Source organism: Pristis pectinata, chromosome 30, assembly GCF_009764475.1.
Source record: "Pristis pectinata isolate sPriPec2 chromosome 30, sPriPec2.1.pri, whole genome shotgun sequence".
Taxonomy (NCBI): domain Eukaryota; kingdom Metazoa; phylum Chordata; class Chondrichthyes; order Rhinopristiformes; family Pristidae; genus Pristis; species Pristis pectinata.
Window position 1 is genome coordinate 2,998,452 of NC_067434.1, and position 288,358 is coordinate 3,286,809.

Sequence of the window (288,358 nt, forward strand, 5' to 3'; positions counted from 1 at the left end):
GCATATCCCCCCATCCCACACTCCTCCATATGCCTATCCAACAAGCTCTTGAACCTGTCCAATGTATCTGCCTTCACCACCACCCCAGGCAGTGCATTCCATGCACCAACCACTCTCTGGGTGAAAAACCTCTCCCTGACATCTCCCCTGAACCTCCCACCCATAACCTTAAAGCCATGCCCTCTCATCTTGAGCATTGGTGCCCTGGGATGGAGGCGCTGACTGTCTAGTTATTCCTCTCAATATTTTATATACCTCTATCATGTCTCCTCTCATCCTCCTCCTTTCCAGTGAATAAAGCCCTAGCACCTTAAGCCTCTCCTCATATTCAATACTCTCTAATCCAGGCAGCATCCTGGTAAATCTCCTCTGCACCCTCTCCAACGCCTCCACATCCTTCCTATAATGAGGCGACCAGAATTGAACACAGTACTCTTAAGTGTGGCCTAACTAGAGTTTTGTAAAGCTGCATCATCACCTCGCGGCTCTTAAACTCAATCCCGCGACTTATGAAAGCCAACATCCCATTGGCCTTCTTAACTGCTCTTTCTACCTGTGAGGCAACTTTCAATGAACTGTGAATATGAACCCCCAGATCCCTCTGCTCTTCCACATTGCCAAGTACCTTGCCATTCACCCAGTACTCTGCCGTGGAGTTTGTCCTTCCAAAGTGTACCACCTCACACTTCTCCGGATTGAACTCCATCTGCCACTTGTCAGCCCAGCTCTGCATCCTATCAATATCCCTCTGTAAGCTCTGACAGCCCTCCACACTATCCACAACACCGCCTATCTTAGTGTCGTCCGCAAACTTACTAACCCAGCCCTCCACCCCCTCATCTAAGTCATCTATAAATATCACAAAAAATAGAGGTCCCAGAACCGATCCCTGCGGGACACCACTAGTCACTGCCTTCCAATCCGAGGGCACTCTTTCCACCACAACCCTCTGCTTTCTACATGCAAGCCAATTCCTAATCCACACTGCCAAGCTTCCTTGGATCCCTTGGCCTCTGACCTTCTGAAGAAGCCTACCATGAGGAACCTTATCAAACGCCTTACTAAAATCCATGTAAACCACGTCCACCGCACTGCCCTCATCAATATTCCTGGTCACCTCCTCAAAGAACTCTATCAGGCTTGTGAGGCTGGCTGTCCCTAATCAGTCCATGATTCTCTATCCCAGAACCTTGAGAAAGGAACAAATGAAGGATTAGCTTGTGCATTGCTGAAATTGCCCGTTTGTTTAGAAAAACACCCAATTTTGTACATCTCATTTCTCCTTTAACAGGAAAATCCTGAAGTCGTGTGCAGTGCTTTGCACTTGTGCCAATCATTACAAGCAACACTTAATGAAAAGGATATTATCTCCAATGAAATACCAGAAGTGGACATGTCCAAAGTAGTCTCTCCTTTCATTGCAAATGTTCCTCTTCTTCTTTATCCACAGCAGACCGTCAAGCCAAAGGTAAACAGAAACCATAACATTGTTATGTGATGTTGATAAGTTGGTATAAAATTGGTACTGTTGTATAATGCACATCTGATGGTTGCCTGTTATCCTGGCCTCTTCATCATCACTTCTCTTTCCTTCCCTATCTATTTCTGAAACACCTGAGGCTATTACACTGAAGCATTAATGTAGCTTCTCTTCATTGTTTTGTCTGGGTGAGTAATTCTCCCACTTGCCTCCTACACTGTTCCAATGAAGCCCAATGCAAACTGGAGGCGGAACACTCTCATACAATCTGCTGATAATTTCATGTATTTATTCATCTCTTTCTGCTCTCTGTGATGCTACCTTTTGTTACTCCTTAATGCCTTCGTCAGTCTTTTTTCACCCAGTTCCATCACCCCTATTGCATTTGACTTCTCCTCTCCACCAGATAGAACATAGAACACCACAGCACAGGAACAGGCCATTTGGCCCATGATGCCATCTGTTTGCACATGGTCTTTATCCCTCACTGGCCTCGCAAACCTCCTTTAACATTTCCGCCTCTCACTTTAAACCTATGCCTTCTGGTATTTGACAGTTGCACCCTGGGGGGAAAAGACTGTGTCTATGCCTCTCAATTTTATAAACCTCTGTCAGGTCTCCCCTCAGCCTCTGATACTCCAGAGCAAACAGTCCAAGTTTGTTCAACCTCTCCTTATAGTGAATACCCTCTAATCCAGACAGCATCCTGGTAAACCTCTTCTGCACTCTCTCAAAAGCCTCCACATCCTTCCTGTAATGGGGCAACCACAACTGCATTAAACTTCTCGATAATTCTGTTTTCAGTCAGACTGTGTTTTCATGTTTCATTATTCACGTGGGGGGAGGAAAGGTTGAAAGAAGCCTATCCAAGCTGGATTCGTGATTGGTCCCTCTCTGTCCACTGTTCCTGATCTTTCCATTTTCAGTACCACAGTCATTAATCTATTTGTTTTGGAAAGGGAAAGAACATTCAAATTATTCATGTTTCTCAATACACAAGAGGAGACCATTCAGCCACTCAGTCGATATCGGCTCTCAGATCTATCCCATTACACTTGTCGGTTAACCCACCAACCAGTCAGTCATCAGGAAGCAATGTTCAATTCTGTTTGCAACTCCTCAGCAAATGAAGCAATCTCTGCCTGATGCAGCAAGACTTAAACATTAGTTGTACTGATTTGTGGTGACTAACGTTCATGCCACAGAAGTGACGGGCAATGTGATCTCTGCTGTTCGTGATGTATATAAATGACCTGGGTGGGTTAGTAAGTTTGCAGATGACACAAAAATCGGTGGCGTTCTGGATAGTGTAGAAGATTGCTAAGGGATACGCTGGGATATAGATCCATTGCAGATATTAGTTTTTTTTAGATTTTATTTACAGCGTGGTAACAGGCCCTTCCGCCCCAACGAGTCCGCGCCGCCCATTCTATACCCAAATTAACCTACCCATATGTCTTTGCAATGTGGGAGGAAACTGGAGCACCTGGAGGAAACCCACGCAGACACGGGAGAACGTACAAACTCCTTACAGACAGCAACGGGAATCAAACCCCGATTGTTGGCGCTGTAATAGCATCGTGCTAACCGCTACGCTACCGTGCCGCCCCAAGAAATTAATGGCAGAGAAATGGCAGATGAAGTTTAATCCAGACAAATGTGAAGTGTTCCACTTTGGGAGATCAAATGTAAAGGGACAGGATACTGCTAATAGCAAGATCCTTAACAGTGTTAATGTACCGAGGGATCTAGGGGTCCAAGTCCATAGCTCCCTGAAAGTGGCTGCACAGGTTGACAGGGTGTAAAGAAGGCATATGGCATGCTTGCTTTTATTAGTCAAGGCACTGAGTTCAAGAGTCTGGAAGTTACGTTGCAGCTTTATAAAACTCTGATTAGGCCTCATCTAGAGTATTGTATTCAATTCTGGTCGGCCCCATTACAGGAAGGATGTGGAGGCTCTGGAGAGGGTGCAGAAGAGGTTTACCAGGATGCTGCCTGGATTAGAGGGCATGTGCTGTAAGGAGAGGTTGGACAAACAAGGGTTGTTTTCTGTGGAGCAACGAAGGCTGAGGGGAGACCTGATAGAAGTTTATAAAATTATGAAAGGCAGAGATAGAGTAGAAACCAGTATCTTTTTCCCAGGGTTGAAGTGTCTAGTACTAGCGGGCATGCGTTTAAGGTGAGAAGGGGGAAGTTCAAAGGGGATTCATGGGGCAAGTTTTTTTTTACACAGAGTGATGGATGCCTGGAATTTCTGCCAAGGGTGGTGGTGGAGGCAGATACATAAACGCGCTTAAGAAGCTCTTAGATAGGGACGTGAATCTGCATACGCAGAGAATGGAGGGACATGGCAGAAAGGTTTAGTTAGGCATATAATTACTAGTTTAATTAGTACAGCACAACATCGTGGGCCAAAGGGCCTGTTCCTGCTGTATGTTCTCTGGAGCATGCTTGCTGCTGTGTTTACCATCTACAAAATGCACTGCCCAACTACTCAAACTGCAGCTCTCAAACCTGCAACAGCTTCTTCCCCTCTGCCGTCAGATTTCTGAACGATCCATGAACATAACCTCATTGTTCCTTTTTTTTTGCACTATTTATTTACTTTTGTAATTTATAGATTTTATGTCTTTGCACTATACTGCTGCCACAAAACAAATTTCACGTCATATGTCAGTGATAATAATTCTGATTCTGAACTTCTGCCAACAAGAACGCAAGTAGCAGATGCATGAGGATGCCACCACCTGCAGCTTGCACGCCATCCTGATTTGGAATTTCTCGTTTCTCCTTCGTCTTTGGCTCTAAATCCTGGAACTTCCTCCCTGGTAGCACTATGGGATCACTTTAACTAGAAGGTCTTACAAGGTTTAAGGAGACAGATCACCACCACCTCGTTGGCAATTGGAGATGAACAAAAAAAATTTTGGCCTTGCCAGTGATGCCCAAGAAAAGAAAAAAGTTTTAAAAAAACAAAAATGGGACCACCACCGTCCATCTTTTGAGGCTGTGATTTCTGAGTCTAGAAACCCCAGCCATGGAAACATGGTCTGCATTTACCAATCCCCAAAAACAATTTTCAGTGAGCACCTCTAATTGCGAACTAAGGACTATAGGACCTGCCTGCTTACTGTCTTCTCAGGAACAAACCTGCAGTTCAATGCCACTTACCTGGATTATCCCAGTATCCCTCTTCCATTAATTTCCTCGCATTCATTAATCCCGATCTTGAACGTACTCGTGACTGAGCCTCTGCAGACACTGGGGTCCTCAACCTCAGTGCTTGTTAATTGCTGATGTGAATCTCGCCATCTCAGTTCAAAAGCCCATTGCTGTATATGTGATAAATAAACAGGAAACGCTCAGCAGATAAGGGACCTTGTGTGGAGAGGGGAACTATCCATGTTTCAGTTGACATTTCATTATGCTGCCCTTGTATCTGCCCTCCAGCCCCCTCCCCTCTCCTATTAACATATCAGTTCAAGGACATTTTTAAACTGACAGCTGTTAGCACTTTTTTTGTTGTGTTATTGAACAAGGAAAATTGCCATTTTTAGAAAATGTAATTAATTAAACAAAATGTTCCTAGTAGACTGTTCAGTTCTGGTCATTTTCATTGAAGGTATTGATAATCTGCAATTGTAATAGGTCAGACATATTTTAATTTTGTCTGATTTGCATCTCATTTTGGTCAATTATTTGCAGAGCAATGATGTTGCCTGTCTGGACTGTAATCAGTTCATCTCAAATATTCAGACTGCTATGAAAGAGAACGTGGCCTTCCAGAATGAACTCATTTCTCAGTTAAAGAAACAGTGTAACGTGGGACCTGGTTTAACAGAACTGGTGAGTATCAGTGGGCATGTGAGCAAATAAGTATCATTGGATTTGTTGAGTTCACAGCTGTTGAGAATGATTGGATTTGTCATACACTCAGCTCGATAAAACTGGGTGTATTCCTCACATGATAGGTTTCTTTAGATGTATAACAGTATATCTGAGGGTATTGTGCTCATTGTGGCTAAGTAATTGAATACAATTCAGTAACATTGGTTGTATCGCAGGAACAAGTACTACCATTGAGCTTGACTCATATAGCTGAGCATCATTGCACGTAGCACATAATAATTGAGTATCATTGTTTTTTCATGCACAAGGTCCATATCAATGATGGTGTTACAGCCAAGATTCCTCTGTTCCTTGATACTCCCCAAGGCTTTACCATTCATTGTATGTCCTTCTAAAGTGCTTCACCTCAACATGATTAGATTCCATCTGCCAGTCATACCAATTCATCAATATCGTTTGGTAGCCTGACTACCCAACACACTATCAACAACACTGACAATTTTCATGTCATCTGCATATTTATTAAAATATTGTACTTCCTATATTCCTATCCAAATGTATATGACAAGCATTAAAGCTCCCAGCACCGATCCCCTCCCGGGCAAATACAAGTCACAGGGTTCCAGTAATAAAACCAGCTTCTACCTTCGCTTTCTGCTGCCTTTTACCAAGCCAGTTTTGGATCCAACTATTTATTTGTCCTGGATCCCATTGCCTCTAATCTTTAGGATGTTGTCAAAGGCCCTATTGAAATCCATGGGAACTACATCAAACCTGGTGACTCATGGGGATGTCCTTGACAGGCATAACTGCAGCTTACAGTTTCAGGTTAGGAGGTAACAGGGCATCTTTGCAGGGACCTGATTTCAATTGAGATCAATTCTTCCAGCTGACTGGACCAGTATATGTACAAAAAGAAAAGCAGAGAAACTACAGCATTTTTTTTCACATTGATGTTTGGAGTGTAGCCACAATTGACTATTAAGTGGCTTGTAATGCTCCCCAGGAAAGTGATTTCCCCGTTTCTAAACTCTGCCCATGTATCCTCATTTGAAAAGCCTTTGAGGATATCCTCCCTCATTGCATCTTGCCTCTAGTGTCTACAACTAAGGAATTGTTTATGTTTCAGAGTAACTAAAGCAATGTTTTGTCCAGGGTAAATTTCAGGCCCATTAAATGATTTCACTTCGATGTCATTATCCAGTATACATTCTCATAAATTCAAATAAACATTGACCCTTCCATCTGCAACTTCTGCTCCTAAATATTGGTCCTAGTTGTAACCATGTACAGGAATGCTATTTCCAGTTAACTACCTTACCCAGCGATATCTGATTAAACACAAAGGTAATGCAATGCACTGTCCTAATGAGTATTAACTTGTGATTTCAGTGTGAGAAGTACATCGCCCTGCACGGGCCACAAGTGGCTGAGGTATTAATTCAGAGAGTGAGTATTAAATTGTGGTGACGTTGTATTATCTGACATGCTTGAACATGTTTAAATCCCACTACAGCACCTGGGACATTAAGTTCAGTTAATTAAGTTACCTGGAGTTTAAAAACTGAATCATGAAATTACTGGTCTGTTGCAAGATGCCGGCTGGTTTGCTGAAGTCTGTGAGAGAAAGAAATTTTCTAGCCCAGTCCTGCCTGACCCAAGTATGACTCTAAACAAATAGAAATATGATTGACGCAGCATGGATTCAGGGAGGGCAGGTCCTGTTTGACAAACTGACTGGAGTTCTTTGAGGATATAATGAGCACAGTGGATAGAGGGGAACAAGTGGATGTTGTTTACTTGGATTTCCGGAAGGCATTTGATAAGGTGTCGCATAAAAGACCTCCATAAGATAAGGATGCATGGAGTTGGGGGTAGTGTATTAGCATGGATAGAGGATTGGTTAACCAACAGAAGGCAGAGAGTTGGGATAAAAGGGTGTTTCTCTGGTTGGCAATCAGTGGTGAGCAGGGTGCCGCAGGGGTCGGTATTCACGATATATATTAACGATTTGGAAGGGGGGACCGAGTGTAGCATATCAAGTTTGCTGATGACACTAAATTGAATGGAAAAGCAAATTGCACACAGGATTCGGAGAGTCTGCAGAGAGATGTAGATAGGTTAAGTGAGTGGGCGAGAGTCTGGCAGATGGAGTACAATGTTGGTAAATGTAGGGTCATCTACTTTGGAAGGAATAATAGAAGATCAGATTATTGCAGCATGCTGTTGTGCAGAGGGACTTGGGAGTGCTTGTGCATGAATCGAAAAAGGTAGGTTTGCAGGTGCCACAGGTTATCAAGAAAGCAAATGGAATATTGGCCTCCATTGCCAGAGGGATTGAATTTAAGAGCAGAGAGGTTATGCTGCAACTATACAGGGTACTGGTGAGGCCACACCTGGAGTACTGTGTGCAGTTCTGGTCTCCTTGAGTAAAGATGTATACTGGCTTTATAGAGGCGGTGTAGAGGAGGTTCACCGGGTTAATTCTGGAGACAAAGGGGTTAGCCTATGAGGAGAGACTGAGTCACCTGGGACTATACTCGCTAGAATTCAGCAGAATGAGAAGGGATCTAACAGAAACAGATAAAATTATGAAAGGGACGAATAAGGTCGAAGCAGGAAGGTTGTTTCCACTGGTGGGTGAGACTAGAACTAGAGGGCAGAGCCTCAGGATTCAGGGGTGTAGATTTAGGATGAGGATGAGAAGGAACTGCATTTCCCAGATAGTAGTGATTTTGTGGAATTCTCTCCCCAGGGAAGCAGTAGAGGCTAGCTCATTAAAGCCACAGTTAGATAGATTTTTGCAGAGTAGGGGAATTAAGGGTTATGGTGAGTCCACGGCCAGATCAACCATGATCTTACTGAATGGCGGAGCAGGCTCGATGGGCAGTTCTGCTCCTATTTCTTATATTCTTATGACTCTTTGCCACCTTCTGAAATGGTCTAAAAGGCCACTTTATCGTGTCAAATCCCATTCCAGCATAATAAGAATAAACAGTGGTTCAAATATTACAAGTGCTGGAAATCCTTAATAAAAACAGAAAATGCTAAGGTAGCCTATCAAACAACAACCAAAGATAGAGAAACACAATTAGCGTTGCTGGTTGATGATCTTTCATTACAACCAAACATCTCTCCCACAAATACTGACTGATCTGGTGAGAAAGTCAGTCAAGTTTATTGTCATATGCACAAGTACATGTATGCACAGGTGCAATGAAAAACTTGCTTGCAGCATTCACAAGAAAAATGTAAATTATACTCAAATCATACCAGAAAGAACAGAATTAGAACAAAAAAAAAGTTCATTGCAGTATAAAGTTTTCACTGTGTCATAATGCTCACTATTTTCCTTTTAATTACATTTCCTTTTTTTAATGTTTCTCATCAGTTCATTCTCATATTTATCAATTTCTGTATCCTCCTTTGAGTTCTAAAATGTTCCTAATCCTCAGCCCCACTGTTGTTTCTGGCAACTTTACAAGCCTCTTCCTTTGATTTAATTCAATCTTTAATTTCTCCTGTCATTCCTATTGGTTTTTGTTTGCTTTTAAAAGGACTTTTTTTGCAGATCATATTATTTCTTTAACTGCTAGTCATTTCCACCGCCATAGCTTTCAATGCAGCTTTTTAATCAACCACAGCTAACTTGCCCCTCACACGTTTGTATTTTCCTTTGATGTAAAACCCTAGTTTCAAATTGAACTATGCCACTTTCAAATTCAATGTAAAATCTCATGTTATGGTTACTTTTTCCTAAAGGCCTCATTACAACAAGAAAACTAATCAACTCTTTCTCATTGTACAGCACTAGTTCTAACATAGCTATTTCCTTGTTAGTTTCTCAACATATGGTTATAAAACACCATCCTCTATGTACTCGCCGAACTTGGCATCTACCTTGCTGCTAAATTTACTTGCCCAGTCTATATGGTAAACTCAGCAATGATTACTCCTACTCATTCATCACAGAACAGGCCCCTTGGTCCACAGTGTAATATTCATCCTCAACTACCTTCTTTATTAGTCGTTTTTCTTGCACTTGATCTAGAACACAGAACAGTACTGCGGAGGAACCGACCCTTTGGGCCACAATGTGTGCTGAACTAATTAAACTAGTAATTAAATGCCTAACTAAACTAATTCCTTTGTCTACACAATGTCCCTATCCTTCCATTCTCTGCACATTCATGTGCCTATCTTGAACGCCTCGACTGTCAATGCCTCTCACAATCTTATAAACTTCTGTCTGGTCTTCACTCAGCTTCCACCGCTAGTTTGGACAAACAACCCTAGTTTGTCCAATCTCACCTTATAGCACATGCCCTGATCTATATCTGCAACTGTTGCCTTTTATGCAATGGCACTTCAAGTGCTCATCCAAGTAATGGTAAAATGTTGTGAGACTACCTGAGAGAATATTTCTCAGATTCCCTGTCCCTTAAATTTTATTACTATTATTCCTGCTTTGTAGACCTCTGTTTTTTTTTCATTTACGTTACAACTACTATTTGGTGGCTTACAAATAACTCCCACCAATGTTTTCTGTCCTTTTCTGGTTTTTTTGTTCCACCCAGACTAATTCTAATTCTACATCATGATCTACCGAGTCGATCAGTTGTCAGGACTGTACAGATTAACACTTACTAATGATGCTCCACACCTCCTTTTCCATTTTCTTATTCTTCCTACATCTCGAATATGTGTGAATGTTCAGCTTCCAGATTTTTAATGGTAGTTGGATCATACACATATGGATAGGAGGGGTTTATGCCTCAAACACCAGCAAATAGGACTAGCTTGGTGGGCACTGTGGTCAGCATGGACAAGTTGGGCCAAAGGACCTGTTTCTGTGCTGTATTAATCTATGACTGCACTGAACTGACTTAGTTTTCCTTCCATATTTGATTGTACATCTACTACTTCCCATTTCCTTGCCAAATTAGCCTCCACAACAGCATTAGCAAATCTCCCACAAGGATGTTGGGCCTGTTCTGGTTCAGGTGTAACAAGTCCAGGTTGTATGGATCTCCCAGAGCAGCCTCACTGAACCAGAAATCTAAAGCTTTCTGTCCAGCACCATCTTTTTGGTCAGATACCCATTGACCTTTCCTCTAATTCTTACATCACTTCTGCTCTCTCATTTTTCTTCCTCCTTTTCTGTGCAGTTGAGCCACTGGTGGTGCACCCCTTTGGCACTGACTCTGCTCCCTTGCAGGACCATCACCCTCACCAGGAAATGGGAAATCCGTTGGTGAACAAGATGGACTCGGGAGACTCCTGGACCACTCTGCCTGTATGCCCTTGAGCGGCAGTTTGACCACCTCCCTAAGTGTGCTGTCCCTGAAGTTTTCAGTCTACTAATTGTGCCTCAGTGACTCCAATTGTTACTGCAGCTGGAAGTGCATCTGCTCTTGAGGTTGTCTGGGTTACCTTTCCACATAAACACAGTGCACATTCCACTCAGCCATGCTGCCCTGCCATTCCTTCACCTCACAGCTTATTATTTATAAAGCATTAATTCAGTAGTGGGATATACTCCACAGCCCGCGCTCCAATCAGTTATCAACCTGTGTCGGTCACTTCTAAATTCAGACATCAGACTTTCAAGCAGCTGCTAGCTGGTGGTTTTATTGTCTTTGGCAGCCTCAAACCCAAGGACCTTTCCCTTTGTTTTTTTTCTTTTAAATATTGTTTGAATCTACATTTGTTGTTTTACAATCATTTTTAAGGAGTTGTGTTTATGGTTTTTCCTCTTCCAGAGTGCACAAGAGATTTGTACTGCATCCGGATTCTGCCAGAAAGCAGCCACAGTTCCACTGCAACTCCTTCAGGAACCTGATGTTCACCCTATGCAGGTGAAGCACCGCTCCTTTGGTTAGGAGTCAAAGAAATGTCTATAGATAATTTCTTCCATGCCCAGATACCCCATCAACCTTCTGAATCTGGGGTAAAAGGAGACAAAGTTGGGCACAAAAGTAAGGAAGTTATGATACTCCTTAACGGATCAGTAGTTAAGCTCGTATATGGGTCCCACGTTGTAGCAAGGAGGTAAGGACTTGGTGAGGATACAGAGCCAAGGAAAACGTGAAATGGAGCTGGTCAGTGCCGGTTTCTGTGCTCTGATCCAATCATCTTACATTCTGCTTCATCCAAAACTATCTGCGTACTCTTCACTTATTCAGTTCCTCCTCAAAAGTGTTTTTGTTATTTATCTTAACTGTTCATTTAGTCATAAGTAAACTTCTTGAATTCCTCATTGGATCTATTAATGATTCTCTTGTATTTAAGGCTTCTGGTGTTGAACTCTGTCACAGGTGGAAACGTTGCTGCGTCCACCTTATCAAAACTTTCAGCCTTGCCCCTTTTTCAAGAGAAAAGGTTCTACTCAATCTTTAATCTCTAGTTAATCCAACGTCATGTTTGAAAATAATTTGCCAAAATAATACTTCATTTAAATGGTGAGACTGGAAAAGCTAAGATTCTTCTCATTAGAGCAGAGAAGGGAGGTTGAAGGGAGATGTTTTGATAGATGTCTGGCAGGAAACTTAGTAACTGGAAGGCATGTTTAAGATAATTTGGTTAAAAGAATTTAAGGGGAAACTGAGAAATGTTTTAGCCCCACGATCTGGAATGCACTGCTGGAAAAGGTGTTGAAAGCAAATTAAACAATGACTTTTAAAAAGGAATTGATAAATAGTTCAAGAGCAAAGAAATGAAGGACTGTGGGAAAGGATTAGAACCGCACAGTTGTGAGGGGCTGTGGACGATTACTAGACTGAGAAGTGATTTAGCAAAAGTGGACTGAAAACAACTAAAATCAATTTCAGAACAATGGGAGATGTTCAGGAAGGAGATCCAAGAAAGTCTGGGGTACAGACGCTCCCACAAAGAGAGAGAACTGACATATCTAGTACCCTTAGTGAAGTGCATTGAGGGTAGGATAAGATCTGGATCACATTGCAGAAGTGGAGGATGTGGGTAAGATTCGGGATTAATATTTTGTAACCATCATCACAAAAGAGGCTGATGTTGATGTTAAAAAGGATGAGGGTCAAGTATTATATGGGACAATGTGAGTAAAAGAGGAAGTATTCAGCATTTTTGAACATTGGTGTATCACCAAGTTCAATGATGTACATCTCAGACTGATAAAAGAAATGAGAAGAAATTTACATTGCCTTTAAAGGCAATGTTTCAATCCTCCGTGAGAGAATTGCTAATGTACTGTTGTTTAAAAAGGTGGGAAGTAATTATAGGCCAATTAACCTTGGCAGCAAGAAAATTATTGAAGTCCATTCTAAGGAACAAAATAAGAAAAGTACAGATTAATCAAGAAGAGTATGGATCCAAAAAATAAAAGGCTGTGTTTGACTAATTGAATTTTTTGAGGTGGTATCAAGAAGAGTCGATGAGCACAGTGCATTGATTTGGCCTGCATTGATTTTAGCAAGGGTTTTAGCAAGGGTTTTCATCAGCCTGCCCTTGCAGGCTGATGAAAAAAGTTAAGACAAAATGGATCCAAGGAAGTGTGGCAAATTGGTAACAGGAAGAAAAGGATAATGACTGATCTGTGTTTTGTGACTGGAAGGATGTCACCAGTGGACTTCTGCAAGGTTCAGTACTCCGCTTTTTGTAATAAATATTAATGCACTGGACCTAAGTTTGGATAAGATTATGACAAAGTTTTGAGCTGCTGCTAAACTTGGCTGTGAGGTTGACAGTGAGGAGGAAAACCTTCAGAGTGTAGGAAGTGCGAGGTAATGTGTTTGGCAGGTACAACAAGGCAGGGGACTGTAGAGGTAATGGGAGAAGGTTGAGTGGTGTGGAGGAACAAACATTCACAGCTCCATGAAGGTAGGTGTGACTTTTGGCACCACGAGCCTTCTGGAAGGTGGGATTTGGTTGGGTAGCTCTTTTTTCTCAACCAGCACAAATGCAATGGGCGAGCTGCTTCTTGGATCATAAATTTTCTGTGATCCTTGCGAGCATTCAAATCTTTATATTGGGCCAGATCACACGGATCCCAGTCATTGTCTCATATCGATGACATGCTAAACACATCCTTATGGCCACATGGCTCCAAATGTCCTGATGTCATTGCCACAATAGTTTCTGTGAGATCCAACAGGCCACAGCCTGCAACTAAATCATCCATGGGCTACTCAAATACCTTGTGCTGTCTTAAGACTTCTCACTATTTCTAAAGGTGTTTCAAGCTATGGTTAATTAATAATATACATTGAAATAAGTAAAACTTAATTACATTTTTAATAAAGGTTGACAATCCTATTTAATGATAATAATTGTAATCTGTTGGAGCTGAGTTAACCAGCCGTGATTGATAAAACAGCTGGAAAGAGGGGCTAGGGTTTGATTTGCCTTAATGGGGAAATGGTCATATAGTTATACAGCACAGAAACAGGCCCTTTGGCTCACATGTCCAGGCTTGTACACATCATCATCTTGTACACTTTTATCCGTTCACCCCTCCACCTCCTTTACTCCAGGGGGAACAAATCCAGCCTATCCAATCTTTCCCCATAACTGAAGTCCTCTGAATCAACAACATCCCATTGAATCTCCCCTGCACTCTCTCCAGTGCAACCGTAGTCTTTAGCTTTGGCTGCCCTTTTGCGGTGTGAAATGCGCAGTAACTTCAAAACCTTTGATTATTTCCTCACATTAAATATCTTCTGTCTTTAGAAGAACAAGGTGTCTGCAACCGGATCGCAGGGATGTGCAATCTGTGAATTTGCCATGACTGAGATCAAGAGACTTCTGCAGGAGAATACAACTGAGGTGAGAACCTAGAAAACCAGTCAAGACTTGTAGCTGTTTCCAACTTGGAGTAGGATTAAGTGTCAGCAAGTTGGGAATGGTGATGTAAAGAGAAATCTCAACATAGGCTGGACAACTCATCACTGCAGGAGATTCTGGTTAATTGATGGCACATTTCTCACCACAGGAGGCGATCACTAACGCTCTGGTAAAAGTATGCTCCATTCTGCCAACCACTGTTAAAAGTGAATGTGAAGATTTTATCAATCAATATGGGAAGGCTGTGGAGGAACTGCTTGCACAGGAATTGGATCCTGCTCTCATATGCACAGTTATTGGTCTGTGCAAGCAGGCGGAAGGTGCGGCTCTGGGTATGTGGAATTTCTCCTTTATTAGGGTTATAGTAGGGTGGTGGTTCAATAAATGATGGAGTTTTGCATCCTTAACAGAGTAGAGTTCACCATGGCAGCTGGAGAAGTCAAATTCAAGTGGTTCCAAAACTGTTGTTATTGTGAAACTATCAGGTTTGCCACCTGATTCGTTAATGTCCTCCAGGTAACTACTTCTGCCATCCTTATCCATTATAGACTTTATGGATCTGCAGACCCACTGATGATAATAACCCATACCCTTGCCTCCTCAGTTCATAGAGCCAAGGAGTCATACCGCATGGAAACACGCCCTTCGGCCCAACTTGTTCATGCCGACTTTGTTGCCCAGTGAGCTAGCCCCATTTGCCTGTGGGTAGCCCTCTAAACCTCTCCTATCCATGTACTTATCTAGATGTTGCTAATGTGCCCACCTCAACCACTAGTTTTGGCAGCTCATTCCAAATATGCACAACACCTTGCATGAAGAAGCTGCCCTTGCTGTCCCTCTTAAATGTCCCGCCTCCGATCTTAAACCTATGCCCTCTTCTTTATAGCACCCCCTCCCTGGGGGAAAAAACTATGTGCTTTCACCCTGTCTACACCCCTCACATTCTATACACCTCTATCTGGTCGCCCCTCAATCTCCTACGTTCCAGGGAATAAAGTCCTAGTCTGTGCAACCTCTCCTTGTAACTCAGGCCCCCAAGTCCAGGCAACATCCTGGTAAATCTTTCCTGCACTCTTTCTAGTTTAATAACTTTTCCAATAACAGTGACCAAAACTGTACACAATACTCCCAAGTGCAGCCTCACCAACGTCTTATATAACTATAATCTAACTTCCCAACTCTTATACTCAGTGCCCTGACTGATGAAGGCCAGCGTGCCAAATGCCTTCTTCACCACCTTGTCTACCTGTGACGGCACTTTCAGTGAACTATGCACTTGTACTCCTAGGTCACGCTGTTCCATAACACTCCCCAGGGCCCTACCATTCACTGCATAAGTCCTAAAATGATCTCACAAAATGCAATACCTCACATTTATCTGGACTAAAAGCCATTTGCCAATCCTCAGCCCACATACCTAGCTGATCAAGATCCTCCTGTAATTTTTCATAACCTTCTACACTATCTACAGCACCACCTATTTTAGTTTCATCCACAGACTTACTAACAATACCTTGTAGATTCACATCCAAAACGTTTATATCAATTACAAACAACACTGTCCCAACACTGGTCCCTGTGTCTTTTAAAAGTTGTAACTGTACCCATCTCTATCATTTTGTCTGGCAGCGCATTCCATATATCCTTCATCTTCTGTGGAAAAAGTTGCCCCTCAGGTCCCTTTTAAATCTTTTCCCTCTCACCTTGGATCTATGCCCATTAGTTTTAGAGTCCTCAACCCTGGGAAAGAGAATGTGACCATTCACCTTACGTGTGCCCCTCATGATTTTTAGGTCTTTAAGATCACTCCTCAGTCTCTTGTGCTCCAGGGAGAAAATCCCAGCTCTATCCAGTTTCCTTATAACTCAAGCCCTCCAGCCCTGGAGTGAATCTTTTCTGTATCCTTTCCAGCCTAATGACATCCTTCCTATAGCTGGCCGATCAGACCTGCACACAATACTCCAAATGTAGTCTCGTCCTCGTCTTGTGCAGTTGTACCATGTCTCAATTCTTATACTCAACACCCTGATTGATGAAGGCAAGCATGCCAAATGCTGCCTTCACCACCCTGTTTACCTGTGTCACCACTTTTAGAGAACTATGTAACTGTACATCCTGGGAGTCTGTTCTACAGCACATGTCAGAGTTAAATTCCATCTGCCATTCCTTGGCTCACTGACAAGTTGATGTAGATCCTTTTGTAATCTTAGATAACCTTCTTCACTGTGCACTATATCACCAATTTTGGTGTCAGCTGCAAGCTTACTAACCATGCCAACTACACACTCATTCAAATCGTTAATATAAATGATAAACAACAGAGGACCGACCCAGCACTGATCCCTACGGCAAACCACTGGTCACAGGCCTCCAATCTGAAAAACAACCCTCCACTACCACCCTCTGTCTCCTTCCACCAAGCCAATTTTGTATCCAATTGGCAAGCTCACCCTGGATCCCATGTGATCTCACCTTCTGGACCAGCTGACCTTGCTGGACCTTTTCAAAGGCCTTGCTGTGGTCGACGTAGACAACATCTACACAGTACCAGGGGTCAGGATTGCTAGCTGTGCCATTGTGTCACCCATTACGTTGTCTGCCCTTTATATTATGTCCATTATTTATAGGGTCATAGAGTTATACTGCATGGAACCAGGCCCTTCGGCCCAACTCTTCCATGCCGACCAAGTTGCCTACCTGAGCTAGTCCCATTTGTAAAGTCCTGACACAGTCAGGCGATCCAAGTTCAGACTTTTCCCAAAAAAAAGACAGTGGATGCTGTGTTTCACTTGTATCGAGCAATCTATCAGACGTGGTGAATAGGACAAGTGGGATGGCCTCGGGAGGAAATGGCTTCCTCGCGTTCTTGTATTTGTAAGATAAAAGAGTAAAAGTTCAGAGAGAACATCGATCAACATGAATCTCACAATAAAAGCAGAAAAGCTGGAAACACTCAGCAGGTCAGGAGAAAACAGAGTTAATGTTTCATGTCCAGAACCCCTTGTTGAAACTGGGTAAAAGAGAAAAAAAAAGTAATTTTCAAGTTGCAGAGAAAGCAATGGATCAATGGATGTTGAGGGATATCAAGGATTTGATAAAGAATGAAAAGGAAGCATATGGAGTCCTGAAACGGGGCAGGCCCTTCAAGAATATAAAACAAATATGCGTGTGTGGCGGGGGGGGGTGGGGGGTGCATTACTTAAAAGAAGTAAGGAGGACAAAGAAAGGACACAAGATATCAGTGGCAGACAAGGTTAAGGAAATTCCCAAATTGTATATTGAATATTGTTAGTATATTCAGGATAAGAAGGTAATTGGGGGAAGGGTAGGACCCAATAGAGACCAAGGGGCAATATGTTCATGAAGCCAGAGGACATGAGTGGAGTAGAACATATTACAGTACACCACAGGAACAGGCCCTATGGCCCACAATGTTAAGCTAATGATACCTAATCCCTTCTGCCTGCACAAGGTTCATATCCCTGCATTCTCTGCATTATTCATGTGCCTATCTAAGAGGCTCTTAGATGCGTCTACTGTATCTGCCTCCACCACCACCCCGGCAGCGCATTCCAAGCACCAATCACTCTGTGTGTAACAAAAAAAAACTTGCCCCACACATCTCCTTTGAACATTCCCCCTCACCTTAAATGCATGCCCTCTAGTATTTGACAGTTCTGGGGAAAATGTCTTAAATGAACATTCCTCATCTGTATTCACTAAGGACTAGGACATTATATTTGGAGAAAATAAGGATGGAGTCAGTGAAATTCTGGAACATGTTATCATTAAAAAGGAGGAGGTATCAGATATCTGTGTGGACTTAAAGGCTGATAAATCACCAGGCTTAATGAGATGTATCCCAAGTTGTATGGGAGGCAAAGGAAGAGATTGCTAGGGTCCTGACAGATTTTTAAATTTTTGCTGTCCACAGATGAGGTATCAGTTGACTGGAGGACAGCAAATATGGTACCTTTTATTCAAGAAGGATAGCAGGGATAAGCCAGGTAGTTAGAGGTTTGTGTGTCTGACATCAATGGAGAAAAGGTTCTGACAGAGATGATCAATCAGCCTTTGTGGGGATTAATCAAAGGTAATCAGCATGACTTTGTTAGGGAGAGATCCTGTCTACCAATTTGATTGAATTTTTCCAATGCAAAAGTGCAGTGTGATTGATGTGATTACACCAAATTCAGTACAGGTCCGACATAGGTGACTGGTCCAAAAGTTTAGAGCCCATGAGGATCCAAAGCAGGCTGGCAAATTGGATACAAAAGTGGCTTGGTAGGAAGAGGCTCAGGATCCCCATGAGTTCTTTTCGTGATTGGTCCTGTGATCGGTGCTGGATATATATTGGTGATTTGGGTGTGAAAGTCAGGTATGTTAGTAAGTTCGCAGGTAATACAAAAATTGTTTAGGGAAATTATTGGAGAAGATTTTTAGGGACAGGATTTACTTGCAATTGGAAAAGCGTGGACTTGTTAGAGACACTCAGCATGGCTTTGTGCTGACAAGGTCCTTTCTCAATAAATTTGTTTGAGCTTTTTGGGGTGACAAAGATGATTGATGAAGGTAATATGGCGGGTATAGTCTGTATGGACTTGAGTAAATCACTTGACAAGGTTCCTTTTGGTAGGCTGATCCAGAAGATTAATTCACATGGGATTCACGGGCATTGGTAAATTGGATCACAAGTGGACTTGGTCACAGAAGAAAGGGGATAGTGGTAGAGGGTTATTTTTCTGACTGGAGGTCTATAACCTGCGGTGTTCCAGAAACATCAGTGCTGGGACCTCTCATTTGTAATATATATGATTTTGATTAAAATGTAGGTGGTCTGATAAATAATTTTGCAGATGACACAAAAATTGGTGGAGTTGGGAATAGTGATGAAAGTTGTCAAATGATAAAGCAAAATGTAGATCAGTTAGAAACCTGGGTGGAGAAATGGCAGACGGAGTTTAATCCGGACAAGTGTAAGGTGTTGCGCTTTGGGAGGTTAAATGTAAGAGGAAAGTATACAGTAAATGGCAGGACTGTTGGGAGCATTGATGTACAGAGAGATCTTGGGGTGCAAGGCCATAGCTCCCTGAAATGGCCACACAAGTAGATAGTGATAAAGAAAGTGTAGAGCATACTCCCCAGTCCTGATAAAGGGTCTCATCCTGAAACGTTGTCAGTTTATTTCCGTCCACAGATGCTGCCTGACCTGCTGAGTTCCTCCAGCATTTTGTGTGTGTTACTCCAGATTCCAGCATCTGCAGAATCTTGTGTGTGGCATACTTGGATGGGACATTGAGGGTAAAAGTTGGGAATGTTACAATTGTATAAAACTTGGGTTAGGCCACATTTGTGTGCATTTATGGTCGCCACACTATAGGAAGGATGTGGAGGCTTTGGAGAGAGTGCGGAAAAGGTTCACCAGGATGTGGTCTGGATTGGAGTGTATCAGCTATAAAGAGAGAATGGGTGAACTTGGATTGTCTTTGCTGGGGTGTCATAGGCTGAGGAGTGACCAGATAGAAATATCTAACATTTAGAGGTGTAGATAGTCTTTTTCTCAGGGTAAAAGCTTAAAGGAGATTTGCAAGGCAAGTTTTTTTTTACACAGAATGGTAGGTGCCTGGAACATGCTGCCAGGGGAGGAGGTGGAAGCAAGTACTCTAGCAACGTTTAAGAGGCATTTGAACGGACACGTGAACAGGTGCATGGATAGGAAAGGTTTATAGAGATGTGGGCCAAATGCAGGCAAACGGGACTCAGACGGGCATCATTGACAGGTTGGGCTGAAGGACCTGTTTCCGTACTGTATTTACTTTGTAACAGGCAGGGAGCAGAGGGATAAGGACCATGTGTAGGCAGATGGGATTGGTTTAGAATATGATCATGGTCATCACAAACATGGTGGACTGAATGTCCTGTTCTTGTGCTGTTCCATGTTGTTGATGGTGTGTAGAGTGGTTTTGGGCAATGGGTGATATTGCTCAGTTGGTGAGATGGGCAGAACAGTGGCAGATGGAAGCTAATTCTGATAAGTGTGAGGTGATGCACTTTGGGAGGATGAGTAAGGGTAGATCCCTGAGAGTAATGAGGAGCAAAGAGACCTTGGTAGACAAGTCCAGAGATCCCTGAAGGTAGCAGTGTGGGTCAGTAAGGTGGTGAAGAAGGCATGCATGGTTCTAGCCTTTGGCCAGGGCACAGAATGTATGTCCAGGGAGGACATGGTACAAAGTGCTTAGGCCATGGCTGCAATGTTGTGTGCTGTTCTGGTCACCACACTATTAGAAGGACATGATTATGGAGAGGTGCAGAGGTTCACCAAGGTGTTGCCTGGGTTATGAGGAGGGACTGAATAGATTGGATTTGTTTCCTTTAGAATGGAGGAAGCTGAGGTGATGGGGAATCTGAGAGGGGTGTAAAAAATTCTGAGGGGTATAGATTGGGTAGACGCTAGAAATCTTTTCCGCATAGCAGAGGTTTAAAGGGGATTTGGGGAAAATCTTCTTCACCTGAGGGTGGGGCGGGGGGGGGAGGTGGAATTAGAATCTGGAAAGCACTGTCTGAGCAAATGATGGAGGCAGAGACTTTGAGTATCTAGACATGCACTTGAATCACACCAAGGCTTAGACAGCTGTGGACCAAATGCTGCTAAGTGGGACTGGGATTGGAATTGACTTGACTTGGTGGGCCAAGGGGACTGTTTCTGTTGTATGATCCTGTGACTCTGGTAACCTGGTTTCTCTGTCCACCGATGCTGCTTGACCTGAGTGTTTCCAGCACTTAGTTTTCATTTCAGATTTCCAGCTTCTTTGCATTTTCATTTCTGAGGAATCCTGCAAGCTGGATATGTAGTTACCATTTCTCTGTCATAATCCACAGCAAAAATAAACAGTTGTTTGTCATAAGGAAATGTTTATGTTCATTACTGCAAAGTTGTTCTGTTGCATGACAACTCTTAAAGAAATCACCTTTCTGATGGCACCATCTCCAGTAATTTTATATTTGGTTTGTGTTCCAGCCTCTGAGAAAAACAAACCAAAAACAACTGCAAGCAGGTGCTTTGTGTGAAGTCTGTCAGATTATGGTAAAATATTTGATGAGGTACTGGAGAAGAACAGTACAGAGGAAATGATCAAGGCCACCCTGGACAAAGTCTGTTCCTTGCTGCCGGAATCAATGCGCAATGAGGTAAGAATGAGCAAGGTTCCTAGTTTTGCAAACAACCTACAGGCAGCATGGAGCAAACAGTGGCCTCCAGCACCATGCATTCTGTGAGGGATAAGTGGAGCTATGCTCTTCAGAGATGTGGTGTGATTGTGTGAGTGAGCAGATGGGGCTACCTTGTGATATTGCGGTGTGGGGTGAGCCTCCAATCTCCAGTGTCAGCAGCCCACTTAATAACCGCCATTTTTGTTCTGGGGGTCCTGAGGGCTAATTAGGGAATGAGTCAGTTCCCAATTCCACATTTGGATCCTCCAGTTCCATTATGTTAGAATAGAGAACGGCCCTTTGGCCCACGATGTCAGTGGCTGACCAAGATGCCAGTTAAAAACTGCACATCTGCCTGCACCTGGTCTGTATCCCTCCTTTCCTGCCTGTTTCATGTGTCTGCCTGAAGACCTCTTAAACATTGCTATCGTATTGGGTTTTTACACTGACCCTGGCAGCGCGTTCTTGGCTCCTACCACTTCAGTGTTTTGGGGAAAAAAAAACACCTTTATAAATCTCTTTTAAACTGTCCCCCCACCTCCCCTCACCTTAAAGCTATGCCCTCTTGTATTTGAGTTTAGAGCCTGGGAAAACGACTACAACATCTTTGCCTCTCATAGAATTTTCCATACTTCTATCTTGTCACCTCTCGGCCTCCAGTGCTCCCGAGAAAATAGCCCAAGTTTGTCCAACCTCTCCCTGTAGCTAATACTCGATGCTCCAGGCAGCATTCTGGTGAACCTCTTCTGCACCCTTTCCAAAGCCTCCACATCCTTCCTGTAACGGGGCAACCAGAACTGCACACAATACTCCAAATGTGGCCTAACCAAAATTTTATACAGCTGCAACGTGACTTCCAGACTCTCATGCTCAGTGTCCTGACTAATGAAGGCAACTATGCCATATGCCTTTCTTTACCGTCTATCTATTTGTGTTGCCATTTTCAGAAAGCTATGGACTTGGACCCCAAGATCCCTCTGTACATCAATGCTGTTAAGGGTACTGCTGTTAACAGTATACTTTCCCCTTCCATTTGACCTCCCAAAATGCATCACCTCACACTTGTACAGACTGAACTCCATCTGACATTTTTCTGCGCTTATCTCTAACTGATCTATACCCTTCTGTATCCTTTGACGACCATTCTCACTAACCACAACTCTGCCAGTTTCTGTGTTGTCTGCAAACTTACTAATCAGCCCTCCCACTTGTATATCTCACAAACAAGAGGTCCCAGCATTGATCGCTGTGGTACAGCACTGGTTACAGACCTCCAAAGGTCTTTTTAACATTCTGCTGACTCCTTAAATTCTCTTTGCAGGACCTCATCTCCCTTCCTGCCTGCATCATTAACACCAATGTGTCTGCTTGCCCTCCCCTTTCACAATGTCCTGTGCCCGCTTAGAGACATCCTTGATTCTGGCACCAGGGAGACAACACACCAATCCTGGAGCTTTGCTGGGGGCTACAGAAACTCCTGTCCGTGCCCCTGACTAAAGAGTCCCTATCACTATCACTTGCCTAGTCCTTGACCTACCCTACTGTACAACAGAACCAGTCGTGGTGCCACTGATCTGGCTGCTGCTGTCATTTGCTCCTGAGAGGTCATTCTCTTCCCCCTTCCTTCCCCCCCCCCCCCCCCCCAAAACAGAGAACTCCTGGCTTGCCCCCTCCTGACAGTCACCTGTGGTTCAACCTATGGCTGAACCTCCCTGAATCTCTAACACACTCTGCCTCTATACGTTGTGAATGAATTTGGAGCTGTAACCACATTCTGCAGTGTCTAAATGATCACTAACTATAGTAATTACTTTGTGTTGTAGTGCGATGAGCTGGTAGCTCAGTATGGAACACTTTTACTTCAAATTCTGTTGCAGAGTCTGGATCCAGACTTTGTTTGCAAAGTGAGTATGATTTGTTTTCTTCCAGTTATCACAATTATTTCTCTTGCACATTTGTGTGTGAACTGAACCTTGTCTGGTGTTTCAACTGCAGTTACCTGTAGGCACCACATAAAACTGCCACACGTTTAGTTCATCTCAGCTGTGTCACCTGGAATTCACAGGAATGTGCCCTGATCTCTGTAGTACTTGTTCAGAAGGTCGTCAAGGGTGCAGGCTGACACAGCCAATCAGAAATAATTTGATAGCTCCATTCCAATCTTGTGACCGGCCATGACTTTATCACCATCTGAATGGAAGCAAAATTCACTTTAATAAACAATGTTGTTTAATGTGGGTTAGCCTGTGATAATGCCACACCACCACTTAATTTTGCTTTCATTTGGACACATTGGTACAATTCTACTTGAGCAATAGTTATTCCCTTTTACCCGTCCATTATTTGCTCCTTAAGGCTAAATAGACATGCACAGCTGGACTATATTTGATCATCACCTCCTCCCAGCAGAGGATACCAACCAGTGTATTCCTGGAGTGTCTTTACCCTATTAGCTGAAAAAAATATTACATTAAGTATTCAAGTGCCTTTTGATTTGGCAATGATACATGGTGTGGCATTGATCAGGTCATTTTGTAATTCCGTAGAATCATACAGCAAAGAACTGGGCCCTTTTGTCCATGCTGACCATGACGCCTCTCCCATTTCCCAGCATTGGGCCGTATCCCTCTGTACCTCTCCTATCGAAGTAACCATCCAAATTCCTTTTAATTTGCTGTAAACAGCACACTCAGCAGAGAGGAAGTCTCTAACAAGGAAAAATGTAACTAACTCTGTTCTGGTGGGTGTACCAATAGTGTAAATTCAGCAAACAGTTGGATTAGACAACTAAGCAAAATTTCTGAGTTGTTTTAACAGCACTGCAGCTTTTAGAAGTTTCTAGGATCAAATGATTAAATTTGCCAAATAAATCCTCCCCGCAGAATATCGGAGTTTGCACAGGAGCCAAAAAACATCTCTTGGGTGCAGATAAGTGTGTCTGGGGCCCATCATACTGGTGTAAGAATATGGAAACTGCAAACCAGTGCAATGTAAGTAACAACATAATATCAGCATTACAAAAACTTCTACCCATTTGGATGTGTTTTGGAGAGATTGGTGTTAAATTTCACTGGTTCCAGAGCGGCTCAGAATGTTTTAATTCTCAGTTGTGAGCGTGATGATTTTCCTGTAAACTCCTGGACAAGTTGGTGGCCTTCCAATCTGTCACTGCTGCTGGAAGGTATGGCCTAAATAGGACTGAGTTTCCTCTGACTTCCTATGGTGTGGAAGAGTGACTGGAGACTCAAACTTCACAACATGAATAATAATAAAGAATAGGTCACTTGACCCTTGCAGTCTGGTCCGCCATTCAATGATTATGGCTGATTATTCAAACCAAGTACCTTTTTGAAGCTTTCTCTTCATATTCTTTGATCTATTTAGCCATAAGAATTATACTTCAAGTCAGATCATTGAGCTTGTTGTTATGTGCACAAGTACAGTGAAAAACGTACTTGCAGCAGCATCACAGGCATATACGTACAGACAACCTGCAGAATATAAATTGTACATAAATTGCAGAAGACAGTGAAGAGAAAGAAAGGACTGTTCAAAAACATGACCTTAGTGCAAAAAAAAGACGGAGACAAGTCCATAGTGGTCCGTAGTGTTCCATTGCTGAGGTGGGGTTGGGGTTGTGCAAGTCAGTTAAAGGACCTGATGGTTGTAGGAAAGTAGCTGCTCCTGAACCTGGTGCTGCGGGACTTCAGACTTCTGGTATCTCCTGCCTGATGGTTGCAGTGAGAAAAGGGCATGACGTGGATAGTGGGGGTTCCTTGATGATAGACGCCGCCGCCGCCTTGAGGCAGGGCCTCCTGTGGATTCTGGAAAGTATTCAATGGCTTCAGAGGAAGGTTTTTTACCCAGAGAGTGGTTGGGGCATGGAATGCGCTGCCTGGGGTGGTGGTGGAGGCTGATACATTGGTCAAATTCAAGAGATTGCTAGATAAGCATATGGAGGAATTTAAAATGGAGGGATATGTGGGAGGAAGGGGTTAGATAGTCTTAGGCGAGGTTTAAAGGTGGGCACAACATTGTGGACCGAAGGGCCTTTATTGTGCTGTACTGTTCTATGATTCTATGACTTGACCTCCACTGCTTTCGATGGTGGAGAATTCCACAGCTTCGCCCTTCTTTGGGCAAAGAAATTTCTTCTCAACTCAGTCCTAAATGGCATACCGCATATCGCCAAGCTGTAACTCTTGTTTCTGGACTTTCCCAACGTCAGGAACATCCTGCACCTACCTTTCAGTCCTGCTGGGACTTTATAAGTTTCTATGCAGTTCCCTCTCTTTCTTCTAAACTCCAATGAATATGAGTCCAATCATCCCAAACTCTCCTCGTACATCATTCCTGCCACCCAAGAGTCGGTCTGGAGAAACTTCACTGAACTCCTTCCATCTTTTCTCTGAAGAAGAGATAAAAACTGTAAACAATACCAAACATGTGGTCTCAGCAAAAACTGTAGAACTGCAGTAAGACATCCCTGTTCCTGTATTCAAATCCTCCTCCTTTGAAGGCCATCACACCATTTGCCACCTTAACCACATGCTGCATCTGCATCCTTTCGTCTTCTGTACACGGACACCCAGGTCTCCTTCCATTTTCCCCATTTCCTAATTAATCACCATTCAGATAATCTGCCTTCCTGTTTTTTTTATTTCTCCAGGTTTTACGGCATCTGTGCTGCATTTTCCCACTCTCAGTCCATCTACCCAAAGTGCTCTGGAGCCCCTCTGCTCCTTTCTCCCAGCTCATCCTCCCACCCAGCTACGTGAGCTCCACGATGATGATGGTCGGGCCCCCAGGTTATGGCAGGCCTGACTTGAGGAAATAGGATTATATGTAAATTCTCCCACCAATTTTCAAAGAATTTTTCAACAGTAATAATATTAATGAAACTGGATAAAGTATATGGTCCATCAGTTTAATTATTGGCTAGTATTAGGATGAACATAGAAAAAATTGATGAACTGGAAGAATTGCAGCAGGTGTATATAGAGCAATACAACATGGGTAGCTTAGGAAACAGGCACTTCTGATTTGGGGAAAATGTGGTTCACGGACAGTTCTCGGGAACGGAGCCCTCACATAACCCAAAGGCTGCCTGTGTTACATTTAGTCCCCTCGTCTCAATCATTAATATGTTGTAAACCCAACAAACCCCACTCAGGATAGAGGGGACATGAGGAGGACCTTCACCCAGAGAGTGGTAAGTACCTAGAATATACTGCTGGAGAGAGTGGTTGAAGTTGGGTTCCTGACAGCATTTAATGTGTCTCAATGAGCACTTAAATTGCCTCGGCATAGGAGGCTATGGGCCAAGTTCTGGGAGATGGGATTAAGACAGAAGGGTGCCACTGGTTGATGTGGATGAGTTGGGCCGAATGACCTGTTTCCATGCTGTACTTAACTTCTAGAGTCATACAGCACAGAAACAGGCCTTTCAGCCCAACTCGTCCCTGCCGACCAAGGTGCCTACCCAAGCTAGTACCATTTGCCTGCGTTTGGACCATATCCCTATAAATCTTTCCCACAGGAACCTGTCCAAATGTCTTTTAAACATAATTGTCCCCCACCTCTACCACTTCCTCTGGCAACTCGTTCCAGATACCCACCACCCTCTGGGGAAAAAGTTGCCCCTCAGACCCCCTTTAAATATTTCCCCTCTCACCTTAAACCTAAGCCCTTAGTTTTAGCCTCCCCTGCCCTGGGAAATAGACTGTGACCATCCATCCTATCTATGCCCCTCATAATTTTATAAACCTCTAGAAGGTTACCCCGCAGCCTCCTACACTGTAGGGAAAACAGTCCCAGCCTAATAGAATCATCTTTAAAATGACTGATCAGCTAGCCTGCCTCCCTGAACAGTTGGCACTTTCTGTGTGCAGTAATGCCTGTGCTTGCTCTCCCTTGGTGTTTCACCTCATGTGCCTCATTCTTAAAGCCATGGCAAATAATTTCTTCAACTTGTTGGTGCCCCATGGCAGTGACCCGTACAGATGCTCAAGGCACCAGTAAAATACTCTAAGGAGAATACTGAAGGGATACAGAAAACACATACCCAGTCATTTTATGGTTTCAGAAATTTCCCTGCCGTAGAAGTTTTCATGTGAACTGTCTTTAAACACTGATCATTTCTGATGGCTGTTTTTCCCATTTTCTGGCAGGCGGTTGAACATTGCAAACGCCACATCTGGAACTGAAAGACACGACATACAGTGGTGATTCTAAGCAAATATTTTTCAGTTTAGTTTGCAATATATGCTTAAGCATTATGTAGAATTTTGTCTGTTGTAACAAATTCAAAAGTTTACTAATCCATGTTTCTACCTGCCCTGTGGTGATCGGTTGTATCGGTGAAGTCTGTCTAACTTTGAACATTGGCTATGATGTATTGCACTGCAGGAAATGGAGGATCAAAGTTAATTCCTAACATGGGCTGCGTATACAGGGGAAGCTGCAGCAAAGGTTATCGTTCAGGTGTGAGAATTAATGTCATTCAGGTGTGAGAATTAATGTATAAATCTTTGTTCAATTCAAGTAATGCTACTAATGGCATAATAGCTGGGTTCCGCTACCCTTAGTATGCGGGTATTATCAAAAGGACCTGATCTGTTTGCCAATCATTAGTTTGTTGTAAATTATTCAATAAATATGTACAAATTGGTTTGTCAATAAAACCTGTTTTAAGTCTCATGTTTGTTGTTCATTGTCTTTGAGCTGAAGAGTTGCTGGGAATTTGTTTCTAGTTTACTCTGAATGTTAGTTCAATGAAAGTACATTTTTGGTCAATTCTTTGACTTCATGTACAATATATTCCTTCTGTAGGTTGGATGGAAGCAGAGTGCATCAAAATCAAGCCCTTCATGTCCCTGCGGGTAATACTTAAAGATCTGATTTTAAAATGCATCTGAAGAACACGGATAACGTTGTGGGACTCCAGCCTCCCTCTGACTATTGCTGAAATGGCACAAATTTATACTCCCATAGCTTACTTTTTATTCCTGCTTTCCTGTCTACTCTCCCTGCTTAATATATCTGAGCAATTGTCTTGGTGTGTCCAGGCACTGTTCATTCTCTGTGGACTAGGGACTGTGGTACTTGGGTCTTTGTTGTATCCTTGAGTTCTATTTCTGCTTTGTCCTGAGGTTACCGTGCTCTGCGCAGTCTCTGCTCTCTCTTCCTTTATCCTCTCAGATGTCTCAAGTTTTCTTTCAGGTTCCCAATTTGTGCTGCCATGGTCTCACCTTAACATTCTGAAGTCCCAATGCTGCCTGCTTAATGGTCAAGGGTGACCTCATTTTGTAATTGCTGTTCTCACATCTCTGCTTTATACACCCAGCATTTTAGTAACATAGAAAATTAGAGCAGGAGTAGTCATTCAGGCCTTTCAGTGTGATCCTGTATCTCAATCCCATATTCCCACATTGCTCATGTTATTTAATGTATTTTGCGGTTTAGAAATCTTCCATTTAAACATACTCAGTGTATTGGCTACAATAATCTTCTGCAGTAGAGATTCATCACCCTCTGTGTGAAGAAATTTCTCCTCTCAATCCTAAATGCCTTGGCTCATGTACAGACACTGCAAACCCCAGTGCTAGATGCTATTGGAGACGAGACATTTGCCCCACATCCAGTCTGCCAAGCCCTGTCAAAATGAAATCTCCTTTCATTGGCCTGGTCCCAATCTTATTGTACAACAGTCCCACTTTGCCAGGTGTTAGTCTGGTGAACCTTTGTTGCACTACCTCAACAACCCCTCCGGCACGATTACTCTCAACACAGGTGCCCCACAAGGCTGCGTCCTCAGCCTTCTACTCCCCATACACTCATGACTGTGTGGCCAAATTCTGCTCTAACTCCATCTACAAGTTTGCAGATGATACCACCGTAGTAGGCTGTATCTCAAATACAGATGAGTTGGAATACAGGAAGGAGATAGAGAGCCTAGTGACATGGTGTCATGACAACAACCTTTTCCTCAATCGCAGGAAAACAAAAGGGCTGGTCATTGACTTCAGGAAAGGGGGCAGTGCACATGCTCTTGTCTACATCAATGGTGCTGAGGTCAAGAGGGTTGAACGTTTCAAGTTCCTAGGAGTGAACATCAATAGCCTGTCCAGGTCAAACTACGTAGATGCCACGGCCAAGAAAGCTCACCAGTAACTCTACTTCCTCAGGACGCTAAAGAAATATCACATATCCACTTTGACCCTCACCGATTTTTATCGATGCACCATAGAAAGCATCCTATCCAGATGCATCACAGCTTGGTATGGCAACTGCTCTGCCTGTGACCACAAGAATCTGCAGAGATTTGTAGACACAGCTCAGCGCATTATGGAAACCAGCCTCCCCTGCATGGACTCTGTCTACGCTTGTTGCTGCCTCAGTAAAGAGCCAGCATAATGAAAGACCCCACCCACCCCAGACATTCTCTCTTCTTCCACCACCCAATGGCCCCACCCCCCCCCCCCCCCCCCCCCCACCAATCGGGCAGAAATGAAAGCGTGAAAGCAGGTACCACCAGGCTCAAGGACAGCTTCTATCCCGCTGTTATAAAACTATTGAATGGTTCCCTAGTCAATAAGATGGACTCAACCTCACAAGCTACCTCATTGTGACCTTGTACCTTATTGTCTGCCTGCACTGCACTTTCTCTGTAACTGTAAAACTTTATTCTGCATTCTGTTACTGTTTTACCTTGTACTACCTCAATGCACTGTGTAATGAATTGATCTGCATGGACTGTATGCAAGACATGTTTTTCACTGTACCTCGGTACAAGTGACAATAACTTACCAATTTACTATGGCAAGTATAGGGTGGGTAAGGCCACCTCTCTGCAAGCAGCACTTTAGATGTGGTCTCACTAAGGCCATGGATCCATTCTCCTGTACTCTAAACCCTTTGCAATGAAGACCAACATTCCCCTTGCTTTACCTTCTTCCTCCACCTGCATATTTGCCTTCAGTGACCGGAATACAAAGGCACCCATATTCCCCGGCATATCACTGTCTCCCAATCTGTCACCATTGAAGTATTACCCTACTGCCTCCTGTTTTTCTTCCCAAAGTGGATAAGTTCTGATTAATCCATGCTGCATCACATCTGCCATTATTTCCTCATTCACTCAACTTATCTAAATAGTCTGAAACCTTTGCACCTCCTCACAACTTGCCATCCACCCAGCTTCATCTCAGCAGCAAACTTACAAATATTACATTTGGTTCCCTCATACAAATCATTGATGGATAGCTGAGCCCAGGGACTGATCCTTGCAGTACCCCACTCATCACTCCCTGCCATCCTGAGAAAGACCTTTTTATTCCTACTGTTTGCAGCCTGTTAATCCAGTTTCGTACAGTGCCCTGTAATTTGGTACACCAGCATCTAGTATGGGACTTTATCAAAGGCTTTCTAAAAATTCAAATATACACACAAATTCTCATTTATCCAATGTTACAGCCTCCTCTTAAATACACCAATAAGTTCATCAAACTTCCCTCTCAGAAATTCAAATCAACTTTGTCTAATCCCATTTCTGTTCTCTAAGTATTCTATTACCTTCTCTCCAACAGACTCCAGTATTTTCTCCGCTTGCGACAGAGGCCAACCAGGCTGTAGTTCCCTGTTTTCTCTCATTTTTTAAAAAAATTAACAGGGTAAAATCAGTCACTGTTCAATTTGCAGAAACCATAGTGCAGACTTTTGGGTGATGACAACGAATGCATCCACTATTGCTGTGTTAGTCCTCTGGCATGTTGTACCTAATGCACGTCACTGACAACTGGTGAACGATGTACTTGGCTTTATTTGTTTGCAAGACACAAGGTGTTCTACCCGTCAAGACACAAGGAAACAAGACTCGTCATTTCCTTCTGTTCCAAGTCCCCGGACTCAGGGCTCCTCCTTTCCGAGTGTTGGTCGGAGGTTCTCAAGTTGTTCTGGGCATCGGTAAGGAGTTAGATGCTGTTTCCAGGACCCATCTCCCTCCTGTACCTATTCTCCAATGAGACACTGCCATGTTGGGTCAGACCCAGACTGGATCATCATTGTGTCCATCCTTATCCCTTAACTTCTGGACTTCCAGTTGTTGGACTTGCTCCTCCGTTTACCACTTCACCAATTGCGCAGCATCCCAGTTGTTGGTACTGGACCAAACTGATGCACTGGATTTAGTTCTGACAATTCCGACAAGGATCTCACACAGGTTTAATGACCATGTCTCAGCACACAGGTATTTTACAGTCATTTAGGCCTCTAGTTATCTCTTGTTACCATGCCTTGGATGCCAAGAGATGCCTTGGGCTGGACCTCCCATCACTTGTTCTTTACCTCGCTGTAACCAGAGAGCCAGTGTGCTTATTCTCCTTTTTCTCATGCCAGACTCGTTCATCCTATGATTAATACATGCTAGACATTAATACCTCTGGAAGTTGTTATAAGGTTGTCTTGCTGATATTTTCTTAGCCTCCTCAGAGAACTTAATGCACCATTAAGCACCTTTGTATTCCACAACCTCCAACTGTCAATTCAAACCGAAACCACTGTCCATTCTTTTGTTCTGTGATAATTGTTTGAGCCCCTTGTCTCCTACGCTGAGGATTTTTCAGTTTTCCCATTATTTTCTCCAACAGTATATATTTATTAATACTTTCTCTAGTTTCTCCTTTTCGTGGGATCACACAGCACAGAAACTGGACCATCACAGCCTGCTGGCCATACTAATCTCGTTTCCCTGCACGTGGTCTGTAACTGACAATCCCTTGGTGATTCTTGTCATCATCCAGGTGCTTCTAAAGTTAGAGTAATACAACATGGTTTATTGGTTTATTATTGGCACATGTACCGAGGTACAATGAAAAACTTAGTTTTGCCTGCCATCCATACAGATCATTTCACCACATCAGTGCATTGAGGTAGTACAAGGGAAAAGCAGGTACAGAATGCAGAATAAAGTGTTACAGTTACAGAGAAAGTGCAGTGCAGGCAGACAATAAGGTGCAAGGGCCAGAACGAGGTAGATTGTGAGGTGAAGAGTGCATCTTATTGTACTAGGGGACCATTCAATCGTCTTATAACAGTGGGATAGAAGCTGTCCTTGAGCCTGGTGGTGTGTACTTTCAGGCTTTTGTATCTTCTGCCCTTCGTGGTGGTGGTGGGGGGGCGGCGGGGAGAGACAAGAGAGAATGTCCAGGGTAGGTGGGGTCTCTCATGCCGGCTGCTTTACTGAGGCAGTGAGAAGTGTAGACAGAGTCCGTGGAGGGGAGGCTGGTTTTCGTGATGTGCTGAGCTGTGTCCACAACTCGCTGCAGTTTCTTGCGGTCCTGGGCAGAGCAGTTGCCATACCAAGCCGTGATGCATCCAGATAGGATGCTTTCTGTGGTGCATCGATAAAAAGTGGTGAAGGACAAAGGCCTCCTGAGAAAGTAGAGCCTGCTGGTGCACTTTCTTGGATATGGTGTCGATGTGGTTGGACCAGGATATTGGTGATGTTCACTCCTAGCAACTTGAAGCTCTTAACCCTCTGACCTCAGCACCAATGATGAAGAGTGTGTGCACCACTCCCCTTCCTGTAGTCAATGACCAGCTCTTTTGTTTTGCTGACATTGAGGGAAAGGTTGTTGTCATGACACCATTCCGCTAAGCTCCTTATCTCCTTCCTGTACTCTGACTCTTCATTATTTGAGATACAGCCCACTACGGTGGTATCATCTGCAAACTTGCAGATGGAGATAGAGCAGAATCTGGCCACACAGTCATGAGTGTATAGGGAGTAGAGTAGAGGGCTGAGGACGCAGCCTTGTGGGGCACCAGTGTTGAGAATAATCGTGCCGGAGGTATTGCTGCCTATCCTCACTGATTGCGGTCTGTTGGTCAGAAAGTCAAGGATCCAGTTACAGAGGGAGGTGTTGAGTCCCAGGTCTCGGAGTTTGGTGATGAGTTTGCTTGGGAATTATAGAACTGAAGGCAGAGTTGTAGTCAATAAACAATAGACTTCGGTAGGGAAGGGGACTTCGGGACAGATAAGTTTTTCTTTTTTTTATAGGGTTTTTATTGTAAGGTTTAGTTTTATAAGGTTCTTTTTTATAAGTTTTTATATAAGTTTTAATCGGGACTGCGCAGGCACGTGACGTCAGCAGGTAAGGTGCGGGCAGTTTAAAAAGCAAACCGCCATATCCAGTGGGCAGCGTCGGAGCGGGCAGCTGAGTGAGAGGGAGCAGAGTGTTCTGGGCTTTGGCTCAAGGGGCTTCGGCGTAAAGGGGTGAGGAAAGGGAGGTGACTTGAGGAAAGGAAAGGGTATGAGTGCGGTTTCCTGTACTCAGTGTCAGATGTGGGAGTCCGGAGTCTCCCTGGCTCCGGCTCGGCTACATCTGCACCCGGTGTGTCGACCTGCAGCTCCTGAGGGACCATGTTAGAGAACTGGAGATGCAGCTCGATGACCTACGTCTGGTCGGGGAGAGTGAGAAGGTGATAGGAGTTATAGGCAGGTGGTCACACCGGGATCACGGGAGTCAGGCAAGTGGGTCACAGTCAGGAGGGGCAAGGGGAAGAGTCAGGTACTAGAGAGTACCCCTGTGGCTGTACCCCTTGACAATAAGTACTCCTGCTTGAGTGCTGTTGGGGGAGACAGCCTACCTGGGGGAAGCAACAGTGGCAGTGTCTCTGGCACAGAGCCCGGCCCTGTGGCTCAGGAGGGTAGGGAAGGTGAGAGGAGGGCACTAGTGATAGGAGACTCTATAGTTAGGTGGGCAGACAAGTGATTCTGTGGATGCAGGAAAGAAACCTGGTAGTTTGCCTCCCAGGTGCCAGGGTCCAGGATGTTTCAGATCGCGTCCAAGGTATCCTGAAGGGGGAGGGAGAACAGTCAGAGGTCATGGTACATATTGGTACCAATGACATAGGTAGGGAAAGGAATGAGGTCCTGAAAAGGGACTATAGAGGATTAGGAAGGAAGTTGAGAAGCAGGACCTCAAAGGTAGTAATTTCCGGATTACTATCTGTGCTAAGCGACAGTGGGTATAGGAACAGAATGAGGAGGAGGTTAAATGCGTGGCTGAGGGATTGCAGTAAGGAGCAGGGATTAAGATTTCTGGATCATTGGGCCCTCTTTTGGGGCAGGTATGAACTGTTCAAAGAGGACGGGTTGAACTTGACTCCCAGGGGGACCAATATCTTGGCGGGGAGGTTTGCTAAAGCTACTGGGGAGGGTTTAAACTAGAATTGTTGAGGGGTGGGATCTGAACTGGAGAGACTGGGGAAGAGGTGTTTGGCTCTCAAATAGAGAAAGCTAGTAGTAGGTATAATAGGCAGGTGATAGAGAAGGGACGTGTTCAGACAGGCTTGAGATGTGTCTATTTTAACGCAAGGAGTATTGTGAACAAGGCGGATGAGCTTAGAGCTTGGATCGATACTTGGAGCTATGATGTGGTGGCCATTACGGAGACTTGGATGGCTCCGGGGCTGGAATGGTTGATTCAAGTGCCGGGTTTTAGATGTTTCAGGAAGGACAGGGAGGGAGGTAAAAGAGGTGGGGGAGCGGCACTGTTGATCAGAGATAGTGTCACGGCTGCGGAAAAGGTGGACGTTGTGGAGGGATTGTCTACGGAGTCTCTGTGGGTGGAGGTTAGGAACAGGAAGGGGTCAATAACTTTACTAGGTGCTTTTTATAGGCTGCCCAATAGTGACAGGGTTATTGAGGAGCAGGTAGGGAAGCAGATCCTAGAAAGGTGTGAGAATAACAGAGTTGTTGTGATGGGGGATTTTAATTTCCCAAACATCGACTGGCATCTCCAGACAGTGAGGGGTTTAGATGGGGTGGAGTTTGTTAGGTGTGTTCAGAAAGGGTTCTTGACACAGTATGTAGATAGGCCTACAAGAGGAGAGGCTGTGCTTGATTTGATATTGGGAAATGAACCTGGTCAGGTGTCAGATCTCTCAGTGGGTGAACATAATTCTATCTCCTTTACGTTAGCACTGGAGAGAGATAGGAACAGACGGTCTAGAAAGGCGTTTACTTGGAGTAAAGGGAATTATGAGGCTCTCAGGCAGGAAGTTGGAAGATTAGATTGGGAACAGATGTTCTCAAAGAAAAGTACGGAAGAAATGTGGCAAATATTCAGGGGGTATTTGTGTGGAGTTCTGCATAGGCATGTTCCAATGAGACAGGGGTGTCATGAGAGGATACAGGAACCGTGGTGTACAAAGGCTGTAATAAATCTAGTCAAAAGGAAAAGAAAAGCTTACAAAAGGTACAGAGAGCGAGGTAATGTTAGAGATCTGGAAGAGTATAAGGCCAATAGGAAGGAGCTTAAGAAGGAGATTATGAGAGCCAGAAGGGGTCATGAGAAGGGCTTGGCGGGCAGGATTAAGGAAAACCCTAAGGCATTCTACAAGTATGTGAAGAGCAAGAGGATAAGATGCGAAAGGATAGGGCCTATCAAGTGCAGCAGTGGGAAAGTGTGTATGGATCCGGAAGAAATGGCGGAGGTACTTAATGAATACTTTATGTCAGTATTCACGACAGAAAAAGATCTGGGGGATTGTAGTGAGGACTTGCAGCAGCCTGAAAAGCTTCAGCATGTAGATATTAGGAAAGAGGAGGTGCTGAAACTTTTGGAAAGCATCAAGTTGGATAAGTCACCGGGACCGGATGAGATGTACCCCAGACTGCTGTGGGAGGCGAGGGAAGAGATTGCGGAGCCTCTGACGATGATCTTTGCTTCGTCGATGGAGACAGAAGAGGTTCTGGAAGATTGGAGGGTTGCGGATGTTGTTCCCTTATTCAAGAAAGGGAGTAGGGATATCCCAGGGAATTATAGACCGGTGAGTCTCACCTCCATCCACCCCTGATGGAATTCTGTCTACAACCTGGACTGTGGGGTGGGTGGTGACATTCCACTCCCCTTCTCTTCAAAGCATGGATAGCTATTGATTCACATTAAAAGGTTTTGCTTGTTTTCCCACATTGTGAAGTCAAAGCCTGGCTTAATCAGCTTTTCACTGATGTGAGCCTGGATACCTCTTTGTATGCTATTAATGGGAATAAAAATTTTTAGACATAAAAAAAAATCATCAGTCAACATTCATCAAAAAATCATCATTAAGTACAAGAGTTGGGACATTATTTTGCCGTTGTATAAGCCATTGGTGAGGCCGCACTTGGAGCACTGTGTACGGTTTTGATCAGCCTGTTACAGGAAAGATGTGGTAAAGCTGGAAAGACTGCAGAGAAGATTTATGAGGATGTTGCCAGGACTGGAGGGCCTGAGTTACAGGGAGAGGTTGGCCAGGCTGGGTCTTTATTCCTTGGAAAGTAGGAGACTGAGGGGCCACCTTGTGTTTAGAATTATGAGAGGCATGGATAAGGTACCCTTTTCCCCAGGGTAGGGGAGTCCCAAACTAGGCAGCATAGGTTTAGGGAGAGAGGGGAAAGATTTAAAAGGGATCTGAGGGGCAACTTTTTCACAGAAGGGTGGTGAGTGTATGGAACGAGCTGCCAGAGGAAGTGGGTGAGGCAGGTACAATAGTATCGTTTAAGAAGCACTTGGATAGGTACGTGGAGGGGCAGGGCTTAGAGGGATATGGGCCAAACGCAGGAAATTGGGACTAGCTGGGTGGGCACCGTAGTCGGCATGGACAGGTTGGGCTGAAGGGCCTGTATCCGTGCTGTATTGCTCCATGACGCTAAAGTGTTAAGCTCATCAGGAAGGAATGCGACTTTGTTTTGTAGCCTGTTATAACATGTAAGCCCTGCCACAACTGACGGCTGGTCTGGGACTCGATTTTGAACTGATATTGTCGTTTGGCATCCCTGATTGCTTTACAGAGATCATATCTTGATTTCTTGTCTAGGTCAGGGTCACCTGATTTGAACGCTGCAGTCCTGGACTTCAGTAGGGAGTGGATCTCTGGGTTCATCCATGGTTTCCGGTTTGGGAACACCCGGATTTTCTTCTTTGGTGCACAGTCCTCAGCACGCTTGCTGATAAAAGTCTGCGGTGGTGATGACATTCTCATCTAGGTTGTTGCTGTGTCTTTGATTACGGACCAGTCCACTGACTCAAAGCTCATCTATTTCCTCAGAGCAGCACTGCACGACTTTCTGCACTGGATGCTCACGTTTCAGTTTCTGTTTGTTCACAGGGAGAAGGAGCACAGACTGGTGGTCTGATTTACCAAAGTATGGGCGCGGGATGGATCAGTAGGTGACTTTGATGGTTGTACAGCAATGGTCAAGGGTGTTTGGGCCCCTGGGGGGACAAGAGACGTGCTGGCAGTATTTTGGTAACACACTCTTGAGGTTGGCCTGGTTGAAGTCACCGGCTATGATGAAGAGGGCCTCAGGGTATCCCGTTTCAAGGCAGTTGATCACGGAGCATAGTTCGATGAGTGCAGGATTCACATCCGCTTGAGGTAGTTGTTCTTGAACCTGGAGATGTGGGACCTCAGGTTTCTGTATCTCCTGCCCGATGGTAGCTGTGAGAAGATGGCATGGCCCAGATTGTGGGGATCTTTGATGATGGATGTTGCCTTCTTGAGGCAGCACCTCCTGTAGATACTACCGATGGTGGGGACGGATGTGCCCATAATGTATTGGGCAGAGTCCACTACTCTCTGCAGCTTCTTATATTCCTGTGCATTCGAGTTGCTGTACCAGAACATGGTGCAGCCAGTCGGGATACTTACAACAGTTCATCTGCGGAAGTTTGCTGGAGTGTTTAGTGACAAGCCAAACCTTCTTAACCTACTAAGAAAGTAAAGACGCTGGTGTGCTTTCCTTGTGATTGCGTCTATGTGCTGGGCCCAGGACGGGTCATCTGATACATTAACACCCAGGAATTTAAAGCTGCTGACCCTCACCTGGAGGATTGGGGGAACCAATATTTGGGACATTTGCCACTGCTAGTTGGGAGGGTTTAAACTAGTGTGGCAGGGGGTGGGAATGAGAACAGTACATCAGTGAGTGGGGGGATTGAGGAATGTAGAGGTTAGGTCAAGTAAATGTGAAAGGAAACACAGGCACCACCAGGTTAATGAGCACAGTGGGGCCAATGGGCTATAGTGTATTTATTTCAATGGAAGGAGTATTAGGGTTAAAACAGATGAATGGGATTAGTACAGGAAACTATGATGTTGTGGCAACTACAGAGACGTTGAGAGAGGGGCAGAACTGACAGCTTCATGTCCCAGGTGCGATAGGGATGTAAAAGAGGTGGGGACTGCACTACTGATCAGGGAGAATGTCACAGCGGCACTTAGAGAAAATATCCTGGAGGGCTCATCCAGTGACGTAGAGCTCAGATATAAGAAAGGTGCTATCACTATGATGGGGTTATACTGTAGGCCTCCCAATAGCCAGTGGGACATAGAGGAATAGTTCTATAGAGAGATTATGGAAAGATGTAAAATCAACAGGTTCATTGCAGTGGGTGAATTTAATTTCCCCAATATTGACTGGGACTCCCTTAGTGCCAGAGGCTGAAATGGGGCAGAATTTGTTCGCTGCATCCAGGTGGGTTACTTGACACAGTGTGTAGCTCGTCCAACCAGGCAAGGGGCCATACTAGACGTATTGGGAAATGAGCCTGGCCAGGTGATTGGCCTTTCAGTGGGAGAGTATTTTGGGAGCAGTAATCATAACTTTGTAAGTTTTCAGATACTTATGGATAAGGATAAGATTGGACTTTAGGGAAAAGTGCTAAATTGGGGAAAGGCTATTGGGCAGGAGTTGGGGAGAGATGAACTGGCCGTGGCTGTTACAGGGCAAATCCACATCTGACACGTAGGAGTAATTTAAAAGCCAATTGATCAGAATTCAGGACCGACATGTGCCAGTGAGGAAGACAGACAAGGATAGCAAGGTTTGGGAACCTTGGATGATGGTGTATGTAGTCAAAAGAAAAAGGAAGCCTGTATAAGCTAGGGCAGGACCACTCAAAAACAAAGGAGCGAATTTATGCCTGGAGCCAGAGGAAACGGGCAAGGTACTAAACGAGTACTTCACACTGGAATTCACCAAGGTTAAGGACATGGAGGTTAGTGAGATTCCAGGGCACGTTGATATCAAGGAGGAGGAGGAGGTGTACTGTTATGAGACAAGTCCGAGGTCTCGAAAGTAAGGAACTCTGAACACAGTCTGGCAAGGAAGCATTTTATTTACAAAGACAAACGCAGGGAAAGGGTAACGGGAACAACACACACGCACACGCACACACCGGTGATAGTGAGCATGGGGGAATGGCAACAAGGGTAAGATACACGCACACACACAATGAACTGGGTACATACAATACATAAAATCAAGGAACAGTCGATATGATACCTGCCACCCATTGATTCAGCGCAGGTATGGCTCCATGCTAGGGGGATATCCTAACAACTTTCTCTTAAGCAGTGCACAGCTCACCTCAACATCCCTCGGAGACAAAAAAGAGAAAGAACCAAGCACATGCGGCACTCTTTATAGTGCTGGAGGGCTGGGGGTGGTCCAGCCCAGGTAGTTCAAAACAGCCAATGGCCCAGTACAAAAGTGCTTAAAAGACCAATTGTCAGGTGTGCACTTAATGGGTGGGGTGGAGCTGGGCCTTGATTGACAGTGGTGTGTCTTCCGACCAGATAGGGGCAGTGCTGTCATCCGACCAGGTGGGGGCAGTGTTGTCACGTGACAGCCACGACCTCCACAATACAAGCCACCCCTCACCAATCATTACATGGAAATAACTATTTCTAAGCCTGAAACTATATCTCAGCGTACAGTACTAGTGAAGGGCAGACGTGCTCTTAATAACCTGGCAAGCACAGCATGATATACAGATAGCGATGACAATGAGAATGAGAGCAGTTGCTCAGTGGATGACAGTTGCTCCAAGGACCCAAATGGCCACCAGTTTCCCCATGAGATGTCGTGCTGGAGGAGCTGGTCCCTTGCTTTTTGAATTTTGACCACCGAGTCCCGAATGTGAGCAGCCAGGTTGGTGATGTTGCTGGACTCATCTGGGATAAAGGCACAGCACTCCTTACCAATCACTGCACAGGTGCCACCATCCACAGTGAGTAGGTAATCCAGGGCCATTCAATTCTGCAAGTCTACCATCCTGACGGCAGTCAACTCAGCTGGCGTCCTCGCCAGGGCATCTTCAGTATGTTGCAGTGCCACTGCCGTTTCGTTAGCCAGTGTCTGGAGCACGCTGGTCATCTGGATGACCTCAGGGGACAATCGGGCCATGCCATACGTGGGAAAGGCTATCATCCAGAACCTCTCCACCTCCATGATGGCCCTCTTGTCCCGGTGGCCGCTGTATGCCAGGTGCGCCCCAAGGTCGTTGAGAGCGTGGATACAGGGCAGCACAAATGCTGGAAAACAGCAACCGTACCAGCTCATGGGGAGCCACGGATAGGCACGGTGGCCACAAATCCAGTGGGTCCCATTCAAAGTCCAGGGAGCCCCCAGCTTAGTGGCACCATCGGCAGTGGTCACTGAGGCACCTGGATACCAGTTTCACTCGCAATCACTGTGGCCAACTGAAAGGGTAGAACTGTGCTCATTCGGGAGTCTGCACCAGCATTCCCTGGGCTCGCTCAGTGGATGTGGAATGACTCGGAGGGTCGGGACTCGGGTGGAGGTCAAATTGTAGGGAGTGAAATACCAGTTCCTGAAACACCCACCCCATCGGGGATCGCTGGAAGGGATGTCCTGTAGTGGTGAGGGCAGTGATGGGGGACTGCCATCCAGTGCGCTCCCCCTCCCCCAAAAAAGTTATACCAAACCGGACAGGCGTGAAAAGTCTATGTAAACAGTTCATTTGAAGATTATCCAGGGGGATGTGTTAGTGGTAGAGCTTCACCGGCGTGTGCTGGGGTGCGGACGCAAATCCAGCAGTCTGATTTATTGGTGATGCTGGCGAATTCATAAACAACTCTGCGCCCTTGGATCTTCTGCCAGAGGCTCCATTCGTCGACCGTCTCACTGGCCGAGACCTGAAATTCAAAAGGGACACCTGCCTGGCGGGGAGCAAGGGTCAGTGCTTGTTCCACAGCTTGCTTTGCTGTTTCAAAAGTGGCCTGTTGTTCGGGTCCCCATAAGAACGTGGCTTCCTTATGAGAGATTAAGCCATGGCAGATAGTGGCGCTATGAATATCTAAATCCACCACTGCATGCCAAGGCTTGTCCAGGCACACTGAAATGGCCTCAGTGATATCTCGGCATCCCCCGGCACTCTGTACTGTTGGCTACTGACAACCTTGAAGGGAGGGAGAATAAAAGCTGGTTCTCATTTGGCTGCCCCGACCACGACCGTAGCCCGTGCGACCCCAAACGTAAACTTGCCCCGGTTAGTATGAAGAGACTGTCCTTTTAAGACGTTGATCCCGAGGATGCACTCAGGCGAGTTTGCTATCAACACTGTTATGGGTCAAGGAGGTTGGTTACCGATGGCCATGCGGATCGTGACTTCCCTTGCAGGTAAAAGGGAACCCCCCCCCCCCTCAACCCCTCTGTTTGCATCTGTGTCACTTTCCACCCAGTGGGGTTGCCCGGGATGATGGTGTGTTGGGCACCCGTGTCGATGAGTGCCATCCACCTCTGTATGCTCCCCCTTCCCCAATGTACAGCGATGGGTATATGTGGCCTCAGGTCTCCCGGGCAGGAGAGGGAGGTGGAACAAATGTGCTGGGACCACTGGCCTTCATCCTGTGGGAGGGGGATAAGGGTCTGCCACCCCATGGGTGAAGGTTCCTGCTGGTGGAGATGGGCTATTTCCTGCCTCAGCAGGTCCCGGAGCTCAGCCTTGAGAGCAGGAGAGACTTCTTCAAGTGGGGGAGGGACAGAGGCAGTGTTGTTGGGGGCAGCCAGCGTGGTCCGGAGGTTGGGGGTGTCCCCTGTGTCGGGCTTGATCCCAGGGTGGTGGTGGGTTTTCCCCTGGCCAGATGATCCCCCGCAATGCTCCTTCCAGAGTGCATAAGTGATGGAGGTCGGGATCCCACCTATGCTGAAGCAGTCCACCCGAGCGCTGCAGGTCCCAGAATAGCTGTTTGCGCATAAGACGGGGGGTTGTGTCTCCAGCCCTCATCTTTGCCCTACAGACCTGGATGGGCTTCCCCCACTGCAACGAACTCCAGCCCTTCCAGGAGGGTGATAGCATCCCACACGGTCTTCCCATTAGCCAGTCCCATGAGGGGCAGGACCACTGGCCTCAAACTGGGGCGCACGGTGGTGACCAGGTATCCCATTAGCGCGCTGGTCACCCTGGTATTTTCTAAAGAGTAGCGATCGTGGGATCCCTTGTAAATGCTAGTCACCAGCGCCCACTCCCTAATGACCCTGGTGCCCTCACTAACCGTGCTCCAATGCAGTCACCCGTATAAGTCCCACTCAAGAAGGGTAGGGTGTCAGACCCTCACGGCAGTCACTACCCGATCCCACAGGTTGTGCCGTCCCCGATCCCTTCCTGTTGTGCCCATAGGGCATTGTTAACACTCTGGAGGTTTACGGTCTGTTGAAGAGCAGTAAAGTGGATGTGCCCGGTGAGCTTTAGATTAATGGGAGGGAAATTATTCTTCAGGATAGGATCGACTCCTACCTGGAAAAGCAGACTTGTTAAGGATGGCATGGCTTTGTGCAAGGGAGGTCATGTCTTATGAACATGATTGAGGAGTTAATGAGAATGATTGATGAGGGCAGGGCAGTGGATGTTGTCTCCATGAAGACAAAAAGCTTTCAATAAGGCTCTTCGTCGTAGTCTGATCCAGAAGATTAAGGCACATGGAATCCATGGAGATTGGATTCAAAATTGGCTTGGCCACAGAAGACAGAGGGTGGTGGTGGGGGGGGGTGTTATTCTGACTGGAGGTCAGTGACCAGTGGTGTTCTGCAGGGATCGGTGCTGGGACCTCTGATATTTGTGATATATATATAAATGACTTGGATGAAAATGTAGGTGGGCTGATTATTAAAGTTTGCTGATGACACAAAAATTGGTGGAGCTGTGGAGAGTAAGGAAGGATGTCAAAGGATTCAGCTGGGTACAGTCAGAAACGTGGGCAGTAAAATGGCAGATGCAGTTTAATTCAGACAAGTGTGAGGTGTTGCACTTTAGGAGGTCAAGGGGAAAGTGTACAGTAAATGGCAGGACCTTTAGGAGCATTGATGTAAGGAGGGATCTTGGGGTGCAAGTCCACAGCTCCCTGAAAGTGGCAGCACAAAAAGTTAGGGTGGTAAAGGACGTATATGTCATTCTTGCCTTGAGTATAAAAGTTGGCAGGTCATGTTGCAGCTTCATAAAACTTCGGTTAGGCCACATTTAGAGAATTGTGTGCAGTTCTGGTTGCTGTATTACAGGAAGGATGTGGAGGCTTTGGAGAGGGTGCAGAAGAGGTTCACCAGGATGCTGCCTGGATTAGAGGGCATGAGCTACGAGGAGAGGTTGGACAAATGTGGGTTGACAAATGTGAAAACTGGATCGTCAGAGACTGAGGGGAAACCTGATATTTATAAAATTATGAGAGGCATAGTGTAGTGTGAAAGGTCATGGCTGTCATGTGACACCAGCAAGTACTGGTCGAAAGCGACACCACTGTCAATCAAGGTCTGGCTCCACCCACTCATTAGCACACACCCTTGACCATTGGTTCCCATGCACACCTCTTGTACCAGGCCATGATCTATTGGACCTGTTGAATTACCTGAGCTAGCTCCACCCAGCTCTCCCGCACTATAAAGAATGCCACACGTGAGTGGATCTTCCTCTTTTTGGTTGCTGCTGGAGTTGAAACCACACCAAGGGACCACTAGTAAGAGTGTGCACTTTCACAGGGGCTTAGGAGCTTAGGAGCTTCCTAAGTAGATTCCCAGTAGCGTAGAGCTGATGCTTGTCCAGAATCGGGGGTTCAGGCACTGTATTATGTTTTCCCTGATTGTTTGTAACTAGTTCACTGTGTGTGTGTGCACGTGTGCACTTCACCCCCATTGTGACTCCCCTCACGTTTCACGATCACCCGAGTGTGTGTGTCTATCCATTCCTGTTCATTCTGTTCCTGTGTTTGTCTTTGTAAATGAATTACTTTTCTAAAATCCAAAGACTGTATCCAGAGTCCTCTACTTTGAGGCCCCAAAGAACCTTTTCTCACAACAGATAGCATAGATCGAGTTGTTTCTATCTTGGCATCTTCATTGACACAGATATTGTGTTCCTGTTGTGTACTGTTTTATGTTCTATGAGTGTGTATGTGTGCAGGGAGTGTGTGTGCATGTGTGTATGCACGCAGGAAGAGTGAAAGTGTGTGTGTGTGTATATGCACGCAGGGAGTGTGTGGATGCAGGTTGTGTCAGTGTGTCTCTGCATGCTTGCAGAGAATGTGAGTGTGTATGTCATGTGTACATCCCTGCATGTGTGTGCACAGGGAATGCAGGTGCGTGCATGGCAGCAGGTAGTATTTATGTTTTGTGTACAGGGAATGCCTTGAGTGTGGTATATGTGTGAGTCCACCAGGGAACATATGTGTGTACATGTAGGGTACGTATGCACGCATGTAGAGAGTGCATGCATGGGCAGGGAGTGCAAGTGCTTTCATGTGTGCATTGACTGCAGATGTGCAGAGAGTGTGCCGGCGTGTAACTGCAGGGAGTCCGTGTATATGTGCAGTGAGCACCTGTATCTGCAAGTGCACAGCGTGCACATGCAGTGCGCGTGCAGGGAGTGTGCACATGCTGTGTGTGTGTGCGCGCGGAGGGAGTGTGCACATGCTGTGTGTGTGTGTGTGTGTGTGTGTGCGCGGAGGGAGTGTGAACATGCAGGGAGTGTGAACATGCAGGGAGTGTGCACATGCTGTGTGTGCGTGCGTGCGGAGGGAGTGTGAACATGCAGGGAGTGTGCACATGCTGTGTGTGTGTGTGCACGCGGAGGGAGTGTGAACATGCAGGGAGTGTGCACATGCTGTGTGTGTGTGCGCACGCGGAGGGAGTGTGCACATGCAGTGCGTGTGTGTGCGGAGGGAGTGTGAACACGCAGTGAGTGTGCAGGTTTTGCGCAGGCAGTGTGCACATGCAGTGTGTGTGTGCGCAGGCAGTGTGGACACGCAGTGTGTGCGTTAGGTCATGGGCTGAGCTGAGACCCCCAGACCTGCTGACTCCTCAGTCACAGAGAAGGAGGGGTCACAATCACTCACAAACAGACACGCTTATTTTGTTTTGTAAAATCAGTGAACAATGGTTAAACATTTCTCAGGTTCACTACTGCTGAGTCCTACGAGGCTCAGATTCAGAACACTCCCACAGACTGCTGCTGATGCCTCTTGTTCCTTTTGGTTGGAGAGAGGCTTTCGCCCTTCACACCTACAGAACCAAACCTCATCAGGGCGATTCTTCCCCCCGCACTCAGGATGATAAATGCTGGAGATACTCGGCAGGTCAGGCTGCCTTTCGAGCACCGAGACGTCCCGTAGCTGGATGTAGCAAGCAGTGGTAGCAGCACTGAGTATCTCACTCACAGCGCACCATTTAAAACAGCATGGGCAAGGTGAACTTTGGGAAGCTGCAACAATGCAGCTTTACCCGGAACCCCCTTCTCACACTGACTACTTATCCCAGTGGTTACTTGTTGATTATATTTTAATGTATTTAAAAATGAGGCTGATAAAAGCTGAAGCTTTCCAGTACAGTGTGAAAGCTTTCAACATGAGGATGGACACAAAAGCTAAGCTTGTTTATTCCTATTTTTAAACAATTAAAAATATTCCGATATTATACTAACAGAAAGTTTCTGCTGGAATGAAGCTGAGCTGCTGAGCTTGATGGGAAGCTCAGAAAGGCCCCTCCCTGTGGCTGTTCCCACACGCTGCTCTTCCCCGCAGGATGATTCACAAACCCACCGACATCACAGGGAAAGGCCACGCAGAGTCTTTCCCTCCGACTTGAACGGTACGTTGCTGCTCCTGTTACCAACTAACTCTGCAGAACAACCCAACATGTCAAACAGCAGAAAGGAGAGAGCTGCGCTCTGCAACCAGCTCCTGATGAAATCCTGCTTCAGGTGCCCGTTCCTGGAGCAAAGACGGGCAGTGTCGCTGCGGTCTCATGTGCAGAGACCAGCAACTAATTCAGACCAGTGGCGATGACAGCGACTCGCTCCGTCCCTTGGCTGGTATCGCCCCGCACTGCACTAACTGGGGAATGGTGGTGGTGCGATGTTTTCCAGACTCTCCCCATGTTCAACGTCTGATGATGTGAGGAATGTCCAGCGGTTCCCTCCCAAACATCCGCAGGGTGCAGCGAGGCGCAGGGTGCTTGGTTTAAAAAAAGGGGCGGGGAATGCACAGCAGAGCCGTTCAACACCTGAATAACGAAATATAGTGACGCTTCCTTTGGCACAAAAATCTATATTCTTTGATAGTTTGCGAAGTCGAGCGATCCCTGGATCCTGCAGACTTCACCATGATCTCAGTAACGCCACCCAGCCTTTATCGCTTTGATTTCGCTGATCAGCGATCGCGCAAGATAAATCGAGAACATCTGGAGGAAACAAAGGTCAATGAGTGGAGAACATCGTGCTTCAAAGGCCAAGGAAACAGGAGCCCGGACGTGAGCACACTTCACTTGTCTAATGCAAACTGCACCCAGTAACAGCCAGGGTCTGCACCCCTGTAACGAAGGCGACTGTGCTGACTTGACCCACCGATGTACAAGGTCCGAGCGCTCATCACAACAACGTTTCAGAACATTGTTACCAGGGTGCGTTCTACTGAATAGTCCAACCAGGAATGTGGCACCACCGTGCCGACCACAAGACCTGTCCTGGTAACCCAGTTTAACCTTCCATTGGACCACCTAGCTGTGTGTAAACATGGGAGGTGGAGAGGTGCTTGCTGCTTTAATCATCAGCATTTCAGAACCAGGTTTATTGTCACTGGCGTATAGGACGTGAATGTTGTGGGTTTGCAGCACTACAGCGCAGACACATAAAGTTACTGCAAATTACAGAAATAAATACTGCAAAATAAAGGGAATAAGGGGCTTGTGTTCACGGACCATTGTTCAGGGACCGTTCAGCCCATGAACCCATGGAACGTTTAATTTGTTAGAAGTGTGAACGTTTTAAAATGTAATAAATTGGTAATGAAATCCAAGCTTTAACACTGGTCCCTCTGGAGCAAATCTTTGGCAGGTATCCGCAGGGTCTTGGTGCAGCAGAGACATCTACCCCAGGACCCCAGCTCCGTCCGACAGGCAGTTTACAGCTCCACACATTTCCCAACCCTCGGGTCCCTGCTGAAACCTCCCGGGCCTCGGCTACAACCAGAGCCAAGGCCCTTTCCAGCAGCTGGGGAAACGGCTGCTGGCACAAAGCTCTCAACGTAATTTGGCTGCAGTTCCTCCAAAGCAGAGTGCTGGACACAGCCATCGATAGGTCGTTGTTGCAGTAACTTCTGGGCTTCACTTAAATCAGTGGCTTTCTTTTCAAATCTGTCACTGTGTTCAAATCACAACATTTAAGAGGAGTTTGGGCAGCGCCTGGGGCAGGGACGGACCTAACCAGACAAATGGGATGAGTTGTCATTCAGCTACACAGGCGGCGTGGACCGGATGGGTGGGGGGCTGCGTTCCCTGCCCGACCATCCAATGGTTCTATGAAAGCACCTCCTACCCCTTTCCATAAATCTCCACACCCGGCTTCTGGATATGTTTTAAGGGGAAAGGTTTCCTATAATCTCCACTCTCTGTGCCCTTCATAGTTCAGCACAGCTCTACAGGGTCCGCCCTCCGCCTCCCTCACAACAAAACCAGCCTCTCGAAAACGGGGAATGTGCTGCCGATGCTGGAAATTAGCTTTCCTTTCACTCCTTGAAGTGGAGGATGTGCTCTGACTGGAGCTCTGTGACCAGTGGTGTTCCTCAGGGATCTGTACTGGGACCTGTGCTGTCTGTGGTGTATATAAGTGACCTGGATGAAAACATGGATGGGGATGGGTGGGTCAGGAAGTTTACAGATGACACAAAGATCGGTGGCGTTGTGGATGGTGTAGAAGATTGCCAGAGGATACAGCAGGATATAAATCAGCTGCAGATACAGATGGAGAAATGGCAGATGGAGGTTAATCTGTCCAAATGTGAGGTGTTGCACTTTGGGAAGGTGCACTGTAAATGGCAGGACCCTTGACAGTGTGGATGTACAAAGGGACCTTTGGGTTCAAGTCCACAGCTCCCTGCACAGTTTGATAGGGTGGTAAAGAAGGCGTATGGAATGCTTGCCTTTACTAGTCAAGGCACTGAGTTCAATGGTCGGGAAGTTATGTTGCAGCTTTATAAAACTCTAGTTAGGCCACATCTGGAGTATTGCATTCAGTTCTGGTCTCCCCGTTATAGGAAGGACCAGGATGTTGCCTGGATTAGAGGGCATGTGCTATAAGGAGAGATTGGACAAACTGGGGTTGTTTGCTCTGGAGCGGCCGAGGCGGAGGGGAGACCTGATAGAGGTTTATAAGGTTATGAGAGGCCTTCAATGATCCTTTGACACTCTTTGTTTTGAATGAGCTCAACAACTGAGCTTCTAGAGCCCTTCAGGTAAGAGAATCAGCAGTTCCCTTGAGCAAGGTTAATGGGGGGGCGGATTTAAAAAATGGATTGAAAAGTGCTGAGGCACATCAGCCAATAACGAGGTAAGGTTTGGTGGGGTGGGGTGGTTATTTTGGAGTGGCCATTGTCAGAGTGGCCAGTGTTCAGTGGAAGTACTGAAGTCTTGACTCATAAGGTTTCACTGAGAGAAGACTCGGTACAGGGAAGGCCAGTAGGGTCTCTTTAACTTCATTCTTCACACTTAGATGGCAGTTCGGGCAGTGGCGTCCTCCTCCTGCAGGATGTGGGAGACCAGGGAGACTGCCAGTGGCCCAGGTGAACCACACCTGTGGGAGGTGCACCCAGCTGTAGCTCCTGGCTGACCCTGTGAAGGGGCTGGGGCTGGGGATGGAGCTGTGGTGGGGGTGGGGGTGGGGCTGGATGCCCTCAGGGTGATTCGGGATGTAGAGCATCACAGATAATATTTTCAGTGAGGTGGTCACACCTAAGGTGACCACAAGGAAAGGTGGAGGGAGTAGGTAGACAGTGCAGGCTTCCCCTGTGGCCATTCCCCTCACAGTTATACCTCCTTGGATACTGCTGGTGGGGTGGGTGGGGTGGGTGGGGTGGGAGGGATGACCTTTCAGTGGGTAGAGGCAGCAGTCAGGTCAGTGGCACTGTGACCGGCTCTCAGGTTCAGTGGGGAAGGGGAAAGTCAGGCAGGGCAATAGTGAGAGGAGACTTGAAGCTCAGGGGGACAGACAGGAGATTCTGTGGCCGCAGAAGAGACGCCAAGATGGTGAGTTGTTCCCAGCTGCCAGGGTCAGGGATGTCTCAGAGCAGCTGCAGAACATACTCAGAGGGGAGGGTGAGCAGCTAGAGGTCCTGGTGCACGTTGGTACAAATGACATAGGTGGAAAGGGGGAAGAGGTCCTGTGCAGTGAGTATAGGGAGTTAGGAAAAGTTAAGAAGCAGGACATCAAGGGTAGTGATCTCTGGATTACTCCCGGTGCCACGTGCTAGTGAGGCAGGAATAGGAAAATAGAACAGGAGAATGTGTGACTGAGAAGCTGGTGCAGGGGGCAGGGATTCAGGCTCTTGGATCATTGGGATCTCTTCTGGGGTAGGAGCGACCTGTACAAGTGGAACAGGTTGCATCTGAACTGGAGGGGGACCAATATCCTGGCAGGGAGATTCGCTGGTGCTACTCAGGAGGGTTTAAGCTAGAGTGGGATCCTGAGCAGTAGAGAGGCCGATGAGAAATCAGGGGATAATTCTGTAGCCGATAAGAGGAAATGTAGTAGTCGAGATAGCCGGGAGCACAGCAAAGGGAGAGGAGAGACTGCAGGTAAGGTGGACGAACTCAGGCTGTGGATTGGCTCTGAGGACTGGGATGTAATAGTCATAACAGAAACATGGCTGAGGGAAGGGCAGGACGGGCAGGAGGGGATTCTGAGGGACAGGATCTATCAACATTTGGATAGATAAGATCTAATTAGGACAGTCAGCATGGCTTTGTGCGTGGGAAATCATGTTCAACAAATCTGTTAGAGTTTTCCGAAGAGGTAACCAAGAGTATAGATGAGGGTCGGGCAGTGGATGTTGTCTATACGGACTTTAGCAAGGCCTTTGACAAGGTATCTCATGGCAGGCTGGTCTGGAAGGTTTGAACACATGGGATCCAAGGGGAGAGGTAGCTAATTGGATTCATAATTGGCTTGATGATAGGAAGTAGAGAGTGATGGTCAAAGGTTGTTTCTCTGACTGGATAAGAGCAACAAAGGTTGGGCAGGCTAGGACTTTATTCCTTGGAACAAAGGAGTTTGAGGGGTGACCTTATAGAGTATAAAATCATGGGGGGTATAGATATGGTGAACACACACAGTCTTTTTCCCAGGGAAGGGGAGCTAGAATCCATAGGGCACAGGTACAAGGTGAGAGGGGAAAGATTTAAAAGGGGGCTGAGGGGCAACTTCTTCACGCAGAGGGTGGTGGGTGTGTGGAACGAGCTGCCAGAGGGAGTGGGTGAGGCAGGTACATTAACATTTAAAAGGCATTTGGATAATTTCATGAATAGGAAGGGTCTGGGGGATCTGGGCCAAATGCGGGCAGATGGGACTAACCTGGTCGGTACCACAGTCGGCACGGACAAGTTGGGCTGAAGGGCCTGTTTTCGTGCTTTGTTACTCTACAATTTCCAAATGTTCTCCCCCGTGAAGAAATTCCTCCTTATTTCATCCTGAATGGCCCTCCTGTGGGTGACCGAGCACCCCCCCCCCACCCCCCATGGGCGACCAAGCCCTATCCCCCTCAGTCAGAGGAAGCCTCCACCCAATGTGCAGCCTGTTAAGCGCCCTAAGAATTTCGTAAACTTCAGCGAGATCACCTCTCCATTTCATAAACTTCAGAGAACACAGAGCTGGTTTGCACACTCCCTCCCATCTCGACAGCCTGTTATCCCTGGAACCAGTTGGTGAATCTTCATCACTCCCTCTAACTCTCTAAGCAGGCAAAACTGTGCACACTGCTCCCACTGGGGTCCCATCAAGGCCCTATGGAACTGCAGTAAGACTTCCTTATTCCTGCTTTCAAATCCTCCTGTTACAACTTCTCATCACTTGCTACGGCTGCACGTCAGCTTTCAGTGACTGTGGTCTGGTACAGAAATTCGAATGCGCAGGAACGCAAGAAGCTGCAGAGAGCAGTGGACTCAGCCCAATACACCACGGGCACATCCCTCCCCACCATCGGGAGTATCTACAGGAGGCGCTGCCTCAAGATGGCAACATCCATTGTCAAAGATCCCCACCATCCGGGCCACGCCATCTCCTCGCAGCTTCCATCGGGCAGGAGGTACAGAAGCCTGAAGTCCCACACCGCCAGGTTCAGGAACAGCTACTTCCCTTCAACCATACAGTTCTTGAACCGACCTGCACAACCCTAATCACTACAGTTTAGCAACACCATGACCACTTTGATCATTTAGCACTAAAATGGACATTTTTTTGTTCTAATTGTGTTCTTTCTTGTAAAAATTGTGTATAGTTTATGTTTAATTTATGTGACTGCTGCTTATCTGATGCTCTGTGCCTGTGATGCTGCTGCAGATAAGATTTTCATTACACCTGTGCACACATGGACATGTGCATCTGACAATAAACTCCACTTTGATGAATGGTTAAAATAAAACAGTTTCTCTGAGTTACTCTTGGAAATGAGTGGGATCGTCAGTCTGAGCCCAGCCGCAGAACGTTTTGTACTACAACTGTGAGTTGTTTTAACCGACAGTGTGTGTAATGAGGGACCGGGGGTGGTCTCACCTGCAAGGCGGCAATGACCAGCAAAGCTCCAGCTACAAAGTAGATGTTTCTGGGCAGCCAGTCCTCGAATGCCTGCACACAGCCCTTTGTGTAGATGATCAGATTGCCCTTCATGTTGACCTTCAAAGGGAGAGAGAGTTTTTACTGCAAGAATTCTGCTTCCCCACACACCAGTCCCCAACTACTGCCAAAGAATGAATGAAGCCAAACTGCTTCATTCATCAGAACACAACTTAAAGCAACACACAGACCTGTCTTGTGCCAACTCTAAACATCCCCATGTTTCAGCCCGGAGCCCTGGGTCAGGGAGGACATCAGAGTGTCTGATCCTCGGACCATGCTGTCGGAGCAGCTGCCCGTTCCCCCCATGACCCCACCGGCCAGTGTTGGTCTCAGATCATCAGCAGCTTGTCCCACCTCAACTCCCAGCTCCTGCAGCCAGGTGGTGGAGAGTTCAGTGACTATCAGCAGGGAGGTGCCGAGGGCACAGTGGAGGGAAAGGGCCAGGAATCAAGGTGGGGGGTGGCAGACACACCTGGACTGGGCCAGATGTTTGCCATAGTCCAGGAGATCAGTGCTCAAACTAGCCCAATGCCACACTGGCAGGTCGGGGCGGGCAAGCAGCTGGAATCCCTAACAGCAAAGACAACAATCCCGAGAAATCAAGATAGAATAGTCCTTAATACCTTTTTGTTGGATCGGATGTCGTATCCACACTGGGTGTTCACAACGTTCTGCTGTAAAACAAAAACAGAGCAACACTTTACATCCAGACACAACAGTGATCTCCCTCTCACCATCAGGTCAGAAGTGAGATGTTCACTGATGACTGCACAACGTCCAGTTCTATTTGCAACTCCTCAGAAATGAAGCAGCCCATGTCTGCATGCAGCAAGAGTCAGGCAGGGGTGACAGGTGAGGGTAAACCTATCAGCTGAGGGAGGATGGCCGGTGGGGTCTGGACAACCTTGAAGATTCTCGGGCTGCTCGCTCCTGTTTACTCCCACCTGACGTTGGACAGGAGGTGTGTGTGGGACTTGGCTGTCAGCTATGAATCATTTTTTATTGTTTACACCAGGCTGTTACTTGACAGTTTCACAATTTTCAAAATTCCATGTTATTTAATTAAATGAACCTAGTTCCAGTTATCGTGGTGGAATTTGAACAGCCTCTGGATTGTTACGCAGACCCCTCGATTAGCAGAAGAGTCATCACCACACTACTGCTCCCACTGGGCTACTTGAAAAGCTAAACTCAAGAGATTAATAGATTTATTCCAAAATAATACTAACCTGAACTCACTCTGCTAAGGTCCATAGCTATAAAGGTTTCGTGGCAACAATTCTATTTCTTTAGCTACTGCGAAATATTCCATGTTCTATGTAAGTAGCAAGAGACAATCAAACCACAGAAGTGCCAGGCAATGGCCATCTCGAACTAGAGAGAGTGCAACCACCTACCCTTGAAGTTCAAAGGAACTGTCCCCACTGAGGCCCCACCATTGACATCCTGGGGGCCACCACTGACCAGAAACTCAACTGGACCACCACATAAATACTGTGACGACAAGAACAGGTCAGAGACTGGGTATCCTGAGTCAAGTTTCTTGCCTGCAGACACCTCAAGGCCTTTCCATCATCTACAGCTTCGTAATTCCTTATAACAAAGGAAGCTGCCATTCAGCCCGTCGAGTCTATGTCAGTTCTCAGAGCACTCCCATTCCCCCACTAATTTTCCCTGTAACCTATTCTTCCCACATTCCCCTACCATCCACCTACACCCTGTGGACAAAGCAAAGCAGTCAATTAACCTACTAGCACATCTTTGAGATATGGGAGAAAACTGGAGCACTCAGGGAAACTCATGTGGTCACAGGATCGATGTGCAAACTCCACACAGACAGTATGCTCCTGTTTACATCAACAGTGCTGAGGTCAAGAGGGTTGAGAGCTTCAAGTTCCTAGGAGTGAACATCACCAAAAGCCTGTCCTGGTCCAACCATGTAGACATCACAGCCAAGAAAGCTCACCAGCATCTCTACTTCCTCAGGAGGCTAAAGAAATATGGCATGTCCTCTTTGACCTTCACCAATTTTTATAGATGCAACATAAAAAGCATCCTATCTAGATGCATCGCGGCCTGGTACAGTAACTGCTCTGCCCAAGACCACAAGAAACTGTGGAGAGTTGTGGACACAGTTCAGCACATCATGGAAACCAGCCTCCCCTCCATGGACTCTGTCTACACTTTTCGCTGCCTCAGTAAAGCAGCCAACATAATCAAAGACCCCACCCACCTCAGACATTCTCTCTTCTTCCCACTCCCATTGGGCAGAAGATACAAAAGTCTGAAAGCATGTACCACCAGGCTCAAGGACAGCTTCTACCCCACTGTTATAAGACGATTGAATGGTCCCCGAGTACAATAAGATGCACTCTTGACCTCACAACCTACATCATTATGGCCCTTGCACCTTATTGTCTGCCTGCACTGCACTTTCTCTGTAACTAACACTTTATTCTGCATTCTGTTATTGTTTTCCCTTGTACTGTTGTGATGAAATGATCTGTATGGAAGACATGCAAAACAAAGTTTTTCACTGTACCTCGGTACATACGACAATAATGAACCAACTTAATTTAATTTACCCATTTGCCTGTAATGAGGGTTGAACCAGGTCTCCGAGCTGTGAGCCAGCAGCTCCATGAACTGCACCACCATACTGCACCAAAGGCACAAATCAAAAATGCTGCAGACACCTCCATTTGCAACAACCTGCAGCCCACTTGATCAGCACCTCATGCACCACCCTCACCATTCGTTCCCTCCACCGCAGTGTGGACCATCTACCAAATACTCTGCAGTTACTTGCCCAGGGAACGCTGCAGCTCTTCCCAATCCCACAGTCTCCAGCACCAAGCAGAACAAGGGAAGCTGGTGCAAAGGAACACCACCAGCTGCAGGTTCCCCTCCACATCACACACCATCCTGACCTGGAAAGTATCACCGTTCCTTCATCGTCACTGGGTCTAAATCCTGGAACTCCCTCCCCACCAGCACTGGCAGCATCTTCACCAGAAGGACTGCAGCTGTTGAAGGACCTTCACCGTCCTTCACCACCACCTTCTCAGGGGCAATTAGGGATGGGCGATAAACGCCGGTCACAATGCTGGGACCACTGCTCCCAAACCTCCTTCCTGTCCTTCCTGAATGTTGTAATATTACTTAGTTTCAATAGACCCAGAAGGTTTATGAGAAGGTTGCCAACACTGTAAACCTTTAGTATGAAGAGGAATTGGCTGGACTGTTTTTTATTTTTGGAATAGACGGGAAATTTAATTGAATCTCATTTTCTTTAGGATTCAAGAAACAGTAGGATTAGATGTGTTAATAGGTAGGAGGAGCAAAGGAGAGATGAATTATCTTTTCATCCAGGAACACTGCCTGTAAGGTATTCTGATTTAGAGGCACCTGGAGCTATATTCATGTCATAACCCACAAGGTTATAGAGAGCTGGGAAACTGGATGTTTCAAGTAATGTGGACACAATAGGCAGATGGTACACATTCCTGCAGAGGTGGTGAGGCCCTCATCTGATGAAGCTGTTCCTTCTCTTTCCCTGCTGCCCCAGTAGCAAACCTTCTCTGGGATACCAACCCTCCCCTCGTCCAAAGGTGTTGCCTCTCACTGGGATAGGGTCCCTTCCTATCCCGAGAGTGCTGAGCCTCTGAATTATGCAAGAATGCAACAGAAATATCTGGGAGACAATCGCTGGAGAAATTATGAGGTTTAGGGAAGTATTAAACAAATATTTTGTTCCTCTCTTCACTATAGCAGGACTGAAGGGACACAAGGGACATGGGAGAACTTGGTGTAATTTACATCATTGGAGAAAATTATCCAATGGGAATGACACCCTTAATGATGGTCCTCCAAAATTATCCTGATTCTGGAACAGCTGCAGTACATTGGAAGGTGGCAAATGGGACTGCTCAGGAAAGCAGGGAAAGAACGTGGAGAACTGTAGGCTAGTCAGCCTGAAACGCTGCCAAAGGGTATAAGTTCATGAGAAATAGATGCAGCAAAAGACCATTCAACCTCACACACCTGCTCTGACATTCAATGGCTGACTCGAGTTCCACTTCCCTACACTAACTTTTTATTCTTTAATACCTAAAAATTGGTTTCTTTCTTGAACATACTCAGCAACTGTGTCTCCACAGCCAGAGAATCAGTGCAGAAACAAGGCCACCAAGCCCACCAGCTCTGCACTGACCACAAGCACACACATACATCAGTATTTGCTCCACATTCCCATCAGCTCCCCCAGATTCTACCATTCACACACAGACGGGGGTTAGCTCGTCTATCAATCCGCATGTCCACAGAGAACATGCAGACTCCCCAATGAGCAGAGGTCAGGATTGAACCTGGGTCATCTGCACTATGAGGCAGTAGCTCTGTGTCCCGCACGGCTGACCTCCATTCTGAGACCGTGACCCTTGGCTCTAGACATCCCTGCTAAGGGATACATCTATCCTGTCAAACCCCTTAAGTAGGTTGAGTGAGCTGGGGCTTTTCTCTTTGGAGAGGAGGAGGATGAGAGGTGACCTGATAGAGGTGTACAAGATGATAAGAGGCATAGATCGAGTGGACAGTCAGAAACTTTTTCCCAGGTCGACAATGGCTAACACGAGGGGACATAATCTTAAGGTGATTGGAGGAAGGTATAAGGGGGATGTCGGGGTGAGTTTTTTTTTTACACAGAAAGTGGTAAGTATGCGGAACACACTACCGGCAGAGGTTGTGGGGGCGGATACATTAGGGACATTTAAGAGACTCTTGAATGATAGAGAAATGGGAAACTATGTGGGAGGGAAGGGTTAGATAGATATTAGAGCAGGATAAAATGTCGGCACAACATTGTGGGCCAAAGGGCCTGTACTGTGCTGTAGAGTGTTCTATATTCTATTCTGGAGAACCCAAATGAAGATTGGGTTATTGCTTCAATCCACAGGGCGACCCTGATCTTCCTATTTCCCCATCCCACTCCAACCTCCCGGTCTGTGGCCCCCTGTGCTGTTACAGTGATGAACAACACCTCTTCACCTGCCTGAGTACGTTGCAGCCTTCCGGGTTCAATACCGGGTTCTACAGCTTCAGGTAACATGCTGTCTCTGTCTGCATCGGAACTGGTCACTTCTGTGTCTGTCATCCTGTGAGACTGGCTCAGCTTTCCTTCTCGAGTCACATAGCCAGTCCTACATTTCACAAGTTCTATGTCCCTTTGTGTTCTCCCTCTCTCTCTAACCGATTCCATTAACCCATCTACAACTTATCCCCACTGCAATCGTGGTCTCATCCTACCGCAGATATTCCCTTTGTTCTATCCATTCCTCCCCCATCTTCTCTGTAACTTTAAAACAAACTTGGATCCTCTCTTTCCCAATTCTGATTAAGCATCTTTGACTTGAAATGTTAACTCTGTTTCTCCTTCCATAGATGCGGCCTGATCTGCTGTGTTTCCAGAATTTTCTGTTTTAATTCTGATTTCCGGTATCTAGAGTTTTCTGATTTTCCCTAAGGCCTCAGTCTGCTTAATCTCTCTTCACAAGACAAACCTGCCACCCCACGAATTAATAGAACATAGAACATAGAAAAACTACAGCACAATCTGCACAGTGGTGGCCACACTCACCGTGGCTGAACAGGGTGAAGCCCTGGGTCCCACCCCTCAGCACTGGCCAGCTGCTCCGCTCTCCTCACCCGACCAACACCAGTGCCCACAGGCAGTCTCTCCACACCGCCTCCGCACCAAGCCATGTGGCACTGAGGCCATTTTAACCTGGATTCAAGGCAGGTCCCTGACTGCACACAGTCAAAGCAAATACCTTTCTAAAGTACATCCCGTGAGATGGAGGTCTAGGAGTGCTGCCATGAGTCAGCGCTCGGTGAGACAGTGTTAAACAAGGTATTGTTTCCCAGTGCACTGTTATCCCAGACTCCAGAGATTTCCCTACTACTGATACAGACTGACTGGTCTACAGTTCCAAGTCTTGTCTCAGTCCTTCATGGTAACACGGGCATAGAAAATTAACATGTAGGCAGAGTCAACATGGGTTTAATGCAGGGGATAAAAACATAAAATGTGGGAAACATTCAGCACGACAGATGATACCTGATGGAGGGTCGTTCACTCCCCACAGGCACTGCACTTTGTGTATTTTTATTTCAAATTTCCAGCAACTGCAGTTTTTGATTTTCAACATGAAAGGAAAATTGTTTGAGACAAACCTATTAGTTTTTTCTTCCCTGAGGCTGTAACCAGCAGAATGGATCAGGGGCATCCAGTAACTATGGTGTATCAGGATTTCCAAAGGCGTTTGATAAGGGAGAAGGTTCTCAGTTACAAGCAGAGCTCGGTTGGGGGGGGGGGGGGGGGTTGGGGGTGGAGGTGGTCAGATGTATTAGCAGGACAGAGGATTGGTTAAAGTGTGGCAAGGGGTGGCGCACGAACCTTTAGTGGAGAATGGCTGGTCAGATGTCCTTGGAGTCAGGACTGGCCACTCAAGTTGCTGAGATGAGTGATGGAGAATGTCTACTCATAACTCCCTGCATTAAGGAGTTTCTTCATGGTGCCCTGGTTTCTGAAGATCTCTCTTGCATTTTATTTCTGTGTCCTTCCTGTCACTTGAACAATTTCCGCTACCTACTATCATTTTCAAAATCTATGGAATCTCCCCCATTCTGACAAGAATAAGGTGCTCCACCTTGTCAAACTTGCCCTGGAGTCTCCTTGTCTCTCTACCTTATTCCCCCATCTTCTCTTTCAGTCTGCTATTTGGGTTATTACAATAGAGATCGGAATTCACAGTGATGAATGCAGCAACAACAGTTCCCACTACTTACTGCGGGGTCAGGTATACAGCAGGAAAAGGGAACACCACATCGTTCCCGGCTGGTATTCTCCTGGGAACAGTTGAAGTAAAGATTGTTGTTCCAGTCATCAGGACCAGCAGCTCCACAACACTGCATCTGAAAGAGAGTGCAACTACGTTAGAGGAACATCCAGGAAACAGAGAGAGGCAGGATGGGTGAAGGTAAAAGGCAGAAGGACAGAGCGGTGAGACAGGTCGGCAGACAAACACGCAGCTTCAGCTGACCGCAAAGCTCATGAATCCGAGACAGCCGGGGTTTAGTGGGAAAGCCTGGGAGGAGGAGGGAGGCATTGGCAAGGTACAGGAAACAAAATATGGGAAACAGGAAACGAAGTTTCTAGTGCTTGGTTGTTGTTGTTGTGCTTCAGTACGAGCAGTCCCGGAAGTAATGATGATGAAATAGGGCGGGGAGGATTGGTGAGAGCAACTGTGACATGCTGAAACACTACTTTGCAATGGGCAGCAGTAGGAGCTGAACAGCCCTGGTAACAGGGGGTCAGACAAGGTTGGGGGGTGGAGAGAAGGAGGTGGTGGGGAACAGGAGGAGGTCTGGAGACAGTGGGGAACTGAAGCAAATTAGAAAGAAATACAAGTGAAGATGGTGAGACTAAAAAGTTGATAAATCCCAAGGGCCCAATGTCAGAGCAGGTCAGAGTTGAAAGTAGTGGCTCTGGAGACAGTGGATGCTCTGGTTATCAGCTTCCAAAGCTCTACAGATTCTGGAAATGATCCTGCAAACTGGGGACAGCAAATGTGCCTTCATTACTTAAGAAAAGTTGGGGAGAGAAAACAGGGAACCATCAATCTGTTAGACTGACATCTGTGGTAAGGAACGTGCTGGAAGACATGTAATGAAAGACGTCACATCTGAAAACCTTGAAAAGGACGATGGGAGGGAGCAGAATCAACATGGATTTTTGAAAGAGAAATGATGCTTGACTAACCAGTCTCTTCCCCAGGTCGGGGAGTCCAAAACAAGGGGGCTTAGGTTTAGGGTGAAAGGGGAAAGATTTAAAAAGGACCCGAAGGGCAACTTTTTCATGCAGAGGGTGGTGAGTGTATGGAATGAGCTGCCAGAGGAAGTGGGTGAGGCAGGTGCAATAGTATCATTTAAGAAGCACTTGGATAGGTACACGGAGGGGCAGGGCTTAGAGAGATATGGGCTGAATGCAGGAAATTGGGACTAGCTGGGTGGGCACCGTGGTCGGCATGGACTGGTTGGGCCGAAGGGCCTGTATCTGTGCTGTATTGCTCTATGACTCTAACCTATTGCAGTTCTTTGAAGGTGTGACCAGTAAAATAGATAAGGGGGAACTAGTGGACATGGTTTCTGAAGGCTATTGATAAGGTCTCACGCAAAAGGTTGTCAACAACATTAGAGCACATGGAATTAAGGGAAATATACTGACAGACTGAAAATTGGTTAACAAACAGAAACCAAAGGAAGGAAATAAGTACATCTTTCTCAGGGTCACACAAAAAATTCTGCAGATGCTGGGATATGGAGCAATACACAAAAAGTGCTGGAGGAACTCAGCAGGTCAGGCAGCATCCGTGGAGGTATTTCCCTCCATAGACGCTGCCTGACCTGCTGAGTTCCTCCAGCACTTTTTGTGTCTTTCTCAGGATGGCAGGTTGTGAATGGTGGGCTGCACTGAGGGCTCGGGTTAGTGGGGGCCCACAGGCACTGGTGATTGGGCCACACCTGTCCACGATCTATACCAACAATTTGGTTGAGGGAACCAAATGATATATTTACAAGTTTGCTGAAACTAGACGAGCTTGTCCGTTGGGAGGGGGATGTGAAGAGGCCTCAAGGAATCTGAATCTGAGTGAGTGGAACAGAATGTACAAAGGCACACATTTTGTTATCTGCAGTTTTGAGATCCAGGCATCGTTGACAAGACCAACATTTGTTGCCACCACCACGGTGAACCGCTGCAGTTCTACTGGTGAGGGTGGTGCTGCTGGGGAGAGGATCCAGGATTCAGATCCGCCAACAATAAAGGATCAGCAACCTAACTCAGTCCAGGACAGTGCGCGACTTGGAGGAGAATCTGCTGGTGGCGGTACTGCACCTGCTGCCCTTGTCCTTCTTGATCGTCAGGGTCAGGGGATTCGGGCTGAGCTGACCAAATAACTGCAGGACAGACGCTGCAGCCACTGTGCACCAGTGGAAGGGGGAACGAATACTGAGGGTGTGGGTGGGAAGCCAGTCAAGTGGGCTGCTTTGTCCTGGATGGTGTTGAGCCTGGCGGGAGCCTTTGGCTCTGTAGTGGAGAGTACTCCAACACATTCTTGACCTGTGCGTTGTTAATGATGGGAAATGTTGGGGGTCCAGACACGAGTCACTCACCACAGGATACCTTTCCGACGTAGGCACGGGCAGCTTCATTTGTTGAGGGAATGCAAATGAAATCGTGCAACTCTGTGCAGCTGTCGGCAAAGGTGTCACTTCTGATCTAATGGTGAAGGAAGGTTATTGTGGAATCGGCTGCAGATGCTTTGGCCGAGGACACTGCCCCAAAGAACTCCTGCAGTGACGTCCTGGGACTGAGATGATTGACTTCCAGCAACCACAACCATCTTCCTTCATGCAAGGTTTGACTCAACATCTGATGCCCCTTATGTTCAGCTTTACCGGGGGCCACTCAGTCAAATGCTGCCTTCATTTCAAGGGCAGCCTACCTCACGTCACCTCACCTCACCGCTGGAAGTCAGACTTTGGCTATCGACCAAAGCTGTCATGAAACCTGAAGCCAAGTGTCCTGGTGAAACCATAACTGGGCATCGATGAGCCTCTGTTGATAGCACTGTCAACTCTATCACTTCACTGATGTTTGAAGGTAGACTGAGGGGGCAGTGGTTAGCTGGAACGGATCTGTAAATGGGACAGTCCGGGAGATTTGCCACATTGTCGGGAAGATGCTAATGTTGTAGCTGTACTGGATCAGGTTGCCTCAAGGTGCAGCTAGTTCTCTCTTCAGTAACATAGCCGGGACGAGGGCTGGTGCTGTGGCCTTCACTGTGACCAGTGCTCTCAGCCACCTCCTGATCTCACCCGCAGTGGACCGAATTGGCTCGAGACGGAACTTTACGATGCTGGGAATCTCAGGAGAAATTGGATCATCCCCTCAGCACTTGTGATGAACGTCATTGTGAATACTTCAGCCTCGTCTTTAGCACTCAGGTGCTGCCCTGCCGGTACTGGGGCAGGGATGTTCTTGGAGCTTCCTCTTCCTATTGTCAGAGATGTGAGCAGACTGCAGAGCTTCAGTCTGATCCATTGGTTGCGAGATTGTCTAGCTCACTCTGTTGCAGGCTGTTTGTGTTGTTCACCAAGGGATCAGATGAGGCAGAAATTGTTATTTGTGTGCGAGGAAGTTTTCTGAAGCAGTATGTAGATGGCCCAATTAGAGAGGGTGCAGCACTCGAGCTCCCGTTGGGAAATGAGTCTGGCTGCATGGCTGACTTGTCAATGGGGGAGTACTCTGGGTCCAGTGACCACACTTCTACTAGTTTCAAAACAGTTATAGAAAAAAAAATAGGACTGATCCACAGGTTAAAGTCCTAAACTGGGGCAGGGCTAATTTTGATGGCACTGGACAGGAACTTTCAAAGATTGCTAAGAAGAGGCTGTTAACAGGTAAAGGAATGTCTGGCAAGTGGGAGGCTTTTAAAAGTGAGACGGGGAGAGTTCAGGGCCAGCATGTTCCTATTACAGTGAAGGGCAAGGCTGGCAGGGGTAGGGAACCCTGGTTTACAAGGGACATTGAGGCTCTTGTCAGGAAGGAGGAGACATAGGCCAGGTACAGAGGCTGGGATCAAGCAAATCCCTTGAGGAGTACAAGGGATGTAGGAGTGCACTTAAGAAGGAAATTAGGAGGGCAAAATGAGGACATGAGATATCTTGGAAGGCAAGGCAAAAGAGAATTCCAAGAGATTCTACAAGTATATTAAAAGCAAAAGGATAACCAGAGAGACAGTAGGTCCCTTTAAGGATCAGTGGACTTTGTGGAGCCACAGGAGATGGGTGGGGTCTTAAGTAAATATTTTTCATCTGCATTTACTGTGAAGAAGGAGTTCAGGGAGGAGAACAGTGATATCCTGAAGCATATCAACTTTAAGAAAGAGGAGCTGTTGGCAGTCTTGAAGCGCACAAAGGTGGATAAATCCCCAGGGCCTGACCAAGTGTATCCTAGGACATTGTGGGAAGCAAGGAAGGAAATTGCTGAGGCCCTGGCAGAGATTTTTGTATCATTGTTAGCTGCAGGTCAGGTACCGGAAGAATGGAGGGTGGTAAATGTTGAGCCTTTATTTAAGAAGGGCTGCAAGGACAAGCCAGGGAACTACAGGAGAGAGAGCCTAACTTCAGTGGTGGAAACTTTACTGGAAAGGATTGTGAGGGACAGGATTTATTTGCATTCGAAGAGGCAAGGACTGATTAGGGATAGTCAGCATGGTTTTGTGCGTGGGAAATCATGTCTCACTAATCTGTTGAGTTTTTTTTAAAAAAGAGGTGACTAAGATGAGGGCAGGGCCGTAGATGTTGCCTTAGCGGACTTTAGCAAGGCCCTCAAACAAGATCCCATGTGGTAGGCTGGTCTGGAAGGTGAGATCACATGGGATCCAGGGTGAGCTGGTCAATTGGATACAAAAGTGGCCTGGTGGGAGGAGTCAGACGGTGTCAGTGGAGGGTGGTTTTCAGACTGAAGGCCTGTGACCAGTGGTGTGCCACAGGGATCGGTGCCGGCTCCCCTGTTGTTTGTCATCTATATCAATTATTTGGATGAAAATGTAGGTGGCATAGAACCATAGAACCATACAGCACAAAACAGGCCCTTCGGCCCACCGTGTCGTGCCGTTCATCAGACCACCCTCACACTACCTAACCCCTTCCTCCCGCATATCCCTCTATCTCACGTTCCTCCATATGCCTATCCAACAAGCTCTTGAACCCGTTCAATGTATCTGCCTCCACCACCACCCCAGGCAGTGCATTCCATGAACCAACCACTCTTTGGGTGAAAAACCTCCCTCTGACATCTCCCCTGAACCTCCCACCCATAACCTTAAAGCCATGACCTCTCGTCTTGAGCATTGGTGCCCTGGGAAGGAGGCGCTGACTGTCTACTCTATCTATTCCTCTCAATATTTTATATACCTCTATCATGTCTCCTCTCATCCTCCTCCTTTCCAGTGAATAAAGCCCTAGCACCTTAAGCCTCTCCTCATATTCAATACTCTCCATCCAGGCAGCATCCTGGTAAATCTCCTCTGCACCCTCTCCAACGCCTCCACATCCTTCCTATAATGAGGCGACCAGAACTGGACACAGTACTCTAAGTGTGGCCTAACTAGAGTTTTGTAAAGCTGCATCATAACCTCGCGGCTCTTAAACTCAATCCCGCGACTTATGAAAGCCAACATGCCATTGGCCTTCTTAACTGCTCTTTCCACCTGTGAGGCAACTTTCAATGAACTGTGAATATGAACCCCCAGATCCCTCTGCTCTTCCACATTGCCAAGTACCTTGCCGTTTACCCTGTACTCTGCCCTGGAGTTTGTCCTTCCAAAGTGTACCACCTCACACTTCTCCGGATTGAACTCCATCTGCCACTTGTCAGCCCAGCTCTGCATCCTATCAATATCCTTCTGTAAGCTCCGACAGCCCTCCACACTATCCACAACACCACCTATCTTAGTGTCGTCCGCAAACTTACTAACCCAGCCCTCCACCCCCTCATCTAAGTCATCTATAAATATCACAAAAAGTAGAGGTCCCAGAACCGATCCCTGCGGGACACCACTAGTCACTGCCTTTCAATCCAAGGGCACTCCTTCCACCACAACCCTCTGCTTTCTACATGCAAGCCAATTCCTAATCCACACAGCCAAGCTTCCTTGGATCCCTTGGCCTCTGACCTTCTGAAGAAGCCTACCATGAGGAACCTTATCAAACGCCTTACTAAAATCCATGTAAACCACATCCACCACACTGCCCTCATCAATCTTCCTGGTCACCTCCTCAAAGAACTCTATCAGGCTTGTGAGGCAAGATCTTCCCTTCACAAAGCCATGCTGGCTGTCCCTAATCAGTCCATGATTCTCAAGGTGTTCATAAATCCTATCCCTTAGAATCCTTTCTAACAGCTTACCCACCACAGACGTGAGACTCACCGGTCTATAATTCCCTGGCCTATCCCTATTACCTTTTTTGAACAAGGGGACCACATTCGCAACCCTCCAATCCTCCGGCACCACCCCCGTAGACAACGAGGACTCAAAGATCCTTACCAGCGGTTCAGCAATCTCCTCCCTAGCCTCTCGAAGCAGCCTGGGGAAAATCCCGTCAGGTCCCGGAGATTTATCTGTCTTAATATTATTTAACAACTTCAACACATCCTCTCTCTTGATATCAACAACCTCGAGAACATTAGCCTTACCAGCACTCCCTTCCGCATCATCAAGACCCCTCTCCCTGGTGAATACCGAAGAGAAGTATTCATTGAGAACTTCTCCCACTTCCGCGGCCTCCAGGCAAATTCTCCCACCTTTGTCCTTAATCGGACCTACCTTCACCCTAGCCATCCTCCTACCCTTCACGTACTTGAAAAAGGCCTTGGGATTTTCCTTAACCCTACTAGCCAAAGCCTTTTCATGTCCCCTTCTAGCTCTCCTCAGCCCTTTCTTAAGTTCCTTCCTCGCTACCCTATATTCCTCACGGGCCCTGTCTGAACCTTGCTGCTTATACCTCACGTATGTTACCTTCTTCTCCCTAACAAGTCGTTCCACCTCTCTCGTCACCCACGGTTCCTTCACCCTGCCATTCCTTCTCTGCCTCACCGGGACATATTTATCCCTAACATCCTGCATAAGATCCCTGAATATCGACCACATCCCCATGGTACATTTTCCTTCAAAAAGGACATCCCAATTTACACTCCCAAGTTCTCTCCTTATAGCCTCGTAGTTAGCCCATCCCCGATTGAAAAACCTCTTGTCCTCTCTGCACCTGTCCCTGTCCATGACAATTTTAAAGGTTATGGAGCAATGGTCACTGTCCCCCAAATGCTCACCCACCAATAGATCTTTCACCTGTCCCAGTTCATTTCCTAAAACTAGATCTAACATGGCATTCCCTCTAGTCGGCCTGTCAACATACTGCGTCAGGAATCCCTCCTGGACACACTTAACAAATTCTGTCCCATCTAAACCTTTGGCACTAAGCAGGTTCCAGTCTATATTTGGGAAGTTGAAGTCTCCCATTATAACAACCCTGTTATTTCTGCTTCTCTCCAAACACTGCCCGCCAATCTGCTCCTCTATATCTCTACTGCTACCGGGGGGCCTATAGAATGGTTAGTACGTTTGCAGATGACACCAAAATTGGTGGCGTAGTGGACAGTGTAGAAGGCTCTAGGGCCTAGATCAATGGGGAAAGTGGGCCAAGGAATGGCAGCTGGAATTTAACTTGAACAAGTGTGAAGTGACGCATTTTGGGAAGTTAAACCAGAGCAGGATGTACAGAGTGAACGGCCGGGCCCTGTGGAGCGTTATAGAACAGAGAACTAGGTACCAGTGCATATTTTCCTGAAATTGGCAACACAGGTAGACAGGGTGGTGAAGGTGGTGTATGGAACGCTTGTGTTCCTCGGCCATAGCATCGAGTACAACAGTTGGGATGTCACGTTATATTGTTGTACAAAACATTGATTAAACCACAGTTGGAGAACTGTGTGCAGTTCTAGTCACCCGGCTAAAGGAAGGATGTCATTAAATTGAGAAGGTGCAGAAAAGGTTCACGAGGATGTTGCCAGGACTGGGGGGGCTTGAGTTATAAGGAGAGGCTGGATCGGCTGGGACTGTTTTCCCTGGAGAGAAGGAGGTGGAGGAGTGACCTTATAGAGGTTTAATAAATCATGAAGGGCATAGATAAAGTGGATGGGAACAACCTGTTCCCCAGGGTAGGGCAGTCTAAAACTAGGGGGCATGGATTTACGATGAGAGGGGAAAGATTTAAAAGGGACCTGAGGGGCAGATTTTTTCACCTGGAGGGTGGTGGTGGGTATGTGGAACGAGCTGCCAGAAGAAGTCGTAGAGGCAGCTACAATTACAATATTTAGAAGACATTTAGACAGGTACATAGAAACAGTTTTGAGGGATATGGGCCAAATGCAGGCAAATGGGACTTGTTTAGATAGGGACCTTGGTTGGCATGGATGAGTTGGGCCGAAGGACCTGTTTCATGCTGTATGACTCTGTGTTTGTCTACGAATTTATAGAAGATGGTAGGGATCCTGTACTGAGCCGACCTACTGTGGTGCACAAAAGAGAATTTTTTAAACGGTGAGATTGGATAGTGTCGTTGTTCAAAGAATCCTCGGTGTGCTCATGGACAAACCACTGAAAACTAACATGCAGGTGCAGCAAGTAATCAGGAATGCAAAACAATGTGTTAGCCTTGAGAGTCATAGAATTATACAGCACAGAAAAAGGCCCTTTGGCCCAACTCAATCATGCTGACCAAGGTGCCTTCCTGAGCAAGGAATGAAGAATACATACGTATTTCTGAACTGCGTCGATGAGGTTCTGCAGATCTATGTCATCACGGTACACGCCAATGTTGTCTCGCACAAAATTTTGCACCTGCTCCTTCACCCAGTCCTGAAACACGAAGGCGAGGATTCCGGCTGCCAGCTCCAAAGTAAAGATTGTTGCGATGATGAAAGAGAACTGCAAAAACGTTCCACAGAATAGGCCTGGTTAGAACTGACTCCAGAGAACAACCGGCTGTTCAATGACAACCCTCATTTCTCTCCATTTTATCAATAAATCTCTGGTCTTCGATCTCTTGCCTCAGACACGTGAAGCTTGCTCACCCTCTCATGCCCTTGGCTCACACATACTCGTGCAGGAGCTCCTAATGCTAAACTACTCCACCAGCCTCCACTCTGTAATGTCCTTCAAGCTGATGTTGGAGGATCACTGGCTCCTTCCTAGATCACCTTCAAATTTACACTAACAATGACAGAGCCCACGTTAGGAGCCTTGCTCATCACCATATTTCCATAAAAACCTGCCTCTCCTTGTTCAAATCAAAATTCTTTAGCTGTGGATGAACAAATGGGTTTATGTTCCGAGAGGCCCTGGAGGAACACTATGGGTTAAGGGCTCATGTAAACACCACCACATTACTGCTCCACAATTTTTCAGGTTTTCATCGTGTTGACCTCCTGATATCTACAAACAACCAAAAAAAAATAAAAGCCAGATTTAAACTCAAAGGTGCTGTAGGTTTCTGCTCAACTTAAGTCTGCGAACAGCAGCCTGTGGGCCTGTCACTGTGTCGTGCACCCCAGCTGCGTGTTCATCGTGGCCCAGTGGTGGCAGTCTGTACCCGAGTCCACGGACGCACTGGTTCTGCGCCACTCAGTGAAGTACCAAGCAGTGTGTAGACATCGTGCAATGGGGTAATCAAGTTGGGTCAGATCTGGAACCATCCACCCCGAAAACTCTCGTCAGGAATCCCACATTTCACGAACAGCTCATGACACCTCAAGAATCAGCCAAGGAGATCATCAAACAACCAAGACTGTCCTGGAGGAGCGATCTCATTCAGTGATTGGATGGAGCCTGGAAAAACACCATTGAGCTTAAAACATAAGAAGGGAGACTCAAGTGGTCTCCCCAAGCCTGCCCCACCCTTCATCAAGGTCATGGCCAACCTTCCAAACCCCTTGATTCCTTTGATATCCGGAAATCTATCAAACTGTTTTGAATGAACTCAGTGACTGAACTCCACCATCTCTGGGGCAGAGAGTTCCAAAGGTTCTCCTCATTTCAGTGTTAACTGGTCTCCTCCCCATTGTGAGACGTTGACCCCTGCTTCTAGGCTCCTTAGCCAGGGGAACATCCTCTCTGCATTTTGCTGCTGAACCCTCTAAGAACAATGAGGTTACCTCTTGTTCTTCTGATCCCTTCAAAATAGAGACAAAGCTCCTCAATCTCTCCCCATGACTGTCCAGGCATCCCAGAATCCAACCTGTGAATCATTGCTGCATCTATAGCAATGCTCCAGGGTTCATCCACACCCTGTTTAATAGTCATAAAACATCTCTACTCTTGCACTCAAATCTCCTGCTGCAAAGACCAACGTACTATTTATCTTCCGAACCACCTGCTGCACCTTATGTTGGTTTTCAGTGACAAGTCTCACTTCTGCTTTCTCTGTCCTCCTCAGCCAATAATTCGCTGGCCCGTTTGTAGCATCCCCCACTCTCAATGACCCCTCCACTGGCTCCAATATAACCCCTTCCCTTCCCTCTACCCACAATTCAGCCTCCAGCAACAGAGGTTGGAAATTTGAAATTAAACAGAAAATGCTGGACACTCCCAGTGGGCCACGTAGTTGAAATGCTCCCTCTGTTTCTGCCTCCAGAGATGGTAGCTGACCTGCTGAGTACTTCCAGCACTTAATGTTTCTGTTACCTCCCTTTCCAGTGTTCCTCTTGCATTATTTAGCAGTGCCCCCAGAACAACCCAGCTCAGTAAAGCCCTGGTTTGTTCTGCTGCTGCCTGTCAAATGTCATTTGCAGCCAATACACCATCCGAGCAGCTGTCAGAGGTCAGAGGTGGAGGTGTGGAAGGGACAGTGAGCACGTGCAGAGGCATCAATTTAAACTGGAATCACACAATAGCAACACAGCAAGTGTGAAAGATCAGGACTGGGGCTGCAAGTCAACAAATGAAAGGTCACAGGAGATCAACAAGTCTTTCTTGAAACCACAGGTGCAGAGACTCACAAACTTCAGCAGGCAGATGTTCTCTCGCAGAGCTCCAATGCATCCTGCGAATCCCAGAATGAAGGTCACCAAACCGACTACCAGGATTACCCAGACTGGATCAAACCCATTCAGCTCAGTGATGGATTGGATATTTAACACTCCCTGTAAACGAAAGAAACAATGTCAGCCATTAACCTCTCTGACATAAAGCAGAGCTCATACCAAAGCTAAACAGTCCATGGTTCAGGCAATCCCTGCACCCCTCCACTCACACCCTTCTCCAACCAGAGCATCCACACTTACTGAGACACTTCTGGCCCCGAGCAATCATTTATTACACTAAGTACCTACACTGCAAGTCATTCAATCCCAACAAGTCCCATTTAACACGAGCATTCACCACCTACACAGCTGAGGCAGAAAGGCAATGCACTGTTATCTGAAGGGATAGGGTGGGTGCGGAGTTTGGAAAGTCACTCAAACCGGGGAGGGGGGTTTCCTGCACAGCTTCCTAGCTTTGTTTAGGAAGTTTCTCTCTGTTGTTGCAGAACAGCAGCAGCTCAGGGGAAGGAACTGAACTGAGGGAGTGTGAACAACGTGCTTGGCCACTTCACTAAAACCACTGCACATTTATTTTGCCCCTTTATATGGTGAGGCAGGAGTAACGGCTGGCGGAGTTCACAAGCCATGAAAACCTCCCGTATCTAATGGCATCCATGCCCAACGGCCTGTCCAGACTTCACCCCAGGTGCTGCAGAAAGGCCATCGGGCTGAACATTAACTCTGCTCCCACCACAGATCCTGCTCCAGCCATTGACCGCCAGCAGCATTCCCTTCCAACCTCATCCCAAGGGTGCTGGAATCGGCAATCCACCGGGAAGCTCACCTTTTCATTCCAGGCCCAGAGAGTGATTGCAAGAAGCCCAGCTCCCGCCAACTGCAAGAGAGGAAGAGCAAGGTTCAAAAGGCAACCGACACAACACAACGCCCAGTACGAACACACGTTTCACTTCATTTCACATCTGTTGAGTATTTAAACTGGAAACACCCTACCAGAGGGAAGGGTTGAACTTCTTGCAGGCAAGGGCAGGCTGGACAGACAGATGAGTGAGAAGGGAAGAGAGGGTCAGACTCGAGGAGGAAAGGCAGGAGGGGCTCAGGTGGGGCACGGACTGATGAGCCTGAATGCCCAACGTGTCCGGTTTATCCTATTAATCTGTTGTATTTTGGGAACGTCTATCCTCAGAGATGAGGGGCTTTGGATTAACGCAGCTCCGGAATGGGACCCTCAGCACATCACACCTGTGCTGACCATCAGACCCATCCACACTATCCCAGTTTCCACGATTTTTCCAGCACTCGATCTGCAACCTTCTCTGCCTTGGAATTCCAAGGGCTCATCTAAACACTACAGCACTCAGCTGTAGCGCGAGTCCTTGCCTCCACTGACCCCTTCCGAGTGTGGAATGAGCTGCCAGCGGAAGTGGTGATGTGGGTTCAATTGTGACGTTTAAGAGAAGTTTGGATAGGTACATGGATGGGCGGGGGTTGGAGGGATGTGGTCCGGGTGCAAGTAGATGGGACTAGGCAGAAGATCAGGTCAGCATGGACTAGATGGGCTGAAGGGCCTGTTTCTGTGCTCTATGACACCGCCCATTCAATCAGTGTGTTCCAGACCCACATCACCTTCTGATCTTTCTATTGTTTGCTTTGAATAGACCGTAGAACACAGAGCAGTACAGCACAGGAACAGGCCCCTGAGCCCACCACGTCCGTGTCGAACACGATGCTGAATTAAACTAAATCTCTTCTGTCAGCACACAGTCCATACCTCTCCATTCCCTGCATACTTGTGTGTCTATCTAAAAGCCTCATAAACACCATGATCATATTTGAGGGAATACTGAGGGAAGTAGACTCAATGGGAAGAACCCATCTCATACCGTGAAATTTCTATACACCTTAATTACATTTCTCACCAGCACTTCCTGTTCCCAAGGAAACAGCCTCAGCCTATCCAATCTTTCCTCATTTCTAAAAATTCCCCAGCCTTTGGCATAAATCTGCTCTGCACCCTCTCAGGTGCATTCTGGTGACCAGAACTGTCGGCAATGCTCAAGCTGTGGGCCAGTTCCAGTACACTCTCCCGCTCGGACACTCTGTGCCTCAGTTCTGCCCCTTTCATCACCTTATTGATCTGTCCTGTCATCACTAAGGCCCAAGGCCCCGTGTTCTTCTGCATTTCTCAATACCTTTCACTTACGGCCTTGTTTCCCACCACCTCGCTTTAGGCTCACAATGCAGTGGAACGGTGGAAGTCAGTGCTAAAGCAGCTTGTAACATGAGCACTCTATGTTGGACAGGTTGCTGACTGCAAAACTGGCACAAACACCTGCCTCTCAACTGTCGAGCTGGCAACCTGGTTGAAGGCTCGGTCACGTACTGGCACCCCCACAGCAGTGAACTGGTTAAAGTGATACCATCACTGGGCAGCTCGGTGTAGAGTGAGCCGCTGAGGCTGCTCGTGAGGCTGGTGTTGTGCGAGGATGTGGCAGCTCAGCGCTGCACGCTGAGTGTGGCCCTTGCTGAGGACTGGGACCTGCTCCGTGTGCGGTCAGACTGGCCGGATCCCACTGTCTCTCCCTTCCCCTCCTGTTGAGTTCCTCCCCGGCTGCACGGCTGTTCCCCGCCTGTTGATTTCTCTATGGCAACAGCTCCGACTGGTAGTGGCCACCTTCCCTTCCTTTCCTTTCCTCATCAGTTTCAAGCTCCTCCTTTCCTGAATGCTGAGGTTTCCCAAGCCTCAGACTTACTGTTCCTCTCGGTAACACAAGGAACCATTTCCTTCCATCTGATCACATGTTCAGATTCCTTTGTTAGCCACAGTTGGGCCACTTTTCCTGTGGGGATTTTGATCCTGAATGGGATGAATTTCACACTTTATGTTAATAAAGTCATGCCTTTTAATGTAGCTTTCCAATTTCCAAAGTCAACTCATGCCTGATACATTCAAAGTTTGCTTCATTTAGATTAAAGATCCTGCTGTTGGACTGAACCAATCACATTCAACCTTTGCACACATTCTATCGCATTCCAATAAATCTCCCCTAAAGCCCCTTCAAATCAACTTCCCTTTTCTCATTGCACATTCTCATTTCTCCTGTACCTAGGATCACCACAATAACACAGGAACAGGAGGCGGCCACTCGGCCCCTCAAGCCTGCCCTGCCATACAATATGATCATGGCTGATCTGCTCCAGGCCTCAACTCCTCTTCTGTGCCAGTTCCCCATCGCCCCCAATTCCCTGGCATCTCTTTTAGACTGTCTCCAATGCTAGTACATCCATTCCCGGGTAAGGGGACCAAAACTGTGTGCAGTACTCCGCGTGTGGCCTCACCAACACTGTGTAATTGCAAGAAAACTTCCCTGTTTTTAAACTCCAAACTCTTTGCAAACAGAGGCCAATATTTGCCTTACTCACAAAATGCCAGAGGAACTCAAGTGGGTCAGGCAGCAAGCATGGAGGGAAATGGACAGTCGACCTTTCAGGTCGAGACCCTTCATCAGGACCAGATGAAGGGTCTCGACCCGAAATGTCAACCGTCCCTTTTCTTCCCCCTCCCATCGGGCAGAAGATACAAAAGCCTGAAAGCACGTACTGCAGGCTCAAGGACAGCTTCTATCCTGCTGTTACAAGTCTATTGAATGATCCTCTTATACAATAAGATCAACTCTTGACCTCACAATCTGCCTAGTCATGGCCCTTACACCTTATTGTCTGCCTGCACTGCACTTTCTCTGTAACTGTAACACTTTATTCTGCATTCCGTTCTTGTTTTCCCTTGTACTACCTCGATGCACTGTTGTAATTAAATGATCTGTATGAATGGCATGCAAAACAAAGTTTTCACTGTACCTCGGTACATGTGACAATAATAAACTAATTTACTCATTATTTTTCTCTGTGCAAACACATTTACCATTTGAATCTTTCTCTTCAATGTCCCCATTAGGAGATACTCCACCTGTTGTGGCTTTTGATGCATTGTTATGCCAGTTAAGTTTACTGCCTTCATTAAACATTGTCCACTGACACTCCACCTCAGCTATTTCCCTTCCTAGGAAGCAGCTTTCCCTTTCTAAGAACCTACAGACACCGCCCCTCCCATTGCTGACAGTGACTTATCCTCAAGTAGCTGTTCCTGGTCCACTTTTGTCAAATCATTTCTCAAGTCTACAGCAGAGTCACTGTCACTGCCACCAAATCCACTCCCACAGATACTCCTTCCTCCTGCCCACTGTCATTCCTGAAGCTAAATCCAGAATCCAGTCTTCTCCACCCTTCTTATCAGTGCTAGCTAAATAAACAGAACAAGAAAATTGTTCACAGAAATTATTCCTGTTAGATACCTGTGATTTTTCTCAGGACTATCTGTGGCAGTGCCCTGCAGCTGAATCTTCAGTTCTGGGAACTGTGGAGCTTGGGACCCATCCCAAGGAGCAGGGATCTTGCACACTATTGCCCTGGAAACTGGTGAGTTCTACTGGGAGACTGGTGATCAGTAGTTCCCACCCAAATTGCTTTTAAATATCTTCACCCTTCACTGTCTGTGACTGATCTGGCGTTTGAGTTAAAAGATCAACAAGCTTGTGAACAAATTGAAGATTATTACAGGTTGATAAGACTGTGAAGACCACTGAACAACTGTAGACATCCCAGTGAAGACACAAGAGACTGCAGATGCTGGAATGTGGAGCGACACTCTGGATGTGGAAGCTTTGGAGAGAGTGCAGAGGAGATTTACAAGGATGCTGCCTGGAATGGAGAACATGTCTTATGAGGAGAGGTTGAACAAGCTAAGGCTTTTCTCTTTGGAGCGTCGGAGAATGAGAGGAGACTTGACAGAGGTGTATAAGATTATGAGAGGCACAGACAGAGTGGACAGCCAGCACCTTTTCCCCGGGCCGGTAATGGCCAATACTAAAGGTCACCTGTTTAAGGTGCATGGAGGAAAGTTCAGGGGAGATATCAAGAGGTAGGTTTTTCTTTTTACACAGAGAGTGGTGGGTGCGTGGAACACACTGCCAGGGGTGGTGGTAGGGGCCGATACAATAGGTTCATTTAAGAGACTGTTAGATAGGCATATGGATGAAAGAAAAATCGAGGGTTATGGGAGGTGAAGTAGAGAGGGGGATAGATTGAATGTGGATAAGGTTTATGTAGGTTGGCACAACATCATGGGCCGAAGGGCCTGTACTGTGCTGTACTGTTCTATGTTCTAACACACAAGATGCTGGAGGAACTCAGTGGGTCAGGCAGCATCTGCAGAGGGAAATGGACCATTGACATTTTAGGTCAAGGGCCTTCATCCGGACTGTCCATTTTCCTCCGTAGATGCTGCCCGACCTGCTGAGTTCCCCCAGCACCTTGTGTCTTGCTGTAGACATCCCGACCCTGATGGAAGGTCAGTGACCCGAGACATCAACTCCATTTCTGTTTCCAGTATTTTCCGTTTTTTATTTCAGTGCTTTGGGGAACGGGCAGACGTTAGACAAACGGGGCTGACTCGCTACGTTACACACAGTGGGACCAACAAGAGTGGCATCCTTCTGAGCTGCACAATTTTACACACAATGAGATTCACAGAGGCGTGACCAAGGTTGGTACAAGGACGAGTGGAGCTTTCTGTTTTGGAATGGGAATGTACGTTCTCCCCGTGTGTCTGCGTGGGTTTCCTCCGGGTGCTCCAGTTTCCTCCCACATTCCAAAGGTGTACGGGTTAGGAAGCTGTGGGCGTGCTGTGTTGGCGCCGGAAGTGTGGTGACACTTGCGGGCTGTCTCCAGAACACTCTACACTGTGTGTTTCAGTGTACATGTGACTAATAAAGAAACCTTATCTTGTCTTATCTAAGTTTATAAATTTTTTGAGAGGCATAGATAGGGTAGACCACCAGTATCTTTTTCTCAGGGTCAAAATATCCAGTACTGGATGGCATACATTTAAGGTGAGAGGGGGAGTTCAAAGGAGACGTCCGGGGCAAGTTTTTTCACACAGAGAGTGGTGGGTGCCTGGAATGGGCTGCCAGGGGTGGAGGTGGAGGTGGAGGCAGATATGATAGAGGCATTTAAGTGACTCTTAGACAGGCACATCAACATGCAGAGAATGGAGGGAGGTGGACATGTGCAGGCAGAAGGGATCAGTGTAATTAGGCGTCATTAGTTCGGCCAACATCATGGGCCGAAGGGCCAGTTCCTAGGCTGTACTGTTCTGTGTTCCACGTTTCCAAATCTAGGCAACTTTGTAAAATTTGAATCTCATCAACCACCTCACTAGCCATCACTTTTCAGACTCTGGGATGAAGTCCGTCAGGACCCAGAGACGCCAGCCCACTGCTCCAACAACTCACTCAGTCCCACCGCCCTGGAGATGCAATTCTCCTGAGTTCCCCTCTCCCTCCCAATTTCCAATCTACCCTCTGCAGCACAGAAACCGGCCCTATCACCCACCGAGTCCATGCTGACCATTAAGCACCATTTACACTAACGGCATATTACCCCGTTTTTTTATTCCCCCTCCCCCCCCACATTCCCATCAACTCCCTCCAGACTCCATCACTACACACTAGGGAGAACTTACAGCGGCCAAGTAACCCATCGACCCGCACGTCTTTGGGATGTGGGAGGAAACTGGAGCGCCCGGGGGAAACCCATGTGGTCACAGGGAGAACGTGCAAACTCCACACAGACAGGCAGGACTGAACCCGGGTCACTGGTGTAGTGAGGCAGCAGGTCTACAAGCTGTGGCATCTTGCTGACCCCACTGTACACCTGTGCTGTTCCTGGGACGTTACTTGTATCCTTTACAGTGAAACTGATGCAAAATACAGAGAGCTGCATAGCACACAAACAGGCCCTTCGGCCCACCACATCCATGCTGACCTTTCTGTCCACCTACACTAATCTCATTAGGTCTGTATCCTTCTATACCCTGCCTGCTTAAGTGCCTGTCTAAATGCCTCTTAAACATAGTGACTGTATCTGATTCCACTGCCTCCTCTTGCAATGCATCCCAGATATAGACCACCCACCATATAAAAAACTTACCCCTCAGATCCCCTTTAGAACTCCTTCCCCTCACCCTAAGCCTGTGCCCTCCTGCTTTTGAAAGCTGTTTAATTCATCTGCCAGCTCCGTTTTCTGTAGGACCAATGCTCATTTTGCTAATTTGTTTCTTTTCAAAAATATCAATAGAAACTCTTACTACAGTAAAACTCTGATAGTTTGGTAAACGGCCAGAGCAGGGGGTCAGAGCGCAGGGGTCAGCACAGTGGTAGGTGTGTCCAGGACCAGACGGGGGTCTGAAACACCAGGGGTCAGGTCATTACCAGATCCAGGTCCGGAGTGTGTGTTGGGGGTACCAATAGGAGCGAGATCCCCCAGTCTGGAGAATCTGTCAGTGAGGTACCGAAGTCCGGGTGGTGGGTATCCATGTTTCATTGCTAACCCTGCAGGCTCAGGAGCAGATTTTTTGGGACTATCGGATGTTATTCCAAGATGTTAAACAGTAGGATGATATATGTTCCAGTGAACCAGGTAAGTTTCAACAAATCACAGGAACCAGGGCCTGGTGTGGGGAAGGGAGCACAGCAAACACCACCTGGTGAGCCAGTGGTGAACCATGGGGACTGCTGTCTGGTCCGATAGCGGATCAGAGGCAGTTGTTACTACGTTTCAGATTCTACCTCCTCTATTTTTCCTTTCTTACTAATCTTCAGTCATTCATTGTTCTGTCTGGTCTTGCGATCTGCCTCCCACCTTTGCACAACGTTAAGCTTTTCCTTTCGACCCGATACTCCCCTTATATTTTTAGTTCCCTGGAATTTCTTTTCTCATTGGAATGCATCTGTTCTGTGTAATCTGAGAGATCCTCTCACATCTGCCAACTGACCGACCAAGCCTTAATTTGCCTGTTCACTTTAACCTGTTCATGGAAATGCTCTGGAAATGCTCAAAGGAGAGGCGGAGACAGATTCATGGTTACTCAGACAGGCCCAGGGACCCAGGCATACACTTTGGGGAAGCATGGAATCAGGATGTGCTCCATAAAGAGAGCAAGACGGTGAGGACACTGGAACTTTATGTACAGCAGCTTGAAAAGGAGCAGTAGTCATGCTTACACAAGAGATTCTGCAGTCGCTGGAATCTGCAGCAACACACACAAAACGCTGTAGGAACTCAGCAGGTCAGGCAGCAGCAATGGACGGAAATAAACAGTTGACGTTTTGGATCAGGACCCTTCATTGAGTCCTGATGAAGGGTCTCGACCAGAAACGTCAACTGTTCATTTCCGTCCGCAGATGCTGTCTGACCTGCTGAGTTCCTCCAGCATTTTGTGTGTGTAGTCATGGATATGACTGAGAGAGAGATTGGGTTTGATGTTGAGTTAGAGTTCTGTTCTCTAGTGAATGTGCGAGACGACTGGATCACATACAGAACACTGATTTGCCATGTGTCCAAGGGCTTGGCCAGGGAGCATTTTATGGGGAGCTGAGTACCAAGTGACAAGTCATGGTCAGCGTGGCCCCTTGAAGAACTTCAATCACCTGTCTGGGAGGATCAGACAGGACGTTTCCAGATATCCCCAACCTAATCAGCCTTAGGTTTCGATAGACCCACGCACCATGGCTCCACAGATGGGGAGTATATCGTGATGCAGAAGACTTTGCAAATGTGTGGGGCAATGTACGTTGGTTTAATACAATTTTCTTCATCAAGTTCATTGTTGAGGCTTCTTCTCCTGTGATCCTCAGTGTGTCCTTTGCTTTATGGTGTGGGCACGATACTAGGCCCAACTGACCCATGTTCACACGAGCTGCCTTCCCCTATTCCTTTCTACTTGCTCTACTCTCATTAAGATACGTAATGTTTACCCCTTCTCTCACTGATATTTATCAAAATCTCCGGACAAGAGCTCTTCCCTTCTTGCTACAATCCACAGGCTAACGGTGTCGTCATTACCCACAGCTTGTGCTTTACCCACACTTTCTTCTCACCTTTCACCAAGTCCTGGCCAATCACTGCTTTCTGAAACAGGCCCATCCCTGAGATGGTGGCAGGAGAGATTGAGCAGACTTGGTATACATTCTCTCGAGTTTAGAATGAGAGGATCTCATAGAAACTGTATAAAGTTCTCACATCACTTGACAGGAAGTATGAAGGATGAAGTTTCCTTTGACTGGGTTCCCAAAAACCAAGAAGTCGTCATCTGAAAATGGGGGTCTTGAGAAGAGAAGAAATTTCTTCCAACAAGGGGCGGTGAATCTGTGAAATTCTCCAGCTAGAACAGTTGTGTTGGTTTGGTCACTGAGTATGTTCAAGGCAGTGATCAGTTTTCATTTATTTAAGGGAATCAAGGTACATGGGGTTGCTGCAGGAAAGTGACGCTGAGGTAAGAGATCAGCCACGATCTGATTGTATGAGAGAAGGAACGAGAAGCTGAATGGCTTTCACCTGCTGCTACTACTTTGATTTGTCTACAGGAAGACAGCAACGATACAGTCTTACTGCCAGAAATCAGCCCTGCCATGAACCCGTGACTGAAACATTGCCAGAAATAAGTAATCTCTCTTTCTCCTATCTGGGACAAGAATCCAGATAATACCAACAAACTCCTACATCTCGTGGGAAATAAAGACAGCATTCCAAGGAATAGACTCGGGAATGGGAGTGACTGGATTGCTCCTGAGAGCTGGTATAGACTGATGAGCTAAATGGCCTCCTTGTGCACCATAATGACTGACGTTAAGAAATCAGATCTGACCAACTATCAGTGTTGCTGCGGGGATCTTAGTTGCAAATCAACACCCACATTTCCTCCAACAGTAACCACAATCTCAAACTACTTTGTTGGGTTTAAAACACTGGCACAATATCCTAAAACTATAAAAGACACGATACAAAGACAAGTCTTCTTTTTGTATACACTCAAATGCCTTTATCTCCTAATTCTCAAGCATTTAAATCCCTTTAGGTCTTGTAATAACATCCTTTTGTTGATTTCCTGAATGTGTAGGGATCGGGATAGTGGATCTTCCTGCTAGCACCGGCAGGATACAATGGCCAAAAACAACCGATTCACAGTCTCCACGTGTTGCCGACACCTAGTGGAATCCAGACCTTCCAGGAGCTCCTGCTGCAATACTGGGTGAATCCCCAGGGAGACGGCATCCACGGAGAGAAGGGGGAGGGTTTGTGCTGTTAGGAAAGAGGCCACCTTGGAGCGGTGTGCGGAATGTGGCTTCAAACTGTGTAGACCCACGACCACATTACAGAAAGAAGTGATTGCACTGGAGAAAGTGCAGAGATTTCCAAGGTCTGGAAAACTGCAGCTGTGAGAGAAGACGGAGAGACCAGAGTTGTTTTGTAACAGTTGGGAGACTTAATGAGGTAGATAACAATACGAGGAAACTTTGAAATGGATAGTAGGAAGGATTTCTCTTCATCGGTCCCTCGAGAGTGAGGGTGAGTTGCTCCCACTCTGGTTCTCGGGTTCTGAGGTGACTGATGAGGCCGGTGTAGGGAGCACAGACTCCCCACAGCTGGAGCAGGAGGTGCCTGAGGGCAGTAGCGGGTGGCTACTGTGAGATGGTGGGCTGCTTCCGCCATTTCCCCAGGGCCCAGTGTGTTCCTGATGCACAGACTTGAGGTTCCTCATACCATCACAAATGCTCTTACTGGCTTCGAGCAGTCACGGGCGAAAGGTTTACAGGAGTCAGTGGGGACCTTCTACTTATTGAAGGAGGTTTTGAGAAGATGCCGAAATCTTTTGCTGTGTGCGAGGTTACCTCCTCCTGTGACAGAACTTGGAAACTGTCTGTTCCAGGAACCTGGGAGTGCACAAGCAAACAACGTGGTCTCCCCAACAGAGCCCAATGATGTCAGCCTAGGAGAGGGCGTCGATATTGATTTGCTTGTCCTTCCTGTGGATTTGGGGATTTTGCAGAGACAACATTGGTGGGATCTTTCCAGCACCTCGCAGTGTCTCCTGTAGTCCAGGTCTCAGAAGCATCTAGGACAGCAGGGATCATTACTGCCTGATAAACCAAAGGTTTGGTGCTGGATGCAAGGTGTTGATCCACAATTAACCAATGGCTGTGCTGGTGCACCGCAGGCGGTGGTGAGCTCTATTGTCTTGCCAAGGGCTGGCTCCTGAGATATGGAGGGTGGTCCACAATTCTGGGGTCTTATCACTGTGCCTCGCTGTCAGAGGGTGGTACAGTATGGAGGGGCACGTTGGAGAGGACCATTGTTTTAGCCAGTCTTGATGGACGAGTTGACCGCTCCTTGGAGCTTGGCTCCCAATCAGTTCAAACACAGACATCATCCATGTCCTGCGGCTCAACCACAGGGTTTGGGATGAGGAGTAGTCTCTGGGTAGGCTCTGGGGAGTAGCTGCTGCAGGTCAAACAGTTTCCCATTAGTCCTGAAGATTAGCTCCGCTGTTGTCGACAGTTTCTTGGAGATGGGGTGCAGCATAGTGGTGAAAAATATGAAAGTAAGTGTCTGGGTAAGGAGGCAACCTGGTCTTACATCGGTCTGACACTTGTAGATCTGTTGGTTGGGATCAGGAGCTGCGGCCATCATGGAGTAAACACAAGATAGAGTCAAATTTCTGTGGACAGACACCTCTTGACAGATGGAGATAAAACTTTTAACGAAGTCAACGAATGTGCAGTATCACGGCTGGTGCTGCTCCTGTGTTCTTCCGAGTTGTCAGGTGGTGAAGATCATGTTCACGGTGCCTCTGGATGGGTGAGATCTCCGTGATGGGGCAGCAGCAGGTGGTGACCGGAGACGGGGAGTCACGCAGCCGTGATCTGTCCTTCTTTAACATCTGTCTGATGTGCAGCAAGTGTGCCTGAATGTAAAATGGCCAGCTGCTCTCTAACAGGCAGGGTGGGAGTGGCGAACATACTAAGGCTGACTCAGGGATGACAATCTGATTAGGAATTGACAACAGTCTTACAATTCGCTCTGATACTATTGGATCCTTCCTCCCTGGAGCCTGTTCGAAAGCAGTTGGTCACTACTGATTCATCATGCTGCTCCTCTTTCACAGAACCTCCAGTCACGAGGTGATGCATGTTGTTCCCCACCCCAATCACTGGTAACCACTTCATCACTGACATTCCTTGACTGTAAAGCCCAGACTGAGGCTGCTCATTGTACGAGTCCAGTCCTGACTTGTCTACTGACAAAGTAACTGATAGCATCTCGTCTCAGACCGAGAAGTGGCAGGAAACGTTCAGAACCACCTACCCCCGAGGAGACGTCATTAGCCTCAGGGTGCCCATGATGACTTCAAGGAAAAACTATTTAGACTGAAGCCTAACAGGTTACAGTTTTCTCCCTCGGTTGAGTCACATTTTGCTGGTTGTTTAAAGGTAGGTCAACTAAAGGCAGACTCCAGATGGCCCAAGGGAGCACAAATAGAACTGAAACAAGCAGATATGTCAGATTGAAAGCACAGCAGCGGTTGTTAAAGTTCAGAGGCAACTGTCAAAGGAAAATGAGGGGCAAAGAAAAATTGACAGCAAATGTAAAAGGACTCCATAATTACTCCTCAGGCGTGTAAATAGTAAACAGGAAGTAAGAGGAAAGGAGATGCGAAAGGAAATCCACTCAGAAAGGCAGTGACGTTAAAGGAGTACTTTACACTGGTCTTTGCCGAGTAGGGAGACATTGCTGAACTCCTGGCAAAGGCGAATGGACAGAGGAGGTACTCGAGACCTAGCTGCACAAAGTGAGTAAATCACTGGGTCCAGCTGCATCCTGAGTTACTGAGGGGAGGAAGCAATCTCTAGTCACAGAGTTGTACAGCAGGGAAACAGGCCCTTTGGCCCAACTCGTCCATGCCAACCAAGATGCCCATCTAAGTTAGTCCCATTTGCCTGCATTTGGCCCATATCCCTCTAAACCTTTCCTGTCCATGTACTGAGCCAAATGTCTTTTAAATGTTGATATTGTACCTGCCTCAACCACGTCCTCTGGCAGCTCGTTCCATATACACATCACCCTGTGTGAAAAGTTGCCCCTCAGGTTCCTATTAAACCTTTCCCTTCTCACCTTAAATCTATGCCCTCTAGTTCTTGATTCCCCTACCCTGAGTAAAAGACTGTGTATATTCACCCTCATGATTTTATACACTTCTATAAGATCGCCCCTCATTCTCCTACACTCCCAGCCTGTCCAACCTTTCCCTATAACTCAGTCCCTTGAGTCCTGGCAACATTCTTGTAAATCTTTTCTGCACTTCTTCCAGCTTAATGGCATATTTCCTACAGAAGGGTGACCAAAATTGAACACAAATTTCCAGTGCTGCCTCACCAACATGACATCCCAACTTCTATACTCTGTGAAAGTCCTACCCTACCGTGGTTTGACTTCCCAAAGTGCAACACCTCACACTTAGCTGAATTAAACTCCATTTGCCATTCCTCGGCCCACTTACCCAGCTGATCAAGATCCCTCTGTAAATCCTGACACCATCTTCACTGCCAACGACACCACCTATTTTAGTGCCATCTGCAAACTAATTAACCATGCCCTGTACATTCTCACCCAAATCATTGATATAGATGGCAAACAGCAATGGACCCAATCTACTGCCCTGCCCTCATCAACCTTATTAATTACTTCTTCAAAAAACACAATCAAATTCGTGAGACATGACCTCCCACGCACAAAGTGTTCTGACTATCCCTAATCAACTCGTCTTTGTAATTGTATATCTTATGCCTTAGAATCACCACCAATAACTTACCCAGCACAGATGTGAGGCTGACTGATCTAGCGTTCACAAGTTTTTCTTCGCAGTCTTTCTTAAATAAAAGCACAACATTAGCTACCCTCCAGCCTTCCAGCACCTCCCCCGCTGTTAACGATCTCAGCCAGGGCTCCCGCAATCTCCTCTCCAGCTTCCCACACTTTTCTTGAAAATACCTGATCAGGTCCTGGAAGTTTTTCTACCTTCATAACCGATCAGCACCTCCTCTACTGTAATGTGGACTATCCCCATGAACTCCCGAGTTTCCAGTAAAAGCAGAGGGAAAATATTCATTGAGGAGCTCGTCCATTGAGCAGCTCCACACAAAGATGTCCACTTTGGTCTTTGAGGGGCCCGATACTCCCCCCAGTTATTCTTTTTCCCCTAACGTACTTATAAAATCTCTCTGGATTCTCCTTCATCCTCTCTGCCAAAGCGATCTCATGCCCCCTTCCTGCCCTCTGATTTCCTTCGTGAGCACACTCCTGCATCTCCTGCACTCCTCCAGGGATTCACTTGATCCCAGCTGCCTGTACCTGACCCATGCCCCCTTTTTCCTGACCAAAGCTTCATCTCTTTGTCATCCAGGGTTCCCTACTCCTGCCAGCCTTGCCCTTCACTCTAACAGAAACATGCAGACCTTAAACCCTCATTATCTCAATTTTTAAAAGCCTTCCATTTGCCCGGTCCCTTTGCCTGCAAACAACCTACTCCAGTCAACTTTTGCAAGTTCCTGTCCACTATCATCAAAATTTGCTTTGCCCCGATTTCTATGATAACTTGTGGACCAGATCTATCCTTTTTCATTACTATTTTAAAACCAATAGAACTATGGTCACTGGTCCCAAAGTGCTTCCCCACTGACACCTCAGTCACTTGTCCTGCCCCATTTCCCAACAGTAGGATGAGCTTTACCCTCTCCCTAGCAGGGCCCTCTATATGCAGTATATATTGCCTGACAAAACTTTCCTGAAGACATAACAAAATCCACCCCATCTAAGCACTATGGCTCCTAATTCCCAGTCCGGTCTTAATCTTTGAAATGAAATACAATGCCAGAGGACTGAAGAATTTCAATTTCAAGTACTACACCCACGTTCAGAGTGCAGGTTAAACCGGGTACGTACAGGTCACTTTAATCTCACTGGTGGGGAAACTCATAGAAACAACAAACAGGGATTGAATTAGCAGTCACTCGGACAAGTAGGAATCAGGGAAAGTCAGCACTGATTTTCTAAAGGCGCAATGTGTTAACCAACTTGATAAGAGTTGTTTGATGAAAAGGTAAAGCGGGTCAAATAATAAGCTTGTCATCAAGACCAAATTCCCGATAGAATGAAGGGGCTGCATCAGTGTGGTTGGAAAGTTGGCCAAGCTGCAGAAAGCAGAGAATAGTCATGAAAGGCCATTGTGTGGAGTGTAGTTTTCTGGTGTCATCACCAGGACCACACAACCTCCAAACCTGCATGACACAAAACTTGGACATGCAGTGAATAGAGAGGCAGATGGTATCAGTTTTCAGGAGGATTGAGTAGACATGTGGCAGATGGAATTTAACTCAGAAAAATGTGATGTTACACATTGGAGGAAAGAATAAGATGCAGTGTAAACCAGTGGGCACAATAAGTTGAAGGGCAAGTGCAGGACAAGTTGAAAAACCGGCTTGAAAACGCATGCAGGATCCTGAGATTTATAAATAGAGGTATAGAATACAAAAGCGAGCAAGTCATGAAGAACCTTATAAACTTTGACTGTGCCACAACTGGAGGACTGTGTCTGCCACAGGAAAGATGTGGCAGCCTTGTAGAAGGTGCACTGAGGAATATCAAAAGGGTTCCAGGGCTGAGGGAGGTCGGTTATGTGAACAGGGGAGCTTCTGATGGGAGGTACTTAATATAGACAGAGGTTAAGATTAAAGATGACAACAGGAACCAAAAGCGACACGAGGATTAGAAGCTGGAGTGCACGGCTGGAGGACCAGTGGGGCAGGTCCAACATGGCTTTCAGTGGGGAATTACCACACAGGTAACACTGTACAGGGCTACAGGGGAGGGGGGATTCTCTGCTGCCAATGGCCAAATCATTAAATATATTCAAGGAGGAGTTAGATTCAGTTCTTAATCTAAAGGGTTGAACGGATATGGGAAGAAATCTGGAGCGGGGGACTGAATTCAGATGATCAGCCATGATCACACTGAATAGTGCAGCAGGTTCAAAGGGCTGAATTGCCTGCTCCTTTTTTCCAACTGTATATTACATCCTTCCTGATTACAAAGGTTGACGTGATATCACAGCTTTATTGTTATACAAGAAGTAAGCCCCGCAGCCCCACAAGCCTGCTCTGCCTGATCCAGTGCCTGATCCAGTATCCTGCTCTATCTGCATGAAGATTTTACATAGAGTCATAGAGCAGTACAGCAGGGATACAGGCCCTTCAGCCCAACTAGTCCACGCTGACCATGGTGTTCACCCAGCTACATCCAAAAAGTCTTATGTTCAACAATGAACCACAGCCCCTGTACTGAAGAATTTACAAACATTTGAGTGTAAAAATCTTAGTCTTGCATGGCCAGAACCTTAATCTGAGATCTATAATTATAGACTAAGCACTTTAAACTTTATTTCATACTTTACAAAACCCCAGAGAACATTGGTGCGTTCGGTCAAATCTTACCTCCTGGTGCAGCCATTCCATTGCAGGAACCTGCCCAGTGAACGTCTGTGCGCATCTTCTAAAATTAACCTGTACTGTCACGGGCAAGGAGACAATCACTCATACACGTCGCTGAGGGGTGGTCTCGCTGGAGTCCCAGCAGGAAAAGCAGCAGCAAACTGGTGAAGTTACTGGACTGGCTGGAGACAAGTTCAAATCCCTCCATGGCAGTTGCAGAATTTAAACTCAGTTAATTAAATAGGTTGAAATAAAGATCTGCCTTGAGCAATGACGACCTCAGGCGTAGTAGAATGTAATTCACAATGTCCAGTAGAGAAGAAAACCTTCCTTGCCTGGTCAGCCCAATGCAAGACATCAGCTTCTGATCAATACAGCTGGCTCTCGTATCACAAGTGAAACACTCAACTTATTCTTATTAAATGTAGTAACAATAACCGAACCCTGACACCAGAACCAGACATCACAACTGAAGCAAAAGTCAACCCTACAAAGTCTTGGTGAAATCTCTCTCCTGGCATAAATAGCCCCACCAATTCTCCCAGCCTGGCATGGCTGTTCACAGAACCATGTCTTACAGCTAATGTCCCACAATATAAGATAAGATTTCTTTATTAGTCACACGTACATTGAAATATCATCACAGTCCAGGTGTCCATTCAGAAGGGGGTGCCCTGCAAGTCCTTAACTCTGGACCATGCGAACTCTTGTCAAACCTGGGCAAAGGAGCCTCCCCATTCAATGATCTTCCTTCCAGCAAAAGGTCAGACATGGAGGTGTCTGTTGGTGATCACACAACGTTCAACTCTATTCACAACTCCTCTGCAAATGAAGCAGCCCATTCCTGCAGGTAGCAACACCTCAACAACAGTCGGGCACAGGCTGATATGTACAAAGTAACATACCAGCCAATGACCATCTCCAACAAGAGAACCTAACCACGTACCCTTGGCATTCAATGGCATTACCAAGCTCCCCACCATTAACATCCGAAGGTCACCACTGATGAGAAACTCAATTGGACCAGTCACAGAAATACCGTCACTACAAGAGCAGGTCAGAAGTCACATATCCGGTGGTGAGTGACTCACCTCCTGATGCCCTGAAGTCTTCCCACCATTTATAAGGCCCGTTTGGTGCGTGATGGAATATTTCACACATGCTTAGATGAGTGCAGGTCCAACATTATCGAAAACAAAGTGACCTGCTTGACTGTCACATCCACCACCTTCAATGTTTATTCCCTTCAACACTGTACAGAGTATTTTTTTTAAATGAGAAGAGATTGAAAAGTCCTGGTCTACAAGAGGAAGTGGCACCTCGTATACAAATCACTGAAAGCTAACACGCAGGTGTGCAGTCGGTTAGAAAGCATATAGTACGTTAGCCTTTATTGTTAAAAGGTTTTGAGTATGAGAGACATTTTGGTGGGTTACTCTTATGAGGAGAGATAATGTAGACTGGGCTTCTATTTTCTAAACTTGCCTCACACATCTCCTTTGTACTTTCCCCCTCTCACCTTAAATGCATGCCCTCTAGTATTAGACACTTCAATCCCAGGAAAAGGATACTGGCTGTCTATGTATGCCTCATAATTTTATAAACTTCTATCAAATCTCCCCTCAGCCTCTGCCGCTCCAGAGAAAACAGCCCCAGCTTGTCCAACCTCTCATCATAGCACATGCCCGCCAAACCAGGCAGCATCCTGGTAAAGCTCCTCTGCACCCTCCCCAAAGCCTCCACATCCTTCCTGTAATGAGGCGACCAGAATTGAAAGCAATACTCCAGATGTGGCCTAACCAGCATTATAAAGCTGCAACATAATTTCCTGGCTCTTGAACTCCTCAACTAATGAAGGCAAGTATACCATACGCCTTCTTGATCACCTTATCAACCTGCGTGGCCCCTTTAAGGGAGCCATTTACCTGAACCCCAAGATCCCTCTGTTCATCAACACTGTTAAGGATCCTGCCATTAACTATGTGCTCTCCCTTTATGGTAGACCTCCCAAGTGCAACACCACACACTAGCCTGGATTAAACTCCATCTGCCACCTCTCCGCCCATTACTACAACTGATCTACATCACGCTGTATCCTTCAGCAATCTTCTAAGCAATCCATAACTGCCACCCATCTTTGTGCTGTCTGTAAACTTACTCACCCACCCTAACACAATTTCATCCAAATCATTTATATATATGACAAACAACACATATTTATAACATACCATATGACAAACCTTTCAGAAGAAATTGGTGTCCAACAACTACAGCCAATTTTAATTCCAGAACATCACTTACGGTGTTCCTCAGGGCAGAGTTCTCAACCCAACCACAGCTGCATTAATGATCTTCCCTCCATCATGAGATCACTGATGACAACTGAGTTTGATTCCATTTGGAACTTCTCAGATATTAAAGCAGTCCGTACAGGTGCACAGCAAAACCTGAACAACATTATGGCTGGATCTTATGTGGCAAATCACACTGATGACCCATAAGGAGTGTGCAGAGACATCTCTAATGAGAGTCTCCAACCACCACCCCCAGGACTTCATCCATTCCAGATCAGTAACATCCTTCTGATGACCCACTGAGCAGAAACATAATGAGACAACTGAGATGAACACTGCAGTTACAGGACACAGGCCAGAGGCTGGGTATCCTACACCATGAGTCATCCTGTTACTCCCCACAGCTGTGTCCGGGTCAGTGTGGTGAAACAATCTCCCGTCGCCTGGAGCTCCAATACCTCCCACTCTGCACCTTCCCCGGGCTGAACCAACGTCCAGGCCTTTTCTTTTATCTTTCACAGTAATTGTTTACCTTGCTCGTAAGATTCACTTCCTCTTTAATATCCGGTTCAGTTAGGATGATGCTTTTTTTTTTAATCAACATTTGAAGCCAGAAGCTGCAGAATGTCTAGTGAGAACCAGGGCAAGCTTTTCTTTCCAGTGAGAGAAAAAAAAGAGCTTTCTTAACTTGAGTGTTAGGAATGTTGGAACATCATCTGAAAGTTTATTCAAGCACAGAAAGGAAATACAGTGCATGGAACAGTCAAGGCCAGTCATTGTGTTAAAGGAAGTGAAGCTGGTGCCTCGATATCTCTCTTTCACACACTCTCTCTGTAAATAACTCTCGGTTTAAGCAGGGGAGCTTTTATCACCACTTGCATTTGATCTCACAGAAGTCACTCAAGATCACACACCCAGTCAGGAGACACCAGTGAGAAGGCTGGATGTGCAATGCAGCAGGACTCGCTGAACGTGTGGGCTGCAGCGAGGCCAACATTACTTTCTGCTGATAACCGTAATCTACAGTTTATGCACTAGATAGACAAGCCTATAATTAGCAAGGTTAGTTACCGACATTCATAGCCCCACCTCCCTCAATGTGTTGCTCAGAGAAGCAGCCATGATCTTCAAGTTCACGAGCACATCTTCAGATGGTCAGGCCACAATGAGATGCTGATTGTTTGCTGCATCCAACAAATACTGGGGAGGAATCACTCAGTAAACACAGCCTGTAGTTATTGGCAGCTGTCTGTCCACTGCACAACAGTCCCCATTCAGAAGGAAGGGACAGAAATACAAAGCCCATCAATCCAGTCCAACCATTTAATTACATCACGACTTATTTCCAAATTCCTTCCCTCATCTTTGCTCTGAACGCAATTATCACAGGCATTTGTCCAACAAGCTCTGACTTCCAGGCTGGTCCAGATTCCCAACGGCTTCCAGATGAAACATGCTTCCCAATTTCACTCCTGGAACAGCCTAACTCTAATTGCTCTGCACTCCCACATTCGGAGAAATAGTTCTCCACATTCACCCAGTGATGACCTTCATCATGTTAAATAACTCAGCCAGGTCAAATGTAAAGGGACCCCTAACAGTGTGGCTGTACAGAGGGATCTTGGAGTACAACTCCGTAGCTCCCTGAAAGTGGCTGCACAGGTTGACAGGGTGTAAAGAAGGCATATGGCATGCTTGCTTTTATTCGTTGAGGCACTGAATTCGAGAGTTGGGAAGTTATGTTGCAGCTTCATAAAACTCTGGTTAGGCCACATATGGAGTATTGCATTCAGTTCTGGTTGCCACATTACAGCAAAGATGTGGAGGCTTTAGAGAGGGTGCAGAAGAGGTTTACCAGAATGCTGCCTGGATTAGAGGGCATGTGCTATGAGGAGAGGTTAGACAAACTGGGTTGTTCTCCCCGGAGTGGCAGAGGCTGAGGGGAGACCTGATAGAGGTTTATAAGATTACGAGAGGCATTACAGACAGTTGGTATCTTTTTCCCAGGGTGGAAATGTCTAATACCAGAGGGCATGCACTAACGGTGAGGGGGGTAAGTTCAAAGGAGATGTGCAGGGCAAGTTTTTTTTACACAGAGAGCAGTGGGTGTCTGGAATGTGCTGCCGGGGTGGTGGTGGAGGCAGGTACGATAGATGCGTTGAAGATGCTCTTAGATAGGCACATGAATGTGCAGAGAATGGAGGGTCATGGACATTGAGTAGGCAGAAGGGATTAGTTTAGTTAGGTGTTTACTAGTTTAATTAGTTTGGCACAACATCTGGGCCGAAGGGCCTGTTCCTGTGCTGTACTGCTTGATGTTCAGGTCATCCATTCCTCCAAATACAACTAGATTACAATCCAAGTTTACTCACCTGGTCTTCAACTTACTATTTTTGTCTGTGGTTCATTGGGAAGAGAAACAAAAACTATGGAGACATCAGAAAAACCTTCCAGACTTTTGTCTGAACTTTCCCGATTAACATCCCTATCTACAGAGGTGCAGCTTATGGAGCTACTGCCTCACCGCTCCAGCGAGCCAGGTTCGATGCTGAGCTCGGATGCTGTCTGTGTGGAGTTTGCACGTTCTCCCTGTGACCGCATGGGTTTCCCCCACATCCCAAAGCCGCGTGGGTTGGTCAGTTAATTGGCCACTGTCAATTACCCCGAGTGTGTAGGTGAGGGGTAGAGTCTGGGGGGGGGGGGGGGAATGAGGGGCAGAGTCTGGGGGGGGGAGTGAGGGGGAGTGAGGGGCAGAATCTGAGGGGGAGTGGGGGGGGAGAGTCTGGGGCAGGGAGTGAGGGGCAGAGTCTGGGGCAGGGAGTGAGGGGCAGAGTCTGGGGCAGGGAGTGAGGGGCAGAGTCTGGGGCAGGGAGTGAGGGGCAGAGTCTGGGGCAGGGAGTGAGGGGCAGAGTCTGGGGCAGGGAGTGAGGGGCAGAGTCTGGGGGGAGAGTCTGGGGGGGAGTGAGGGGCAGAGTCTGGGGCAGGGAGTGAGAGGGGCAGAGACTGGGGCAGGGAGTGAGAGGGGCAGAGTCTGGGGCGGGTTGTGAGGGGTAGAGTCTGGGGGGGAGTCTGGGGGAGTGAGGGGGGGGGGGAGTCTGGGGGGAGTGAGGGGGGGGAGTCTGGGGGGAGTGAGGGGGGGGGAGTCTGGGGGGAGTGAGGGGGGGGAGTCGGGGGGGAGTGAGGGGGGGGAGTCTGGGGGGAGTGAGGGGGGGGAGTCTGGGGGGAGTGAGGGGGGGGGAGTCTGGGGGGAGTGAGGGGAGTCTGGGGGGAGTGAGGGGGGTCTGGGGGGAGTGAGGGGGGTCTGGGGGGAGTGAGGGGGGTCTGGGGGGAGTGAGGGGGGTCTGGGGTGAGAGTCTGGGGGGGAGTGAGGGGTAGAGTCTGGGGGGGAGTGAGGGGTAGAGTCTGGGGGGGAGTGAGGGGTAGAGTCTGGGGGGAGTGAGGGGTAGAGTCTGGGGGGAGTGAGGGGTAGAGTCTGGGGCAGGGAGTGAGAGGGGAGTGAGGGGCAGAGTCTGGGGGGAGTGAGGGGCAGAGTCTGGGGGGAGTGAGGGGCAGAGTCTGGGGGGAGTGAGAGGGGAGTGAGGGGCAGAGTCTGGGGGGAGTGAGGGGCAGAGTCTGGGGCGGGTTGTGAGGGGTAGAGTCTGGGGGGAGTGAGGGGCAGAGTCTGGGGCAGGGAGTGAGAGGGGAGTGAGGGGCAGAGTCTGGGGCGGGTTGTGAGGGGTAGAGTCTGGGGGGAGTGAGGGGGGGAGTCTGGGGGGAGTGAGGGGGGGAGTCTGGGGGGAGTGAGGGGGGGAGTCTGGGGGGAGTGAGGGGCAGAGTCTGGGGCAGGGAGTGAGGGGCAGAGTCTGGGGCAGGGAGTGAGGGGCAGAGTCTGGGGCAGGGAGTGAGAGGGGCAGAGTCTGGGGCAGGGAGTGAGAGGGGAGTGAGGGGCAGAGTCTGGGGGGAGTGAGGGGCAGAGTCTGGGGCGGGTTGTGAGGGGTAGAGTCTGGGGGGGGGAGTCTGGGGGGAGAGTCTGGGGGAGTGAGGGGGGAGTCTGGGGGAGTGAGGGGGGAGTGAGGGGGCAGAGTCGGGGGGGGGTTGTGAGGGGGCAGAGTCGGGGGGGGGTTGTGAGGGGCAGAGTCGGGGGGGGGTTGTGAGGGGCAGAGTCGGGGGGGGGTTGTGAGGGGCAGAGTCGGGGGGGGTTGTGAGGGGCAGAGTCGGGGGGGGGGGTTGTGAGGGGCAGAGTCGGGGGGGGGTTGTGAGGGGCAGAGTCGGGGGGGTGGGGGGGGGGTTGTGAGGGGCAGAGTCGGGGGGGGGTTGTGAGGGGCAGAGTCGGGGGGGGGGTTGTGAGGGGCAGAGTCGGGGGGGGGGTGTGAGGGGCAGAGTCGGGGGGGGTTGTGAGGGGCAGAGTCGGGGGGGGGGGTTGTGAGGGGCAGAGTCGGGGGGGGGGTTGTGAGGGGCAGAGTCGGGGGGGGGGGTTGTGAGGGGCAGAGTCGGGGGGGGGGGTTGTGAGGGGCAGAGTCGGGGGGGGGGTGTAGAATTGGTGTTAATGAGTAGTTGACGGTGGGCGCGGACTCGCTGATGTGACTCGACGACTCTGCCGCTCTCCCTCTGCGGGAACCTGTTCTGTAAACTCGTCAGCCGCCCACCAAAACCCTCTCTGCAGGATCTCAGTCTCGGTTCTCGGTTCCAGGCCACTCCGCGCACCGAGTGGAAGACCTCGCTCACCTTCCACACAGCACGATGCAAGAACAACTGGGTGAAAGATTTCAGTGGCGTCACGGAGAGGTCGGTGTGAACACCGGGGGGGCGGTGCTCGGCTGGGCCAGTCCCGGGCTGGAGCTGCCTCAGGACGGGCTACACCGCTTCCTGTGCGCCCGCACACACCGCACCCTGCGGGGCACGCCACACTTCCCAAACCATGCAGCGAACCAAGGTCTGGCTCCACGCCGCTCGTCCTTGCCCCAGCTGCGGATGGCGAGGGCAGCTGTTGCTGCTTCACCCCACCCGACCCGACCCGACCCGCGACATACCCGCACCTACCCAGAAGATGATGTTGAGGCCGAACAGAACGTATTTGAAGAAGCAGCTGACTTGTGCCCGCTGGTGTTTGTAGAAATACATCTCGGAAGGTCCGCGACAACTGGACAGAGGGCTGACTGTCCCGGGACACCCGCCGCCCCCTCACTCCCCTCCCTCACGGCCCGGGACACCCGCCTCTCCAACACTCGCTCACACCTCCCGGACACTCGCCTCTCCCTCCCTTTCTACCTCGGACACTCGCCTCTCCCTCACTACCTCCCCCCCCTCACTCACTACCTCCCCCCCCTCACTCACTACCCCGGACACTCGCCTTTCCCTCACTACCCCCCTCACGACCTCGGACACTCACTTCCCCGGGACACTCGCCGCTGCCCCACTCACGGCCCTAACTTGAGTTCGGGCGTTGCTCGCCGCTCCTCGACCGCAGACAGGGCTCACTGAAGGCGGAGCAGGAAACGGAGCCACTCGGGGCCCGCCTCACAGCAGCCGTGCAAACGCGGAACCAGAGAGAGGGAGAAGTCGAACAGGGAGTAATGGTAAGCGGCGGGGAGGTTTTGTACAGATGGTTCTGTTGTCTCTTTATATTTATTTAGTTCTGGCCTGGGTGTATGAACAAGTTGCCCTCGCTTATTTCCTTTGGAGATCTACCACTGTAGCCCTTATTTTATCATTACGTGCCTTCATGTCGTTTTTGAACCCCCTCTGCTCTCCCATGTGACACCATCAAACTTGGATGTCTTAAACTCAGATTCTCCACTGTCGTTAAACATATTGTGGATATCTGAGGTTTAGTTCCAATCCTTGTGTTCTAGTAACAGGCGGACAACTTGTGAAAGGATCTATTCCAAATACCATTTCCTATCCTTTAATCAACAGTAATGTGTTGCTCCCAACTATGTCGGGCTGTTACAGCCCTTTCCCTTACCTCTTGAAGATGCAGTGGATCTCCACTGGATCCCCACTGGATCCCCCTTATCCACCCTGCTGGTGACATCCTCAAATAAAACTAATTTGTCAAATATAATTTCAGTCTACAAAACTGTGTTTATTTCAATTTATAAACCCATGCCAATTCATGTTACTATATATTTTTTGCCGTACCTTGTTTCCCTGAAAAGGGCCAACCTGTTATTCGCTATGTCTTCTTCCTTCTTCTTGAACAGCCCCATTACATGTGCCACCTTCAATCTGCTGGGACTGTTCCAGAACTGGGGATTCCCAACTCATACCAACATCCATTCACTTGTTGAGCACGTTTTGGTCCCACCCCTACTAAACCCACCACCTCCTGAAATCACCTGGTGACAAACTTTGCCTGATAACTCTAAGATACCTTGGGAGGTTTACAACATTAAAAATGTTTCATGTACGCTTGAGTACCCTAATGCCCTAATACAGAAGTAAAATGCTGTAGAGGCTGGAAATCTGAAATGGCCATAATTACACCAGCCCTCGGGATTAGAGATTGGGAGGAGGGTGAAGGCGTACAGTCCAAAACATGGCACCATGGGGCAAAAAACTGTGCAGTGGGGAAATGCAGCTGGGCCATGAGGGGTTGTGTCAGCAGTAAGGGCAGAGGTGATTCTGTACCATCAACAGAGTATCACATTGTCTGCCTGGTGCCAGGGTAAAGAATGCAGGGGACTGAATGGAGGTGTTCTGCAGAATGACACCCAATCTGCGTTTGGTTTCTGCAGTGTTGGGAAGACCACCAAACTGAAGGAAGTGGAAGGGCTTCAGCTGGGAGGACTTATGGGTCCCTGGGTGGGGGGAAGGGACAGGACAAAAGGACAAGTGTTGTGTGTCCTGCAGTTGTATGGCAAGGCGCTGTGAGGAGAGTGGGTGTGGTTGGAGATGCAAGTGTGAACCAGGGAGTCATAGAGGGAATGGTCTGGAATGCTGAAAGGGTGGGGAGAGAAGGATGTCTGGTGTGGAACCCTGTTGAAGGTGTCAAAGATTATGGAGGATCGAGACACAAGAGACAGCAGATACTGGAATCTGGAGCAACAAACCAAATGCTGGAGGAACTCAGCAGGTCGAGCAGCATCTGTGGGGGGAACAGTCGATGTTTTAGGTCAAGACTCAGATGGGGGAAGGTAGCCATCATAAAGAAGTGAGGGGAACAGGTGGATCAAGAGCTGGCAAGTGATGGGGAGTGATAGGCAGATAGAGGAGGGGAGAGTGGGAATAGGGACGGAGGTGAAAGGTGGAGTCTGATAGGAGAGGACAGTGGAGCGTGGAACCAAGTGAGGGAGGTGGGGAGGGCAGGTGGGAACAGTGGGGGAGGGGACCCAGTGGGAGGGCTGTGTGGGTGATGGGCAGATGGAGGGGTGGGGGAGGGGGAAGACACAGGCTGATGTAAGTGGGTGTAGGAGGGACTGATCAGGAGGAGAGAGAAGGGATGGGGGGGAGAAGTTTACCTGAAATTGGAGAAGTCAATGTTCTTGCCATTGGGTTGTAGACTGCCCAGGGCGATATGAGCAAACCAGGGAGTCGGTTGGATTTGGTGGAATGAGCAGGTGGTGAGAGCAGAAGTGCAGTGAACAGTTGGAGCCATCTCAACTACACTGGCGGGAAGCCGCATGTGAAGGTGAGCTGGACAAAGCTGCACCTGAAGAGGAGACTGTTCAGGTCCAGCCAAGTACCCTCCCAGATGTGGGATAGGTAAGGAAACTAAAGTCTGTACTTTGTGTAGACAAGAGTTAGAGAAAGTGATGCCACGTAAAAGGGTACGGGACGCACTTCTGATGAAGAATTTAAGTGAGAACCAGGCTGAACACGGGAACTCTGAAGGGAAATAAATAGAGAAATAAGACTGACAAAGGGAGAGCTATGACAATACATAGCAGTCAACGTAAAAGGGAATCCAAAGACTCCTATAGAATCGTGACTGGTAAGTGCTTGATCAGAGGAAGCGTGATGCTATTGAGGTTCAGGTTTAAGTTTGTTGTCATAGGCATATATACACAGGGTATAAATGCCATGAAAATTGGCTTTTTGCAGCACCAGCACAGTACATTAGAAGACAAGGAAGAAAATTAAAAGAAAGAACATATTGAAAAAGAAATTCGACCAAGAAAGGATGCGCTGAGCCTAAGGGCATCATCAGAAATATTAGTGATTGTCTTGTATCAGTCCTTACTGAGGATGCTACCAAAGGCTCGGTCTTGCTATCCTTACCTTTCACCCTTACGCAGACACGATGGCCCTCAACTCTCACTATCTCCCTTTTAAAAGACTCTCACTTTTTAAGATGTTTTTCAAGCCACAAACATCTGCTCCTGATCTACCTTTGCCAGTTCATGTCTTTCAAATGGGCCCTGCCCTGGACTATCCTTATCTCTTTCCATAATGACCTTGAAACATACAAAATTATGATCACAATGCCCAAAACGTTTGCTCTCGTGGAAGGTACAGGCAACTGCAAACAGGAGAGACCACTGAGGAGTACAGAGTGTAGGAGAGTACCTAGAATAGAAACCAGGAGAGGGCCTTCAGATATTGTTGGTTGATATTTCTATTGCCCTTTGGGAGATCAATTGTAAAGGGAAAGTACACAGTTAATAGCAGAACCCTGAATAGTGTTGATATACAGAGGGATTTCAGGGTCCCTTATTCAAGAAGGGGAGTAGGGAGAGCCCAGGGAATTATAGACCGGTGAGTCTCACCTCAGTGCTTGGTAAGCTGATGGAGAAGATCCTGAGAGGCAGGATTTATAAACATTTGGAGAGGTATAATATGATTAGGAATAGTCAGCATGGCTTTGTCAAGGGCAGGTCCTGCCTTACGAGCCTGATTGAATTTTTTGAGGATGTGACTAAGCACATCGATGAAGGGAGAGCAGTAGATGTAGTGTATATGGATTTCAGCAAGGCATTTGATAAGGTACCCCATGCAAGGCTTATGGAGAAGGTGAGGAGACATGGGATCCAAGGGGACATTGCAGTGTGGATCCAGAACTAGCTGGCCCACAGAAGGCAAAGAGTGGTTGTTGAGGGGTCATATTCTGAGTGGAGGTCGGTGACCAGTGGTGTACCTCAGGGGTCTGTACTGGGACCCTTACTCTTTGTGATTTTTATAAACAACCTGGATGAGGAAGTGGAGGGGTGGGTTAGTAAGTTTGTGGATGACACGAAGGTTGGGGGTGTTGTGGATAGTTTGGAGGGCTGCTAGAGGTTACAGAGGGACATAGATAGGATGCAAAGTTGGGCTGAGAAGTGGCAGATGCAGTTCAACCCAGATAAGTGTGAAGTGGTTCATTCTAGAGGAATAATGTGACTGCACTGGAGCAGGTGCAGAGGAGGTTCACCGAGATGTTGCCTGGATCGGAGTATTTCAGTTATAAGGAGAGACTGGATAGGCTGGGTTTGATTTACCTGCAGTGGAGGAGTGATCGGAAAGAGAGAGACAAAATGATGAGGGGGATAGACAGGGCGGGCAATCTTTTTCCCATGGTGAGGGTATTGTTATAAGGTGAGAGATAAGTGGGAGGTCTGACAGAGTGTGGTTGGAATCTGGAATGCACTGACTGAGGAGAAGGTGGAGGCAGAGACTCTCACAGCATTTAAGAAGTATCTAGACAAGCATTTGAGTCACCAAGCAGAGAGACTACAGACCCAGTGTGGGTAAATGGAACCAGTATAGGTGTGTGCAATGGTCAGTGTGGACGTGGGCTGAAGGACCTGTTTCTGTGCTGTACAACTCTATGATTTTTTCTATGACTCTAATTTTCCAGTTTCTAATTGCCAGAAGATTAGAAAATGGCGAATGTGAACCCCTCGCTCAAGAACGGAGTTTTGGACATTGCTGGCAGCCACTGGCCAGTCAATTTAAGCTTGGATGTGGGGAAGCTTAAATCAATGAAAAAAAATAGCTGGTTAGAGAATTCTGAGTTGGTAAAAGAAAGTCAAACCAACCTACCGTCGTGAAACATATTTGACCAAATATAATTTTGATGAGATGACAGAGAAGGTTGAGGAAGGGAATGTAGTCGATGTTATCTGTACAGATGTCAAAGATGGAAAGGTCCCACACCAAAAACTTGTTAGCAAATTGAGGCCAAAGGAATAAAAGAGTTAATTACAGCATGGAAAAATAATAAACCCGAGGACAGAAAGCAGAGATCCACAGCAAAGGCTTTTTTCCAGACTGGAAGATGGTAGGCAGTGGTGTTCCCTGGAGGAGCAGTTCCCTGCATTCTTTATGCCTGAATCTAAATGTGTGGGTTTGAATTCCAAAATCTGCAAACTACCACATTTTGTGTTGTGGTAAGCACTGAGGAGATAGCAATTGACTGCAAGATGCTATAGATTGCCTGCGGGAATGGGTACCAGAGTGGCAGATGAACATTCATACACAAATGTGAAGTGGTACGTTCTGTCAGAATGAAGAGACAAAACAGCACTGTTCTCTTGGGTCCGTGAACAGAGGGGCTTGTGTGCAGACGTGCAAATTCTCTGAAAGTTTCAGGATATGTTGAGAATGTGTCTGGTACCGCATGTGGGATTGCAGGCTTCATAACTGTCTTGGAATACAAAAGCAGGGAAATCATGCTGAATTTGTAAAGGAAATACTGTTTAGTCTGCGACTGTAATATCGATCGCCTTGTGGATGTGAAGGTGCTGCAGAGGGTGTAGAAAACATTCCCCAGAATGGCTGCAGGAATGAGGGGTGTCTGCCTGGCTGGAGAAATTGTAGTTCTTCTTGAAACAAAAGTTGACAGATTTAATAGGTTGAGCTGAGATAAATAGAGGAAAATATTCCCATTAGTGGGTGGTTCAAGAATTGGGGAATACAGCTTTAAAGTATTGGGCAGACAGTACAGCAGGTATATGAAGAGGGGTCATAGACTGGAACTCACTGCCTTTAAAAGTAGTGGTGGTCCTGGAGAGAGTTGGTACAGAAACAGCCCCATTGTCCCACAATGACTACAATGAGTCCACAATGACTATCAACCACCTATTTTTGCAGTAATCCATTTTGTTCTCCACACTCTCCCATCAACTCCCCCCACCCCCAGATTCTACCATAGATCAGGAGTAATTTACTGTGGCCAATTAGCCCACTAACCCTCATGTCTTTGAGATGTGGGAGGAAACCGGAGCACCCGGGGGAAACCCAAATTGTTGTCCCGATTTTAAGTTCCCGCTTCTGTCCACTGCAAAGTAACACAGTGCCACCAGGTTGATTCGATAAAACGCGTTTATTAGCAGTATACCGCTAGGGAGGGGTCTCTTCACTTGTTGAGAGTCGCTTCCCGAGGTCTCCACAGTCCAAACGAGCAGGCAGTAATTTATACAGATATTGTCACGCACACTTAATGAACTCGGCTCCATGAGTTTCGGTCAGGCCTCAGAGATCCAAAGGCAGACATCGCACCCATTGTCCAAAATAATTGATTTACAATCAAGAGATTCAAAGACAGGTCTCACCTTCATTGTTTAAAACAAGCTTCCTCCAGTCTGTTTATTACAGCCACCACCCTTATCGTCTAGTATACTGGCCTGCCACCAAGGTCCCGGACACAACAATTATCACCTAGCCCTGAGTCAGTTTGCCTGCTCTTGCTTGCAAGTTATTTTTCCGTCGATTATATGTACAGTTACAGTCACTCACAGTTTCTTAACCCTTTACTTGCTCATTCCCTCCTGTTATCACTTCATGATAATCTAGAGGGGCACCGAGAACAGGGCCGAGAGTTTATTAACAAGGACCTTGCGACAGGTATTTAAACAGGTCAGCACCACACAGCATACTATAATAGTAATGATTAGCCCCACCGCTCCATGCAGCAGGTATGATGCCCACGACCCTCCTAGTAGCCACCCCAACCAACCCGCCCCTCCTGTAAGTCCCTGTCTAAAGCTATCTACCTGCTTCTGAATGTCCTGAATGGCATGGGAAACTGTAGGACTCATCTCTCACACTGGTGACATGCTTGTCGCCTACTATGGCATATACTCCTCTTTGCTGAGCCAACTGATAGTCCACAGCATACCGGGTCTGCTGGGCATAAAGTCGAAGCTCCGCCAGTTCCTGGTTCACTGCCTCCAGGCCCTTTATGGTACTGTATCCCAGCACGGCCAGTCCACAGATAAGGTAGTTCCAGTTTTTTGCGGCTATAGTTCCTGCCGAACCCCCCAGAGAGAGAGTACTCAGAAACCCATAGCCTAACGACGATAAGGGAGATCCCAATGTAATAGGATCCCTCCAGTCCTCACAGAATTCCTCATTAACTGACCGCACCACAAGTCTTTGTCGGACATGAGCCTTCTGGGGGCAGGGGACTGTGACCGGCCCGATTGTTCCCATTGCAAACCAGGCTGGCAGAGTGGAGGTGGCGGTAGTGTAAGTACCATTAAAAAGGAACACATGCCCTTCCTTAGCCCGGTAACAGGTTACATTACCTGATTGCTGTGGACTGGGCATCTGAGAATACCAACAACATTTCTCCCATGCTTTCTCAGGTAATTCTCCCTGGTTAGCCATTCTAAAGAGACATTAGACAATTTTACATGGGTTCTGTTCCCTTCCCCACAAACCCATCACTCCCCTGCAAGTAACTTAACACACCTAGTGGTGGCACACTCACACCTAAACCATCCCCCCTAAATCCACATATTCTCTCCGTACAAGTGGCGGTGGCACATGATATCATGTGCTGTACGATCGCTATCCCACAACCCCATCCTTTACCGTTGAAGCAGCAGGAGAAGGACTGGTAGCTAGTTGTGCTCCTAGGATCTCTTATTATTCCTTGCAAGCATTTACCCGGCAGCACCCTCCCGTAAGTTCCCGTCTGCCCCATGCACTTTGTTTTTGAGTATTCATATTTTAAGAGAGCCCTGGGGCTCCAGTTTGGTGTGGCTACAAAAAGACCTTCCACTGATTCTGCCAAGGGGTAGCAAACAGTGCGATTCCCATGCAGTTGTATATGTGCTTTGTAAGACAAATTATCTTCTAACGCCCACACAAGGGTACCGGTAATGGTAAGGAGTCCAAAACTAAGAAACATCACTCTTCTTCTGGCGGCCATTGTTTACAGTCACTCAGATGAATCCAGTGTTCCTGGCCCTGTACTTTCACAGCTGTTGGAGTTTGGAGTAGTATATGGAAGGGATCCTTCCACCGAGGTCCCAGTTTGGGGCGCTCCCAATCTCGTATCAGTACTGAATTTCCGATTTCCAGGTCAGGCAGTTCCGCATTCTGTCCTTCCAGTGGTTTAAAGGCACTCTCCACCTGCAAATGAAGAAACTTTAGGGAGGACGCAAATTGTCTGAACTACCTTTGTAGTTCATCCCCCATGATGTTAAGGTCAACCTGGGTGGGAGGCTGGGTGTCAGCATCCCATGGGGTTCTTCCTGGACTTCCATAGACAATTTCAGCTGCCGACACCCCAGTGGCCGAGTGGGGGGTAATTCTCATGTGGTATAGTGCTAAGGGGAGAACCTTCAGCCAATTTAGACCTGTGTCTGATACTAATTTAGTTAATTTATTCTTCAGGGTGCTGCTAGCTCATTCTACTAGACCCGCTGCCTGAGTGTCATAGGTGCAAGGTTCGATATGCAGTGCCTTGCACAAAATAAATATTTTCCCTATGAAGTGGGGACCATTGTCTGAACTTATCCGTCGGGGTACCCCAAACCTTGGTATGATCTCTGTAAGCAATAACTTCACCACCGTTGAGGCCTTATTGTTGGTGGTTGGAAAAGCTTCAATCCATCTACTAAATACATCAACAATAACAAGACAGTACTTATAACAATGTCCATGTGGTAATTCAATAAAGTCGAGTTGTATGCATTCAAAAGGACCACCTGGCAAGGGGGTTTTGCCTGGGGTGCACCTCACCCCTTTCCCATCATTGGTTTGTTAGCATATCAAACACGATCGTATTTTGCCTTGTGCTGCTTCCTCCAATCTGGGGTGCCACCAGGTACGTAGTAAAATGTTACTCATTCCCTCCTTGCCAAGGTGGGTGTCAGAATGCAGGCAGTCAATAAGCACTGGTAACAAGGAATCAGGTATACATACTTGACTGACTGGAGTAGTCCAGAGGCCATGTGGCTCAGAGTGCGTACACCCTTGCGCCTTCCACACTTGTTTTTCTGAGTCAGGGGCGTCCCCCTGTAAGCACTGCACAGTGACCATGTCTGGTTATTGTCTGACCATGTCTGGCAAGCGTTGTTATTGTTGGCTTGCAAGCAACTGCCTGTTTTTCCGCAGTCGAAACGATTTTAGACCCCTGGCGTGCTGCCAATTTAGCCTCTGCATCTGCCCTGTTATTGCCCTGTGTTACTAGGGAGGCGTCTGAGAGGTGAGCTGAGCATTTAATGATCGCCAATTTGTTAGGGAGGAGGATGGCTTGGAGGAGGTTCTTTACATAAGCCGCATTCTGTATAGGGCTACCTGTACAGGTCAGAAATCCCCTGTGCGCCCAGAGTTAGCCAAAATCATGGACAACTCCAAAAGCATAGCGAGAATCAGTAAAGATGTTAGCTACTTTGTCCTTGGCTAAAATACAAGCTCTGTTCAGGGCAAAGAGTTCTGCTTTTTGGGCAGAGACTGGGGGCTGCAAAGATGCAGACTCCACAACATGGGAGTTGTTCACTATGGCATAGCCACAAAGGCGGGTTCCCTGTTCGGAAATGGAGGAACTACCGTCGACATACAGGTTTAAGTCTGCTGACTGGAAGGCCTTATTCGAAAGGTCCGGACGGGGTGCAGTCAAAAAGTAGTTACGCATTAAACAGTCATTTGGTGGATCTGCAAGATCCTCTGGGGCCTTTAGAAAGGTGGCAGGGTTAATGGTGGTACAGTATACAAAGGAGAGGAGTGGGTTATTCAGGAGTGCTACCTCATATCAGTTTAAGCGGGCCTGGGTAGGGTGTTGGGTCTGATGGGAGGTCAGGAGTGCTGTTACGGTATGGGAGGAATAAACAACTACTGACCGTTGCAGGGTTATACTGGAGGCTGCTGTTACCAGGGAGTAGATCGCTGGAAGCATCTGTGAGCATGGCGGGAGCCCCCTAGCAACTGGGTCCAGCCGAGTGGAGTAATATGCCACCGGTCTTTTTCTATCCCCATGGGCTTGAGTAAGGACGGCTGTAGCGCAGTCCTCCAGAACATTCACAAAAAGCTGAAATGGGTGATCACACAGGGTGTCCCAGGGCTGGGGCGCTGGCAAGGGCCTGTTTGAGCTTATCAAAGGCCTCCTTTTGCTCCTCTGTAAGTTCAAAAGGTCCCACGGACTGGCTTGACGCCAGGGGTGTGAGGTGCTTGGTAAGGAGGGCCACGTTAGGTAGCCACTGCCTGCAGAAACCTAAGACCTAAGAATGCGCGCATACCCTTCGGGGTAGCAGGCGGTGGGGTAGCAATGATGGGTGCAATATGTTCAGGAGTGAGCTGCCACTCAGTAGCACTTAAAAGGGTGCCCAGAAATTTCACCTGGAATCGGGTTTGTTTTACTTTCTGTGGAGGTATTATGTATCCCCAAGAATGGAGTGCGTTAAGTAGTCTGTTGGTGTCCGTGATGTTGGTGGGCTCTGAGGGGCTTGCCAATAAAAAGTCATCGACATTCTGGACAACGGTGGATTTGTCAGAAAGTTGCAACCCTTGGAGTTGTTTATGCAAAACTTGGGAGAAAATAGTCAGGGAGTGTATAAAACCTTGCGGGAGACGCGTCCAGGTGTATTGCTAACCTTGGAAGGTGAAAGCAAACAGGTACTGCGATTCAGGAGATAGGGGAATTGCAAAAAAGGCATGCTGAAGATCCACAAGTGTAAAAATACGAGAGTCGGCAGGGATGCTGCTGAGAATGGTGGCCGGATTCGGGACCACGGGATGCAGTGGTTCCACTATATCATTGACATTACACAGGTCTTGTACTAGGCGCCATTCCGTCCCTCCAGGTTTGGGGACGGGTAAAATGGGGGTGTTGCAGGGTGATTGGCAGGGAACCAGGATGCCCTGTTTGCAGAATGAATCTATTAAATGGGTTATTCCGTCAACTGCCTCTCTCCGAAGGGGATACTGTGGGACGGAAGGCAGTTGTGCTCCTGGTCTTACACGGATTTCGACTGGGGTCACTGGGGTGAACCCTACCTCAGCTTTCGACGCGGCCCATAAATCGAGGGTTCGCTCATCCAAAGGGAGTCGGTGGGGCTGATGGTGGCGTAAACAGCCTGTCACCAAGAAAGGGGTGAGGTAATAAGTCAGGGTCCCTTCTGGCAGTATCTGGGGAACCCTGTAAAGGCCTGTGTCTGCCTGTGCCTCAAGTCCGTAGGCTAGGAATCCCAGCTCCTTCGGTTTGTGACCCTCATTAACTGACAGGGTAATGTGAGGGGACATCAAGCCTGGCTGATTCTACAATTCATTAGGCACTTGAACTAAAAGTGCTGCCCCCTCCTTACCCGCTACTTCCCCTAAAATAGTGACAGTCACCATTGCTACCCAGGAGGGGAGCATATAAAACTTCTAGCTCTCTTGAGACCCCTGTGGGGTCATAAGCTAGCGTCACATGCGGGTCAGGGGTCTTCAGGGGTGGGTCAAAATTTCCGTTCGTGAAGTCCACCGTCCACCACTGAGGAAGCTGGTGAATCCAGAGGGCCCTATGGGGTTTAGGGCCAGTAATGGTAATTCCTTCATCCAGGCATTGTATTTTGAGTCGGAGGTAGCAGAACAGGTCCCTCCCGGCCAAGTTAACCCCCAGGTCTGGGGTGACTGTGAATTGGATCAGACATTCCTGATCTCCAAATCCCACTTGTAAAGGTTCAGTTAAGGGGTAGGACCTTTCGTGTCCCTCCAGCCCGCTCAGTGAAACCGTGGCCGTGGACAGTTTAAGATCATGCTGGGCGATACAAGAAGCTTCGAGGGTCGAGATATTGGCCCCCGTGTCTATCATAAAGGGCATCGGCTTTCCCTCAACTAATAAATTGATGATGGGTTCATCGTCTGGGTTATCGGTGAGGGTAGGGTACATGGAATGGCTACTTCCCACAGCTAGTCAGGCGGAAAGCGGGTTGCTAGTTGAAAAAGGTCATCATTTACCAGGGGGTCTAGCCTGCCGTTGGCTGTTGTGGGGGCAGTCTCGCCGCCAGTGGTCAGGTGCCTGCAAAGGTAGCATCCTGTTGACCTGACGCTCGCCCGTGCGGGTTGTTCGGGTCCCCTGGGTCCTGGGTAATCACAAGGGGGCGGTGGTGGCTTGTAAGGGGGTCTGTATGCTGGGGCTCTTGGGTCGTTGGGGTGCATTGGATACCCCTTACCAGACCGGTCAACCCCTCCTGGAACGCAAAACTGCGGTTCCATTTGATATCCTGTATTATCAGAGTGAGTAGGTAGGTCGGGGCCGAGGGGGTCTCTGGACCATTTCCTGTTTACCCTTGTGGCTTTTGAATCGTGCCCATTACTCCAGAAGTGGACCAGGGCCCTCCTCATGGCTTGTTGTGTGTGGTCAGGCCAATTCATGTTATTAGTGTGGATAGCTGACGCCACTCCCTCAGGAATACCATAGAACCATAGAACAATACAGCACAATACGGGCCCTTCGGCCCACCATGTTGTGCCGACCTTCAAACCACTCCTAAGACTATCTAACCCCTTCCTCCCACATATCCCTCTATCTTAAATTCCTCCATATGCTTATCTAACAATCTCTTGAACTCGACCAATGTATCAGCCTCCACCACCACCCCAGGCAGCGCATTCCATACACCAACCACTCTCTGGGTGAAAAACCTCCCTCTGACGTCTCCCTTGAAATTCCCACCCATTACCTTAAAGCCATGTCCTCTTGTTTTGAGCATTGGTGCCCTGGGAAAGAGGCACTGGCTGTCCACTCTATCTATTCCTCTTAATATTTTGTATACCTCTATCATGTCTCCCCTCATCCTCCTTCTCTCCAAAGAGTAAAGCCCCAGCTCCTTTAGTCTCTCCTCATAATGCATACTCTCTAATCCGGGCAGCATCCTGGTAAATCTCCTCTGCACCCTTTCCAACACCTCCACATCCTTCCTATAATGAGGCGACCAGAACTGGACACAGTACTCCAAGTGTGGCCTAACCAGAGTTTTGTAAAGCTGCATCATTACTTTGCGGCTCTTAAACTCGATCCCACGACTTCTGAAAGCTAACATCCCATAAGCTTTCTTAACTACCCTATCCACCTGTGAGGCAACTTTCAGGGATCTGTGGATATGAACCCCCAGATCCCTCTGCTCCTTTACACTGCCCAGAATCCTGCCATTTACCTTGTACTCCGCCTTGGAGTTTGTCCTTCCAAAGTGTACCACCTCACACTTCTCCAGACTGAACTCCATCTGCCATTTGTCAGCCCAGCTCTGCATCCTATCAATATCCCTCTGTAAGCTCCGACAGCCCTCCACACTATCCACACCACCACCGATCTTTGTGTCATCTGCAAACTTGCTAAACCAGCCTTCCACCCCCTCATCTAAGTCATTAATAAATATCACAAAAAGTAGAGGTCCCAGAACCGGTCCCTGTGGGACACCACTAGTCACAGCCCTCCAATCCGAATGCACTCCCTCCACCACAACCCTCTGCTTTCTACAGGCAAGCCAATTCTGAATCCACACGGCCAAGCCTCCCTGGATCCCTTGGTCTCTGACCTTCTGAAGAAGCCTACCATGTGGAACCTTATCAAATGCCTTACTAAAATCCATGTAGACCACATTCATTGCACTACCCTCATCAATCTTCCTGGTCAACTCCTCAAAGAACCCTATCAGGCTTGTGAGGCAAGATCTTCCCTTCACAAAGCCATGCTGGCTGTCCCTAATCAGTCCATGATTCTCTAAATGCTCATAGATCCTATCTCTAAGAATCCTTTCTAACAGCTTACCCACCACAGACGTAAGGCTCACTGGTCTGTAATTTCCTGGACTATCCCTACTACCTTTTTTGAATAAGGGGACAACATTCGCCACCTTCCAATCCTCCGGCACCATCCCCGTGGACAACGAGGACTCAAAGATCCTAACCGATGGTTCAGCAATCTCCTCCCGAAGCAGCCTGGGGAATATTCTGTCAGGCCCCGGGGACTTATCTGTCCTAGTATTTTCTAACAACTCCAGCACATCCTCTCTCTTGATATCTACATACTCTAGAACATTACCCTTACCAACACTGTCCTCAGCGTCATCAAGACCCCTCTCCTTGGTGAATACTGAAGAGAAGTATTCATTGAGAACCTCACCCACTCCCACAGCTTCCAAGCACATCTTCCCACCTTTGTCTTCAATCGGACCTACCTCTACTCTAGCCATCCTTCTGCTCTCCATGTATGAGAACAAAGCCTTGGGATTCTCCTTAACCCTACTCGCCAAAATCTTTTCATGTCCCCTTCTCACTCTCTTCAACTCCTTCTTAAGTTCCTTCCTTGCTACTCTATATTCCTCACGAGCCCTGTCTGATCCTTGCTGCTTACATCTCATGTATGCTGCCTTCTTCTTCCTAACTAGTTGTTCCACCTCTGTCATCACCCACGGTTCCTTCACCCTGCCATTCCTTCTGTGCGTCACCGGGACAAATTTATCCCTAACATCCTGCAAATGATCCCTGAACAACTATCACATCTCCATAGTACATTTCCCTTCAAAAATGTCATCCCAATTTATACTCCCAAGTTCTCGCCTTATAGCCTCATAATCCACCTTTCCCCAATTAAATATCTTCCCGTCCTCTTTGCTCCTATCCCTGTCCATGACAATTCTAAAGGTTATTGAGCAATGGTCACTGTCCCCCAAATGCTCACCCACCAATAGATCTGTCACCTGACCCGGTTCGTTACCTAAAACTAGGTCTAATATGGCATTCCCTCTAGTCAGCCTGTCAACGTACTGTGTCAGGAATCCATCCTGGACACACTTAACAAACTCCACCCCATCTCAACCTTTGGCACTAAGCAGGTGCCAATCAATATTTGGAAAGTTGAAGTCTCCCATTATAATAACCTTATTATTTTCACATCTTTCCAAAATCTGCCTCCCAATCTGCTCCTCAGTATCCTTACTGCTACTGGGGGGCCTATAGAATACTCCCAGGAGGGTAACTGCCCCTTTCTTGTTCCTAACTTCCACCCATACTGATTCTAGAGAGGATCCTTCTACATTATCCACCCTTTCTGCAGCTGTAACAGTGTCCCTGACCAGTATTGCCACCCTTCCTCCTCTTCTCCCCCCCTCCCTATCCCTTTTAAAACACTGAAAACCAGGAATATTCAATATCCATTCCTGCCCTGGTGTCAGCCATGTCTCTGTAATAGCCACAATATCGTAGTCCCATGTACTTATCCAAGCTCTCAATTCATCTCCCTTATTCCTGATGCTTCTTGCATTCAAGTAAATGCACTTTAGCCTGTCCACCTTTCTGCTTTTATAGCCTGTACTCTGCTTCTCCTTCCTCAAAGCCTCTCTACCTGTTAGATCTGACTTTTCCCCATCCCCTTCTTCCTCTGACCTACTCCTCCAGTTCCCATCCCCCTCGCAATCTCGTTTAAACCCTCCCGAACCAGCTAGCAAACCTGGCTGCAAGGATATTGGCCCCCCTCAGGTTCAGGTGTAACCCGTCCTCTCTGTACAGGTCCCACCTTCCCCAGAAGAGATCCCAATGATCCAAAAATCTAAAACCCTCCCTCCTGCACCAACTTCTCAGCATTGTACATTGTTGTAGGAGGGCGTTAAACTGGGGGGAGGCATTGCGTCTGTTATAGGCATCATCCCCTGCATAGGTACCGTAAGGTGAACAGAAATAGTCCCAAAAATCTGGGCAGTCCTCACCGTTTCAGTCGGCATTCTAAAACTTTAGTTACGTCAATAGGCTGTTGGAGGGTTTTGCGAAGGGCAGTTCTAATGGTTGCTACCTGGTCCTGAGGCCGGACAGCCACCTGAAATGCTGTCCAGTCCACATAGTTTCCCAGGTGTTCTTTCCAGCTTTCCGCCACATTAGTCATAAGGGCCAGGCAACAAAGACTGAAAAGGTCCTGGGGGGTGGCTTGGTACATCTGAATTGTTCCGATCACATAATCTATAAACTCCTTCGGGTTGGTTTTACGGTTGGGCGCCTGACTCATGATTAGGCACATCTCCTGAGGCTTCCAAGGGGTGTAGATTTGGAGCATAGGATTAGCGCTCGCTTGGTCTGGATTGGGATTGGGAACATTCCTGTTGGGGAACTGTCTTTTAGCCTTGACTCCCTTTGCTTTATTCAACATAGGTGGTGGGTCGGGATCTTTAGGGTCATCATTATCAGTGGTAGAATCGGAGTCATAATCAGTGTCTGAGGATCTACTAAAGATCTGTCCCCTACCGGAAAGTTCCGTCACTTGTCTGTGGCCTTAGAGCCGTTCATATGTGGGCTTTCTCTCCATCTAAGCTGATTCCTGGTTTGGGACGCAATAGGGCCATGGAATTGTCCTTGGGGCGGGACTTGGCTAGCAGTCGCTGGTGGTGAGAGCGGAATGGTTCGCGGACTAGTCGCATTATATGGGGGCGGCAGTGAAACGGCGGGGTAGGTAGGGGCTGTGGGTCGGACCATCCAATCCTCCTCATTTTCGTCCGTTTCATTACTTTGGAACAACAGGGGCACGCCAGACATGTCGGGAGGTACCTCCACTTTATCATTATTTTTTCCATTTTTATTCCTACGTTTTTCCTTATTCTCCTGATCTACCCCTTCTCTCTCCCTTCTGTTTCTCTCAGCATCGTGGTCTCCGCACTGAGACTTCAGGACTTCCCAACTCTTGGGATTTCCTTTTTCATCACATACACTAATCCCCCTTCTACATGCATTATGTTCCTAACTACTCTGTTTAGATTTATTTGTTAGGTCTTCAGCCGTTTTCCTCCAAGTAGACATTAATATTTTCCATTTTTCCCCCATATTGCGCTCCCAAATCGCCCTTTCTGCCTTTAGGCACTTATCCACATCCCAAGTTCCCCCCGAATATGGCCATATTTCACTTCCCAATTTTTTATTGCAGCATGCCGATAATTTACAGAAGTTATTCTCATTTTTCGGATCGTCTTTACATAACTTAGATAGTGGGGTATTGGACCCAGACTTATCGAGAGTTTGTCCCATTTTTTTCTTCCCGTTCGTACGGTACAAATTGCTACGATTATCTATAAGATCGGTCTCTTTCCTTCACCAAGTTCCTGACCTTCCCGTGGGGGATTTCCCCTCTTAAGAACCGGTCTAAGGCAGGGTGGTGGTACCGGAGAACCGATCTCAAAACTTGGAGCTCAAAACCTTGAAACTCACAAACTTAAAACCCAAACCTGGGAACGTGAACCCCAAACCCAAAACTGGGGACTTGAACCCCAAATGTGGAACTAACTGGGGACTTGAACCCCAGAACCCCTCTTACCTGTGGCACTCAGACAGGTTCGCGAGAAGTTCGTCAGAGGATGTCCGACAAGTGAAGGGATCGATCAGGTGTCTGACTCCCTAAGAGGGATCAAGGTGAATCGTACCTTATGGGCCCTTCCGTCTCAGGTAGTCGTTATCCCCGTCGATCGCTCGCGCCGCTTCCGAAACCTCGTCTTGGACTCCTGGCTGGCTCACCAATTTGTCGTCCCACTTTTAAGTTCCCACTTCTGTCTGCTGCAAAGTAACAGTGCCACCAGGTTGAGTCAATAAAACACGTTTATTAGCAGTATACCACTAGGGAGGGGTCTCTTCACTTGTTGAGAGTCGCTTCCCGAAGTCTCCACAGCCCAAAGGAGCAGGCAGTAATTTACACAGATATTGTCATGCACACTTAATGAACTCAGCTCCACGAGTTTCGGTCAGGCCTCAGAGATCCAAAGGCAGACATCGCACCCATTGTCCAATATAATTGATTTACAATCAAGAGATTCAAAGACAGGTCTCACCCTCATTGTTTAAAACAAGCTTCCTCCAGTCTGTTTATTACACCTACCTCTAGTATACTGTCTAGTATACTGGCCTGCCACCAAGGTCCCGGACAGAGCAATTATCACCTAGCCCTGAGTCAGTTTTCCTGCTCTTGCTTGCAAGTTATTTTTCCATCAGTAAAATGTACAGTTACAGTCACTCACAGTTTCTTAACCCTTTACTTCCTCAACATGGTCACAGAGAAAACGTGCAAACTCCACACAGACAGCACCAAGGTCAGGATTGAACCAGGGTCCCTGGAGCTGTGAGACAGCAGGCCTACCAGCTGCACCACTGTGCCGCCAGTGGGAGGAGTCAGTCAGGGCTTTCAAAGTGGAATTGGATGGCGTGAAGGAAAATAATTTGCAAGACAAGGAGGAATGAGCAGAGGAATGGAGTGTGTTGGTCTGTGAAGAGCCGGCCTTGGGTCAGTGGGCCAAACGGCTTCCGTGGTGCCAGAACAAATGTATTATTCTAAGCTGAACCCACTCAGGACACAGAACATCTGTGGAAGGATTAACAGTTCATGTTTCAGATATGTTATAGAATACGTGTATTATTTCTAATTAGCATTGAATTTATTTTTAAATGCTTCCCAATCCCATGTTGAAGTTGACTGTGTATATCCTGGGTTTGTCCTGGCACCCTTTGTGAACAAGGGTAAAACATATGGTGTTCTCTTGGCCTCTGCAATCACCCCTGTATTTTGGAGAGTTGGAAGATTATAATCAACCATTCTGCAATTTCTACCTCCATCCACATTCAGCAGACAACCTTTCTCCCCTCTTCCCAATGAATTTTCATCTCTAATACTTCCTTCTAACTGAGACTCCTCGTCCTTGGTAAATATGGATACAAACTACTCATTTACTTTTGCAGCCAAGCTCTTGGTCTCCATCTTTTGGATCCCCAATCTTCCGTGCTCCCATCTGTACTGTTTACTGAAGAAGAACTTTGGGTTCCCTTTAACTCCCAGTTTTTCTCCTTTGCTCTTATTACCTTTGCATGTCCCTGCTAAGCTTTCTGTACCAGCTTGATTCTGGTGCATTTATCAAACTGACATGTTTCATCTACTTTCTATTTTATCTTTCTGTCCATCCCCTTTGTCATCCAGGTAATTCTGGCTTCAGTTTCCTTACCTTTCTCCTTGTACTGAGCTGTATCCAAACTGCCCTCTCCTTACAGACTGCACAGCCACAGTTTTGCATGGGCTAGGACCCCACTGAGGTTGGGCCACTTCCAGTGCAGAAGTTAGAACATAGAACAGTACAGCACAGGAACAGGCCCTGCGGCCCACAATGTTGTGCCAAGCTAATTAAGCTAGTAAGTAAACACCTAACTAAATACCCCTTCTGCCTACACAATGTCCATCTCCCTCCATTCTCTGCACATCCATGTGCCTATCTAACAGCCTTTTCAACACTTTGATCGTATCTGCCTCCATCACCACCCCGGGCAGCACATTCCAGGCACCCACCGCTCTCTGTGTGTGGGAAAAAAACAACTTGCCCCACGCATCTCCTCCCCTCAACCACCCACTGACATTTGGTTTATTACCCAAACCTGATCCAGGCTACACCCCCTACCACATTGGCAGAAAGGGACTGATCAAAAGTTCTCCTAAACATACTTCTGAGATTCCTCTCCGTTCCCATCGTTCTAATACTCGGAGTCGTGCAGCACAGTAACAGTCCCCTTGGCCCAACGCATCTGCGCCGACCATCAAGCACCCATTTATACCAACCCTCCATGAATTCCTTTCCCCAGTCCCATCCCCATTGGCTCTGTCCAATTCTTCTGTCACACACCTACACTAGGACCAACTTACAGTGGACAATTAATGTAGCAGCCTGCATGTCTCTGGCTAATGGGAGGAAACCAGAACAGCTGGGGAAACCTACACAGCTCTCTGGAGAATGTGCAAACTCCACACAGGCAGCACCCAAGGTCAAAATCAACCAGATCTCTGGAGCTGTGAGGCAGCCATACTAACTGCTGCACCACTCTGCTACTTCATTATCTCAGTTGACATTGAGATACCGTAATGAGTCCTCCATTATCACCGTTTTCAGTTCTGACATCTCCCTGTAGTTTACCTGCCAATATCTCCTCTATCTCCTTCCCACACTTTGGTGGCTTCTAGAAAATTGGCAGTAATGTGACCCATCCCATTTCCTAACCAGATGGGTTCTAGCTGTGAGCGAGGGTAGCCTCTTTGTTTAGGACTGCTACCCAACCCCCCCCCCATCTCTTCCCCAACTTTTCTGAACACTTTGCATCAAGAAATCAGTGGGCAATATTGTCCAATTTTTATCCATATTTCTTTTTACCAGAATATCATATTCCAACAAGGAAACAGGAGGCTGCAGGATCTCGACCCAATATGTAAACCTTCCTCCACCACCCCCCCCCCCCATGGATGCTACTCGACCCACTCAGTTCCTCCAGCAGATTGTGTTTTGCTCCAGATTCCAATGGTGCTTTTTGTGCCTGCAGATTGCCATTGTGTTCATGCTCTAAGACATAGTCTACTCCCACCTAACACTGTACTCTTCCTTAATTCCAGTACTCCCTCCCACTCAGTCTTTTGGGACTCTTATTCCACTTTCTAATGCTACACTTGAATGTGCATCTTCCTGTCAGGTCAGTTTGAGCAACCCCCCCACTTCCCACCCTCTCATTTTACCTCCTCCTCCCAACTCCATGAGTGAACCTCTCCAAAAGGACATTGGTGCCAATCACATGGCACAGACACAAACCCTTCAGCCCTCCATGTCCGTGCAATCATCGGTTGTTGATGGCTACCAAATCCGTTTACCAACAACCTTCTACCTGTTGGCAGTTTGAGTGCTCATCCAGATACTTGAATATTAGACCATACAACAGCACAGGAACAGGCCCTTCAGTCCATGAAGTTTTGCCAAACTAGTGGAGCTAATGACACCTAATTAAACTAATCCCCTCTGCCAACACGTCTATATCCCTTCATTCTCTGCACATTCACATGCCTATCTAAGAGCCTCTTAAATGACTCTATCATATTTACCTCCACCAGAATCCCTGGCAGCACATTCCAGGCATCCACTGCTCTGTTTTTTAAATTTGGCCCACACATCTCCTTTGAATTTGCCCCTCTCACCATAAATGCATGCCCTCTAGTGTTACACATTTCAACCCTGGGAAAAAGATACCAACCATCTACTCTCTCTATGCCTCCCATAATTTTGTAAACTTTGATCAGGTCTCCCCTCAGCCTCTGATGCTCCAGAGGAAACAACCCAAGTTTGTCCAACCTCTCTTTATAGCGCATGCTCTCTATTCCAGCTAATATCCTGGTGAACCTCTTCTGCACCCTCTCCAAAGCCTCCACATACTCCAGATGTGGCCATAACTTTTTGGCTCTTCAACTCATTGCCTGACTAATGAAGGCAAGCATGCCATATACCTTCCTTACCACCCTATTGACTCGTGCACCCACTTCCGGGGAACTATGGACTTGTACGACAAGATCCCTCTGTACATCAGTGTTGTTGAGGGTCTTGCCAAAAGAACAACATTAGCTACTCACCAGTCCTCTGGGACCCCGCCTGAGTGTCTGCTTCTATCGTCGACTCATTCTAAATTCCAACCACTCTCTGGTGTAAAAATTCATTCTCCGATCCCCTCTAAACCTCTTACCACTTACCCTAAACATCTGTCCTTTAGTTTTATACACCTCTGCTATAGTGAAATATTTCCTATTATCTACCTTGTCAATACCCATCATAATTTCGGATACCTCTCTCCTTGGTCCTCTCAGCCTCCTCCATTCCAAAGAAAACAAACCCAGCCCATCCTGTTTCTCCTCATCACTGAAACGGTCTATCCCAGGGAACATTCTGAATAACCTCCTGTACATCCTCTCCAGTGCAATCACTTCCTTCCTGTAGTGTGGCGACCAGAACTGCATGCAGTGCTCCGGCTGTGAACTGCAAATGCTGGAAATCTAAAATAAAAACAGGAAATGCTTGAAATACACAGGAGGTCAGGCTGCATCTGTGGGAAGAGAAACAGAATTAATTAAAACTACATGATGACCTCCTTGCTCTTGTATTCCAATGCACAAGTATCACGTGTGCCTTCCTTACCACCTTGCCTACCTGTGCTGCCACCTACAGCGATTTGACTTGTACACCCAGGTCCCTCTGACCCTTGCTCCCTAGGGCCCCACCGTTCACTGTGCATGGCCTACCCTTATTTGTCCTCCCAAAGTGCATCACCTTGCACTTATCAGGATTCAACCACAACTGCCATTGCTCTGCCCACCTTACCTACTGATCACTATGGACCTGTAGTCTTCCTCACTATCAACACCACCAACCTCTGTGTCGTCTGGGAACATACCTCCGACATTCACATTCAAATTGTTTATGTGTGTAACATCAGTAAGGGTCCCAGCACCAATTCCAGTGGTAAACCACTAAACACAGGCTTCCAGTCACACAAACTACTCTCCATTGGCCCTCTGCCTCCTAATACCAAGGTCATTTTGGATCCAGTTTGCCACTTGCCTTCGTGGTTTCTAACGTTTTGGACCAGTTTCCCCATGTGGTACCTTGTCAGGGGCCTTACTGAAGCCCATGAAGCCCATCAACTGCACACCTCTCATGAGTACATTTCGTTACTCTTCAAAAAAAATTGAGTCAAATTGATCAGACAAGATCTCCCACTGACACGGTCGAGCTCTTTTTGTTTAATATCTGCCCTTCCAAGTGCAGATGAATCCTGTTCCTCAGGACTTGACCAATAACTTCCCTACCACTAACATTAGATTCACAGGCCTGTAATTGCCCGGCTTATCCCTACTGCCCTGCTGGAATAAAGATATCACATTTGCTGTCTCCTAGTTATCTGCCTCTGCCAATGAAAACTTAAAAGTCCCTGCCAGGGCCCACAGCAGTCCGGGATACGTCTCATCTGACCCTGGGGATTTAGCCACCTTTAAGATATAGAGTACCTCCTCTTTAACGATGGCATATGCCAGAAGTTCAGCATTCCCCTCCCTGAAGTCTCCAACTATAAGATCTTTCTCCCTAGTGAATACAGATAAGAAATATTCAGCTAAGACCTCACCAACATCCTCTGGCTCCACACAGAGATTGCCCCTTTGGTCCCTGTGATTCACAGCCAACAACACAAACAGCCTATCGCCCATCATGTCCATGCTGAGCCATCTGACCCAAATCTCCATCTAATCCCATTTACCAGCTGTAGCCTTCTCTGACTTGGAGATTTAAGTTCTTGACCAGCTGCCTGTTAGAGCACCTGCCTCCACCACCTTCTCAGGCACTGAATTCCAGATTGTATCCATCCTCCAGATGATAAAGAATTCCTCAGATCCTCTCCAACCCTCTTATTCGTCACTTTAAACAATTGATCTCTGGGTTTTAGATGTCTCTATTATGGAGTCTCTGCCCTGGTGGGTCTTGGAAGCTGGATCATTAAAAGTATTTAAAGTGGAGGTGGATAAATATCTGACAGATAGAGGAACAGGAGGGTATGGAGAAGTGGTGCAGGAGAGGATTGAGGCCAGGATAAATCAGCCATGATCATGTTAAATGGTGGGACAGGCAGGATGGCCGACTCCTGCTCCTATTGTCTTGTAACCTAATCCCACCTATGTTTCTCATGATCTTGCATACCTTGTTTCTGTGAGGCCCAGAAAGGAGGAGAAACACAGACCATTTAACCAATGTGTATCAGGTGAGGAGCTGTTTGTCTTGTTACTGTGAGGCCAAGCTGTGAATAAAAGGGAGGCAGGATCGAGCAGAGTGGCCATTTTGAGAAGGGTTGTGTTGAGGTTTGAAGTGCTGCTGTTGAGAGCAAAGTGTAGGCTTTGGTGAAACTCAGGCTTTGACGAGGAAGGCAAGCAGCGACAGGGCACGGCAGGGTAGGGTTTTTCATTTTCCTTGAGTTGTTAAAAGGGGCAGTGATGGCAGTCAGTGGAGTGGTGTGGGAGATCAGGGAGAAACAAGTGTCTGCAGAAGTTGTCCAGCTGCAGCTCCTCTCACATCACCTGGATCAGTTGGAGAAGCCATTGGACTCACTGTGGAGGCAAAAAGTGTCACACACAGGGAGGTGGTCACACCAAGGGTTCAGTCAGATAGATGGGTGACAACCAGGAGGGACAGCAGGTAGTGCAAGAATCTCCTCTGCCTGTTCCCCTCTCAAACACGTATGGTGTTCTGTACACTGTTGGGGAAGGTGGCCTCTCAGGGAAAATGGCGGCAGCAGCAGCCAGGTCTGGGGGCCACAACTGGCGGAGCGTGGAGACAAGGAGAGCTGTAGTGATAGTTAGGGGGACAGACAGGAGATTCTGTGGCCGCGAGTGATACTCCAGAAGGGTGTGTTGCCTCCCGGTTGCCAGGGTCAAGGATGTCTCTGAACAGTGGTAGAACGTTCTCAAAGGGGTGAGTAGCCAGAGGTCATTGTACACGTTGGTACCAATGACATAGGTAGAAAAAGCAATGAGGTCTGCAGAGTGAATATAAGGAGTTAGGCAGGTTAAAAGTGGGGCCTCGAGGGTTGTAGTCTCTGGATTACTCCTGGTGCTATCTGTTAGTTAAGGTAGGAATAGGAGATGAGGGCAGATGATGTATGACTGAGGAGCTGGGGCAGGGATTCAGGTTCCTGGACCATTAGGATCTCTCCTGGGGCAGAGGTGACCTGTACAAGAGGGAGGTGTTGCACCTGAACTGGAGGAGACCAATATCCTGGCAGGGTGATTTGCTACTCGGGAGGGTTGAAACGAGTCTGGCAGGGAGTGGGACCCAAAGCAGCAGTGTGGCAGCTGAGAAAGTTGAGGCAAATATAGAAGTTTGTAGTGAGCGAGTTCAGTAGACAGGACAGTGAATGAAGGTCTGATAAGCTAAACTGTGTTTATTTTAACGTGAGAAGCCAAGGTGGTAAGCCAGAGGAACTCGAAGCATGAATATGTCCATGGGACAGGGATATTACAGAAACATGGCTGAGGGATGGACAGGACTGTCGGCTCAATGTTCCAGGGTACAGATGGTGGAGGTAGGGCTAAGAGAGGAGGGGAGTTGTTTTTATGATCAAGGAGAACATCACAGCAGGGTACTCAATATCCCAGGGACAGAATATCCCACAGAGAGGATATTCCTGGGAACTGTCCAGTGAGGCTGAAATAAGAAGGTGGTGATTACTTTGATGGGATTGTACTATAGACCTCCCAATAGTCAGTGGGAATTAGAGGAGCAAATATATAGGGAAATTACAGGTAGCTGTAAGAATAATATAGTTGTATAGTAGGTGATTTCAACTTCCCTAATATAGACTGGGACTGCCATAGTGCTAAGGGATTGGATGGGGTGGAATTTATTAAGAGTGTCCAGGAAAGTTTTCTCAAGCAATATGTAGATGGCCCAACTAAGGAGAGGCAACACTTGACCTCCTCTTGGGAACCGAGGCTGGGCAGGTGCCTGAAGTGTCGGTGGTGGAGCACTATGGGACCAGTAACCAAGATTCTAATAGTTTTGAAATAGTTATGGAGAAGGATAGGACTGGTCCACAAACTGAAGTCCTAAACTGGGGCAGGGCTAATTTTGATGGCATTGGACAGGAACTTGCAGAGGTTGATTGGGAGAGGCTGCTTGCAGGTGAAGGTATGTCTGGCAAGTGGGGGCTTTTAGAAGTGAGACAGGGAGAGTTCGGGAACAGCATCTTCCTGTTAGAGTGAAGGGTGAGGCTAGCAGGGTTAGGGAACCCTGGTTGATGAGGGATACTGAGGCTCTGGTCGGGAAAAAAGGAGGCAGGTACAGGCAAACGGGATCAAGTGAATCCCTTGAGGAGTATAAGGGATGCACAAGTACACTCAAGAGAAATCAGGAGGGCAGAAAGAACATGGATTCTATAAGTACAGTGGCATGCAAAAGTTTGGGCACCCCTGGTCAAAACTTCTGTTACTGTGAATAGCTAAGCGAGTAAAAGATGACCTGATTTCCAAAAAGGCATAAAGTTAAAGATGACACATTTCTTTAATATTTTAAGTAAGATTACTTTTTTATTTCCATCTTTTACAGTTTCAAAATAACAAAAAAGGAAAAGGGCCCAAAGCAAAAGTTTGGGCACCCTGCATGGTCAGTACTTAGTAACACCCCCTTTGGCAAGTATCACAGTCTGTAAACGCTTTCTGTAGCCAGCTAAGAGTCTTTCAATTCTTGTTTGTGGGATTTTCGCCCATTCTTCCTTGCAAAAGCCTTCTAGTTCTGTGAGATTCTTGGGCTGTCTTGCATGCACTGCTCTTTTGAGGTCTATCCACAGATTTTCAATGATGTTTAGGTCGGGGGACTGTGAGGGCCATGGCAAAACCTTCAGCTTGTGCCTCTTGAGGTCATCCATTGTGAGTTTTGAGGTGTGTTTAGGATCGGTATCCTGTTGTAGAAGCCATCCTCTTTTCATCTTCAGCTTTTTTTTTACAGACAGTGTGATGTTTGCTTCCAGAATTTGCTGGTATTTAATTGAATTCATTCTTCCCTCTACCAGTGAAATGTTCCCTGTGCCACTGGCTGCAACACAAGCCCAAAGCATGATTGATCCACCCCCGTGCTTAACAGTTGGAGAAGTGTTCTTTTCATGAAATTCTGCACCCGTTTTCTCCAAACGTACCTCATTGCGGCCATAAAGTTCTATTTTAACTTCATCAATCCACAGGACTTGTTTCCAAAAATGCATCTGGCTTGTTTAGATGTTCCTTTGCAAACTTCTGAGGCTGAATTTTGTGGTGAGGACGCAGGAAAGGTTTTCTTCTGATGACTCTTCCATGAAGGTCATATTTGTGCAGGTGTTGCTGCACAGTAGAACAGTGCACCACCACTCCAGAGTCTGCTAAATCTTCCTGAAGGTCTTTTGCTGTCAAACGGGGGTTCTGATTTGCCTTTCTAGCAATCCTACGAGCAGTTCTCTCGCAAAGTTTTCTTGGTCTTCCAGACCTCAACTTGACCTCCACCGTTCCTGTTAACTGCCATTTCTTAATTACATTATGAACTGAGGAAACGGCTACCTGAAAACACTTAGCTATCTTCTTATAGCCTTCTCCTCCTTTGTGGGCATCATTTATTTTAATTTTCAGAGTGGTAGGCAGCTGCTTAGAGGAGCCCATGGCTGCTGATTGTTGGGCCAATGTTTGAGGAGTCAGGGTGTTTATAAAGCTTTGAAATTTGCATCACCTGGCCTTTCCTAAGATGACTGTGAACAAACCATAGCCCTAACAAGCTAATGAAGATCTGAGACCTTGGTAAAAGTTATCTGAGAGCTCAAATCCCTTGGGGTGCCCAAACTTTTGCATGGTACTCCTTTCTGTTTTTCACTCTAAAATTGTACAAAACAAAAATAATACTCTAATCTTGCTTAAAATGCTGAAAAGAATGTTTCATCTTTAACTTTATGACTTTTGGAGATCAGTTCATCTTCCCCTCACTTAACTATTCACAGTAACAGAAATTTTGACCAGGGGTGCCCAAACTTTTGCATGCCACTGTATATTAAGAGCAAAGGGTAGCTAAGGAGAGAATATGCCCCTTAAGTATCAGTATGGTCGTCTACGTGTGGAGCCACAGGACTTAGGCGAGATGTTAAATGAATATTTCTCATCTTTATTTGCTGTGAAGAAGGTTATGGAAGCTGGGGAATTCGGGGAAGAGAACAGTGATGCCTTGAAACACATCCACATTACAAAAGGATAGGTGCTGGAGGTCTTAAAACACCTAAAGGTGGATAAATCCCCGGGGCCTGGCCAAGCGTATCCGAGGACATTGTGGGGAGATGGGGAAGAAATTGCTGGGTCCTTGCAGAGATATTCGTATCTTCTTTAGCCACGGATGAGATGCTAGAAGACTCGAGGGCAGCTAATATTTTTTCTTCATATAAGAGGGGCTGCAAGGACAAGCCAGGGAGCCTAACCTCAGTGGTGGGAAGGTTACTGGAGGGGATTTTGAGACATGGGATCTTCCTGAATTTGTCAAAGTGGAGTTTATTGTCAGATGCAGAAGTACATGTGTGCATAGGTACAATGAAAAACTTACCTGCAGCAGCATCACAGGCACATAGCATCAAATAAGCGGTATTCACAAGAAAAACATAAATTAAACATAAATTATACACATTTTTTACAAGAAAGAACACAATTAGAACAAAAAAAAGGTCCATTTTAGTGCAAAGTGGTCATATTGTTGCTAAACTCCAGTGATTAGGGTTGTGCAGGTTAGTTCAAGAACCAGATGTTTGAAGGGAAGCAGCTGTTCCTGAACCTGGTAGTGTGGGACTTCGGGCTTCTGTACCTCCTGCCCGATGGGAGCTACAAGAAGATGGCACGGCCAGGATGGTGGGGATCTTTGATGATGGATGTTGCCTTGAGGCAGCACGTCCTGTAGATACTACCGATGGTGGGCATGTGATGAATTTGGAAAGACAAGGACTGGTTAGGAATAGTCAGCATGGCTTTGTGCCTGGGACATGGTGTCTCACAAATTTGATTGAGTTTTTTTGAAGAGGTGACTAAGACAATTGATGAGGCAGGGCCGTAGATGTTGTCAATGAGGACTTCAGCAAGGCCTTTGACAAGATCCTGCGTGGTAGGCTGGTCTGGAAGGTTAGATCACATGGATAGAGGTGGGGACAATTACGATATTTAAAAGACACTAGGCCAGGTACACGGATGGGAAAGGTTTAGAGGGATATGGGCCAAACGTATGCAAATGGCTGTCATGGAAGAGTTGGGCTGAAGGGCCTGTTTCTGTGCTGTATGACTCTTTGACACCCCTCAGCACCCCCCACCCCCACTCCAAGGAAAACAAAGCCAGGCTATCCAATCTCTCCCATTACTGAAACATTCCAATACCCTGGTGAATCCCTCTGCTCCCTCACCAGTACGATCACCTCCTTCCTATAGTGTGGCAACCAAGAGTAACTAAGGTTCTAGAAAGATGTGCGAGAATAGGCAATGCTCTTTCCCGGATTATCCTCTTTCTCTGAGTCGAAAGATACACAACAAAACAGAATGTCTATGTGTCCTGCACATGGCTCAGTATCGAAACAACCGAGAAATCTGAAATTCTGCATGTAAGTCAGGTTTAGCAGAAGGATGTGCACTATACTCTAAGTTTTTCTAAAGCCCCCATAGGAAGCCCAAAGGGGGCCTCACTTTAATTCTACCCATCAAAAGTTGCTGAGATATTCTTCAGATGTATTGTTGGGGTACTAAATATTCAGGTGGACTTGACCCATGTACCTTTGGTCGGCTTGAACCACAAAGAGAAATTGAAAATCTGTGCTTCGAGTTTCTATGGCAGACCAGCTGTGATTTTTGTGGGCCAAAGGGCCTGAATTGTGCTGTAGGTTAAACCATTAGACGAATATATCTGAGAGAAAGAACCAAGGTTAGTGAGATGCCAAAGAAATGCCTCAGACACAATGACAGAGGCTGCTTATAATGACCAAGGAATCCTTTTGTTTGGATGCTTCTGGTTGAATGGGTAGACTTTCCTTACTAATCTACTTTTGGCTAAAGTTTGAAGACAAAACATGATTGCCCTGGCTGTGGTATCATCAGGCAGTGTTCAACGCTTCTGACAGCGGGGAAAGCCGCTCATTTGGCTTTTAAACTCCCTTTAAGTATGGCAGATGCAGAGATGTCACAAAGTAACATTGGTTGGGGAACTGCAAAGGAAAATCTCAAAAAGACTGTAAACTTATTGCCTGGGGTGAATGTACAACGGCTCACGGAGCAGCCACTGTAGCTACCAGGTCGAACGTTGCAAGATCTTAGGCACAATAATAAATTCATGGGTGTTACTTTACTGCTGTCAAACACTACCAGTAATTCCACAAGGTACTAAAGCAGATGAACTGAAAGCCAGTATAAAATATCATATATTTGGGAAATGTTAAACAATTACACTTGCAAACCAAAGTGGGAGTGCATTTGACAGGTGATCCATCTGCGAGAGAGATTGCTTCAAATTAACTCAAATTAGGAAATAGGGAAGTTAAACATGAAGACTCCACAGGAAAGATTTTGTTGAAAAACTTGGGGCGAATTGTTACATAACTTCATGATCTGATGCAAGCTCTTTTCCTAAATGTCACGCAACACCATTTGAATTATCAATTGTTGTGTCAAAGAGAAATTTTAGCAGAAAAAAATGATGCAGTGCAGCATAAATAAAGACCTTTTGAAGTTTCCTAGACAACCTGTACAATGTACGGCATTCAACACCATCATCCCCTCAAAACTTATTGTCAGCCTCCAAGACCTGGGCCTCTGTACCTCCCTCTGCAATTGGATCCTTGACTTCCTCATTGGGAGACCACAGTCAGTATGAATTGGAAACATCATCTCCTCCCCACTGACCATGAACACAGGCGACCTCAGGGCTACGTGCTGAGCCCCCGCTCTACGCCATCTATACCTACAACTGTGTGGCTCAGCACAGCTCCAACACCATCACAAATTCACCACTGACACCACTGTTGTTGGCAGAATCACAGATGGTGAGGAGGAGGCGTACAGGAGTGAGAGAGGTCAGCTGGTTGAGTGGTGTGGTAACAACAGCATTGCGCTCAGTGTCAGCAAGACCAAGGAATTGATGTGGACTTTAGGAAGGGGAAGTCAGGCAAACTAGAACTGGTCCCCATTGAAGGGTCTGCGGTGGAAAGGGTGAGCAGCTTCAAGTTCCTGGATGTCAACATCTCAGAGGATCTACCCTAGGCCCAGCACACAGATGCAACCATGAAGAAGGCGCGCCAGTGTCTCTACTTTCTTAGCAGTTGAAGGAGATTCGGCATCTCATCGAAGACTCTGACAAACTTCTACAGATGTACAGTGGAAAGCATTCTGACTGGTTGCATCACGGCCTGGTCTGGGAACTCCAGTGCACAGGAATGCAAGAGCCTACAGAGAGCGGTAGACTCAGCCGGTTCCATCACAGGTACAGCCCTCCCCACCATTGACGACATCTACAAGAGCCGATGTCTCAGGAAGGCAACATCCATCATTAAGGGCCCCCACCATCTGGGCTGGGCCCCCCTCATTGCTGCCATCAGGCAGGAGGTACAGGAGCCTGAAGACCCACACCTCATGGTTCAACAACAGCTTCTTCCCCTCTGCCGTCAGGTTCTTGAACCGACCTGGTAAACCCTGACACTACCTCGACTGTATTCCTCTCAACTTGCACTAATGTTGTTATATTATTTTTGTTTACTTTGTCGGATAAGTTATGTGTAATTTATAGACTCATAGAACACTACAGCACAGAAACATCTAGTTCATGCTGACCTGATCTTCTGCCCAGTCCCACCTACCTGTACCCGGACCATACCCCTCCAAACCCCTCCCATCCATTCAAACTTCTCTTAAATGTTACACTTGAACCCGCATCCACCACTTCCGTTGGCAGCCCGTTCCACACTCGCACCACCCTCTGAGTGAAGAAGCTCCCCCTCAGATTCCTCTTAAATATTTCACCTTTCACCCTAAACCTATGGCCTGTAGTTCTAGTCTCACCCAACTTGAGGGGAAAAACCTGCATGCATTCGCCCTATCTATACCCCTCATAATTTTGTATACCTCTATAAGATCTCCCCTCATTCTCCGGCACTCCAGGGAATAAAGTTCTAACTAATTTAACCTTTCTCTAGAACTCAGGTCCTCAAGTCCCGGCAACATCCTTGTAAATTTTCTCTGCACTTGTTCAAGCTTATTGATATCCTTCCTATAGGTAGATGACCAGAACTGCACACAATACTCCAGACTGTACTGGTGTCAGACACAATGATACCAGAACTGTCATAAAGATGTACAGGCCCTTTGGCCCAACTGATCCCTGCCGACCAAGTTCCTAGCTGAGCCAGTCCCGTTTACCTGTGTTTGGCCACAGGTGGAGTATGTAGGGTAGATAGTGGGAGAATTCCAGTGTTTATAACCAGAGCACATTGGTTTAAAGTAAGGATAGGATATCTAGAGGGATCAGCGATAGAATATTCAGTCAGAGAGCGATTGAAGTCTGGACCTCTGCGGAAGGGGTCAGTGGAGGCAAGGACTCGCACTACAGCTGAGTGCTGTAGTGTTTAGATGAATCCTTGGAATTCCAAGGCAGAGAAGGTTACAGACCGAGTGCTGGAAAAATCGTGGAAACTGGGATAGTGTGGATGGGTCTGATGGTCAGTACAGGCTTGATGTGCTGAGGGTCCCGTTCCGGAGCTGTGTTAATCCAAAACCCCTCATCTCTGAGGATAGACATTCCCAAAATGCATCAGATTAATAGGATAAACCGGACACATTGGGCATTCAGGCTCATCAGTCCGTGCCCCACTTGAGCCCCTCCTGCCTTTCATCCTCAAGTCTGACCCTCTCTTCCCTTCTCACTCATCTGTCTGTCCAGCCTGCCCTTGCCTGCAAGAACTTCAACCCTTCCCTCTGGTAGGGTGTTTCCAGTTTAAATACTCAACAGATGTGAAATGAAGTGAAATGTGTGTTCGTACTGGGCGTTGTGTTGTGTCGGTTGCCTTTTGAACCTTGCTCTTCCTCTCTTGCAGTTGGCGGGAGCTGGGCTTCTTGCAATCACTGTCTGGGCCCGGAATGAAAAGGTGAGCTTCCCGGTAGATTGCTGATTCCAGCACCCTTGGGATGAGGTTGGAAGGGAATAACTCAGGTCCTCAAATTCCAACAACATCCGTGTAAATTTTCTCTGCACTCTTTCAAGCTTATTGATATCTTTCCTGCAGGTAGGTGCCCAGAACTGCACCCAATACTCCAAATTCGACCTCACCAACGTCTTGTACAACTTCAGCATAACATCCCAACTCCTGTACTCAATGACCTGATTTATGAAGGCCAAAGTGCCAAAAGCTCTCTTTACGACCTTATCTACCTGTGATGCCACTTCCAAGGAACTATGGATCTGTATTCCCAGGTCCCTCTGTTCTGCCGCACACCTCAGTGCCCTACCATTCACTGTTTAAGTCTTACCCTGGTTTGTCTTCCCAAAGTGCAACACCTCACACTTGTCTGCATTAAGTTCCATCTGCCATTTTTCAGCCCATTTTCCCAACTGGTCCAGATCACTTTGCAAGCTTTGATAGCCTTCCTCGCTGTCCAGTACAGTCCCAGTCTTGGCGTCATCCACAAACTTGCTGATCCAGTTTACCACATTGTCATCTAAATCATTAATATAGATGATAAACAACAACAGACCCAGCACCGATTCCTGCGGCACACCACTAGTCCCAGGCCTCCAGTCAGAGAGACAACCATCTTCTACCACTCTCTGGTTTCTCCCACTAAGCCAATGTTGAATCCAATCGACTACTTCATCCTGAATGCCAAGTGACTTAACCTTCTGGACCAGCCTCCCATGCGGGACCTTGTCAAAGGTCTTGCTAAAGTCCATGTAGACAACATCCACAGCCATTCCTTCATCAACCTTCTTGGTAACCTCCTTGAAAAACTCTGTAAGATTGGTTGGACGTGACCTATCACGCACAAAGCCATGTTGACTATCCCTAATCAGGCCCTGTCTATCCAAATACTTATATATCCTGTCCCTCAGAATATCTTACAATAATTTACCCATGACGGACGTCAGGCTCAAACTGGCCTATAATTTCCTGGCTTATTCTTGGAGCCTTTCTTGAACAATGAAACAACATTGGCTATCCTCCAGCACCCCACCCATGGCTAAGGACATTTCAAGTATCTCTGCCAGGGCCCCTGCAATGTTTTCACTAGCCTCCCACAAGATCCAAGGGTACACCTTGTCAGGCCCTGGGGAATTATCCACCTTAATTTGCCTCAAGACAGCCAGCACCTCCTCTTCTGTAATCCGAATACAGTCCATGACCTCAGTACTCTTTATCTCTGTGCCTTTCTCCAGAGTAAATACGGATGCAAAAAATCCCCCACCTCTTTCCGCTCCATGCATAGATGACCATGCTGGTCTTCAAGAGGACCAATTTTGTCCCTTGCTATCCTTTTGCTATAGAAACCCTTGGGACTCTCCTTCCCCCTGTCTGCCAGAGCAACCTCATGTCCTCCTTTTGCCCTCTTCATTTTTCTCTTAAGTGTTCGCTTGCACTTCTTATACTCCTCAAGCGTCTCATTTGATCCTAACTGCCTATACCTGATGTGTGCCACTTTTTTCTTTACCAGGGCCTCAATATCCCTCGATAACCAAGGTTCCCTAAACCTGTTAAGCCTTTCCTTTTATCCTAACAGGAACATATAGATTCTGTACCCTCAATATTTCACTTTTGAAGGCCTCCCACTTACCAAGCATCTCTCTGCCAGAAAACAACCTATCCCAATCCACACCTGCCAGATCCTTTCTGATGCCCTCAAAATTAGCTTTCCTCCAGTTTAGAATCTTAGCCCTATGACCAGTCCTATCCTTCTCCATAATTATCTTGAAACTAATGGAATTAAGATTACTAGATCCAAAGTGTTCCCCCACGCTCACTTCTGTAACCTGCCCTGTCTCGTTCCCTAAGAGGAGATCCAGTATCACATTCTCTCTAGTTGGGACCTCTACATGTTGATTAAGGAAACTTTCCCGAACACATCTGACAAACTCTATCCCATCCAATCCCTTTACAGTATTGGAGTCCCAGTCAATATGTGGAAAGTTAAAACCACCTACTATCACAACCTTATTTTTCTTGCAACTGTCTGCTACGTCTCTACAAATTTGTTCCTCTAAGTCCCGCTGACTGTTGGGAGATCTATAATATAGTCTCATTAATGTGGTCATCCTTTTCTTATTCCTCAGTTCCACCAATTTTATCTCGGTAGTCGAGCCCTCCAGTACGTCCTCTCTGAGCACTGCTGTGACATTATCCCTGATGAATAATGCCACCCCTCCCCCTTTAATACCTCCCTCTCTATCACATCTAAAACATCAGAACACCAGAACATTGAGCTGCCAGTCCTGCCCCTCCTGCAGCCAAGTCTCACTAATGGCTACAACATCATAATTCCACATGCGGATCATAGAACCATAGAACCATACAGCACGAAACAGGCCCTCCGGCCCACCATGTTGTGCCATCCATCAGACCACCCTCACACTACCTAACCCCTTCCTCCCGCATATCCCTCTATCTCACATTCCTCCATATGCCTCTTGAACCTGTCCAACGTATCTGCCTCCACCACCACCCCAGGCAGTGCATTCCATGCACCAACCACTCTCTGGGTGAAAAACCTCCCTCTGACATCTCCCCTGAACCTCCCACCCATAACCTTAAAGCCATGGTCTAAGTTCATTTGCCTTACCTACAATACTCGTTGCATTGAAACAGACGCATCTCAGAACTTTAGTCTCACCGTGCTCATCAACCAGTCGATTTCTGTCTTTGCTTGTAGGCTTAACATCTACTTTCCCCACAGCCCCTCCACTTGCTGCCCTGCCACTCGGGTTCCCACCCCCCGCAACTCTAGTTTAAACCCCCCCTGAGCAGCACTAACAAACCTTCCCGCAAGGATATAGGTCCCCCTCCAGTTCAGGTGCAAACTGTCCCGTTTGTAAAGGTCCCACCTACCCTGGAAGAGAGCCCAATGATCCAAAAATCTGAAGCCCTCCCTGCTGTACCATCTCCTTCACCACGTGTTAAATTGGACTAGCTTCCTATCTCTTACCTCACTAGCACATGGCACAGGCAGCAATCCTGAGATCACCACCCTGGAGGTCCTGTCTTTTAACTTAGAACCTAACTCCCTGAACTCGCTTTGCAGGACCTCATCACTCTTCCTGCCTATGTCATTGGTACCAACGTGTACCACGACCTCTGGCTGCTCACCCTCCCCCTTAAGATTGCTGTGGACTCGCTCTGAGACGTCCCTGACCCTGGCACCTGGGAGGCAAAGTACCATCCAGGAGTATCGTTCTCGTCCACAGAACCTCCTGTCTGTTCCCCTAACCAATGAATCCCCTGTCACTAGCGCACTTCTCGCTCCCCCCCCTTTCCCTTCTGAGCCAAAGAATCAAACTCAGTGCCCGAGACCTGACCACTGTGGCTTTCCCCTGGTAGGTGCCCCCCCCCACAACAGTATCCAAAACGATACACTTGTTATTGGGGGGAATGGCCACAGGGGTACCCTGCACTGACTGTCTATTCCCTTTTCCCTCTCCTGACCATCACCCAGCTACCTGCATTCTGCAGCCTGGGTGTGACTGCCTCCTGGTAACTTCTGTTTATCATCTCTTCAGTTTCCAGAATGATCCAGAGTTCATCCAGCTCCAGTTCCCTAACGTAGTCAGCGGGGAGCTGTAGCCGGATGTACTGCTCACAGGTGTAGTCATCAGGGACTGTTATTTGAAGTTTCTGTAATTCACGTTTGTCATGTGTGTTACGTACTGTGCTGCTGCTGCTGGAGAAAGCTCGTGTTTGTGGCATTTACACCCTCAGTATGTATGTCCATGACGATGAAGTTGAACTTGAAATCTGTTGACAGGGTGACACATTGACGAGGCTATACATTTTCTTGTTGAATTTTTTAAGCCTTCTGTCACCACCTGGAGCGCCATCACATAATCTGGAACTAAAAGAAGTTCTTGTCATGTTACTCGGGGATTTGTATCCAGCAATATTATGCAATGGCACAAGGTTATCAGTTCAAAAATTACCACCACATGTAATTGAGGCTACAATAATGACTTGTAATGCTGTTGGGGAAAGTGTCTTCATCCCTGAGATAGCAGTTATCCCCTCTGATCTACTTTTTCAATTCAAGCAAATTCAGTTCTCTGTTCAGCTTAGTTTTGCTATGAGCATTACAAGGAACAAGGACTGAAAGCTGTTGGCTTTAATCTCGAAACTTGATGCTTTTCCTGTGGTCAGCTATATGTTGGTGGCTCCAGACTTGGAGGTAAAAATAATCTATACATTTTTACACCAATTTAAAAAAGTGTATTCTGAAGCACTTCAACATTGAAATCAAGGAAATTTACACTTGGTGCATTGGTACATACCTACTTAAAGAGAACTACATTAAATGTAATTTTTGTACACATTTATTTTCAGTGTGTCTGTCTTTAACTTTAACTTTAGTTAGACTACATAATTTTAACCTCCTAATATTATTCATGGACTAATATATTTAAGCTAGATTTTATTTCATTTACAAGGAGTGTTATAGAACCCAATTGCGTGAAAATAAATGCAAACATCATGAAACGCACTTGTACACTCATGAAGTGCATTCCTATCCCTTTGCATGATGACATTGAAGAATGGTCACTGTCTCCAAAAAGCTCCCCCACTGACCACTCGCCCGGTTATGTTCCCTGAGATTACTTGTCCTGTACTGTCCTTCATTTACTGAGGTAAATGCTTTGGGATTTACTGTAATCTTCTCCACAAGGGATATTTCATCCTCTGTCTTGTCTCTCTGAGTTTCTTTTTTAAGTAACCCGTGCACTTTCTGTTCTCCTGAAGTGCCTTCCCCATTTTCAGTTCTATATATCTGCCATATCCTTTCTCTTTTACTTTATGATCAGCCTCGATATCCCTTGACATCCAGGGTTTCTTGGACTTGCCATACTTGCCCTTCACCTTACAGGAACATGTTGCTCCTGAACTCTCACTATTTGATTTTGAAGAACACCCACTGGTCAGACATAGACTGACCTGTACGTAGCTGCCTGTGTATAGCTGCTCCTGGTCTACTTTTTCCTGGTCCTGTCGTCCCCAAATTCAGGACCTAAATTTCTGCAGCATTCCTATCCCTTTCCATGACTACCTTGAAGAATGGTCACTGTCTCCAAAAAAGCTCCCCCACTGACCACATTCCCTGAGATTACTTGTCCCGTACCGTCCCTCATCCAGTTGGACTATGAACTGGTTTATAGCTCTCCAGGACAATCTTTAAAAATTCCACCCCCTCTAGGGTTTTCACACTAAGGTGATCCCAGTTAATACTGAGGAAGTTGCAATCTCCTCCTGCTCCTGTCCATATATCTGCTCCTCCAACTCCTGCTGTTAGGCGGCCTTTAGGCCCCCAGCAAAGTGACTGCTCCTATTTCATTCCTATGCTCTGTCCACATGGCATTTGAAGAGCCTTCGTGGATACCCTCCCTCGTCACCATAGAACCAGATTACTCTTGCAATGCCACTGCTTTTATATCCCCCCCTCCCCCACCACCGTGCCTGAAGGTTCTATACCCCGGTCTGCTGAGTTACTAGTTCTGTCCTTCGTTCAACCTTATCACTGTGATTGCAACAATACCATGATCCCATAAACTGATCATTTTTCTGTTCTTCTGCCTCAGTAATCAGACTCTGAGCAGTAAAAGAGATGCAGTTGAGCCTTGCATGCCTCCCATATGCCTCATCACACCCCCGTCTGCTCTATGGACCAGACTGGCTTAGTTTCCTTTCATCAGACTCCCTCCACTCCACTTCCCACAAACCCAATGGTACATCTGCTCTGTGTCTCACTCCCCTGTCAAATTAATTTAAACCCAGCCCAACAGCACTAGCAAACCTCCCTGCAAGGACGTTAGACCCTTTCCGTCTCAGGTGCAGCATGTGCAGCTTTTACAGTTCCCAGAAACCGTTCCAGTACTGCAGGAATCTAAAGCCCATCCTCCTACATCATCCTTTTCATTAAACATTCATCTGATCTGTCCTCCTGTTCCCGCACTCACAAGCATGTGGAACCAGAGGTAATCCAGAGATTACAACTTTAATCTGTTACCAAGCTCAATAAATTCATGTTGCAGGAACACGTCCCTCTTTTTACCTGTGTCACTGGTACCAACATAGACATCTGGCTTTTTACCCTCCCCCTTTAGAACATCCTGTTCCATGAGTGAGATGCTCCCTGAGCTTTCTCTGACTGTTTGTCTACTTCCCTTCACCTGCCTGGTGGACCCATTCCCTCTCTGCAGGCCTTTCCTTAAGCTGTGGGGTGAGCACCTCAAAGACTGTGCTATCCCTGTAACTTTCAGCCTCACACATGCATCGTAATGCCTTGAGTGGCACTTAAACTCTGAAACTTGGTGCTCAGGCTGCCCAGACCTCCCGCAGATCACAGAATCACGGAATGGTACAGCGCAGGAACAGGCCCTTCAGCCCACCTCGTCCATGCCAATCGGGCTGCCCACATACGCTCATATCACTTGCCCTCATTATTCCCATATCCCTCGACACCTTCCCTATCCAAGTACCTGCCCAAATGCCTTTTAAACACTATAATTGTATCTGCCTCCAGATATTCACCACGCTCCGTGTGGAAAACTTACCCTCAGATCTCCTTTACATTTCTCCCCTCTCACATTCAATTTGTGTCCCCTAGATCTAGACTCCCCTGCCCTGGGAAAACAGATTCTATCTATTCCATTCCTCATAAACTTAAAAAACCCATATAAGGTCACCCCTCAGCCTCCTAGTTCCAGTGAGAGTAAACCCAATATTATCCAATCTCTCCCTATAACCACAGCTCTCCATTCCAGGCAACATCCTGGTGAATCTCTTCTGCACTCTCTCTATTGCTACCACATCTTTCCTGATTTGTGGCAACCAGACTTGCACACAGTGCTCTGCCTAACCAATGTTTTGCAGAACTGCCGTATGATATATCAACTCTAATACTCAGTGCCTCAGACCATGAAGGCAAGCATACCAAATGCCTTCTTCACAGTGAACGGTAGGGCCCTGGCGAGAGTTGTAGAACAGAGAGTCCTCAGAGTACATGGTTCCCTAAAAGAGGTGTCACTGGTAGACAGGGTGGTGAAGAAGGCTTTTGGCACGCTGGCCTTCATCAGTCAGGGCATTGGGTATAGAAGTTGGGAGGTTATGCTGCAGTTGTACAAAATGTCGGTGAGGTCACATTTGGACAATTGTGTACAGTTTTGGTCACCCTAAAAGATGCCATTCAGCTGGAAAGAGTGCAGAGGAGATTTACGAGGCTGTTGCCGGAACTCGAGGGACTGAGTTATGGAGAAAGGTTGAGCAGGTTGGGACTTCTTCACTGGAGCGTAGGAGAATCTCGTAAAGGTATATAAACTCACGAGAATGCACACAGTCTTTTTCCCAGGGTTGGGGAATCAAGAACTGGAGGGCATAGGTTTAGGGTGAAAGGGGAGCGATTTAATAGGAACTGAGAGGCAACTTTTTCACCCAGAGGGTGGTCCGTATATGGAACGAGCTGCCAGGGGAAGGGGTTGAGGCAGGTACATTAACAACATTTAAAAGGTACTTGGACAGGTACATGGATAGGAAAGGTTTAGAGAGATATGGGCCAAATGCAGGCAGATGGGACTAGCTTAGATAGGAATCTTGGTCGGCAGGGACGAGTTGGGCCGAAGGGCCTGTTTCTGTGTTGTATGACTCTGTGACTCCACTCTATCCACCTGTGTCACCACTTTCGGTGAGGTATGGACTCAAAATCTCTCTGCACATGAACGCTCTTAATGTTACTGCCTTTAACTCAACATGTCCTACTAGAATTTGACTTCCCAAAGTACACAGCTGACACGTGTCTGGATTAAATTCCGTCCGTCACTGCTTCACCCAACTTTCCAACTGATCCAGATCCCACTGTCTGCTTGGACAACCTTCTTCACTACTACCTATGATTTCATCAGTTTATGTGTCCTCTGTAAACATACCATCTACGTTCTCATCCAAGTCATTTATATATTACAAACAACAAATGTTCCCAGCACCGATCCCTGCGGTACACTATTTGTTACAGATTTCCAGTCAGAACAACACCCCTCCACTGACCCCGGCCTAATTGTCGTCCCGAAATCAATTTCCCTATCCGTCCACTGTAAATAACACAGTGCCATGAGGTCGATTCGAACAAATACCTTTATTAGCAGTGCACCGCTAGGAGAATTCTCTTCAGCACTCACTAAGAGTCGCTTCCCGACTTCTCCCCGAACAAAGGGCAGACAGACATTTATACAGGAATTGTCATGTACATCCCATGCAAACGGCGCCGCGAGTTTCGGTCAAGCTATAGAGATCCCGAGACAGCTATCACACCTTTTGTCTTAGTATAATTGAGTTATAGTCAAGGCTTCCAAAGGCAGGTATCACCCTTCATTGTTCAGACCAAGTCTTTACCTCGATGTTAATTACACTCAGTATCGCCACCGTCTGACATATCGGAATGGTTCGTTACCCGAAACAAAGAACATTCCAACCTAACTAGTGGGTCAGCAGCTCGTTAGTCCTTGCTAAAGAAATGTAAATGCATATATATATATATTTTGTTTGCCAGTTATAGGTATGGTTGCAATTTTTAACCCTTCACTTCCTCATTCCCTCCTTTTTATCATTTCATGATAAACTAGAGCGGCGCTGAGAACGGGGCCGAGAGCTTATTAATAAGGACCTTGCAACAGGTATTTAGACAGGCCAGCACCACACAGCATACTATTATAATCACGATTAGTCCCACAGCTCCATGCAGCAGGTATGATGCCCACGACCCTCCTAGCAGCCACCCCAACCAACTTGTCCCTCCTGTAAATCCCTGTCTAAAGCTATCTACTTGCGTCTGAATGTCCTGAATGGCATGGGAGATGTTGTAGGACTCGTCTCTCATGTTGGTGATGCATTTGTCCCCAACTATAGCACATACTCCTCCTTGCTGAGCTAACTGGTGGTCCACAGCATACCGGGTCTGTTGGGCATAAAGTCGAAGCTCTGCCAGTTCCCGGTTCACTGCCTTCAGGCCCTCCATAGTACTGTTTCCCAGTGCACCCAGTCCACAAATAAGGTAGTTCAGGTTTTTTGCGGCTATATTTCCTGCCGAACCCCCCAGAGAAAGAGTACTCAGGAATCCATAGCCTAACGATGCTAAGGGAGATCCCACTGACATAGGATCCTTCCAATCCTCACAGAACTCCTCACTAACTGACCGCACCACAAGTCTTCGTCGGACATGAGCCTTCTGGGGGCAGGGGACCGTGACCGGCTCGATCATTCCTATTGCAAACCAGGCTGGCAGAGTGGGGGTGGCTGTGGTGTAAGTGCCATTAAAGAGGAACACATACCCTTCCTTAGCCCGGTACCAGGTTACATTACCCGATTGCTGTGGGCTGGGCATTTGAGAATACCAAGAGATCCCAGCAACATTTCTACCATGCTCCCTCAGGTAATTCTCCCCGGTTAGCCATTCTAAAGAGACATTAGACAATCTCACGTGGGTCCCGTTCCCTTTTCCACAAACCCATCGCTCTCCTGCAAGTAAGGTAGCACACCTAGTGGCAGCGGACTCACAGCTAAACCATCCCCCTTTAAACCTGCAATTCCTCTCTGTACAGGTAGTGGCGGCACATGCTATCGTATGCTGTACAATTACTAGCCCACAACCCCACCCTGTGCCAGTGAAGCAGTGGGAGAAGGACTGTACTACTAGGTCCTGTTACTGTTCCCTGCAAGCATTTACCCGGCAGCACCCTCCTGTAAGTTCCCGTCTGCCCAACACACTTTGTTTTTGAAAATTCATACTTTAAGAGGGCCCTGGGGCTCCAGCTTGGTGTGGCTACAAAAAGGCCTTCCACTGACTCTGCCAAGGGGTAACAAACGGTGCGATTCCCATGTAGCTGCATATGTATTTTGTAAAACAAATTATCCTCTAACACCCACACAAGAGTACTGGTAATGGTGAGGAGTCCGAATTTAAAAGGTATTAGCTTTCCTCCGGTGGCCATCGCTTGCAGTCGCTCAGATGAATCCAACGTTCCTGGCCTTTTACTTTCACAACTGTCGGTGTTTGGAATAGTATCTGGAAGGGGCCTTTCCACCGAGGTCCCAGTTTAGGGCGCTCCCAATCCTGTATCAGTACCAAGTCTCCGATTTCCAGGTCAGGCAATTCCGTGTTCTGCCCTTCAGGTGGTTTGAAGGCGCTCTCCACCTGCGAATGAAGAAACTTTAAAGAGGACGTAAGTTGTCTGAAATACCTTTGTAGTTCATCCCCCATGATATTAAGGTCAACCTGTGTGGGGGGTTGGGTGGCGGCGTCCCATGGGGTTCTTCCCGGACGCCCATAGACGATTTCGGCAGCCGATACCCCGGTGGCTGAGTGGGGGGTGATTGTCATATAGTATAATGCTAAGGGGAGAACCTTCAACCAGTTTAGACCTGTCTCTGACACTAATTTGGTTAGTTTATTCTTAAGGGTGCTGTTAGCTCTCTCTACTACACCCGCTGACTGAGGGTGGTAGGTGCAGTGGAACTGCTGTTCGATATGCAATGCCTCGCACAATTCCTTATTTATTTTCCCTATGAAGTGGGGGCCATTGTCAGAACTTATCCGTCGGGGTACCCCAAACCTTGGTATAACCTCTGTGAGCAATAACTTTACCACCGTTGAGGCCTTATTGTTGGTGGTTGGAAAAGCTTCAATCCATCTACTAAATACATCAACAATAATAAGACAGTACTTGTAGCAATGTACATGCGGTAATTCAATAAAGTCGAGTTGTATACATTCAAAACGACCACCTGGCAAGGGGGTTTTGCCTGGGGTGCACCTCACCCCTTTCCCAGCATTGGTTTGTTGGCATATCAAACACAACTGTATTTTGCCTTGTGCTGCTTCCTCCAATCTGGGGCGCCACCAGGTACGTAGTAAAATGTTACTCATTCCCTCCTTGCCAAGGTGGGTGTCAGAATGTAGGCAGTCAATAAGCATTGGTAACAAAGAATCAGGTATACATACTTGACCGACTGGAGTAACCCAGAGGCCGTGTAGCGCAGAGTGCGTACACCCGTGCGCCTTCCACATTTGTTTTTTCTGAGTCAGGGGCGTCCCCCTGTAAGTGCTGCACAGTGACCATGTCTGGGGTGCCCGGCGTTGCTATCTTTGGCTTGCAAACAACTGCTTGTTTTTCCATAGTGGAAACGATTTTAGACCCCTGGCGTGCTGCCAATTTTGCTTCTGTATCTGCCCTGTTATTGCCCTGGGTTATTAGGGAGGCATCTGAAAGGTGAGCGGAGCACTTAATGATGGCCAATTTGTTTGGGAGGAGGATGGCTTGGAGGAGGTTCTTTACATAAACCGCATTCTGTATGGGGCTACCTGTAGAGGTCAGAAATCCCCTGTGTGCCCAGAGTTGGCCAAAATCATGGGCAACTCCAAAAGCATAGCGGGAGTCAGTGAAGACATTAGCTACTTTGTCCTTGGCTAAAATGCAAGCTTGGGTCAGGGCAAAGAGTTCTGCTTTTTGGGCAGAGACTGGGGGCTGCAGAGATGCAGATTCCACACTCTGGGAGTCGTTAACCACAGCATAGCCGCTAAGGCAGATGCCCTGTTCAGAAATGTAGGAACTACCGTCAACGTACAGGTTTAAATCAGCTGACTGGATGGCCTTATCTGAAAGGTCCGGGCGGGGTGCAGTTAAAAAGTGGTTACACATTAGACAGTCATGAGGTGGGTCCGCAAGATCCTCAGGTGGGGCCTCTGGGAAGGTGGCAGGATTAATGGTCGTACAGTAGGCAAAAGTGAGGAGTGGGTTATTCAGGAGTGCTACCTCGTATCTGTTTAAGCGGGCCTGGGTAAGGTGTTGCGTCTGGTGAGAGGTTAAGAGTGCCGTTACAGTGTGGGAGGAATAAACCATCACTGCCTGTTGCAAGGTTATATTGGAGGCTGCTGTTACTAGGGAATAAATGGCTGGAAGCATTTGTGAGCATGGTGGAAGTCCCCTTGCAACTGGGTCCAGCCGAGTGGAGTAGTATGCCACCGGTCTTTTCCTATCCCCATGGGTTTGAGTAAGGATGGCTGTATCGCAGTCCTCTAGGACATTCATGAAGAGCTGAAATGGGTGATCATACAAAGGGCGTCCCAGGGCCGGGGCGCTGGCAAGGGCCTGTTTGAGGCTATCAAAGGCCTCCCTTTGTTCCTTGGTAAATTCAAAGGGTCCCACGGACTGGCTTGAGGCCAAGGGTGTGAGGTGCTTAGTAAGGAGCGCCACGTTAGGTAGCCACTGTCTGCAGAAATTTACTAACCCTAAGAAGGCGCGCATACCCTTTGGGGTAGTGGGCGGTGAGGTGGCAACGATGGGCATAATACGTTCGGGAGTGAGCCGCCGCTCAGTAGCACTTAAGAAGGTGCCCAGAAATTTTATCTGGTGCTGGGTTCGTTTTACTTTCTGTGGAGGTATTACGTATCCCCAAGAGTGGAGCGCGTTAAGTAGTCTATTCGTGTCCGCGATGTTGGCGGGCTCCGAGGGGCTTGCTAGTAAAAGGTCATCTGCATACTGGACAATGGTGGATTTATCAGAAAGGTGCAACCCTTGGAGTTAATTATGTAAAACTTGGGAAAAAATAGTCCGGGAGTGTATAAAACGTTGCAGGAGGCGCGTCCAAGTGTATTGCTGACCTTGGAAGGTGAAAGCAAACAGGTACTGCGAGTCGGGAGAGAGGGGAATTGCAAAAAATGCATGCTGCAGGTCCACAATGGTAAAAATGCAAGAGTCGGCAGGGATACTGCTGAGAATGGTGGCTGGATTCAGGACCACGGGATGTAGTGGCTCCACTATCTCGTTGACCTTACGTAGGTCTTGTACAAGGCGCCACTCTGTTTGTCCGGGTTTGGGGACGGGCAAAATGGGGGTGTTACAAGGTGATTGGCAAGGAACCAGGATGCCCTGTTTGCAGAATGAATCTATTAACTGAGTTATTCCGTCGACTGCCTCTCTCCAAAGGGGATACTGTGGTACGGAAGGCAGTTGTGCTCCCGGTCTTACATGGATCTGGACTGGGGTCACTGGGGTGTATCCCACCTCGGACTTCGATGCGGCCCATAAATCGGGGGTGGGTTCATCCGAAGGGAGTCGATGGGGCCGGTGATGGTGTAAACAGCCCGTCACCGAGAAAGGGACGAGGTAGTAAATCAGGGTCCCCCCTGGCAGAGCCTGAGGAACCCCGAAAAGGCCTTTGTCTGCCTGTACCTCAAGCCGGTGGGCTAGGAATCCCAGTTCCTTTGGTCTATGTCCCTCGTTAACTGACAGGGTAATGTGAGGGGACATCAAGCAATTCCAGAATTCATTAGGCACTTGGACTAGAAGTGCTGCCCCCTCCTTCCCCACTACTTCCCCTAAAATAGTGACGGTCACCATGCTACCCAGGAGAGGAGCATACAACCCTTCTAGTTCCCTTGAGGCCCCAGTGGGGTCGTAAGCTAGCGTCACATGCAGGTCAGTGGTTTCCAAGGGTGGGTTAAAATTGCTGCTCGTGAGGTTCACCGTCCACCACTGAGGAGGCTGGTGAATCCAGAGGATCCTATGGTTTTTAGTACCAGTAATGGTAATACTGTCATCCAGGCATTGTATTTTGAGTTGGAAGGAGCAGAGCAAGTCCCTTCCGGCTAGGTTAACCCCCAGGCTTGTGGTTACTGCAAACTGGATCAGGCATTCCTGATCTTCAAATTTAACTTGTAAGGGTTCAGTTAAGGGGTAGGATCTTTCCTGTCCCTCCAGTCCGCTCAATGGAACTGAAGCAGTGGACAGTTTAAAATCATGCTGGGTAATACAAGGGGCTTCAAGGGTCGAGGTATTTGCTCCCGTGACTATCATAAAGGGAATCGGCTTTCCTTCAACTAAGAAATTGACGATGGGTTCATCGTCCGGGTTATCGGTGAGGGCAGGGTACATGGAGAGGCTACTCTCCACATCTAGTCAGGCAGAAAACGGGTTGTTGGTTGAAAAAGGTTGTCGTCTACCAGGGGGTCTGGTCTGCCGATGACGGTAGTGGGGGCAGTCCCTCCGCCAATGGTCAGGTGCCCCACAAAGGTAGCATCCCGTCGGCCTGGCGCTAGCCGGTGCAGGTTGTTGGGGTCCCCTGGGTCCTAGGTAATTACGAGAGGGTGGTGGTGGTGGCCCACAAGGGGGCCTGTACACTGGGGCTCTTAAGTTATTGGGGTACAGTGGGTATCCTTTACCGGACCAGTCAACCCCTTCTGGAACGCAAAATTGCCGCTCCATTTGATAGCCCGTATTGTCGGAGTAGGAAGGTTGGGGCCGAGGGGGTCTCTGCACCATTTCCTGTTTTATCTTTGTGGCTTTCGACTCGCGCCCGTTACTCCAGAAGTGGACTAGCGCCCTCCTCATGGCTTGTCGTGTGTGGTCAGGCCAGTTCATGTCATTAGTGCGGACAGATGAGGCCACTCCCGCAGGGATGCATTGTAATAGGAGGGCGTTAAACTGGGGGGAGGCATTGCCTCTGTTGTAGGCATCGTCCCCCGCACAGGTACCGTAAAGTGAACAGAAACGGTCCCAAAAGTCTGGGCCGTCCTCACCTTGTTTTGGTCGGCATTCTAAAACTTTAGTTATGTCAATAGGCTGTTGGAGGGCTTACGAAGGGCAGTTCTAATAGTGGCCACCTGGTCCTGAGGTCGGACGGCCGTCTGAAAGGCTGTCCAGTCAGCATAGTTCCCCAGGTGTTCTTTCCACTGTGCCACTTCATTAGTCGTAAGGGCCATGCAACAAAGGCTGAAAAGGTCTTGGGGGGGCGGCCTGATACATCTGAATTGCCCCAATCACATAATCTATGAAATCCTCCGGGTTGGTTTTACGGTTGGGCGCCTGACTCATGATTAAGCACATCTCCTGAGGCTTCCAAGGGGTGTAAATTTGGATTTTAGGATTAGCACTGGCTTGGGCTGGATCAGGATTGGGAACACTCCTGTTGGGGAATTGTTTCTTAACCTTGGCTCCCTTAACCCCGTTCAACATGGTCGGTAGGCTGGGATCTGTAGGGTCGCCATAATCAGTGGTAGATTCAGAGTCGGTGTCCGTCTGAGAATCTATTGAAGGACTGTCCCTTGCCAGAAAGCTCCGTCGTTTGTCTGTGGCCTTAGAGCCACCTGTCTGTGGGCTTTCCCTTCGACTAAGCCGCACCCTGGTTCGGGACGCAATAGGTTCATGGACTTGTCCTGTAGGCGGGACTTGGCTAGCAGTCGCTGGTGGTAGGGGCAGGACGGCTGGTGGGCTAGCCGCATTATATGGGGGCGGCAATGAAACTGGGGGGTAGGTAGGGGCTGTGGGTCGGACCATCCAATCCTCCTCCTCTTCGTCCATATCATTACTTTGGAACAACAGGGGCACGCCAGACATGTCGGGAGGTACCTCCACTTTATCCTTACTACTTTTATTTTTATTTCTGCTCTTCTCCTTATACACCTCATTTACCTCTTCTCTCTCCCTTCTGCTCCTTTCAGCATCGTGGTCTCCGCACTGAGACTTCAGGACTCCCCAACTCTTAGGATTTCCCTGTTCATCACACACACTACTTCCCCTTCTGCACGCATTATGTTCCCAGCTAGCCTGCTTAGATTTATTTGTTAGGTCTTCGGCCATTTTTCTCCAAGTAGACATTAATAGTTTCCATTTTTCCCCTGTATTCTGCTCCCAAATTGCCTTTTTTGCCTTTAGGCATTTATCTACGTCCCAAGTTCCCCCCAATGGCTATATTTCATTTCCCAATTTCTTATTGAGGCATGCTGATAATTTATGGAAGTTACTCTCGTTCTTCAGATCATCTTTACATAACTTAGATAGTGGGGTATTGGACCCAGACTTATCGAGAGTTTGTCCCATATTTGTATTCTACCCGATCGGACGGTACGAATCGCTGCGATTACCTATAAGATCGGTCTCTTTCCTTCACCCACTTCAGGTTCCTGACCTTTCCGTGAGGGATTTCCCCTCTTAAGAACCGGTCTAAGGCAGGGTGGTAGTACCGGAGAACCGATCTCAGAACTTAGAGCTCAAAACCTTGAAATTCACAACTTAAAATCCCAAACCCAAAACTGGGGACTCGAACCCTGAACAGGACTTAACTGGGGACTCGAATCCCGAACAGAACTTAACTGGGGACTCGAACCCCGAACAGATCTTAACTGGGGACTCGAACCCCGAACAGAACTTAGCTTAACTGGGGACTCGAACCCTGAACAGAACTTAACTTAACTGGGGACTCGAACCCCGAACGGAACTTAACTTAACTGGGGACTCGAACCCCGAACAGAACTTAACTTAACTAGGGACTCGAACCCCTTCTTACCTGTGGCACTCGGACAGGTTCGCGAGGAGTCCGTCAGAGGATTGTCAGTAAGCGAAGGGATCGATCAGGTGTCCGACTGCCTGAGAGGGATCAAGGTGAATCGTACCTTGTGGGCCCATCCGTCTCAGGTGGCCGTTATCCCCGTTGGTCGCTCACGCTGCTTCCGAAACCTCGTCTTGGACTCCTGGCTGGCTCGCCAAATTGTCGTCCCGAAATCAATTTCCCTATCCGTCCGCTGTAAATAACACAGTGCCACAAGGTCGATTCGAACAAATACCTTTATTAGCAGTGCACCGCTAGGAGAATTCTCTTCAGCACTCACTAAGAGTCGCTTCCAGAGTTCTCCCCGAACAAAGGGCAGACAGACATTTATACAGGAATTGTCACGCACATCCCATGCAAACGGCGCCGCGAGTTTCGGTCAAGCTATAGAGATCTCGAGACAGCTATCACACCTTTTGTCTTAGTATAATTGAGTTATAGTCAAGGCTTCCAAAGGCAGGTATCACCCTCCATTGTTCAGACAAAGTCTTTACCTCGATGTTAATTACACTCAGTATCGCCACCGTCTGACATATCGGAATGGTTCGTTACCCGAAACAAAGGCAGTTAACATACTTAACATTCCAACCTAACTAGTGGGTCAGCAGCTTGCTAGTCCTTGCTAAAGAAATATAAATGCAAATATATATATATTTTTTGTTTGCCAGTTATAGGTATGGTTGCAATTCTTAACCCTTCACTTCCTCACTATCGCTGTCAATTTTGGATCCATTCTGCCAACACGCCTCACATCTCTTGTGCCCTAACCTTCTAGACCAACCTACCATGTGGGACCTTTTCAAAAGCCTTAGTGAAGTCCACATAAACCAGGTCTACTGCTATGCCTTCATTAACTTTCTTTGTTAGCTCCACAAATAACTCAATCAGATTTGTGAAACTCTTTAATTTGGACCACAGGAGCAGGCAGAATGATCACATGATAAAAGCCATACAACCTGAGAGACTGACGTCACCATATTTTTAACTTGGAAAAGGTCCCTTAAAATGTTGTCCAACCTCTGCACCTGCACTGTACTTGAACTGTAAAGAGGTGAAAACATTCACCAACCACCTACCTGGCAGGACTGATGCCACTCTGTCCAACCAAAGACCCTACACGCCCTACTTGCCGAAGGCCCCTTGTTCACCGAAGCTCACACTCAGACCAAGGCGCTCCGTGAGCTGCTGTGAGAAAACCTTGCTGTGCTTTATCCACCTCCCTTTTCATTTCCACATTTCCTTACGACATAGAAGGAAAATATTCAGCCCATCACATCTGTGCCAGTGCACAGAAGAACCCCATTGTCCCATTGATTTTGTCCGTGACCTATTCTCCCACATTCCCATCAACTCCCACCAGGTTCTACTACCCACCAGCACTGGGGGCAATGTATAACGGCCAATTAACGTACCAATCTGCACGTCTTCGTGACGCAGCAGGAAATTGGAGCAAGGAGCTCCAAGGAGAAAAGGCCGAATTCCCTCAACCTGCTTTCATAAGGCATGCTCCGCATCCTAGGCAGCATGCTTGTAAATCTCCTCTGCACCCTCTCTATGGCTTCCACATCTTTCTTGTAGTGAGGCAACCAGAACTGAGCACAATACTCCAAGTGGGGTCTGACCAGGGACCTATATAGGTGCGACAATACCTCTTGGCTCCTAAATTCAATTCCCCAATTGATGAAGGACAATACACCATATGCCTTCTTAACCACAGAGTCAACCTGTGCAGCCGCTTTGAGCGTCCTATAGACTCAGACCCCAAGATCCCTCTGATCCTCCACACTGCCAAGAGTCCTACCATTAAGATTATATTCTGCCATCATATTTGATCTACCAAAATGAACCACTTCACGCTTATCTGGGTTGAACTGCATCTGCCACTTCTCAGCCCAACTTTGCATCCTATCTATGTCCCTCTGTAACCTCTGACAGCCCTCCAAACTATCCACAACAGCCCCAACCTTCATGTCATCTGCAAACTTACTCATCCAGGTCGTTTATAAAAATCACAAAGAGTAAGGGTCCCAGAACAGATCCCTGAGGTACACCACTGGTCACCAACCGCCATGCAGAATATGACCCTTCAACAACTACACTTTGCCTTCTGTGGGCCAGCCAGTTCTGGATCCACATTGCAATGTCCCCTTGGATGCCATGCCTCCTTACTTTCTCAATAAGCCTTGCATGGGGTACCTTACCAAATGCATTGCTGAAATCCATATACACTACATCTACTGCTCTCCTTTCATCGATGTGTTTAGTCACATCCTCAAGAAATTCAATCAGGCTCGTAAGGCAGGACCTGCCCTTGACAAAGCCATGCTGACTATTCCTAATCATATTATACCTCTCCAAATGTTTATAAATCCTGCCTCTCAGGATCTTCTCCATCAGCTTACCAACCACTGAGGTGAGACTCACTGGTCTATAATTCCCTGGGCTATCTCTACTCCCCTTCTTGAATAAGGGAACAACATCCGCAACCCTCCAATCTTCCGGAACCTCTCCCATCTCCATCGATGATGCAAAGATCATTGTCAGAGGCTCCGCAATCTCCTCCCTCACCTCCCACAGCAGCCTGGGGTACATCTCATCCGGTCCCGGCGACTTATCGAACTTGATGCTTTCCAAAAGTTTCAGCACCTCTTTCCTAATATCTACATGCTCAAGCTCTTCAGGCTGCTGCAAGTCGCCACTACAATCACCCAGATCTTTTTCCGTGGTGAATACTGATGAAAAGTATTCATTAAGTACCTCCGCTATTTCTTCCGGATCCATACACACTTTCCCACTGCTGCACTTGATAGGCCCTATCCTTTCGCATCTCATCCTCTTGCTCTTCACATACCTGTAGAAGGCCTTAGGGTTTTTCTTAATCCTGCCCGCCAAGCCCTTCTCATGACCCCTTCTGGCTCTCATAATCTCCTTCTTAAGCTCCTTCCTATTAGCCTTATACTCTTACAGATCTCTAACATTACCTCGCTCTCTGTACCTTTTGTAAGCTTTTCTTTTCCTTTTGACTAGATTTATTATAGCCTTTGTGCACCACGGTTCCTGTATCCTCTCGTGACTCCCCTGTCTCATTGGAACATGCCTATGCAGAACTCCACACAAATATCCCCTGAATATTTGCCACATTTCTTCTGTACTTTTCCCTGAGAACATCTGTTCCCAATTTAATCTTCCAATTTCCTGCCTGAGAGCCTCATAATTCCCTTTACTCCAAGTAAACGCCTTTCTAGTCTGTCTGTTCCTATCTCTCTCCAGTGCTAACGTAAAGGAGATAGAATTATGATCACTATCACCAAAATGTTCACCCACTGAGAGATCTGACACCTGACCAGGTTCATTTCCCAATATCAAGCACAGCCTCTCCTCTTGTAGGCCTATCTACATACTGTGTCAAGAATCCTTCCTGAACACACTTAACAAACTCCACCCCATCTAAACCCCTCACTGTCTGGAGATGCCAATCGATGTTTGGGAAATTAAAATCCCCCATCACAACAACTCTGTTATTCTCACACCTTTCTAGGATCTGTTTCCCTATCTGCTCCTCGATATCACTGTCACTATTGGGCAGCCTATAAAAAACACCCAGTAAAGTAATTGACCTCTTCCTGTTCCTAACCTCCACCCACAGAGACTCCGTCGACAATCCCTCCACAACGTCCACCTTTTCTGCAGCCGTGACACTATCTCTGATCAACAGTGCCGCTCCCCCACCTCTCTTGCCTCCCTCCCTGTCCTTCCTGAAACATCTAAAACCCAGCACCTGAATGTTGTGGGAATTGATTGGACAGTAATTAAATGGAATTACTGTAAATGGCCGTAGATGGTTGGTGTGCACTGGGTGGCCTGAAGGACCTGTTTCTGTGCTGCACCCGTTGTTTCTGTGCTGCACCCGTTGTTTCTGTGCTGTGCAACACTGCGACTCACTACTTTTGGTGAAGCATCACTTCAATGGGTTTGGGGATGGGTAGTAGAGAACAGTGAGGAATGAGTGTGTTTGGACCCATGGAGTGTTGCGGTGGTATCCCCACGGACTAGTACCAGGACAGTACTTTGTACATATATTTCAGTGTACAGGCCAGAGCCTTAAAACGGGTCCATGATAGATAACAGAAATGCACTAAACAGCAAGGAAGATTTTGATACACTTCAACAAGACCTAGTCAGCATGGCTTTGTCAAGGGCAGGTCCTGCCTTACGAGCCTGATTGAATTTTTTGAGGATGTGACTAAGCACATCGATGAAGGGAGAGCAGTAGATGTAGTGTATATGGATTTCTGCAAAGCGTTTGATAAGGTACCCCATGCAAGGCTTATTGAGAAAGTAAGGAGGCATGGGATCCAAGGGGACATTGCAATGTGGATCCAGAACTGGCTGGCCCACAGAAGGCAAAGAGTGGTTGTTGACCTCTTGCGTGGAGGTCGGTGACCAGTGGTGTATCTCAGGTATCTGTACTGGGACCCTTGCTCTTTGTGATTTTTATAAACCTGGATGAGGAAGTGGAGGGGTGTGTTAGCATGGACAACTCACTGAAGGTGGGCTGAGAAAGGGGTTAATAGACAAACATCTGGGGTTTATGAAAAGGAATGGGGAAGGAAGTGCTGAACACCAAATACTGTTACACCCTCAACAGGAAAACAGTGTCCAGTGCTGGGGACTGCACATTATGGATTTATGTGAACGGACATCCTTAAGGCTGAGAGGTAATGGATTAGAAGTGTTTAAAATCATCATGCGAGTAAAGAAAAACTGCTTCCATTGGTGGGGGAGTTGAGAACATAGATATAAGATGGGCAAAGAGTCACAGAACAACAAGGAAAACCAGTTTTAAATAGCAAGAAGTTATGAATCAGAATACACAGCTTGCATTGGCTGTAGGAGCCCGACCTGAAACATTGACCACCTGCTTTTCTCCACGGATGCTGCCTGGCCTGCTGAGTTCCTCCAGTTTTTCTTCTACAAGGCATGGTTAGTAAGTTTGCAGATGATACTAAAATAGGTGGTGTTGTAGATAGTGTAGAAGATTATGAAAATTTACAGAGGGATCTTGATCAGCTGAGGATTGGTAAATGGCTTTCAACCCAGATTAATGTGAGGTATTGCACTTTGGGAGATCAAACCAGGGTAGGACTTATACGGTGAATGGTAGGGCCCTGGGAAATGTTACAGAACAGAGGAACCTAATGTTACAGAACAGAGAGAACGGAGCGCATAGTTCGTTGAAAGTGGCGTCTTAGGTAGACAGGGTGGTGAAGGCGGCGTTTGGCACACTGGCCTTCATCAGTCAGGGCACTGAGTATAGGAGTTGGGAAGTTACATTGTAGCTATATATGACGTTGGTGAAGCTACACTGAGTACTCTACAGTTTTGGTCACCCTGCTATAGGAAAGATGTTATTAAACTACAAAGAGCGCAGGAAAGATTTATCAGGGTGTTGCCTGGACTTGGGGGTCTGAGTTACAAGGAGAGGTTGTGCAGACTAGGACTTTATTCCCTGGAACGTAGGAGATTGAGGGGCGACCAGATAGAGGTGTATAGAATGTGAGGGATGTAGACAGGATGAAAGCACATAGTCTTTTCCCCAGGGAGGGGGTGCCATAAACAAGAAGGCATAGGTTTAAGATCAGTGGTGAGAGATTTAAAAGGGACATCAGGGGCAGCTCCTTCACGCAAAGGGTGGTGCGTATTTGGAATGAGCTGCCGGAAATAGTGGTTGAAGTGTACATATTAACAACATTTAAAAGCCATCGGGAGAAGTCCATGGATAGGAGAGGTTTAGAAGGCTCTGGGCCAAATGCAGGCAGATGGGACTAGCTCGCTGGACAACAGTTGGCATGGACGAGTTGGGCCGAAGGGCCTGTTTCCATGCTGTACAGCTCTGTGACTCTATGATGGGGTAACTGACATTTCTACCAACTAAACAATGTGAAATGAACACCATTGTTTTTGTTTTGGTTCTTTTTTAAACCCAGATCTGTTGTCCAAAACAGAACGGTGATCTATAGCCCGATACATTAAATGCCAGAGGACAGCCACGCTGGGGAATCTGGTCATTTCTACATCACTTGGAATAACAGAATTCTCCAATTTGAAAATATCCAGAAGGAATTTTTAACCGGGCCTCTGGGACACGCGTAACTTTCACTCCACTGGACACAGCTAAGTCACAGCCTCCCTGCACAGGACCACTGCCAAATGTTTCCGGAGCGCCTCAGCCACTCAGGAAGGCAGATGGGATCCGGCTGGCCCTACTCTTCCACCCTGCTCCACACCAACAGAACGTCAGATATGATCCATACTCTCCTTCACACTGCACATCGCTCCTTTAGCAGGCCAATTGCCAGCTTGTATTGGACCAAATCTTGCCCTAGCCCACACTGACATAGCCTGAGAATTAGATCCCAGGATATCTACAGTGTGCAGCACTCCTGAAACATCCCTTTCTCCATTAGATTGTGGGTGGGGGACCTTGTGCTCTTGAAACCCCCCAGCAGTTTTTATTACATCGCACAATGAAGTTTGGAACTTTAGTGTGAAGCAAATTCAGAGAGAATTTACTACTGTTCCCTCCATCCCTCACTGCCTCTCGCCCAAGTTCAGTGCCCATTTACAGGGATTCTATGGGGTGATTTATTACCTCTTAATGTGGCCGAAGTAGATCACACCACTGGCATCCCAGAGATAAGCAAAAATCACTGATCGAAGACAAAATCTGCCTGACTGCAACTTTCCCAGCCATCTCCAACAGTGCCCATCTTGCTTTAAGCTTCTTACAATTGTCCATTAAATGGAAGATCAGGGTAGAAACATTTATTACAAGTGATGTAAACAGTGATACCTCAAAAGAAAAGTTGTGTAAGAAAGTGTTGAATTGTGGAGCATTAACTTAATAAAATTAAACAATCAAAAGTCACACATCTGCCAGCTGTCAGTCAACACTCTTTATAGTTTTGCCAAACACTCAATAGTTACACTACAGGCCTGTAAGAGGCACTGAGGAACTGGGAAAGTCTGAACTGGAAGGATTTCCATTCCTGTGTGTGCCAATCAGTGTGCACAAGATAACTGACGTAACTTACTGCAGCAAATACTTTTACTTAATGTCACTGGAGAGATATGTCAGTTAAAAATCGGAGTTGGAGGGAGTGGGTGTCAATATAGGGTTCAGTGAAACAAGCTGTACATGATGAAGTATTATTTCATCAGAATGTTATCGACACTGAATTCCCATTTAAATAACAATCGCATCCAAAAAATAATTATATGTTTCCAGGAAATAGTTACTACAAAACAAGACCATCTGGTCAGGACCCTTCCCCTTTACATCCCGACAGACTTGCACCGTGGAGGGAGAATGGTTCAGTACAGATTACACAAGATAACAAAATTAGTGGGAAACAGTAATTCTCAGAAAGTCAAGATACATATCAACTGTCCAAGGCAGACATCAATACTGGCTCTTCACATCCGAGAACTCAGACTCCTGCTGCTGTGTGTGGACGTACGGCACCGTCACTGCTGCTCTCTTATTTCTTCCCTTTCTTGGCAACTTTTTTCCCACCTTTCTGAGGGGGTCCAGAGTACTTGGCTTCCATTGCAGCCAAGAAACTGTTCATCTCTTTCTCTCGGTCCTTCTGCTTCTTCTGAGGATATAAAGATACAAACAGTAACTCAGCTAATGCTCAAAAGATCTCCTCCAAATAAAACCTGCTCCCACACTAGTCCAGGTGGAATGTACGATGAGACAGGAATGTACAATTTTTATGACTGCCCTTGAGGTGATGGTGGTGATAGATGGTTAGATTCTCTCCTGCTCAAAGTCTGCTGGTGGCGATTGATGGACTCAGTCATAACTTGGCTTTGGTCCAGGCACTTTTCCATCTATTATTTACCACCCTTTAATAAGTCTTTTACAATACTGGCACAAGTTTAATCTTGATTTTTAACTGTTAAAATGACCACCAGATCTAAAGCCTCTGCTAATGGTAAAGGTATTCGAGACCAACCTACTTTGGAAGCTATTTCTAATCTGGATAGAAAGTTTGATCAGAGCTTTGCCGAGTTGAAGTCTATTTTAAAAGACTTTGAAGACAAACAAAATACTCTTATCCAGGAGAATGCCAAACAAATGCAATTAATTGCTGAACTCGACCAAGCTGGTGAAGAGCGAGATGCCAAACTCCGTTCACTTGAAAAAGCCTTAATTACTACGAAGCAAAACCTGGAAAAACAGCAGCCGAGGATCAGCGAGCTGCAAGGACGCAGCAGGAGGAAATAGTTAAGGATCATCAATTTTCCAGAGAACACCGAGACTGGTAACCCTACGGAATTCTTTTCTAATCTTTCAGTCGATGTGTTTGGTTCCGAAATGTTCCCTGTTCAGTCCATTCTGGATAGGGCTCACAGAGCATTAAGATCTAAACCTGCTCCGGATCAAAAACCTCGGCCAGTAATACTGAGATTCCATTATGTCAGGTGTCAAGGAGCTCCTGATTCGTACCGCTCGTAGACGTGCAACGATTCAATTTAAACAATGGAAGTTTCCAATAGTTGAAGATTACACCCCAGAAGTTGTGAAAGAAAGGCTGACCTACAAACCAATTATGGCTCGTCTCTATCACAGCAATTATCATCCTGCATTATTATTCCCAGCAAGGTTGAGAACTTCATTACCTGACAAATCTCACAAATGGTTTAAATCCATTCAAGAAGCCAAGAATTTTCTTTTGAATTAGCTTTTAATTTTAGAAGCTAAGAAATGCAGAAGAGACAGTGTTTTTCCTTTGATTTACTACCTACTTGTTTTATTATCTAATTAATTTTTAGATTTAAACCTCTTTTTTCTTCCTTTAATATTTTTCATGTTTTGTTTTAATAACAATTAAGAATTTAACAAAATGACTGATCGTTTGCTTTCTTTTCAAAATAATTATTAAAGCTTTTTTTTAATTGTCGGCTGTGAACGCCCTTTGGCTCTGTTTCAATCTCACAACTATCTTGAGTTCAATATCTCTGTTTGTATTATGTTGTTCAGTTTTAGACAAAACATGGGTGGTTTATGTATTTTTCAATTTGGACTACTGCCACCGATAGAACTGGGGTTAGTTCAATTAGAGGGAGGCTTTCTGGCTGCCTATTGGCCAGTTTTCGGGCTGTTGGGGGAGGGGCATGGGATTTTTTTGTTTTTTCTCTTCTGGACTAAACTACAAAGTTTTCTAAATTGTCGTTACATCTGCTTCCTCTTTGAACATTTTTTTTTACTTCTTCCTGTTGGTAAGACTCGGAAATACCAAGATTAACCCTTTACATACCATATGTTTTTTAATCTGTTAAAATGGATAAGGCTATTAATTTTATTTCATGGAATGTTAACGGTTTAAAAAATCCACTTAAACAAGAAGATTTTTAAAGTTTTTCATAGATTAAATGCTCAGATTATTTTCGTTCCGGAGACTCACATCAGGAAGAAAGATAATCAATGTTTTTTTTAGATTTTGGAGGGGTCAACAGTTCCATTCGAATTCACAAGCAAAGGTGAAAGGAGTTTCTATTTTTATAGACTCCTCAATTTCATTTGTCCATCATGAAACAATATCAGACCCAAATGGTAGATTTTTTATTAATTACTGGTTTGCTTCATAATAAAAAAGTTGTCATGGTTAATGTTCATGCACCCAGTGTAGATCATCCTGAATTTTTAAACTTCTGTTTGCATTTTTTCCTAATTTAAATGAATACACTGTAATTATGGGTGGAGATTTTAAGTGTTGTCTCATCCCTTTGATGGAGAGAGCTGTGTCAAATCCTGCACTTCCAAACAAATCCACTGTATTTATTAATTCCTTTTTAGTTGAATCTGGAATTTTAGATGCTTGGAGATTTCTACATCCAGATGATAAAGAATTTTCATTCTTTTCTCATGTCTACCATAACTACTTGAGGATTGATTTTTTTTAATTGATGCTAGACTAGCTCCACTTATTACGGACTGCAAATATGATGCAATTGCCATTTCTGATCATGCACCATTGACTTTATCAATTAAATTACCAGATGTATCCTTTGATGTCAGACAATGGCGATTTAATTCTCTATTACAACTCAGATTTTGTCCAATTTATTAAAGAACAGATTTCATTGTTTTTATCTAATTTTACTGAAGAAGTTTCCAGTGGGATAATATGGGATACTTTTAAAGCATATATCCGTGGTCAAATCATTTCATATTCCGCTGGTTTGAAAAAACGAACTAATAATGAATTACGTATATTGACAAGATTAAAGAAATCGATAAAAAATATTCTAATACTCCAAATCTGGAGCTCTTTAAAAAGAGAACAGAACTCCAATTACAACATAGTTTATTACTAACATCTTCAATTGAAAATCTACTACTTAAAAACAAAAGTCAATTTTATATAAATGGTGACAAATCCAGTAAATTATTGGCCAACCAATTGCGGGCTACTTTATCTAAACATCAGATTAATAAAATTCGTAAACCAGATGGTACCTACACTATAGATCATGTTCAAATCAACAAATCCTTTCAAGAATTTTATTCTTCTTTCTACCAATCAGAATCCCCTGAGGATCCTACTTTAATACATGAATTTTTAAGAGATCTGAAGATTCCCCAACTATCTTTAAATGAATGTTCTACATTAGATGCTCCCATTTCGGAGGAAGAAATAAAGAAAGTAATATTTTCAATGAATTCGGGTAAAGCACCTGGCCCTGATGGATATACAGCTGAATTTTTTAAATCCTTTTCTGATATTCTTGTTCCCTGGTTAGCCAAAATTTTTAAAGATGCCCTATCAGTGGGTAAACTACCACAATCTTTCTATGAAGCAACTATTTCTTTAATTCTTAAAAGGGATAAAGATCCCACTGATTGTGCATCTTATAGACCTATTTCTTTATTAAATGTAGATTCCAAAATATTTTCCAAAATATTGGCCTTTAGACTGGAAAAGGTTCTCCCACAAATTATCTCTGAAGACCAGACAGGATTTATTCAGAATCGTTATTTACATTTTAATATTAGGAGATTAATGAACATTATATATACCCCTTCATCCCAAATCCCAGAATGTGTTGTTTTACTAGATGCTGAAAAAGCGTTTGACAAGAGTCAAATGGGAATATCTATTCACTACACTTCAAAAATTTGATTTTAGCCCTAAATTTATATCTATGATTAAAATGATTTATTATACACCTATGGCTTCAATACTTACTAATAATCAAAGATCTCCTTTGTTTAGGCTTTTGAGGTACTAGACAAGGTTGCCCGTTAAGCCCTTTATTATTTGATATTGCTTTAGAACCTTTGGCTATTGCACTCCAGGACTCTTCAAATATATGTGGCATTACTTGCGGACAGAAGATTCATAAGATATCTATCAACGCAGATGACCTGTAACTTTATATTTCTAATCCAGACGAATCTATCCCCGCAGTACTATCACTACTAGATCAGTTTAGTGTTTTTTCTGGCTATAGATTAAATCTTAATAAGAGTGAACTTTTTCCATTGAATATGCAAACTGCAATTTATAGCCAATTACCTTTTAGATTGGTAACTATTTTATGTATTTAGGTGTTAAAATTACCAAGAAACATAAGGACTTATTTAAAGCTAATCTATTGCCTTTAATTGACCATGTTAAACAATTACTTACTAAATGGTCCCCACTGTCTCTATCATTGGTAGGCTGAATTAATGCGGTTAAGATGAATATTCTACCAAAATTTTTATATTTATTTCAAGCGATTCCAACTTTTGTCCTGAAATCTTCTTTTGACACTATTGATTCTAAAATTCTTTCATATATTTGGCAGAATAAAAACCCAAGATTAAGTAAGAAATATTTACAAAAACTAAAAAAGGATGGTGGTATGGCCTTACCTAACTTTAGATTATATTATTGGGCAATTAAGATCAGATATTTAATTTTCTGGATACAATATTTAGATGTAATTCAATGCTCCAATCAGTACTTGAATTTTCATTAGTTTCTATTTTAGGAGCTTCACTCCCTTTTGCACTTACCAAATTAAGTAAACATATGACTAACCCAGTTGTTAAACATACAATACGAATATGGTTTCAATTTCACAAATTTTTTGGATTGAATAAATTTAACCTGTCAAGTCCCATTCAATCTAATTTTTTCTTTCATCCATCCAGAGTTGACTCAGCTTTTTCCATATGGAAAAGGGAATAGTATGTTTTCGTCATTTATTCATTGATAACTGTTTTTCATCTTTTGAACAATTGTCTAACAAATACAATTTGCCTAGATCACACTTTTTTCGATATTTGCAGATTAGAAATTTCTTAAAAGCTACTATACCCTCTTTTCCCACACCTTACAAAACTGAAATTATGGAAAAAATGTTAGGTCTTAATCCTTATCAGAAGGGCTTGATAGCAATAATCTATGATTTAATTATGAAAATACGACCAGAATCATTGGACAAAATTAAGAATGAATAGGAAAGCGAACTCCAGACATCTTTACCTACAGAGACTTGGAAGAAAATTCTTCATTTAGTTAGTACATCTTCAATGTGTGCCAGACACACTTTGATGCAGTTTAAGGTAGTTCACAGGACCCATATGTCAAAAGATAAGTTAGCTCGTTTTTAATCACCATATAAATCCTATATGTGACAGATGTAAATTGAATGTGGCTTCTTTGACACATATGTTTTGGTCCTGCCCTCTTTTGGAAAAATATTGGAAAGACATTTTTAACATTATTTCAAATGTATTGAAGATTGATTTACAACCTCAGCCTAACACTGCAATTTTTGGATTACCAAGGATAGAGTCTGGCCATTTATCTGCTTCCGCTAACCGTATGATTGCCTTTGTTACATTAATGGCCAAACGATCCATTTTGCTTAAATAGAAGGATCCAATACCCCCTACTACTTTTCAATGGTTCTCTCAAACTATATCATGTTTACACTTGGAAAAAATTAGGAGTGGTACTGTCGATCCTTCGCTTAAATTTGAAGATATTTGGAGTCCATTTATTCAATATTTTCACATGATGTAGATCCCCTTTCAATAACTTTCCAACTTAGAGGAACGGAGCTGACAACATAATATTGCTCTGTTTCCACTGAGAAATTTTAGTCCAGTTTTTTTTTGTTGTTTGTTTTTTTTTGCAATTTTTCTGTTTAGTTTAGTTTATATTGTTTACAATTTTTCTTATTGATTTGGGGTTTTTTCCTCTCTTTTTTTAAAAATTTATATACTAAATCTTTTTCTTTCCTTTCATATTATATTCATTTACTAAGAGATTGTTGGATCTACAGATTTTTTATATTTTATTGTTCTTTATGATTATCTATACCATGATTGTTCTCCTGATCTCTTTGTATTACATGTACAAACATCGATTTTATATATCAATCTGTATTAATTTGAAAACTAATAAAAAGATTGAAAAAGAAAGATTCTCTCCTGCTGGAAATGGTGTTTGCCTGGTATCCAGGTGCTGCAAAATGTTACTTGGAACTTACCAGCCCAGGCCTAGGTCTCGTTGCAGGTGGGGATGGCTGCTTTATTTACGGAGGAGTTGCACATAGAATCGTTACTCAGCAGAATGTTCAATGATTTGATATGACTTTACCTGCCTTATATGGCAGCCTTCCAGACAACAAGGTCTTGTATTCTTTTAGCCACTTGACTATTTTCTAAGTCCATTCATGACATTTTACTGATCTGAATGCACAGACCTCTTTGGACTTTCACTAATTCAAGCTTTCATCATTTACAAGTACTGCTCTATTCCTTGTTAGTCCAAAGTGAAGACTTCCACTTTCCTACACTTGCAACTTTCCCCATCCATTCAGCCCATGATGTTGTGCTGAACTAATTAAATTCATGACACCCAATCTCTTTCGCCTGCACATGGTCAATATTCCTCCATTCTCTGCACATTCATGCGTCTGTCTAAGAGACTCTTAAACTCCTATCTGCCTCCGGCACCATCCCTGGCAGCACATTCCAGACACCCACCACTCTCTTTGTAAAATAAAACATGCCCCTCACATCTCCTTCCCCCCCTCACCTTAAATGCACACCTTCCAGTATTAGACACTTCGACCCTGGGGAGAAAGATCCCGGCTGTTTACCCTGTCTCTGCCTCTCATCATTTTATAAATTTCTATCAGCATTGAGAGCAAGGGAGTCAGAACTAACAGCGAATCCCCACTGCTTACAGTGGAGAAAACAAACAACACTGCTAGACTGGACTAAAAACAAAGTGTTGGATACACTCAGCAAGTCAGGCAGCGGCTTGGGAAAGGGAAAAGAATTAACATTTCAGGTCAAGGATCCTGTGACACATCTGCCTTGCTGCCTGACCTGCTGAGTGCTTCCAGCATTTTGCTTCGACAGCATTCGCTTTTTTTTAAAATAAGAATTTTTACTCCCTCCATGTCCCCAATTGAGCACCCACCCCCTGCTTATCACTGACACTGCAGCCAAAATCCTCCCTCTCATCCCTAACCTTCTGGCCATCGTCCCGTCACCACTCCTCCTACAGTCTGCCCTCTGACTGCCCCCAGCTCCAACAATAGCCCACCTGATCCTCTCCTCAGCAACCGTCGCACCACCAGCAACGGGAGATGGAGGAGGAAGCCCCTGATCTTCCTGCTCAAGTCATAAGAACGATACAGCAAACAAACAGGCCCTTCAGACCACGTCGGTCATCAGGTACCTATCTATGCTGATCCACTTACTGGCACTTAGTCTGGAGCCTGCTTTGCCTCAACAACTTAAGTGCGCGTCTAGATATTTAAGTATTGTGAGAATCGCGACCTCCACCACCCTCTCAGGCAGTGTGGTCCAGATTCCTACCACCCTCTGGGTGAAAAATTCTTCCTCACATCTCTTCTAACCTTTTAAGCCTTATCCTAAATCTGTGCAGTCGAGTTTAAATGGCACCACTATGGGGAAAAGTTTCTCACTGTCTACCCTATCTATGACCCTTGTGTCAGGTCCCCCTCCCACCAGCCCATCTGAAATGCTCTATCCCAGGCAACACCCTAGTGAATCTTCCTGGCAGCCTGTCCAGTGCCATTGCATCCTTCCTACAGAGTCTGGGTCTTCTTCCCATTCCTCTGGGTCTTTTCTTTTTAAGATGGCGGCACAACCGATGTTTGCGGCAGCCTCTCCTGGTGATTATGCAGTGCTTTTGTCCTTGAGTGAAGTGAGAGGAGTGAAAGGAAAGTGTGTGTATGACCGTCAGTTTCTTTTGGACATCCGTAACAAAGTCCTTTGTTATGAGGAACACCGGCTGAGTGTGCTGAGCGAGCTTGGACTGCTACGCTGAGTAGGCCCAAAGGAGTCCGCAGTCGTGCCTGGAATAGCACCGGTGAGGAAACATCGTAAGCGGTGCGACAGGAGGCGGAAGTGGGGCAAGCACGGAGGAGTGCACACTAGGCTAATCACTAATCCACACACGCCGGCAGTTCCTACAATCATGCTAGCAAATGTTTGTTCACTAGACAGCAAAATGGACTATATTAGACTTTGGAGAGCTTCCAAACGCAGCGTGAGGGATTGTTGTGTCTTCGTTTTTACAGAGACTTGGCTTAATCAAAACATTACAGACGCCATGAGTCAACTGGAGGGGTTAATACTCCATAGAGCAGACAGAGTAGCTTTGCTATCTGGTAAGCTCAGGGGAGGCGGCCTGGCTGTTTATATCAATAAATTGTGGTGCCAAGATGCCGAGGTGGTCTCTACACTCTGCTCACCACATGTAGAGCTCTTGACTGTGAAATGCCGACCCTTCTACTTGCCGCAGGAGTTGACGGTGATTATTATAGTGGCAGTTTATGTACCACCGAGTGCTAATGTGAAGGAGGCTCTGAATGAGCTCTACAACAATATCAGAGTGCAGCAGATGGCTCACCCTGATGCTTTCTTCATAGGAGCTGGAGATTTCACCAGGCAAACCTTCAGTCTGTTTTGCCAAGATTTTATCAGCATGTGGACTTTGCAACTAGGGGCAATAACACATTAGACCTGGTGTATACAAACATCATAAACTCATACAGAGTAGCCCCCCCTTCCCCATATTGGTAAGTCTGACCACCTAGCTGTCATGCTCACACCTGCATATAGACCTAGGGTGAAACAAGACAAGCCAGTGGTCAGAGAAGTTAAAATATGGCCACAGGAAGCAATTTCAGCATTGCAAGACTGTTTAGAAAGTACACAGTGGGGTATCTTTAAAGAGGCAGCAACATCTGACAATGTCATTGACTTGCAGGAAGACATAGAGACCGTCATTGGCTACATCAATAACTGCAGAGATGACGTGACTGTGGTCAAAGCCATCAAGGTGCGCGCCGATCAGAGACCTTGGTTGACTGGGGAAGTCTGTTCACTGTTGAGAGACCGTAATGCTGCATTTGAATCTGGGGACAATGCTGCATATAGATTAGCAAGGAAAGACTTGTCCCGGGGGATCAGGGAGGCGAAGAGGCTGTATGGACAGAAACTTAACAGCCACTTCACGAACAATAAAGATACACGTCGTTTGTGGCAGGGAGTTCAAACAATCACCGACTACAAGCTCCCCCCCGCGGATATGTCACAATGATCCCTCTTTACCAGATAAACAATGTTTTTATGCAGGTTTTGAGCAAACAACACCGTTCAGGCACAGATGCTTCCACCATCATCAAGAGACCAGGTACTTCAGCTGTCTACAGCTGGAGTGAGAAAGGCCTTCGCCAGCGTCAATCCACGGAAAGCTGCGGGGCCGGACAACATTCCTGGACGTGTTTTAAAGGATTGTGCAGAGCAGCTGAAGGATGTCTTTGCAGACATCTTCATATCTCGCTCAGCCAGGCAGCGGTGCCCACCTGCCTCAAAAGTGCCCTCAGTATCCCTGTCCCTAAAGCAAACGCAGCCTCCTGAATGACTCCGCCCTGTGGCCCTGACACCAATAATAATGAAATGCTTTGAGCGATTGGTCATGCAGCATATTAAGACCTGTTTCCCTGCAAACTTAGATCCCCTACAGTTTGCATATAGACTCAATCGATCCACAGAGGATGCAACCTCCACTTTGCTCCACCTCACACTGTCACATCTGGAGGGGAAGAATACATACGCCAGGATCCTCTTCATCAACTTCAGCTCAGCAGTTAACACGATCATTCCACAACAGCTGGTGGGAAAGCTGAGGCTGTTAGAGGTGGACACTGGCATTTGCAATTGGGTCCTCAAATTTCCTGACACAGCGGCAGCAGATAGTTAGAGTTGGCAGTCATACATCGGGAATCATCTCAGTGAGCACAGGCTCACCTCAAGGCTGCGCCCTGAGCCCTTTACTGTTAGGCTGCTCACACGACTGCATTGCTAGATTCAGCACCAACTACATCATTAAGTTTGCAGATGACACAATAGTGGTGGGTCTCGTCAGTGACAATGATGAGTCTGCATATAGGAGGGAGGTGGAGCAGCTAACAGTGTGGTGTAGATTCCACAATCTCGCCCACAATGTGGACAAAACAAAGGAGATGGTGATTGATTTTAGGAGGGCTGGCAAGCATGATCATACACCGCTGACTATTGATGGTACTGCTATGGAGAGGGTCAGCAACATTAAGTTCCTGGGGGTTCACCTAACGGATGATCTGACCTCCACTATTAACACTGCAGCCATTGTTAAAAAAGCCCAGCAGCAGCTTTACGCCCTCCGGAGACTCAGAAAGGCAGGCCTCCCTATTCCATACCTCATCACTTTTTACAGGGGCACCATTGAAAGCATCCTGACCTACTGCCTCACCTCCTGGTTTGGTAGCTGCAAGGCCTACGAACAACAGCAGCTCAGTAGGATGGTGAAGACAGCTGGCAGGATCATTGGTGCCCCTCTCCCCTTTTTGATGGAGATCTGTCAGCAACACTGCGTTCACAGCTACGGCCATCATTACGGACTTTCATCACCCTTCTCACAACCTGTTTTCCCTCCTGCCGTTGGGGAAGAGATATAGGAGCATCTGCTCTAGATCTAGTAGGATGCTGAACAGCTTTTCCCCCCACAAACAGTCAGGATCATAAATGGACTGTGTCCCCTTCCACTGACAAGCTCTCCCTCCACACACACGTACATACTCTCATCAATACAGAAACAGTTTGATAGTTAGTTACCTGATACGTTGAACTTCATCTCCAGCTGAATAAGCTCTTATTAATACAGAAACGCACTTTAACAGATATGAATATGAAACAGATATGAATATGTGGTGTTGATATGTTTTTAGTTTTGTTTTAGAGATGTTTTTGTAGACTACTTTAGATATTTATCGCTGTTCTTTTTGTTGCACTGATATGAGCTGGTGAGAAACAGTATTTTGTTTTTTTGTGTATGTAAATACTCAGAAAAATGACAATAAAGCAAATCTTGAATCTTGAGTGGGAACCAGAACTGTACACAACATTCTAACTGTGGCCTGACCAATGTTTTATAAGGTTGTACCCTCCCTACTCTTAAATTCTAGGCCCTGGATAATGGAGCAACTATCCTGCATGCCTTTTTCGCCACCTTATCTACCTGTGATGCCACCGTCAGGGATCCTTGGCCTTGCTCTACCCTTATTAGCATTGGAAAGGGTGCAGAGGAGATTTACCAGGATGCCGCCTGGATTAGTAAGTATGGATTATGCGGAGAGACTAAAGGAGCTAGGGCTGTTCTCATTGGAGAGGAGGAGGAGGATGAGGGGAGACATGATAGAGGTATAACAAGATATTGAGAGGAATAGAGTGGACAGCCAGTGCCTCTTTCCCAGGGCACCAATGCTCAAAACAAAAGGGCATGGCTTTAAGGTATTGGGTGGGAAGTTCAAGGGAGATGTCAGAGGGAGGTTTTTCACCCAGAGAGTGGTTTTTGCATGGAATGGGCTGCCTGGGGTAGTGGTGGAGGCTGATACATTGGACAAGTTCAAGAGATTGTTAGATAAGCATATGGAGGAATTTAAGATAGAGGGATATGTGGGAGGAAGGGGTTAGATAGTCCTAAGTGTGGTTTGAAGGTCGGCACAACATGGTGGGCCGAAGGGCCTGTATCGTGCTGTATTGTTCTATGGTTCTTATTATTCTTTCCAAAGTGCATCACAACGTGCACGTATCAAGTGGCATTTCACCTGCCATTGCCCTCCCACCTTACTAACTGATCAACATCATCTGCAAGCCTAAGCCTATCCTCCTCGCTACCAGCACCACCAATTTTTGTGTACCTACAAGCTTACTAATGACACCTCCTACATTCATATCCAAATCATTAATGTCTTGATGAATCAGTCAGGGTTCCACTGTCACTGGCCACAGGCTTCCAATTACAAAGACAACCCTCCACCATCACTCCCTGCCTCCTATTATAAAACCAGTTTTGGAACCAATCTTCCAACTTGCCCTGCACCCAATGGGCTTCAACCTTTTGGACCTGTCTCCTACGTGGGATCTCGTCAAAGGCTTTACTATATCACCCGCATGGCCCTCATCAACACATTTTGTGTTTGCTACCTCTCTGAAAAACTCAATTAAATGTGTTTGGCAGGATCTCGCCCGAAAAAATCCAAGTTGAATATCTTTGATGTACTCTGCCCAAGTACAGATTAATCCTGCCCCTCAGAGATGTGCCCAATAACTTCGCTGCCGCCGGTTAGACTCACAGACCTGTAATTACCTGGCTTATCCTTCTGCCTTTCTTGAATAAGGCTACCACACCAGCTGTCCATTTGGCACCTCACCTGAGGCCCCAGCAACCTCCTTCCTCACCTCCCATAGCTGCCTGTGATAATCTCATTAGGCCTTGGGGAGTTATCCACCTGTAAACCATGTAATAACTCTTCCTTTTTACTGATAACACATTCTAGAATTTCGTCATCTCCCCCTCTAAATTTTCCAACCAGCACGTCGTGAATGCCGATGAGAAGTATTCAGCTAAGATCTCACTCGCCTTCACCCTCTGGCCCCACGCACAGATTGCCATCTTGGTCCCGAATGGGCCCTATTCTTCCCCTGATTAACCTCCTGCCCTTCATATACGTACAAAATGCTTCTTTTTTTTTCCTTAATCTTATGTGACAGTGATATCTCTCACCCACTCTTTGCCCTCATGTTGCCACAGGTACAATTAGTTTGAGAGTCCATGAACATTGGGAGTACGAGCTGATTTAGATATCTTTAAAACTTAAAGGAGAAAATATGCTGTATATTAAAGAAAGGATTACAATTACAGGAGACAACCTCTGACCTAGGATATCAGGGTCCAAGTGTGTCACCAGTGCTGCCGTCTCACTTACCTGGATCAGTGATCGGAGAGAGTCGGCCCCGGTCTCCAGCCCCAACTCCAGTCTCGCCGCCTCTGCTTCTTTCGCTTCTTTGTCACTCTGACATGAAGAAGTGCATGATAAACATAAATTAACATGACAAAATAACCATAATATTAGTGCCAGTTGAGAGTCAAAAAAAGAAATAAATATAGAAATAGGAAATATATATTTCCTATTTCTAGATTTTATAACCGAATAGCTTGGAAAAATGAGCAGATTAATCACAAACAAAATATCTGTTTCCTTACCCGCCTCTTGCGGGCTCTCTGTTTACTTATGCTCTCTTTGGTAAACGCAGTGTATGCTGGAAGCTCTCGCGCCTTGATGGCGTTCTCTAGGATTTCTCGTATCCGCGATTCATCCCCAGTTGTTGCGCACAACACTGACTCCATGATGCTGTCCATGTCCCCCTTAAATTCCATATATGCCTGTTTTATATCCGTCATCTCCTCTTCAGATCCCTTGTACTTATCTTCAAAGTTCTTAATATCAGCAACTGTGACCTGGGCACAATAATTCAAGTATGGGAAGGTCACTCAGAAAACTGGCAGAAAAGTACAATGCAGCAAACCAAATCTAACTAAGCCTGCAGGAAGATATGCACGTGTAAGTACAGGTACCCAGAGCAGTGGCATATCACAGTACGATCAAGGCATTCAGACAGATATGGTAACCTGGTATCCTTGTGACTTTTGGTGGTGCCAGACTCCCAGAGCTTCTGGACTATTGGATGTTACTCCATGTTTCTGGACTATTGGATGTTATGCAAACCCACAAATTTCCATTTAATTTTGTTTTAAACTTGTAACACAGTGGTATATTATCCAGTGAGTTTAAAGGCAGTACAGAATAGAATCTGACAAGTTGCTGCTTATAAATTTCAAGATATCAAAACAAACAAAGATGCAAGCACTCTGGATCCTGGCTCTGGCCTCACACCCTGCTCACACTCACTGAGTGAGCCCGATACTAAAGCAACAGGATTTCTGAACAATCAATATGCGGGATTACTGTGTAATTCTCTCCTTCAGACATCCTTGTAAACTTGAGGTGAGAACAGAAATGCTGGAAACACTTAGCAGGTCAGACAGCAGCCGTGCAGGGAGCGGTAGTCTCAGTATTGCAGTTCAATGACCTTTCTGGTGAAATGGAATGTCATTGACCTCAAAGGGTGATTTGTCAAACGTTGTCTGACCTGCCAAGCACTTACAACATTTTCTGTGAAGGGCAACAGAGATAAGTCAGGTAATTACAGGCCAGTCAGTCTAATGGGAGTGATTTTTTTCCAACAATCACATCAGTTCCTGAGGTTCTTGATTTCAAGTCTCCCAAATTTCTTTGAGTCACTTTTGCCGGTACCTTTTTAAACAGAAGTCTCCAATACTCCTCCCAGTCACGATCCTGTGTTAAGACATCCGCTTCTTCATCGATGATACCCTGCTCATCATACACTGCGCGCTGCTCCTTGTCACTCAGAACAGTGTACGCTTTACCCAGGATCTGTTGGAAGCACAAGCAATAATTAACTTGCAAATCATAACCAGGACTTGGGGAGAGAACAGAGGATACATTCCAGTTGCTTTGGGAGGAGTTTGACCGCAGGAAGATTTCGGTTTAAGCTCAGGGATTGGGAGGACTCTGTTACTGGGGGGGGCTTCAGTCTCAGATACTGGGAGAGGTGGATGATTATAACTTCAGGGAGAATCAACTCCAGACGTGATGCTGGGAAAATGTGGGACTGTGGTGAGATTTTAGACCAAGAGCAAGCATTACTGGGAATGCCACTGTGGGGAGATTTCACCCTCCGGCTAGATGTGCCAAGAGACTTCAGTTTGTGATGCGATACTGGCAGGTGTCAGTGGAATGGGAAGGGGTGTATGAATTAGAATTGTAATAATGTTAATTACATAGACAATTCATCTAGAGGAGAGGCCATACCAGACCTCGTATTGGGAAAAGAGCCCGGCTAGGTGATTGGGAGTGGGAGAGCATTTGGGGAACAGTAATCACAACTCCTTAAATTTTAAGATGGTTATGGATAAGGATACAACTGGACCTTGGGGACTGTGCAAAACTGGGAGAAGGCAAATTATCAGACTGGAGCTGGGGAGAGTAGACTGGGAGTGGCTGTGATCAGGCAAGTCCACATCTGTCATGTGGGAGTTGTTTAAAGACCATCTGATCAGAATTCAGGACAGGCATGTTCCAGTAGGAAAGACAAGGATGGCAAAGTTCAGGAACTTTAGATGAAGAGAGATGTAGTAAATTTAGTCAAAAGCTAAAAGAAGCATAGTTTAGGAAGCTGAAATCAGACAGGGCCCTTAAGGAATATAAAGAAAGCAGGAAAGAACTCAAGCAGGGAATTAGGAGGGCCAAAAGGGCCATGAAATTGACTGAGGAAAATCCAAAGGCACTTTACATTATCAACAAAAGGGCAGCCAGAGAGAGAGTAGGACCACTCAGGGATAAAGGAGCCAGAAAATGAGGGCAAGGTAATATACGAGTAGCTTGCATTGGTATTCACCAAGGAAAAGGACATAGAGGATAATGAGCTCAGTGTGGGGTATGCTAACAATCTAGGGCATGTTGAGATCAAGAAGATGGTGGTTTTGAATCTATTGAAGAACATTACGGTGGGTAAGTCCCCAGGTCCTGATGGGATCTATCGCAGGTTCTTGAGAGAGGCAAGGAGATTGCTGGGGCCTTGACAAAGATTGTTGTATCCTCTCCAGCCACAGCTGAGTCCCAGAGGACTAGAGATTAATCAATGTCATTCCTTTGTCTGAGAAGGGCATAGGGATAATCCAGGAAATTATAGGCCAGCGAGCCTCACATCAGTTGTGGGGAAGCTTTCAGACAGAGTTCTTCGAGATAGGATTTACTCACCTTTGGAAAAGCATTGAGTTATTAGGGAGAGTCAGCACAGCTTTGTGTGGGGTAGGTCATGTCTAACAAACAAACTTGACTGAGTTTTTTGAGGAGGTGAAAAAGATGATTGATGAGTAGTAGATGTTGTCTACAAGGACTTTGGTAAGGCATTTGACAAGGTCCCTCATGATAGACTGATCAGGAAGATTAAGGCACAAAGGAACCATGGTGACTTGGTGGACTGGATTCAAAATTGGCCTGGCCATAGAGGATAGTGGTTGAGAGGTATTATTCTGGCTAGAGATCTGTGACCAGTGGTGTTCTGCAAAGATCAGTGCTGGGACCTCTGTTGTTTGTGACATATATAAATGACTTGGACGAAAATGTAGACAGGTGGGTTAGTAAGTTTGTGATGACACAAAAATTGGTGGAAATAGTGAAGAAGATTACCAAAGGATACAGCAGGATATAGATCAGTTGCAGATATAAGCAGAGAAATGGTAGATGGAGTTAAATCTGGGCAAGTGTGAGGTGTTGCACTTTGGGAGGTCAAAAATGTAAGGGGAACGTGTACAGTTAACAGCAGGACCCTTAGAAGCATTGATGTACAGAGGGATCTATGGGTCCAAATTCTTAGATCCCTGAAAGTGGCCGTACAAGTAGATAGGGTGCACAGGCAGCATGTGGTGTGCTTGCCTTCAATGGTTGGGGCACTTAGTGTAAGAGTCAGGAAGTCACATTGCAGCTGTATAAAACTTTGGTTAGGCTGCATTTGGAGTGTTGTGTGCAGTTCTGGTTGGCCCATTACAGGAAGGATGTGGAAACTTTGGAGAGGAGGTTCACCAGGATGTTGCCTGGATTATAGTGTTGGCTACAAGGTGAGGTTGGACAAAATTGGATTATTTTCTCTGGATCATCAGAGACTGAGGGGAGACCTGAGAGAGGTTTATAAAATCATGAGAGACATAGATAGGGTAGATAGTCTTCCCCACCTCCCCCCCCCCCCCCCCATCAAATGACGAGAGGGCATTGCTTTATGGTAAGAGGGAGAGTTTAAAGGAGATGTGCAAGGCAAGTATGTTTTTTGTTAAGAGTGGTGGCTGCCTGGTATGGGCTGTCGGGGGTAGTGGTGGAGGCAGACACGACAGCAGGGAATGGAGGGATACGGATCATCTGTAGGCAGATAGGGTTAGTTTAATTTGGCATCATGGTCGGCACAGACATCCTGGGCCAAAGGGCCTGTTCCTGTGCTGCACTGTTCTATAATTTGTTTCATTTTGTTCTAAAATAACCTGCATTGTATCCCGTTACCACAATGCAGCTGCGACTGGTCTAGGTGTCAATTAGTTCCCACAACATTGAACCAAACTCATAACACTGCGGCGACCAAGGTCTCTCATGATCTGTTTTATTCCCAAACAGCACCGAGATATTCAGATAACCTGCATCGCCCGGATAACAGACTGACACCGAGCTGAGTGTAACCTCGGCAGGACCTACCTGGAATTTCTGAGTGGCTGCTTCCTTCTCCGCCTCCGTCACCCTGTCCGGGTGAACCTGAAGAGAAACTTTCCGATATCCCCTGCGGATCTCTCCGTCGGAGGCCCCGGTCCGAACGCCCAGCACCCGGTACAGGTCTGAGGTGCCGAACAGCTGCTCACAGCGCTGCAGCAGCCCCATCGCCGGGCTGCTCCCTGCTCCCTGGCTCCTGTCACACAGGGGAGGGCAATGAGACAGCGGGAGGACACCGCGCCCTTCACCGCCGGAGGACGGACACGACCCGGCCCCGGGGAGGGGGTGCGGGAGCGATGCCCCCGGGCCGGGGGAAGCACCGGCGGGGAGCGGCCGGGCCCGGAGCCCGAGTGACGGGGGCCGCCGCGGGGCACCGGCCGCCCATCAACACCCGCACCCCCCCCCCACCCCACCACCCCCACCCCCCATCCCCCCGACCCGCCCAACAGAGCGGCGCCCCTCACCCCACCCCGACACCCCCCTTCACCTCACCCCCCCTCCCCCTCACCTCACCCCCCCACCCCACCCCCTCACCCCCGACACCCCCCTCCCCCTCACCCCCCACCCCACCCCCTCACCCCCGACACCCCCCTCCCCCTCACCCCCCACCCCACCCCCTCACCCCCGACACCCCCCTCCCCCTCACCCCCCACCCCCTCACCCCCAACACCCCCCTCCCCCTCACCCCCCACCCCACCCCCTCACCCCCGACACCCCCCTCCCCCTCACCCCCCACCCCACCCCCTCACCCCCGACACCCCCCTCCCCCTCACCCCCCACCCCACCCCCTCACCCCCGACACCCCCCTCCCCCTCACCCCCCACCCCACCCCCTCACCCCCGACACCCCCCTCCCCCTCACCCCCCACCCCCTCACCCCCAACACCCCCCTCCCCCTCACCCCCCACCCCCGACACCCCCCCACCCCCGACACCCCCTTCACCTCACCCCCCCCTCCCCCTCACCCCACCCCCGACACCCCCACCCCCCCTCCCCTCACCCCCCCAACCTCACCCTCATCCCCCCCTCACCCTCACCCCCCTCACCCTCACCCTCACCCCCACCCCCCCCTCACCCTCACCCTCACCCCCACCCCCCCCTCACCCTCACCCCCACCCCCCCCTCACCCTCACCCTCACCCCCACCCCCCCTCACCCCCCCCTCACCCTCACCCCCCCCTCACCCTCACCCCCACCCCCCCCTCACCCTCACCCCCCCCTCACCCTCACCCCCACCCCCCCCTCACCCTCACCCCCCCCTCACCCCCACCCCCCCTCACCCCCACCCCCCACTCACCCTCACCCCCACCCCCCCCTCACCCTCACCCCCCCCTCACCCTCACCCCCACCCCCCCTCACCCCCACCCCCCCCTCACCCCCACCCCCCCTCACCCTCACCCCCCCCTCACCCTCACCCCCCCCTCACCCTCACCCCCACCCCCCCTCACCCTCACCCCCACCCCCCCTCACCCTCACCCCCCCTCACCCTCACCCCCACCCCCCCTCACCCTCACCCCCCCCCCCCCTCACCCTCACCCCTCCCTCACCCTCACCCCCCCCCCCTCACCCTCACCCCCCCCTCCTCACCCTCACCCCCCCCCGGGCACCGACCCCACGGACTCACCTCCTCTCCCGACAATTTCCCGCCAGTCCAAATTTTCCCGCACGGAAGGACTTTACCGTGACCCGGAAATACGGATCACAGACGCGGGCCGGCAGCACTGCGCATGCGCGGTGTAGAGGGAATCGGAGGGGAGGGGGGGAGGGGGAGGGAGGGAGGGGGAGGGGGGGGAGGGGGAGGGGGGGGAGGGGGAGGGGGAGGGAGGGGGAGGGGGAGGGGGAGGGAGAGGGAGGGAGGGAGGGGGAGGGAGGGAGGGAGGGGGAGGGGGAGGGAGGGAGGGAGGGGGAGGGGGAGGGAGGGAGGGAGGGGGAGGGGGAGGGAGGGAGGGAGGGGGAGGGAGGGGGGGAGGGGGAGGGGGGGGAGGGGGAGGAGGGGGGGGGAGGGGGGGAGGGGGAGGGGGAGGGAGGGAGGGGGGGAGGGGGAGGGGGAGGGAGGGGGGGAGGGGGAGGAGGGGGGGAGGAGGGGGGGGGAGGAGGGGGGGGAGGAGGGGGGAGGGAGGAGAGGGGGAGGGGGGGAGGAGAGGGGGAGGGGGAGGGGGGAGGAGGGGGAGGGGGGGAGGAGGGGGAGGGGGAGGGGGGGAGGAGGGAGGGGGGAGGGGGGAGGGGGGGAGGAGGGAGGGGGGAGGGGGGAGGGGGGAGGGGGAGGGGAGGGGAGGGGGGGAGGGGAGGGGGGGAGGGGGAGGGGAGGGGGGCGAGGGGGAGGGAGGGGGGGAGGGGGAGGGGGAGGGAGGGGGGGAGGGGGGAGGGGGGGGGAGGGGGAGGGAGGGGGGGAGGAGGGGGAGGAGGAGGGGGAGGGGGGAGGAGGGGGAGGGGGAGGGGGGGAGGAGGGAGGGGGGAGGGGGGGAGGAGGGGAGGGGAGGGGGGGAGGGGGGGAGGGGGGGAGGGGAGGGGGGGAGGGGGAGGGTAGGGGGGGAGGGGGAGGGAGGGGGGGAGGGGGAGGGGGGGAGGGGGGGAGGGGGGAGGGGGGGAGGGGGAGGGGGGGGGAGGGGGGAGGGGGAGGGAGGGGGGGAGGGGGGAGGGAGGGGGGGAGGGAGGGGGGGAGGGGGGAGGGGGGGAGGGAGGGGGGGAGGGGGGAGAGGGGAGGGAGGAGGGGGAGAGGGAGGAGGGGGAGAGGGAGAAGGGGGAGGGGGAGAGGGAGGAGGGGGAGAGGGAGAAGGGGGAGGGGGAGATGGGAGTAGGAGGCTGGAGGGGAGGGGAAGAGGAGGGGGGAGGGGGAGGAGGGGGAGAGGGAGGGATGTGGGGGGAGGGAGGGGAGGAGAAGAGGGAGGGGGAGGGGGGAGGGAGGGGGGAGGGAGGGGGGAGGGGGAGGGGGGAGGGAGGGGGGAGGGAGGGGGGAGGGGGGAGGGGAGGGAGGAGGGGGAGAGGGAGGAGACGGGGAGGGGGAGGGGGGAGAGGGAGAAGGGGGAGGGGGAGATGGGAGTAGGAGGCTGGAGGGGAGGGGAAGAGGAGGGGGGAGGGGGAGGAGGGGGAGAGGGAGGGATGTGGGGGGAGGGAGGGGAGGAGAAGAGGGAGGGGGAGGGGGGGAGGGAGGGGGGAGGGGGAGGGGGGAGGGGGGGAGGGGAGGGAGGAGGGGGAGAGGGAGGAGACGGGGAGGGGGAGGGGGGAGAGGGAGAAGGGGGAGGGGGAGGGGAGTAGGAGGCTGGAGGGGAGGGGAAGAGGAAGGGGGAGGGGGAGGAGGGGGAGAGGGAGGGATGTGGGGGGAGGGAGGGGAGGAGAAGAGGGAGGGGGGAGGATGGAGGGGAAGAGAAGAGGGGGGAGGGGGGAGGGGGGAGGAGAAGAGGTGGGGAGGAGGCGGGGAGGAAGGGGGAGGGTGGTGGAGGAGGGGAGGGTGGAGGGGAAGGAGGTTGGGAGCGGAGGGGGAGGGGGAGGAGGGGCTGAGGACAGGGGAGGGGGGAGGAGGCGGGGAGGAAGGCGGGAGGGTGGTGGAAGGGGGAGAGGGAGGAGGGAAGGGGGGAGGCGGAGGAGGTTGGGAGCAGAGGGGGGAGGAGGGGAGGGGAGGAAGGGGAGGTGGTGGGGAGGAGTAGGGGAGGTGTGAGGTCGGGGAAAGATATTGGTGCTCTGGTTAAGAAAGAGAGAGAGGTGTATATCAGGTATAGGCAACTAGGAGCAAATGAGGTACTTGAAGAGTATAGAAAATGTAAGAAAACACTAAAAAAGGAAATCAGGAAGGTAGAAAGATGACATGAGGTTGCTTTGGCAGATAATGTGAAGGTAAACCCAAAGGGTTTCTGCAAGTATATTAAGAGTAAAAGGATAGTAAGGGACAAAATTGGTCTCCTGGACGATCAAAGTTGTTGTCTATGTGTTGAGCGTCAGGAGATGGGCGAGATCTTAAACAGTTTTTTTGCATCAGTATTTACTCAGAAAACTGGCATAGTGGATATGGAAGGAAGGGAAATAAGCAGAATTGTTATGGAACACATCGGAGAGGAGGAGGATGAGGGGACACATGATAGAGGTGTACAAAATAGTAAGAGGAATAGATAGAGTGGACAGCGAGCGCCTCTTTCCCAGGGCACCAATGCTCAATACTAGAGGGCATGGCTTTAAGGTTATCAGTGGGAAGTTCAAGGGAGATGTCAGAGGGAGGTTTTTCACCCAGAGAGTGGTTGGTGCATGGAATGCGCTGCCTGGGGTGGTGGTGGAGGCTGATATGTTGGTCAAGTTCAAGAGATTGTTAGATAAACATATGGAAGAATTTAGGATAGAGGGATATGTGGGAGGAAGGGGTTAGATAGTCTTTGGAGTGGTTTGAAGGTCGGCACTATATGGTGGGCTGAAGGGCCTGTATTGTGCTGTATTCTTCTGTGGTTCTTAACATATAGAGATTAAAGAGGAATGGGTGCTTGCTGCCTTACAGCGAATAAAGGTAGATAAATCCCCCAGGCCTGACATGATATTTTTTTGGACCTTGAGGGAGACTAGTGTAGAAATTGCAGGGGCCCTGACAGATATATTTAAAATGTCCTTAGCCACAGGTGCGGTGCTGGAGGGCTGGAGGGTAGCTCATGTTGTTCCATTGTTTGCAAAAGGCTCTAAAAGTAAACCAGGTAGTTACAGGCCGGAGAGCCTGACATCAGTGGTAGGTAAATTATTGGAAGGTGTTCTGAGAGATCGGATATACAAGTATTTGGACAGCCAAGGGTTGATTAAGGATAGTCAGCATGGCTTTGTGCGTGGTAGATCATGTTTAATGAATTTTGTAGAGTTTTTTGAGAAGGTTACCAAGAAAGTAGATGAAGGAAAGGCTGTGGATGTTGTTTACATGGACTTCAGTAAGGCCTTTGACAGGGTCCCACATGGGAGATTAGTTCAGAAAGTTCAGACACTATGTATCCATGGAGAGGTGGTAAACTGGATTCGAAATTGGCTGTGTGGGTGAAGACGGTGATAGTGGATGATTGTTTCTCAGACTGGAGGCCCGTGGCTGGTGGTGTGCCTCAGGGATCTGTGCTGGGGCCATTGTTGTTTGTTGTCTATATCAATGATCTAGATGATAATGCGGTAAATTGGATCAACAAGTTTGCTGATGACACTAAGATTGGAGGCGTTGTGGACAGCGAGGGAGGCTTTCAAAGCTTGCAGAGGGATCTGAACCAACTGGAAGAATGGGCCAGAAAATGGCAGATGGAATTTAATTCAGACAAGTGTGAGGTGTTGCATTTTGGAAGGACAAATCAAGGGAGGACATACACAGTAAATGGTAGGGCACTGAGGAGTGCAGAGGAGCAAAGGGATCTGGGAGTTCAGATACATAATTCCCTGAAAGTGGCGTCACAGGTAGACAGGGTTGTAAAGAAAGCTTCTGGCATCCTGGCATTCATAAATCAAAGTATTGAGTACAGGAGTTGGGATGTTATGGTGAGGTTGTGTAAGTCAGTGGTGAGGCCAAATTTGGAGTATTGCGTGCAGTTCTGGTCACCTAACTATAGGCAGGATATCAGTAAGATTGAAAGAGTGCAGAGGAGATTTACTAGAATGTTGCCGGGTCTTCAGGGGTTGAGTTACGGGGAAAGATTGAACAGGTTAGGACTTTATTCCTTGGAGAACAGAAGAATGAGGGGAGATTTGATAGAGGTTTACAAAATTATGAGGGGCATAGACAGAGTTAATGCGAGTAGGCTCTTTCCACCTAGAGTAGGAGAGATAAGTACGAGAGGACATGGCTTTAGGGTGAAAGGGGAAAGGTTTGGGGGAACATTAGGGAGAACTTCTTCACTCAGAGAGTGGTGGGAGTGTGGAACGAGCTGCCACCTGACGTGGTAAATGCAGGCTCAATCTTAAGTTTTAAGAATAAATTGGATGGATACATGGACGGGAGAGGTCTGGAGGGTCATTGACTGGGTGCAGGTCAATGGGACAAGCGGAATAAAGTTTCGGCACAGACTAGAAGGGCCAAATGGCCTGTTTTCTGTGCTGTAGTGTTCTATGGTTCCATGGTGGGGGAGAGGGTGGGGGAACAACAGAGAGGAGGCGAGCAGGGCTGGAGAAGTGAGGGGTGGGGAGAGGTGGGATGCACTAACTAGAATGAGCAGGCGGCCCCTTTCCCCGAGCAGCGACGTGACCTGATGTGATGGTGATCCTGGCTCCACACCCTGCGATCACTTTCCATCCTCCCATCACTAACAGCTCCCTCTGCCTTCACAACGTGCAGAGACTCCTCTCCACTGCCCTTCAGAAAGAAAGTTCACAAACCTCAGATAAAATATCACCTCATCTCAACAGTTACATGGATTGGGGAGGCTTAGAAGGATTCAGGCCAAACACAGGGAAATGGGACTAGCTCAGGTAGGCGTCTTGGTCAGCATGGACCAGTTGGGCCGACGGGCTGTTTCTGTGCTGGAGGTAGATCAGATTCCTGATTTCCTCCCCAAGGTACTTCTGTAAATCAAGATGATTTTTACAACATTGTCACTAATATTGGCTGTTTAGTGGGCTAGGAGGATGCAAGGGTTATGGGAAGCTGATGAGGAGGGGGTAGATAGGGATTTGGTAGGGATGGTTATCGGGGGAGAGGGAGGGTGAGGAGTTAGGGTAGCAAAGGTAGTGTGGAGGGTGGGCAGTGCAGGAGACGGACGAGGGAGTGTCAAGTTCAGTGTCGTGCACAGTACAGGTGCAATGTAAATCTTGCAGCAGCATCACAGGCACGTAGGTACAGACAACACACAGCGTAAATTGTAGAAGACAGTGAAGAGGACGGGCTAGGAGGGTGGAAGTTGGTGGAAGGGCGTGATAGGAACACTGATGGGGAGGGTGTTGTGGAAGGGGTGGGAGCGGGATGGAGGGAAGAAATGAGTCGGATAGTGGAAGTGATGGGATGTAGGAGGGAGGGTGTGAGCTGGTGATGCAATGTGAGGGGAAGGGATGCAGTGTGAGTGTGAGATGGGTAGGGATGGTGGAAGGGGGGCGTGCAGCCCGTAAAGGGATTTGGGCGGGGGGGGGGGGTGGGGACAAGGATATGGCTGGGAAGTGGGAGGAGTTTAGGAAAATGAGGAATGAAAGGGAATGCCATTGGCAGATGATGGGGAGTGAGTGTGGGCTGGGGAGGGATGGGGTATGTTGGGCAAGGAACTGGGCTGTCTCTGAGGGGCTGGTGGGGTGGTGCAGAAGGCTTCTGGGGATTGGGCTCAGGGTGATGAGGGCTGGGAGTGATGGAGCGGGTGGAAGGTGAGGATGATGGGAAGGGAAAGGTGTTATGTGGAGGGGCAGAGGTTGATGTCGAGGGAGTTAATGGAGGGAGGGAATACGTGCTTGGAGGCAGAAGATGTGGCTGAGGTCCTAAATAAGTACTTTGTGTCGATACTTACCAAGGAGAAGGACGTAGAGAGTAATGAGATCCGTGTGGAGCAGGCTCATATGCTGGGACATTTGGAGGTAGTGTTGGGTCTCAAAAAAACATTAAGCTGGATAAGTCCCCAGGGCCTAATGAGATATACCCCAGGTTATTGAGAGAGGCAAGGGATGAGATTGCTGGGGCCTTGACCAAGATCTTCATGTCCTCTTTAGCCACAGGCAAGGTCCTAGAGGATGGTAGGTATCTAATGTTATTCCGTTATTCAAGAAGGGAAATGGGGATGATTCTGGAAACGATGACTGGAGTCTCATGTCAGTGGTAGGGAAGTTACTGGAGAGGATTCTTAGGGATAGGATTTGTGAACATTTGGGAAAACGTAGCCTAATTAGGGACAGTCAGCATGGCTTTGTGCAGGGCAGGTTGTGTCTTACTTGATTGAGTTTTTGGAGGAGGTGAGGAAGGTGAGTGCTGAAGGTAGAGCTGTGGATGTTGTCTACATGGATTTTAGTAAGGTGTTTGACAAGGTCCCTCATGGTAGGCTCATCCAGAAGATTATGCATGGGATCCGCGGTGACTTGGCTGTTTGGATTCAGAATTGGCTTCCCCATAGAAGACAGAGGGTAGAGGTTGGGGGGACTCATTCTGGCTGGAGGTCCATGACTAGTGGTGTTCCACAGGGACCTCTGCTGTTGGTCAAATATATAAATGACTTGGATGAAAATGTGGATGGGTGGGTTAGTAAGTTTGTAGACGATACAAAGATTGGTGGTGGTGTAGATGGTGTAGAAGATTGCCAAAGGATACAGCAGAATATAATTCAGTTGCAGATATAGGCTGAGAAATGGCAGATGGAGTTTAATCGGACCAAATTTGGGAGATCAAATGTAAAGGAACAGTACATTGTTAATGGCAAGATCCTTATAATAGTGTTGATGTAGAGAGGGATTTTCGAGTCCAAGTCCATAGCTCCCTGAAATTGGCTGCACATCTTGATAGGGTGGTGAAGAAGATGTACAGCTTGCTTGCCTTTATTAGTCGAGGCTTTGAGCTCAAGAATCAGGAAGTTATGTTGCAGCTTTATAAAACTCTGAGTAAGCTGCATCTGGAGTATTGCATTCAGTTCTTGTCGCTCCATTGCAGGGAGGGTGTGGAGGCTTTGGAGATGCTGCAGAAGAGGTTTAGCAGGATGCTGCCTGGATTAGAGGCCATATGCCAGAGGACAAATCTGGGTTGTTTTCTCTGGAGCGGTGGAGGCTGAGGGGAGACCTGATAGAAGTTTATAAGATTATGAGAGGCATAGATAGAGTAGACAGCCAGTATCTTTCTCCCAGGGTCAAAATGTCTAATATTAGAGGGCATGCATTTAAGGTGAGGGGGGAAAGTTCAAAGGAGATGTGTGGGGCAAGTTTTTTTTACACAGAGCGGTGGGTGCCTGGAATGTGCTGCCGGGGTGGTGGTGGAGGCAGATATGATAAAGTCGTTTTAAGAGGCTCATAGATAGGCACATGAATGTGCAGCGAATGGAGGGTCATGGACATTGTGTCGGCAGAAGGAATTAGTTTAGTTAGGCGTTTAATTATTAGTTTAATTAGTTCGGTACAACATCATGGGCAGAAGCGCCTGTTCCTGTGCTGTACTGTTCTATGAGGGCGAGAGGATGTGGAGTGTTGTGGGGAGGTGTGTGAAGTGACAGGGAAGGAGAGTAATAGAGTGGTAAGGTAAAGGAGACGCTGGGTAGGGTGTTGATCGATAGGGAAGGTGTTCGATGGTGAGGAGAGTTAATGGGCAAGGGGAGGGAGTGCAGTGTTTGATTGGGAGCTCGAGGGAAGGTAGAGCGAGGAGGTGTTATGGAGGGAAGGGGAATATGATAGGGGTTGAAGAGGAGGGAGGGAGGGGTTTATGGGGAGGGATGTGAAGGGGGTTGGGGAAAGGTTAACGTTGGGGACGGATGGGGAGGGGTGAAGGGAGGAGCGGGGGTGTCTGCCATTGAGGTTATGGGAGGGGAGGGAGGAGGAATTGGGAGTAATGGGGAGTGGGATTGGAAACAAGGGTGAAGTAATGGAAGTTGGGGGGGGCAGGGACGAGGATTAGGAATGGAAGACGGAGATGGCGGTTGGGGAGGAATGCTGGGAGGGTGTGGAGTAGTGGCAGAGTGATGGCAGGGTAGGGAAGTGGAAGGAGTGGCTGGGGAGTGATTTGATAGGATAGAGAATGGTAGGAGTGGGAATGGGGAGGCTCTGGTACCGGGATAGGTGGTGGAGTGATGTGGGATTGGCACAGGTCGTTGGGGAGTAAAGGATAAAACACATGTTTTCTTCTGTGGGTGAATCTAGAACCAGGAGTCGTGGTTTGAAAGGGGTCACCTTTTCAAGAAAAGTGTGGTGAATTTTGTTCCTGAAGATGGAAGGGTGCAGAAGCAACAGGGTTGTCATAGTGGGGACTTTAACTTCCCCAGTATTGATTGGAACTTCCTCAATAGATGGGCAGGATTTCTTCAGTGCATCCAAGAGGGCGTGAAACAGGACGTGGAGAGTCCAACTAGAGGAGAGAACATACTGGACCCAGTTGTGGGAAATGAGCCAGGCCAGGTGATGGTGGGGGAACATTGTGGGAATAGTGACCACAACTCATTATGTTTTGAGATAGTCATGAGTAAGGATAAAATTGGATCTTCCAGGAAGGTACTAAATTGGGGGAGGGCAAATTATGAGAGGATAAGACAGGAGCTAAGGGGTGTTGATTGGGAACAGCTGCTGTGGGACAAGTCCATGTCTGACATGGGAGTTGTTTAAAGACCAACTGATCAGAGTTCAGGATCGGTATGTTCCGGTAAGGAGTAAGGACAAGGATGGTAGAATGAGGGATTCTTGGATGAGCCGAGAGGACTTAAATTTAGACAGGAAGAAAAAGGAAGCATGTGTAAGGTTTAGGAAGCTGAGATCTGACTGGGCTCTTGTGGAACATAAAGAAAGCAGGAAAGTGCTCGAGCAGGTGATCAGGAAGGCTAGAAGAGGCCATTAAATGTCCTTGGCGAGCTGGGTCAATGATAATCCCGAGGCATTTTATACGTATTAGAAAAAGAGGTTAAGCAGGAGTAGTGAATAAGTCCCCAGGGCCTGATAGTATATATCCCAGAATATTGAAGGAAGCAAGTGAGGAATGGGCTACTGGGGTAATAATGGGAGCAGGTAGTTTGGTGGAGTTTAAGAGGCTTTTAGATGGGCACATGAATATGAAGGGGATGGAGGGATACGGATGATACACCAGGAGGAGGACATTTAGTATAAATTGGCATCAAGATCGGCACAACATCATGGGCCGAATGGCCTGTCCCGTGCTGGACTGTTCTATGTTCTACGATTGTGACTGTTTGAAACTCTCTTCCTTGGAGGGTAGTGGTAGCAGAGTCTTTGAATGTTTTTACGCTAAGGTTGATAGACCCTTGTTAACCAAATGGGGTGAAGGGGAGTGCGGAACTGGAGTTACGGACAGATCAGCCATGATCTTGCGAAACAGCAGTGCAATCTTTTGTTACTATTTCAGTCATTTCCTTATTTCTTAACATCTCCTGTCTTGGTCTGTAAGGGATCCACATTAACTTTTTTATATATCTATAGAAGCTGTAAGTCTGTTCTTGTTTCTTGTCAGATTGCTCTTGTATTCTTTCTTCTTCCTTGTGTTCCTATTGCTGAATTGTGACATTTCCCTCATCTTCAGGCTTGCTGCTCTTTCTCATAGTCAAAGGGTCGTACAGTGCAGAAAAAGGCCCTTCGGCCCATTATGTTTATGCTGACCTGTGCGCCAACACTCGGCCCCAGTTGACTATGCCTGGTGATTCAGGTGTTTGTCCACATGCTTCTTAAGTGTTGTGAGAGTGCCTGCCTCCTCCAACCCCCAGATTCCAACCTCCCTCATGGAAAAACATGTCCTTACGCCCCCTCCAAACCACACCGTGCCAATGTAGCACGCCCACAACTTCCTAACCCGTACGTCTTTAGAATGTGGGAGGAAACCGGAGCACCTGGAGGAAACCCACGCAGACACGGGGAGAACGTACAAACTCCTTACAGAGTGGCGGGAATTGAACCCGGGTTGCTGGTGTTACGCTAACCGCTACACTACTGTGCCTGCCCCAGACCACGATGCAACCAGGCAGGACACTTTCAGTAGTACATCTGTAGAAATCTGTTTGGATGTTTGGTGGCATGTCAAACCTCCTTCACCCTAGTTCCTCTTTTTCCCCTATTATCTCCTTTGGTTCTCTTCGATCTTTTCCACCTTGTTATCTCATGCTCTCCATCCTGACTACACTCCTGTATCCCCTATACACCTCCAGGGATTCACCTGATCCCAGCTGCCTGTACCTGACCCATGCCGCCTCCTTTTTCCTGGCCAAGGCCTCAATACCTCTCGTCATCTAGGGTTCCCTACTCCTGCCAGCCTTGCTCTTCATTTTAACAGGAACCTGTAGACCTTGAGCTCTCACTATCTCACTTGTATAAGCCTCCCACTTGCCAGAGGTCCCTTTGCCTACAAACCTACTCCAATCAACCTTTGCAAGCTCCTGTCTAATACTGTCAAAATTTGCCTAGCCCCAATTTAGAACTATAACTTGTGGACCAGATCTGTCCCTTTCCATAACTAGTTTAAAACTAATAGAACTATGGTCACTGGTCCCAAAGTGCTCCCCCACTGACACCTCAGTGCCCTGCTCTATTACCCAAGAGTAGGTCGAGCTTTACCCTCTCCCTAGTAGGAGCCTCCATATATCTTGCTCGAGGAAACTTTCTTGAACACACTTAACAAATTCCACCGCATCTAAGCCCTGACCACCATGGCAGTCCCAGTCTAGATTAGGAAAGTTAAAATCCCCCACTATGACAACTATTATTCTTTCAACTTTCTACAATCTCCCTGCATATTTCCTCTAATTCCCATTGACGGGGCCTACAGTACAACACCAACAAGGTGACCATCCCCTTCTTATTTCTCAGCTCCACCCATAAAGCCTCACTGGACGATCCCTCAGTAATTTCATCTCAAACCACTGCTGTATGTTCCCCTTAATCAAAAATGCAACACCCCCTTCTCTCTTTCCTGTACCTCTCCAGGGATCCAGGGAGAGCTGGCTAATTGGATACACAAGTGGTTTGATGGTAGGAAGCAGAGGTTGATGGTGGAAGGTTGTCTTTTTGGACTGGAGGCCTGTGACTACTGGCTTAGATGGGCATTTTGGTCGGCATGGACCGGTTGGGCCGAAGGGCCTGTTTCCCTGCTGTATGATTCTATAATTCTATCCCACCTCAAGCACCTGAATCCCGGAACATTAAGCTGCCCGTCCTGTCTCTCCTTTAGCCATGTTTCTTTAATGGCTGAAATATCCACATAAATGATCGGGCCCGGGGGAGTGTTGAAGAGAGGGAATCTGGAAGTGGCAGCACAGGTAGATGGGGTGGTGAAGGTGCCATACAGGATGCCCGCCTTCGTCAGCCATGGCATAGAATATAAAAGCAGAGACATCATGTTACCTTTGTAAAATATTGGTTAGGCCACAGCTGGAGAACCGTGCACGATTCTGGTTGCCCCACTTTAGCAAGGGTGTAATTAGACCGGGAAGGGTGCAGACACGATTCACCAGGACATTGCCTGGGATGGCGTTGCGGTTGTTTTAGCAGGATTGGAGCGGGCTGGGGGGGGGGGGGTGGGGGGGATGCCTGATAGGGGTGTAAGATTATGGGGGGTATATATTGGGTTGTTAATGGGAACTTTTCCCCATTGGGGAGGTATCTAAAAGTAGAGGACATGGTTTTAAGGTAAACGGTATGACTTTAGATGGGATCTGAGAAGGATCTTCTCAACCAGCGGGTGGTTGGGATGTGGAGTGCACTGCCCCAGTCAGTGGTGGAGGATGGTATTTCCTCAGCATTTAGGCAGCATCCAGGTGGACCCTTGAATCACCAAGGCAGTCAGCCAGGGACTGAGTGCTGGCATGGACATGGTGGGCCAAAGGGCCTGTGTTTTTTTTCCCCCATTTGACTCTAAAATGATCTGCCAAATACATAATTTTTTGACTGTAGTAGTTGGTATTCTACTGTATGGATTGCAGACCCAAGTTTGCCCTAACCTTGCACATGAATATGCTGGGAATGGAGGGACATGAATCACGTACTGGCAGGAGGGATTTAGGTTAATTCGGCATTGTGTCCGGTGCAGACATTGTGGGCCGAAGGGCCTGTTCCTGTGCTGTATGTTCTGTGCAAGTTCATATTGAAGATAACATTTACAGTTTGATGCTGGATATATTGTTCCCTAGATTCAGCAGAGAAGTGAATAAAAACTGAAGCAAACATCCACTGACCTTGGGTGTTTTTATTTTATAAATTGGTTTAAATACCATCAGAAACTCTCACCACAGAACTTCCACTCTTCACTTGTACCAATGTGTATACATCGTACAAGAGCTGTTAGATGCAGACTAGCAGTGCAATCTGTGGACCGGGAAATTGTTGCATTCAGCAGAAAAATTGTATTAACATAAATTTACGTTTGGGTTGTGAGGATGCAGTAAATCAGGTTCAAGGTAATTTAGCCAAGCTGCTCGAGTGGGCAAATACAAAGCAGGTGCAGCATGAAGTGAAGTTGTCAGCTTTGGGAGGACAACTGTCGATATTATTTAAATAGTGAGACAGGGAAATGCTGACGTACAAATGGACTTGGGTCTTCTGGTTCGCCAGTCACTAAAAGCAAATATGCAGGTACAGCAAGCAGTTAGTCAGTCTTCATGGAATACAAGAACAAGGATGTCTTACTACAACATACAGGGCCTTGGTGCGTCTACACTGTGTGCAGTTTTGGTCTCCATCTGAAGGAAAGCATGTACTTGCTGTAGAGGGAGTACAATGTATGTAAGCTAGACTGATTCCTGGGACAGCAGGGCTGCTGTACAAGGAGAGACAGGGACAACTTGGCCTGCAATACACCAGAGCTTTAGAAGAATGAGATGAGATCCAATTGAAATGTACAAAATGTCGACAGGGCTTGACAGGCAGGATGCAGGGCGGATGTTTCCCCTGGCTGCTAGGGTCTAGATACAGCAGATATTTAGGTCCATGTAGAGAGGAAATTTCTTCACTCTGAAGGTGGAGAACCTGTGGAATTCACACCACAGATGGTGAATATATTTAAGGAAATAGATTTCTAGACACAGTGTGGAGGGAGGGGGAGCGAGGGCATGGTTCTGAGACAGGGTATCATCCCTGCTTGTACTGACTGTTGAAGCAGGTTCGGAGGGATGAATGATCCACTCCTGCTCTCATCTTGAGAGCAAGGCTTTGCCAATCACCTGCATGTCTTTGATGTTTTGTTTCCGATCGGTTCAATAAATGAGCAAAGCATCAGCATTGAGTGCTTGAACACAAGTGTCCACATCCCCTGCTGCCAACACCCCCTCCATATTCTATATCAACACCAGTTAAAATATTGTTACTCTTCTATAATTTTCACATATAACATCATATATAACATAAAATTGTTGCTTAAATATAACAGCTGAGGGTTTAGGAGGGGAGTAGGACTGCCAACAATCACTGGTGCAGATTCAGAATATTCCAAAACCTCACATTTGGAGTCATACTTCTGCTCCGGGATGAAGTGGTTTTCCACATTCTTTTGCAAAATAATGATTCAAGTGAGAAATCTAATCCTTTTACCGTTTAAAAAATAACACGCGACAAGCCAAAGGCAATGGGTGCCGGTTGTGTATGTTGAAGGTAGTCATGAGTGAATAACGTACACGCACCCATAACCCAGCTCCCGCCCTCTATGGAACCACCAGCTTATCCCATTAATGACACCACCATCTGCAGATATCAACGGACATGCAGCTTTTCATGATGGCGTCGATTCACGCAGCAAGGAGACCGAACGATACGAGGTGGGGGTGCTGACACTGGATGTGGGGAGGGAGGACATCGGGGGAAGAGGCGCAAGGGGGAGTTAAACGACTCCAGGAACGAAGAGCTAAACACCATTTTGCCCACATCCTGCAAGGTGATTAATGCAGGCAGGTGGGATTAATATAGATAGGCATGATGGCTGGCATAGATCTAGAGGGCCGAAGGGCCTGTTGCTATGCTGTACAGCTCAATGGCTGCTCGCCTCAGTCCTTCCTCCTCCAACAAAATACACATCACAGGCCCGTTACACTAAGAGGCAACTCCAGCTTAGATCTGCCCTCATCTGCATAAACACGTAAACATCAGCCGGTTGAATCGTCCACCGCCAGGTCTCTTCATTCCACCTTTCGCACACTGAAAACTGTTGGCGTTCACTTGGCAGACCCTTGATGTAGAGGTTGAACTGATCACTAAGTCCCAACACTTCTTCACGTACATCAGCAGCTGTAAGTCAATCAATAGTCATTGGTATGGAGCTGGCAGGATCCAAACAGACAAAGTCACTTATTGCAGGCAAAAGGTGAACAGAGTTATGTCGACTGGCTCTCTACAAACTACAGTTGGTGGGAATGTCAAAGTCCGTTTATTCTCTCTGTTTATAGGAGCCAGAGCCTGTTCCAGGTTAAACCAGATGGTCGCTAATCTGTGCTCTGTTGGCCAAGTTATCCTGTGCACTGATGTCCTTCTGTGACTCACTTTCATAGGCACTGTCCACTGACTGCTTCCCATCTGCAAGAAACAAACTTCCATGAGTAACGGTACCTTCAAACCGGGATAGAGAGTCATGGTAAAGGGCGATTTGTTCCTCAGAGCCTGACCAACAACCTCGCATACACGGACAATCGCATCACAAATCCAATGCCTCAACCCAAATCCAATGTACAAAGAGTGGTCAAGCATGTTAACAAATAGAAAACGATTCTGTGTGTTCCTTGGGTTGACGAGCTGCGAGGGATGGGGTATGACAGGGACTGGGGCTCGGACCCCAGCTGTTCACAGTGGGCAGAGGGGATAGAACACAGCATTTCCAAATCCACCGATCTCAGAAAACTAAGTGGGAATGTGAACAGTGACGAGGACGGAGGGAGGTTCCAAAGTGACGTAGACAACTCACCAACTGAGAGACAACGTGGCAGGTGGAGAAGGATGAGGGAAAAATGGGAGGTTACCTACCCGCAGAAAAATCAAAAGTACCGAGGATTTTAACATGAGAGACCGGGAAATATTGCTGTTCAAAGGCAGGTATGTGGCTGAAGGTTAACATGTGGGTCTGTGTGAAGGCAGTCAGTCAGCAGGAGTAGTGTGGACACTGAGGGACTGCCACAAAGCTTCACCAGGCTGGTTCCATCCTCCAGAGTTTAGAAGAATGAGAGGTGACCTCATTCAAACGTACAAAATACTTGGAGAGTTCATCAGGGTACATGCATGGTGGCTTCGCTAGCTGACCGAGATCACAGTCTCGGGATAAGGGGTCAGCCACTTCAGATTGAAAAGCGGGTGGTGAACCTTTGGGAACTCCCTACCCCCAAGGCTCAGTCACTGAGGTCATTCAAAAAAAACGGATTGCTATATTAGTGGATACAGGGGGAAATTGAGGGATATGTGGGTTTGTGCAGGAGAAAGGCACAGAGGTCAAAGATCCATGATCTCGATGAAACTTGGGCAGGCTGGATGGGCCAAATGGCCTCCTGGTCATACAGACGCCCTCCTCCAAACTCTCCACCCCAGCAGCGTCACAGAGAGCCTCAAACTCTCTGCCTCAAAACACTCAACTCCTCTGTTCCAGTCTCAGTGTCTGATTCTGGGAGACGAGGAAGGAAACCTCACCAAATCCAGCTCAGGGATCAACAACCAGGACAACCCATCACCCCCAACAACATCACAGCACACCTGAGGACTGAAGCACTTTGTAGATTTCTGTTTTCTGGATAATATTCACGGCTTTCTCCAAGCCCAGCTGTTGTAGTGCATTAATTAATTGCTCAATTGTTCCACCTGAAATCTGAAGAGAGAGAAATTTATGAGTTCACTTTCCAACAGTAGGTCGGCATCAGTAACACATCGCATCACTGCAGTGCCCTCGATCAGAGGGCAAGACTGTCGTGGGAGTCTGAAAATCTCCTCTCTAAAAAGCTGGCCTTGTGATTTAACACACACAAAATGCTGGAGGAGCTCAGCAGGTCAGGCAGCATCTGTGGAGGGAAATAAAAAGTCGATGTTTCGGGTCGAGACCCTTCATCAGGACTGGAAAGAAAGAGGGGAGAAGCCAGAATAAAAGGGTAGGGGGAGGAGCACAGGCTGGCAGGTGAGAGGCGAGTCCAGGTGAGGGGGGGAAGGGAGGTGGGTGGGGGGTGGTGGTGAAAGGGAGTGAGGCGAGAAGCTGGGACGTAATAGGTGGGAGAGGCAGACTGAAGGAGGAATGCGGTAGGAGGGGGCAGTGGACCATGGAATAAAGGGAGGGAGGTGGGGAACAGGAGGGAGGTGATGGGCAGGGCGAGGGAAGGGAAAGAGGAGGGGTTAGGGGGCCACAGGAATGAGGGAAAACAAAGGGGGGGAAATCAGGAGAAACGGGGAAAACAGAGGGGAGAGACACGGGAAGTTAGGGAAATCGATGTTGAGGTTGTCAGGTTGGAGACTCCCAAGGCGGAGTATGAAGCATTGTTCCTCCAACCTGCATCTGCAGAACCTCGTGTCTTCCTCATGATTTACGCCTCGTTATTCTGGTGAATTAGCATTGCAACTTTCTGGCAGCGTAATGTGCAGTAGCCCTGATGGGACCTGACAAGGTTCGTACAATATTTCTAACTGGGATAGTTTGGTGAGCATTGAGCCACCCCGTAATCCATCCGCCATGAACAAACTTCTCCAGACTGCGAGAGCCTGTGATCTCCCCGCCTGAAGCAGCCAGTTCTGTCCCTGGCAGTGGTCAAACTCGCAAAAATATTTTGAATGTGGGGATTCAAAACTAACAAAACATTAATTTTATAGTATGAATTTTAATAAAGGTTAATTTTATTGAAAAGGACCTTTCTACCCTCAAGGCTGCTTTTCTCCACTGAATTGCAGGGAGTCGCTCCACCTGCCCTGGCTTCAGTGGGAGAATTTCCCCACCAACCGCAGGGAGTGCTGCTCTGACACCAGGCTCCACGACAAGTCACACCTGTAGGACAGTGGCAACGACCCGGCAGCAGGTTTGGGGGTCTCTGCTTGGGAAACAGCTCTCAGAAGCAGTTTAGATTGCCACCAAACCTACCCTTCCACCAGCAATGCTCAGCTTCTTGTGGGAGAGGCCAGACTGACAGAGTTCACAGGCTAGTGATGAACTGCAGCGGCAGGTCCTGAATATTCAGCAGCCAACCGCAGACTTCCCTCCTGCGAGGTTCACTGAACAATTGAGACACCTCCATAAACCATGTTAGTCTATGGAGGACCCTGGGGATACCTGATTAAAGGGGCAAATTGAGCAGAGGATAACTTCGAAACACAAAATGAGGATTTTGCAGTTTGTGGCTGATAGACTCTCAGACTCCAGCCTTAAGGATGAGCAGCGATGCAAGAGCAGTACAGGGGTGTACGTACATCAAAATTATCCAGCAGTGACTTGCTCGGAGACTTGGCACTTTTGAACAGCTCGGTGAGCGAGCCAAGGTCCAACTTCTCAGCCAGTTTCATCCAGCCAACCCCCGAAACCTCCTGGTTCAGCACTTTGTTCAGTTCTCCTAAGGCTTCAGAACCTAGAGATGCGATACTGCCTGAAACAGCAAGAGACAACATGTAGCTTCCATACCAACAACCAGGGGCACGAGACGGCAGATGCTCGAACCGGCAGCAGAACTCGATTGCTGGAGGAACCCAGCGGGTCAGGTAGTGTCTGTTGTCGTTTCAGGTCAAGACCCCCCTGCGTGAGGACTTCAATACACACAGTAGGGCAAAGTAATCACCTGAAGGGCTGAGAGAGTTGGATTTTGTCCAAGGCAGCAAGCTAGTCCAGTTGCATGTAGGCCAGTAATGAGGGCCACACATTTTGGGGATGTTTGCCAATGAATGCTGATTCACGAAGCAGCTTGTGCCCAACTGCAGGAAGCCTGGACAGCATTCGGGCACAGCCCAGTAAGTGCCAAGTAATGTGTGTCACATACACGACATCTACCAATGAGAGTAACCAACCTAACTTTATCTCCTCTTGTGAAAGTTGAATCAAGTGATGATGTGCAGACTCCACACAGACAGCACCCGAGGCTGGGATTGAACCCGGTCGCTGAATCTGTGAGGCAGGGGTGATACTGGCTGCACCACTACACTGCCTGCAGTTACACACGAGGCTGCAACTGGCCCATTGCAACTGTGCAAAGTTCTCACTAGAACAATAAGACACTTTCCTCATCCACTCCCTGAAGCCCTGAACCCCAATCATATCCCACAGCCTCACTCTCTCCTTGTAACCTTGCTTTGAATACTTATCCACCTTTCCTTCCAAAGTTGCAATGATCTCCCCCCATTCCATGGCACATTATTCACTACACCAAAACCCCTCCACCAATTAAACCTCAACCTCTCTCCTCGTGTGTCACATGGGACTAGCTCACTGGACAACGCAGTCGGCATGGACGAGTTGGAACAAAGGGTCTGTTTCCCTGCTGTATGACTCTGTCAGTTTTTGACCGAAGACTTCCTCATTGAATCCAGACCAGATGAAGTGGCCCTCTGTTATTCAATCAATACTTTTCGTTACCAAGAGTGGTTGTGGAAAGTAAAAGCTCACAGTGTAGGGTAGTAACATACCGGAGTGGAGGGGAGACTGGCTGGCTAACGGGAAATAGAATGCGGGTCTTTTTCAGATTAGTAAGATGTCAAGACTGGTGTGTCACAGAGATCTCTACTGGGGCATCAACTGTTTACAATTTCCAAAAATGACTTTGATGAAGTTACAAAAGGTATGGTTACTAAATTTGCTGATGACACAAAGAAGATAAGACAAGATATCTTTATTAGTCACATGTACATCGAAACACACAGTGAAATGCATCTTTTGCGTAGAGTGTTCTGGGGGCAGCCCGCAAGGTAGTTGAAGGCAAGTTGTGAAGAGGCTGCAAAGGCATTGGGTGGGTTAAGTGAGTGGGCAAAGATCTGGCAAATGGAGTACAATGTAAGGAAATGTGACATTGTCCAAATGGTACAAAGGCAGGTGGAGGGGCAGGTAGTGTTGGGGAAGCAGGGAGTCTGCAGAAGGATTTGGACTGGTTGGGGGAACGGGCAAAGATGGAATACGGCGCAGGGAAGTGTCCGGTCATGCACATTGGTGAATTGGAAGGTAGGAAGGCACAGACTATTTTCTAAATGGAGAGTGAATTCAGAAATCGTATGTTCAAAGCGACTTGGGAGAGTTAGTGCAGGATTCCCTGAAGGTTAACTTGCAGGTTGAATCGGTAGTAAGGAAGGCAAATGCAATGTCAGCATTCATTTCAAGGGGACTGGAATATAAAAGCAAGGATGTAATGCTGAGGCTCTATAAGGCATTGGTCAAACCACATTTGGAGCATTGTGAGCAGTTTTGGGCCCCATATCTAAGGAAGGATGTGCTGGCCCTGGAGAGGGTCCCGAGGAGGTTTACGAGAGTGATCCCTGGGATGAAAGGGTAAACGTATGAGGAGCGTTTGATAGCTCTGGGCCTGTACTCACTGGCATTTAGAAGGATGAGGGGGGAATCTCATTGAAGCCTACCGAATATTGAAAGGCCTGGATAGAGTGGACATGGAGAGGATGGTTTCCAGTAGTGGGAGAGTCTAGGACCGGGGGGCACAGCCTCAGAATAGAAGGACGTCCCTTTAGAACAGAGATGAGGAGGAATTTCTTTAGCCAGACAGTGGTGAATCTGTGGAATTCATTACCACAGACGGCTGTGGAGGCCAAGTCATTGGGTATATTTAAAGTGGAGGTTGATATGTTCTTGATTAGTGAGGGTGTCAAAGGTTACGGGGAGAAGGCAGGAGAATGGGGTTGAGAGGGAAAAATAAATCAGCCGTGATCGAATGGCGGAGCAGACTTGATGGGCCGAATGGCCTGATTCTGCTCCCATGTCTTATGGTCTATAAATGGGGAGGAAAAATGAAAAAACATCTCTGTAAATGGCGAAAAGCTGCAGAGCCCTGGGGTGTTGAGGGGCCTGGCTGTCCCAGTGCATGATTTACAGACAGCCAGCACAACATCCTCGTGAAAAGGGAAGCTAACAGCAGGTCATTGTTTACAGCTCGGGGAACTGAACACAAAAGTGGGCGGTTATGTTTCAGTTATAGAGGGCACTCATGAGCCCACATCTGGAACACTGTGTACAATAGTGGCCTCCTTACTTAAGAATGTTAATACATTGGAGACAGTTCAGAGAAGGTTTACTGGACTGACTCCTGAACTGGGTGCATTGACTCTCTGGGCTTGTATCTGCTAGGGTTCAGATAAATGAGGGGAGATTTTATTGAAGGTTTGATGTTGGAGGCTGTCGGCAGGGTGGGTGTGGAAGGAGGTTTCCTCACAGTCACAGAGTTGTACAGCACCACATCATACCAATCTCCACTGCCTGCATTAATGCCATATCCCTCTTTGCCCTGCTCATCCAGGTACCCCTTACATGTCACTGCTGATACCACTTCCTCTGGCAGTTCATTCCAGATCCCAACTACTCTTTCTGCAAATCAATTACCCCTCAGGTCCTCTTTAAACTTCCTCCCTTTCACCGTAAACCTCTGCCCTCTAGTTTTAGACATCTCTACCATGGGAAACAGACACTGGTTATGTTCCCTAGCTACACCTCTCAATTTTACATACTTCTATCATGTCAGCTCCCAGGGAAAACAGTCCCAGACAATCCAATCTCTCCTGATAATGCAAGCCCTCCGATCCAGGCAACATCCTTGTGAATTTTTTCTGTACTCTTTCTGGCTTAACCACATCTCTTCTGTGAGAATCGAGAGCTGAGGTCACTCTTTAATAAGGGGTCACCTATTTTAGATGCAGATGAGGAGAAAGTGTTTGAATAGTTTGTTTTAAAAGGCAGAGGTAGATAAGATGCCTGATAAAAAAGGGGTGTGAAGGGTTACCCTTGTAGGTGGGAATGTAGAGTTGAGGAACGGCTGGGATCTAATGAACTGGTGCTGCAGACAGATCTGGATTTGTGTGTACGAGTTACTGGGAGTCACGGAGTTATGGAATGCTGTGCAGCTGACAGGGTATGTAAACCAATGCACAATCCCAATGGCTCTGGTCAGCAAAGTTATCGGACAGATTCACCCAGCTCAAAATCCAGTGGGCAGTGGGGCAAACAATGGGCATGGACACTGGCAGGTTCAGGTACTGGCTCCCCCCCACCGACCCTCACCGTCCACACACACACACACACACACACACAAAGGCAAACAGGGAGCTACCTTGCTGAACTTCAGATGACTTTTCATTCTGTTCCTTCCATTTCCAAGATTCTTCTAGTAAAATGTCACGAACCTGTGTAAAATATAATTGATTAGTTTCTGTACAAGGCATCACTGAAAATATTGACACTATTTTAAATCTGCTTGTTTCTGAAGGTTTTACTGTTTCTCTATACAAAGTCTGTAAACTTTTCAGTTTCCCACAGCAGTTACCTTGCAGTCTGATTACCAATTATTAATTAACATAACAGAATCCATCCACCATCTCCATGCTAACCAAATATTCCCACTGTCCAGCTCCTTCTCTGTACCCCTGTGGGCTCTTCGAGTTGAGTTGTGTAGGTGAGCCATAACCCTACTCTAGTATTCTGTGCCTCAGACGATAAATACAAGGATCCTATACCTCTTCACAGTTTACTCTGCTACCTGCAGAGATCCATTAGCACGGACTCCGAGATCCCTCAGCACGGACTCCAAGATCCCTCGGAGGTTCTACACCTCTCGGCATCTATCAGCACCAGACCTCCGAGATCAGAGAGCAGCCATCGACCCAGCAGCACCTCTGCTGAGCTCTTCACAAGCCCCTGCATTGGTGGACAACCTCGTACCCCAGGAGGATTTGGACTCCTTTAAAATGTTGATGATCAGGGAGGGATATCCTGGTCTTTACATCAGGACCAGCAAGGGGCACAATGTCCCCAAATCACTGCAGGCAGCTGCCCTGGGCTGAGCCAGGAGACCTGGGTGCCTGGGAACGAGAGGTTTAGTTCCTATTAGGACGTGACAGGAAGCCAGAGACTGAAGAAGAATGGCTCACACTCGCCCTCATCCCCAAATGGGTTTCTGAAGTGTAGCTAGTGAGCTGGGGCTTCATTTGTTCTCAAGACCATTTTGGGCCAGAGCTCAGAGCCCAGTCACTGTTTGGGAAGGCCTGTGCTCCCAACATTGTGCAACTGGCAACTCAAGTAGGGCCTGACAAGGCAGGCCGAGCCCCTGGGCCCTCTTCTGCTTATTAGCCAGCACTGAGGTGTCTGCCCGAGTGTATCCTTTGCCTCGTTTGCCTTCCCCAACTTATTGAGAGTTCTCAAAGCAGCTCAAAAGGAGATTTTTTTAAAAAACAATTCACAAGGAGCGAGTTGTGTTGGCAAGATCAGCGTGTAACTTCATCCATCCCATTCCCGTGTACATTTTTGAATTGCTGCAGTCCTGTTGGTGAAAGTGCTCCCACATGTCTATCTGGAAACCAGTTCCAGGATTTTGACCCAGTGATGAAGCACAGGGACACATTTCCCAAGCTGGATCTTGTACTGTACTGTGCAGGTCCTCACACCACTGTTGTTCTAGTACTTGCAGGGATAACGCCCCCAGCCTGGTGTGCTCTGCTGATGGAATGAAGCAATGTTTAGGGTCCTGGACGGGTGCCAATCAGGCAGTTTGTTCTGGATGATGTCGAGCTTCTTGAGAGCTGTTGATACTGCACTCGTCCAGGCAAGTGGAGAAGTGTTCCACCACACTCCTGACTGTCATTTTGGTCGCAGACTGACCTTGGGGGACATGGGACAAGGGAGAGCAAGCCTTTGACCTGTTCTTGTAGCTGTGGTATTTGTGTGGTTGGTTCAGTTGAGTTTTGATGTCAGATAGACCACACTTAGAGTATGGTGTTCAGTTCTGGTCGCCGCATTATAGGAAGGATGTGGAGGCGTTGGAGAGGGTGCAGAGGAGATTTACCAGGATGCTGCCTGGATTAGAGCGTATGGAATATGAGGAGAGGCTTAAGGTGCTAGGGCTTTATTCACAGGAAAGGAGGAGGATGAGGGGTGACATAATAGAGGTAGAGTAGACAGTCAGCGCCTCCTTCCCAGGGCACCAATGCTCAAGACGAGAGGGCATGGCTTTAAGGTTACGGGTGGGAGGTTCAGAGGAGATGTCAGGGGGAGGTTTTTCACCCAGAGAGTGGTTGGTGCATGGAATGCACTACCTGGGGTGGTGGTGGAGGCAGACACATTGGACAGGTTCAAGAGTTTGTTGGATAGGCACATGGAGGAATGTGAGATAGAGGGATATGCGGGAGGAAAGGTTTAGATAGAGTGAGGGTGGTTTGATGGACGGCACAACATGGTGGGCCGAAGGGCCTGTTTTGTGCTGTAGGGTTCTATTGTCGATGCATGATTGGCAACGCTAATCTCATTCTGTATCACGGGCAAGTGGTTATGTTCTCCTATTAGAAATGGTCATTGCTTGGCAATTGAGGTACAAGAGCTATATCTTCATTCTGTTGAACCCACATTGCAGCCCCTCCAAGGCCAATATAGCCCCAATGAGGACTCATTCCAGGGCAGCCAGATCTGAGGAAGTGTTGCGAGAAGAAAAAAGGGCATTGAGAATGGCAAAACAGCAGCTCCTGGAGTCAAAACATCAGTGGATCCAAGGGAGATAGATCAGAGTTTCAGGGCAGTATAATCACTGAAAACTAGTGGCCCAAATAATCCAACCGAGAGGTGACCTTTGTGTGAAATGGACAGAAATAACAAACATAAGAAACAGGATGGGAGTGGCCATCCAACCCTTCAGGCCTGCTTCACCGTCCAGTAAAGATCAGGTCGTCTTTCTCCTGCACTTTTCCACATCCCTCACATACCTTCTGGTCACTGGTGATGTCAAGTGGTGTGTGTCCACGGCAGATCCCCAGATCCGGATCATCCTCTTCATCAGGGTCCAATACGGGCTCATAGTTTTCCGCATTTCGATCAGCTCCTGGAGTTGGTGCCGGAGAGGCGGGTGGGTGAGGGCAGCAGGGGGCAGAACAGAAGGTTACAAGTCAAATGCACATCTCAGTAACTGACGTTTCCCTCACGACCCAGAGGTCGGCTGGGCAGGGAGAAGGGCCCTCTTTGATTTTGGAAGGGAATGTAGATCAGGGTCAGGGAGAAGTTGGTGGGGGAAGAGAGACAAGTGGTTATCGTGGGGGGTGGGGAACCAATGGATACTGAGGGGGAAATGAAATGCTGAGAGAGGGGCTGAGTGGCAGGCAAAGAGTAGATGGGTGCAAGAAGTGGGCAGGGCCAAGGGCATGACAGCAGTCGTGATGCCGAGGTTTACTCCACAGATTACTGTACTGATAAGGAGCAGGGACTGGGCCCCATTCCTCCCTTTCCCAGCTCATTCCTCGAAACCGTCTTCCAGTGGAAGCACAACCCTGGACCATGTATCCTTCAGCATATGGGAGCACGAACTTCATAGCTCAGTCACCAGATCCAGTGAGCGGGGCATTGGCAGACTCGATGCCCACTCCTGGCATGAACTAAGGAGGGAGTTCTCACTCAGGCCAGGGATTACAGGCCAGTGAGCCTGACTTCAGTTGTGGGGAAGTTACTGGAGGGAATTCTGAGGGACAAGATACTGGGATAGTCAAGGCCTGATCAGGAATAGTCAGCATGGTTTTGTGTGTGGGAGATCATGTCTGATGAATCCTTTGGAAATTTTTGAAGAGGTAACTAAGGGGATAGAGGAAGGTAGGACAGTGGATGTTGTCTATATGGACTTCAGTAAGGCCTTTTACAAGGTCTTGCATGGCAGGTTGATCTGGAAGGTTAGGTCCATGGGATTCAGGGGGAGCTGATGAGGCGGATTCAGAACTGGCTCAATGATAGGAAGCAGAGGGTGATGGTTGAAGGTCAATTCTCCGACTGGAGGCCTGTGAGTAGTGGGGTGCCCCAGGGCTCAGTATTGGGACCTCTGTTATTCGTTATGTATGTAAATGATTTGGATATGAATGTACATGGCATGATTAGCAAGTTTGCTGATGATACTAAATTAGGGGGTTTTGTTGATAGTGAAGCAGGTTACAGTGAATTGTAAAGAGATCTTGATCAGTTAGGGAGATGGGCCGAGGAATGGCAAATGGATTTCTACTTACGTAAGTGAGAGGTGATGCATTTTGGACAGTCAAACCAGGGTAGGACCTATACAATGAATGGCAGGGCACTGACGAGTGTTGTGGAACAGAGGGAGCTGGGAATACAAGTGCACAGGTCACTGAAAACAGCTGCGCAAGTAGATAGGGTGGTGAAGAAGGCGTTTAGCACACTGGCCTTCATCAGTCAGGGCACTGAGTTCAGGAGCAGGGACATTATGTTGCAGTTACATAAGTCATTGGTGAGGCTGCACTTGGAGTATTGTGTACAGATTTGGTCACCCTGTTATAGGAAAGATGTTGTCAAGCTGGAGATGGTGCAGAAGAGATTTACGAGGATGCTGCCCGGACTGGAGGGCCTGAGTTACGGGGAGAGGTTGTTTACACTGTATCTTTATTCCTCAGAGCAAAGGAGAATGAGGGGGGACCTCACAGAAGTTTATAAAATCATGAGGGGTATGAATAAGGTGGGTGGTCATAGTCTTTTCCCCAGGGTTGGGAGTCCAAAACTAGAGAGCACGGATACAAAATAAGAGGGGAGAGATTTAAGAGACCTGAGAGGTAACTTCTTGACGAGAGAAGTCGATTGGGTGATGACAGAGGTGGAACAACTAGTTAGGAAGAAGAAGGCAGCATACATAAGGTGTAAGCAGCAAGGATCAGACAGGGCTCGTGAGGAATATAGAGTAGCAAGGAAGGAACTTAAGAAAGGGCTGAGGAGAGCAAGAAGGGGACATGAAAAGGCTTTGGCGAGTAGGGTTAAGGAGAATCCCAAGGCTTTGTTCTCATACATGGAGAGCAGAAGGATGGCTAGAGTAGAGGTAGGTCCGATTAAAGACAAAGGTGGGAAGATGTGCCTGGAAGCTGTGGAAGTGGGTGAGATTCTCAATGAATACTTCTCTTCAGTATTCACCAAGGAGAGGGGTCTTGATGATGCTGAGGACAGTGTTGGTAAGGGTAATGTTCTAGAGTATGTAGATATCAAGAGAGAGGATGTGTTGGAGTTGTTAGAAAATGTTAGGACAGATAAGTCCCCGGGGCCTGATGGAATATTCCCCAGGCTGCTTCGTGACACGAGGGAGGAGATTGCTGAACCATTGGCTAGGATCTTTGAGTCCTCGTTGTCCATGGGGATGGTACCGGAGGATTGGAGGGTGGAGAATGTTGTCCCCTTATTCAAGGAAGGTAGTAGGGATAGTCCAGGGAATTACAGACCAGTGAGCCTTACGTCTGTGGTGGGTAAGCTGTCGGAAAGGATTCTAAGAGGTAGGGTCTATGAGCATTTAGAGAATCATGGACTGATTAGGGACAGCCAGCATGGCTTTGTGAAGGGAAGATCTTGCCTCACAAGCCTGATAGGGTTCTTTGAGGAGGTGACCAGGAAGATTGATGGGGGTAGTGCAGTAGATGTGGTCTACCTGGATTTTAGTAAGGCATTTGACAAGGTTCCACATGGTAGGCTTCTTCAGAAGGTCAGAGACCAAGGGATCCAGGGAGGCTTAGCTGTGTGGATTCAGAATTGGCTTGCCTGTAGAAAGCAGAGGGTTGTGGTGGAGGGAGTGCATTCAGATTGGAGGGCTGTGACCAGTGGTGTCCCACAGGGATCGGTTCTGGGACCTCTACTTTTCGTGATTTTTATTAATGACTTGGATGAGGGGGTAGAAGGGTGGGTTAGCAAGTTTGCAGATGACACAAAGATCAGTGGTGTTGTGGATAGTGTGGAGGGCTGTCGAAGCTTACAGAGGGATATTGATAGGATGCAGAGCTGGGCTGACAAGTGGCAGATGGAGTTCAATCCAGAGAAGTGTGAGGTGGTACACTTTGGAAGGACAAACTCCAAGGCGGAGTACAGGGTAAATGGCAGGATTCTGGGCAGTGTAGAGGAGCAGAGGGATCTGGGGGTTCATATCCACAGATCACTGAAAGTCGCCTCACAGGTGGATAGGGTAGTTAAGAAAGCTTATGGGATGTTAGCTTTCAGAAGTCGTGGGATCGAGTTTAAGAGCCGCGAAGTAATGATGCAGCTTTACAAAACTCTGGTTAGACCACACTTGGAGTACTGTGTCCAGTTCTGGTCGCCTCATTATAGGAAGGATGTGGAAGAGGGGGCAGAGGAGATTTACCAGGATGCTGCCTGGATTAGAGAGTATGGATTATGAGGAGAGACTAAGGGAGCTAGGGCTTTACTTATTGGAGAGAAGGAGGATGAGGGGAGACATGATAGAGGTATACAAGATATTGAGAGGAATAGATAGAGTGGACAGCCAGCACCTCTCTCCCAGGACACCAATGCTCAATACAAGAGGGCATGACTTTAAGGTAATGGGTGGGAAGTTCAAGGGTGATGTCAGAGGGAGGTTTTTCACCCAGGGAGTGGTTGGTGCATGGAAATGCACTGCCTGGGGTGGTGGTGGAGGCTGATACATTGGACAAGTTCAAGAGATTTTTAGATCAGCATATGGAGGAATTTAAGATAGAGGGATATGTGGGAGGAAGGGGTTAGATAGTCTTAGGAGTGGTTTGAAGGGCGGCACAAAATGGTGGGCCGAAGGGCCTGTATTGTGCTGTACTGTTCTGTGGTTCTATGGTTCACACAGAGGGTGGTGAGTACCCAGCATGAGCTGCCAGAAGAAGTGGTTGAGGCGGGTAGAATTGCAACATTTAAGAGGCATTTGGATAGGTACATGGAGGGGACGGGCTTGGAGGGTTGTGGGCTGAACGCAGGCAACTGGGACTAGGAGGGAGGATGCTGTGGTCGGCATGGACCAGTTGGGCGGAAGGGCCTGTTTCTGTGCTGTACCCCATGTCTCTATGAACTGCTCTCGGTTGTGCCGGTAATTGGGAGCTTGGGCTCCTGCTTCAGTCACCGATAGAACTGAGAATGAGGGTGAGCTCTGTGGCAGAGAGGCATTAAAGCTCGTTCTGTTGGCTGATACCTTACAGCTCCAGTGACCCAGGCTCAATCCTGACCCTGGACGCTGCGTGGTCAACACGTTCACTCAGTGACCGCGTGGGTTTCTCCTGGGTGCTCCACATCCCAGGGGTGCTGATAATTAATTGGCCCCTTACTGTGGATTATTGGCAAAGGGGAGCACGTCTATGAAGGAATAAGTTGCAGGAACACAGTGAACTGAGCAGCAGAGATTGTGCCCGGGGGCTGGCATAGACCTGATAGGCCCAACGGCCTCCTCCTGCATTGTTACACACGGTAAGTGACCAACTGAGGGGGGGGATGCAGCAGACTGCGGACATGGGTTGTCAGGAACGGGTAACAGGTACTTAACAAACATACAGACACAAGGTATGGAACTCATTTGGCAGCAAGGATAGAGTGTGAGAGAGCGAGTGTTTGAGGGAGTGGCACTGAGGGAGTGCAGGTGACCCGAAAGTGCTGGTGCAGGGAGCAATCTTATCCTCAGTGTAAATGGACGGCATCGACTGGGAGTAGGGGGCACACTTCTGGAATTTATTCCGATCTAAAAAATGGTGTTTGGGGCAGAAGTTTCAGGACAGTCACTGAGGCGTCCGACAAGGTCCGGCGTGGTACGCTGGTCCAGGTTAAGGCACAGGGTATACCCGGCAGGCTGGTTTAATGGATCCAAAACAGAGGTGAGAGAAGCCAGATGTGGCAGGATGTTTCTCCTGTTGGAGGTCTGCGACCAGTGGCACATCGCACGGATCAGTGTTGGGATGCTTGTTGTGTGTGATATATATTAATGACTTGGATGTGAATGTAGAAGGTATGATTAGTAAGTTTGCAGATGACACAAAAATTGGTGGTGTTGTGGATCGTGAGGAAGGTTGTCCGAGGCTACAGTGGGAAATTCGGCAGATGGAATTTAATCCTAATGAATTGATGCATTTTGGGAGATTAAATAAGGGTTGGTGATACACAGTAAATGGTAGAGCACCCCAGAAAGAAGAGACTTGGGGTTCACGTTCATAGTTCACTGAGCTGCACTTGGGGTACTGTACGCGGTTCTGGCCACCACACTATCAGAAGGATACGGTTGTGCTGGGGAGAGTGTGGAGGAGGTTCATCAGGATGTTGACTGGATTGGAGGACTTCAGTTAAGGGGAGAGGTTGGACAGGCTGGCCTTGTTTTCCCTGGAGCGAAGGAGGCTGAGGGGTGACCTGATAGAGGTGTATCAAATTATAAGGGGCACAGGCAGGGTAGACAGTCAGAATCTTTTTTCTCATGGTGGGGGCATCAAAAACAAGAGGCTTTATGTTTAAGGTGAGAGGAGGGAGTTTTAAAAGGAGATTTGATATCTTGAACAGAGGTGGCAGTGGGATCAGTTTCAGTCATTTTGTTTAAGAGGCATTTAGACCGGCAGATACAGTTAAGGCAGAGAAAGATATGGTCCTAATGTGAGCAAATGGGATTAGGTGGGCAAAATGGTCGGCATGGACATGGTGAGCTGAATTTCCACTGCTCCAGAGGTGGTAAAGAGGGAATTTTATAATTCATGATAAAGAGTCTTGATTTTGAACCATAGAACAATACAGCACAATACAGGCCCTTCGGCCCACCATGTAGTGCTGCCCTTCAAACCACTCCTAAAACTATCTAACCCCTTCCTCCCACATATCCCTCTATCTTAAATTCCTCCATATGCTGATCTAACAATCTCTTGAACTTGACCAACGTATCAGCATCCACCACCACCCCAGGCAGCGCATTCCATGCACCGACCACTCTCTGGGTGAAAAACCTCCCTCTGACGTCTTTCTTGAACTTCCCACCCATTACCTTAAAGCCATGTCCTCTTGTATTGAGCATTGGTGTCCTGGGAAAGAGGCGCTGGCTGTACACGCTATCTATTCTTCTTAATATTTTGTACACCTCTATCATGTCTCCCCTCATCCTCCTCCTCTCCAATGAGTAAAGCCCTAGCTCCTTTAGTCTCTCCTCATAATCCATACTCTCTAATCCGGGCAGCATCCTGGTAAATCTCCTCTTCCCCCTTTCCAACACTTCCACATCCTTCCTATAATGAGGCGACCAGAACCGGACACAGTGTGGTCTAACCAGAGTTTCGTAGAGCTGCATTATTACCTCACAGCTCTTAAACTCGATCCCACGAGTTATGAAAGCTAACATCCCATAAGCTTTCTTAACTACCCTATCACAGGGAGATGTCTTTCAGTTAGGGGCTAGTGCAGAGGATTCATCATTGATGGGGCAGTGGAAATCTAAATGAGGGCTTCTGGGGTCAGAAACTTTAGGCAGTGTCTCCCCACATTCAAGGGAGGAGCTGAGAAACATTCACGGCAGATGACAAGGCCAGTGAGATTAACATTACAGCGGTCCAGCAGAGGGCAGGCAGAGGCACAATGGGCAGAGAGAGCTGTTGGGACGGGGAAGGTGGGTGGGGTGAGGCTGGGTGGGGGGTTGGGTTGTAGGGGGGCTGGGTTGTAGGGGGGCAGGGGTGATGGGGCGGACAGAAAGATGCCAAATTTCAAGTGGTGACCGACCCGTGATTCAATGCATGGGGCTGCATGTGGTCACTGAAGTACAGCTACAGCAATGAATGCGACCGTAACAAACCTGCGCCGAGGAGCATCGCCACGAGTTCCGGGAATCCGTAGCCGGCCGCCAGGTGCAGCGCAGTGTTCCCCTGAAACGTGGGCACGTCAACTTCCACACCAGACTGTGAACAGCAACAACAGTGCGTCAGAAACATCTGTCTGCAGCTGGGTGCTCAGTGTGGTCTCTCCAGATTACAGATCACTCAGGGAGCAGGCCAATAGGCGGAGTACTTTGGCCAGTCAGTGTGGAATCAAGCCAGTAATCTTAAATCTAGCCAATCACCAGCAACGCCTTGGGCGAGAGAGAGAGAGACACACACAGGGTACCACGGTGGTGAAGCTGCTCAGGTCTGGCTTTGTTGTCCAGAGCCCAGACTAACAAATCAGGGCAGGGAGTTCAAATGTCATGGTAACAACTTTAGAATTTACAACTTTAATAGTCTCACTGTGGGTGACCACAAAACAAACCGATTGTTGAAAAACACATCCGACTCTCTAAAGCCTTTATACAGTCTCCACAGTTGGCCCTCAGCATTGACCTCAGCACCTAATTTGTTCAGGAAACCCACCCAACACCACAATTACAGTTCCGGAAACCCCTCATCGCACCGTTACAGATGATCAAACTCTCCTCAGGAAAGTACAGACGGCAGAAGTCAGGCAGGGTGAAAATGTAAACGTGATTCAGTCACGGAAAGGTTAACTGTGAAGATGAAGACGGCCATTTTCTCAACCTGTCACTCTCAATAATTTTGTGACACATATGATGCCCCTTTCAGAACTGTTCCCTCTAACTTATACTCCCCCTGCTCATTCCTCCTCCTGAAATGTAACGTTTTATATTCTCCTGTGTTACATTTCATTTCCACATCCGCCCAATCCACCAATCAGCCTTCACCTCCAATGATCCTCATACTTGGTGATGGCTAATATGGAAACTTTATCAGATGCCTCTGGAAAGTCCGCACACACCACCTCACCTGCATTTCCCTCACTGACCCACTTACTTCATCAAAAAGTATGAGACTTGTTAAATACTATTTGCTTTTAATAAATCCATGCCAGCTTTCTCTATTCAATCTACATGTCCAAGCAACTACTAATTCTGTCCCTGATCATCAGTTTTAACATTTTCCCAACGCAGAGGTTAATCTGACTGCTTTGTAGTTGCTTGGTTAATCCTTCCAACCATTTTGAACACAGTGCAATATTCCCACACCTCTGGCCCTCAAGGCCCCCAAGCACCAGGCCTCAGGCCTTAAACCTACAGATATCTCAAAGGTCAGAGCCAGCGACCTGACGACGTCCTCCATCTGCTCTAGTACCTCACCCACTTTAAAACAACCTGCCTACCTGGATTTCTCCTCTGGTAAAACATTAACTCTCTTTCTCTCACCGTAGATGTTGAATGACCTGTTGAGTATTTTGAGCATTTTGTTTTCATTTCAGATTTCCAGCACTGCAGTATTTTGCTTTTACCCTTTCCGGTATCTTCTCTATAATGATTTTTAGACCATCACAACCACTTTGCTTGACTCACCCTTGGACGGTGCAGTGGGTAAGAGCTGTTCTGAACGAGGGTGAGTCCCTCAATCCTCACCTTCCAGCACACCCCCTCCACATTCAACAGAACATTTCTGCCACCTTCAAAGGGATCCCACCACCAGACACATCTTCCCCCCCTCCCCTTTCAGCATTTCACAGGGACCGTTGCCTTTGTGACTCCCTGATCCACTGTTCTGCTCCCACCAACGATCCCCCTTCTGATGACACTTTCCCTTCCAACCACAGGCGATGCAACACTTGACCTTTCACCTCTTCCCTCCCCACCGTCCAGGGACCCAAACTGTCTTTCCCGGTGAAGCAGCGATTCACTTGCACTTCTTCCAATCAGCGCACTGCACTCGGTGTTCACACTGTGGTCTCCGCCACACTGGAGAAACCAAACGCACACCGTGTGATCACCATTTGCTGCCACTTTAATTTCCCCTCCCACTCGGTCTGTGACCTCCGGTACTTGCACTGAGGCCCAACACGAGCTGGAGGAACAGCACCTCATCTTCTGCCTGGGCACTTAGCACCTTCTGGACTCAGTACTGGATTCTAAAACTTCAGGTAGCCTGATTTCTCGGTCTGAATGAGTCCACCTGTGACACTGGCTCAGGGTCTTTGTTGGTTTCCTCCCCCAACCTTTTCCTTTCTTTCTCTCTGGGAGTGGAGGCTGTCCCCAGTCTGACCTGCCGGGCATGTCCTCCTGCTCTGCATTTCACATCTCCTACATTCCTTAGTCTGTGTCCTCACTCTCTGGCTGCTCTCATTCACGCACTGACCAGGTAACCTTGTTTACAGCTTATCCCCATGGTCACCCTGTCAGACACACCCCCTCCCCTCTGTTTTACAAACTCCTTTAGTCTCCTTCCCAGTTTCAGAACCATTACCTCGGATTCTCTTCCCACAGACACAGCCTGGCCTGCTGAGTGTTTCCAGCATCTTCTGTCTTAGTTTTACATTTCCAGCATCATTTGAACAGGTACACGGAAAGGAAAGGTTTAGTGGGATATGGGCCAAATGTAGCCAAACGGGACTGAATTAGGTGGGAATCTTGGTCAGTATAGATCAGTTGGGCCGAAGGGCCTGTTCCCATGCTGTATGACTGAATCTGCAGTTTATTCTGATTTTCACTTACAGGTTTGATCGGCTAATGGGCCACTGTAAACTGCCCCAGTGCGTTGGTGAGGGGTGGAACCTGGGGGGAGTTGATGTGAGTGTGGGGGGAAGAAGTGGGATCAGTGTAAGTGGCGGCTGGTGGTCAGAACAGGCGGTGAGCTGAAGTGTCCGTTCCTGCGCAGTACCCGAGCTGATTTACAGAGCTTGTTCAATTGCTCAGCCAGCCCTGGGGAAAAGACTGTGTGCAGTCATCCTATCTGTGTCCCTCATGATTTTATACACCTCTATAAGATCACCCCTCATTCTCCTACACTCCAATGAAAAAAGTCCCAACCTGCACAACCTCTCTCCATAACTCAGTCCCTCAAGTCCTGGCAACATCCTCGTAAATCTCCTCTGCACTCCTTCCAGCTTAATGACACCTTTCCTACAGCAGGGCGACCAAAACTCAACACAATATTCCAAATGTGGCCTCACCAATGACTTGTACAACTGCAACACAACATCAGATCCTAAAGAAGGGTCCTGACCTGAAATGTTGACCGCCTGCTTTTCTCCACGGATGCTGCCTGGCCTGCTGGGTTCCTTCAGCATCAGAGTGATTTCCATCTAGATTCCAGCATCTGCAGTCCTTTGTTTCTCTTGTATCCCAATTTCTATTCTCACTGCGCTGACTGAAGGCCACCGTGCCAACAGCCTTCATCGCCACTTTCAGGGAACCAGGTACCTGTACCGAGGTCCCTCTGTTCCACAACACCCCCCAGGGCCTACTGTTCAATGTGAACATCCTACCCTCATTTGTCTCACTTCCGTCCCTCCATTTACAGACACATTTTTGGTTTGGCATTTTTGACGCCACCAGTTTTTCCTCACACTTCCTCTTTGCTTTTTTTCCCCCGTCTGAACTTTGTACTCAGCCTGGTTCTTGCTTCCGTCATTAACCTGACGCAGGTCTCTAACCCTGCAGTGTTCCATTTCACATGGCCTTTGGTAATCCGGGGACCTCGACTTGAAGTGCCCTAGATTCTTCCTCAGGGAGTGTACCCAGACTATTGCTGAATCATCTCCTCCTCAAAGGCTTCCCATTGTTCAGGGTTTTCCCTGCTGACATTTTCATGTTTCCCCCAGCCAGATCCACTCTCATCTCATTGAAGTCGAACTTTCTCCAAATGACTGTTCCAAGGCAATTAGAAATTCGATGATCGTTGCTCCCAAAATGTTTCTTCGTTGACCCACCTCCTTCCCAGAACCATGGCCAGTAATTCCTCCTTCCTTTTTGGATTGGAGATATACCGAACACAAAATATGCAGGCACAAGAAATGTGAAATAGAAACAGAAAATTCTGGAATTACTCAGCGGGTCAGGCAGCATCTATGGTGAAAGAGAATGTGTGTTTCAGGTCAATGAATTTTCAGCGGAACTCTAAAGATCATTGACTTGAAACATTAACTCAGCTCCCACTCCGCAGATGCTGCCTGTCCTGCTGAGTACTTCCAGCATTTTATTTCACTTCACAAATCTCACCCCCCTCCTTACCCCAGGCTATCCTGACAACACTGGCACATCTGCAAGTTTGCTTCTCTTAATCTCCCACTGCTTAAATTGTATCACGTAACCCATGCCCGCACTTCCTTCTCTGGCTTTCCTGAGCTAATAACCAGGAATATTTCGTATCCTTTCCTGTGAAGGATTAGAGACAACACAGACTAAATGACACAGTTATGTGTAGGAAGGAGGAGGTACGTCTTTCTTAGTGGAAGGGCACATTGGGCGAGTGGTTTCCAAATGCTGGGATTTATCAAATGGCAGAGAGTATAAAAGGTAACCTGAACCAGTGTAAAACACTGGTTGGACCACACGGCACACATGTCCGACCCCAGTCACCAACGTTAGTGCATATGTGAAAGGTCCTACAGTGTGGAGAGATTTTGGTCACAGGTCCAGCCACAAGTTTAGACTGGGGAGGCTCGGAGCAAATGAGAATTTATAGGTGATGAGAGTCTAGAAAATGCAGATGTTGAAAATCTGAAATAAAATCAGAAAATGCTGGAAACGCTCAGCAGGTCAGCCAGCATCCGTGGTTCAGAGAGGGGAAATCAGAGGAAGCTGCTCCCTTGTGGATGAGTCCAAGGTCACAGGCACAGATTCTGGGCTAAAGGTACATGGAGGATACAAGGGCATTCACGGTTTTACTCAGGACTGACGATGTGGTGCTCAAGTCCACTGCAACCAGAGTCAGTGCCTTCAAAAAGGAAAATGGTGCCGATGGCACTGCCTGGACCCAATGGGCCAAATGGCCTCCTCCTATGCCGGGACAATTGTACGACTCTAACAGCACTGGACTGGATCAGCTACTCTCTGAACATTTCAACTAATAACACAGCTGCTCATTAACAACTTGTTCCCCAGTAAATCAGCTACATTCAGAAACATCCTCCGGCAGCACGGCTACAGGTGGAGCCCGGCCCCCTGAGTCGGCTCCACTCTCAGCTGATGAGTTTGTGATCCACCCCAGCCAACCCAAGGCTTTACTCCCAGTGCCTTTCCCAGAGACCAGGGATCTGAAATGCGCCAAGCTGCAGTGTGGTGGGTGGGGAGGGAGGGAAGGGCAGCACAGGAGACCCCAAAAAAGTGACCTTACATCTACAAGATGCCCAACCAGCCTCAGGCTCCGCATCTCCACGGCCAGGTGCAGGGGAGTTCGCCCACTCTTCTGCTCGGCCACGTTTCGTTCCGCCCCTTTGTTCAGTAGAAGATCCACCAACTCCTCACTCAATGCTTTCACTGCCAGGTGCACTGGGTACAGTCCTGAGGAAGAAGGTACGTGAGAAGATTCAGAGTGAGGCCGTCAACCGTCAGTCACCCACACACATCACCGCGTGTGCACAGATGAGAAATAGGTGAGTGAATGGGATTGATAGGAATGCTCAGAACAGTCAGAGACCAGAAAGCCATTTGGTCTATCAGTGTTGAAAGGAAACATGAGTAATCCCTAGGAAGGTGTGGAGGTGGAGTCATTGAATGGAGGTGATTTCTGACCAACAGGGAGTCCTGGATTATAAGGAACGGGAGGGAAAGGGGAGCTGAGCTTGAGATCCGACTGAGCGGTGGAGCGGGCTCCAGGCCCATTCCTGGTTTTGTTTCTGACGTCCAGATTGGGCTACGTGCCGGTCGCTGTTTGGCAATGGGAGTTGGTGGGCACAAGATGGGACCAGCTCACTGGGCAACACAGTCAGCATGGATGAGTTGGGCCGAAGGGGCTGTTTCTGTACTGTGTGATTCTACGACTCTGTGACCTACCATCACAGTCTGGCAGCTTGATCAGCTTGTTGAGCACTTGAGGTTTGAGCTGCTGCAGCAACAGTAGCACCATCTGTTCATCCTTCCTGTGCAGAGCAAGATGGAGAATGGAGTTTCCATGGCGATCCAAAATAGCAGCATCAGCCCCAGCAGCAAGCAGCAGGTCAACCATCTTGTGCTGTTGGGTGATCACTCCGAGGTGCAGCGGAGTCTGAGACACAGGAAACACAATCACACAACAACTGGCGTTACTCCTCGCAGTGCTGGGTCGGGGAACACTCCATGGCTCCAACACATCATCTTGGACAACTGGCACGATGTCCTCTTCGTCTCAGTAATGGTCTTCACACTAATGAGCACCTAATATAACTACCCTGGCTCCAGGAATCAGAAATGTAAAATGCAACACCCACCATGTTAGGCTTTTCATAATTTTGTAAAATGAATGTCTAACCGGAAAATTAAAATCTAGCATAGTTTAGTGCTTCTGTAGAAAGAATGAGGAGGCCACATGCTCTTTGGATTTGAGAGTCTGAACATAATCGAGGAACAACTCCTGCTATCTACATGGCACTTCTCACCTGCCAGCAAAACAATGCCAAAGAACATGGGAGCATCTAAGAAAATGGAACAGCAAGTCACAACAACGTGCGAGGGCAGGTGAACAGTGTAGAGGAGGTCACCTCAGTACAAGCTTGTAAGAAGCAACTTAGAAGAGGAAAGATGCAGCTGTCGGTGGAGGAGCATTTAGAAGCAGGATGGCCAAGGCTCTGGAACTTGAGGTGATCCCAGAGACGAGAGAGATGAGCACACGCAGTGACTTGGAATCAAGACTGAGAATTTTGAGGAGGTGTTTTCCAAAAGCCAACCTAGGCCAGAAGCACTAGGGTGGTGAGTGAATGGGACTCTGGGCACAGGGTGACAACGATCTTACGTTTCCAGTGAGCAGATGGGGGAGGCAGAGCAGTGAGTGTCTTGGAACAGTCAAAGGTAACGGCACTGCAGGTTTGGAGGAAGGGTTAAGCAGCTCGAGCTGAGGGAAGAGCGGGTGATTGAAACAGGCGGATCCACTTCCTCATCTCCCGCGATTCCCTTCATCTCCGTCGTGAATACACTTGGGGACGAAGCCTCCAAAACCCAACCTGGTGGAGAATTCCGAAGATCCACCAGCTCTGGGTGAAGAAATAACTTCTTACCTCTGACCCTTTACTTTGTGACTGTGACCCCTGGTCCCTGACACCTGGAGGCCAAGCCCCGGTGAAAGCAAAGGCTGGGAACGTGGAAGGAAGCCGGGCGGGAGCGGGAGGAGGCAGGTGGACAACAAACACTGGCAGTGACCGATTCAGGGGAAGGTGCGACCCTGCACCGGCCACGCGGTGGGACACAGAGCTGGAGGCAGGGAAGGGCGCGGTGCTGAGGGAGCCTGACCTGCCGCAGATGGTTGGGGACGTTGATGATGTTCTGCCACGGGATGCTGATGATGACCTGCAGCAACTGTTGAACCACGAGCGGCTTCTGATGGATGATGGCCAGGTGCAGGGACCTGCGAACAAGAGGGGCCTTTATAAGAGCTGCCTGAAGGGGTTGGTCGCCAGCAGCCCCCATCCCACACACTGCCGGCTCCCAGGGGCAGCACAGCCCAGCTCCTGGCAACAGCACAGTACAGCCTGGCCCAGCTCCTAGCGGGAGGGCCCTCGGCACAGCCCCCCATCCAACGGGGAACTGGGAGTAGTCGCTGCTTCCACGGCAGACCGTCCCCCAATGTGGTCCCTCCCCTGCCACGACCCCTCCCCGTGAGGGATCCAGCCCCCTGCCCGCGTGTGAACCATTAGCAGCAGCCCCACTAAGCAGGTTTTACATTCTGAGGCAGCGTATTCCACCTTCACAACCAAGCTGGGATATATCAGCGATGGGGACAGGGAACCCGGAACCTTGGACAATGCTGCCCTCAAATCTCAGCACGGAGACCAGTTACTGTATCTACAGGCACCGAACTCAGCCCACAGTCAGCAGCAGCTCAGGTATAGGATCCCTCAATATGATCCCACACAGTGAAACACTTCCTCCAGGGCTCCCCCTGCCCCGTGCGGGACCCCCCTGCCCTGTGTGGGACCTTGGGGGTGGGATCCCTCGAGAACTTGCTGATTCTCTGCACAGAATGCGTGATTTAACTTGTAATCACGCATTCCATCTTGTAATAAAGTCAGAGTTGTACAGCACAGAAACAGACCCTTCAGCCCACCATGTATGTGCCGACCTTTCTGCCCATCTATACTAATCCCACTTGCCTGCACTAGGACCATGCCCACTTAAGTGTCCCTCTAAATGCCTCTTAAACGTAGTCATTTTATCCATTTCCACCACCTCCTCTGGCCGTGCGTTCCAGATACTTTCTGTGTAAAACTTACCCCTCAAGTCCCTGTTAAAACTCCCTCCTCTCCCTTTACACCTACAGCCTGTTGTTGTTGATATCCCTGCTAACTACACCCATACTCCAGTGTAGGCAGCAGCCTGGTGAAGCTCCTCTCACCCTCTCCAGTAATCACATCCTTCCAATAGTGTGACAACCAGAACTGAGCCCAATGCTCCAGGTGCAGCCAAACTCCGCTAATCTGGGCATCTGACTATTCGCTAATCCCGGCCGCTTAGACTTGCCCACTCGTTAGTTTGAAGGATGAGCCACAGATCCAGAGTGTGAGCTGCAATCAGGGTCCAGAACACCAGGGGACAGATACATGGAACAGTACAGCACAGGAAAAGGCCCTTTGGCCCACAACGTCTGTACTGACCATGATGCCAAACTAAACCAATCCCACCTGCCTGCATGTGGTCTGCATCCCTCCATCCCCTGTCTGTCCATGTGTCTGTCTAAATGCCTCTTAAATGTTGCTATCGTATCTGCTTCCACTCTCTGTGTAAAAAACCTTGCACATCTCCTTTAAACTTTCTCTCCCTCACCTTAAAGCTATGCCCTCTTGTATTTGACATTTCCATCCTGGGAAAAAGACCATCTACCCTGAATACACCTCATCATTTTATATAGTTCTAGCAGTTTGCCACTCAGCTCCAGAGAAAACAATCCAAGTTTGTCTAAGCTCTCCTTGTGGCTAATACTGTCCAGTCCAGGCAACATCCTGGTGAACCTCTCCTGCATCCTCTCCAAATCCTCCACATCCTTCCTGTAATGCAGTGACCAGAACTGCACTCAATACTCCAAATGTGGCTGAACCAAAGTTTATACAGCTGCAACGTGACCTCCCAACATTTATACGCAACACCCTGACCGATGAAGGCCAGCACGCTGTACACCACCTTTACCACCCGTGTGTTGCCACTTTCAGGGAGCTACGGACTTGCATCCCATGATCCCGCTGTGCCTCAGTGCTCCCAAGGGACTTGCTCCTACTGTATGACATGGGCTGATTTGTATCGGAGCTGGATCCGGAGTGCCTGTATATTTCCCACAGCTTTTAAACTCACTGGGTTCAGTGGAAAGTTTATTACACCAAGGTGTAATGTGCAAGTAAAAAGTGACATAAAAGTGCATTGGGATGATGTTAGAAATAACATCCATTAGTCCAGAAAATCCAATGGTCCCAAGGGTGCCAGATTACTGGAGTTTTTCTGTACCCGGATTACCAGAAAGGCATTACCACAGTTACAGAACACTGGTGCTGCACAAAGCAGTTGCTTACGTGTCTCCATTTTCATCTTGAATAGCAGTCAGGTGCCTCTGGACGGCCAGTAACATGCGCACATCCGCCGTGATGGCATAGTCAAGTAAAGCCCGGGCCGTCCTCTCGGTGATCTGCAATGCTCTCAGACCAAGCAACTGCTCTGCAGAATGAGGGAAGAATGAGCGAGTACAGTTGGTCAGACACTTGGGATCCAGAGACCTCACAGTTTCAACTGCAATTCACAACATTACCAAGTTCCTATTAGAACACAGAACATGGAACAGTCCAGCACAGGAACAGGCCCTTCAGCCCACCATATCTGTGCTGGCCACAAGGCCAATTTAACCTAACCCCATCTGTCTGCACATGGTCTATATCCCTCCATTCCTGTCTGTTATGTTAAAAGGAAGTTTTGCTTTTGGCATCTTTGTTTTTAAAAGCAGCAGTTTCTCGTCCCTGCCCTGGGACCGGTGGGATGTGAATCCTTAGTTTGAACTCTGTCTCAGACATTTCACTCACTAACACTTCACCTTCAACAGTCCAGCTCAGCACATAGAAGGCGGCTTCACTAGACTGTCCGTGAAGGAGTAGTCTAGTTCAGGGGATGGGGGATCGTGGATCTGTGACACTTCGTTCCGTTGGATCCTGGGATCTGCACCTTCCAGCCTCATTATTAATTTTGCAATTACTGCTGTTTTGGATTCCCGTTCCTGAGGCTGACCGACGCCGGGAGGGTCGGACAACGATAACACTTCTGGTCCTGTGATCAATCCATGGCACAGGAGGAGATCCCACACGTGCATACAATGGCTACATTAATGGAACAAAAAAGATGACATTTCCCAGGTCAACACCACCTTGTTTTACTGGTTTAATTGATTAAATAATTATTATTTTCATATCTTTTATCTCTCCCCCCACACCCACCAAGCTCAGTTAAACCCTCCCCAACAAACCCCGCGATGACTGACCCGACCCGAGCCAGTGTAGATACAACCTACCCAGTCTGTACAGGTCCCACCTCCCCTAGAACTGGTCCCAATGGCCCACAGATCCAAACCCCCACCCCCCAGCCACGCCCCCGTCTCTCTTCCTGTTCCTGTGCTCACTGGGCCCAGCACTGACTGGGACTTTGCTTCCTTTGGCTCCTGTGGTTCAGTCTCCTCCCCAGCTCCGGGTTATCTGCCTGAGGCACTCATCCTCCCTTCTACCACGTTGTGGGCCCCGATATAGTCTGGGACCTCAGACTAGTCCCCCTCGCCCTCAGCACCCTGCAGCTGAGTGTACAGGGAGCCACGGAGTTTGAATGTTTGTGCAGTCCATGCACATACGCAGTTCTCTGCACTTCAGCACTGTGGGAAGCCTGCACCAACTGCCCCAGCTCTTGATGTGTGAGAATGAGCTGGCACCTCGGACCACTGCAGGTGCTCACAGTGCTGCTGGGTGGGAAGCTCTGGGATCTGACCCGGCAAAATCAAAACCTCTCCCAATCAATAAATGGGAAATGTTGGGAGCCCTCAGCCATCCTCATGAGCACAGTAGTTACACGGCAAGCCCTGTTGACTCTGGGGATTTGATGGCAACATCTTTGCTAAATTTGTATACTTGTATGTGCTGTGCAATTACCAGGAGACTTGAGTGTAGGGAAGGTCCATAATGAAGCAGCTGAAGGTAATTGGTGCCAGGACTCTGCATGGGCCTGAGGTGACTGACTTCCAACAACCATCTTCCTTTGAGTTAGGTACGACTTCAAGCAGGGGAGGGGTTTCTCAATGCCCATGGACTTCAGTTTTATGAGACACTTAGAGGGGCTCTTATGTTAATGGCGATCACAAGGTTTTATACCAATTCACCATTCAGGTTTGAAGTTCTATGTCTATTGTTATAAAACTCAGAAATCCATGGCTTTATTGTGGGACCTACTCTCAAATCCCAGCTCGTTCTCATCAAGGTATATTCATTTCAATTCTTTACTGTTCTAAAATCACTTTCACATTGAACAAAATGGAACCTTCATCCACTCCACAACCTTACGATATGCGTCCGTTGAGGATGTTGTCCACAAAGCGTCTGCTGATCACTGATTAACACAGCAGAATGCCGCGAGATTTGGAACCACCTAACCCCTCTGCAGAATTCCGGCCCCTCTGTCCCACCCGATATCTTGTCCCAGGTCATCACATTGTTCACACTCACCACATTGCTACAGTTCTCCTGAATTCTAATCACCTACCGGACTGAGCGAGGTGGACGTGCTGGTCAGTGACCTGTTGGACTTCCCCTGGGGATCTGTCCGAGTCCTGCAGTGACTGTTGGGAGCTCTGTTCCAAGGGGAGCTCCATTACCCCCTGTGATCCCCCTGTGTGTTGCATCCCCTGCTGGTTTGGCCAGAGTGGGGCTCCAAAACTATTCGCATAGTTTAAAAAGTTAAAACCTGGAAAGAAACAACGAAGTTCCTGAGAATCCTTACTCCTGGTCTGTCAGAGAGTTTGGGAATTCCCACTTCCCAAGGTCGGGCTCTCCACTGAGGTCCCCCACCCACACCCCTGGGAATGGCCTTCCTCCCGACCATCACCACCATATCCGAGACAAGACGACACCCACCTTCCTGGGGTCTGCACTGCCAAAACCCCCCCACACCTGTCACCACCACCTTCACAAACACCCACCCCACACCACACCACATCTGCCCCACCACCCCCAAAAACCAACCCCCCTCACTCCCCCACAACACGGGACCCCAGCCCCAGCCTCCCTCCAAACCCCATGGTAAACACCACATTCTCCAAGAACTAAGATTAAAATCCAGGCCTCACCACCTCCTCCACTGCCCGCTCCTCCTCCTCCGATCCCGGGAGACCCCCCCGAGGGTCCTCCGCCTCCAAAATGATCGGAGAAATGTGGAAGTCTCTTCAGCCTCTTCCGATTCACTTCTTCCCTGTCTATGGAGGGAGAATGAGTGACAGGAAACGTGATTTGGGAAAGCTGGAAATCCATTGTAGGAACTAAAATAAAATCACAACTTATCTGTCTGGAATGGAAGCACAAAGGAAACAAACAGGGAAATCGGTGGGTGCCGGGGGAGAGGGTGGGATCGGACTGGGAGTGATACACAGGGCCATGGGGAAGTGCTGACGTGACCAGAACCATTGGCCAATTTAGAACCCTGCAGCACGGGAACGGTGAGTGTGGGGAGAGCCAGTCCTGGGGCTTCTCACCACTACAGCCCCTCATACAAATGCAACATCTGACATTGCATGAAATCATCCAGCCGAGCTCAGTCAATGCTCCAAGGTGAGGGTCAGCTCTGGCACCACTACTGACCCACTCCACCACCCTCAACTGCCCAAACAAAACGTTACTACAGCCCAGATGGTGATACTCCAATGTGTGACTTTTGGCTACACTTCAGAGTTATTCTGGTTGCCAGAAGCTGCTGTGTGCACAGCTCTCTTCAGTCCTTCCAGCTGTCCACATTCTATTTGTTGCGCCCATCAAACAGACCTCAACCACTCACCCACGGTCGCTCTATGCCAGCTCCGGAGTCTTACCTTCTACTCTGGGGCAGTACGTGAAGGCTTTGGCTTCACTCGTTTCCCCATCTTTCCTTCTCTTCAGTTGAACGAAGACGGTGATCGGTCTCTCAATAGAAATGTTCCAGTATCGGGGAGTCCGGAACACGATAGCAAACTGAGAAAACACAAGGAATTACATGAACACATTTGAAGAAGTGGCAGGCACCAACACTGAATGGACAACAGCCAGAGGTCACTGCAGAGGGACAGGAACCTAATGATCTAATTGTCATGACTCCAAGGTAGTCCTCGTATCCGTCAGATGGTGGGTTCAAATCCCACTCTGAGAGGTCTCATGGCATCAGGGCAAACACATGACTCTCCAGATTCAGTACAGCCGCACTGGGCAAGAGACTTCCGCTGGTCTAAAGACAGAGTGGTTACATACCTCAAAACCTACTTATTCCCACCTACAGTACAGTGGACACCTTTGTGTGGAACCGTAGGAGATGGGCGAGGTCCTCAATGAATATTTCTCCTCTGTTTTTACCATGGAGAAAGACATGAAGACTTCAGAACTAGGGAAAGTTAATGGGGATGTCTTGGGGATAGTCCGCATTACAGTAGAGGTGGTGCTGGATGTCTTGAACAGTATGAAGGTAGACAAATCTCCAGGGCCTAACCAGGTATATCCAAGAACACAGTGGGAGGATCGAGAAGAAGTTATGGGAGCCTTGGCTGAGATATTTGCATCATCGTTAGTCACAGGTGAGGTGCTGGTAAACCAGAGGGTAGCGAGTGTTGTGCTTTTATTTAAGGGCTGCAAAGATGGGAACGATAGACCAGTAAGTCAAACATCTATGGTGGTCAAGTCATTGGAGAGGATTCTGAGGGAAATACGTACATCTGGAAAGACGGGTTGATTATTCAGCACGGCTTGGTGCATGTTGATGATGGCAGAGCAGTAGATCTCGTCTACATGGACTTCATTAAGGCCTTTGATAAGCTTCTGCATGGTAGGCTACTCTGGAAGGTTAGATCACATGGAATCCAGGGAGAACAAGCTAATTGGATACATAATTGGCTTTTTGGTAAGAAGCAGAGGTTGATGGTGGAAGGTTGTTTGTCGGACAGGAGGCCTGTGACTAGTGGTGTTCCCAGGGGTCAGTGGGGCTCATTGCTGTTTGTCATCTATATCAATGATTTGGATGAGAACGTACTAGATACAGTTAGCAAGGTTACAGAATGACAGTAAAATAGTCGGTATAGTGGACAGTGAAGAAGGTTATCAAAAATTACAGAGGGATCTTGATCAGCTGAGTAAGTGGGCTGAGGAATGGCAAATGGAGTTTAATTTTGATAAATGCGAGGTGTTGCATTTTGGAAAGTCAAATCAAGGTAGGACTTTCACCGTGAACGGTAGGGCCCTGTGGAGTGTTGTACAACAGACAGACCTTGGAGTATAAGCACATGGTTCCCTGAAAGTGGCGTCACAGGGAGACAGGGTGGTGAAGGCAGCTTTTGGCACGGTGGCCTTCATCAGTCAGGGCACTGAGTACAGAAGTTGGGAGGTTGTGTTGTGATTGTACAAGACGTTGGTGAGGCCACAGTTGGAATATTGTGGTCAGTTTTGGTCACCCTGCTACAGGAAATGTGTTATTAAACCAGAAAGAGCGCAGAAAAGATTTACAAGGATGTTGCCAGGACTTGAGGGACTGAGTTACCGGGAGAGTCTGGGGCACTGTGTAAAGAAAGTTCTGTTTATGAACAACATGGATAACAGGCAGCAGGTGACGTTAGCCAATGACGTGGAGACGGCCGTCATCGTGAACAGTGGCGACAGAAGTTGTGCTCAGCATTGCACAAATAAATGGACCAAACACCAATCGGAAATGTGAGATGATACACTTTACATCTAAAACGGAACAGAGCTCATTGTAAATGGTCAAAACTAGAACCAGGCAGAGGTGAAGAGAACTGGTGATGAGGGGAGGGAACTGTACACAGGGAAGTCAGTAAAATGTCATGGATTGGTACAGAAGTGAAAAAGGCTGATGGATTGCCTTCTTGCACGGCCTTTGGATCTGAGGGCAAAAGTCATGGTACGTTTCAGGTTGATAAATGCAACAAATCTGCAAATACACAGCAGGCCAGGCAACATCTACACAGAGAGAAAGAGAGAAAACAGCTCAGTGACCTTTCATCAAACGAACATTTAGAAACTAAATAGGTGTTAAATTGTAGAGAGTGGGAATGGAGAGACGGAGGGAGACGGAGAGAGACTGGATGTAGTGGAATGGGTGGCAAGTTTGTAGGTGGCACCAATATTGGGGGTGTGCTGGACAGTGAAGGAGGTTGTCTAAGGCTATGGCGGGAGCTGGGTCAACTGGGAAAGTGGGCCAAGGCAAAGTGATGCATTTTGGGAAGTTAAGCCAGGGCAGGACTTGCACAGTAAATGCCAGGGCCCTGGGGGGTGTTGTAGAACAGAGCAGGTAGACCGGTTGGAGGAGATGTTTATGCCACGGTTACCTCATTGGATGGGGCAGAGTATAAGAGTTGGAGCGCATTACAACTTTATAGGATGTTGGTGAGACCACACATGAAATATTGTGTGCAGATCTGGTCACCACACTATAGAAAGGATGCGATTGGAGGCCTTGAGTTCTGAGGAGAGACTGGACAGGCTGGGATTGTTTCCCCTGGAGCGAAGGAGGCTGAGGGGTGACCCTCTAGAGGTTTATAAGAGCATGAGAGACATAGATAAGATTTGTCGTAGTCTTTTTCCTAAGGTAGGGGAGTCTAAAACTAGAGGATATAGGTCTAAGGTGAAAGGAGGTCTCAGGGGCAACCTTTTCCCCACACAGAGGGTGGTGGGTACATGGAACAAACTGCCAGGGAAGTGGTAGAGGTGGGCACAATTAAAACAGACAGGTACATGGATAGGAAAGTTTTAGAGGGATATGAGCCAAACGCAGGTAAGTGGGTCAGCATAGACGAGTTGGGCCGAAGGCCCTGCTTCTATGGATAACACAAGCGGTGAAGGAGCTGCCTGAGAAAGGGTGGGGTGGGCAGCTAATCTGTCTGCAGGAGGTAAATAGGAGAGAGAAATTTCAAAATCTCTCCTGTAAAAAGCAGTCGATGTTGGATCAACTGTTGATTTTGATTCTGTTGGATAGTAAATAAAGTAAGTGGTGCAGGGAGGGGAAGTGGCGTGAGAGTGGGCGGGGGGGGGGGGGGCCTGGGGGTGTGGCAGGCAGAGAATCTATGACCTTGCCGAATCGTGGAGAATGTGTTCGGCCGAGTGGTCTACACCTCCTCTTATCGCCCTTAAATACGATCAGGGTGTTTTGTCATAATGATGCTTTCAACTGCTGCTTCAAAGCAATTTTTACATTTGCAAAGAGAGCTTGAATGGAAACGTGTAAAAGGCAAACACCCAAAAGGCACAATTTGCACCCAGCCCAGGGGTAAGGTGCAAAAGTGAGAGGCCAGACGGTTACATCGTCCCAACACATCCCGGCTTTCCCCTCTTGCTCCCGTCCCGTATTGGTCAACACCACACTGGGAACACAGCGCACACCACACCACGGCCTTTGTTGCCTCACAGCTTCTTTTGTGCTCTCCCTCTGGTGAAACGGGCAGACACGTGGCAGTTGCAGTTTTGCAGGAAGAACAAAGAGGCAGTGTGGACTCACGAGACAATTTCAAAGGGGATGCAGGATCAGGGAGCAGAAATCCAAGAATACAGCAGGTGGGAAGACTGTTAAAAGATGCACATTATCCTTTCCCTCATTAACCGAGGGAGGAAATTTTTAAAATGACTGGTTATACCTCAGCTGGGAATGGTGTTCAGTTCTGCTCAAAGTGTGCACTTTGATTTTAATTTCATTTTAAAACTGTTTCTATTTTAGTTTAACTATTAAATTCTCTTCATTTTGTAATTTTAATCCTGAGTGACATAAAGGAGACTTTAGGCTCCCCGCTCATTGTTAACCAACCATCTCTGGTTAATTGAAGGCAGCTGACTCCAGCACCGTCAGTTGGGAATCCAGCTCACCTAAAGGCACTGCATATCTTTAGCAATGCCCCACCTCCCTCCAAGTGTAGACTTTAAGGTTAGGGCAATGGTGACAGAATTAAATTAAACTAAACTAATCAAATGATAGGAAATAAATGACAGCTGGGGTAGGTGGGATTTGAAAAGCACCTGAATTCACTGTGACATCTGTAGATTGAGGACCTTCAGCTCAAAGTTGACGCTGGACCCCAGGATCAGGCAGTCACGACCCTTACGTTGTGGGACTGCTCGAGAGAGGCAGGTGTGGGATTCAGAGGGTTCAGGGAACCTTGGCCCTTGCATGATCCAACAGATGAGTTTCTCACAGTCCATGTGGATGAGAGCAGGGACTGTAGGGAGGGTGAGCAAACTGACCACAGCATCAGGTACAGGGACCATTCAAGCCAGGGCAGTGAACAGAAATGCAGCGGCGAGTGGACAGAATCGTAGGGAGGTAGAAACTACCACCTGAGCCACGAGTGAGAGTTCCCAAAGCTCTGCTGCCTGCCTAGGGCCAGGAATAAGGACTTCAGCTGGGGGCTGGAGAGGGACTTGGAGGAGGAGGGAACACACACACACACGACAAGGGAGAATGTTCTGCTGAAGGAGTGCGAGCTGCTGCAGAACCACAAAGGTAAATGTCTGGATTACCACCTGAGCCACACAAGGACAGCAATAAGGTCAGAGAATTCAAAGGGGTGGTTCAGGAGTGGCGTGGGAGCAACTCACTGGCACCAGCAGTTGGGAAGGAAGGGAGGGGGCAAATGTCACATGAACTGCCTGGCACCAGCGTCTCTAGATGAGCAAATCAAATAACAGGGCTCTGGATAAGGCTTTAAGCCAAGTAGTGCAGGTCCGTGGGGTGATTGTATTTTTGGCCCATTGAGTCTCTGCCAGCCCTCACAGCATCCCCTCCAATCCCATTCCCAGACTTCATGTAACGTAACCTCACTTCTCCTGTGACCATGAACCATCCCCAGCTTCTGCTACCCATCTATACCAGGGTTATTCACAGCAACTAATTAACCTACCAAGCAGAACAGTTTTGGAACACGGGAGAAAACTGGAGCACTCGAGGAGAAGCCATACAGTCACAGGGAGAACATGCAAACTCCACACAGACAGCAGAGGTCAGAATCAAACCCTGGTCACTGGAGCTGTGCAGCAATACCGTGCCACGCTGGAGCAGCACATCAGGAGAGTGAGAGAGAAGTGACAAGGCGCTAGTGCAGGGTAGCTAAATGAGCAGTGCTAACCAGAGCGTGTCCACACACACACACACACACAAGCACACGTCCAACTACAGTCGGAGCAGGGAATCAGGGTCAAAGACAAAACTGAATGTTCTTTATTTGAATCCACACAGCATTCGTAACAAGCGAATTAATAGCACAAGTAAAAACAAAGGTGTATCATCTAAAAGCTATCAGCGAGTTGGTTGCAAAGTGACCATTTGAGAGTTAAATATTTTACAAAAGACGGGCAAAATGAAGAAGGGGGTAGGTCGGCCATCACTGAAGAAGGGGACAGTGGATCATTGATGATCAGGTACTGAAGAAGTCTTTAGGAAACAGCAAATGCAGTTTGATAAAATTTTGTACAGAAATTGAAAGTGATGTCATTCAATCTGAAACAAGGGTCTGAAATCTAAATAAAGCAAATTATGAAGGCACGAGGTGGGGAACTGCCTGTTGTAAACTGAGAAACTACATTAGAAAGGTACGACTGTAACCAAGCAATGAGTCTAGGAAACAGGCCCTTCAGCCCAACTGGTCCATGCTGACCAAGGTGCCCATCCAAGCTCATCCCAATTTGCCAGTATTTGGCCCAGAACCTTCTAAACCTTTCTCATCCATGTACCTGTCCAACTGTATTTTAGAAGTTGTTATTGTACCTGCCTCAACCACGTCCTCTGGCAGCTCGTCCCACACGGATCCCACCCTTTGTGTAAAAAGTTACCCCTCAGGTTCCTACTAAATCTCTCCCCTCTCACCTTAAACCTGTGCCCTTGATTTCTCAACCCTGAATCAATGGGTAACAGCTGAAGGATTAATGCATAGTTTAGGAGTGAGGTACATCTGTTCAAGGCAACAGAAAAGCCACACAGGAAAAGTGGCTCAGCTGTGACTATCAATATCCAGGATCAGAGGACAGGAGACCGAGAAACTTTCACAATGTAAAAGGAGGCCAATTTGATCAGGAAAGGGAAAATTGAACACCAGTGTACTCTAGGAAACAAAATAGATGATAAAAAGTTCCTGCAGATATCAGAGTCAGAGTCATACATGGAAACAGGCCCTTCGGCCCACTGAGTCCACACTGACTGACAAACATCCATTGATGTTAATCCCACACTAATCCCATTTTGTTGTTTGCAGTCTCAACCTCTCAGATTCTGCTGGACACTTGGGGCAGTTTACAGCAGCCAGTTAACCTACCATCCACGTCTTTGGGACATGGCAGGAAACTGGAGCACACGGGGAAATCCACCCCGTCACAGGGAGAACGTGCAAACTCCACACAGATGTGTAAAGGCAAAAGATTAGCAAAAGTTGACGATGGTCCCTTACAGACAGACAGGAGAAGTTATTTTGGGGAATATGGAAAAGATGGAGAAACTGAATAAACACAGAGGACAGAGAGAACCTCTCACAAATAATGGAGGACTATAGGTTCAGAATGAACAAGGAGCTCAAAGGAATCAGCAGGAATTAAAAAATTGTGGAAATTAATGGGACTGTTGGGGGATAAATCTCCAATGACTTGATTCCTGCAGTACTGAAGGTGGCGTCTATGTGCACAGTGAATGCACTGGTTGGCATCTTCCATAGGCTCCAGAGTGGTCCCCATAGACTGCAATGTAGCAAATGTAACCACACTATTTAAGAAAGGAGGGAGAGGGAGAAAAAAAGTTTGCCCAATATCAGGAGCAGAAATGTCGTTGGGGTTTATTACTGAGGAAACACATCAGGGAACTTAGAAAATAACAATAGGATTTGGCCAAGTCAAAATGGAAATCCTACTTGACAATTCTGTTGCCGTTACTTCAGGTTGAAATGTGCAGAATCGACGAGGGTGAACCAGTTGCGGTGTATTTGGACTTTCAGGAGGTCTTCATTAAGGCATCACAGATTATTAAACAGTTGGGGTGCACATTATTGGGGAGAATACGTTAATGTGGATTATGGACTGATTAATGGGCAGAAAACAGTGGGAATGAATGGGAGAAATGGAGGTTCACTGTCACTGGTAGGGTTCTGCAGGGATTGGCTGCTCATGAAGTACCTCAACGAGGGGACTGAGGGCAAAGGAGAAAAAAAACAAAGAACTGCAGTTACCTGAAATCTGGAATAAGAACAAAGATTGCTGGAAAGACTGTCTGTGGAAAGGTTTGCTGATGATGCAATGTGAGCTGCAAGGGGGAAGCAGAGAGGATTCTGGGGATACAGACAGGCTATGTCAATGGACAAGGATGTGGCTAATGGAATGCAGAGAAAGGTCATCCAGTTCGACAGAAAAATAGAAAGGCAAAGCATTCCCTAAATTCTGGGAAGGTTCCATTAGATGAGAAAATCAGAAATTTAACTCCTTTATTCGAAAAGGGAAACAGAATCTATTGGCTGATCAGCTGAATATCTGTCATAGGGAAAATGTTAGAAACCATTACTTGTAGCAGGTCACTTGGAAAAATTCATTGTAATTAGGGAAAGTCAACATGGTTCTGTTAAAGGGAAATCCTGTTTGAATAATTTCTTGAAGCAGTAACCTGCTGCAGATAGGGGGCGACCAGTGGATGCAATGTTGCCAGAAGGCATCTCGTAAGGTGCAGCACACGTCACTACTCGTGGTGCAGGAGATTACACTGGTGTGTGGGGAAGACTGGGGGGGCCAAGAGGAAACAGGGAGCACACATGGGCCCTTTTCTGGTTGGCAAGGCATAAACGAGTGCCACGGGGATGGGAGCTGCAGCTTTTTACAGGTTCTGTAAGTGGCCTGGATGTGGGCACCTAAAGTACGGTTGCTAAATCTGCTGATGACCAAGAGGTCGGATGGTAGGTTGCGAGGACCTAGGTATGTGGAGAGGTCGAGTGAGTAAAGCAGAGATATTACAGATGGCATATGTAGGGAAATGTGGAATTGCTAAGTATATTGTCTGAATGGAGAGAGATTGTGGAACACCTGGTGGCACAGTGCCTGATTTGCAAAAGGCCAGTAATTAGGATAACTAACAATGTTATTGTTTATGGGGAGAAGAATAAAAGACAAAGTGAGGCAGTTATGCATCAGTTAGATGGCATTGGTGAGACCACATCTGTAGTCCACTCCAGGGTACACTGCCTGCGCGGGGGGAGTGACTCATATGTTTCAATAACCCATCTCCTGCGTGGGCAGTATGATCAGAGGTTCCAGACAAAGTGAGCTGAAAAGCCCTCAACAGCTGAGTGACTGTGAAGGTGGAAAACAGATGCAATAGGGAAGTGGTCCCACTGATTGTGGTCCACTGGGCCACTGAACCCAGCCACCACAATCCCATGGACTCCAATGCACACTGGTCCCAACCTTAAGCTTGGCTCAGAGACTTCTGCTGGATCCAAAAGCCCCATAGCCATGGAGATGCAGAAGAGTTGAGGACTGTGGTATCTGGATGGCCCAGGCCAATAATATGCATGCAGGCCACAGATCAGGTACCCTTATTGGGACGCAGGGTCCTTTGGCAGCTACTTGCATAACTGAACAGCCCTCTTCATCAGAGTCCAGGACTGCGCCACACTGTTATCTGAAGACCCACCAAGTCCAATGGATATCAATCAATTCCCAAGGACTGATGATGGCAATGCCACTGTAAGGAGTTTGTATGTTCTCCCCGTGTCTGTGTGGGTTTTCTCCGGGTGCTCCAGTTTCCTCCCACATTCCAAAGACGTACAGGTCAGGAGCTGTGGGCACGCTATGTTGGCACTGGAAGCGTGGCGACACTTGCAAGTTGCACCCAGCACATTCTCAGTAACACAAAAAGACGCATTTCACTGTATTTCGATGTACATGTGACTAATAAATATCTAAATATCTACTGGCGGGGTATTAATACCAGAGAAAGTTTGAGACTAATACCTAGAACATCTGCTCTTGCAATACAATTGGTCAGGGCAGGCTTGAACCTGTTTACAGGGGTTAGAGGAAACCGGACACGAAGAGATTTCCTTCAGTGGGACCATTTAAGGCAGTAATGAGGCACTTTGAAACTCTCTTCCTCAAGAGAGGATGGACGCAGAGGTTTTGAATATTTTGAAAGCAGAGGTGGGCAGGTGTTCGATAAACACAGGAGGTTATTGGAGTGGGCATGAATGTGGAGTCAAGGTTGTAATCTGATCAACCATGGTATCATTAAACGGTGGTGCAGGCTCAAGGGGCTAAGCCGTGTGTTCCTGTTCCTAATTAGTGCTGGTATTTGTTAAATGTTGAGAGTTTGAAAGGTGTTGATGTCCAGATGTCCACACCAGTCACTAGAAGTTAATATGCAGCTTTAGTCAGGTATTACCAAAACTGAGGGTCAGTAAGCTGTAACGATGACTGGCTTCTCTCTCCACAGATGCTGCTTGGCTGGCTGAGCCCTTCTAGCAGTTCTGTTGTTACTTCACCACCAGGATCAGGGACAGCTTCTATCCCACTGTTGCAAGACTATTGAACAGTTCCCCAGCATAAGATGGACTCTTGACATCACAATCTATCTTGTGACATTGCATCTTATTGTCTGCCTGCACTGCACTTTCTCTGTAGCTGTTACACTTTATGCTGCATCCTGTTATTGTTTTACCTTGTACTACCTCAACACACTGTGTAATGGGTCAATCTGTATGAACAGTATGCAAGACAAGCTCTTCATTGGACCTCAGTACATGTGACCATAATAAACCAATTCACAGATTGATGCCTGGGATGGCAAATTCATTGTTCAAGTAAAAATTAAGCAGGCTTGGCTTATACTCCCAAGTTTAGTTGAATAGGAGATGATCTCAATGAATAGTACAAAATTTTTTCTAAATTGGGGCTCGACAGGTTAGATGCAGGGTAATGGTCTCCTCTGGCTGGGATGACCAGGAGCAGGTATCACAATCTCAGACTGGGTGGTCATTTAGGACGGAGACAAGAAATTTCTTTAACCTGGGACGGGTAATCTTTGGAATCCCCTACCAAAGAGCAGAATCAATTCCGGAATATATTCAGGTTAACATCAGTAACCCAAGAGATCTCAAAGGGCTTGCGATTTGTTTCTTACTGTACTGAGAGACAGTGAAAAGCTTTCGCTTTGTGTCCTGTCCAGACAGATCATACCACACAAGTCTGTTCAGGTAGGAAAAAGAAAACAGAATGCAGAATATAGTGTTGCAGTTACAGAGAAAGTGCAGTGCAGGTAGACTAATAAAATGCAAGGGCCACAATGAGGTAGACAGATATCAAGAGTTCATTTTTTGAATGGACCACTCATATGCTAAAGAGTCTGACAACAGTGGGATGGAGGCAGTCGGAGTCTGGTGGTATGTGCTGCCAAGCTTCAGTATCTTCTGCCTTACAGGAGAGGGGAGAACAGAAAATGACTGGAAGGGGTCCTTGATTGTGTCAGCTTCTTTGCCAAGGCAGCAGGAAGTGTAGGCAGAGTCAATGGAGGGGAGGCTGGTTTGTGTGATGAACTGGGCTGTGTTCACAGTTCTCTGCAATTTCCTGTGGTCTTGGGCAGAGCAGTTGCTATACCAAGCCGTGATGAATAGGATGCTTTCTGTGGTGCATGTGTGAAAATTGGTAAGGGTCATTTGGGACATACTGAATGTCCTTAGCCTTCTGAGGAAGTAGCATCCATGTGGCTGGACTAGGACAGATGGTTGATGTTTACACCCAGGAACTTGAAGCTCTCAACCATCTCCACCTCAGCACTATTGATACAGACAGGGGTATGAGCTCTGCTCTGCTTCCTGAAGTCAATGACCAGCTCCTTTGTTTTGCAGACATTGAGGGGAAGGTTGTCATCTTTGGAATCAAGCACACAGGGCAAGTACAGGAAAGTGGGGCTGAGTTAGAAGATGCACCATGGGCTCGAATGGAGGAGCAGGCGTGAGGGGCTGAATGGTCTACCCCCAGTTCTCACTTCTCGTGTTTGCAAGTTTCATCTTCGGAAGGAAATCACGGTGTTGGAGAGAGTGCAGATTTATTAAAATGGGTTCAGAGTGATTGGTTTCAGTTACGTGGCGAGGTTAGAATTGTTCTCTGCAGACAGAAAGGCAAGGGGCTGCAGTGGCACTGCGGACATTCCAACTACATCACCGCTCCAGTGACCTGGGTTCAATTCTGAGCCCGCGTGGTCACCAATTTGTGCACAGCAAGCTCCCAGAAACAGTAATGTTTTGTTGGATTGATAATGTTTCGTTGGATTGATAATGTTTCAGTGATATTGATGAGGGACCGGAGTTCAACAGGGGGTGGGCAACATCTCCCTGCTTCTTTCCAAAATAACACTGCTCCCTTTTACATACCCCCTCCGGCAGAAACTTCTCAGCTAAATGCCTCACCTGACAGACACCTTTGACAGGGCAGCACTCCCCAGTACTGCGCCCGACTGGAATTGGCACTGAAAATGATCCAGGCTCACTGAAGTAATTTTGAAGCAGCATTTCAGGTTTCAAAAAATTAACCATTAAGAACCTTGGCAAAAGAACTGAAAGGAATTTGTGAACATATTTTGTATTACACTAATAGTGATCTGGAATGTACAAAGAATGGTGGAAGCAGATGGGCTATCAATCGATTGAGTAGAGTTGTGGAGAATGAGCCCCTGAACGGGAATCATCAGAAACCTTTAATGTGACAGCACGACACAGCCAACTGGTTCCCTTCTAGCTCTGCGATTTAGTAGTGTTTGTGTTTAAAGATACATGTGTGGGCATGATAGGGTCAAACTCTACACATACACAGAACACACAGTGTAACTGGAGTCAAGCAGCAAGCGTTTACCTGTCTATGAACATCTGTGGGGCCAAAGTCTCCATACGCTTCCCAGCCGTGTTCATCGTCCTCATAGAAACGGATCTGGATGTCATCTGCAAAGCAACAAGAGCTGTTAATCCCTGATTGGAGATTCAGACGGACATCTGCTCCACTTCAAAGGGTCCTGGGCCCCACCATGGACAACTGGCCAAGGGAGAATACTCTACCCACTTCTCCATTCTCAGAGCAGCTGAAGAACTGCCATCCTTGTTGACACTTGGATGGCATGGAATTTGGTTTCACTCCTCACCTATCATGGGAAGGAAAAAAGGGCCATGGAGAGGAGGTATCAGATATCACACAGAAGTAATAACTGTGATTGCACAGCCCCAAGGCCAATGTGGGACATTCCAGTCAACAGAGGCATCCTGAAGGAACTCCTAGCACCACAGTACCCTGATACCAAACACACTGGGAACCAATGGTTCCCACAGCACCCTGAGAATAACCCCCGGACAAGCTTCAGCAAGGCTCCGAGAACGGAGTCAGGTCCCACCAGCTCCAGTGTAGGCTTGGTGTCAGGAACATCCCTTGCCAGCCTGCCTCACTCTCCAGGGATTGGTCTTTGCTGCAAGGAGATTCCTTTTACCCAATTATTGGCCCTACCCAAGTGCTGACATGATTTCTACTCAAATCCACATCCTGAATTCTCTGGTGACTGTGTTTTGCTCAACCAGAGTACAAACTGGTGCAAAGTGGAGAATTAGATGCCAACATGAAGCTGCTGCTTTTTGCCTCAACATTTGCTGGAATTTGTGCAAATTTGAGTAAGTGACAAATTAAAATTTTGACCATCACTTGTTGAAAATTAGTGGGAATATAGCTTAAAACAGACAAAAAGTGAGATGTCTCAGGTGTCTCCAAAAGGGTCTTCCTGCAGATCTCGCCAACCGAAAGTTACTGAACTAGAATACAGGCCGGAGACACCCTGACATCCGGGCAGTTTCACCAGTCCTTTGTCACTGCTTATAGAGGGGTACAGGATGAGAATGGGTTTGGTGTGACCAACAGTGTTCATAGCAAGGGTAACAGGTGAAGGAGTGTACAGGTACACAATGTAATCCAGCAGGTACAAACTGTTTGTTTTTCCACGAAGGAACAGGTATAATGGGAAGGATCACCTGAGCACTATGCAGACTGGGGGTGGGGAAGGAGGCCACAATGAGGGTAGGGCAAATACAGCATTCTTCACTAACCGTATTGAGCCACATGTTGTGGTCTACCTAGTGCCGGGGCGAAGGACATCTTAATGTCGTCCAAAGGATAAATCAATAGGATTGGGAGGATTTGGTTTATTGAGGAACAGATAGAGAAAGAGACAAGATGTTCAGAGAGTGCCAGGATCTGGAACTAAGGATGACAAATCTCTAAACTCCAGTCTAAAGAGATTTGCACAGGAACAGGCTGAGCCACGTTGGCAGAGATAAGAGGATGGTCATTAGACCTTTAAAGCAGTCAGCAAGGTGGAAGAGAAGACAAAATAACAGTTCTGAAACAGACCAAAAGGAAGAGAGTAGAGAGAGGCAAGTCAAGGTACAGGGGAAGCTAGAAGACACAAAATAATTAAGTGTTGGAATAAAACATTAGAACAGAACATGAGAGTGTGTGAACATTCGTAAAACACAGTGCATAGAGAAAGATTGAATGAATAGCAGGTACAAATTCAACTTGCAGGGCATGACATGTCAAGCAATAGGGTCACACCAAGGTCAGGATTGGGAACTAAACATTAAAAGGTTAAAAGCACTGCAGAAAAAAAATGGAAAGGTAATAGAGCGGGAGTAGCAACAGATGACCAAGCTTCAACAATGAGAGTGGCCATGGTCAGAGAATCAGTGCAGAGAGAAAGGTTTAAGATTCAACTCATTGGAACAAGTAGCAGAACACTGAAGTGCAGAGATTAGGTGAGTATACAGCAGGGTGGTTCTCACTTGGATACAAATTGAGACCAGCTGACTGGCAGTGAATTTAAATGGCTTCAGGATGAAGTTATTTTTTGACCTCAGCTCCATAAAGCTGCAGTCCATCATTGACAGTCAAAATTCACAGAGTCTGCAATACACGTGACGACTCAGCATACAGAGCTCTGTTGGACAGAATTCTGAAGATTCACAGCCCTCAAACTTTGGATTTGACATTTGACAAGGTCCCTCAAGATAGGCTGATCCAGAAGATTAAGGAATATGGGATCTGTGGAGACTTGGTAGATTGAATTCAAAATTGATTTGGCCGTAGAAGACAAGTAGTGGTGGAGGGGTGTTATTCTGACTGAAACAGTGGTGCTCTGCAAGGATCGGTGCTGGGACCTCTGTTGCTTGTGATGACTTGAACGAAAATGTAGATAGGCTGATTAGTATGCAGATGACAAAATTGGCGAGTTGTGGATAGTGAAGGTTTTGCAGAGAATGGAGGGATATGAACGTTGTGTAGGCAGAAAGGATTGGTTTAGTTGGGCATTTAATTAGTTCAGCACAACATTATGGGCCAAAGGGCCCGTTCCTGTGCTGTACTGTTCTATGTTCTATTGTCAAGGTTACATTTATGGGCAGAGAAATGGCAGATGGAGTTTAATCTGAGCACATGCAAGGTGTTGTGCTTTGGGAGGTCAAATGTAAAAGTGAAAGTATACAGTTAATGGCAGGACCCTTACCAGCATTGATGTACAGAGAGATCTTGGGAGTCCAACACAAGTAGATAGGGTGGTAAAGGCCTATGGAATGCTTGCCTTCATTGGTTGGGGCATTGAGTATAGAAGTCGGGAAGTCATGTTGCAGCTGTATAAAACTGTGGTTAGGCTGCACTTGGAGTGTTGTGTGCAGTTCTGGTCACCCCACTAAAGGATGTGGAGACTGGAGAGGGTGCAGAAGAGGTTCAGCAGGATACTGCCTGGATTAGAGAGGATTAGCTATAAAGGAGAGATTGGGCAAACTTCATTGTTTTCTCTGGAGCATTGGAGGCTGAGAGAACTTACAGATAAAAGGTAGATACTTGGAGTCTTTCCCACTCCCCCCAAGGTAGAAATGTCAAATAGTAGAGGACATACCTTTAAGGTGAGGGCAAAAGTTTGAAGGAGATGTGAGGGGCACGTTTCCTTCAAACAGAGTGGTAGGTGCTCAGAACATGCTTCCAGGGGTGTTGGTATGATAGTGTTGTTTAGGAGGCATTAGACAAACGTGCAGGAAATGGAGGGATATGGTCATGTGTAGACAGATAGGTTTAGTTTAATTTAGCATCATGGTCTGCACAGACATTATGGGCCAAAGGGTCTGTTCCTGAGCTGTTCTGTGATTCCTCCTCACCTCAGTGTTAAGTGAGATTCTACCCTAGCTCCACACTCCCCCACTAGGGGGAAAACGCTCAGAGCATCCACCTTGTTCAGCCACTCAGGATAACACCACAAGTAGCAGCCGTCTAGATGTCACTCATTGAAATGACAGCCGATCTGATCTTTGTCTCACCTCCATGTTCCTGCTGTTTACCATAACCAGTTTCCCCACACTCCAAGTATCTCTGCTCACCTTTCTCAATGACTTTCTCAACCCCAGTTTTCTGGGGTTAGAGAAATCCAAATAAATTCTTCCTTGCCTTGACTAATGCAGACAACCCCTTTCTCTGAAACTATACCCACTTGTTCTAAAAGGAAATAACGTCAGAGAAACAAAGTTAAAGTTTCAGCTCCCCCTACTGCAAGATTCCGCCCCTGAAGAGAATCTTGTACATGTCTGTCGTCATCTTCTAAACACCAGAGTTTGACCAGAATGAGATTTTTCTCACAGGACATCCCCCACCCACCCTCAGTCCACTCACAAAACAGCAAACCTTTGCTACCTTGTAGAATCTCAACCCCAAACATCAACCATCCCTCTGCCGTGTCAGATGCCGCTCGACCTGCCGAGTTCCTACAGCAGTTGTCTTTTTACTCCAGATTCCAGTACTTGCCACCTCTCACCTCCTTTGCTGCCTTCAAGTACATTTTTCCTTAAATACAGAGACCAAAACTTTACCCAGCTCACCACGTTGTCTCACCAAAGCCCTGTACATCTGCAGCAAGGCTTGCTTACTTTTATACATTACCCCTCTTGCAACAAAGGAATGTCCTGTTTGCTCCCTGAACACCAACATTTGAGGTACCATTCCAGTTAAATATTCTGCTTCTGTGCACTTCCGGTCAAGGTGGATAACTTCACATTTCTCCACACCACACTCCATCTGCCATTTTTTCCTCCACTCAACCTTCCACGAGCCCTCTGCGGACTCTATTCTCCTCACTGGTCAGCACACCTGGATACAAAATACTGTTCCTTCACCCATGTCATTCATGACAATGTAAACAGCCAGGCCCCAGCATCCAGTCCTGTGGCTCCAAACTTGACAGGTGAGAATGCCCTGTTTATCCATATCCTCCGAGTCCTGTCCATTTAAACAGAGGATTAAAATAACAAAACACCAACTTCTCACAAGGTACAGAAATAGGCCCTTCAGCCCATCTAACTGGTGCTGATCACCGAGCACTCATTTACACTAATCATACATTCATTGCACCTTAGTCTCCATCTTATCCACAAACATGAACAGTGACTTTTATGCATTCTTCACTGTAAAGGGGATGCAGGGTAAAAGTACAACTGCTCAGGGCACCATTCCTCCAAGGAGGGATGTGCATTCATGGGACATTCACTGGGTTCGTCCCTGGGATGAAGCCATTGATCTGGGGGAAGGTTGAGCAGGTTTGGCTACTGCTCACTGCAGTTCAGAAGAATGGGAGGGAAGTGACCTTGAAATGCGAGACACAACTCACTTTGACAAGGTGACTCTGGCAGCCTGTTTCCACTGGGGGGAGGAAGAGTTTCATAATATTTAAGATGGAGATGAGGAGGAATTTTGTTTTTCTCCCAGAGGATCATAAATCTCTGTGCAAGATAATTGTGGAGGTGAAGGCTAAAATAAAAGCAGAAGGGGCGGCGTACAAAGAAGCAAAAATTAGTGGGAAAACAGAAGACTGGGAAGCTTTTAAAAACCTGCAGAGAGAAACTAAGAAGGTCATTAGAAAAGATTAATTATGAAAGGAAGTTGGCGGATAACATTCACAAGGATACTAAGAGTTTTTTTAAAAATACATAAGGAGTAAAAGAGAGACACGGGTTGATATAGGACCAATTGATAACGGTGCAGAAGATATTATAATGGACGATAGAGAGATGGCAGAGGAATTGACTGAATAGTTTGCATCGGTCTTCACCGTGGAGGACATTAGCAATGTGCCGGTGAGTCAGGAGTCTCACGAAATGGAACTGAGTTCAGTTAAGATTACTAGGGAGAAGGTGCTAGGAAAACTAAATGGGCTAAAGACTGATAAGTCTCCCGGACCGGATGAGGTGCATCCCCGGGTTCTGAAGAAGGTGGCTTTAGAGATAGCGGAGGCATTGGTGATAATTTTCCAGGAATCGATAGATTCTGGCATGGTTCCGGAGGACTGGAGGGTCGCAAATGTAGTTCCACTGTATAAGAAAGGAGGGAGGCAGCATAAAGGAAATTACAGACCTATTAGTCTGACGTCAGTGGTGGGAAAGTTATTGGAATCTATCCTCAAGGATGGGGTTACGGAATACCTAGAGGCGCAAGGCAAGATAGGTCTTAGCCAACATGGTTTTGTGAAGGTAAGATCCTGCCTGACCAACCTATTGGAGTTTTTTGAAGAAATCACAGGTAAGGTGGATAAGGGAAAGGCAGTAGATGTTGTGTATTTAGACTTTCAAAAGGCCTTCGATAAGGTGCCTCACAAGAGACTGATAAATAAGATGAGAGGTCATGGAATTACGGGTAGGATAACAGAATGGGTGGAGCATTGGCTGGTTGGCAGGAAGCAAAGAGTGGAAATAAAAGGATCTAGTTCTGGTTGGCTACCGGTTACTAGTGGTGTGCCGCAGGGGTCGGTGTTGGGGCCGCTCCTTTTTACCCTGTACATTAACGATTTGGATGATGGAATAAATGGTTTCGTGGCTAAGTTTGCAGATGACACCAAGATAGGTGGAGGAGTAGGGAGTATTGAGGAGACAGGAAGGCTGCAGAGAGACCTAGACAGTTTAGGAGAATGGGCAAGGAAATAGCAGATGAGATTCAATGTTGAGAAATGTGCAGTTGTACACTTTGGAAGCAAAAAATAAGCGGGCATATTATTATCTAGAAGGAGAGAAAATTCAAAGTACGGAAGTACAAAGGGACTTGGGGGTACTCGTGCAATATACCTTAAAAAGTAAACCACCAGGTCGGATCGGTGGTAAAGAAAGCGAATGCTATGTTGGCATTCATTTCGAGAGGGAAAGTGTATAAAAGTAAGGAAGTGTTGATGAGGCTCTACGGGGCACTAGTGAGGCCTCATTTGGAATACTGTGTGCAGTTTTGGGCCCCACATCTTAGGAAGGATGTGCTGACGTTGGAGAGGGTTCAGAGGAGATTTACGAGGATGATTCCAGGAATGAAAGGGCTTACCTATGATGAGCATTTGTCGGCTCTTGGACTGTACTCGCTGGAGTACAGAAGAATGAGCGGGGACCTCATAGCGACATTTAAAATGTTGATAGGAAAGGACAGAGTAAATGTGGCTAGGCTGTTTCCCTTGGTGGGTGAGTCCAGGACCAGAGGGCACAATCTTAGAATTAGAGGGTACAGTTTCAAAACAGAGATGAGGAGAAATTTCTTTAGCCAGAGGGTGGTGAATTTGTGGAACTCCTTGCCACGTACAGCAGTGGAGGCCAGATATCTAAATAGTCAGGGTATCAAGGGATATGGGGATAAGGCCAGAATTTGGGATTAGAATAGGTTTTTTTTCCCCCCATTTCTCATTTCTTTTTTCCCTTTTCCTTGGAGCAGACTCGATGGGCCGAATGGCCTGCTTCTGCTCCCTTGTCTTGTGATCTTGTGAATCATTGAACGTATCTAAGATTGCCGATGGCACACGTTTGGTCTTCAGGGGAGTGGAGGTTCAGAGTCAGGGTCATGCAGTCAGCCCACCGAGTACGTGCTGACCCATTTACACTGATATTGTATTAATCCCCTTTCCCACACCTTCCCCCCCCCCCCATTCTCCCCACATTCCCATCAACTTTCCCCAGATTCTACCCCTCACCTGTACACGAACATCATGGTACCGCATCCCAATTGAAGCAGCAGCTTCAGAGCCAAAAATAGTGACCTGCACCATGTTCTCTCTGACCTTCAACTCACCTTTTTGAACCTTGTCGCACAGGAGGTAAATCTCATCTCCACCCAGCACACAGCCTGATGTTTTGTCCATCCTGACAATTTTCAAGTTGGAAGCGTTTGGAGCCTCTGTCAAACAGAAGGTCAAAAATGTTAAAATAACAGCAAAATTTAAACTAGGAATTTAGTAAGATGTATAAAAAAAAATGTCCCACTTATATAAACAATGAAAATCCTAACAGACATCAACCAGCTCCCCCGGAGTGGTTCTTTGGCAGACAAAGGAAAAGTCCCAAGTTTCAGCATTAGACTCAGCATTCTTTGACGTACCTGCCAGTTTCTACTTGAGAGAACGGCCGATATGAGAGAGTTACATGTTTTAGAACCACATATAAACTCTAAAGTAAGTGTTGAGACAACTTTGGGGAATTTCCCATTCTACATCCTTGATGTCTTTAGATGAATTAGTTGGAAATACCAGGGAAAGTCCATTGGAACAACTTGTCCTTTTTCTGCTATCAAATCACACAGGCGTGTTATGCCTCACCACTCTCCAGTAACACCACCTGCTGACTCTGCTTCCAGTCTTACCAAACTCCAGCAATCCAAATCACACAGCACGTCCCTAGAGCAAGTAATGCACATTGCCATCACATAAACCATTGTCTCTCACACCACTTCATTATTTCTCAGTCCTCATTACCTGCAACCCCATGATTAATCCAAGTACTTACTTTTCATGCAGTTCAATCACACTAGCAGCTGATTTTACTCAAGATGCTTCTTTCAATTCACACTACCCAAGCCTCTCATCAATTTAAGTCAGATCCTGTTCTCTTCTATTCTTCACTGAAAAAAACCAAAGTCTAAAATCAAATAGACAACTCAGGTTGTGAAAGGCTAGGGGGCCAAAGGAAGAACCAGAGTTTCTACGGCAGCACCATCCTGTTCCTCAGCTTCTATCAACACAAATTCATCTTGAAGCCAATGACTTGAAAGATGCCCCAGTTACCTTCAATCATGCTGATACTCACTAGGTGGCTGCTGGCTCACAACAGGCTTCTGCTGGTCAGGAACAGGCACAAATTGGTGAACAACAAAATTCACGCGATGTGCGAGGGCACCATTACCGGTGTCCCAGGGCAGACACACCACATTATTTTTACCAACTGGAAAGGGCAACATCAGGTTCCTTCCTACAACCACTCATGGAAAGCACAGCCCTGGAATGGATTTGTTTGTTGCCAATCTAATCTCCCAAAGACATATTCCAGCAGCAGGTTGCATGACAACAGACTTTCCCCACGAGCTGTTGTATAAATTTTGGTTGTGATCTAAAGCTGAAGAATTTTGGTGAAAGTGTACATCACTTAAACCTACATGCAACTGAAATTATGAAATATTTTTATTAATAATTAAACCTGAACTTAAAAATGCACATTTTAAGGGTATTCATCAAGTGAAATATAAAAGGTCTCTCTCCCCTTCTCTGAAGAGGTGGTAGAGACACACACTTTCACAACATCCAAGCACTTGAATTGCCAAAGCATCAAAGGCTACAGACCTAATGCAGGTAAATGGGATTGGTGTAGATGGGTACAATGAGTGGCACAGACATGGTGGGGCGAAGGACCCGTTTCTGTGCTGTATGACACTGACTTAGAGCACCGCTGGTCTCCTTACCCAAGGTGGTGTATGCTCTATGCAAGGAGTGCAGTGAAGATTGAATACACTGGAGTCAGGGAGGTGGTTTTGCCATAGGAGGTATGGCCAGACTGGGACTGTGTTTTCTAGAGTTCAGAAAAATGAAAACTTAATTTTGTGTTCCCCCCCCAGGGCTCAACAGGCTGGCTTCAGGCAGGACCAGGGGGTCTAGGGCCAGGGGGCACAATCTCAGTACAAGGCAATTTTGGACTGAGATATTTCTTCATTCAGAGGGTGGGGAGTGTGTTATAACTCCCTCTCAGATACACTCAGCCACTGTGTTCGTTCGAAGCAGATGTCGATAGGTTTCCCCATTATTGGGGGATCTATGGGTATGGTGTTGCTGGAAAGTGGTGCCAGGGTAAAAGTTCAGCAATGATCCTGATTAATGGAGGAACTGTCCCAAAGGGTGACGGCTACTCCCACTCCCATCTGTTGAAGTCTTAATATGTCTACTTACTTCAACCAATTTCAGTCCTCTAGCAAAGAAGTGTCGATGATGACTTGAATTGGCCTCAAAGACACTCAACAGCAGGCAAGCTCTCTTCTCCCTGCAGTCACCCACCTACCACCACTAACCCCACTTCACTGCCTCAGTGAAGCCACCCCATCCTAGCTCTCATAGCCTGCCTGAAGAACATGCATCGTGCCAAGGAGCTCTGCAGCACAAGGGAGAACAGTCTAGGTGGATACATAATGCATACCCATGTCCCTCACAGTGACTTGAGAGTAAAACTGACCTCATCAGTACCAGGCCCTGGTGTTGGGAGCAGGACAAAACGTGCAGAGAGACTGCAAATGAGGGAAATTCAAGGGATCTGCATTCAGTGCATGAATCACAAAAGCTAGCACTCAGGTCTGCTGGATTAGGGTCCAGATTGTGGTTTTTATTGTGTTTTCTCTTGTAGTTTTAGCTTTCTCTACACTTGCTTACATGTCTGTATAATCACCTGTTTGTCTGTAAACTTTTAGTAACTTGTATATTTAGGTCTATACTTCTGTAGTTTCTTTGCCTGCAAAGCTGAAGTGACTCAGTACCCATCCACAGGTTTCTTATCTAAACCCATTCAAACCAGTTTGCAGTACAAAAGGAAAGCACGTGCTCAAGTTCCTTTGTCACTTCTTTTCTTGCTGGTACAGGCCAACCCTGTCTGACCTGTACTATGAGGTACACCTGATAAAACGGCTGTAACCATACAATTTGTGCCTCACTCTTGACTCCAGATCCAACAGGTCTGACAAGTTGTCGAGAAGGCAAACTGAGGTGAGCAGAAATTTCTTCCCTCAGAGAGTGGTGAATCTCTGGAGTTCTCTGACCAAGGGTGGAGGAGGCCAGGTCATCAGATATATTTAAGGTGGAGTTAGATAATATTTGGGAGATTTAGAAATCAAGGGTTCTGGGGAACTGGCACAGAAGAGTTGAGGCCACCACAGATTGGCTGTGATAACATTTAATGGTGGGGCAGGTTCGAGGGTCTGGTGGGTACTCCTGCTCCCATTTCCTAATGTTGTGTCCTTACATACACCAACACCACAGGCAGTGATGTGGACCAACAGCTAGAAATGATTTCCTGTGTTGCTGAATTAAGATTTTTAGGATTCCTGCTCACAGCTTGCAGCTTTAGAATATCACCACCCCCATCAGCATCCCACCTTCCACTGCCCACCCCTACTCAGTTTTCCACAATAAGGAACTTGGTCAGACTGGCAACATTTTGGCAATAACCATCCCACTTCCATCCATTACCAAACACCTGCTGGAGGTGGTGGACAAATGTACCTCACTATTTTCTAGCTCAGTCACCACCTCACTGGCCTTGACACTGCTCTTGGTTTCTCCCACTGACTAAAAGTCTGACCAATTCCAGTACTAGGTGCAAACTTCAGCTGAAAAACCCAAGAGTGGCAGTGGGAATTTTCTGTGAGTCATGATCATTCTCTTCCAGAAGTGACAACTGCAAAATTTTCATTCAATTCTTTAATCCTGGTATCACAGTCAGCTACAGACATCCCACACCAACTCAGATCCTTGGCCAAGACAGAGCTCAAATATGAAACTTGGTCGTCTCACATTCACACTCTACCAAAAGTCGGTTCTTTCCCTTTAGCACCGGCCCATCAGATTTCCTGTCTATTCATCTGCCACGTTCCTCACCCACCACTATATTATAGAGGGAATCAACATTCTCCAACCTGAACAACCTGCTGCAGGAGCCGGGGAAAGATGAATGGCAGAATAGAACCAGAACCAGATGGTGCAGGGGATGGGGTGGGAGGTGGACTCTATGTCTGGAGGGTGGAGGATTACAGAGATGGGTGATGGGGAGTTGGGGTGGGGGAAGAGAAGGGAACAAAACAAAACGTGGGCACAGTGGAGGATGGGAAGGAGAGCGCAAGAGAGACCCAAAACTGGGAGACTCAACAGTCACACCATTGGGTTGTAGACCCAAGGCCAAATACTAAGTTCTATTCCTCTGGTTTTCTTTGGGCCTTAGGCTGGCAGTGGAGAAGGCCAAGGATGGACAAGGTGTGGGAATGGCTATTGAAACGGCATCCATTTAGGAGCTCAGGATGGCCATTGCGGACAGAGAGCAGGTGTTCCGCAAAGTGATCACACAGTCTGCGTTTGGTCTCTGATGTGGAGGAGGCCACATTGGGAGCACCAAATGCAGTAGTAAGGTTCTCCCCCCCCCCCCCCCCCCCATCTCATTCTGGTTCCATCTGCTCTTCACCTAATAGTTCCCATTCTCACCTCCTTTTACACGTCAGATTCCACACTGTGTCCTTGCTAATCCCCTCCAACAGCTCTCTCCATTTTCACCCTCCCCTCATCTTCCTCCACTGAGCACCCACCAGTCACCACCTCCCAACTCCACCCCTCTCCCTCTGGGCTCCATCTGCACCCCCTCCTCAGTCCACCAATCACCTCAGGCTCCTGCCTCACCCCTCCCCATGTCCTCTTTATAGTGGCCATCTCCCGTCTTGATGCAGGGTTTCAACATGAAGCATTGACAATTCCACCCCCCACCTCCACCCACAGATGCTGCTCAACCCTGAGTTCCTCCAGTGGACTGTTTGTAGCTCCAGATTTCAGCATCTGCAATCGCTTGTCTCTCTTTTGAACGAGATATTTCACCGAGTCTTCACCTACCTGTCAGCTCTAACTGGTCCACCAGTGACTTTTCCCCCAAATGCTCCGCGACCTTGCCCAGACCAGTTCAGCAACCTCCACCACATCTACACCCCTTCAACCACCCTACAGTGGCCCACTGCCACTTCATCTGGACACCAACCGAGGTTAAGTTTCTGAATGAACGGTCTAGCTGAATGAGGTACCAACCTGCTGAAGTTACAACACACGTGATTGGACTACATGTGTGTATCCAGTGGGAGAGGTGATGGGCTTGGGAGATGCCAGAGTATCCTAGGCTGATTTACATGTGGCAGGACTGCAAAGTTCTTGATCCTTTGCCTTACAACCAAAGGATGAACACAAAGTAACTTCAGGATTTTAAAAAGATCTCAAAAAGATGATAAACATTTTGTTCCTTCCCTAGGCAACGTGTGATTTGACTGCCACACTGTTTCATTTCAACAGGAACAGAGTCATACAGCACAGAAATAGGCCTGGTATCATCCACACTTTTACTGCTTCACATCCCAATACTTACTGCTGTCAAAGATGGGATCGGAGATTACAGGTTCAAGGGGGAGTGTGTACATGCCCTCACCATCAGGGAGGTAGGCTGTGAACTGCAGCCTCACAACACTCAGGTCCATCTCTTTGGCCAATTGTTCAGACTCTTGTCGAAGGTGCTGAAGCTCTTGCTCTGTGAACGTTGGACAAAAAGAGTCAGTATTGATTATTGATGGACACAAATCAATCCTCATCGTGTGCAACGTGAGGCTTCAGTCACCCAGCAATAAAAACACAATGCACCACCCACCTCGGAAGTAAACATCACATTCCTCCCCAAATCTTCAGTTTCAACAAAATGAAACATTACATCTGGGTAGCTCGGCATCGGATCGTCAAACTGTGGGCTTCGTTTCTGAATTCCCAAAAAGGTATTTCCAATTTTTTGGAAGGCAGTAGATACGGGCAGGTTAATAAGTGGACGGGAGCTACCAAGCCCCACATTGCTACTCGCCACATGTATTGATAATTCCACTGGGCTGGTCTGGGAATAGTTTTGTCCTCGACTCCTTGTCTGACAATCCTGGCTTTCCACTCAAGTGGACTTGCTACTTTAGGACATGTCTTGGAACAACCCTTCCTGTAGGACTTGACTAAAGGCCAAAGAGACAATGGGTTCTCACACTCCGGACTTCTGAGCTTCATACCGATTACCAGTGCATTACAGGAACCAGTCCGGGACTGAGCTGTGAAGGAAAGGGGTTGTTTGGAATAGATGAAGGGCTCAGGATGGATACATCTGATAAACAAGTTGTTCAATTCCAGAATAAATGCCATCATGGACCGTGGCCTGAACAGGACTGTGTTATCATCAACAACCGATTTGGAGGCCATTCCTGTCTCAGACCCATGTGTGTGCTCACCCTACCCCAACAACAATCTATTTACACCTCTGCACTGTTCCGCCGCGTTTCCTCACATCTCAATGGCCACAGCACCAAAGGCTCTGGTTTGCTGAACGCAGCCACTGGACTCACTTCCCACTGTCAGCACATTCCCGCCTCACCCTAAACACAGTCACAAGTAGAAGCAGACCCTTAAATAAGCAGAGCAGGAGAGACAGGATGGGCCCAAATCTGTAGTTATTTCGACAATGGACACCCAATGAACTCACGTGATAGCAAGGACTTGCTAATAAAATTCTTTGGGTTCAAGGGATTTTTCTGGTACATCTCATTAAATATCCTGTCCAGCAGCACCTCCGGAACATTCTTCTTTGTGACGTGTAGAATGCCCAGATTAGTAAACCTGGTGACCAAGAACACAGTTGTATTAGTCTAGTATTTTTCTGACTAACTCTACCAGAGACACAGGGCAGGGGAGCAGGCTCGAAGGATTTGCTTACTCTTGTTCCCAATACTGATCCCCCAGCAACAGCACTAAGGAGTGATTTCTCGGTGAGTATTGTATGGCTTTTTATGGAAGTTTGCTGTGCACTGGAACATAGAACGCTACAGCACAGTACAGGCCCTTCAGCCCACAATGTTGTGCCGACATTTTATCCTGCTCCAAGATCCATCTAACCCTTCCCTCCCACGTAGCCCTCCATTCCTCTAGCATTCAGGTGCCCATCTAAGAGTCTCTTAAGTGTCCCTAATGTATCTGCCCCCAGAAGCTCTGCCGGCAGTGCATTCCACGCACCCACCACTTTGTGTAGGAAGAAAACATACCCTTGACATCCCTTTTATACCTTCCTCCAATCACCTCAAAATTATGTCCCCTTGTGTTAGCCATTGTCACCCTGGGAAAGATTCTCTGACTGTCCACTCAATCCATGCTTCCTATCATCCTGTACACCTCTATCAAGTCACCTCTCACCCCCTCTCCAAAGAGAAAAGCCCCAGCTCACTCAACCCATCCTCATAAGACATGCTCTCCAATCCAGCTGTCACATTTCCCCACAGCACAGACTACACGGTGCAGAGACGGAAGTGCTCTGGATCATTCCAAATTTGGAGTGATGGAAGCACAGGTGTCTCTCCATCATCCCACTCTTCAGTGCTGAATTGGTGGGTGCAAGAGAGGTCCTATAACATGGGTCTCTGCAGGGGAAATGTGCCATGAATCAGGCAAGATGCAGGAATGGTGAACTCACTGTGCCGTCATATCCTTTGGTCCAACTTGTACAATGCAGACTCCATCCTCTGTGCATTGCTTCCCAACCAGGCTGTGTGCATGCAGTCTGGGTGGGTCTTTGGCTGTCACCAGCTGCACCACAACCTTGGCATTACCGGTGTAATTAAAGATCTGGAGAAAAATTCAACATCAATTACTACTCGCTCTCTGACATTTGTCCTCTGCCAAACATTACTCTCCCGTTCACTGACCTTGACACTTGGATAGGTCTTGCGGTTCTTTTCACTGGAAGCTCCAGGTAGGCCCCCGTGTGAAGGGCCCTCACACCCATAGCGGAACCGGAATCCTCTCTGCAAGGACACACCATTATGTTATACTGGGGACACAAAGCCACAATAAACAGGGACAGGGGTACAAACAGATTTCAGAGCAGAGACCAGCCAAACGAACAGGTGCGTGGCAGATTAAATCTCAATAAAGAGGCAGTATTGTGCAAGGGAACAAAGAACAGGAAGATCCAGAGTCCGCACACAGGAAATTAGGATGACTCTAAATCGGATCCTTGGTTTAACTAACAGGCCACACTAAATGGTCCTAAACCGTTGGTCATGACTGGCCCGAGTTTGCTCCAGTTCTGGGACCAGATTCTTCTTTGGCCTTACCCCAGGACAGAGGGCAACTTGCTTCCAGTCTGGTCCCAAGTTCCAAGGTGGCTGTTGTGGGAACCATAGACTCTTCTGCAGGTGAGGGGGGTGGGGGCGGTAGTTTTGCCAGGTGGGTGCACTGCTTCTGCCACCTACATGTGGCTTCAGTGTGCTCCCAACACGTGGCCGAAACTTTCAACACCATCCCTGAATGCTCCTTCCCCACCGAGTGGTAATTAATGAGCTAGGAATTCACAGAGGTCGGGGCTGGGGGTTGCATTCCCCCCACCCCCCCAAAGAGGCTTTGGGCACAGAACAGTACAGTACAGGAACAGGCCCTTCAGCCCACGGTGTTGTGCTGAACTAATTAAACGCCTAACTAGACTAATCCCTTCTGCCTACACAATGTGCATATCCCTCCATTCTCTGCACATTCATGTATCTGTCTAAGAGCCTCTTAAACACCTCTGTCACATCTGCCCCCACCACTACCCCTGGCAGCACATTCCAGGCGCCCACCACTCTGTGTAAAAGAAAAACTTGCCCCACACATCTCCTTTGAACTCCCCACCCCCCCACATCTTAAATGCATGCCCTCAAGTATTACACTTTTCTATCCTGGGAAAACAATACCGACTGTCTACATTATTTATGCCCCTCACATCCTTGAGTTTTTTCCCGTCTGCTTGGTAAACGTCTGCTGCCTTAGAGGCTGGAATGGAGGCGAATTCAGGAGACCGTGGTCAGCCAAGTGATCGGGGTGACCCGCCAGTGCAGCCAACCTCATGCAACACAAACCTGCCGTGTGTGCAGAGCTAACCTCGAGAACGTGGGAAATCACTCAACACACAGCAACTACTCTCCAGGACCACAGTAGCTGAACAGTGGATAACGCTTGTGTTTGTGCTTGCTCAGAGGCCAAGTTGCAAGACCATTTCTCTGCCTTTGATTACTTAGCCTTCGTCCTCACTGGGTTGAAGTCTGGGGACGTTGAGCCACAGGGTCACATCCATCACGAGCTGCAGGACCTCCTGTACTCTCCCTACCCACGTCTGTTCATTACTGCTGGACCTCAGCCTTCAGGTGCCAGTGGAGCCACTTCTCCTCCTTTCCCTCGCTGGAGCTTCCAATCCAAGAACACTGCTTGCGGTTAATTAACTCCTGGCTATTCTCATCACCTTTTCGGTAAAGCACCCAAGAGTCCTTCTGCGAGGACCAATTATAGCAGACTACGGAAATGCCTGGAGGATGAGGACACGTGGCAGCTTCAACATTGATCCAATGGCAATTGATGCAGCAGATTATGCAGCGGTCAGTCCAGTGGTCAGCAGTGCAAGTCCTGGCGCAGGTGACGTGGGCATCTCTGTGATCCCTCGCTCAGATGGTGCTGGGAAGTTGCCATGAAGTGCTGCCTGTGCTTATGATGAAACAGGACATTCGGCATAACGAGTCTGTGCTCCAAAGGTCACTCAAGGAGAAGGACCTCGTGAAGTTGGCCTTCCCTATGCCTCCTCACTGACTGCACCTCGCTGGGGGTCACCCCATTTCCAGCCCTGACAACGAGGTCACTCAGGAGCTCGGTCTGGGGTTGGGACATCGGCCACGTGGAGCTCTGAACCCCTGGCGCCAGAGGAGGGGTTGAACTGCGGGTCCTGAGCTCCCACCACCAGGGGCCTGAGCTCCCAATGCCCAGGGAGGGGAGGTGGAGGGTACTGAGGGTCCTGAGCTCCCGGTGCAGGCTACCAGGGACCCCGTGTTGGTGCCAGCCGGAGGATCAGGACACATTACCAACTCTGCAGGATGAGGGACCAGCTGTCGATGGCGATGCTAGCTCCGTGAATACCCCCTTCCAGTTTGCACCTCCAGAAGGCGCAGCCACCACCTTGTTCTCCAAGGCAGCTTTTCTCTGGAGATAATTGCCCCAGACGAGGACACAGACCACAGTGTTGTGACGGTGACGGGGAGGGACTGTGCTCCCACAGGGAACAGTCAGTGGGAGACACTCTGCCACAGTACAAGTGATGAATTCAAATGTCATTCCAAATGCATCCGACAACCCGTCACAAACAGTCCTACTGGGGCACTTCACCCTTCAGCCTTCCAGTGACTGCAATTTGCTGCAGATTGATTAAAGTAGCAGAGGAACAGAGGTTCCATTTCTGGCACCCATCTTCCTGGGACAGCCAGCTCAGTGTCTGCCCCAACACAAGTCTTAAACCACCTCCCCACCCCCCCCCCCCCCCCCCCCCCCCACCACTGCAGCTGCTCTGCATGTGAGACGTATGGATTTCTCAGACCCACCCCTCACCCAGAGGTATCCAGTCAGGATCCAGAGCAACTTACTACAGTCACTACATTGTGTTCTGGACAATATCCTTCACTGGTTTATAGGGCCACAGCAACCCAAAAAGAGTTGCAGTACAGAAGACAACTATGCCTCTATGCCCACCACACCCACACCTCCCCAGATAGCCCTGCAATTATGTTCCCTGTTTAGTTTAAGATGCTGCAATTAAATCTGCTGCCAAGGGGAGTACTGGGAGAACATTCCACTCACTACAAAAAAAAAGTTCTCTCTCAAATCTTTGTCCTGTGGTTCTCACCTCTGTCCGTGGGAAACAGTTCTTGGTCTACTATTTATACCCTTCTGATTTTTACATGTATCCATCAAATTCCCTTCTTCTGTTCCAAGGAAAACAACCCCAACCTCCATCTCTGCATGCAACAAAGGCCCCTTGACTCTGGAATCATTTTGGCAAACAACTTCTGCACACTTTAACACCTTCACATCTTTTCTGATGTGTTGTTCCCAGAACAGGACAGTCTTCCTGTTGTGGTCAAACCACTGTTTTATAAAGGTCATCATGACATCATAGAGCAATACAGCATGGAAACAGACCCTTTGGCCCAACTTGTTCAAGCTGACTGACTGAGATTGCCCATCTCAGCCAGTCCCATTTGCCCTACATCCCACTAAAGCTTTCCTATCCATGTACCTGTTCAAATGCACTTTAAATGTCATAATTGTACCTGCCTCTACCACTTCCTCTGGCATCTCGTTCCATATACTCATCACCCTCTATGTCAAAATGTTACCCCTCAGGTTTTTCTTTTTAATACAAATTTTTGCCCTCTCACTTTAAATCTATGCCCTCTAGTTTTGGACTTCACTGCCCTGGGGAAAAGGCTGTAACCATCCATCTTAGTTACGTTCCTCATGATTTTATAACCCTTTACAAGGTCATCCCTCAGCCTCCTTCGCTCTAGGGTAAAAAAAAAGTCCCAGCTGATCCAGTGTCTCCTTACAACCCAAGCCCTCTGGTCCCAGTAACACCCTCGTAATCTTTTTTGCACCCACCTTGCTTCTTTCCTCTTGTGCTCACTGTCTCTATTCAAAGCCCAGGGTCCTTTACATTCCTGTTCACCACTTTCTTAACCTGCCCTGCCACTTTCAATAACGTACCCCTCCACACACACACACACACACCCTTTTCCAGAACTGTTGCCTCTCCCTGACCTTCCAGTTAAATATTAACTCATTGCATTTTGCAGCATTAAATTGCAACCATTTCCTCACCCAGACCTCATCTAACACTACCAAATGTTGCATCGTTTGAACACCCGCCTCCCAAGTCATTAATTTACTGATGCCAGGGAATTCCGCAAACACTAGCCACCAGTCCCCAAGACACCCTCCCACCACCATTTCCTGCCATTCAGTTCCCTTTTCTGCTGTTCTACAGCCTGTTAATTCAACTGGAACTGATTATCATCACAAACTGCCCCTTTATTCAGTCACAGAGCAGGTACTTACCTGTTTTGGTTGTTCACAGATGGCAATAAATGGACCTCCAGCTGTGACAAGAAGACAAGAGATGGTCAGACTTGCACCGAGAGGACATCACTGCACCCTAGGTGCAGCAGCACCACAGCCCACCCAAGACACGCCCCACCATTCCTCCTGAGACAAAGCCCAACCCAGTCCCCTAATCCCTCCCAAGACTGACCCAGACCTATACAGCCCTGTAGAGGTATTGCTTCCCCCCACATTACATCTCCGATTGACACCCACTCACCCACACTCTTCTCTCTCTATGGCCATCCGTACCTCCCACACTCGTCCCTCAACCCAACAACACGTCCCAGGCCCTGGGAAGCCACCTTCCCCATAGCTTCTGCCTGCCCTACTCAAGGGGGCATAGCTCCAGACATCCCTCCCCACACCCATGCTCTCCAAGACACAGGTCACTCTCTCAGCACCCACCCCACCCACTGCACTTACCCGACACAAGGGAAGCCTCGGAGCTGGTTAACACGTTCAGGTCCAGCTGCCCGAAATCACTGTCGGCCTAGAGAAAGGACACAACGGTCAGCAGGCGAGCAGAGGCAGGGTAAGATCCAAATGCTCCCCAACACTAAACCATACTCACATCTTGTGTCCCAAGGTTGTACGCATCCTCCATCCTGAAAGAAATCAGAAGTGCTCGTCACTTCACAACCAACCACTGACAGAGGTCACGGACACACCCATAGATTAGTTTCAGGAGAAGAGAGTCACTCATTCCTGACCTCAGGACCTGATTACCCACAGATCTGTGGAGACTTCACCTCACTGACTATGACAGCCCCCTTCACCCCGACCATCCCCCCGGCCAATCCTCCCCCACCCCCAGCTGATCCTCCCCCTCCACCAACTCTTCCCTCACTCCTCTCCCCCCACCCCACCCTCCCTCCCTCCCTCATTTCCCTTCCCCCCACCCACCAAGTACTGACAGTTTACTACTGTCTGTACAATGCCAGTCTGGACTGTGGACAAAGTCACCTTCCATGTACCAGGGTCTCTCCAAACTCCACTGTTCTCGTGAATAAAGTGTTTATTAATTCAAGAATAAAATTTAACTTCAACACCAACAGTTTAACCCTTTGGTAACCTAGGTAACTACTGACGACTTGTAAAATGCCTTGAAGCAGCCTCTGCTTCTGCCTGCAGATTTACGCTGTTAGTCGAAGTTTCATTGCTAGGCTCACTCAATTTGTTGCAGCAACATGAACACCCATTTCCCACTGGCCCAATTCCTCTGCTCCCAACCACATCCAAACACTTACCCAGCTACTGTGACTCCTGGACAGACAATGACTCGTCTGCAGAATTCTCATCTCCCCCTGACCTTCTCCCTCCCCACCTGTGACATCCTCCAACAAGTCAGCACAGCTCCACCTTTGATCTGTCCCAGTCCTCACTGAACATCGAACATGCAGAACAGTCCAGCACAGGAACTGGCCCTTCCGGTGGTGCCTTCCACTGAAGGGCCTCCAAGCTCTGGAATTCCTCCCCCAACTTTTAAAGGCATTCCTCAAAACACAGTGTAATGGCTTCCTAATGCTGTCAGTTGTGAACATACTCACAAATATGGCACAGCAGATGCAAATGAGAAGCTGGTCCAGGTGTGATTGGGGTAAAGGGGACATTCTCCCCCCCATCAGGCAGAAGATACAAAAGCCCGAGAACACGTACCACCAGGCTCAAGGACAGCTTCTATCCCACATTCAGACTTTTGAACAGACTTCTCGTATACTAGAGCTGAATTCTTGATCTCCCAATCAACCTTGTCATGGCATTTGCACTATTTGTCTACCTGTACTGTGTTCTCTCTGCAACTCTAACACTTTATTCTGCAATGTTTTATCTTGCCATCTCATTGTACTTGTGTATGGCATGATCTGCCTGGATGGCACAGAAGCAAAAGTTTTTCCACTGCACCTCGGTACATGTGACAACAAAAAAATTCATTTCCAGTATCGGAAGGCATGATTGGGCTAGAGGAGTCAGTAAGAGGAAGAGGAATTAAATCCATGGGAGGTACTTATGAAACTGAGCCAGAGTAATGCTGAGGCAGGAAGGAAAAGCCTCGAGAATACCAGGTCTGCAACAGGATGTGTGTTCAGATCAACCCAGTTTGCTTCACCTTGCTGTAGCCACTCAACCCAACAGCAAGTTCACAAGAAATGATGTCAGCCAGAGCCTGCTGACACCAAAACCTGGCTTTATTTTACATCAAACTCCTGATCTTTCAGTTTTCACCCATCAACAGCAGCTCCCAAACCCGTAACCTCTCCCTCCAACAGGACACGTTACAAGAGCATCCTGGAACTCCCACCCCACCAGTGTAGGAGCACCTCCACCAGGACTGCAGTGGTTTAAGGAAGCAGATCCCACCACCTTCTCCAGTGTGGTTACAGATGGGCAGTAAACAAAGATCCTGGCAATAAAGCTCAGATCCCAAAATGTGACCAAAAACTAGACTCTACTTGATCCTTCCCTCTCCTTTACTCCCCAGAGTAAAATTCCCAAACTGCTCCCACAATCCGGGAAAAAATGTCATCCCCTTCCTCTATACCCACAGTTTAAAACACAGAACAGTACAGCACAGGAAAAGGCCCTTCAACCCAGCATGTCTGTGCTGACCATGATGTCAAATGAAACTAATCCCATCTACCTGCATGTGATTCATATCCCGATCCAATGTACTCAATGCCCCATCCGATGAAGGCATGCATGACATATACCTTCTTTACCTCTTTCTACTTTTGTTGCTACTTACAGGGAGCTATGGACTTGCTCCCCAAGATCTCTCTGTACATAACGCTCGTAAGGATCCTGCCATTAACTATATGCTTTCCCCTTACACTTGACTTCCCAAAGTGCAACACCTCATACTTGTCCAGATTAAACTCCATCTGCCATTTCTCTGCCCACATCTGTAACTGATCGATACCCTGCTGTATCCTTTCGCAACCCTTTTCACCGTCTACAACTCCACCAACTTCTGTCATCTGTGAACTTACTAACCAGACCAAATACATTTTCGTCCAAGTCATTTACATATAATCACAACCAACAGAGGTCCCAGCACCGATCCCTGCGGAGCACCACTGGTCACAGACCTCCAGTCAGGAGGACACCCCACCACCACTCCCATCTTCTATGGGCAAACCAATTTTGAATCCAATCTACCAAGTCACCGTGGATCCTGTGCATCTATATCTTCTGAATGAGTCTACCTTGAGGGATATTCTACTTATTCCAAGTACTCCAACTGTGGGATCCTGCCCCCACAGTGAGAATCATCTCACCAACCCCTCCCAGAACTGAGAAACCACACTCCCCAACATCAACAAGGCATCTCGTCCCCACACTTGCAGAAAATTTCTACCCTATCGCAACCTAGAGGTGAAATTCCACAACCGCACACATAACCCTGACATTGTGACAGTGAGATTCCACATCCCACAACATTCCACACAGATTAAAGAGGGACAGGCAGAAGAATTGGTTGGGAAGGTCTTTGACTGTGTGCAGACAGGGCACCATTACAGACCTCCCAGTACTTGCCCAGAATTCATTTCTCAGGGTCTGGACACCCCTGGTTGCGTATTTATTGCACATCTGCCGTGACCCTTGAGGAGGGGGAGGCAAGCCTGACGAGAAGGTCCTTGGGGAAGCAGGATCTGATGGACAGAGTGAACTTGGAGAGGGAACACAAGGAGGATAAAGCTCACAGAAGGTACAAAGTTGGAGCATGGTGGAACCTCAGGGGAAGTTTGTCCCAGTATTCCAGGGTATGGGATGTGGAGTCAGAGCAGTTCAGAGGATCTCTTTCTTAGTGACAATCTGTGGTCTCCCTGCAAGTGGAGAGGGCTTAAGGCAACTTTATTGTTAGATCACCATTACATTTTCACATAATCCCAGAACAGGGAGCAGTTTTAGTCAATGAAAGCAGGGCCAAGTATTTCCTGATGTGGTCCAGACCTGGAGGTAAATGGCTAACCAGTTACCAACATCCCTCGAACTCCAGATATGGATTACTGGGGGAGCAACCAGGCCAAGAGGAGCAAAAGTGGAGATGGGGTAGTCTGCAGGTCCAAGTCAAATTGGAAATCTGATGACACTGCTGCGAAGTGAGGGAAGTGTCCATTTCCAGGACGCAGGCAGATTCAGAGAGGGAGGGGAGAGCAAAACAATGAACTCAGATTGCCTTGACTGCGACTAAAATGATGAAAATAGAGTTGGTACGGTCTAGGTGGCCTTGAACGGGTTTGTGGAGACAAGTGCGGTGGATGGGGCAGCTGGGAGGACAGTTGCTCAGTAAGGAGAGAAATGGAGGTGGAGGATGAAACCATCAACAATGTGGCAAAGGAGGAAAGCAGGGGACATCTGTCAGTGAGAAATTTGCCGTGGCATTTAGGTGGGCAGTGGTGAATGAGGATTTGAAATGAGGTGAGAGCAAAACAAGCTGAAATCTCACATGGGAAATGCCTCAAGGAGAGACCAAGGGTTGGTTCGTTGAGAAGCCCACAGTCTGGGCATGACGAGGGATGGGAGAGTGAAGCAAAAAACTGCAGATCCAGAACAGAAAATGTTAAATGCTCAGCAGGTTAGGCAGCATCTACAGAGAGGGGAGCAGGGGGTCCCTGAATTAAAACACTGAAGCTGTTTCTCCTTCTACACCGGATGCTTGTCCAAGTAACTGAATATGTAGCCCAGTGCCACTTCATTAAGCGCACTCAGCTCGGTTCCACGAGGCCTATATGACCATTCACAAGGGAACAGGCAGGTGGTGCAGGAAAGCTGGTGACGTCTGATGTACAGGCAGAGTCCACAGAGCCAGCTAGATAGAAGGAAACTCCCCTTGGCCAGAGAATTCAGGGAGAGTAGTTAGGTCAAGTGGACGGCAACGAAGGGGCCAGGAGAGGGACAGAGAGAACATATTGACTCACCTGAGAGTATCAAGTCCAGAACAGCATCAGTGGGAATCTGAAGACTTGCTGCAGGGTTGGGGTGGGATCCTAGAGTGGAGAAACAGAAGGTGTGAGGAAGGAAAGAGAAAAGAAATGAGTGGAAACAGAAGCGATGGCCTGGGCCAGGGAAAAGATGCACGTAAACGCCCCCCCATCTCGGGTAACAGAAGCCTGTTTACATCGTTTGTTAAAATACACGTGTGCTGGTCATGAACCACGAATGGGCCGCACAATAGGAAGGTGACAGTCAAAGGGGTGGAAAGAGGATAAGCTTAGCCTGGGTAGTGTTGAGCTGGCACAGAGCGTCGAGTTATCGTCCCAGTTCAGAGGTAGAGGTGTCACATCAGGAAGTCCAGAGGCGGTGTGAAAAATGGAGGACAATGGAGGGATGTTGGTGGGATTGAGTGGAAAAAGTAGCAAGAAATTCAGAAATTTGGGATACAATTTTAAGAGGAGATGCAGCACTCACTGAGGAATGTGAGTTCCTGGCGACATGCCTGGGGAGCAGGCAGTGGCTTTAACCAGCTATGAATCCATTCAGATCTGAGAAAGCCCTTCCAATAGCACCAGAGGAAACAGGAGAGATTGGGAGGAGGAGGGACAAAGACAAGTGCAGAGTCCGGGCCTCATCTGGGAACTTCACTCAGGAGCAACTTCCCATGTTCAGCCACTGCACAACCAGACAACTCCCACCGGAAATGGTCAGTGATAAAGCACATTTACCTCAAAGAAAATGTTTCCCCCTTTCCCATTAACGTTGAGGTCAGTAAACACAGAACTTCTTCCACCGTGACAGCACTTCCAGTCCGCACAGAGGCAGCGACTGTAAGAATGATCTAATGCTGGCGTCAGATGGGATATTTGGTGTCAGCACTTTTCCTGGAACAACTTGGGGTTCAGAATAACAGAACTTCAGAAATTTCCCATTTCAAAACGGCTTTCACTTGTGTGGGCGGTGTATTAATCAGACTCTTGGCTTTAAACACAAGGCTGATTTAGTCACAGATGCTGCCATGGACAGATTGGCCTGTTTATTAGGGTGGGTGGGGAGCCCATTGCTTGGGGGGGTGGGGACAGACAGTGGGAGTGGAGGGTAGGGGATAGCAGACAGTCATGGCTGGAAGTGGGTGAAGCTGGAATTGGATGTTGGAGGAGGGGGAGAGGGCAGCTGACTGGTAGCGAGCTGGACAGGGGAAGGGAAGGCTGAAGTAAGGGATGGAGAATGGCGGGGAACTAAACTGAGGGATTTGTCTGCAGGGAAGATGTTAACAGGGAAAGGAGCGGCTTTGTGATCAAGGACAATACCGGTTTAATTATCATAGAAAATATGATCAGAGATTTGCAGGTGAGGGACAGGGTGAAGAAAACAGAATTAATTTGGGAAGAGTGTGGTCACCTGACACTAGCTCTGAAACAGTCCAATATACAAATGCAGGAATTAGTCAAACTTGGAAACACTCAGCAGGTCAGACTACATCTGTGGACAGAGACTCAGCCATGAGATTTCATCTGAATTCAAAAGTGACACATAAAATAACCCAACCCTGGTTCCCACGGTAACTGGTATTGTTACTAATTCTCATGGAGTCAGTCAGAGAGAAACAGCACAGAAACAGGCTCCTCAGCTCACCAAGTCTGTGCTGACCCATTTCTCAAATGCCTACATTAATCCCATCTCTCTTTTATTCTCCCCACATTCTCAACAACTTCCCTCTAGATTCTACCACTCACCTACCCCTAGGGGAAAAAACAGTGGCCACTTAACCTACCGACCTGCACATCTTTGGGACATGGGAGGAAGATGGTCCCAGTAAGAATGTGCAAACTCCACACAGACAGCACCCGAGGTCAGGATTGAACCTGGGTCTCTGGCGCTGTGAGGCAGTGACCCTACCAGCTGCACCACTGCAGTGGCCTTCCTTCTCTCAACTTCTAAGTCCCTTGTCATCACTCCTCTGAAGACCAACCCAATCCCTCTCTCCCTGCAAATCATTGTCCCAACAACTTCCTCTCTTCTTCCAGGTTCTTGAACATACCACCACTCCCAAATTCATGCCCCATTTTTCCTCAGATTCCAGCTCGAATCAGGTCCCTCCACCACACTACAGAAATATCTGATAAAGTCACCAAGGACTATCCAACTTGATTGGGACAAGGTCACCACCTCCTCTCATCTTTCTCAAGCAACTTGCAGTCCTCACTTCTCTCTCCTCCTCACCACCCCCCCCCCCCCTCCCCTCCACGGTCCTCACAATGGGATCACACACTTGGGTCCACCTTTCCCTTTCTTGTGCTTTTAGCTCTCTCATTCTCAGAGGATCCATACTTGGCCCAATTTCTTTCACATTCACACAGTGCCCTTGGTGACATCAAACAAAAATACAGACACTTTCCCAGTGTGTTACAAATAAACCTCAGCTCCGCCTTGCTCAATCTGTTCACCATTTCTAATGTTGCATTTCTCATCCAAGGAGCAGACATTTCCATTAAGCAGATATTGAAAACCAGTTCACTCCCTGCCACAAATGCCATCAGCTCCAGCCCTGGCAGTTTACAATGTCCTATATACGATCCATGTGCTAAAGACCACATTTCACTACAATTGCTTCATCCCACCTCAGTAACAATGACTGGCTGCATCACCACAGTTCGCTTGCAGCTGAAACCCTCCCCCATTCCTTTTATCTCGAGCTACAACTATATCAAAGGTGGTATCCTCTGTAAACAAGGCCGACAGAGAGTGAGTTTCAGTGCCAAGAGAGCCACGTTGCCTGTACGGTAACTCAGGCCAAGCTCATTTCACTCAATCATACTAGTTGATCAACAGCCCATGTTTACAAATCCTTTCTTGGTTTTCAAATCCCTGCATGGTCACACCACTTCTAAATCCTCTCGGCCTTTTGTCACCGAGACACCAGTGTTCCTCCAGCTCTGGCTGCCTGTTGATGTGGTGCTGTTACTTCAGTAGTAAAACATTCCCCAGCCAAATTATTGGAAAATATTTAGGGACAGGATAAAATAGCCTTTAGAGAGGCACCAATTAATTAGAGGCCGTCATCATGGATTTGCTTCTGAGTAAAAACAAGATTTTTTGAGGCAGTGATGGAGACCTCTGATGTGGGTTGGAAAACAAAACTCGCAGGTGCTGGAAATCTGAAATAAAAATAGAAAATGCTGAAAACATTCAGCCAATCAGGCAGCATCTGAGGAAAGAGAAAAAGAGTTAACGTTTCAGGTCAATGAACCACCTTCAGAATCGGATTAGAATTTGAGGAGAGTCATTTACCTGAAACCTTGGCCTCATTTCTCTCTCCTGATGTGCTGGATGTTTCCAGAATTCACTGTTTTCATCTTAGGTTTACGTAATGTACATGGACTTTAGAAAAACATTTTACAAAATCCCAAAAAGTAGATTGATCAAGAAAACAAAAGCCCGTGGGATTCAATGGAAAGTGGCAAATTAGATTAAACAGTTGCTCGGTGGGAGGAAGCAAAGGCCGACAGTCACTGAGAGTTTTAGTGCTGAGAGAGCCGCGTACCGTGCAGCTCGGCAGGGTTCATTGCCAAACCTCTTGCTTTCCGTGGTACCTATTAATAATTTGGACAAATGAGCTAAGGAGGCACAATTAAGATTGTCAAAGATACCAAAACTAGCTTCACGTGCCAAGGACCTAGTCTCTGGACTTTCCTTCCCAAACTTTGCCTCCTCACCTCTATTACCTCATTGACCAGATGATCTTATTTACAGCTTGCCCTCAGGGCAACTCTGGGATGAGGGGAGGGGGGGGGCAGGGCAGGGCAGACCTCCCAGTCCCAGTGACAGGGTAGGGGGGGGGAAGAGCGAGACACCTCTCCTAGTCACTTCCCCTCTAGGACCCAGGGGTCCAGCAGTGTGAGGAAAGCCATCAACCGCCTCCAGTTTGCTGCTCCCAGTCCTTTGCAACGTGCTGCTGTTCTGTTGTGTGTGGGAGGGTTGGATTCTCAATGCTGCCAGAAGTTATTTCCTTGTTCGTGTAAATGACCTGTGATCTTCCTTCACATTGTTGATTATAATGTGAAGCTCCCAACATGTGAGAAAGCTTTATCCTAAACAATGCAACATCCACCCTGATAACACCTGAATAAGACACAGGAGTGGGAGCCATTCACATCATTCAACAAGATCATGGCCAAACACCTGCACCAATGTTCACAGCCAACTCCCAGATTATACGATTCCCATGACATCAAAAGTTAAATAGATTTCAGTCTTAAATATAATCAACAACCCTCCACCATCCCTAGATAGCAAGTCACAGACCCCAGTACTCATTTCCCTCAACTCCCCTCTAATCATTCCACCAAGTGATATTAAATCTGTGCCCTGATCCCACCAGTTATTGCCCTCTCTGCCCAGGAAAATGGGTCCTTAGCAGAAAGAACACTTGTCTTCTTCAGTACTCCATCCACAGCCAAGCGGGTTTCTCACATCCTCCTCAGAGCTTACTTCTCCACTTAGCTTGGTATTGCCAGGAAGGTCAGCGTACTCACCCAAGCCATCAACAGCTGAGGTCGCAACACTGATCCATGTGGCACACCATCCTAAAAATTACCCATTTGTTCCTACCGTCTTTTCTACTTAATAATGAAGCCTCAAACCCACAAGCCCTAATCTTGCACAGCACAGTTGATTGGTACATCTTTTCAAATCCTTTCTGTAGATTCAAACACACCATACACTCTCACCTACCTTGCTGGTTACATCCTCAAAACGTAGATCTTCACAAGATTCCCTTTCCTTAAGCTGCAATTCCAACTGACTGGTGTGAAGTTCAGAGCTATTACACCTTTAATAAGGTGCGAGCATTTCTCTCAGCACCAAGGTCAGGGCACGTAGTTTTCACATTCCCTTTCGCTCTCCTTTCTTGAGCAGCAAAGTTAAATTAGCAACCGTCCAAAGGTTTAAGAATCCAGGGAATTTTAATAAGTCAAAACTATTACATCTATCATATCCACAGGCTCCTGTTTCAAAGCCCTGAGGATATCTTGTTCCAACAATTTCTACAGTAAATTTTCTTTACTAATATTAATTTGAAGGTTCTTCAACCTTTGCACTTTAGTTCCCCAGAATGCCCGGTGTATGTTTTACTGGCAGCAGGTGAGGACAAAGATGATAAATACTTGTCTATCATTTCCTTTATTTCACATTAAAATCATTGCTGCCTTTGCTACTCTTTTTATGTACTTGTGTGAAAACTCTTACTCTCATTTCTTGCCCATTTACTTTGTATTCTTTTCCTAATTTCTTTTTCAAAAATTTTTAATAACTTACTGAATCCTCAGGCTTACTATTTTCGGCAATTTTTAGGCTTTTTTAAAAAAAATCTGATATCAACTCCTCCCACTAGCTATTGTTAGACTTCTTCCGTTGGAACTTCATTCAAGGGAATATTTGCGAGAATTACAAACTTTAAATATTTTCTGTGTTCGTCTTCCATCACTTCTAACCTAGGTTGCAAATCTACCTCAGACACCTTACACTCATTGCTCCCTAATTTGTTTAAATTCAAGATACTGATTCTAGGAATTAACCACATGCTTCTCACATACATGAAGCAATAATAAATCACACCATGATCATTCCTACTCAGAGGGAGTTTTATCATAAGATTTGTTTTATTACATGTTTCTCCAAAGCATTTTTCTAAATTTCAAATTATACTTTATACATGAACATTTAGCCATATTGGGAGATACTGTCTGACTAATTTGACTGAATTTTTTTTGAAGTATAATAAAATATGCTGATAAGGACACTATGATTGAACTTCAGCAAGGCTTTTGACAATTTCCCCATGTGGGAGACTGGCCCATAAAGTGGGATCCAAGGCAAGTTGGATGGAATTTAGTCCTGATAAATGCAAGGAGGTCTATGTGTAGGACATACACCAGGGCCCTGGAGAGTGATGAGGAACAGAGGGACCTTGTTATACAAGTCCATAGATCCCCAAAGCTGACAGCACAGATGGATAAGATGGTGGCCTTCATTAGCCAGGGGCATAGAATACAAGAACATGGAGGTCATGCTACAACTTTATAAAATTCTACAGCTGGAGAACAGTACACTGATTGGTTTATTATTGTCACATGCACTGAGGTACAGTGGAAAGCTGTTTTGCATGCCATCCATACAGATCACTTCATAATACAAGTACACGACACCACATTATCAGGATGTGATCGTAGTGTAGACAATTTATGAAGATGTTGCCTCGGATGGAGCGTTTCATTTAGGAGGAGAAACTGGATAGGCTGGGTTTGTTTCCCTTGGAATGGAGGCAGCTGGTGGGGGGGGGTGGGGGGGGGCACCTGATAGAGGCTTTAAAAAATTATGAGGGGCTGAGATCAGGTGGATACTGAGAAACCTTACTGCATAATGGAGAGATCTGAAACCAGAGGGTGTTGGTTTAAGGTGGGAAGTATGGGAGTTAGAGTGGATCCAATAATCTTCATTCAACTGGGAAGAGACAGCCTGATGAACTGGTGAAGGCCAACACTCTCACATTTAATTATCTAGATGAGCACTTGAATTACTGGGGTGTAAAAGGGCACAGAAAGAGCGCTGGGAAATGGTTCTGGATAGATGGGTACTATCGTCAGCATGGACAGTGAGCTGAAGGCTTGTTGCTGTGCCGGATGCCTCCAAGCTACAAAAAAAAAATCAATCAAAATGAAGGATTTAATTCCAACCTTGGCAACTGGTGGCCAGACCAACAGCGTGCCTGGCTGATTGCCAAGCTGGCCACTTTCTGACCGCCTGCCTGCCGAGAGGGCCGGTCCCTCCCGTTGCCAGTGAGTGATAAAGTTCTACAGATGTTCAAGTGCAGCTGGACGCTCCAGCGGCAGGAGGTCTCCGCTGAGTGAGACCCGGCCATACCCAGAGTCTGCAGCTCAGCCAGGATGGCGGGGAGGGGGACGGAAGTGGTTGGATTAGTGGGACAGACCTCTGACCACTGCTCATCCCAATGAAGGGCAAAGGGAAATTCTATCACCAGGGGTTCCCACTCCAACCACTTGTGAAGCCAACAGCGAGGGAAGGGGCAGTCACGTGCTGGGTGGCACAGAGATGGCAGTGGAGTCACAGCTGCCAATTACCAGTAACTGGCAGACAGACGTCAGGTCAAAGTAGTGGGGAAAACTCAGAGGGATGCGAACTGTGAGCAGGCAGAAGGATGAGTTTAGGCTGGCATCGTGATCAGTGGGCCAAAGGCCTGTTCCTGTGCTGTAGAGTCAGAGTTATACAGCACAGAAACAGGCCCCTCAGCCCAAATCATCCACGCTGACCAAGATATCTATCTGAGCTAGTCCTACTTGCCCGTGCTTGTTGCACATCTCTCCAAAGCTTCTCTCCCCATGCACCTGTCCAAATTTCTTTTAAACGTTGCAGTTGTACAAGTCTCTGCCATTTCGTCTGGCAACACGTTCCATATACTCACCATCCTCCATGGGGAAAAGGTTGCCCCTCAGGTCCCTACGAAATGTCTCCCCCTCACATCAATCCCAAGCCCTCTAGTTTAAGACTCCCCTACCCTGGGGAAAAAAAAGACTGTGACCACCTACCTTATTATTTTGTGCGCCTCTATAAAGTCACCCCTCAGGATCCGACGCTCCAGGTAAAAAAGTCCCAGCCTCTCCTGAGGGCTCAGGCCCTCCAGTCCCACTAACATCCCCGTGAATCCTTTCTGCACCCTTTCCAGCTTACTGTCATCCTTCCTATAGCTGGGTGACCAGAACTGAGCACAATATTTCAAGTGTCATCTCACCAATGACCTGTACAGATGTAACATGATGTTCCATCTCTTGTGCTCAGTGCCCTGACTGAAGGCAAGCACACCAAACACCTTCTTCACCACCATGTCTACCTGTGTCACCACTTTCAGGGAACTGTGCACCTTTACTTGTAGGTCTCTCTGTTCTACAACACTCTCCAGGGCTCTACCATTTACTGTAGAAGTCCTGTCCTGGTTTAACTTACCAAAATACAACATGTTGCATTTGTCCAAGTAAATTCCTTCTGCCATTCCTTGTCCAACTTCCCCAGTTCATCAAGGTCCTGTTGTAATCTTCAATATCCTTCTTCACTGTCCACTACACCATCAATTTTAGCGCCATCTGCAAACTTACCAACCATGTTAACAACATGGTCATCCAAATCATTAATATTGATAACAGACAGAAGACCCAGCACCAATCCCTGTGACACATCACTGGCCTCCAATCTGAGAAACAACCCTCCACTACCACCCTCTGTCTCCTTCCACCAAGCCAATTTTGTATTCAAAATTGGTTCAATTTCTATCTCGGCGCACTGTTCTACATTCCAAGTACTTTGTGCAGCAACTCGGAAACCTAGTGGCTGATTAAAAAGTTCCCATAAACTCTCGTGCGATAATGTTCAAATAATCTGCTTTATTGATAAGCAATAAATATTGGCCAAAACACCAGAAGGATCACCTCCCTCTCCTTCAAAATAGTGTCAGTGCGTCACATGCACCTGCAAGAACGTGCCGGGGTTAACATCTCATCCAAAAGGTACTCTTAGCGCTTCTGCACCTGTCCACACTGCAGCAACAGCAGCCTAGATTTATGAGCTCAAGTCTCTGGAGTCTTCCAACCTGGGAAGCAAGACAGTGCTACTGACAGAGCCATAGCCCGTAATAGGCCCGACTGTAACCCTTCACAATACAATATCAACAATAACCAGGTACAAAGTATCCAATACCTGCACAAATACCGCCCATACCTTACACGATGCATCAGCAACTGAAAGTGCACTGAACATTACATTTTTACAAACATCCATAGTTCTGTTGTTTACAAGGGGGGAGGGTTATGTTGGCAGTGTGGATGTTTCTCTTGCAGAGCAGGATGGTGGGGGCATCTCATGCAAGGGAAGGCCCATGTTGGGTCTCTGGGTCTGTATAGTCACCGGCTTACTGAGTGTGTGTATCAGCTGGATGAGCTTGTTTTCTTCATCCAGTTCTAGTAGTGATCGGTTTGTCATTGTTCCTTTCTCAGGGAAAGGACCTTGGAATTTCCCCACACGTACTTTACTTCCTTCTTCTCAGCTTAAACATCATAGAATGACACAATACCAAATCAGAAGTTACTTTTAATGATTCACATCCAAAAAGCTGGAGGTAGCTTTGTAATATTCTTCTCTCATAAATGAGAACAAGAATGGAAGATATTGTGGTTTACATTAACCATAAGGCTGAATTTTTTTAAAAAATTATGATCAGACTGAAGTCTGCTGTTTTGGAAACTCATTTTCAGAACCTGCACAAGAATGTCCACCACAGGTTCAAGTTAAACACTGACTGTTTCTATTGCCACAGATGCTGGCCGACTTGCTGAGTTTTTCCAGCATTTTCTGTTTTTGTTTCAAGTTACAGTAAATACAGAGGAAGCTCTCTCTGCACTGCCCTAGGCCGACATGTTTCTGTTCTGGATGTTAACATACAGTAGCTCCAACTTCATTCCCATTGCACAGTGATGGCAAAATGTGAAGATCTTCACTGCTTATTTGTGACCTTTGGTGCTGCAGTCCCAGATCTGCCAACTACAACACCAGACTGCCCCCTACCATTCCCTACTCAAAGAACATTTTCTAACCCAAGGCATTTATAGAATCAGTGATTCCCTTTAATGATATTGACAGGGAACATTTTTGTAGTGCAACATTAAGAACACGTTAAACAAATACACACACAGGCGTCTTCGCTCTGTGGGCTACTTGTGGAAGAATTTTCAGAGCCAAGATTGGACTCATAAGCCACTTGAGAGCCCATAAGTAGATCTACGGAACAAAGACCATCATCCTCGACCTCGAGGGATAGCCACGACGACTGACAGAAATAAATTTCCAAATTCCCATTTTCAAAACAGTGCCATGGGAACACGCTTCCCCAACAGGGACGAGAATCGCTCAAGCTGCATCGCTTTCTCACTTTGACCCTGTCGAGTGAAACAGAATCTTCTGACTCAGCCAACACTACAACCGTGGAGCTAAAGCCAACAGCGAACCTCCCATCAGTATTACAGCCCCACGTCTGCCTCCCAGCACTACACCCTCCCTCAGCCTAATTCACCCCCACATTGTGTGCATCCACAAGCAAGGGTTTGGTGCTGCACATAGCTGGATCCTCACATCACTGTTCATCATCCTCACAACATACCAGATCATGACTCAGAAGCTTGAATAGCACCTTGCTACACTTTCTCTAGGTGACCTTTCATTACCAATAAAGGTTTATTTTAAATTCATCAATAAGATATTAATCAATGATTATATAAAAATCACATAAATCACGGCACGAGGCCAAAGATCATGTGGAGATTTACAACGGGTAGGTTTCTTTAAAAAAAATTCCCCAAACCAAGAATCAATGTGGTCAGCAAGCACAAACGCGACGGAAGAATAAGCAGACACACAAAAACCTGCAGATGCTGGAATCTGGAGCAAAGACATGAACTGCTGGCGCAACTCAGCCGATTAGGCAGCATCTCGACATTTTGGGTCAAGTCCAGTCCAGATGAAGAGTCTCCACCCGAAACTTCGACTCTCTATTTTCCGCCACAGATGCTGCTCAACCCACTGAGTTCCTCAAGCAGTTTGGTTTTTTTTTTGGCTGCTGAAAGAATAAGTAGGTGCTTTAGGACCTACAGGGAGAAATAGGTGCGGTGAAGATTAAAGAGAGGGCAGCCTATCCTGGAGAAAGAATCTAGTAAAGAATAATGAGAATCCCATCAGCAGATTCACTGAACGAGAAGCTCCTACCCTGATAATAACATTACAGCAAGGTTTTAAACTACTGACAGTCGTGATGTAACATCTGCCACCTTCCAATCCAAACAGCTTCAGGAGATGACAACGACTGGACCTCCACTGCTGACCCAGAACCCTGGATCAATCAGATCATGGAGAGAACCTGCAGCCCCAGTGTCACATTCAGGTCCCGGCTCAGTTACAAAACCAGCTAGAAGCTCAGGTGCGGGCGGTTGGGGGATGTGAGCAGCTCCATAGGGCGAGAGCTCACCTACTTCCTCCGCCCCAGCGCTGCTCTCCCCCGGAACCTGGCGGCGACAACCGACGGGGCCTCCTGTCCGACCAGTGGGCTGGGACGGGACGTTTTCAGCAGCAGCCCCGGCCCACGTCGCTCATCCCGGGACACGGGGGAGCGGCTGGCGCTCGATGGGAGGAGACGGAAGGCAGGGCGCCGAGCTCCGGCCATCCCGTCCCGTCCCCGCTCCCTACCTGACAGTGCGGCGCGTCAGCTCCAGACTCCGGCCGCTGCCACTCGGACCCTGCCCCTCGGATCCTCCCGCTGCCGCCCGGGGCGCCGCTCAAACTTCCTCCCTCGCCGCCTGTCGTCCCCGTCCCAGCCCCGGCCCCGGCCGCTCCGGTGTCCGGGCCCTGGATCAGGATCTGAGTCTGAGTCCCCGCTCCGCTCCCGGTTCCTGTCCCGCTCCCGGAGCCAGGCTCGGTCCCCACCGCCGGTGCTCAGCCCGCGGCCTCTCGCCCTGGAAAGTCCCCGTTGCTATTTGCAGCGTGTGTGGACCCCGGGGCTTTCCCGTGACGTCGCATCGCGGACAGCGCGAACGCGCATTGGCTGCCCGGGGAGAGGTCGCTGTTTGATTGGTCGTTGTTGCAAAAGTATGCAAATCCGCCCAATCCCCTGGCGGCAGATCGCCGGAGATTTAAAGGGACAGGCACCCGTTGCTTCATCCACTCGCCCCGCAGTCTCGTAAACAGTTGGAATTTCCCAGAACAATTCACGTTTTGGCAACGTCCTCAGGTTAATTTATGAGCTGGAATTGCCCAGTAAATATCTTGTCCCTCTTCGGCAGAGGGAGTTGTGCGATTTGCATGATTGAACAGACAAATGGCAAATAAAATCCATCAGCAGCAGAGTGAGCACCGCCTTTGATCTCTTGGAGGATCATTTATTTATTTATGTGGATTTCTGAAGAACCCTCGACTTCCACCCACCACCCCTAACTTCGAAGACAAAGCACATGGCAGAAAAATACAAGAACGACTGCCAATAATATTTGAAAACAAAGCATCAAATCAGTATAGGAAACTCAAAACTGTAGCTGCTGGAAATCTGAAACAAATCCACAAATGCTGGGGAAACTCAGGTCAACACGTCAACTGATTCTCTCTCCACAGATGCTGCCTGACCTGTCCTTTCCAGCATTTTCTATTTTTAGTATCAAATCAGTAACCAGTGCTAAGCCTCATAAACAGATTAGATGGGCAAAAACTTGAGCAAAGAGGCGGTTTTGTTTCAGGGAGCGGCTTCAGATTGGGAAGAGAAGAAACATACAGGGAGATTCAGAGAGGGAATTCCGCAGTTTGGGCTCTTGGCATTCAGGAGGGATGGGCACAAGAAATTAATTTTGACCACTCTGTGCATCAAACACAGATATTAAAGACATTCTTAATGAGTTCATGATTGCTGGGGAAGCGGGTGTCTCCGGTGACCCAGATCTCCACTGATCCCTGTGCCTTGGTGGTTGAAGTCACAGCCTCTAATAATAAAAACACAAAATGCGAGAAGAACTCAGCTAGTCAAGCAGCATCTGTGAAAAGAGAAACCAGTTAACATTTCTGCTCCGTACCAGAGGAACTGCAGGTTCAATCGTGTGCCTGGCTAAGGAGCCAAGGGCACGGAGCTACCTTCGTGAATGCCTCCAAGTCAGAATTCTGTCCAATTGTTGCTGCCTGACCGGTTGAGTTCTTCCAGCATCCCAGTTTGTTTTCCATCAAAACCTCCAGTGTTGGGGAATTACATTCAGGAATGCAGTCTCCAGAATTAAAGGAATTAGATACGTCAAGAGGGTTACTGGGTTGGTGAACCAGGACAATGAGGGCAAGACCATGGAGCAAGGGTGCACATTTAGAAACTGAGACATTCCTTAACAGCAGGCCGATGCTCTGGGGTGATGGAGTTATAGAATAAGTTACAACATGGTAGCACATTTTTCAACAAATTTACTCTGAAAAATAAAGGAAATATTTGAAATATAAGCAATGGTTGGAAATGAATTGGCATTGAGGTATCTGCCAGATAGTGCGAGACATGGTGAAATAAGGATGGGCAAACTAGTCTCCGTAAATCATAGATCATTTATGACACAGGAGGAGACCACTCAGCCCATCCTGTCTGTTACTCATTAAAGAGCTTCCAACCAAATCCCTCCATCCAGCACTGGGTCTGTAGCACTGCCACTCAAGGCCCTCAAATACTGTTTCTGCCTTCATTGCCTTTCAGGCTCAGCCACCATCCTGGAGTCAACAACAACAGTTGTCCTCCAATCCTGCTGTGACCAGGGAGGATTTGACAATGAGCAATTTCTTCCCATGCTACTTTTAGCAGCCACAAGTATACTTCACCTGCACCCGGTAATTTATCGACCTGCAGATGATAAACTCTGAACACCCCAGGTGAGACAAATAAAGTAGGAAATTAATTTGTGAAGAGTACATTACAGAAGGGATATATATACGTTAAGTGATTGGGCAAAGATCCAGCAAATGAAGTACAATGTGGGAAAATGTGAAATTATCCACTTTGGGAGGAAAAATGAAAAAGATGCATGTCACCTGGTTTCAGACCTCTGAGATGAAGAACAGTCAGAGTGGATCAGCAACGATTTGCAAAAAGGCTCATATGCAGGTGCAGTGAGCAATTAGGAAAACTAATGAAATGTTATCATGTGTTGGTAGGGAAATTGAATATAAAATTAGGGAGGTTATGCCACAATTATGTAGTGCATTGATGAGACCACGTTTGGTATTCTGCGTCACATCAGTGGTAGGGAAGGATTCTCAGGGACAGGATTTATGAGCATTTGGAAAATCTTGGCCTAATTAGGGACAGTCAGCGTGTGCTGAGCATGTCGTGTCTTACTAACTTGATTAAGTTTTTCAAGATGGTGACAAAGGTGATCCATGAAGGTAGAGCTGTGGGTGTTGTCTACATGGATTTTAACTAGTCTTTCAACAAGATCCCTTATGGGAGGCTCATCGATAAGATTAACATGCATGGGATCCACGGTGACTTGGCCGTTTGGATTCAGAATTGGCTTGCCCATAGAAGTGTCGATGGGACTTATTCTGGCTGGAGCTCTGTGACTAGTGGTGTTCCGTAGGGATCTGTACCGGAACCTCTGCTGTCTGTGATGTATATAAATGACTCGGTTGAAAATGTGGATGGGTGGGTTAGTAAGTTTTCTGATGACACAAAGATTGGCGGTGTTGTGGATAGTGTAGAAGATTGTCAATGGATACACCAGGGTATAGATCAGTTGCAGATATGGGCAGAGAAATGGCAGATGGAGTTTAGTCCAGACGTGTGAGGTGTTGCACTTTAGGAGATCAAATGTAACGTAACAGTACACTGTAAATGGCAGGACTCTTAACAGCACTGGTGTACAGAGGGATCTTGGGGTCCAAGTCCACAGCTCCCTGAAAGTGGCCGTACAGGTTGATAAGGTGGTAAGGAAGGCGTACGGCATGCTTACCTTTATTAGTTGAGGCACTGAATTCAAGAGTTGGGAAGTTATGTTGCAGCTTTATAAAACCCTGGTTAGGCCGCATCTGGAGTATTGCGTTCAATTCTGGTTGCCCCATTACAGGAAGGATGTGGAGGCTTTGGAGAGGGTGCAGAAGAGGTTTACCAGGATGCTGCCTGGATAAGAGGGGTGTTATAAGGAGAGATTGGACAAACTATGGTTGTTTTCCCTGGAGCGGCAAAGGTTGAGGGGAGACCTGATAGAAGTTTATAAAATTATGAGAGGCATAGACAGACAGCTGGTATCTTTTTCCCAGGGTCAAATTGTCTAATACTAGAGGGCATGCTTTTAAGGTGAGAGGGGGTAACTTCAAATGAGACGTGTGGGACAAGTTTTATTTTACACAGAGAGTGGTGGGTGCCTGGAATGTGCTGCCAGGGGTGGTAGTGGAGACAAATATGATAGAGGCATTTAAGAGGCTCTTAGATAGGCACGTGAATGTACAGATAATGGAGGGATATGGACCATGTCAGGCAGGAGGGGTTATTTTAATTAGGTGTAATTAGCTTAATTAGATTGGCTCATGGCTGAAGGGCCTGTTCCTGTGCTGTACTGTTGTATATTCTAATATTGATCTTCATATTTAAGGACAGATGTTAGTGCAGGTTTACTAAACTCAGATCTGAAACAGGCTGAATGCCTTACGAGGAAAGGTCGGACCATGTAGGCTTGTATCCGCGGGAGTTTGGAAGAGTGCAAGAGGACTTGATTGAAACATGTCGGAACCTAAGTAGCCTTGACAAGGTGGATGTGGAAGAAGTGAGAATAATGGGTGATTTTTAAAAATAAAGCCCATTTAGGTCAGAAATACAACCAAGCTTTTTCTCTCAGAAATTGTGAAACTTTGGAATTCTTCCTCAGAGTGTTGAAAGGAGAGTCTTTGAACATTTTCAGGGCAGAGGTAAGTAGATTCTTGATAAGCAAGGTGGTGTAAGGGGTTGGGTGGGAATGCTGAGTTGAGTTACATTCAGACCAGTCATGATCTGATTAAATTCAGTGGCAGCATTTGAAATCAAAATCCCATCTTGTTCACCAACTTCCTTCAGGAAGAACACAGCCGTTCTTGCCCAAGCACCCAGCATTGACACAGGGACCAAGTTCCCTCACAGCAAGATTGCTCCCAGCCCAGCTCATTTTGGGAAGTCCTCCACACCAACATCTGGGAACTGGCAACTAAGTTGGGAGAGTTGTCACACAGACCAGTGAAGCAACGGCTGTCAAATTCATCCTGAATGAATCATTTGGAAGAATCACTCAAAATAGCAAGGGATAGAATAACATACTGGTGATGAATTCAGTTCCATCACAAGAGTGCGTGATAGCACTAACAAAGACCAAGCTGGCGGAGTTCTGAAGGAGGTAAGTCTGGGTCTGAGGTAAGTAGTGAGTGAACCAACATGAAGAATGAAGCTACTTGGCCTCATCTTCAACAACCTACCTTTTGCAGGAGTGATCACCATGACAACCTCCTCAGGTCACATGCGATACTACACTCATGCAGGAATCAGAACTGATTTGGTGGCTTAAGACTGAGCATCGTGAGGTGCTGAGGACCACCAGCACCATCTGTAACTTCACATCCCAGAACATCCCTCCCTCTTCCATTATCACCAAGACAGGATGAATGCTCATGGATGAAAGGTGCAGCAGGACGCGGCAGGAGAGGCACCAGGCATTCCTGGAAATGAGGTGACAGCTGGTGAAACTGCAACACAGGAGTACAGACGACACACAGCAATCCCACAACTAAAGGATGGAATCAAAGCTCTGCAGTCCTACCACATCCACTTGTCAAGGATGTGATCATTTAAGCAGCTGTTGGGGGGAAGAGGTACAATAAAATGCCCAGCCTCACTGACAGTGGGCCCTGCGCATGAGTGCTGAAGACAAAGCTGAAGCATTTGCAGCCAGAAATGCCAGCAGATGATCCACCTTTGTTTCTGCTAAGACTTCCATCGCTGCAGGAAAACAGTGAATTTGATTCCCTCCAGTTATACCAAGAAATGGCTGAGGATAACTTTATATAATAAAGGCTATGGGACCAGACCAGCTCTAGTACTGAAGTCCACCACTCATCACTCACTGACTGTCCTTGACATCAAGGCAGCATTTGACCAAGTATGGCATCAAGGAGCCCTTTAAAATTGAGGTCAATGGTCATCAAAGGGAAAATATTCCAGTGATTGGTGTTGTACCTTGAACAAAGGAAGATGATTGTGGGTGTTGGAGATCAATTACCCTATACCCAGGATATCTCTGCAGGAGTTCCTCAGGGCAGTGTCCTAAACTCAAACATCCTCAGCTGCTTCATCAATAATCTTCCTTCCAGTGGGGATGTTCACTGCTGATCATACAAAACCCTTCAGAAAATGCAGCAAGACCTAGAAATATTCAGGCATGGGCTGAGAAGTGGCAAGTGCCAGTCAATGACCATCTCTAACAAGGAAGAGTCGCTCCATTGCGTCTTGATGTTCAATGGCATCACATCCAACGGCAACTTCCTGGGAATCACTACTAACTAGAAATTCAGCCAGATTTGTCATATAAATGGATGAAGGGTCTTCAGCCTGAAATATTAACTTTGTTTCTTTTGTCACAAGATGAGTATTTCCAGAATTTTCTGCTTTTATTTTGCTGTTGCTTGAATGAAATGTACCAGACCTGAGAGAAGTTGATAGGGTGGATGTGAAAGGGATATGTCCTCCTGTTGCAGAATCTAGAACTTGTGGTCATTGTTTGGAGATAAGAGGTCTCCCATTTAAGACAAAGAAGAGTTGAAATTTTACTTTCAGAGGGTGAAGAGTCTTTGAAACTCTCTTCCTCAAAGGTAGCAGAAGCTGAATATTTTTAATGCAGAGGTAGATACAGACTTGAAAAATGACAGGGTGAAAGGTGCCCTTGAGTTTTCGGTCTTCATAGAGGAAGTGCAATGAAGGGCCACTCACCTGGTTCCAGGCATGGTGGGTTTACCAAATGAGGGAAGATTGAGGAGACTGGGGCTGTATTCTCCAGAGTTTATAAGAATGAGAGGTGTTGTCATTGAAACCTACAAAGTTCTTAAAGGACGACGGGCTAGAAACTGGAAGAAAGTTTTCCCTGACTGAGGAGCTTAGGATCAGGGGCGCACAGTTTAATAAATAAGGGGAGGACAGTTTAGAACTGGGATGAGGAAACATTTCTTCACTCAGAGGTGAACCTTTGGATCCTCTATCCCAGAGGGCTGTGGAGCCTCAGTCATTGAGTTCATTCAGAGACTAATATATTTGTGTCTATAAAGTAAATGAAGGGATACAGGAATAGCACCGGAAAACAGCATATAGATAGGAGATCAGCCGTGATCTTCATGAACGGTGTAGCAGACTCAAGCAACGAGATGGTCCACTCCAGCTCCTATTTCTTATGTTTCCATGTAAGTCAGGAACGTGATGGATACTTTCTTAACTTGCCTGCATGAGTGAAGAATCTGAATACCATCTAGCACCACATTCACCATTCTAAACATTCATTCCCTCCACCGCCAGTGCACCATTGACAAAATGCACGGGGTATTCAGACAGCATCTCCCAAACCCGTAACCTTTATTAGAAAAGGGCAAGGGCAGCAAGTGCAAGGCAACACCACCTCCTGCAGATTCCCCTCCAACTAACACCACATCCTAACTTGGAAATATAATCGTAGTTTCTTCATTGTCACTGGGTCTAAATCCTGGAGCTTCCTCCCTGGCCCCTGACAGCACCGTGGGAACATCTTCACCAGAAGATCTGCAGCGGTTCAATGATTGATGGGCAACCAGGTTGGCTTGGATGTGGTGGGCCGAAGGGCCCCTTTCTGTGCTGCAGGATCCTATGGAGCAGCTCAGCAGCTTCAGTTGGGGATGGGCAATAAATGCTCCGGGCGATCAATCCCATCAGTTGCATTCCTCTTTCCCTTCCCCATGTGGCCCTGCAACTTATTCTCTCCCATGTGCCCATTAGTTTCTATTTGCCACCCAGCTACATTAAAAGGTCATTTACGGTGGCCAATTAACCTACCAACTCTTTGGGAAGGTGGAGGAAACTGGAAACCCACACAGTCATCGGGCAACACACAAACTCCACACAGACGGCACCAGAGGTCGGGATTGAACCTGGGTCACTGGAGCTGTGAGGCACTGGCTCTACTGGCTGGGCCACAATGACACCCAAAAACTCTTACATGAAGCGAAATGGAACATGTTAGATCATGGCTACTTGTAACGTGAATGATTCAAGAGTTCTTCTACATGTGACTGTGGCAACTCTGATCAAAGTATACACCTCATAATGACCCGCTGCATAAACTAACGGTGACCTTGTCTCCAGCAAATGTGGCCACCATACCTTCAGTTGTTTGTATACATTGTAAAACGCTGAGGCTGCAGCACCGATCCCTGTGACACACCATTTATTACCTTCTGCCAACCAAAGACAGACCCATTTATGCCGGTTCAGTTTCCTGTTAGCCACCAATCTTCTGTCCACACCAACATCCCTCCTGCACCATGAACTTTTACTCACCGGAATAAACTTTGCTTGGTTTCTTTATCAAACCCCTTGAAGAATGGACCCACATCTGTTGTTCCAAACCAGCCGTACAAAACAAAAGGCCCAAAAGCCAGTTGATGCTCAGTGTGCTGGCAGACACTGAAGTAGTTGGGTCTGACAGGCTCTCTTATTGTTCGATGAACCATGATTCTTCACTTTGAAACGTCTCAAACCATCTTTAAAAAAAAATGATTGAATGTTTTAATACAATTTAAATTTTCTCTTTTCCAATGTGGCAACAGTATCTTGTTCCTCAGCAACAAACAAACTGCTGGAGGAAAAACACGACGATGCTGGAGGAACTCAGCAGGCTGGGCAGCATCCGTGGAGAAAAGCAGGTGGTCAACGTTCCGGGTCAGGACCCTTCTTCAGGACTGAAGATAGGGAAAGGGGAAGCCCAATATATAGGAGGGAAAAGCAGAGCAGTGATAGGTGCACAAAAGATCCACCAGGGGATGGGTCAAAGGTAAGGAGAGAGAAAAAAAGGCTAGGAAAGGGAAGAAGAGAAGAAACATGGTGGGGGGGTGTGTGTGGGGAGAAGGGGGTGGGGATTACCTAAAGTGGGAGAAGTCAATATTCATGCCGTTAGGCTGCAAGGTTCCAATACCTGTGACCCATCCCCCGGTGGATCTGCTCTCCCCTCCTTCCCCACACCTGCCCATCACTGTCTCTTACCTGCATCTACCTATCACCTTCTTGTGCCCACCCTGCCTCCCCTCTTATTTCCACCTATCACTGCTCTGCTTTTCCCTCCTATATATTGGGCTTCCCCCTTTTCCTATCTTCAGTCCTGAAGAAGGGTCCTGACCCGAAATGTTGACCGCCTGCTTTTCTCCACGGATGCCGCCTGGCCTGCTGAGTTCCTCCAGCATCATCGTGTTTTTCATCTAGATTCCAGCATCTGCAGTCCTTTGTTTCTCTAGTAAACTGCTGGAGGAGCTCAGTGGGTCAGGCAGCACCTGTGGATAGAAATGGACAGTCAACATTTTGGATTGAGACCCTTTATGTGGACTTCCTTTCATGAGGTGAAGTGTCTCAACCCAAAACGTTGACTCTCCATTTCCCTCCACAGGTGCTGCTCGACCCGCTGGAGTTCCTCCAGCAGATTTATTGCTCCAGATGCCAGCATCTGCAGTCTCTTGTATCTCCACTGTCCTGTTCCCTATGTTCTTACAGTAAAACTCTGATAATCTGCTATCTGATTATTCAGAAATCCCCACGGTTCAGCACCGGGCTCACCAGGTGACGTTTGTAATTTCCACTTACCGAGTCCTCAGTTTCCGCACATCCACTTCCCACTCACTGGGTCCCCAGTTCCTGCACTCCCCAAGCACTCTCCGAGTCCTGGGTTCCCGTGCTTCCCCTGAATTTTCCGGCTTTTGGATCCCTCCACCATCAACCACCCTCCCCCACCCCCTGAAACTTATCTGGTTTGTGTTTCGCACTTCCTTTGAACTACTGGGTTCACTGAAATGTTACTGTGCAACATCTGTTTTTAAAGTGAATTTAAAGTGTGTTGGAATGTTATTAAAATAACACCCGATAGTCTGGAAAATCTGCGAGTCTGGCACCAAAGTCCTGAGCATGCTGGATTAATGGAGTTTTACTGTAATTATTGATATAATCTTTTCTAACCTCGAGATCTTCGGAAATTTCCCCACATTGTACTTCATTTGCCAGATAAGATTTCACATGTACGTGGAAACACACAGTGAAATACATCTTATGCGTAGAGTGTTCTGGGGGCAGCCCGCAAGTGGCGCCACGCTTCTGGAACCAACATAGCATGCCCACAACTTCCTAACCCGTATGTCTTTGGAACGTGGGAGGAAACCAGGGCACCCGGAGGAAACCCATGCAGACACGGGGAAAACATACAAACTTCTTACAGACAGCAGCCGGAATTGAACCCAGGTCACTGGCGCTGTAATAGTGTTACGCTAACCGCTACACCACTGTGCCCGCCCACTCACTTTGCTCACTCTTTGCCTACTCACTTACAAATGTACCTTTCGAATCATTCAATGTTTTTGCTTTTAAAACTCAGTTCAAAAGTCTTCACTTGGAACATATGTACAGGAAGGAGAGATGAGGGAGGGAGTCTGAGTGGCACTGAGACTGTTCCATGTATCCCACAAAAAGAGAAGCATGGCTTGGGCCCATGCAGGTCCAGAGAAGCTTTGGTCCAGAGAAACTTTGGTCCAGAGAAAGTGAATGGAGTGGAGGAGCTGTTCAATGTGAGGGTGAGGCGATGCTAGGAGAATGAGTGTGTTGGTTGAGCAGAATTAATTGGGTGCCTGTTCAAGGCAGAAGCCGAGTCCCCTCAGAACCCTCTGATCTGGAATGGAGGTGTAGTGGGATTCCACATCTGTAGTAAAGATGAGCAGCAAACAGGCAACTGACAAAGTGGTACAGGGCATCAGAGGTGTCACAGATGTAAATGGAAAGGGACTGGACCAGCAAGGACAGAGTCAAGGACATACACAGGGCAGGACATACACAGTGAATGTCAGGGCCCTGGGGAGTGTAGTAGAACGGAGAGACCTTGGGATACAGGTACATAGTTGCCCGAGACACAGGTAGATAAGGTGGTGAAGAAGGCTTACGGCATGTTTCCCTTCATCGATGGGGCACTGAGTACGGGAGTTGGGCACATTGCTACAATTGTGCAAGACGTTAGTGAGACCATATTGTTCTGTTGCCATACTACAGGAAGGGTGTGATTAAACTTGAAAGGACATGTTTAAGGTGAGAAGGGAAAGATTTAAAGGGGACCTGACGAGCAACTTTTCCACACAGAGGGTGGTGGGTGTGTGGAATGAGCTGCCAGAGGAAGTGGTAGAGGCGGGTACAATCACAACATTTAAAAGACATTTGCACAGGCTCCTGGATAGGGAAGGTTTAGATGGATATGGGCCAAATGCAGGCCAATGGGACTAGCTCGGGCATGCACTGTGGTCAGCATGGATGAGTTGGGTCTGTTTCCATGCTGAATAACTCTGACTCTAAATTAGGAAGAAATAACTTCAATGGGGAAAGAGCAGGCTGAGACAAAGGGTCAACCCAGCCAGTCCCGCTTGTGGATCTTGGGCAGCAGGTAGAAGCGGGCAACGTTGAGTTGTGGAGTTCCAGCCATGCACAACCTGCTTCAACTTCTGCCCAGGGTTGGAAGCTGCAGAGGGAAGATCTCTCGAAGAACTGAGGTCCATCACTGTGTGGGAGTCAATGGCCTGTTGGTCAAAGGTGGGGTTATGGTCCAGGGGATGTGTGAGGAGGTGTCTGAGACCTGATGTTTGGCCTCAGTTCACCAAAGCACATCTTTCTTGCTGATGGGTTTAATTACAATGTCAGAGTGATTTTTTAGTGAGCAAAGTGCCACAAATTCAGAAGGAGGAAGGTACAAATGAGTGAGGGGAGTAGAAGAACCAATGTCCTGTCGGCAGTTACCAATGAACAGATCTGCAGAGGGCAAGAGCCCAGATGGAGGGATCCAGTTGGCTTGGGAATCCTGAAGATGGGAGAAAGGTCCTCAGTCTGTGGTGGGACTCCAGGCCAAAGAAATGAGCATGGAAGTGGAGGCAGCAGAAGAATTCAAACTTGTGTCGCGCTTGGAATTCACTCACATGAGTACTTCAGGATGAAGCTGAGGTCTCTGTTGAAGACTGATCCTTCAGGATCAGGGAGGGGAGGATCGGAGGGGACGTAAAGACATGGCAGGAGCTGGACCTGAAAGGAGAGGTGGGGTCAGAAGAAAGTGAAGGAAGATCAAGATCAGGATTGGAATTCAAGGGCCGTTGAACTTTGCGATCTTTGACCTCTGAAAGGTAAAGAAAAGTTGTTGTTGCAACGCTGAATGCAGCACAGAATAAAGTCGAACTGGGGACTACAGCAGGTGGAGATGGTGTTGTCGCAGAGAGAGATCACACTGTGTGTGTGCCATTAGGTGTGGATCTGTAGTTGTGACGAGATGTCTGCCTCAAGAGCTGCTGCATAGTTTGAATACACCAGCGATCTTAGGTGGATGAAAATCGTGAGCGGTGGAAGTTTGGGTGGAATCATTGTGGGATGAGTTGAAGCCAGAGAACTTGTAGAGGAAAGAGATGTGTTTGTGGAGGTGGGCTTTGGTTAACACCTTCTCAAAGAAGGGAAACAGAAACCTCAGATAGTGACCAAGGCAACAGAGATGTACAGAAATCCTGTGAGATAAAAGAGCAGAACTTAGAACAAAGAACAGTACCTTTGTTAGCATTCCTGAAGGAGAAGTGGCACTGAACTCAACAATAAATGAAAACCTGCATACTGCAGGAGCCAAAAATCAGAAACAAAACCAGAAAAATGCCAGAAACACTCACAAGGTAAGTGGGATCAGTGAAAAGAGGAGCAGTACTAATGTTTCAGATCTGCATTTCAGAGCTTTCGTGTTGCTTTGTGTTCTTTCTCTACATGTCCTCATTAACCTATCAATCAGAAAAGCAAGGTAACATGCCTCAATGACTACCGACCAGTGGCTCTGACATCCACCATCATGAAGTGCTTTGAGAGGTTGGTCATGGCACACATCAACTCCAGCCTCCCAGACAACCTCAACCCACTATAATTTGCCCACCGCCGAAATGAGTCTACAGCGGACGTCATCTCCCTGGCCCTACACTCAGTTCTGGAGCATCTGGACAGTAAAGACACCTACGTTAGACTATTGAAACTTGTCACCAAACTCCGAGACCAGGGACTCAACATCTCCCTCTGCAACTGGATCCTTGACCAACAGACTGCAGTGAGGATAGGCAGCAATACGTCCAGCACAATTATTCTCAACACTGGTGCCCCACGAAGCTGCGTCCTCAGCCCTCTACTCTACTCCCTATATACTCATGACTGTGTGGCCAGATTCTGCTCTAACTCCATCTACAAGTTTGCAGATGATACCACCGTAGTAGGCCATATTTCAAATAATGACGAGTCGGGGGACAGGAAGGAGATAGAGAGCTTAGTGACATGGTGTCATGACAACAACCTTTCCCTCAATGTCAACAAAAGAGCTGGTCATTGACTTCAGGAAAGGGGGCGGTGTACACACTCCTGTCTACATCAATGGTGCTGAGGTCGAGAGTGTTGAGAGCTTCAAGTTCCTAGGAGTGAACATTACCAATAGCCTGCCCTGGTCAAATCACGTAGATGCCACGGCCAAGGAAGCTCACCAGCGCCTCTACTTCCTCAGGAGGCTAAAGAAATTCTGTATGTCCCCTTTGACACTCACCAACTTTTGTCAATGCACGATAGAAAGTGTCCTATCTGGATGCATCACAGCTTGGTATGGCAACTGCTCTGCCCAGGACCGCAAGAAACTGCAGAGAGTTGTGGACACAGTCCAGCGTGTCACGGAAACCAGCCTCCCCTCCATGGACTCTGTCTTTACCTCTCGCTGCCTTGGTGAAGCAGCCAGTATAATCAAAGACCCCACCTACCCGGGTCATTCTCTCTCCTCTCCCATCAGGCAGAAGATACAGGAGCCTGAGGGCACATACCACCAGGGTCAAGGACGGCTTCTACCCCACTGTGATAAGACTAATGAACGGTTCACTTATATGATGAGATGGACTCTTGACCTCACAATCTACCTAGTTGTGACCTTGCACCTTATTGTCTACCTGCACTGCACTTCCTCTGTACTGTTATTGTTTTTACCTGTACTACCTCAATGCACTCTGTACTAACTCAATGTAACTGCACTGTGTAATGAATTGACCTGTACGATCAGTGTGCAAGACAAGTTTTTCACTGTACCTCGGTACAAGTGACAATAATAAACCAATACCAATATCCATCTAAACCTTTCCTACTCACAAACCTGTCCAAATATCTTTGAAATTTCGTAACTGTACCCACCTCTACCACTTCCTCTGGCAGCTCATTCCACGTACCCACCGCCCTGTGTGTGGAAAACCCGCCCTCAAGTCCCCTTTAAACCATTCCCATCTCACCTTAGACCTATGCCCTCCAGTTTTAGACTCACCTCCCCTGGCAGCAAAGACTGACCATTCACCCTATCTATGCCGCTCAGGATTTTATATTCCTCTATAAGGCTCCTTCAGTCCAGGGAAAACAGTCTCTCCTTGTAACTCAAATCCCTGCGACCCGGGAACATCCTGCTGAAAATCCTGCTGAAAGAGCTCCCTTTCTTTCCCTACCTATCTTTTCTGAACATTGAGTCCCAGCCAGGTTTCAGTTATCACCTTCCCAAAGGGCTATTTTGATTTGCTGTTTGTTAACCTTAATCACCATACCATGCGTTTACATATACACATCAAAAGGTGTTTGAATACCCATGGTAGTCTCTCTGAGTCTGCTGCCATCCAATACTTCTTGATCACTATCTAAAACTCACACTGCATTGTTTACCTATGGGTTTCCTGCCATGGCAGAAGTGCTGGGGGTTTCCACCTGTTTGCTCTGATATGGGCTGTTGACTGAGGAAATGGAAAACCCCAGCTCCAGAGGCACACATAGTAATAACTGTGTAAAGTAATTCTGCAGCATAGTTGATAATTTCAAAGATCCAGCACAGAAACAGGCCCTTCAGCCAACCACATCCATGCTGGCCATCAAATCCCATCTACACTATTCCCACTTACCAGTACTTGGTCCACAGCCTTCCACGCCTGACTTGTCCAGATACCTTGCAAACACTGTGACAGTACCAGGCTCCATCACACACTCGGGCAGTGTGTTCCGGTCTCCAACTAACCTTGGGGTGAGAATGTTCTTCCCCCGATTCCCTCTAAACCTCTTACCCCCTTACCCGAAACCTATGGCCTCTAGTTTTAGATACCCCTCTTTGGGGGAAAGCTTCCCATTATTTAATCCTACTATGTCCCTCATAACTTTGTACCCCTATGAGGTCTGCCCTCAGCCTCCTCCACTCACAAACAGACCCAGCATCTCCAGTCTCTCCTCGTAACTGAAACTTTCCATCCCGGCAACATCCTGGTGACTCTCCTCTGCACCCTCTCCAGTGCAGTCATATCCTCCCTATAGTGTGGCAACCAGAACAGCACACAGTATTCCAGCCATGGCCAAACACATGGTTTATAAAGTTGGATCATAACCTTTTTGGGGTTAAATTCCATCCGTCATTACTCTGACTAATTTACCAGCTGAACAATATTGTTCTGTAAAACCAAGACTATCCACTGATCCAGCTCTATCCACATACCCACGTACTGCTTCAAAGCACTTTAATAAATTGTTCAATCAAGATTTCCCTTTCACGAAAACGTTGTTGTCTGATATCCTTGACTCAGTCGAAGTTCCCCTCCTCCCCTCTCTTCCCTCGCTCATCCTCCCTTGCCTCCTCTTTCTCCCCGTCCCTCTCCTCCCCACTTCTTCTTCTCCTCCACCCCACCTATTCTCCCCAACACCCTCCCTCCACCCCCTCGATCCCCATCTCCTCACCCCCCTCCCCTACTCCCCCAACCTACCCTCTCCCCTCCCCTATACCTCCCCCTCCCTCCCTCTCCTCTTCCCTCCCCTCTCCCCTCTTCCCATCCCCTCTCTTCACCCCCACTCTCCCCACCCTCGCCCCTCACACAGTACCTCTCTCCCCCAACCCCCTCCAGCCTCTGATACCCCTCCTCTCTCCCCCTCCCCACTTCCTACGCTCCCAACCCCTCCTCATTCACCGCCTGTCCCCCTCAACCTCCCTACCCCTCCTCTCTCACCCTCCTTCCTCCTCCTGTCTCACTCTCCCTCCCCCTCCTCTCACCCTCCCTCCTCCTCCCCCTCCTCTCTCACCCTCCCTCCCCCCTCTCCCTGTCCCCCTCCTCTCTCACCCCCTCCCCCTTCTCTCCAACCCTTCCTCCCCCTCCTCTCTCACCCTCCCTGCCCCCTCCCCACTCCCCCTCACTGTCCGCTCCCCCCTCCTCTCACACTCTCCACCCCTCTTCTCAACCTCTCCCAGGACCCTCCACACTATCCATTCTCCACCAGCCCCCTCCCTCCCCCCTCTATCTCCCCTCTCACCCTCCCTCTCCTCTCCCCATCCCCTCCCTCCCACCCGCTCCCTTTCCATCCCTTCCTCCCTCTCTCTCATCCTGCCTCCCCTCTCACCCACTACCGCCTCCTCTCCCCCTCCCTCCACTACCCTAACTCCCCCACCCCTACTCCATCCCACCTCTCCCCTTCCCCCACCCCCTCCTGCATTCCCATACTCCCTCTCCTCTCCCTCCATGCCTCACCCCTCCCTCCCCTCCATCCCATTCCTCTCCCACTCCCCTCCCATCCTCCTCTCCCCTCTCCAATCCCCTCCCTCCCCCACTCCCCCTCCCATCCCCCCTCCCTCCCCTCCCCCGCCTCTCTCACCCCCTCCCCCTCTAACCCTCCCTCCCCCTCCCCCCTCATTGCCCCCTCCCCCCACCTCTCACACCCTCCACCCTTCTTCTCCTCAAGCTTGCCCAGGACCCTCCACACTATCCATTCTCCACCAGCCCCCTCCCTCCCCTACACCCCTCCCTCCCCTCTCCCCTTCCCCTCCCTCCCCTCTCCCCTTCCCCTCCCTCCCCTCACCCTGCCTCCCCCTCCTCTCTCACCCTCCCTCCCCTCTCCCACTACCCCCTCCTCTCCCCTCCACCCGCATCCGTATACTCCCTCTCCCCTCCCTCCCTGCCTCACCCCCTCCCAACCCCATCCCTCCTCCTCACTCCCTCCTCTGCCCCTCCCCTCCTCTCCTCCCTCCCCTCCCCTTCTTCCCCTCCCTCCCTACTCCCTCCCCTCCCCCTCCCTCCTCTCCGCTTCCTTCCCCTCCCCTCCTCCCCTCCTCCCCTCCCCCTCTCTTCCCACCCCTCCCACTCCCTCTCCCCCTCCTCCCACTCCCCCACCCACTCAACTCCCCCTCCTCCCTTCTCCCCACCTGCCCAACCCCCTCCCCTACTCCCACTCCTTCTCCGCCCCTCCCCACCCCTTCCCCTCCCCCTCCTCCCAGCCCCCATCCCCCCGCCCATCCTCCCTCCTGCTTCCCCTCCCATCCTCCCCCTCCCCTCCTCTCTGACCCTCCCTCACCTCTCACTCTCCCTGCCCCCCATCTTCACTGCCCCCTCCCTTCCCCTCTCTCCCCACCTCCCTTCCCCTCTCCCCTCCTCCGCCCCTCCCCCCTCTACCTCCCTCCTCCCCTCCCCCTCTACCTCCCTTCCCCTCTCCCTCTAACTCCCCTCCCCCTCCCCCACCTCCCTCCCTTCCCCTCCCCCACCTCCCTCCCCTCCCCCCTCCCCTCCCCCACCCTCCCTCCTCTCCCCCTCTCCTCCCTCCCCCTTCCCCCTCCTCTCCCTCCCCCTTCCCCCTCCTCTCCTCCCCCTCTCCTCCCTCCCCCTCTCCCCCCTCTCCCCCCTCTCCCTCCCTCCCCCCTCTCCCCTCTCCCCTCCTCCGCCCCTCCCCCCTCTACCTCCCTCCCCCCTCTCCCTCTCCCTCCCTCCCCCCTCTCCCCTCCCCCTCTCCCTCCCTCCTCCCCCCTCTCCCCTCCCCTCTCCCCCCCTCCCCCCTCCTCTCCCTCCCCTCCCCCCTCCTCTCCCTCCCCTCCCCCCTCTCCCTCCCCTCCCCCCTCTCCCTCCCCCTCTCCCCCCTCTCCCCCCTCCCCCCCCTCTCCCCCCCTCCCCCCACCTCTCCCCCCTCTCCCCCCTCCTCTCCCTCCCCCCTCCCCCCCTCCCCCCCCTCTCCCCTCCCCCCCTCCCCCCTCCTCTCCCCCCTCCCCCCTCCTCTCCCCCCTCCCCACCTCCTCTCCCCTCCCCCCCTCTCCTCCCCCACCTCCTCTCCCCTCCCCCCCTCTCCTCCCCTCCCCCCTCTCCCCTCCCCCCCTCTCCTCCCCTCCCCCCTCTCCTCCCCCCCTCCCCCCCTCTCCTCCCCTCCCCCCCTCTCCTCCCCCCTCTCCTCCCCTCCCCCCTCTCCCCCCTCTCCTCCCCTCCCCCCTCTCCCCCCTCTCCCCTCCTCCCCTCCCCCCCTCCCCCCCTCTCCCCTCCCCCCCTCCCCCCCCTCCCCCCCTCCCCCCCTCCCCCCACCTCCCCTCCCCCCCTCCCCCCACCTCCCCCCACCTCCCCTCCCCCCCTCCCCCCCACCTCCCCTCCCCTCTCCCCCCCTCTCCCCCCCTCCCCCCCTCTCTCCCCTCCCCCCCCTCTCCCCCCCTCCCCCCTCCCCCCCCTCTCCCCTCCCCCTCCCCCCCCTCTCCCCTCCCCCTCCCCCCCCTCCCCCCCTCTCCCCCCTCCCCCCTCTCCCCTCCCCCCCCTCTCCCCCCTCTCCCCCTCCCCCCTCTCCCCTCCCCCCCTCCCCTCCCCCCCCTCTCCCCCCCTCCCCTCCCCTCCCCCCCCTCTCCCCTCCCCCCCTCCCCTCCCCCCCCTCTCCCCTCCCCTCCCCCCCTCCCCCCCTCTCCCCTCCCCTCCCCCCCTCCCCCCCCTCTCCCCTCCCCCCCTCCCCCCCCTCTCCCCTCCCCCTCTCTCCCCTCCCTCTCTCCCCTCCCCCCCTCTCCCCTCCCTCTCCCCTCCCCCCTCTGACTCCTCCGCACCTCCCCCCCCGCCTGTCGCCACCCCCGGCCCGAGGCTCTGCGGCGCCCCCTGTCCCAGCCGCAGTCGGAGCCGGGAGCCGGGAGCCGGGAGCCGGAGGCACGGGCTGGGCCGCCGCCGCCGCCGGTGCGGAGTCCCGGGTCTCGGGTGAGTCTCGGCCGGGGGAGGCGCGGCCCCGGGCCCGGTGTGAGCTCGTCCGGCCGGTCGGTGCCGGGGAGGAGATGGAGGGGGGAGGTGGAGGGGGGGGGGAGGTGGAGGGGGAGGGGGGGAGGGGGGGAGGTGGAGGGGGAGGGGGGGAGGGGGGGAGGGGGGGAGGTGGAGGGGGGGAGGGGGGGAGGGGGGAGGTGGAGGGGGAGGGGGGGGAGGTGGGGGGGGAGGGGGGGGAGGTGGGGGGGGGAGGGGGGGGAGGTGGGGGGGGAGGTGGAGGGGGAGGGGGGGGAGGTGGGGGAGGTGGAGGGGGAGGGGGGGAGGTGGGGGAGGTGGAGGGGGAGGGGGGGAGGTGGGGGGGAGGGGAGGGAGGTGGAGGGGGAGGGGAGGGAGGGGAGGGAGGGGAGGGGAGGGGGGGAGGAGGTGGAAGGGAGGGGAGGGGAGGGGGGGAGGAGGTGGAGGGGAGGGAGGGAGGGAGGGGGAGGGGAGGAGGTGGAGGGGAGGGAGGGGGAGGGGGAGGGGGAGTGGAGGGGAGGGAGGGGGAGGGGGAGTGGAGGGGAGGGGAGGGAGGGGGGAGGGGAAGAGGGGAGGGGAGGTGGGAGGTGGGAGGTGGAGGGGGTTGGAAGGGGCTGGGTGAGCTTGGGTGGGTGCCAGCACCTCCAGTCCGGCCCCAGGCCGGTGCCCTGAATCACAGCTCCCGGACTTCACTGGTGTGGGGTCCAAGGAGTTACAGCATGTCACCCCCCCCCCACCGTAACCCCTGATGTACCCCCATCATACCCCTGTCCTCTCTGTACCCCTGATGCCTTTAACCCCTTTCATGTAACCCCAACTCCCTCTGTACCCACTTTGTACTCCTTGACCCCTCTGTACCCTGTCCCCACTGTACCCCGACCCCCCACACCCTGTCCTCTCTGTACCCCTGATGCCCCCTCTACCCCGGATTCACACTGATGACACGTCCCAAGAAGCGGGAGTATTCTGATTTTTGAGAAGTCACTGGATTTTCTCACGGCTGAAACTTTACCGACAGGTTGTTGTGAATGAACAGTGTTTGTTGTGTGTTTACCTGCTGTCATTGTGTTGTAGTGACAATGGCGAAGGACGCAGCGAGAGTTGCTCGGATCGTCAATGAGACGGTAGCAGAGGGCAGGAACACGTTGGGTAAGTGCCCTGAGGTGAAGCTGAGCCTCTGGTTTGGGGAATCAGGTTTCCACGCAGCTGCCTCCGATTGAAGTTCACACTCTGTGACCCAGGGACATTCCTCTGGAAAGAGCAGTGTAAAACTATCTGGGTTCCAGCTACTGTGGCTGCAGTCTGAAAGCATGACTCTGCTTATAGCAAACCAGTGTGGTACAAAACATGGTTCAGAACCCAAAGGGCAGAGCAGGAAGAACAATGGAAAATATAGGAGGTGCAGTGATGCGGGAGCTGGTTACCAGACAACTCCAGGCTTGTGTTTTACCTTTGTTCACTGCAGGCCCAGATGGAGAGCCAGGGTGGTTAGGACCTTTACCAATGGGAAAGGATATGCAAGGACGGGAAATGCTGGTGTGGGGGAGGTGAAGGAATCGTGATTTGTGCACAGAAAACATAGCGGTGCAGCCAGAAAACACAAACAGGAAATATTGCGAGAGCAGGTGGCAAATACTTTCCAGAACTTCCCAGTGGTACAGTGCACACACAGGCTGACAGTTCCCCCTGTAGTAACCAATCCTCCTCTGGAATGACACGTGAACAATATCCTTGCACCATGGCCCCTGTGCATGGAGAAAGTGAGACAAGGGCATGGCATCAGCCTGGTTTCATTTCTCTTGCCAAATTTCACATTGCATACCCTTACTCTACAGATAGGTTTCTGGGGTATTGAATACAATCTCTTTTCAGACAGCTGGCACAGGTACAGTTTGATAAATTGAGTTGTAAAGTTTGATGTGCCAATCCTGATCCCTGTTGTCGGAGAGAAACTGAAGGAATACAGTAGTTGGTTCTGATGTCTCCAGGATGGAAAGAGTAGTTTTGCTTGAAAATTGAAAGTCAATTAATTGTCAACAGTGATAATAATGTTGTGATACTGAGGTAGTGATTAGGGTTGTGCAGGTTGGTTTAAGAACCAAATGGTTGAAGGGGGGTAGCTGTTCTTAACCTGGTGGTGTGGGACTTGAGGCTTCTGTAAGGATTAGTATTGTGATTGATGTGTGCAGCCATGGGAAATGGGTGAGCTCTTAACTGAATACTTCTTGTCTGTATTTACTGTGAAGAAGGAGATGGTAGCTAGTGAGGCCTAGGCAAGAGAACAGTGATATCCTGAAGCATATTGACTTTACAAAAGAGGAGCTGTTGGCAGTCTTGAAGCTCATAAGGTGGATAAATTCCCAGGGCCTGTCCAGGTGTGGGAAGCAGGGGATAGAATTGCTGGGCCCTGGCAGAGATTTTTGTACCTTTGTTAGCCATGGGTGAGTAGCAGAAGACTGGAGGATGACCAATGTTGTGCTTTTGTTTAAGAAGGGCTGCAAGGACAAGCCAGGGAAGTGCAGGCCGGCAATAGAATCAGGAGGGGCATAGCTAGGGTAGGTAGTGACAGTCTTTTCCCAGGGTAGGGGAGTCTAAAATTACAGAGCATAGGTTTAAGGTGAGAGGGTAAAGATTTAAAGGGAACCTGAGAAGCAACTTTTTCACACAGAGGGTGGTGGGTATGTGGAACGAACAGCCAGAAGAGTACAATTACAAGGGTACAATTACAATGTTTAAAATACCTTTGAACAGGAACATGGATTGAAAAGTTTTAGAAGGATATGGGCCCCTGGCAAATGGGATTAGGTCAGGTCTGCATGGACGAGTTTGGCGGAAGGATCTGCATTTGTGCAATGTAACTCCATGAATGTATAAAAAATATGGAGTTGATTAAAATGCCTGTATGTGCAGTGGCCTTTTGCAAATCCTGACCCTGATCACTGCCTGGCTCTAAGTGATTACTTTGGAGTGCCTAACCTTCATGTTATAAGAGCAAAATCAATGCCGGCAGCCTGCCCCACAACTCACACTGGGTGATCACCACAGAAGAGGGAAAGACCAATTAGGGACAGAAGGAAATCTCTTCGTAAAGGATTGCCAACTCTGCCTTCGATTTTGGCGGGAAATGGGAATGAAAGTGAACGAGCACTTTAATCCTTGCTCATCCCAAACTGCTGCCTGCACCCTGCTTGCAGCAGGTCCCAGGTGTGCTTCCTGTCCACCACTGGGTCTACTGTAGCTGAAGGATTGGGATGGAAGTCCCTCATTTAAAACCCCTCTGTGGCTTCCCTCCTCCTCCCCTCAGAAAATTGCGCGAGCCCTCCAGGCCTGTTTGATGAGACATTTATATCAGATGGCTATAGACTTATGAAGCTTATATCGTAGTTGGGTAAATTTCTAGTATTACAGTAAAAATAATGTCTATACATGGGTTACTTAAGAATGGTATGTTTGACAAATTTTTATGGAATTCTTTCTGAAAATGAGGAAATCTTGTGGCGGTGATACAGATTTTCAGAATTATTTGATAAGCTACCAATAGGATATGAAGGAGCGTGGTCGACATGGATAAGAAATCAGTTGAAGGATAGAAAGCAAGAGAAGAGCTTGGTGATCATTAATGAGGTGGTTGTTGAGGCATTCCCAGGGTTAGTGCTGGGACCATGGCTCTTGTCAATATATAAATGTAAACTAGGGTATGAGAACACAATATTAAATAATGTGGGAGATGGAAGAACAGAGACTGAGTGTGACTGTAGATTATTGCAGCAGCAAAGAGAGGCCACTTCATTGGACAGAGGGAATTTAAAATAAATTGGGAAAGAACTGAAGAGATATATTTCAGAAAGAAAAAGTAGACCTTAAAGGGAGTGTGAGAGCAAATGAAACTAAAGGATCAGGGTAAGTCTATCTTAAAGTGGGAACAGAAATTGATGAAAGACATGGGACCTGAAGTTTATAAATAGGGATTTGTTGTTTAAAGTTCAGAGGCAGTGTTAAAGTAAAATTAGGAAGAATGACAAAGCCAAGAAGAGGGATAGTGCTAATCCATAACTCAATAGAAGAGGAATTAGGTAACAATTACATGAGTTGCTAAATGAATCCTAAATTTTAATAAGGGTAGTTAGGGAAAAATCTTTCCACTGATTAATGAATCTGTGACTAGAGAGATTATCATTAAAAGGGAATTCTGAGGGACAGGATCTACCAGCATTTGGAAAAACAAGGACTAGTTAGGAATAGTCAGCATGGCTTTGTGCGTGGAAAATCATGTCTCATGAATTTGACTGAGTTTTTTGAAGAGGTGACAAAGAGGATTGATGAGGGCAGGCAGGGAGGTAGACGTTGCCTATGTGGACCGTAGCAAGGCCTTTGACGAGGTCCCGCATGGTAGGCTAGACTGGAAGGTTAGATCACATGGGATCCATGGTGAACTGGCCAGTTGAATACAAAATTGGCTTAGTGGAAGAAGTCGAGGGTGCTAGTGGAGGGCTTTTACTCAGAATGGAGGCCTGTGAGCAGCAGTGTGCTGCAGGGTCGGCACTGGGTCCACTGTTGTTTGTCATCAGTATTAATGACTTGGATGACATTGTTGTTAACGTGGTTAGTAAGTTTGCGGACGACACCAACATTGGGTGCAGAAAAAATTCACAAGGATGTTAACCAGGACTGGAGGGCTAGAGCTATAACGAGAGGCTGGATGGCTGGGCCTTTTTTCCCTGGAGCTATAGAGGAATGACCATATAGAGGTTTATAAGATCATGAGGGGCACAGATAGAATGACTGGTCACGGTCTTTTTCCCAGGGTAGGGAAGTTTAAAACTAGAGGGCCTGGGTTTAAGGTGAGAGGGGAGAGGTTTAAAGGGGACCTGAGGGCAACTTTTCCACACAGAAGGTGGTGGGTATGTGGAATGAGTTGCCAGAGGAAGCTGCAGAAGTGGGTACAACTACAACATTTAAAAGACATTTGGACAGGTTCATGGCTAAGGAAAGGTTTAGAGGGATATGGACCAAATGCAGGCAAATGGGATTAGCTTGGAAAGACACCTTGGTCGTCATGGGGCCAAAAGGACTGTTTCCGTAGGACTGTATAAGTCTATGACTCTAGGATCTGCATCAGAAGAGTAAATAGATGAGGAGAATTTAGAGACTAACCAGAAACTGCAGGGGAGGCAGAAATGGAAATAGCTTCTAAAAACAAGTAGATGCATCTTTGGAAAAGAGCAAATACAAAAGATAACATGGGAAGTAAAAGGAACGGGACGAGGGGAAGAGCCTAATTGGAACAAGGCTCAGAACAATGGGCTAAGTCGTATCCAACCAGAACAAGGGCAGAGGACACAATGGGTTACTTGGAATCCAGTCAAAGTGAAGGTACAGGGCAATGGCATCCTCTGAACTGTGAACTTCTCTGATTCTTTGTTTTCCTTCTGACAGCGTACATTTGTTATCTTCGTTTTCCCAGACCTGTCAAACTGCAAGTTAACCTCTTTTCCAGTTGCACTCTTCAAAGTTATGAAGGACGTGCTGGGGAACATTCACTTCATTTCTCTGGAAAACAACGAACTGAAATCCATCACCGGTGACTTTATGACCAACTTTAACCAGTTGCGGGGTAAGGCTTCTCCGGGTTACCTGTGTCTTATCAATGATAACAAGAACCTCAGGTGGTTGACACTGAGTAAATTTACTGTCCCTTTCCTGACAACAGCTACAGCGTCAATTAAGGGCATGTCACTATAAAACTATATAAAGGATGCATTGTTTAAAAAGTATAATTTATTACCCCGTTTCTGTTTTGAAGTTGCAATTGCCTGGTTATGCCCACAATTCTTCCATCTCTTCCAAGCCAGAAAGGTTTAGAACATAGAACACTACAGCACGGTACAGGCCCTTCGGCCCACAATGTTGTGCTGACATTTTATCCTGCCCTAAGATCTATCTAACCCTTCCCTCCCACAAAGCCCCCTATTTTTCTATCACTCATGTGTCTATCTAAGTAGACCATTCAACCCCTCACACGTGCTTTCCCATTTGATAAGGTCACAGTTGACCTTTTACCTCAGTGCCACTGCCCTGCCCTCAATCCATAACTTTTAATTCCCTGAATACCTAAAAATCTATTGATCTGTCCTGAATATCCTCAGGGACCGAGTTTCCATGACTCCATTGGTTAGAGGGTTCCAAAGATTCACTGCCCTCTGTATGAAGAAGTTTATTTTCATCTCCATTCTGTACAGCTGACCTTATATTTGAGACTATGACTCATAGATATCCTGTACTGGGGAAATGTATTCCCTGCATCTCAGCTGTCAAGCCTTGTACAAACCATCTGTCTGTCAATGAGATCATCTCTTATTCTTCAAATCCCAAGACAGTACAAGCCCATTCTATTTAACCTCCCTACGGAGGACAAACGCACCATTCCAGGAATCAGTCGGATGAACGCTTGCTGCAGTCCCTCTATCACAAATATTTCCTTGCTCAGGTTGGGAGACCCGACCTGCTGATGTAGGTACTTGTCTCATCACCAGCTTGATCTGACCTTGTCTCCAGCTGATGCAGCAGGATCACTGGAGAACAATTGAGACTGTGAACACCAACAGCTCGAGCTCTGAGGCTAAGCACAGGATTCCAGTCGCTGTTCTGAGATTGATTAACTCTGTTCAGACCAAATACAGACCTCGCAAGTCATAGCCGTGTAACCACGCTGGGTTTGTGAACCGTCAGGACAGTGTCTTTATTTAACCAGTTGACTTTGAAAAGAGTCTGAATGTCAAGGTTCCTTCTCATTGAAATGTGATGGATTCAAATTATTGTGTTGCAGAGCAGTTGCATTTTTGTGTTTTGCTGCAGAGGTGACCTCACTCTGAGGGCCTTTAGTCTGGCCTGGCCTCCAGTAAAGTAACGACCAGAACTCAACTCTGTCTCTGATAAACACCTGAATGATGAGCAGGATGCCCTCGTGCAGGAATTTGGAACTATCCGCTCTTCCTTCAAACTATTCAAAGACTCTGCTTCTACAGCACTAGATGCTTTTGAATGTCTTTCAGTGAGGTCACCTCTCATTCTTCTAATCTTTAGAGCCGACTTATCTGACATGCCCTGCCATCCCAGGAACCAGTCTGGCGAATCTTTGCTCACTCCCTCTATAGCAAGAATGTCCTTCTTTAGGAGAGACCAAAATTATACACAGTACTCCAGTCATGGTCTCACTGAGGCCCTATACAGTTGTAGTAAAACTTATTTACCCTTACACTCACATTCTCTTGTAATAGATCATCTTATAAGAGAGGTCATGTTTTGTCAGTGGTTTTACCATTGGATGAACCAGAACAAAGAATGAAACCTATATCATGAAATCATGGAATTATGTAGCACAGGAACAGGCCCCTTTCCATGCCCGTCTGTGATAATCCCATTTGCCTGCATTAGGCCTGTATCCCGCTAAACCTTTTCTATCCAAGTATCTGTCCATATGCCTTTTAAGTTTTGTAATTGTATCTGCCTCCACCACCTCCTCTGGCAGCTCGTTCCAGATAACCACCGCCCTCTGTGTGAGAAACGACCCTCAGATCTCCTTTAAATTTCACCCCTCTCACAGACCTCTGCCTTCTAGCTGTATACTCCCCTGGCCTGGGAAGAAGACTGACTATCCCCTTCATAATTTTATAAACTCCTAGAACCTCCATAAGGACACCTTTCGGCCTCCTATATTCCATTGAGAACAAACCCAGCCTATCCAATCTCTCCCTATAACCACAGCCCTCCATTCCAGGCAACATCCTGATGAATCTCTCCTGCACTCTCTCTATTGCTCCCACATCCTTCCCGGTGTGTGGTGAGCAGACCTATACACGATACTCAATGCGCAGTTTTGTACAACTGCAACGTGACATCCCAACTCTTAGAGTCAATGCCTCAGCCTATGAAGGCAAGCATACCAAATGCCTCTTCACCGCCTTATATAACATAGAACGGTACAGCACTGTACAGGCTATTAGGCCCTCGATGTTGTGCTGATCTTGATGCTAATTTATATGAAATGTCCCCTTCATGTGTATCATCCATATCCCTCCACTCCCTTCATATTCATTTGTAATTCTAAAAGCCTCTTAAACTCCAAACTACTTGCTTCCACTGCTGCCCCTGGTAACCCATTCCAGGCACCTCCCACTCTCTGTGTAAAAAGAAAACTTGTCCCTTACGTTGCCTTTAAACTTCCCCCCTCTAACCTTAAAAGCATGTCCTCTGGTATTTGACATTTCCACCCTGGGGGAAAGATTGTGACTGTCTACCCTATCTATGCCTCTCATTAATTTAAGAACCTCTATCAGGTCTCCCCTCAGCCTCCAACACTCTAAGTAGAACAACCCAAGTTTGTCCAACTTTTCCTTATAGCTCATACCCTCTAATCTAGGCAGCATCCTGGAGAGCCTCTTCTGCACCCTCTCCAGTCTCCACATCCTTCCTATAATGGGGCGACCAGAACTGCACGCAACACTCCAAGTGCAGCCTGACTAAAGATTTATATACTGTAGCTTCAGCATGACTTCCTTACTCTATCCACCTGTGTCACCACCTTCAGGGAACTATGGATCTGCACCCTAAAGTCTCTGTGCATCAACACTCCTAATATCTCTGCCATTTATATGTCCTGCGAGAATTTTTTTGTGTTACCTAAAAACTTACTAATTAGACCCCTTCCTTTCTCATCCAATTCATTTACATAAATTTCAAACAACAAAGACCCCAGTACCAATCACTGTGGTACACCACTTATTACAGACTTCCAGTCAGAACAACACCCATCCACCTACTACCCTCTGCCTCCTATCACCAAGCCAATTTTGGATCCAGCTGTCCCAAGGAGCCTGACAGAAGGAAAAGTTTGGCTTTCTTCAGTAAAGTGGAGAATGCTGGAAATAATCATTAATTCCTGTGGAATCTGTGGAGAGAGTTCATCTATAACATCACCGAAACACTGGCTCTGTGGACCCTGCCAGCCCTGCTGATGTTTCTAAAATTTTTAGTTGAATTTCAGATTTTCAGCATCTGCAGTAGTTGTATTTTGGATTTAGTTTTCTTCCCTGTTTCTCTTGGAGAAGTCTGCTTTATTAAGTTGGTTTATTTTACCAAATCTTTGTCCTCAGAATTAAACCTTGAAGGCAATTACCTGAAAAAGCTGCCTGATGAAGTCAAGACTCTGACACACTTGAAAACTATAAACCTAGCAAGGAATAAGCTCTCTACCTTCCCGCACCAGCTAACAGAGCTGACAACACTGGAAAATATTA

General features: G+C 47.7%; 5 protein-coding genes and 1 long non-coding RNA gene across 11 annotated transcripts in view; 3 read left to right on the forward strand and 3 right to left on the reverse strand.

The window, feature by feature from the left end:
- The window catches only part of LOC127584556 (prosaposin-like), a 106,472-nt gene extending 78,415 nt beyond the window's left edge, over nucleotides 1-28,057 (forward strand). Inside the window, 12 exon segments of the mRNA XM_052041329.1 lie at nucleotides 1,292-1,468; nucleotides 5,186-5,326; nucleotides 6,722-6,778; nucleotides 11,092-11,187; nucleotides 14,036-14,131; nucleotides 14,298-14,481; nucleotides 18,084-18,088; nucleotides 21,168-21,249; nucleotides 21,252-21,337; nucleotides 23,182-23,262; nucleotides 24,241-24,348; nucleotides 27,529-28,057. Coding sequence (XP_051897289.1) covers nucleotides 1,292-1,468; nucleotides 5,186-5,326; nucleotides 6,722-6,778; nucleotides 11,092-11,187; nucleotides 14,036-14,131; nucleotides 14,298-14,481; nucleotides 18,084-18,088; nucleotides 21,168-21,249; nucleotides 21,252-21,337; nucleotides 23,182-23,262; nucleotides 24,241-24,348; nucleotides 27,529-27,564 — 1,149 coding nt within the window. The 3' untranslated portion in view covers nucleotides 27,565-28,057.
- Nucleotides 28,058-45,956: 17,899 nt separating this feature from the next.
- Nucleotides 45,957-93,996, reverse strand: LOC127584760 (tetraspanin-14-like). The gene is made up of 8 exons (XM_052041693.1): nucleotides 93,771-93,996; nucleotides 70,845-70,895; nucleotides 69,977-70,120; nucleotides 67,737-67,907; nucleotides 59,143-59,268; nucleotides 52,920-52,970; nucleotides 52,234-52,353; nucleotides 45,957-46,874 (listed from the first exon to the last, which is right to left on the reverse strand). Exons 1-8 carry the CDS (start codon nucleotides 93,849-93,851, stop codon nucleotides 46,803-46,805), a joined length of 816 nt encoding a protein of 271 aa, XP_051897653.1. The 5' UTR covers nucleotides 93,852-93,996; the 3' UTR covers nucleotides 45,957-46,802.
- A 110-nt stretch (nucleotides 93,997-94,106) lies between these two features.
- Nucleotides 94,107-161,468, forward strand: LOC127584768 (uncharacterized). Its single transcript, XR_007958429.1, has 3 exons — nucleotides 94,107-94,306; nucleotides 126,279-126,329; nucleotides 161,361-161,468. It is a non-coding gene; the product is annotated as an uncharacterized LOC127584768 (long non-coding RNA).
- On the reverse strand, nucleotides 149,744-169,268 carry dnajc9 (DnaJ (Hsp40) homolog, subfamily C, member 9). Its single transcript, XM_052041694.1, has 6 exons — nucleotides 169,196-169,268; nucleotides 167,562-167,769; nucleotides 164,553-164,693; nucleotides 163,442-163,696; nucleotides 163,164-163,250; nucleotides 149,744-150,460 (listed from the first exon to the last, which is right to left on the reverse strand). Exons 2-6 carry the CDS (start codon nucleotides 167,739-167,741, stop codon nucleotides 150,344-150,346), a joined length of 780 nt encoding a protein of 259 aa, XP_051897654.1. The 5' UTR covers nucleotides 167,742-167,769; nucleotides 169,196-169,268; the 3' UTR covers nucleotides 149,744-150,343.
- Nucleotides 169,269-181,336: 12,068 nt separating this feature from the next.
- nfkb2 (nuclear factor of kappa light polypeptide gene enhancer in B-cells 2 (p49/p100)) lies at nucleotides 181,337-275,151 on the reverse strand. 3 transcript variants are annotated; one of them, XM_052041571.1, is made up of 25 exons: nucleotides 274,992-275,151; nucleotides 268,333-268,535; nucleotides 249,155-249,223; nucleotides 244,807-244,840; nucleotides 244,659-244,725; nucleotides 244,191-244,231; nucleotides 239,984-240,082; nucleotides 239,752-239,903; nucleotides 238,771-238,904; nucleotides 237,631-237,789; nucleotides 232,280-232,384; nucleotides 225,023-225,108; nucleotides 213,001-213,139; nucleotides 212,266-212,391; nucleotides 211,683-211,883; nucleotides 209,468-209,609; nucleotides 207,201-207,315; nucleotides 205,773-205,983; nucleotides 205,114-205,280; nucleotides 199,824-199,926; nucleotides 192,997-193,112; nucleotides 190,359-190,431; nucleotides 186,520-186,692; nucleotides 184,831-184,942; nucleotides 181,345-183,669 (listed from the first exon to the last, which is right to left on the reverse strand). In XM_052041571.1, the coding sequence occupies exons 4-25, from the start codon at nucleotides 244,837-244,839 to the stop codon at nucleotides 183,563-183,565; spliced, it is 2,661 nt and encodes an 886-aa protein (XP_051897531.1). In that variant the 5' UTR covers nucleotide 244,840; nucleotides 249,155-249,223; nucleotides 268,333-268,535; nucleotides 274,992-275,151; the 3' UTR covers nucleotides 181,345-183,562. The 3 variants fall into 3 exon arrangements, with proteins under 3 accessions (XP_051897530.1, XP_051897531.1, XP_051897529.1); XM_052041569.1 differs by lacking the exons at nucleotides 268,333-268,535; nucleotides 274,992-275,151 and adding an exon at nucleotides 260,472-260,774; XM_052041570.1 differs by lacking the exons at nucleotides 249,155-249,223; nucleotides 268,333-268,535; nucleotides 274,992-275,151 and adding an exon at nucleotides 260,472-260,774 and having other exon boundaries at nucleotides 181,337-183,669.
- A 3,726-nt stretch (nucleotides 275,152-278,877) lies between these two features.
- The window catches only part of lrrc20 (leucine rich repeat containing 20), a 14,641-nt gene continuing 5,160 nt past the window's right edge, over nucleotides 278,878-288,358 (forward strand). For 3 of the 4 annotated variants that reach the window (XM_052041550.1, XM_052041552.1, XM_052041551.1), the window contains exons 1-4: nucleotides 278,878-279,047; nucleotides 280,137-280,211; nucleotides 284,527-284,676; nucleotides 288,215-288,358. The exon at nucleotides 288,215-288,358 is cut by the window's right edge and continues 24 nt beyond it. In XM_052041550.1, the coding sequence (XP_051897510.1) occupies nucleotides 280,142-280,211; nucleotides 284,527-284,676; nucleotides 288,215-288,358 (364 nt within the window). In that variant the 5' untranslated portion in view covers nucleotides 278,878-279,047; nucleotides 280,137-280,141. The remainder of the gene's footprint in view (nucleotides 279,048-280,136; nucleotides 280,212-284,526; nucleotides 284,677-288,214) is intronic. The other variant, XM_052041549.1, reaches the window with a different exon arrangement.

Coding starts and splice junctions, on each gene's coding strand:
- LOC127584760 (XM_052041693.1), bottom strand. CDS start 93,851: ATGTATTTCTACAAACACCAGCGGGCACAAGTCAGCTGCTTCTTCAAA. Junction 70,896..93,770: donor GCCTCAACATCATCTTCTGG/GTAGGTGCGGGT, acceptor CCTCTCTTGCAG/TTGGCGGGAGCTGGGCTTCT. Junction 52,354..52,919: donor ACATCCGATCCAACAAAAAG/GTATTAAGGACT, acceptor CTCCCTTTGAAG/GTCAACATGAAGGGCAATCT.
- dnajc9 (XM_052041694.1), bottom strand. CDS start 167,741: ATGGGGCTGCTGCAGCGCTGTGAGCAGCTGTTCGGCACCTCAGACCTG. Junction 163,697..164,552: donor GGAGACTTCTGTTTAAAAAG/GTACCGGCAAAA, acceptor TATTGTGCCCAG/GTCACAGTTGCTGATATTAA. Junction 150,461..163,163: donor CTCTCCGATCACTGATCCAG/GTAAGTGAGACG, acceptor TTATATCCTCAG/AAGAAGCAGAAGGACCGAGA.
- nfkb2 (XM_052041570.1), bottom strand. CDS start 244,839: ATGGAGGATGCGTACAACCTTGGGACACAAGAT. Junction 238,905..239,751: donor CCAAAGGATATGACGGCACA/GTGAGTTCACCA, acceptor CTTGGTCACCAG/GTTTACTAATCTGGGCATTC. Junction 205,984..207,200: donor TCCCCAACCATCTGCGGCAG/GTCAGGCTCCCT, acceptor CCTGTGTCTCAG/ACTCCGCTGCACCTCGGAGT.